Raw genomic sequence first — 242,338 nt, 5'->3', positions numbered from 1 at the left:
TCTCGAGATTGTTGCATGATCTTAGTTAGCTGTTTGTAAATAGCTTATTTCATTTCTACTATTGAGAGGATCTCATCCAGCCCAAGGAACTTGTTTATTTTAAGAGCTCCTAGTCCCTTTAACACTTTAAAAAAAAAAAAGTTATTTTAAACTGGACAGAAACAGGTCAACATGTGGGGCATGTTGTTTGTATACTCCTTTGTAAAAACTTGTGAAAAGTAATCATTTAATATATTTGCTATTTTTTCTCTACATCGATGATTTTGCCATTTGTATCTCTTAGACATTTTACTTCCTCCTCGAATATTCTTTTGCTGTTGTAATATTGGAAAAACTTGGAATTGGTTTTAGCCCCCTTGGCAATGTTCATTTCTATCTCTATCATTTTTAGTCTGCTTTTGGGATGTAATTGTTTTGCGCCTCTAGTACTACATTTTTGAAAAATAGCTGTCCTTTTTCTGTGGATGTCTTTCTCTATCTTACTCCAATCTACTTCTGTTAGTCTCTGTTTCATTCCTTGGTAGTTTTCCTTTTTAAAATTCTAAATGTTAGCTTTAGTCGTTACTTTTGGGGTTTTAAAAACCACTTCAAATGAGACCATGTTGTGGTCTGAGTTTGCTAGTGGTTCTCTGACCTCTGTTTTAGTTATTTTGGTTTTTGGTTATTTGAAAAGACTAAATCAAGGCTGGCTTCTCCTCTAGTCGGTGCCTTGACAAATTGTGTTAGGAAGCAGTCATTTGTCATTTCTACCATTTCAATTTCATCTGTCATGCTCTGTGCCGGGTTTTCCCATTTTATATGGGGGAAGATGAAAATCCACTATTAGTATGGCTTCTTCTTTGCTACACACATTTCTAATGTCAATACATTGTTGTTTTCTTCCAGATTTAACACCTGGGCTTCAAGACTATTTTTGATGTATAGCGCTACCCCTCTACCTCTTCTGTCCTGCCTGTCTTTCCTATACAGTGTATACCCACTAATATTATATTCGTCTGCATCACTCTCGGATAACCAAGTTTCTGTAACACTTATTACATCGTAGTTACTTGTTAGTCTTGTTAGATTTAGTCTCCCTTCTGTTTTTTTGTTGATTCCTCACCCATGCCTTTTCTAGTTTAAATCCTTTCTCCGAGAAGATTGGTTCCCTTTTTATTTAAGTGCAGTCTGTCCCACCTATACAGATAGTCCTTGTTGTAGAATGTGGTCCAGTGTTCAAGGAAGATGAAGTCTTCCTGTGTGCACCACAATTTTATTATTTCCAGCTGTCCGCATAGTCCTTTGAAAGGTGCCGGCAGTATTCCAGAAAATACCACAGTTTTGGCCTTGTCTTTTAATTTCCTTCCTAGCTCTCTGAATTTGTTTTGCAGGGGTTTTGGTCTGCCATGACACAATAGCAAAACATACTAACAGAATGCAGTATACCTTTCGACTCAATAAAGGGAGCATTGAGCTACGCCACATTGAAATAATAATACCACCTCTTCTATTTCATTTTGATGTTTCACTATTTTCAGTCTTTGTGTAATGTTGATGCACCATTACATTCTTCCTTGTAAAATAAAGTATCTGTGAGGTCTTTCTACATGTATGTTATGTGTATTTTAATAAACATATGTATGTCTTTTTGTTGTGATAGGAGAGGATTGTGTTATAAAAAAGGTGCAAACTGCTTAAAATAAGGGTATTAGGATTTTCAAGTTCACTGTTAAAATAACAAAAGTAGATTTTTCTCAGTAACATATTTTGTTCTGATAAGAAATTTAATCAACACAGAATTTTTGTTTAACGATAATATCAAAAAGGCGTAACTTGTATTTTTGAGGTATAATTATAAGAGCTACCTACTGTTCTGTAATGAACTAAGAAATGTATGTTTGTTAACCAAGAGCTCAAAATAGACTTACTTTTTTTTCTGTCAGACAAACTAGAAAAAAGGATGGGTCCTTTTAAATATAACCTTCTAAATGTAAATGTTTGACAGAATCAAGTTGAGGCAGAGCACAGCTCTGCTCTTTAGAAATTGGCAGGGATGGGGTTAAATTCCCCTACCTGCCTTGGTTCATTGTGTTCAGGTGGCTGGGGTTGATTAGGTGATTAGTTTAATTAATGATCAATCAGCACCCTGCAACCTGACATAAAAGGAGGCCTCTGCTTTTCATTGAGGAGGAGAGAGCTGAGGAAGCAGGTTGGTGTTTGTGATTTTTTGAATGTTCTGAATCCAGTGAAGGCATTGCCCAGCCTGGAAACCTTTATTTTTGTGAGTGTATTTTTGCTTTATTTTGTTTATTTTGTGTTTAAATTGCTTTGTTTTGGCCCTTGTGCCCTTTCATTTTTGTGTTTATAATAAGTTATTTTTTTGACCTCCAGACTGTCTCTGGGCCTCTATCCACTCACCAGCCTGCCACCCAAGTATTGAAATTACATTAATTTAAATGTTTTTGTAACTTAATTTTATGTAGAACTTATACACCAAAAAATAACAGATGTGTCTCTTAGCAAACCCTGTGTATCATTGGAATATAAGTTTGGGCTTTTTATTTTTCTTAAATGATTACAGTAAGAATAATTAAGCTATATCTATCTAGCCATATATATGGAGGTACAGAATAAGCTACAGCTGATTGTTTTTTAAACTTGTGAAACAAAAGGATTACTTTTATGTCCAATATTTTGCTTACAAAAGCAAGTGCTGGTCATGCTAATTAAAAACATGTGCCATTACTTTGTTGAAAATGTTAACAATATCGTATTGCACAATATCACATGTGTATAATGTGTTGTGTTATGCAAGTCGTCCATTTATGTCCTAATTGATTTCCTATAATCTTATATTGTATTCACTGAAGATTGTATTACAATAAATGTCTATGCTTTAAAAATAATTTGTATGCAGTTTTCATAGTTCAAATGTATTCACATTTCAGGTAATTTTGTGATGTGCAATGCTAGCTTTGTCATTATGGGGTACCTGTTGTTATGCAGGGGTGGAATTGACTTCCCCACTTCTACAGGGATTCCAAGTCAGTATATTCTATGATATGTCATAAACGTCATAAAGCCAACTTAGATTTTTTTTATATCTCCGCACAACTGAGCCTCCAGCCTTCAGCCTCCACTTAATGAAACCAACAACTTTTCACCGCTAGCAATTTGTTCACAACTAATTCAGTTCTGTTTTGTAACCTGATAACTTATCATGAAATTTAAATGGTTTAATTAATCAATGTTTTCAAATGTGACTTGTCATCACGAGGGTGTCTTGAGGCACACTGACTGGTTTATTCAATCTTTCCAGAGCCACCGTCATATCATTGCCTCGTTTTCTATTCTGATTTCCATGAGTGCACCTCATCGCTACAAAATGGCATGTGAACAAACGGCAAAATGCGCCACTGTTTTTCTTGCTACATAAAGTTGGAAATTTGAAAAAATCTGAATCAGACACAAGTCACCGAGCAATTTGATGCTTCCTGTTCTGGTGAGTTACTTCACCATTCTGTTAAATAATTTTGTGCATCTTGAATGTTGCTCCTGTACAGGTATTTATAATTAATCTAGAGCTGTTGCTGCATTTAACGTGTGTAGGGGTGCTGTGTTAATTTACTTTGACAGTTTATTAACATTAGTTTGTCTGTTACTTTATTATTATAGCTTATTAACATACACTTGCCTATTGCTTTTCTGTTATTCTATTCATTTCATATGTTGACACACATGCGTCATGACAATTAATACAGATTTATTTATTTATTCATTCATATTGTTTCTGGTGGTCAACTCTGTCTTAAAGAACACATCTGCTAAGAGAAAACTTTGCTTGCTTCCTGAGGGGTGTTCTCTTAGCCGGAGACTGTTGTACAGTTAAATGAGACTAACTGTAGTGTAAGATAAGTGAGCTGTATTTAACAACTGTGCATTTTATAATTTTGGTCTTCATCAGTGTTTTCCTGCCATTTAGTCTTGGTAAAAAACAGAACCATGCCACTACTTGCCATATGTTAAAATATGGAGGTGTACTGATAATTAATGTTCAGAAAATCAAGGTTATCTGAAATTAATTCACTGAGATCTTATATTTGCAGCTGGACAATATTTACTCTGGGTAGTTCAAGTTACACCAGTAGTCTGTAATGTGAACAGTTGTACAACTTTAAGTTTCTCATCAAGGTCAATCAAAAATCCATGTTTTATGCCAAGATCATGATAGCATTGACTAAACTCAGGACACGCACATGAAAGATGTAATGTACAATACGGTAGGTCAATTTCACTAGTCAATCTTTTTATGTGGTTTAATGTCCTGAGGTATGGCAGATGTTAAGACTGGTCTGATTGAGTTGCTCTTTTCACAGAAAAGATCATTTCTCAGGAGCATCCAAACAGTCACTATACATCAAATAAGTGAGTAACATTAGTGTAGAGGTTGTTACAATCTAAGATCTCTTATAGTGGCTTGATTACATTGTTCCAAGGTAAACAGTCAACTGAAATGAATTCTTGTGACTTTCTGAACTATCTAGGGCAGTACAAGACTTAACCTCTCTTCTGGCATTTTTCACCAGAGTGCACTGTGAAAAGATTGGTAGTTGCCTGAAGTCTCCTAAATCAGGGGTCATCCTCCAAGTCTTGCTGCCCATGTTTTCTGTACTTTTAGTTATTTCAGTTGTATTCTTAATCTGCCAATGGAGAAACTATCCATCCATCCATCTATTATCAATTACTGCTTAATCCTTTTCAGGGTTGCGGTGAGGCAGAGCCCAACCCGGCATACACAGGGCGCAGGGCAGGACTACAACCTAGATGGGATGACAGTCAATTGCAGGGCACCACACACACTCACATTTAGGGCAATTTAGAGTGACCAATCAATCTAACCAATGTCTTTGGACTGTGGGGAGAACACAGGGAGAACATGCAAACTCCACACAGACAGACCACCTAGGCAGGATTTGAACCTAGGACCTTGGTGCTGCGAGGCAGCAGTGCTAACCAGTACACCACCTGCTTTGTACAAATGTGACAATTTGCAAACAGTGGAATTAGCTACAGTCATGTCAAGCACATGGACACTATGAAATGCCATCAGGAAGCATGTCCGGTATGTAAACAATGTTTCATTTGACCACTCTTGTGAACATTGAGAGCATGGATGTTTTGACTTCAACTCTGGATGCTATGATAACATAAGAATGTGTTTCTCTTATTCTATCTCCAGTTCCCACATACACTAGCATATCCTTTAACAGCTTGCAGTTCACGAGAGAACCAGATTTGTGGTTCTTTTGTTACCAGTCTTGCAAGAATGCCATACTCCATATTCCACCTTAAAATGTCCTTCAGTACTGAGATGTATGAGAGCTTGTGTATTATAGATTATATTTTTAATATTTTAAAAGATTGAGTGTGAGGAAAATAATAAAATATGTAATAGCAAACATAAGTAATGTGTTTTACAGGTACACAAGAATTAATGCTAAAATGTTTTAATCGTAATATTTTTGCTTAGTGTTTTTAAGATGTGTGAAGAATATTTGAAAATAAAGTCCAAGGCCTGTTAAAGTTCAAGGCCTCTTAAAGTGCATACAGATAACCCCAAGGCCATCTACAGAAGATTAACATGCTGTGCACTATTGGGCAATTGAATCAGAGATGTGGTACAAATGTGAAAAACAATAGATTGTGAAATATGTAAATATGGGCAGTAACAACAGTGCTGCTTTAATAATTGAAACATTTATTGAACATGGTATTCACTGGAAAAGCCATATGAGCGAAAAGCAAGAAGGCAGCAGGAGCAAGTTACAGTTACATACAAGCAAGCATACAGTAAGCACACAGTTTTACAATCCATGTATTATTGTATTCTCTTCACATCACGTGCAATCACAAGGCTGGTTCAAGTGATCCAACAACAGTCTCTTACAATGACAAAGTGACTCTGTGGATCTGAGTTTTGTGGGGAGTTTATTCCAGTCCGAGGGGGCAGCAAAAGCAAACGCTTTCCTTCCAATAGTACTTCCCACTGATGGTGTTTTGAAATATTTTGTGTCACCAACATTTCTTAAGGAATAAACACAATTAAACTTCTGGAACAAACTATTCAAATGAAATAGTTTATTGTTTCCTCTTTAAAAAGGCTCTGGTTCCAGTGGAAACTCCTACACTCTGAAGACAACCAGTTTAACCCAGTGTACAGAGTGTAATGGACCACACTGAAGAATAAACCTACAAATCCTATTAAACATTGTAGCTATTTTCTTTAACATTACTTGGGGTCATGTGTATCACGTCACTTCAATCGAGATTTGTTTAGATAGTCTGAGTCTTGTATTAAAACTTATATAGTGATATTGACAATAGAATACCGGTAATTCAAGTTTGCTTTTGTTCACATTCATGTGTCATGAATTGATGCATCAATATGAACACATTATTTGAAGGGCATTTTATTACAAATAATGTGAACTGATATTTTGCACCATTTTCTCTGAACCAAACAATATGGTATCTTTTTTCACACAAAATCAAACCATTTTTGTCAAACCAGTCTTGAAGTTCAATAAAAGTTCTAAACTAAATCATTAATGTTATCAGAGCTCTAGTTACATATTTACAGAGCTTTTTTTGCAAACACTTGGCATGTCATTAATACAAACAGAAAATAAACGAGGTTTAAGAATGGATCCTTGTGGAACACCTACAGATATTGGCAAAAAACCTGATGATATTCTTTGAAAGACAACGGCTTGTGAATTCTCTGATAAATGTGATTTAAACCACAACGATGCAGTACGATTAATTCCAAGCTTTGACAACTTAAGAAAAAGCACACTGTTAACTATTAAATCAAAAGCTTTAGAGAAATCAATAAAAAGTTGCACCTGTCATTTTCTTTGCGTTTGTTGTCAATGATATATCATTTGTTAATTTCAGTAGAGCAGTTGTTGTCGAGGCTAATTAGTTAATAAGTCATTTGTAATCAAATAATTTGATCAAATTACAATTAAAAAAATAGGTTTTACATCTCTATGTACCTTGTCATACTCCCTTATTATAAAATACAGCTATTTGTCAGTGTTCTACTGTAAACACTACAATTTAGGTAGTGTTCGTTAGCATTTACAGTGGTGACTATATATAACGTAGTATATTACAGTACTAAAAATTACAGTAGTTGTTTGCTGTAAGTGTATTTTTTAAATACTACCGTTCATTAAACTATAGTAATCTTCTTAACTTCCTTGAAAGTAAATACTTTGAAGAATGTGTTAGTCAATTCTGAGGAATAATCCAACCACTGCCTTATATACTGTAGTGATAGTGAAGACAGCAGGATACCATTACCACAGTAAAATATACAAGTTATACAAGTTGTGGGTGTTTTTTTTTTTTTTTTTGAGGGCATTTTATAGTGCATCTATAAACTGATAAGGATCAACGCTTTCATTGTATTATGTTAGACTACTGAAAACGGTTAAAACGGGATTACTATACTGACACACACAAAACAAATCATAAACAAAATGGCATTCTGAACACACACACACACACACACACACACACACACACACACACACACACACACACACACACACACAATTACATAGTATGTACAGTACAGTATTTGAATGCAGTCCTTTAGCACCCTCTGTGGGGGAAATGACCCACAGCAGTTAAGTCCATACAATAATCAAACAAAGTTTTTCCAAATGTTTGAACTCTTGGAATTTATAACATCCTTCCCTTAACTGCAGTGTGTCAGAGATGAGACTGGCTGCTGCAGTGGAAAGAAGGCTGTTCACAAGCCAAACTCTTTAAATCTGCTTAGCTTCTGAAAAGCAGAGCCTGTTTGCCTGCCAAACTTGCAGTTGTATGTTATTTTAGATTTCATAAGTCATATTTGTAGCTTTTTAGGTATATAGTTATACCCGTAAACACATTTTGCTTTGTATTTAATACACAAAGGATCAGATTCTTAAAGATATTTACTCCAAATCATCATAAGCACAAAAATCAACCTGATACTGGTTACAAACACATCATTTAAATGTTTAGGTTGTTTAGTTGTGGTTGCGTAACTTTATTCGGTGCTTTTTTCTTTCTGAAAATCTTGTGACAAATTTGAGTAGAGAGCAGACAACATGGTTTTGGAAATATTCTCAAAATATCATTTTTAGTGGCCGTCTTGAAATCCGTATTATAAGGTCAAAGCCCCATTTGCCAAGAACAGATGTGGATAAATGTAATTCCATGGAATATAACCTGTATTCTTCATTCTTTATATGTCATTTACCACATACAAATGTAGATTGTGAAAAAAACAAAGCTCTTAAAATGCTTAGTTCAGGGATCTGGCTCTTGTACTATGGAAGTGTGTTTATTTTTCCTCCTAAACCAACTTTTTTTCACAGCACAAACCTCACAAAATGGTATTAAAAATGCAAATATATTATTTTTCACAAAACATTTTTCACAAAACAATGATTTCCACAGGGGGAAAAAATAAAAATGTATCAGTGTGATTATCTTAAAGAAGTGGCCATCTAATTAAAAAAAAAATACCAATATCCATAAAATATTTAATGCACCCCATTTCATCAAGCCACACTCTAAAACACACATAAAATAAAGATCATTCAGAAATGATCCACTACTTGACCACTAGGGTGTGCTCTTGTACTGTACAGATGTTTAGACTGACACCCACAGAGGTACAGACCCGAGTTGGAGGAGGAATCAGAAATCAAGGTTTTATGTTCCAAAGCTGTTTTGTTTTGTTTTGTTTTTGTTTTTGTTTTTTAAATATATTTTGTTCAATTTAATAGTTGGAAGCTTATTTTTGTATTTAATATTTATTATACAGTATTTATTTGTAACTATTATTCCAAGGGCAATTCATCTTTATCTGCTGAAATAATCATTCAGAAACAAAGGTGACAAAAATGAACTTTTATTTCAGAACCAAATGTAAAAAAAAACATACATGTTTATCTTTTGATTTATTTATTAACAAACACACTATGGCATTTAGACATGTATACATATCAACACAAAGTTTAATAAAACCAGGTATTGTGTTCAGACCGAATTGAAACCCTTGATTCTAAATCAGTACAGGTACCATCTTGTGAGGGCAGTATGTGTTCTGACTGACAACATTATTTTGTGTTTTCATAAAGAACAAAAAGAAAATGCTTTTACCAGGTACATACAGTAGTTTACCAATTAAACACTTTCAGCATTATATTGCATCAAGTGGTCCTTGAAGAAAGCATTGGAGTAGACATGTAGACATGACTAGATAGCATCTGCAATATATAAAACAGATGTTTCAGATTCCCTTTATCTTTCCCCTGAAATTCAGTGAAACAGCAAAACAGGAAGTAACAGGAAGCAATTGAGAACCCTGTCTTTGTATTTACTGATAATGTTATACAGGAAATGTCAGTTGTAACTAGAAGACTGTGTCTATTTGGGAACTGTCTGTAACATTTAAACTGTTTATTAATATATCAAAATCCAAAAGAAAACAGATTATTGTCTTAATTGTCAGAAAGTGTGATAAATGTTTTTTTTTTCCAATTGTCATTTTCTGTCTTTTGGTATTGATGATATAATATGCTACTGGGGTGTTGAATAACTACAGGGAGAATGCTACCATGTTATGTGCCAGGAAGCTAAGGGGGCCACCAATCTGGGTTTGCAGTGGCTGAAATTTGGTCAGGATTTATACATTTAAATTAAATAGATTTAGTCCAGACAACTCACCAGTTTTGTTTTAAGGTTAAGTGGTATATACATGTAAATGACATTAATGATATATAGATTTCCCCCCCATAAGAAACATTTAACAAATATAGACTTTTTATATGACAAACTTTAAAGTTAGATCTTAAATGGGATGTCAATCGATGTTAAGCTAATGTGTGGTTCGTGGGACGGAAGCTAAGCTCCTCCCTATCCTTTGACCCCTATCATCAATCAAATCTACTTCCTATAACACTGTATACTTCTGTCTTGTGTTTTTCTTTTTGGTTGTGAACCTAAGCGGACTGCAAGACCCCCAGCAATTTATTTCTGTGTAAAGAATGAAAAAGATCAAATTAAGTATGGAGTACTTACCGCACAACTGTTCCTCGGATTCGGACGTCTCTGAAGATCACCTCTTGTCTGTATCGGAACATTCTCTGACAGCTTCAACCCCAGGATCTGGTCAGCCCACCGCTCTTTTCTCTATCACATTTCTCAGTAACATCTGAGCAGGTGCCTCCCGAGCAGGACATCATACCACTACCCACTGTCCAAGGAGTCAAGCCCTGTCGATTGAAACGGCTACTGGCCAAAGATACACCTCCAGAGCGACTATACTTTAAGGACTGGACTCTTAACAAACTCATAAAGACCCTCCTCAAAAACATCAGTGAGATTACAGCAAGGAACAATCGGGAATCCCTTTTTATATTCTATTGTAATTCCATCTCGGCAGAACCAATTTTTCCACCTAAAAAACACTCCAGTTGCGCTCGGCTGTTCAGCGGCCCAGGTCAAACAGCAGACAGCCACCACTTCAACAGGCCAGCAGGCAACCACTCCAGATACCTTATTCTCAGTCAGTAGCAAAATCAGCAGTTTGGATAAATGGGTGTCCAATATCGAGCAAGAGAAGCAAGGTTCTGCAGTTGCAGTGTTTTCCTACATTCCTGCAGTAAACTCACCCGCTTCTACTGTAGTTACAGTCACTTCCAGTTTGATACCAACCCCGGTCCCTACAGTCGAGCCTCTGATCTACAATCTTGCAACTGCCACAGCATATGGTTCCGCCTCCACAACTACTGCCCATCATCACTCAATATCCCCACAGATTCGGTGAGGCATAATTGAAGGTAAAGACGTTACTCTGTTTCTCTATTGATGGCTACATCTGAATTTCTGGACCAGACAGCATTGTAACATTCTGTTGACATTCTGCGCTGAGGTCAAACATATTGACCATTCAACCTCCAAATCTATGTTACTGTCACAGAGATGGCCGAAGTGGGCGGCGTCAGAACCAGGAAAAGGAATGAATGACAGAGAGGTGTGGTTTGGTGGAGCTGAGCGAATGTTTTCGCTCAGCATTTAATAAACAGAACAGAAAATAAACGGCTGTAACAATACAAAAACAGGACATGGCACATTCGCCAAAATAAATAGACAAACAAAACAAACAATGGACTAACAAACAAAACACGGTGAGTAGATATTTTAAATATTATTCGCACAATTATTCACTATTACCTCCGTCTCCTATCCCATTCTCCACTCACTGAACACCCAACCCTGAGTGGGTGAAAACATGCTGCTTTTATGCAGCTGTACCAAGACTCGACTGCTAATCAATCATTCAGTTGGAGTCTCGGTACAACTGCATGTGAAATAATAAAGCGCAATTCCCCGTGCTCACATATTACTACTTTTTACTTGCACATGAAGTGCTGTGCAATCCTCATGCCTAAATACACATATACATTTTAAACACTCGTGTTACACAGACCCGTTCATATCCTGTGTACCAGTGTCTATAGACCAACATTTAAACACACCACACGCAACAAATAACAGATAATATACACAGGGACGGGCACTTTGTCACAATTACACATCAAATAAACAGAGAAAATGAACTTTACCAGAATTTTTTACACGAGTATCATCATTGGTGATGCAAAAAAAAAAAAAAAAAAACGACCTTCGTGTCCTCATAGCTAGTTACAGCCATGACTGCAGAAATGTATCAGTCACGCTGAAATCCAGAGACCCCAGATTACTGAAAAACCTGACCCTGGCTGAATTTGCTTGCCTTCGCTATTTGATTATTAAAAATCATTTTCAGCAAAAGCAACAGCTGTTTTGGCAACAGATAATCACATTATCGTTTGGGCACATCCTGATCTAGACCTATTCAACAGGATTTTCAGAGGCCTCAGAGCCAATGTATGAAGAGTCTACAGTTTCACCGGCCACTCAACCTCTCTCTGCCCAAATGCTATGTAGCATCAACTTCCAGATCAGCAGTCTGCATCACTCCTCCCCGCTTTTCAAACAGAATCTCCCTAACTGCATCCATTCTTCAGCCCCACCCTAGCAATCCACAAGGGTAGATAAATTTGGACAAAAAATCAGACATCCAGGAGGAAGGCAAATCTATAATAATTTTAACACCAGTATATGCTCATTCAGGCAGTGCAAAAATATCCACATGTGCAGTTTCTGCAGGGATGCACATTCCAAAGCCATCTGCCCAGTAGCTCCAAAGTGACTTACTTCAACACAGCTTCCACTTCCATAAATATACCCAATTTAAAACATAAACTTCTGACTCAAACAGACAAGATCTTTGTCAACTATTTAATTGACGGACTAGAGAATCCATTCTGCTATTGAAGAACCCAAGACAGTACAGTCTCTTATCCAAAAAGAGGTTAAAAAAGGTTTTATGGCCGGCCCGTTTCCAGCTCCTTTGTTTCCAATCTACAGGATTAATACTATCAGCATCGCAAGCGTCTCATCATTGACTTGTCAGTACCACAGGGATCAACAGGATCAATGTTCTCTACAGTACACTACCATCTCAGATGCAATTCGTTCAATTAAATTAGCAGGCCGTGGTTCCTGGTTAGCAAAAGCAGATATATCAGCTGCATTTAAAGTAATGCCAGACCATTCTTCTCTTCATCACCTGTTCGGCATATGCTGGGCAGAAAAATTTTATTTTTCTACATAGTTAACTTTTGGCTGCCGCAGCAGCCCCAAAGTATTTGATACTCTCTCAGAGGCTTTATACTGGATACTTCTCAATTAATATCAAGTTCCATTTCTGTTCCACCTACACGATGATTTTTTCTTGATCTCTCCTTCCTCAGATCCACCAGCAGAAACGATCACCAATCTTAAAAGTTTATTTTCAGAGGTTGATGTCCCGTTTTCAGAAGAAAAAACAATCACCCCATTCATTCACTGGAATTTCTAGGAATCACACTGGACACAGAAAAGTTCAAAGTCAGCCTTCCCTTATCCAGAAATTTCAGATCAATGAAACAATCAGCACTGCTCTTATTGCTGGGACATTTTAATTCTGCAATTCGCATTATCCCTCAAGGTCAGATATTTATACCTTCATTACTTACTCTTTCATCAACAGCAAAACACTTTAACTCCTACATCAATATTTCATCAGAAGCTAGAAAAGACATTAAAGTGTGGTCAGCTCTCATACAGCACTGGAACGGCCTCTATATTCTATGAAGATTTCATTTCAGCACTGCACGATCTGGCTTTATTTACGGACGCTTCATTTAAGGGATTCAAAGGTTTTTTAAATAATCAATGGTTTTCTAGTGCATGGCCACTAGAAATCGAAAAGCCATTACCACGTTTAAAATCCACAGCTTTTCTCGAAATTTACCCAGTAATCGGAGCAGCACATTTATGGGATCATCTTTGACCAAAGAAATCAATACTTTTCTTTTGTGATAACAAATTTACAGTTCATATTATCAATAAAGGCTGTTCCAGTTCCCCTCTTATTATGCAATTGCTGCGGCGGTTAATATGGATTTCAGTATCAAATAATTTTCTAAATCAAGCGTTGCATTTACCGGGCATTTATAATAATGCAGCTGATGCTCGTTCTTATTTCCAGATTTCCAGATTTCACAGGCTGGTACCTATAGCTCTGCCAACTCCAGCAGTGACACCCCTGTTCAACCAACTAATTTTTGACTGCTTCTAGAAGACTGTGTCTATTTGGAAACTGTCTGTAACATTTAAACTGTTTATTAATATATCAAAATCCAAAAGAAAACAGATTATTGTCTTAATTGTCAGAAAGTGTGATAAATGTTTTTTTTTTCCAATTGTCATTTTCTGTCTTTTGGTATTGATGATATAATATGCTACTGGGGTGTTGAATAACTACAGGGAGAATGCTACCATGTTATGTGCCAGGAAGCTAAGGGGGCCACCAATCTGGGTTTGCAGTGGCTGAAATTTGGTCAGGATTTATACATTTAAATTAAATAGATTTAGTCCAGACAACTCACCAGTTTTGTTTTAAGGTTAAGTGGTATATACATGTAAATGACATTAATGATATATAGATTTCCCCCCCATAAGAAACATTTAACAAATATAGACTTTTTATATGACAAACTTTAAAGTTAGATCTTAAATGGGATGTCAATCGATGTTAAGCTAATGTGTGGTTCGTGGGACGGAAGCTAAGCTCCTCCCTATCCTTTGACCCCTATCATCAATCAAATCTACTTCCTATAACACTGTATACTTCTGTCTTGTGTTTTTCTTTTTGGTTGTGAACCTAAGCGGACTGCAAGACCCCCAGCAATTTATTTCTGTGTAAAGAATGAAAAAGATCAAATTAAGTATGGAGTACTTACCGCACAACTGTTCCTCGGATTCGGACGTCTCTGAAGATCACCTCTTGTCTGTATCGAAACATTCTCTGACAGCTTCAACCCCAGGATCTGGTCAGCCCTGGTTTGTCTAAACTCACGCTCATCTTAGATTTCCACTTTATCTTCTTCCTGCGCATTTCTAATCAGCTCCGGCAAGATCAATTCTTTCAGCTATCAAAAATGGACTCTCCTCTATGACCATATGCTTCCATGCAGAAATATATCACAGAACTCAAACCTATTTCAAATTCTGACCCCCTGTTCATAGATTCAAGCCAGACTGTTATATCCAGACACTGGTTCACATCCCATCTGCCCACGTTGGTTTCCAGAGCAGGACTTCCCCTGCAATTCTATACTCCTCAGAAGAGCAAAGATTAACCAGCATCTAATTAAAAATATGTTCTTCCACATCTATATCTTCTGCACAACAGTCTATTGCTAGTATGTCTGGAGTGAGGACGACCTTACTGCTGGGACCACCAAAGTTTTTCCCCCTAAAAAGAATGTTTGTTTTTTTTCCTTTCCACTCAGCGGAGCGTCTTCACGTAGTTAGTAACCTTCTTTGTTGTGTTAAATGATTTATTTCTTTTTTTGTTTTTATATGCATTGGTGGTTCTTTTGTTTGTCTGCACTTATGGGAATCTTTAGCAGGGAGCCGGAGGTCCATCCTCTGGGGGGTTAGTGAGTCACACTTCCAAGACCTTTGTGCAAGCTACACTTCCTTTATGTACTGAGGGAGATTCTCTCAGTGAGTCAGAGGGGACCCCTGGCCAAACCCAACCTTTAGCATCTAATGCGCTTTCACTCCCCTCACAAGCCAAAGTTCTAAACTTATTCTAGCTAACATCGCAGAAGAAGCTCTCCCTTCGTAACTCGAAGCAATCTCGTTTCAGGCTCTCTGGCGATACATCTCCGCCCCAGCTTTGGAAGTCTATAATTCACCTCATCGAGCACAGCTCTCAACACGCCAGAGTCCACTTTCTTTCTTCCTTTCAGGTTCTCAAGCCTCTAATTATGTGCAGGGGATCTCCCCTGTGTGTCTGGTCCCCTAAACGGCGGGGACCCCCTTCTATATGTTTTCAATCGTTACTAACTATATGTCCTTGAGGGTGCTGAGCACCCAGCCCTTGGAATTAGCAGCATCATAATGCAGCCCTCTCATAATCTGCAGCGGTGACCTCACCACGACTCGGAGCATGTCATGCTGAGGGTTTGGTCCCAATGGTGGGCAGCTCTCCGAGAAGTCAGGCGACATCTCTACAGGTAGCCTGACTCCTGCCCCATGGAGTGATTATGGCACAAAAGGCTTCATTGGAAGCATGGTTGAATAAAGTAATAGGAGTTCTCATTTTTGGCTTGGTGACATTAAAAGAAAACTCACCTCTGGGTCACAAGGTGTTGCAGGGTCAGACCATGCAAGGGACATGCAATAAGACATTTAAGAAACCAAGACATGCAATAAGAATTTAAGAGTATGGTACAGTTTCACAACAGGAAAACACTATTAGGACTAAGAAGACAGCACATAAATCTTCATAAATTAGAGAACAAAATACATTGTGATAGCTAAACAGCGAAAGTTGACCATAAATGAACGATTCAACTATTACAAAGTTTTGATTTAGGCTGAGAAGTGGATATGACCATCTTCAAACTGATATCAGGGTAGAGAGTTTAAAATGTTTAACTGGAAGTCTAATTTGGGTGAATTAACTTTGGCCTTTAGGGTTTGTTCCAGTTGGAATGTTATCTAACATTTAGTAGTCTGTCAGCCTCAGGTCTTGTAAAAATATTGCTATTGGGAACAAACTCAAAAGCAGGGTATGCTGTTGTATATGTTTGAACAGGATTGTTAGGTATTGAGTAAGGACTCAAAAATGAAATGGTTCATCTGGGTGAAAAACTGATTAATAAGATACTTGCATTGTCTATTTTACTAAGAGTTCATATTGCTGCTTTATTTACAGAACCTCATAATGTAGTTTCCTTGGCACAAAAACCATAACCATTGTGGTACAATATTCAGCCATCTTTAATAACCTGACAGAATTAACAACATGATTTTTGGACAAAGTATTAAATTAAATAAACAAAGACATGTAATAATTGAAAACTAAACGCAGATATTAAACCAAAACACAGATCACTTTTAAATCATGGTCTAACATCTGTTAAGAAACATCTCTGTTATTTGTTCAGGAAGCCGACTATTCAAGGAATGGGCTGACACTTTATTTAAGGCAGGCCAGGGCAAGCACACCTTTAAAACCCTGTTATGGGCACATTCTAACAAATGCTACCAGCAAGCGATTTCTATTTCCATTTGTGTTAAGTAGATAATAGTTTTATTGCTTAGTAAATCTTAACAAGATTTTAGAAGATGTTGTATTAGACAAGTGGACATTTGTTAATTCAATTAATTTAATTACCATTCATAGACATACTGTAACTTGTGCCGTAAATAATTAAAGAAATAATTTATTTTGTAGATTATTATTTTATATAAACCCTGACATTTCTTTGAGGTTCCCTGGGGTTGGCACTAAAGACATCCAGATTTTCACATTTCCTGTCCAGGCTAGCCAGTTGTTGAGCTCAATTATTTGAATGTCTGGTTGTTTTTTAAGATTTTAAGATTTTGTAATCTGAGTGATTGGAGAAAATAGGTATGGTATATGGTTGCTAGCTAGGATTTATCATTTTCTGTAGGCAACCCACCAGAATGAATTTACAATGGCAGCATCAAGATACGCGGTATCATAAGGTACAGTAATGCTAGAAAAAAAAAAAAAAACTTTTGACGATGAATGAAGTATCACAAGATGATGTAGGCGGAGGTTGTCTATTACTTTTAAAAGGCTGCATTTTAATAAAAATATCTGCTGACTATAAAATGAGTTACATGCTTGGTTTAGTGTGCTTTTTGTTTATTTAGTTTTATTACTTTTATTTAATTTGATGACCGAGCAACGTCCAGTTAGACTTCTGTGCTGGAGGAAACAGCTAACACAGACAGTTGTACAAAATACTGTCCAATAAGGTGGATGGACAGCCATGGCAGCAAGAACAGCACCTTATTGACCTGTCAGGTCTACAAAGGGTGGAATGTGTTCTGGAAGGATATGTTATCATTCCTCAATGATTGCTGCCTCTGATTCTTTCTGGGAAGTTAGGTGTGGAAATCTTCAGCAAAGCCTGTTCTCCCAAATTGTCCACATTGTCCACAGTCATCACTTTTGAGACTGCTCCAGGTGAAACACCAGTACATTGTGGAGCCTTGGATACAAAAGCAAAAAACAAGATATAATCAGCTGTCTCGCTCATTGTGAGTGAAACTGGGCAATGCAGTTTTACATATGTTTAAACCCTCCTGCATGTTCTAAATAACCACACAAGTTTTACAGATAAACAAATTAAAAACAGAGTGAATATCGTTGTGAGAAAGAGGCATCAAGCACATTTTTGTATTTGAAAAGGATTTTGGTCAAATTGTGGTGTGACTGCTTGTGACTGGAGAGAAGGACAAAGGTAACAAGTAAAAAAAACCTATAACTCTAAACACTTAACCACTGAGGCAAAACTATAATTATAGCCAACACACTGTTCAGGTAATATGTTCCATCAGTGTTATGACTGATTAAGGCATTAGTCAAAACATTTGTCTACTTGAATTACAGTTTTACAAAAGATAAAATGCAAAAAAAAGGTATTTGAGATACAAGAATGCACCCAACAGAGTCATTTTGATTGAGACTTGGTGGTAAATTATTGTTGCCAAGCACAAAATATAGAAATCACTCATCATACGCATGATATTTGGTTATTAAGGACATTCGGAGCAATTAAGTTACTAGTTCCAAAAGTACAATTTTTCATATAACAAGTCAATTTTGATCAGAGTTATTTAGTTCCAACACTGTAAAACCAAAACAACACCATGGCAAAACCCATTCATTTTACCTGTAGGCACTAATGTGGCAAACATTCCTTTTTAAAATATTCTCATCGAACCTTGCACACCTTCCAATAAGAATTGTATATATTCTGGTGGACTTTAGAATGTCATGCCTGTACATAAGTAACTAAAATGCAAACAGAAACACAAGTTTCAATATGACTTGTATTGACCTCTCTCTGGTAACTGACTGGATTGAAAAGGAACCTAAATTTCATGTCAGCACTCTCTGCTGACTTTTTAACATAAAATATGATGTCTTGGTTTATGAATCAGGACAACTGAGTTTGATCCTTAATCATTACAATCTATATTATTAACAGAGGATTTGAAACAATTTACTAAAACCATTAATACTGCCTGCAGATGAGAATGTTGCCAGTAATTAATTGTTATATTAAGCAGGTATAGGACGAATGGGAGAGCTTAGGGTAACCGTATGGTGTTAAAACAGTATAGTTCTTAAAACATACACCTCTCACAGGCAGGTGCCTTTTGCTTGTATCTTTTCAAGTTATGAAGGTTATACCAATATATAGCCACCCAGAAAATGGGACAGGATATCTCTGAGATCAATTTAATAAACAGCAATATGTTTTTTACTTATCAGTGGTCCAAACAAACAGCTTATTTGTTTTTAAATAGACACTATGTCATTTAATAATCTGTATGTTTACAAGTCACAAAAGCGTCATGGAGCTTCAGTCTCCCTCCTGTGGTCACATTTAGTGCTTTTTAAAAACGTTTTCAGAACAGATGTCTTGAGGTTCATTATATCCTTTGGAAAAAAACACAAGATGAAAGCATGTAACAGAAAATTAGATTACTGGCATGATTGTATCCACTAAACATAACTAATATCCAGTATATTACAATTGAATTATCATTTTTGCCTGTATATTATTTTAGTTTGTACTCCACAATGCATGGGTTCTGTGAATTCATTGTTGGATATAAATTATAATCTTATTTTAATTATGGCTCTGTTTATTTACTTTAACATCAGGCTTTCATATTTGATCCAATATGTCTGCAAAATAATAATGGGCTATACAGAAACAAAATTGTTAATAAATCTACTGCCTGGAGCATCGATTTTTTTGTATCTTTATTGTGGTAAAATAAGTTATTTTTGTTTTTAAAGAGGGCATCGACTTCTTAGTATTCATGTTTGTCATTCAAATATGCAGGTACGGTAACCTTTTTATAATAATCTGTATGTAGTGCTTTTCATAATGGACCACCATCACCGAGCTTTACAAGATATGAGACTAGGGTGTGTAAACTATACATCAGCTGCAGGGTCACTTACAAGAACGTCTCACCCGAAAAATGAAACACAAGGGATTGGGGGCCACACAGTGACTCGGTGGCTGAGCGGGGATTTGAACCAGGGACCACCTGGTTCCAAGGTCGGCTTCTTTAAGCGCTGGACCATACAGCCTGCTTTTGTTTGCCCATTTACATTATTTGTTCTGTTTAAACATTTACTGGAAAAAAACGACACGGCTGTACTGTTACATTTTGTTTAACGGTTTTAATTAGGAATGAAACACAACTGTACAGCACAAATAATTCTATATATAAGATAGGAAGTTATCTTGAAGAGAAAAAATGAAAAAAATGTTCATGACCCTGCTCAAGGTGTCCATAAAGAACTCAGTTTGTATAATAGTTGTGGAAAGTGTAACCTCTGCCTCCAGGGCATTCTGTGTTAAAATCTTGATCAGTTATTGGCTGCCTGGTTACTTTTTTTTCTTCTCTCTTTGCTCATCAAATTAAACGAGGTGAGGGAATGAGTAGCCGGAGGGAAGGGTTGAAAAAGATTCGAGAAACACCCACATTCAGCATTCAGCTGAAGTAGGGATTGAGCGAGAGGGAGACAAGGGAGAGTGTGAGAAAGACCAGAAAGGCACTGGCAGTCAGTCGCTTCCGGGATTCTCTGGAGAAAATAGAAAACAATACACATGATACGAAAGGTATGATTCTTTATGGTATTTGTGTTTATTAGTTAGCTAGCACAATTGTTTGGATCAGTTTTCTTACATTTGGCCAAAGTGTGCAACTTCACAGAGTAAGATTCTGAGACATTCTAAAAATGATTCCTGCCATTATATTTTTGTGCATGCGTTTTAATACACACACACACACACACACACACACACACACACACACACACACACACACACACATATATATATATATATATATATATATATTATATATATATATATATATATATATATATCAGGGGAAATATATAATACATAGACAAAATGTGTACAATGGTATTCCTACTGGCACCAGTCTCCCGCCTCATGAAGACCAATTGTATCAATAACTTTTAAATGATGTTAAGTAGTGCAGAATAATGTTTTTGGCTGAGCAAAAAACCCCTCTGTGACAGTAGCTCAAACAAATTATTTCAAAACGCTTTAGGTTTCAGGCTAGTAATTGCGGAGATTTACTTTTAAATTACAAGCATTGTTTCTTGGCCAAAGTCAAGTCTGTACATGACCGCAATAATAAGAATGCAAAACAGTATGTGTATAAATGTTTATAAAACAAAAACTTTTACTGGAAACTGAACTGTTAATAAACAGCGTATCTAAATTATAAATATGCTAAATTTAATATGTTAATTAACCTAGTGCGGAGTTTAAAAAGAAAAGAAAAAAGTTACTATAAAGACAAATAGCGTACTTCAAATTATTGTTTTGCCTGTGCTATGTAAATATAAATGAATGCTTTATTTGATCTGTTGATTAAAATCACCGTCTGAAAATAATTGTTCCTATAAGTTTTACACGTACCATGGTCAACTATTAAGACTACCTTTATCCAAATTTGGTATGCAGCTAGATGTTTCAGGAATTTACACGTGAACTGCTCTTTCAAGAAGGCATTTTACTGTATAAGTATACCTCCCTGGACTGCGCTGCAGACATATTTAAAAATAAACATTAAGCGACAAACAGGTGAGGAAAATGCTTTGTAACATGTAAACTTTTTTTTTTTTTTTTTAATCGTCAAACTAAAGCCCGACAGTCAATTGTTATTCTCTTCTACTGATTAGTTAACTTTCTTTACCATCACCGAAATTTACATTTAAATAAATTAAAATGATTTTGTTCAAGTTTAAAGAAACCAAATGTTTAAAAAACAGAAATAACACAATTATAAAAGTTAATTTATGTTCTGTAACTTGGATACAACCACCCATATATTATTATTATTATTATTATTATTATTATTATTATTATTATTATTATTATTATTATTATTATTATTATTTAAAAGGTAAAAAAAAAGAAAAGAAATGTACTGCTACTTTCACAATTAAAAGGCCAAGAGCATGTTGATATCAATTAAAAGTGTTTAAAATGTCACCCCAGCGGTTCAGTGGTCTGAGGAAAGTGTTCCATCCAGTTTACAGTTATAGGCAGGTTTATCACAGTGCAAGTTGCAAAGAGTTTTTGTGATAGAAAAAAACCCCAAAACCTAATATTTCAAATTATGGCATATCATTGAACCTTTCAAACAGTCTCTGGGTTACTAGATTCATCTGTCCCAGAGTGTTCCAAAACGGGGTCTTCAATCAATTTCCTCCACTAGTTATCAAGACCAGCTAACCATTAAGACATATTTTTCTTTGTCCCTTTCCATTTAGAGACAATGTGAAGCTGTTCCAATATTAGACCATTTCACTGTCTAATCACCACTTTACTGAATGCCAGACACCTTGCAAAATGGATTGAAATAGCTGTTTAAACAGTACATGCTGTATCTTTTCAGGTCTGCTGAGCACCGCACCCACACACAGTGATAAGGATGCAGGCCTTTGGGTTCAGGATAAGGACCTGGTTTCCTTTGGCTTTTTTAGCAGTGACTGCCCACTTTGCCAGCCAGACTCAGGGTCAAGGTAATTAATAGGAATAAAAATGACAAATTAATGGTCAGTAATCCCTCTGATGTGCAGATATGACCACACCCTTTTACATGCTGCTCTGCAGTCAACTGAACATTTTCAATTTTTTTAGTTCACTGATAAAATGAGGAATGGGAATCCATTGGAATTTTATATTATTATTATTATTATTATTATTATTATTATTATTATTATTATTATATTATTAATAATAATAATAATAATAATAATAATAATAATAATAATAATAATAAACACACCCATTAAAAAGTATTTACATATTTACTCTATGCATACCTTTTGTTTAAACAATGCTCTATGAAATATGCTTTTTAAATATATGTTTCAGGACTAAGCTTTGTATTCTGTACATTTTTTTTAAGGTCTCTGTGTGCATTTCATATTTTAAAACCTACAAACAACCTCCATTACACTAGCATGAGTAAAGTTGTTAAAAGAGCTCAACTCAAACCATTGACAAAGTGACAAACAAGTAATGATGAAAAAAAGCTTTCATAAACAGTAGTAATTATATAGCGACGTATCGAAGGTGCCGTGAAGTGATCAAATATAATCACATAAAAGACTGGTTGAGTTATTAAGATCCAGACTATGTGTTTTCATAATAATCATTAGTATTACATTGTATCATTTAAGAAAGGTTAATACACTATAGTGTATCTCTAACACCTGCAGAAAGAGCTATTAAAATGTAACTTTACAAAATTCTGGGAAAGAGAAGAGCTGTTTGAACTTCCAAGACTCATCCCTTCCTAGGGAATTTTACAGTAGCTGCTATAGTGTTACTGTTACCTTTAATATATCCAATATAATATAATATAATATAACATACTTTGCAAATGAGTATTACACACTTTTAGGTATTCATAAATAAAAAGAAACTCACATATTCAAGTAGTTAAAAGGGTTAAGAATGCTCATTCTGTGAACTTGAAACAAAAAAAAGCAGCATTGCTTTGCCTCAGGGCTGCATAGCTCAGTAAAGTCAAAGTAATATGCCTGACAAGCCATCTCTTTTTTTCCTGGGATGTTATATTGAGTAGCTGCTTTAGCACTGATTTAGCTGCTGTTGCTGCTGCTGCAGGTCATTCAGCTGTACTGGTATGTGAAACTGTGCAACTGATGAGCAGATTGCACAACACAAATTTATGGGTTACCTGGCTGAATTTGGACTCATATTTTATGCAAGAAGTGAGATTTTGTACTCCACAGAGAATAAAATGATGCAGAATAAAGATCCCTTATCTCAGGTTGGTGAGCTTGGAATCATACGCTTGTTATTACAATATACTCTTGTATGTGTCCCACTGTTAACTTGTATATGTGTGCCACACTGTAGATATTTACATTACTAGACTGTCAGTTTTATCTATAGTTTTTTATACACACACATATATATATATATATATATATACACACACACACACACACACACACATATATATATATATATATATATATATATATATATATATATATATATATATATATATATATATATATATATATATATATATCAGACTTGTAGGACTCAGACTCGAATCATGGCACAAAAGACTCGGACTTGGTCTCGGACATTCGAGCTCCATGACTCGGAGATATTAACGACAAGTGCTTTTTAATTTCTATTATACAAGTTATATTACAGTTACTAGGAAACTGTGCACAATGAAAACCCACCCAACAAAACATTAATAGTAAGCATAAGAAATTGAAAGCGAGTTAGCTTGTAGTGTAAACACACCGTCACATCGCAGAGGTTTTTGTCCTCTTTTGCGTTAAGTTTTAAAAGGAATAAATATCGTCAGCATGGTAAACAAAGTATGTAAATATTTGGCTTTTAACAAGCCTTTCTCTTTACTACTTTAAATAGTGTTCTATGTTTTTAAAGGAATGTAAAAAATAAATTTCTAACTCTGCATTCTTGAAAAATATGTAATCTGATTTTGCTGAGCTCCTGAATCTCTGAAATATAATTTATTTGTTTGCACTGAAAACAATAGAACATTGGTCACCTTAAGAATGAATGAAAAAAGAATAATCATGTACTGTAAGTTATTATTGTACTTTTAGAGCTTCTTAATTCGTATCAAAAAGTCACTGAGTGTCATTAAATATTCTGTGATTTGCGGCTAATCTCCACTCGTTCCCAGCACACGCCATCACTGTTTGCAAGCAGTGTCAATAAATTCACCTGGCAAATTCAGTGTAAAATTAGGCACTAAAGTCTCAAATAGAAAATTGCCTACCATCAAACAGGCATATCAGACTGATGTGACAAAAGGACTGATTGATAGCAGAAAAAGAATGACAGAATAACTTAATGCCACTTCATTTATCAAAATGAAAATAATTTATTATGAATGTGGAAATGAACAATACGCTGTGCAGTGTCAACCTAGAAATCTAGCTGTGTGTTCTTATTCCATTATGAACCTACACAAAGGGGAATACATAAATATAATAGGTTTTGTGTAAAAGAGAAAGGATAAAAAATCGATTATCTGAAATGAAATGAACTGAAGCACAATCTTGTAAATGCATCATTGTATTACAGACTTAATAAAAATGCATATACAATGAAAGTGAAACATAATGTTCTGTTTTGCATAACAAATAATACAAATAATTCAAAATGTACTATTTAAGAACACAGTATATATACAGTTCCGGCAATGTCTAAATCAGATTGTCAGATTTTACCCGAACCGAAGTCAAAGTAGATGCTGTAGTCAGAGGTGAAAGTAACTTTAACTTCTTACCTGTGTATTGTTATTTTCAGGTACACGTTTAAAAGTGGTACTCAGTGCACTGCGCTTGCTGGTGCAGGCCTAAACAACTTCTGCTAAGAAAGCAGGGAAGCGCTCTCTCATATCTGGTACATTATGCTGTTTTAGGTTTTCTGCATCTTTTTACATTTAATTTATGTTTTTTTTTCCAATCTTTATGTTGTTTTTAATGTAATTTATCGCATTTTTCCATCATTAATTAAATAGTATGCAAATATTTATCATATTCAATACATTGGGTCTTGTACATTTTTTTTACCCGTGCAACTTTGCAATGGACTTCTCGTGAATTGATTGTCTGTTGTTTGCAAAAAAATTATGTATATTAGCAAAACACCCATCAGATCACAATTGATTGCACATGTACCAAAATCTGACAGCACACAACTTGATATTTGACAGCTTACCACTTTCTGACACTACACCGGTCCGGTTTTGGTCTGCATACCACATTGTGACAACATACAGTATTCAAATTCCAAAAGAAAAGAAGATAGTGACAGACAAGTTGAAAAAGACATGCAAATAGAATAATCTAGCTAGAAAAATATATATATATATTTGTATTTTTATGTTTATTATTTGTGCATTTTTCCTGAGGGATATCAGACAACGTCCATTAGATAAATTGTTCACCCACTACTACCACTATTTTAATAAGAAAATGGATTTGAGTTTGTTTCAAGGACTCGGACTCAGAACTCGAATGACAGTAACTCGGACTCGAATGAGAGTGACTCGGGCTCGGACTGGAATGATAGTGACTCGGACTCGGACTCGAATGATAGAGACTCGGACTCGAGGTTTGAAGACTCGACTATAAGCCTGATATACATCCTATATAGCCTGATAAATTTTCTCCTTTTGTTGCCTTATAGCCTATTTTTAAAATGCATTAAAATAGTTCACTTATCTGCACATCCTACCCCACAACTTCCAAGTAAAAAAATATTCTAGAAATCTGTAGAAAATTAATTTAAAATAAAAACTGAAATAGCTTGGTTGGATAAGTGTCTACCCCCCTTGTAATACCAATCCTAAATCCCAATCCGGTGTAACCAGTCACCTTCAAAATCACACACCAAGTTAAGTGGCCTCCACCTGTGTTAAATTGTAGTGATTCACATGATTTCAGGATAAATTCAGCAATTTTTAGGTTCCCTCTGCTGGGTAGTGCATTTCAAAGTAAAGACTCAACCATGAGCATCAAGGCGCTTTTAAAAGAACTCCGGGACAAAGTTGTTGAAAGGCACAGAACAGGGGATAGGTATAAAAAAATATCAATGGCCTTGAATATCCCTTTGAGCACGGTCAAGACGATTATTAAGAAGTGGAAGGTGTATGACACCAACAAGACCCTGCCTAGATCAGACTGTCTCTCCAAACTGGATGACCGAGCAAGAAGGAAACTGATCAGAGAGGCTACCAAGAGGCCAATGGCAACTTTGCAAGAGCTATAGGCTTTTATGGCCAAGACTGGTCAAAGTGTACATGTGATAACAATATCCCAAGCACTCCACAAATCTGGCCTGTATGGTAGAGTGGCAAGAAGGAAGCCATTACTCAAGAAAGCCCACCTTGAATCCCATTTGAAGTCTGCAATTAAAAACACCCAGGAGATTCTGTAGCCATGTGGCAAAAAGTTTTGTGGTCTGACGAAACAAAAATTGAACTTTTTTTTATACTCATTCCCTGATCCCCCACCTTTCAACAAATTTGTCCCAGAGTTCTTTTGAAAGCACCTTGGCGCTCATGGTTGAGTCCTTGCTTTGAAATGCACTACCCAGCAGAGGGAACCTACAGGAACTGCTGAATTTATCCTGAAATCATGTGAATCACTACAATTTAACATCGGTGGAGGCCACTTAACTTGGTGTGTGATTTTGAAGGTGATTGGTTACACCAGAGCTAATTTAGGATTGGTATTACAAGGGGGGTGGACACTTATCCAACCAAGCTATTTCAGTTTTTATGTTGAATTAATTTTCTACACATTTCTAGAATATTTTTTTCACTTGGAAGTTGTGGGATAGGATGTGTAGATAAATGAAAAAAAAAAAGCATTTTAATACTAGGCTATAAAGTGGTGAACATTTTGAAAGGGGATGTAGACTTTCTATCGGCACTATATATATACTATATATATATATATATATATATATATATATATATATATATATATATATATTATATATATATATATATATATATATATCGATATATACACATCTATTATGATACACATATCATGATGATGAAGATAACTATGTGTAGTTATGTAAAGACTACTTTGGCACACATTTTCCTGTCTGCCATATTACAAACAGGTGTAGCTTGTAGGATTGTTGATATGTTTGTGATAGGTAAGGGGTTTGCTCGATGTTACATGGGAATACAGGTGATGGTTGAAAAGGAGAGGAATGGTGAAAGTGGAATGCAAGTTGTAGTTTTCATTGGAATAGCATCTTGTAGTCTTCCATAAAAGTCATATTCTCTTTTTTCTCATAATCCTTATTCATAATACATGCTTTATTAGTACCCAGAGCAGATGTATATATGTTTTATGCTTACAGTGATGGGATGTAATAAAAATTTTCAAACATGGTTGTGCTAGTCGGAAACATATATATCTGGGCTTTAGTTTCAGTAAATGACTGAAGACAGTTTTATGACTATGTACTTTTGACAGCCATTTTTAATAATGTAACAGGTGACATGAGTGCTGTCAAGTGGACTATAAGGAGATTAAATAAAATCTTGAATCCTTAATAATGAACAAATAATCACCAAAGAAAGAGAACATGTCTTTGCATGTCATGTAACATTCTTGACTGTCTTTATCCTATATAATGTAGTTGGTATATTTTCTTTTAAAAAAATCTATAAATTTCAGTGGTGTCTGATGGTTTGTCTAACATTTTATATGTCGTATAATTGTTTCAGTTTATTATCTTTTTTTATGTGACTGATTCACTTATTAATGACTCACCTCTTTTTTTCACAGTTGCTTCTCCAACAAGACTACAGTTTAATGTGCTGTCTGAAGACAGTGTACAGATTAGATGGAAAGCCCCAAGAGGGAGAGTTCAAGGATATAAATTAAGTGTAACCCCAGTTAGAGGTAAGGGTATTTTCAGTACTTTCACAGTGAACTTTCTTTGGCATTCATTTATCAATAGGTTTTCTTTGCATTCATAGGCATGAATCCCAGCTGCTAGGCCATTCTATATTATCTCAGTATTGAAGCACTACAACTCAGAACCATTTTTTTTTTTTTTTATTGCTGGACATTCTAGAATGCTGTGTGGTGGTGCCTGCAGGTGAAACTTACTGATTGGTGGATGAAAGTCTGTAGTTTCAAAAGAATATTACAATTATTCTGGTTTGTATGGATGTTGTATTGGCAGCACTAAAAACAGATACAAATATACTGCAGACATGAGTTTACCCACATTTGCCAAAAAAAAAAAAAAAAAAAAAAAAAAAAAAAAGTAAAAAAAAATAATAAATAATAACATAATAAAAAAATATAAAAAAAATAATACTAAAAAATAAATCATAAAAATCAATAAAAAATCAAAAAAAAAAATAATAAACTACAAAAAATATCAACATAATATCAAATAAAATACGAAAAAAAAAAATAAAAATAAAATAATAAAAAAAAAAAAAAAAAAAAAAAAAAAAAAAACATTAAATCAAACAACATAATAAATAAAAACAAAAAGAAAAAATCAAATAAAATATACAAATAAAAAAAAAAATAAAAATAATTAAAAAAAAGAATTTTTGTCTATGTTTATATCGTCTGTCTCATATAAACTAAACTTGGTGAAATAAACAAAAATAAAAAAAAAAAAAAAAAAACAAACTATATAAAAAACCAAATCATATTAATAAGAACCATAAAAAACACTAAAAGAAATAAATAAAAATAATCGAATAAAAATAAAAACTGAAATAGAAATAAAACATAAAAAAAATAATAAAAAATACTAGAACCACACACCCTACCAAAAAAAATAAAAAGAAAAATAAAAAAAAAAAAAAAAAAAAAAAAAAAAAAATAAAAAAAAGGAAAACTACAAAAAAAAATAACAGATACAAATATACTGCAGACATGAGTTTACCCACATTTGCCTGCCAGAAGGTGTTGGGTCAAGGGTCAGTGTGTGGGGTGACTTAATCTAAGTGCTCACCCAGCCCTTGCTGTCCATCAAGGTGCCAGTTAGTTTCAATTCTGATAGTGTTTCTAGATGTGAATCCTACTAATACTACAAGAAGCAATTTTACTTAAATAGCTATTATTTTATTGCGCTGAACCAGAGACACAGTGGTAAGTTACAATTTTACAATATCTCATTGTCAGCCCATCTGACTAACCCTAGGTAGTTTTTCTCTCTCTTTTGCCTCAGTTGCTTTAACCATGTACACAAACATTTTCTATTTACGTGATTCAGGCTGTCACTTAAGTTATTTACAAGGGAGACATTCTTTTGTCCCCCTGTCTTATTGTCAGAGTGGTTTAAGCATTCCTGTAACTTGGCTGACACTAAATAATAGTTCTTGCACAGTGTGTGTTGTTTGTTTGCAGTAACTGACCTCTGAAAAAAAAACTCTTTCTTTGAAAAGGGACCTTCGTTCCTTTGTTAGAAACCTCAACAGTTACTAAATACAGATATATGCAGTTTGTATTTAAAAGACAATGTACTATATTAATATACATTTAAAATGTAGTCTTCATGAAGCAGTTACCTCATTAAGCACCACGTCCCACATCCCTATGCATACGTCACGATGCACATTGTAATATAACATTAACCTTAATGGAATAATGTATCATGTTGATCAACATCCCTTATGTACTTTATTACACTTTGCTGTTTATTTCATGGGCAATGTATTAATTAATATTAACCTATGCTCCATATCATCTTTATAGCTCTGTACCAGTTCAATACAGTATTATGTCAGTGTGATACTTATTGCTACCCTTACACTAACATCATGTTTTATATAATGCTCCCTTTGTTATAGCCAATTGTTGGTTTTGTGTTTATTTAACTTGAACATAATGCTCATCTTTTCTGTTTGCTGTCCAAAAAAAGGTGTCTAGGTGTCAGATTTATAGCAAGCAGGCAGACAACGGGCCATCAAGAGTGCTATCTCTACTGTTCCAAAAACCCCAACTAAACCATTTAGCAAAGTGTGTCATGACAGGAAGCCTGGTTTCAATCTGCTTTACTGGCTGCCAGCAAAACAATGGCTGATAAGAGGGGAAGAGCAAATCTACATTTAAAGTTCTTAATTGGATTACAGGCTGTTCATGCCCATATGTTTTCACTTTGGAAACTGTATCCAGTGGTTTGACTACTGTGTGCATCAGCAAAGTGGTGACTGTGCAGGAGAAAAGAATAATACATTTTCACCCAAGAATAAAAAAAAAAAAGAATAATAGATTGTCACCCAAAAATAGTAAGGGCATTGCTTTACTCATTGTGTTTTGCTTTAAAGCAGTAATAAAACACCACCATGTCTTTTTTTGTTTTGTTTTGTTTTTGTATATCAGACTGACATTGACATTTTGTGTGTGTATAACATGAAAACCAGAAAAGAAAAGTCAATGTAAAATATTATATGTAATTTACCTGAAGATGGTGTATTCAGGAAGTAGATCTATTCTATTTTGACTTTGTAAAAATATAGCTGTTGTTTTTTTAAGGGATATGCCAATGGAAATGTGTGATTAATTCCCTATTTCAATAGACCTATATGGCTCTGGAATTCAGGCCTTTATAGTACAGTAAATAAAGTTGGCTTCACATTTTTCTCCCTGGGTTTTTGAGAATAAAATCCTCAAAACACAGCCTCCCAGAAAAGCTTTAATGCCATAGATAGTCTAGCCTAGTTGTCAGGGTTTAAAGACTGGAAGAGTCTTGGTTCATACCATTGTTTATACAGTACAGAATCTTCACAATCATTTTGTTCCTTCTGATATTCCTGCAATCTAATCACATGTATAAAACTGAGTCAGGATCTATATGTAAAGTTTTACTTTTGGCACTTTCAAATTCTTTATTCTGAGTATGATGAGCCATGATGATGAGCCACTCATGGAAAGGATTATGCCCTATTGTCATTAGAGGTACCCAGAAGCACGGGTAGAATTTTATATTTAAAAGAGAAACCATACTATTACAAATCATGTGTTTACCATATATTACCCACATGGTACCACAATTACATTTCAAATAATGGTTGATATTCATTGTTCCTTTTGTTTTTTAAATATTTCAACAACAGTCTAAAACAATTAAAGTTTTATGAATCTGGCACAGTATGATATAAGACATCTTATGGGTTTTGAGATTTACAAAGATTTAGATGTGGTCTGGATGTGAAGAGACAAACAGATTTATTTATTTTTTACGACTATAAAATGGCAATACAGCTTTTAGCTTGCTGTTAATGTAATATGAAGAAAATATACCTTATGGTAACACTTTGAAAGAAACTACTTATGTGTATAAATGGTTGCTAGTTTAATTTATCATAAAATATGTGATGAGGCATCAGCATTATTGATTAGCTACAGTAGAATGAATACATACCAATATGAACCTTCTTTTTTGCATGCTTAAAGAAAAGTTGGGCTTTTTCCCAGAACTAGGAAATCGCCCCTTTAAGAATTGAAGCTATACAGGTAGATTTGTTCTCATAATTGGTTTCAGTGATTATGTTTTTCATATCTTTAAATAATTTTCTTATTTGCATATCAAGTCTTTTTTTTTAGTTGCCATTAGGCTTTCCAGTAACTTTTGGAAGATGATGCGTGTCTTTGTTCCTGAACATGAACATTGTACAGCATTTATAGCATTTATCGCATTTTTGTCTCCAAAGTAACATTCCAGTACAAACGTTCTAAGCAGTTATATTACTACGATTAGCCTGAAACTGACTATAATCCTTTACAGTCCAAGCTCATCCAGAAATAAATGTCTCTCCTTTAATTAAAAACAACAGGATTATTTTTTTTATGATACTTGTAATGTGATATTTTTCCTTTATAATATTAAAAAACTCCTTTTATTACAAAAAATATTCCTGATATTCTGTGTAATGCATACATTTAGTATTGTTCCTGGCACTTCAAGCAATAGCAGTCATCCCTGGAAATCCTATGTTTAACCTGTAGGAATCATGTGTGTTGGCAATGCAATTTTGGGCTGACTGTAATTGGCAGTTTATCTATGTGTTTTAAGTGCATCACTCTCAATGCAGGAATGTCAGACATAAGTATTCAACATTATTTATGCAGCGTGATCCTGCAAATTATTCTAGTATGGCAAACATGAATGTAAGTAAAACAGTCACCTTCAGTCTGTTTATACCACTGTAGTATAGTCCAATTCTACAATTATGTACAGTGCCATATGCGACCAGATATTTGTGTAACTTGTCCTTTTAACTTGTAGGGCTTTGAAAATTGTTTGGCATTAGATGTGGGGGTTAAACTTATTTAGATCCAGTATAAAATAAGGTCCCAGTTATTAAAGACAAAAATGCAGAATTCTTTGTTAAGTTTTGTCTGTTACTTTAATTACAGGTGGAAAAACACAGGAATTAAGTCTCCAGAAAGGTGATAACACTGCAATTATTCAGGGTCTCATTCCAAACCTGGAATACTCAGTAAATGTTATTGCCATAAGCCGAAACCAAGAAAGCGAACCTGCGCAAGGGAAATTCACAAGTAAGTATCTTTAGTTTCTTGGAGAGGAGTTTAAAATCTGTGAACAGTAAAAATGTCAAAGCATTTTCCAGTGGAAAATAAGACTATTTTTCATGTGTCCTAGATTCACTTCCCCAATTCCCTAACATTGTCTCTTTTAAACTCAGAGGCCATGTTAATGCAGCTGCTCTGCAAAACTGTGTTCACATAAAGGGAATTCATTTTTTTCTATATAATTTTAATGAAATAAATTATTTTTGGAGCTATTTACTGCTATGTGTTAAAGGTAGGTGTGGGCTAGGCATGAACCTCAGATCTATCAGGAAGTGTATTAACGATAAAAAATACAAAGGCTAAAAGTTTACATTTCCCCCTAATTTATACAACTAAAGGCAAAAGCCATAAGTGACTGGCTGATTTTTTTTTTCTATTATGAACAAAGACCCACTGCCAACCTGAAAGAAAATGTAATTTCTGTAGGAACTAAAAAGAACAACACATTGTTTGTCTTAGAAAGTAATTTGAAATGCACAAAAGCTATGTGTGTGGTCTTCTTGATTAGCACAAAATTAGGCTCTAAAGGAATTTGGCTCTTTCTTTAGTATTCAGTTGACCATGTTTGTGAAACAAATTATTTCAACCAGTGTAATGGAAATGCCTAACGTCTAATAAGTGTTAAAGTGTGGTAAAATCATTGGTTTAATAGATGTAGGAATGATAATTTTTGTATAGTACCTGCAAAACTGAACATTATCTTAGTAATTTAAAAGGGCACATTGCTACCACTGTTTGTACTATATGTACTATACTTTTCTAATAATATTAATATTGTTTTTTTTTTAATTTATTTATTCAGTTAAAGTCTCAGAAGAAACCAGTGAAGAGGTGTCTTCAGATACACAGAACTTAAGGGAAGATACTGCCTCTGCCGAAACTGACAATGAAATATTAGGAGGTAAGATTTATTTCTGCTGCTGCTGACTCAAAAGTTAAGTAAAATGAATTGTGGGGGGGGGGGGGGGGGGGGGGGGGGGGGGGGGGGTTAAATTAATCTGTAGCCTGCTATATATTTCTTGTATCAGTGTATCAACAACTCCCACCTTCCTGGTTATTATAGGGGATCATTTTGTTATTGCAATAGGGATCCTATGGGAAAATGTTTCTATAACCACTTGGTAATCGCCTATTCAATTGGGAAGCCAGCTCTCCAGTCATAATTTGTTATTACAATTACTTTCGTGATTTTTACCATCTATTATATGGATACTAACGGAAGCTAGTCCAATTCTTTGACAAACAGTTTGACAGGAAGTCTTTATTATTGGGAATGAAGCAATAATTCTGGTACCCGTAAGGAATCTTCAAGTATAATAATATTTAGAATAAACATTCATTTTTGACTTCCAGTTGAATTTATATCTATATATTTAAATAAAAGTGAATTCCCAATGCATTCCAGATTTATTTATGTTAAGCTCTAATCCTTCATTTGTGTTTTATTATGTCACAGAATCACTTTGAGAAAAAAAAAAAGTGATATTCAACTTACCTTGTGATGCCAATATATTTCTTTAAAATTAGAATCTCTTTCTTTTACTGTTGAATCTGTGTCAGATGTTGCAGTAAACATTGTGTTTGTGGAGAGTTTGGAGCATCTCCAAAGTTCACAAACTTTCTTTTAGAGGTATTTAAATACTGAGATAACAGGCATTCCTCCAAGCTAATCATTCATCCTAAGTAGAAGGCAGAGTAATTGTGACTGCTATTTCACTTTCTGGTAACTGTTTCCTTCCATGCAAGGAAAAGGTGAACTTACCTACTGTACATAATCTGTACAAAATAAAGATAAGCTAGCACGATATGTTGAAGAATGTGTATTTACTGTTTCAAATACAGAGTTTGGGGATTTTCACATACTTTAAAAACACTTCTCAGATGGTTACCTTATGATAGTTTTGTACTTACCAAACCTCTATTATATTATATTGTCAGTTGTATAGAACTTAATATCACACATAAAACAATAAACTTAGTATTTTTCTTATCATATATTATAATTATCTTGCTCTTGATTTTTTTTTTTTTTTTTTTTTATTTATTCTGCTTGTGAATGAAAACCTTATTATAAAGAAAAAATGCAAGAGTATTCCAAAGCCATTCAAAGGGCACTTTTCATTGATTATTCACAATTGAGAGAAAATAGGTCCCATTGTGACTATATAATCTGCAGCAGGGTGTCTTGCCCCTTTGAAGAATGATCTGCTCTCTTGTAGAGGTTGGGAATAAAACCTCTTCTTGCCTAAGGATGAAGACAACATTCTTCATATACCTTCCACAAGCATTTTGTAACTCTCATCTAATACCACCTAATGCAGGAGCCCAAACTCCCATCTGGTGCCAGAATAAAACCAAGGTAGGATTAAGCAATATCCATTAGAGATGTGACAGATGATTTTTATTTATTTATTTATTTATTTGTCTGGCTGTTGGAGAGGGCTAGGTAGGAAATTTGACAAAATAATGCAATTCTCTTTAACAAGAACATCTGAAATTAAATTGTATATGTGTACATGAGATATAAAGGTCAATAAAAAAATATTTAAATGGAAAATGATTATTGGTCATAATGTGCATATATAGTTTGTAACAAGTTTTAATATTTTACATACAATATTTGACTTTAGCTAATCTTTAACTTGGCAATCTAAGTTCAGTAGATTTAATTGACAGATACTTAATTACTCACTTCTGTTTGGTATGGTATTCAACTATTTGAAGCTTTAGAGTGAACTGAATTCTTCTCAATGAATAAGAAGTCATGCACAGTGATAGAAGCTAATATGCTAAAAAAAACATTGCAGTTTTAGCTATTTATCTGTGTTAATATGTCAGAGAGGGTGAAAGGTAGCCTCTGTCGCAGAGAAACCTTATCTAAAGAATTGGTTGAAAACCGATGGCAGTTAATACTTGCTTTGTATGAACTGCTGTCTTGTAGAGGTTGGGAATAATGTGTTAAAAGGCCAGAAACAGTCAGGGGAAATTGCTGTCAATTGTTGTGTACCCGTTACAATAGCATGAACTGAAAGAGATAATAAGCTTGGCTGACATCTGTTGTTAATGCATGAAGGGTCGTGTTAAGATAACTTGAGGAGAATGACATTACCTAAATCCATAGATCACAAATGAGAGACAGAAGCACAGAATCACAGAGATCACATTTAATTGAAGAGGTTTAGTACAAAGGACAGGAAGTGTTACAAATATGTGGTATATTATTATTGCTATAACAACGTGTAAGAATATACACAAGATAGTAAATAAGGTTGAGGTATGTGTGTGAATTTTCTTTGTCTTCTTTGTCTTTATAATTATCATCCGGGTCAGTTAAAGGTTTAGAAGCAAAATCTAAATATGGAACTCAAATAATATATGTAGTAAATAGAGCATCATTTAAAGCTTTGGATATTCAACAGTCATATTATTATGAATATAATGATTATATTGTATATAGTTCAGGATTTGCAAATTTAGGTTTTTGCTCGGGAGTAAATTAATTAGTAGAATTAAACCTTTGCTGGGCTACAGTAATGACTGTTTATAGAGTAAAGATGACTTAATTTAATACCAGACTTGTTCTGATGAAATGTTTTGTCAAGTTAAAACACATATCTTATCATGTTCAATTTTTATGAAGCATTCTCTTCGAGAGGGTCAAAATGTCTGTACAGACAACATATATATATATATATATATATATATATATATATATATATATATATATATATATATATATATATATATATTATATAATATACTGTAAGACTGACTACAAAGACAATACATTCCATACAGAAACTGATCTTCTCTGAGTCAAGGGTGAATAGTTGTAAACTGGGCTTATCAGGTTTGATTTACCATACCCCCATATTGTTTCTAGTTAAAGTGCTCCCTAATAATAACTTTTCTATTTACTATCTATTCTATCTATTCTATTTACTTTATGTGCAGTTTAAATTCACATGACATACAGCAGAAATGTTTTTTTTTTTTAATATATATTTCATTTTCAATGTTTAATTTTTAAATGTTGGATTTTTGTTAGTGGCCAAACGTCTGTGTAAGTGCAGAACTCATTGTTGTTAACAGAAGAACAGAATGAACGCCCAGTCCAGAAATTATGTTCTGATATTTTGGTGGCATATGGAATCTGGAATCACGAAACAGGTACCGATTCGGTTGTGGCAGGCAGGAATTACTATATAAAGAAAATTCCTTTTGCAGTTAGGTGAAGAATAGATGGCTGAGTTAGTTTTAAGAAAGTTGTTCACACTTGTAAAATACCTTTGAATTGCCGTCATTACACCCTGACACTGCAGGGCTTTTTGACCATAAATCCTTGTCTGCCTTGATACCTCAAGGGCATGCAGGTGGCCTAAGAGCCTGGCTGATGTGTCTGATGTGTGTAAAATGCACGAACAAAAATAATGTTAAAAGTGGGTTATCCAAGGGTTAAAAGTTCATATTATATATTGGCACTTAAATATAAACAGAATAAAACGGTATACACGTTTTTCTTTTGCTTTACATGGCTAGATCTAGGTCTTGTTCATGCAGTATTGTCTGTAGAATTGACCAGTCAAGCTTGGTAACCTACTCTGTCCCATGCATAGTAACAAAGATCTCTGTAAAATACCTTAGACAAAATACTAACCAGTTTAAAGTCATACCAAACACTTGGAGATTCCCTGAAGGCAAAGTGTCAGAGCAGGGTTTCAAGCCCCTACTCCCCAGTGGTTGTGTATGATTGAATAGTCTGGGGCTCAACCCACTGTAAATAGCTTGATGCTCTTCCTTGGGTGAACCAAACAACATATTGTGCAGGCTAAAGCAATCTCTTTAATCATACTCAAAAGTTAGGATTAAAGTCCCTTTTACACCAGATACGTGGAAACTGACACAGCTCGCTCGTTCGCCTCGCCAAGAAGTGTGTGTCTTTCGTGTAGTAACAATGAAGGCTGTTTGCACAGTTTGCTTGTTATGTGCCCAGTGTGATGACGGCTTAAGCCCTAAGTTAATTACTGTACTTTATGATTGTAAACTCTATATATCTTTTTTTTTTTTATTTGCATTCTCTCAATTAAATTGCACATGGTAGAACAACACTTAAACTGTACCGGGATAATACCAATAAAACATTTTTAAAAATCTAAAATCTCTTAAAACACCTTTAACAAAGCGATTTTACCATTCTACAAAAAGTCTACAAAATGTACCAGTTTAAAAAAAAAAAAAAAAAAAAAAAAAAAAAAAACAGGGCGCAAACATTTCTCACATTTAAGTTGTTTGGAAGTGAGACAGCAGCCTTGCAAAGTATGAACGTAGTAGGTCTATAAAATGTATGAACTGTGAACTGTTATTTTATTTGTACAGCTGCAGTGGTTAATGTCCTTGTAACAAATTTGTTCTTAATCAGGTCACTTAAGACCTAATAATTGAGTCAACGGCTATTAGTTCCGTAACACAGAACATTAAAACCGTCTCTGGAGGCTGGCAACTGGTTGAGATAGAGGGCAGCAATGTTTTCTTTGTGTCTGCCAATGCCAAGGGGAAACCTAAAGAGGCAATTATATTTAGGACAACATTATGTTTCCATTTGACCTTCCTGGCATTCTTTTTAACATTCTTTCATACGGGCTAAAAGTGCTGACATAAGGGCCAGCTAGGACCCCAGTGAACTGGTGACTGTAGAACAGTAAAATGTGCAGCAACAGCAACAATCAGCACTGAATAATATACAGTGTTATCAATTACCAGTAAACAACCGCAAATTCAGGAAACACCTGACCTAAGAGAAGTTTTAACGTGAGACTAATGGAAAGGGGTTCCTTGGACAATACCTGTTCACAGCTGCAGGCAGGTCATTAACTTTGGGCTGAATTGTTGGAGTTGTAGAGTGGTTGCAAATGTGATGTTATGTCAGTAAGGGAAAATGGTTCTAAAAGAGTAACACAAAACATTTGATAATGGCATGTTATACTTGTACCATTTTCTACACAAATTGGATTTTGTGTAATCTGATATTGCCCTCTTATTGGGTTCTTACACACATAAAGCCTCTAGGACCGCAGGGTCTTCTGGTTTTCATTCCAACTTAAGCTCTCAATGAACGTAATTGTTCTAATTATTTGTTCAATTGGACATATGTAATATTTTTTTAAGGGCATTTACAGTTGATGATTTATAAAAATGCACTTGATTCAAGGCACACTACCTATGAAACATTTTGAGGCCTGAAGAGAAGAGTTAAATGTGTCCAATTAATCAAATAGTTAGACAAATGAAGTAATTGAGAGCTCGGGTGGAACAAAAAGCAGCAAAAATTAAGTCTGACACCCCATTTTATGCATTTTGCTTTGATGGAAAACTGTGACATTGGCTCTTCAATAAACTTCAGTATGTGACAAACTGGCAATATGATCCAGGCAACCCAAAATCATTTTTCTTTTGACAAATTGAATTGTGTAATTATATACAGTACAAGACCCTGTATAATCGTTCTGAGTAAAGGTTAGCACAAAAGGGTGCCACTTAGGTTAGACAGAACTAAAGTGGTGTTGTTGAGCATTATCACTGCAGACAGCTAAAACCACAGGTTGGCAGGAAGGAAATTGTGATTGAAGACATGGCAAAGGAAAAAAAAGTTAGGGTCAGCATATACTGTTGTTGGCATTCAGTGGAGATATTTAATTAGAGAGGCCAGCTGTTTGTGTTCTTTGAGAAATCAGTTCTACCCGCTGAGATTAATAGATATGTATAAAAAGAGTCTTGAGAACAGTTCAGCACCAAACCTCCTGAACTTTAAAAGCCATTCCTCCAGCAGGAAAGAAAGGTTGTCCTGTGCTTTGAGTTCTGTATAGATGTATTCATGGTTAATTAAATAGGAAATGAGGAGCTGTCCAATTAGAGGCCCCAAGTTTAACAGGAGATTTACGATTCTGGCCTTTTCATGAACAACACATTATTCATTTATAACAGGTTTTTTTTTTTTTTTGCATCCATAAATTTTTATTTCAGTCACAACTGGGTCCAATAATTATTTATTATTTAGTCATTTAGCAGACGCTTTTATCCCAAGCGACTTAAAGAGACTTGGAGGTGAACAATGCTTCACAACTGCTACCATAGAGTCACTTACAATAGGACCTTGGTTTTATGTTTCATTTAACCAATGCTCTTTGAAAAGAATAGTATATAAAATACTATATAAAATACAGTATGTAATATTTGTCTGGAATTCTTACTACTAAATGGATCTGCTTAAAACTGGTTTATACAGGAGGGTCAGGACTTGGATGGGACTACCCTAAAGTTGAGTGTCACACACGGAGTAGCACCAAATTAGGAACATGCATTACTTCAGCATTAAGAGACTTGAAAGACACCATTGTGGCCAGATAATTGACCATGGTGGCAAATTAAGTATGTCGACGTAGAGCTGAACGGGGTTAACGAACCAGAAAGCTAATTTCCATGCTCATATGCCAGCTTCAGTTAGTCTTACTGTTGCTATTGAGAATGGGTTATAATGTTTTGATTGTTATTTTGCGTAGGATTTTAAGTGTAGCAGACAGCTACCACAGGAATGAAGTTATTTGGATAGAATGTTCGCACAATATATGTTTTCTTTAAACAGTCAATGAAAAAACTGTCGCATTAAAGTATACAAAGTCAGAAGACCTAGCTTGTCTTTTTAACTATGCAAAGATTGGTCAGTTTGATAACACAAAAGAGTTATCCATTAATTCAAAATGTGTCTTTGTGTAGTAATACTGTGACCAAGAAAACCCTAACAACTATAACCATATCTGTTCCGTGAAGTCACAAACAACCCCCACAACACAACCACTTCCTTTATAAAATGTGTGCTTATAAATACAAGTAACTAAAATGTAAATTTTACTGTGGAGTCCAATATTGTACTACTTTATAAATGTCCCTTAGTGTATTATGCACTATACTGAATTAAAAACATGTTTTCAGCAATAATACACATAAGCTTAATATTTGTTTTGCTTGTTCTTCGTCCTTATAGTTTTTAAGAAGACAAGGGCTAGACCATTAAATACACTAATTAAAAAGTTCAGAGTTTTCCACAAGGGAAGAGTTTATCCTCACTTTTTTTTAAAGAATTCATGCCCAGATGCATTTTTGTGGATTAGTGAGTAATTGAAGAAGGCCTTACAATAGATTTATTTCCCAAATCAGCATGGGTGCTGGCTGGTATTTCACTACACTTCGATATCCCAGTGTGTCAGAAACAAAGCCCTCTCCAAATTCACTAAATTAGTATTCCACAAAAAACACTCTGAGAAAATAGGTACACAATATTTTTGCTAAATGATACAATTTCATTTTTCTTTAATTTAATAATGCAGGTAGAAAAAGAATGATATGATATTTTGTGTTATCTATATAGTCATGAGATATCTAAGGAGGTCAACTCTTGACTTTACTTGAAAAGGAGTGTAAGCTTGTGCTTAAAAAACAGGCCTGACACTAAATATTGTATGAAAAACTGGTCCTGTCAAAAATGGTGTATATTAAAAAAAAAAAAAAGACCCGTGGATTCTATCCAGCAATACTAATTTTGTAGTGTTTGTTGTTTTTGTTGTTTTGTGTCACATTGTACTAAAAGTTTGTACTACATAAACTTCATGAATTATAAATGCGATCTGTGGTGATTTAAATTAAAGACACAATCGTCTGTATTCTAGTGTATGTACTCTATTATATGACGAGCAGTAGGTAACTTAGAACTAAAGCTGATAATAGCCATTTTTTAAACAGATACATAAACAAGTCAATGCTGGCTTGTATCTGAAAAAAACCTTCAGATTATTTAGTTATTTTATTGTATTTATTTTGATAGTTGGGTAAACAAACACCATGCATGGATGTTTATACTTCTAGTAGACACTTGAATAGCATGCATACAGGTATGATAATGACATCATATAATGGTGTATACTGAATATTGTTTCAGGCTGGCTCATTGCCTATATATTATATTGAAGTGCTGTACGCTATCAATTGCTATGGATCTCACTTAACTAGATTTAACATTTAGCTAAATATTTAACTAAATCTTAAATCTCATAATGTACACATTTAAAAATAGATTTATGTATTTTCACAACATTTATAAATCTGGGGAAAAATACAAGATCTAAGTTAAATCTGGGCATAAATACAAGATTTACGTTAAATCTGGAAAAAAGACATTAAAATATGTTAAAATATTAACACTTTTTTTTTTTTTTTTTTTTTTACACATGGCACCCCATAGAGATCACAGCATAGTAAAAAAAAAAGCCTGTAATTCTCAGAAATTGCATGGGGTTTTATCAGAGTACTGTATTACGTTTCAATATGACAGGTGAAGCATTCTAGTGCAACTCCATGGAGTATGTAAGGCTAAGAGCTTTACCATATGTCCTTGTCATTTTTGTATTCTCGCTGTGGCAAACTGTGAAATGTAAAAGTGCTTTATAGCTACAAGTTTTTCAATATGATCTTTTAAAATGGGCATTATTCAAAGGGCAAAGAAACACATGTAAGTATCATGGACAATGTTGTAGGAATGTTTGTAGGGATGTTTCAGACAGTTTTGGCCCAGGATCTTGTCTTCTGGGCCTCTGGGAGCCAACCTCAATTGAGGTGTGATCTCTAAAACCATCAGGGGTCAACCAAGGCTGGGTGATGAAGCATCAAGAAAGGGAGATGCAGAGGGTAGAAAGGACTTCAGAAGTGTTTTGAAATGTACTGAAGCAGTAGTTTAACCAACAGTGATAGTGAAGCGAAGGTCTTCAGTTGTTTTTACTGCCATAGTGGTACCTGACCAGTAAAAATGCCTTTTTATTCAAAGACATAACACCAAAAATGGGTGTACCCAAACTACACCCACAACTAAATAATTATACAGAAGTTTGTAATGCAATATCAAGTACACTGCTGAAAATGCATTTTCTCATGGAGCTTAAAATTATTTGTAGTACTGGTAAGTGTTTTGTATGTTTTATATCTTAACAAAAGATTGAATATATTAGCACTCCAAAGCAGAAACACTGTAGACGTAATATCAAGTGCAAGTTAACCACAGATGGTCTGTGGTATCAGGTTGTGGGTGTGAGTATGTGGATAGACAATTTCGATTCAACAGATTTGTTGTTGTAAAAGTTGAATCCTTTAATTTAACAGTTATACTGGAATCTTTTGTCTATGGACCGATTGTATATGATTCGTTCACCAGCCTTATTAGTAGCCCTGTAGCTTTAACCTCTCCTTTCATTTGGAACTCAGATGTTGTGGAGGATTTTGATTGAGTGTAGACCAAAAAGCCAAGGGATGAAGAAACACCATTAACTTGGCTTTAATCTTGTACTATTGAACAATAGATCCTGGGAGATTGTTGGCTTCAAAAGCATTCATGTGAACTACTTTCTTTGAAGGTGTTTCTTTGATATGCAAATGTTCTTTCTTAAGTGGCTTCCGTTTAATTCTAGCATGAACACACACATACCGTGTCTTGACTGGCTAAAAGAAAATAATAAAGTGCAGGTTCTACTTTTATAATGATTCACAAAGAACTTGAATAAGTTTACTAACTGTTGACAATAACAAAAATTAAAAACTGGTTGTCTGTGGGGTTTCCTTGAGTTAATGGTGAGTTCTTGGAGAAGTATATTCTGTCTGCTGGCTCTGCATTTTCATACCAGACATTAATAAAAAAAATAAAAAAAAATAGGCAGATTTTTAATAATAACATTCAACAAGTGTATGTTTATGAAATGGTTTAGTCTTAAAGTTATGGAAAATAAATTATTAGTTATTGCCTAAAATTTAGAATAATGTGCCATGTCTCACAGTTTGGAATAATGTTAAATAGATCAAGTACATCGCTTTCAATTTCCAAAGATATAAACTAATGTAGTAGCCTTATACAACAAAACGGTATGGGTTTAGCAATGGACTGCAGTACATACAGTGAAGCACGTTTAATGTCACTCCTGTTAATGTCACATGACCACATTGAAATGTCCTGGACCACAATATATCAGCTCCTGATATAGTCACTTCAGTTATTATCACACTCCGCTTAACACTAATCATTTTTCAGCCATGTGACTGATTTGCATGCCATTTAACCCTGTAATATGTTTGCAAATTGCCTTTATGTATATTGACTCTTTTTGTCTTCATGATCGTCTTTCTTTGACAAGCAGAAACTGCTGGATGTTGTAACTTTGGTGTTTAGTTTTGTAAACATTCAAATAAAAATTCAATACAACAAAACTCTTACTGACAAATTTCAGTAATAACTTTGGGAAATGTGAGTATAGGGCCCACACATGAAGAAGTTGCTGTTAAGGATTTCTTAACATTAATTTTTCATAACATTAATGAAATAAAAAAATGCAAATAAAGCAGCCATGTAAGACAGTTATATATGTACAGTAAAGTAGAGGGTACTAAATTAAATTAACTACTGTATGTTAACAGCATGGTATACAGTATGGAAGTAGATGGTAATACATTACAACAAATGCATTTAATTGTAACTTTATGTTAATGAAAACATAGCACATAGTTTGTTCTTATTATTCATGGTCACCAGACAGAAAAGCTTTTTTTTTTTTTTGCCAGCTTATTGGTGAACTCTTAATGTAAACCATTTCTTCACAAGCCCTTCACAGTGATATTAATTGTATAATTCCCTTTCATATTGCATATAGGTTTAAAAGAAAAACAAAAACAAAACATTCTACATTCTCAATCACATTGCTTTTTTTATAGCAACTTTATACTACTCTTTTAATCACAAGTAAATCACATAGCATTTTGTCGTCGTAAACGACTCAGACATGCTGAGCTTTATAAAAGTATATATTATATATATAAAATATATAATATATATATATATAATATATAATATAATATATAAATATAAACTTTTACACATTATGCATCTACTGTTATTTATTTCTTACATTTTGGCAGGAAGGTGTTTTGATAGAGATTACTGGCATGTCAACATATCTGTCATCATCTTAAACTCATCTGCTTCTTATATCTTCTTTTGAGTGAGACAGTGCAAGCAAGCTTCAGGACGATTTATGGTTGACAACCCATACTGTAAGCTGAGAGGAACCAAGTTTATGCACCGTGACCATGAAAACTCCTAACCCTTTTTACAATTCACTTCACCTGTGGTGAGACGCATAATGAATGAATGGCAGGAGAAAGACAGCGATGTCTTCACACAGTTGGCAGCACTGCATGTGGAAACTTACAGAAGAACCCAAATAATATGAGGTTAAAAAGTAAAGAAGAGCTGAATCATGGTTACAAACTATGTGGATTTGTGTATACGAGTCAGGCTGAAAGTCAGATAGACAGCTGCTCTGTTCTAGTGTTTATTCTTATTAGAAACAGTTCATTGCAATAATCAAGAGTTAAATATGTATTTGGTTGTATGATACCCACACCAGAATTGTACAATAAACATTTTATAAGTCAGCCTGAAAAGGCAGTTGTATTGTCGTTATTTATATGAGCACATGATTCCTGTGATTAGGTTTTTTTAAAAAATTTTTTAATATAAATCTTTATTGCCATGTGTTCAAGTCCAATCTGCACATCAGAGGTTTAAAATATATGCAATTCCACTGAAATGTATAGGTTCATTCCATTCGACACCTTATTTATGGCTAATTTATAGCTTGACACTAGCCAATCCATAATCTCAAATATTGAACATATAACCACTAAGGTGAAACAATAGACGCTGCATTATTTATTAATTTTGATGAAAATGTAAACACAAATCCCTGACATTCAGTATTAAAGCTGTGTTATTGTTTCTGATGATTTTCAGGGGAGCAGTTTATATGCAAAACACCAGCAATTGCAGATATTGTTCTGCTTGTTGATGGCTCCTGGAGTATAGGCAGGATTAACTTCAGGCTGGTTCGGTCCTTCTTGGAAAACCTGGTCAGTGCCTTCAGTGTGGGCTCTGATAAAACCAGAATAGGTATGTATCCCTCTGCTTTCTTTTGTTCAAATAGAATACGGATGTACTGACTGATACTCTATAATGCTATGTTGTTAACAGTTCAAGAGGAAATCCCTTTATTATATGTATTCTTTTACAGTGTTACAACCAATATTGTACAGGGAATGACCATGAAACTATATTATAATACCTTTAAAAACAAAGGCGTCCAGTTGTTTTCCACTGGAAATGAACTAGTGTTTCATGGAATGCTTTCTCACATTTAGAAAAAAAAAAAAAACAATGTTAACTCTTAACTTGAAATCTGTTTGCTCAGGTCTTGCTCAGTACAGTGGTGATCCCAGAATCGAATGGCACTTGAATGCTTTCAGTTCAAAGGAATCTGTGATAGATGCTGTCAAGAATCTGCCCTACAAAGGAGGGAACACACTAACAGGTGAAAAACTGTTCTGTGGAGTTTGTTACTTATGATTTTATTATTGAACCTAAATAACTCCTATTGGCTAGTGCAGTGCAAACATTGTTAATTTAAATTGGAGAACATGAATTTAGATTTTCCCACCTTGTCTAAGTTATTGCTATTATCTAAGTTATTGGGAGGTCTGATTTAAGAACTGGGGTCTGGTGAAGGAGCAATATTGGATGATGCTCTTTTCTTATAATTTATTACAAGAGCAAAACTCACATGGTTGGTTTCATAGACCGTAATTATCACTAATCTTGACTAACTAATGTTATTTTAGGTAAAGTAGTCCAAGACAAGGACTTACCGAGCTCTGTGAAACTATCCGCATATCTCTAGACCTTTTACAGGGTCGTTGTGTAATCGATTTTCATTCATCATCTATGACTGTGTTGAAAAGAACTTCCTAGAACTCAACGAACAGAGCTTTCTTTTAATTAAGGTCTTGCATTGACGTACATTTTGGAGAACAGTTACAAGCCTGAATCTGGTGCCAGGCCTGGTGTGCCCAAGATTGGTATCCTGATCACAGATGGCAAGTCCCAAGATGATGTTATTCCACCAGCAAAGAGTCTGCGAGATGCAGGCATTGAGTTGTTTGCTATTGGTATGTAAACAAACATTGATTTGACTTGGCAAGTCTGAGTGTGTATTGTCATATGACGGTTATGGAAGATGTTTTATCTGGGTAATTCTTCCTCCATTTTAAGGTGTGAAGAATGCTGATGAGAATGAACTGAGGGCCATTGCTTCTGATCCTGATGAGTCCCATGTCTACAATGTAGCTGATTTCAGTATTATGAGCTCTATTGTAGAAAGCCTGACCAAGACTGTGTGTGACAGAGTTGAAGAACAAGACAAAGAAATCAAAGGTATCAAAAAGAACCATGTAATCCCACCTTGGGAAGTGTTTTCTTAATTTATTCTCTTTGATGTTCTTTCTTTTCTACTGTTGGAATGTGTATTTCAGTATCTGTTCTTGAGGAAACACTGTTCTAAGTGTTTGATGAAAATGGGTTTATAGTGGTTTATGGTACCATAGATCTTGTGTCTTCAAGCCAAATTAATGAAACATCTGCAAGTTAAGACTTTCTTTAGAACAGTTCATGTTCCTTGTCAATTAAAGGTATTACTTTTTCTATATACAACAGTAAAGGACGTGTGGTAAACGGTAGGTAGTCCTTAAAATACTCCATACTTAGTGCTAATACATGTAGTTAATCTATGAGTGCTTTAAACCTCTTGAAACAGGGACGTTTGAGGAAAGTAAATAATAGACCTTAAAAGCACACCGTTTAACAATCATTTGACAAGGTTTTTCTGGTACCGCCAGTAGAGCACAAATGACTTTCAACAGTTCCATAGTTTCTTTAACTTTCTGTGTTAAAGCATTCTTTGTAATTGCAGGAATATCTGGCATCACTACATCTTTGGGGGCCCCTCGAGATCTTGTTACATCTGAAGTGACAGCCAGAAGTTTCCGAGTCAGCTGGATCCATGCTCCTGGAAATGTGGAGAAATATCGAGCGGTTTTTTACCCTTCCAGGGGAGGACAGCCGGAGGAGGTACAATCAATAACTTTGTGCAGGACACAGGGTTATCTTTCTATGGGAGTTTTAATGCAGGTCTTAATACTGAAAGGTCTTCATACAGAGTAGCCCTCTGTCCATTTGGGATGAGGAAGAAACTGATAAACTTAATTTGTACCTTGTGCCTTTGTATAGTACCTTAAGGCACTGAACAGACCCTCATGAGAAGGCCAGTATGTTTTCGTTAATTAAACTGAAGATATATTCCTGCAGAAAGAGTAGGATAAATGTAACTTATATTATGTTTACAGCGTTAGCATGCAATCAGCCAGACTGTTACGAATTACTAAGACGCTATGTGAACAGGGTAAGGTGGGGGCAAACGATCATCAAAATGTTGGAAAATACATGCTTGTCCGCCACTGTCAATGAATCCTCCACTTTTCTGATGAATCAATGGACAGACAAAGTTGACCTATTTATCTTTCTCTTGATTAATATTAATTTTGTATTCCTATGTCATGGGTGAGCTGTTTGGGGTGTTCATGTTGACAAATATTGAAGACAGAACAGGGATGGCCATGGATACTTATAGAAAGATGTGTTTAACTCAAGACCTCAAGTCATAAACATGTTCTCTCCTCGATTTACAGGTGGTTATAGATGGAACGGAAAACACTGTAGTGTTAAAAAACTTGATGTCCTTGACCGAATATCAGATTGCTGTGTTTGCAGTGTACACCAACGCTGCCAGTGAGGGCCTTAGGGGCAGTGAAACAACATGTGAGTGACACAGGATTAGTAGTATTCTTAAGCCACTAGCATCTTTTGGGGATTTGGCTGGCATGACGATTCAACTTTTTTTGAATTTTGTTTGGCTCCTGTCTACACATTTTTGGACAGTACACTTACTTACTGAATGTGTCATAATACTTGGAGTGTGAAAAAAAACTGACTTCAGCACTAATGAGACAGCAAAATTTTTTATAGACTAAAATATTTAAACTCCATTTTTGGAAAACTAAAAAATTGAAAAGGTAAAGATAAACATGATAATGACTGATTAAACACAGGTCACATGGGATTCTGCAGTAAATTCTATCTTAGCCTGTAAATCTTTTCTTTTTTCCAGTGGCTCTGCCTATGGTCAATGACCTCAAGCTATACGATGTCACCCACAGCAGCATGAGAGCCAGGTGGAAAGGGGTGCCAGGAGCTTCTGGTTACATGATCTTGTACGCCCCGTTAACAGAAGGAGATGTAGCTGACGAAAAGGAGGTAAGGACTGGGACACTGATGAACATTAATATCAATGGACAAGCCTGTTTGACGATGGGAACAAGGTTAATAGTTCATCAGGGATGTATACAAACTGCATGCAGGGCAGTAATGAGTAGAGAACAATGCTTATGTTTCAGACCGAAGAGCTGTTTTCACATATGTTATTGATACTATAATAATATAAGTTTGTTTTTCCTCCTTGTTTTATGATATTGGTATATATTTCTTTCTCTATTCAGGTTAAAGTCTCCGATTCTGTGACAGATATTGAACTGGATGGACTGACTCCCAATACTGAGTACACTGTAACAGTGTATGCTATGTATGGGGAGGAAGCCAGTGACCCTATGACAGGACAAGAAACTACATGTATGCATTTATTTTGTCATCTGTTTACTTTTGGATACAGAGTAAAATGCACATTTAGCTGGCTTCTGGTTTGATAAGCTTGTGTTAACTGAACTGCCTTTTTTGCAGTGCCACTAAGCCCACCGAGAAACCTGAGGTTTTCAGAGATCGGACACAGCATTGCCAGGGTTACATGGGATGCTGCTTCAAAGAACGCAAGAGGGTATCGCATCATGTACGTGAAGACTGACGGATCAGTAACTAATGAGGTACGTTCCTGTCATTCATCAACATAATGTAAAACAAAATGAGGTGATACGCGACTTAAAAGAGTTCTAAGCACGGTTTTAAATAGTTGTATGTTATTGTCATTCAATGCATTATCACTTCTCCTTTTTCTTTGCCTACCTTTTTAATATATTTAATATTACCTCATTTTAGTATATATTTATGTATGAATTTTTAATAAAACTAAACATAATATATGAACTTGTAGTATGCTTATGCTGTATCATGTTAATTTTCTTCTTTTGCAAGTGGCTTTACAGTGCAATAATAGATTCTGCTCTTTTACCATTTAGGTGGAAGTTGATCAAATCACAACCAACTTGCTGAGAGAACTAGCATCCCAGACAGAGTACACAGTCGCCATCTTCTCAATCTATGATGAAGGGCAGTCCGAGCCTCTGACAGGAAGTTTCAGTACTAGTAAGTTGGGTTTCCGATACCAAATAAAAAACATGGAGTTAAATAAAGAAAACATATGTTTGATGTGTTTCATTAGCTCGTGTTCTTTCTCAAGTACTTCTAAACATTTTCTTTTATTTTTAAATTTAGAACCAGTACCATCCCCACTCAACCTGAAGCTCAGCGATGTGTCCAGAAACAGTTTAAGAGTAAGATGGCAACACGCTGCCCCAGATATTGTCAGGTACAGGCTGTCTTGGGTTCCCACTGCTGGTGGAGAATCAAGAGAGGTGGGTAACAGTGAACTGTTAATAACAACAAAAACAGAACTCAGATTCTATTGCTTTTATTATTAACCCATTAAGTGCCATTCTCCTCATTTGAGGACAAAAAATAACAGATTTACTTTGAACTAATTTTGACATTTTCAAAACCACTTATTGCTCTTAACGGAAATAAAATAGCTTGTTTATCTTTGTTGTTACAGCTTGTTTTTGGTGGAGATGTGGATACCCAGGTCCTCAGTGGTTTGCAACAAAAAACTGAATATGAGGTGTCACTCTCTGCTATTTTTAAAGATGAAACAGAAAGTGATGCTGTTGCTGTTCTGGGAACAACACGTAAGGCATTGTTAGGATTTCATTCTGTGAAATATAATATGGAAATAACATAGTTATGTCTCAGAATATCACAAAAACTATCTAAAACAGAAGAAAAGATAACCTAGGGTTGTAGAAATTATGACTATGCAATAGTCTCACTATTTGCTTTAATATTGTCCTGTATCTTTTTTCTGTTTTAGTTTCTGTAACAACTACAACTGTTGCCACAACAACCACAACCACGACAACAGGTAAGGGGGAACAGATCATTTATAACATTAAACATTCAATCATATGATTATCAATAATATTAAAATAAAGTTTGTAAAAGTAAACACTTATGTTGAGTCTTTGGCATTATCATTTGTGTTTTAGTAATACCTAAACATTAACTTTTTGAACAGTTCTTTCTGATGCAAAATGCTATTGACGAAGATACAGAAATATTAAACTAAAACTTTTTTTTATGTTCTATTTTACAATCATGGTAATTACTAAGGAGATGTTTTATTCTAAGATTTGCATTATTAAGCTATGGTTAATATTGCTCCTTCCCTTTTTAACACATTCTTCATTGAGAACTGAGTTTTATCATTGGTTAGAAACCTTACAACCCTCTTTTCTAAGTTTGTAATTTGTAGACACGTCCTAGCCGTGCTTCAAATTCCCAGGAGTAAGGACACCTTTCTAGCATCCTTCTGACCAAACCTCACAGCAGAGCTATTGCTGTTAGGCTGTTTACCACAGGGGTTTTGTGTTACCTTTGCCTTACCCTTTTTTCTTGTCCAGTTGTCCGCAGTGCAGTGAGAAATCTTGTCGTGGATGACGAAACCACATTCAGTCTGCAGGTGACCTGGGATCTTCCAGACCAAAACATCCGTCAGTACAGAGTGACCTATGTGTCTTTGAGAGGAGATCGAGATGAAGAAGCGGTAAGCATGGTCTGTATGGTTCTAGAATACTTTGCTCCGAGTCTTGGTAGCGGGCTGCTGTACTAATTTTGCACTGACAGATACAGGAAAGCAGCATGAGATAACTGGTGACGTATCTCATGTTATCTGCTGTTTCTCTGCATTGCATGCCAGCATGGTGTGCTCAATAAAAGTGCATGCTGCAAAGAAAGGTAAGAGGAACAAGCCTATTACATACGGTGTCCTAAAGCATATCACAATCACTTTGTGCAGTTCACAGCCTACCTCTGTAAAGCGCTTTGTGATGGTGGTCCACTATGAAAGGAGCTAAATAAAAATAAAGATAGTATATTATAGTAGTAGTAATGAATGAGGTGTAGATTTATAGAATTAAAGCAAGATTTTTTCAAAATATGTCATCCTGTTTATCTTCTATTTTGTCTATCATTCTCAATTTTTGTACTAAGGCGGTTTTCATTTACAGCATAAATTACTGTGGTCTTTTCTAAAACCACTTGACAAAATGATATTTGTGCTGAAATAGTTAGTAATCATGAGACAATATGATGAGAGTAGAAACAATAGAGAATATGTCATGTATATTTAATGACAATGCCTGCACAGCAGTCATTTTTATATATTGTTTTTTTTTTTGTTTGTTTTAACCAAAAAACTGGTCAACGTTCATAGTCTCCCACAGTACAGTAGACTCATTTTTAATACAGTAGTGTGTAATAGTAACCCTTAGTTTGCCGCCAGACTTGTTGGTGTGCTCTTAAATATTGAAATAAGAAACAGTAAAATTGAGTCATTTGTATAAATATAAGTTCAAATATGTTTTTTTTTTTTTTTCCCCGCTGTTTACCCCAATCTATATTACATGCATTCCATTTAAATAAACACACTGCAACATACTAAGGGTTATAGTTCTATTATTTTCTAAATTCTGCTGAAGAAACTAATATTTTGCGTTGTTATTGCTTTATTGATTTAAAACGCAACCATAACGAACTAAAGAAATGAGGTAATGTGAGATACAGACACACGACATGAATGGACACATAATTATTCATCCCATATCACGAAAGGTCTTTACGATTTTTTCTGTTTATAACCTAAACCAATTCAACCACAAATGTGTACATGCTGTTTAACATTTACGATTGAGAAAATGTACTATCACTTTTTTAGATTGAGCCTATATATATATATATATATATTATATATATATATATATATATATATATATATATATATATATATATATATATATATATATATATATAAACTATTTTATCTCCTTTCCTGTTTTTATGGAAAAGTATAGTAGATGGATGAGAAGAAACACGGGAACTGTATTTTGTCTAGACATTTAGGTCAGAAACGGCCCTACAGTACTTGATTTGACTTTTTTGATTAGTTGCATGTATATTTGACAGAATAAGATAACTCTTTTACCTAATAAAGGTTGCTCTTGATTCCAGCAGTAGCAGCCATTTTAAGTAAAACCAAACAGATTATTACAGAAAATATATCAGTTTCCTTATAAAAAGACTGAAAAGTACAGTAGGAGACGGCAGTGATGGAGTGGTGGAAATAGTTTGATCAGAAACCATGTGAGAAAATCGGACCATAAAATAAAATAACTCTAGTAAATCTTATCTAATATGTATTGCCATCACTTCAAATATCTCACATTTTCCTTTTTTTTTAGAAGTTCGTTTTTGGAGCTTTAAAGGAACTCCCAGTTAGACTCACATATTTAACGTCTCTGCTTTCCTGGATTTCAGCTATTAACTATTGTAGCTAAAAAAACAATTTCATAACAGTTCTCTGCCAGGCACATGCATTTATTATATAGGTGTCAAATGTGCAGTTTTGAAGGAAACACATGTTATAGGAAACATCTATCTTCATTTTAAAACATGGGAGCCCATATTCATAGAACATACCGTCTCCTTTATCATGCCAGTAATGGTGTTTAATATGACAGTACTTCATCAGGTGATGCATAAATACCATTTACCGTAAGAAAACGTGGTGTGTTTGTGTGGACTGTACATCAAAAGAAGTAAGAAGACCCTGCAGATCTGAGCAGATATCAATTTAACAGGAGCACAATTATTCACCTTTTTGGAGAACTAACATGTTCTGAAGAGTGGAACTGCTGGAAACAAGGCAGTCCTCGTATTAATGCATATTAATTAACTGTGCATGATTAGGATTTTGATGTTGGTGAGTTTTATTTTGCGTTCCTACAGTATATTCATCACTGCCGTGGGCAGAAGGATAGTAGGCTACTTAGCTTTACATATTTTTCTTAGCATTCCACCTATCGATAGAGGCAGCTCAAGTCATTTTAAAGTAAACTATATTTTATAATGATTCCAAACATGTATGTGTGTTTACTATTTACCCAAATGTATTCTCAAATGTATCACCCTATAGAAGGAACTAATTTTGCTTCATAAAGTAGAATGAACCATTCTGAATAATTCATTCAACATTGAATTACATATCACTTTGTAGTTTTCCATATACAGTACTTAATGAAATACTAACAAATTGACCAATGTGACATTTTGAAATCAACATAAAATACTGTACTGCTATTATGGATTCTGGTAGACTTTTGCAATATAATTTTGTAGTTTCTTTGATTACATGATGTTAAATAAATGTAAATTATGTTTATATAGATTTTTTTAAATTGACACAATGCTAAAATTCTAGATGATGCAAAACTTTTGGCCATAGCTGTTTATAGCAAAAAAAACATATTCATGTCAAACAGGATTGTTAGTTAGTTCAAGAAGTTGTAACTACAAATAAATTTCATGAAATATGTAACGTTTTCTAATCCAATTTCTCTATGAAACCGAGTAGTATTGTGTGACGGGCAGGATTTTTCAATCTAGCTGTATTTATTTATTTTAGTTTAAAAGAAGCTTGTTGTATGGCAAGGTGTACTGTATGAGAAACAGATTTGAGATGTTATTATATGTATTGTATTTAAATTAATTGTGCAGGTATTTTCAAACTGAGGGAATACAGTAACAAATAAAAGCATAGACGATTTCTCAGCCATTTAACAATTAATTGTATTTTAATGTAACTGTGTGGTGCTGTCTTTCTGTGCCATTTGTCATTCAAACAAGTTTTAAACATACTATTATAATGATAAAAATAACCAGAGCTTGCTGACTCTGTAGTGCCATCTATACTTTCTTGTGCACTGCAAAGGAAACATGTGTTAACATTAGAGGATCCTTTTTTTGTCAACCAAAATTAAAATATCTTGAACTGTGACAACACATTACATTTCTGGTGGTCACAGTTCTTTTTCAGGAAGGCATGTGCATATAAGCTATACAAAAATGTTTTTTTTTTTAAATCAAAAAGCATATACTGCACATACCCTAACCTGTCACTCGCATCCAGCACCTGGGTGTGCAATTATTATTATTTTTAAAACTGACATCTCAATATTTCAGACAACCTGCCTATCTTCAGACATGCTCCGTAACAATTGACATCTTAAGTAGGGGATACAGCTCATTTGTATACCTCTGAACTTTGCTTTTGTGACCAGGACAGTGATATTTTACCTATTTCCAATGAGAAAACGGTATTTTCGTTCACATAAAGTCAGAAAAAAACAACATATGAATCCAAATTAACATGTATTTATACTAAAGTAATACAAAAATGACTACAAAAGATTTAGAAGTGAGTAGTTTTTCGGGATTTACGATTATACTGTAAATCACTTTCACGAATCAGCCCCCAAATGTAGTCTCCCATCATGTTCTCGTTATACTGTCCTTGGTAGCGGCGTTCAAAGTCCAGTATATCCTGGTGGAAGCGCTCGCCTTGCTCCTCCGAGTATGCTCCCATGTTCTCCTTGAATTTATCAAGATGAGCATCAAGGATATAGACTTTGAGGGACATCCTACAGCCCATTATGCCGTAGTTCTTCACCAGAGTCTCAACCAGCTCCACATAGTTTTCGGCCTTGTGATTGCCCAGGAAGCCCCGAACCACTGCGACAAAGCTGTTCCAAGCCACTTTCTCCTTACTAGTGAGCTTCTTGGGGAATTCATTGCACTCCAGGATCTTCTTTATCTGTGGTCCGACGAAGACACCGGCTTTGACTTTTGCCTCAGACAGCTTAGGGAAGAAGTCTTGAAGGTACTTGAAGGCTGCCGACTCCTTATCTAGAGCTCTGACAAATTGTTTCATAAGCCCCATTTGATGTGCAGTGGTGGCATCAGCACCTTCCGGGGGTCCACCAGTGGCTCTCACTTGACGTTGTTCCTCCCCACAGAGAACTCGGTCCGCTGTGGCCAGTCCCGCCTGTGGTAGTGCGCCTTGGTGTCCCTGCTGTCCCAAAGGCAAAGATAGCAGGGAAACTTGGTAAAACCGCCTTGGAGACCCATCAGTAATGCTACCATTGCAGCCTCTTGATGCCATCTCAGAAAAATGCAGATATGTATCCACTTAGGCAGCTGGAACTAAACTGAACTGGTGGGCTTAAGGCCCCTGTATTTATACTACTATTTATATTACTGGAAAGGTCTAGAAAGTTCTAGAAGTTACTCCAAGTTTACTCAGCACTGAATCTATCTGGAATGTTCTGGAAAATAGGTAAATTTCAAAATATCACTGTTCTGGTCACAAAAGCAAAGTCTGTGGGGAATAATAGCCATTTTCTATACTTTTGAGGCATAAGCAATTAGGAAATAACACTTACTACCCAGGAACCAAAAAAAAAAAAAAATTGTTACACGGTGAATTGGTTACATAAAATATCTCTGTAACTATTTGTGACAGAAAATCACATCTCAAGCCATTACTGGACGGTAAAATAACTAGCCTGTAGTTTTATAAATTACATTTGAAATACTGCCCAATCATTATTTTTTTACTGGCCGGAAATTACCACCATCTTTTATGAATATAGGCCAGTATCTGTTAGTATACTAGGTTAAAGCTACTTCCCCTATTGACTGGCATACCTTCAGCCAGTCAAAATGCTATAAAATGTGTTTCTATCAAAACTGAAGTGCAGCATGGCTAGGATTTATGGAATTATTTTGTCAGCTGCACTTATTTTAAAGTAGATTGTGGGCATGCCCCAGAAGTACAGCATTAAATACCAGTAACCAGCATTAAATACCAGTAACAATGTTATGTTTGTGTCTTTAAAAATAGAGACCTATGAAGTGATAACAGTAAAGATTAGGTGACATTTAGTGGGATTATTTTGAGGGTATAGTGAGGTGTAAGAACTGAATGGAAGGGTTGGAAGCTAAATGCTTACCAACTGCATTGTCTATTCTTTTTACTCCACAAGGCCCCCCAAACAATACCATAACCAGTTGACCAAACCGCTCCCACTGGATTGTTATTGCAAACTCTGAGCCACATTGTTATCAGTGAAGGCTTGGCCCATTTGGTGATTGAAACCTTTTCAATCCACCAGGGTTTCATCTTCTAGAGGAGTTAATGAACCTGGTTTCCTATTTTAGGTGATGGTGCCTGGAAGAGCGAACACTCTCCTCCTCCAGCCCCTGCTGTCTGACACAGAGTACAGGGTCACTGTTACTCCTGTCTATGCGGATGGAGACGGAGTCAGTTCCTCTTCTGAAGGACGGACCTGTAAGTACTGCATCAAAACTGAGGACCTTCCTAAACTAATGCAAACTCAGATCTCAAATCTGGCTCAAATCTCTTGTGTGACTCAAATTGCTGAGGGGATCTCTTCTATGTGGATCCTGAATATAAAAAAATAAATAAATAAATATTGTAACTGTTATTTATATCTGTTACACGTAAGGTATAATCTGTAGGATCACTCTCCAAAAATGTCTGCGCTGTTAATACATTTCCATCATACATTCGTGTAAAATTTGTCATGGTGCTTTCAACTTTAGCTACAGAATAGGTTTATAATTTGCCAGTAATGTTTATCTTTGCTACCCTAATTTGTTAAGGGACAGATTGTTATTTTAAAGATGTCCAGTGCATTAAAGGATTTTTCAATGTAAATAATCCCTTTCCTTTTCCTGGCAGTGCCACTTTCTGCACCCAGTAACTTGCGTGTCTCTGATGAGTGGTACAATCGCTTCCGCATCACATGGGATACTCCTCCTTCACCCACCATGGGCTACAGGATTGTCTACCAGCCTCTGACTGGTAGGTACACTTGCCAGACTTTCCACACTAAAGTTACACAACTGATAAACAACAAGCAAATGGGTATTTGTATTTTTCTAAATAGGAGTTAATTAAAAAGAGTACAAACTTGTATGCCTTGTAAGACTGGAGTAAAAGCTTTAAAATAATGCCTCAAAATGAAGTAGACAAATGTTACGGAATTAACAGGAAAGTTTGTCTACAGTACACGACTTTTATTTTCTTTTAACTTTAATACATGTAAACTGGGTCGTATATTTCAACCCTGTCAAATTCAAGTGAGGCTTCCTGTTTAATTACAGATGAAAGACTACCAGTTGTTGGGATTTTGTTTATATTTACTTCATAGGAGCCCATTGGAGTGCAATGTCCTTAAAACAGGGTCAAGTTGATTCAGATGAGGTTAAGTTGTTCACTCAAAGGGGAGGAGGCCAATTGCCTCTTCAGTGGTATTATCAACACATTGAATTTACTGTGTAAAGAAAGATAAAAAGATCAAAACCAAATTGACATTCTGTCAATTTCTTTTTTCAGCTCCAGGTCCAGCTCTGGAGACGTTTGTAGGTGATGATGTTAACACCATGCTGATCCTTAATCTTCTCAGTGGAACAGAATACAGTGTCAAGTTGATAGCTTCCTACACAACAGGCTCCAGTGATGCTCTCACAGGAAAAGCAAAAACACGTAAGAATGGATCGATTGATACTTCATTTGCAGTGCCTCTATTCTATAGTGTCTCATTAGCACTGCACACCCAGCATATTGTAGTAAACCTGCAGCAACACACACTCCCAAGGATTCTCCTGTTTTTATGGAAAGTGTTTAGCAAGGAAAGCACTGAAATACTTTTCATACACTTACTGGCGATTTATAAAGGTTATGCCAAATATTCAATGCCCTCCCCCATCCCACCATTACTAGAAAACAGCATTTGCCCCCAAAATATCAAATTACTTCAAGTTGTGATTGCAAGGCTGTAAAATGAATTTTAATTATTCTGATACTGTTAGATCTCATATCATGTTGATCATGCTGTTTCCTCAAGGGTAGGTATCGCCAGTAGAAAGGTCTCTTGGAAGAAGTTGTGCCAGCAGCATCATATGTTACTAATACAAACTTGAAATCTTTCAACATTTTTTTAGTCATCCTTTGGCTTTCTTGCTCCAGAATAAAGAAGCAGCCTGTTGTTTAACAGCAGAGCCCTCCAGCCCTAATCATATTAAGTAATGTTTTTGTGAATTTTAATGATGGACTATACACTGTAGTAAATGAGAGTCTTATAGATTTAGGGACCCTTATTTTGGTTTCAATTATGTGTTATTTTTCATTCATTGTTCTCTTATAAGGGTAATATAAATCTATTTTTTTTGGAAAGTATATTTTCACGTTTCACACTGTAAACCAAAACAGTAAGCCTTGTTCAGTGCATTTTTGTTGCTGGGTCATACTGTTTACCTACATATTTACTTATATGTTCATTTCTGTCCTTTAGTTCCAATTTGCATTTTATATACAGTATATTATTCACTAAACGTCCCTATTAAACATGTTTAAGAAAGCTTTTCACTGCTTTTAACAAATGATTATGATTGTGTTGTATACTGCTCTAGCCAATGTACCTGTAAGTCAATATTAAAACAGTCGTGTCACTTTGCAGTGTACCTGGGTGTGACAAACCTAAACACTTACCAAGTTCGTATGACCAGCATGTGTGGACAATGGCAGCCTCATAGACAGGCTACACTGTACAGAGTGATGATTGAGTCCCTGGTTGGTAAGTACCCATATAAAGAATGTTACTACGACATGTATATATTTCTTTATCACTGTGTTTGAGGTATGGTAATTTATATGTGAAAGATAAATCAGTGTTATCTGAAATCAAATACTGTTTTTGTTTTAGTTATTTCTTTTCATAAAATCATCTTTAAAATTGTATTGTACTTCAGTTTATACATTGTGATTTGCATTGCTGTACACATCTTCTTGTTTTTTCTTTTATCTTAATCAGTGTATCTTCCATAATTTGGCACTCCCTTCAAAGGCGACGGAACTATTACAGAATGATACAATGTCAAAGTCACTATAGTGTCTTTACCTTGACAAGTTGTGTTATTAAAAGTGGTCTAAAGAAAATGAAGCCTATAGCATTCAAAAATAACAATCACAGTTTTATTTAAATACATTTATATGAATGTATGCACCTAAGTGTAACCTAAGTTTTTGTTTTTTTCATTTTGGACTGACAATGCTTTACAAATCAGACTCAGGCAGACCAAGTAGTCTAATTGACCCCCTAATGCCTCCGTAATCATAATTCTTTGGACTATATCTGTAACTTGTTTTGCATACATGGCATTATATAATGGACAGTGATACTATTGTTTCTAACGTTATTAGCCACTGCACTACCGACCAGAGCAACCAACAGTCAGAATTTGCCAAATATTTGACCAGACTGTAGTGTATACACTAGTACAGAAACACAGAGTCCTTTTTTGTATTTACTGTGGGGTTTGGTTTCATCCTGCTGACCACAAAGACCACAATCCTTGCTAAAAGACTGAATATTATTATTGATAGTTATGCCCCTTTACAATTGTAGTCTTATTTACTATCACCTTGATATCATTGCATCACCAGCACATAGTATCACCAGGTGGAAAATAACATTCAAGAGAAAGGTATCCTACATTAGTGTAAGTGACTTCAGACATTTTAAACTTACAGCTTGTAATTAATATTTGCTGTATAATACCCAGTATAAACAGTCAGAAAGTATCTGAATGGGGGGCTTCAGAGTGACGCATCCGGTAAAGGCACTCTGCATGGAGCACAGGATGCGGCCTGTAGCCTGTCTGCCGACCATGGACAAGAGCTCCCAAGAGGCGGCTCATAATTGGACGAGAATCGCCGGGGGGGGGGCGGGCTTAGGTCAGCCAAGATGACTTCAGCTCACTGTGCACCTGCAACCCCAGTAGACTGGCCGGGCGCCTGAGGGCTTGCCTGTAAGAAGCCCAGAGCTGCATTGTCCTCTGACGCTGTAGCTCTGCTCTGAGGTGGCTGCATGGTGGGCCTGCAGAGTGAAAAAAAGCGGTCGGCTGACGGTACACGTTTCGGAGGACAGCATGTGTTCGACTTCACTGCTCCTAAGTCAGCTCAGGGGTGGTAGCGGTGAGCTGAGCCTAAAAATAATTGGCTATTTCGAATTGGGAGAAAAACGGGGTAATCAATTGGTGACTACTAAATTAAAAAAAAAAAAAAAAAAAAAAAAAAGTGTCGAAATGATCGAAACAGCAACTATACCAGAACACACTTATTAAAATGTTGTAGAATAAGAAAATATCAATAAAAAATGAAAAATGTAATAAGTGCATATGTATCTGACTTTTGTTGAGAGAACTAGAACAGCTATTAAGGGACCAATGACACTAGATGAAATAGTATTATGGAAATCAATCCGCTAATAAGCCTGAACAAAGGATTGTTTACAAATACTCAACTCAGTCTTCATCCATGTAAAATGATTTCTTCAAACTGAAAATGTGCAATAAACACTGTTTTTGTGCTATTTTTGATTAAAAAAAAAAAGGTGGCAGTCTATTTATCTGTGGTTGGCCCAAACCTCGAGCTAGCAGACAATAAAGAATTGTAACTTCACAGCCAGCAGTGTCAGTGGTGCATGAAGCAGTCTGTCAGAGTGTTAGTTTTGGCTATGTTTTAAAAACTAAAAGTAGATCTAAATATTTTTATTTCTTTTTTAAAAAATGTCTGAAACGTGTTTTTTTTTTACTTTAGTGTTCACATTTTTCTTTTATTTCCATTGCAAGATAAATGTTACACACCATTTCACTATTGTATAAGTAAAGCTCAAATAACAACCACCACCATGGATAAGTGAATGTGAACTTAAAAAGCATAAAGTCTGCACAATGTTACGCTTTTGAAGTGCAAAGCACAGATGGTGAGACACAGTGTTTAACTCAATTCACAGTGCAGAAATTCACAGAAAAGTTTTTTTTTTTAATTATAACAGACTATGGAGGCCCTATAATTTACCTTAAGTAGAAGCAAGAAAGTTTTTTCTCAGGTTTCAGAATTGTTATCCAGTGCACATTTTCCATGAGTGTAGGATTCAGAATCTTCTTTTAAATCATGCTTTTAGGATCAATTGTAAATTTACATGCAGTCTTGGGACTGATAGATATGGCTTTCCCTGGCTCTGTGCTGTTGTGAAACTTCAGATGTAAGGATTTCTCTGAGTTTTTGCAGCTGTTTTCAAACTAGTATGCAGATTTATATAGTATTATATTTATTAGCTAATTTATGTGCATTGTAAATGTTTATACTCCATCATGTGCTTTTACAGATCTGTGGGCTGCAGCTGCTGTACTAAGAGCAGGCTAACAAGAAGGTTTCATTTGGCTAAACCTCCTTTATTAAACAAGGAAAGATCCATTCTAATGTTTTTGCTATCTGGAGTCTCCCACACTCCTAATTCATCAGTTCCTTGTTCAGTATCATCTAGACCTGCCTAAGAGCATTAATCAACAAAACAAAAAAATGCTGTTTATATTGTACAGCACTGTACCCTGCTTTGGTCTTAGCCCAGAAGCAGCCTTGGGATTTCTTTGCTAATTGTGAATTGTGATATATTTCATTTGTATTTATTTTACGAATAACACACTCATTTTCTAGGTATTAGGACCCAAAACTAACAAGTATAGCTTAATTTCAGATGGAAAGAAAGAGGAAGTGACCCTTGGAGGTGGAGCGTCCAGACACTGTTTCTATGACCTCATGCCCAACACCCAGTATAAAATAACTGTCTATGCCCAGCTTCAAGAAATGGAGGGACCTGCTGTCACTGTAATGGACAAAACATGTATGTACATGCCAAAGTGTTCACAGCCCCATACATTTCAATTACAAAGCATAGGGTGCATATGGTACACAATTTAAATGCAGGCCTTGCAAAATGCTATGGGGAAGTATAGGAATAACACAGTTTAACCTTTAATAAAAGTGCTGACCAGGCAATAATTACCAGTTTTTAACCCTAACTTCAACTCTAAGCTCTAAACATCAAATCACTGGAACAATTACAGATAAACACCTTATTAATGACTGTACATGTTAAGCTCATGGTGGTGCCATAGCTCTGATTAAGCACATCTATACCATTTGTGGCTTTTAATTCATACCTGTTAATATAAAGGTACCAAGCTGAGTGTAGAACATCTGAACAAAATGAAAATACCCAGATGGAAATATCATTTTCTGTAATGAGTAGATCAGGTTCACACAGGTTTCAGTGTAATTTCTTGAATAACATTAGATTTTATATGGAGTATGCATGCAACCCTTGTGGTCTGTCAAAAGGAGACAACTTATGCTGCATACCATAGGCATGAGTAAAAGAAAAAACTGTTTTGAATCATTGGCTTCTTTCTCTGGGAAAGAAAATCGAAACATCTGAATGACATGCTTTAGGGTTTTATCATTCTTTTATCTGGATGTAATTTTTAAGCAATTTTAATTATCCAAGAATTATCATTTTTGGCCACTGTAGGAAAACCAAACTGAATTAATTTCTTTCCAATATTCTACAGGAGTTTAAATGTATGTTTTTATATTTCAATGTCTAGTTCCTGTCCCAACCGAGCCACCCTTACCCCCAACCACCACCCCTATTCCCACAATTCCTGTTGCCAGAGAAGGTAAAAAGTTTCACATTTACTAAAGTGTATAACAGTCTTAAGTGCTACTTCTTCTAACTCCTTTCACTACAATGCAGGCACGTCATTGAAGGGGACGCCTGGTTAAATACAACGTATTGAAAAGAACTAAACTCAAGTTAATTCTCTATTTTTTATCATAAAAATGAACTTCAGTATTCACACTTTAGACAGTTTTTAGATTTATTATAGCATACTCTAAGTGCCAGTGAAAAAGTAATGCTAGCTTTACTTTTAAGTTTAAGGGATCATCAATCTACCTTGAGTTCTGAAATATTTCAGCACAAGGAGGAATGATCACTGGACAAACTTTAGTTTGTATTCTGGTGAACACAACTAGCCTTTTCATGGTCTATAAAATGCTGGCTCTTCTGTGATAACAAAAGTGAAATTTCAAAGATTACAAAGCTAATGAAGATGATCTTTCTTTTCCTCTCACAGTATGTAGTGTATCTCTGTACAGTACAGTAGGTAGCAGAACAAGTATTCAATATTTGCTCCAGTGTCTGTGAGACTGAGTAATCCTTCCTCCTTCTTCTTCAGTATGCAAAGCTGCCAAAGCTGATCTGGTCTTCTTAGTGGATGGGTCTTGGAGTATTGGAGATGACAACTTCCTCAAAATCCTCCGTTTCCTCTACAGCACGTCTGGAGCTCTTGACAAGATCGGTCCTGATGGCACTCAAGTAAGAACAACATGATGCTTTCTGGCAATTCTGGATACTTTCCTTTACCTCAAAAAATGTTCCACTTCAAATGCGAGCTGAGGCCTATAATAAATAAACATGTGGTTGCCTAAGCTGCATTATTAAATAACATATTTAGACCAGAAGTATGGCTACAGTGATGCTAAACATTTTTATTTAATCCAGATGGCAGTGTGGTAGGACAGTCAAATAACCCTATGCTCAGAATCATGTATTCAAATGTATTTGTAATATTTTTTCCGACCCCTCTCACGCCGACACAATGAAATACCTGTTTAAACTTTTATCAAATTTAATAACTATTTAGCTTTTTCGTACTGGAGATAAGGTTCACAGGGACATGTGTTTCTCATGAATGGATTCTCTTCCTTTAGGAAAGCATTACATTGCATTTCAAGATTTGCTAAAGTTTGCACTGTAATTATAATTTAGCTTTACAACCAATACTCTTGGATTGTGATACAAATTACTTTTTCAGTGACAAAGTTTTGTTTTGCAACGTTCCTGGTTATTAATTAAAGCTCTTTATCTTAAAATAGGTCGCCATTGCTCAGTATAGTGATGATCCCAGAACAGAATTCAAACTCAACTCTTACAGCAACAAGGAAACACTCCTGGATGCCATTCAGCGCATTTCATACAAAGGAGGAAATACCAAGACAGGCACGTATTAAATTATTTTCATTAGGTAGCAAGGAGGGAATCAATATTGTCTCTTGACACTTGTCTTTGTAATGAAATCTGGGTACTGCAGTTTGTGATATACTAGGTTGAAACCCTGGGACTTAACCAATGCATAATTTCTGAAAGCGAAAAAGGCAGGAACAATAAACAAAGACACACACTAAAGAATATAATGCTCGAATATCTCTCCAGGGATGCCAACCAAATTTTGTTTTTACTGACATACAGACTTACAGTGGTCTTTGTTTACTGAAACTGTATTTTTTTCACTGACATCATTTAAAAAAAAAAAAAAAAAACTGAAATAATTAAATACATTATAAAATTGGCTATTTTTATGTACTTATATATGGACACATTTGCAGACTTGATCATTTGCTTCGTTGGTCTGAAGCTGGTGCTGTTTTTAACAGCATCCTTCATAGTCAGAATCCGATTCAGAATGTCTGTAGACAGTTGATTTCTCACATCTGTTTTACAAGATTCACCTGAGAAAAAAAAACTTGTTCTAATTTTTGCAGTGCTGTGTGGCAAATCCAACATATTAATGGCAAACCTGGCAAGTGTACGAAAACGTGGCTCTCTGGTAGGTGCAGACAAGAGCGCAATTTTGTACCAGCGTTCATGAGCCGCCAGATCCCGTTTAAGATCAGTCAAGTCAGCCACTTGATACTTCATATATTCCATTTCTAGGCTATTCAGCATATTTCCAGAACAATCTGTGGCAAAAGCATTGCAAGGTGAATGATGTCTCCTGAGCTGGCTGTGCTTTGGCTACATACGACATGGCTACATAAGAACGATTACTAATTTCAGCATAGTAATTGTTAATTGAATTGGCATTATTTTTTTGGTACTTTTCACTGTCGTCACATAAGGTGTAGGTGTATGTAATTCGAGCAGTTTGGTAAAGCTGCAAAGGAATACAAATATATCATTCTTTAGTTAGTTCCAAAATCACAGACATTCTTTTGTTATTTACGAGTTTATGGACATTGTTAAAATGTGATTTTGTTTCACTGTCTGTCTATGAGGAACCTACTATATTTTAAAATCACTAGAGCAAGCTGAAGTGAGCTATGAATATGTTATAATAGTTTATACTGGCATTAATTTTAGGAATACAATTGTCTGGGGCCTTTATATGAATTTGTTCAATACAGGATAGTATGTCGCCCCTTTTAAAATAAAATAAAAACAAGAAAATAATTGTATTTATTAAACATACATGCGTTGAATAAAAATGATTAAGAACCCAAAAGGTATCACTTAAAAAACCATGCAGTTGTTGATGAACTGGTAAATACACTTACAGTGAGGAAGTAACAATCATCATACTTTGGCTAAGATTCAGTTTTCTGGCAGTTTTCCAGTACCAACATTTTCAGAGGCCTGCTTCTACATGCTTGCAAGCAGCAAAAAAGCAACCCCTGCAGCATGTAAAAAAGAAGCCACAAATAATTAAGAATGGTTCTCGATTTTTTGTTTAAACCACAGAGGTTATTCAGTGCCCCAAACTAAACTTTAGTGGAATTGTAGATTCAGCTCATGGTTTTAAAACAAATATTAAATTATGATCAGCCAATTGAATGGGACAATATAAGGATGTCTTTGTCTAGATGCACATCTGAAATATGTTATCTTAGGCAGAGCCTTGCCGTTCACAATTTTTACAGGCAAAAACTAGATTTTAAAATGTCAAGAACATATGGCTTAAGATTTCCTTCTACTGAGTTTATGTTGGCTAATAAAGAGGTAAAACATTTACCTTTGGGCTACAAATTATCTTGCTGAAGTTCTGTCTGGGCATAACCTTGAAATAGCTCCAAATCTTTCAGCATCCTGTGTGGGGGGCCTGTCCGGTCCATCAGATGACATACAGAAACAAAACCTGTCTGTTAAGAAGAGATGAAAATAATCCACTGCACTATTTTAGTTTGTCACCATTTTAAGAAGCTGATTAACGACATACTTAAATACAGATACATTAAATGTATAAATGATTTTTGGAATTTTAGAAATTGTAACAACACAACATTGTTAAGTATGGAAATTAACATTCTTGTTAATTTTCCATACTTTTTTCTTCTTGTTTTATAAGTACATTATTGTTAAGAAATTCTGAAAGTAGCTAATAGTGATTGTCTTCCAAGTTTCTATCTCCCGATCGTAGAATTACAAAAGAGCTATCGAACATAAGAGATAGACCACTATCTATCTTTTCACATAACACAATGAAATGCAAAAATAATGTGTCGTTTATTTTTGGAGTGTGTAATTCTAGTACACTAATGAAGGCCCTAGATTAAACATGTGTCTTCTTGACATTGATGTGTCTTACAAATAGGGTTTAAATGTTTTATTAAACACATACAAACAGATGATATTTGAGATTAAGTTAATCCTTAAATTCCAATGGGCTTTTCTTAATGAAGTAAGCAGTGTTCTAGTATACTTTTCATCTTATTCAATAAATAGATAGTTCCCTACTACAGATGTTCTGTTCTGTTTTTGAACACAGGCAAAGCCATTAAGCATGTCAAAGAGCAGATCTTCACTGTGGAAGGTGGTCTAAGGAGAGGTGTCCCCAACGTCCTGGTAGTTCTTACTGACGGACGATCCCAAGATGATGTTAACAAAGTTACAAAGAATATGCAGATGGAGGGTATGTAATATATAGTTAGTGACAAACAATAGGTTGTATTTTCTGTTGTTGACAGTCTGCCCGGTAGTGATTTTCACCAGTGTAATAATAATATGTATTAGAGATGATAAAATGTCAGTGAAGTACATTAATGCATTTCATAACAATATGAGTTCCTGTTCCATAGGTTTCATTATCTTTGCTATTGGTTTTGCTGATGCTGACTATGGAGAGTTGGTGAACATCGCAAGCAAGCCCAGTGAAAGACATGTCTTCTTCGTTGATGACTTAGATGCATTTCAGAAAATTGAAGAACAGCTGATTACTTTTGTCTGTGAGGCTGCTTCTGCAAGTAAGTCCAATTAATTGAGAGGCACTCACAAAATCTGTCAGTACTGTAGCAGTGTACATGTGTGAGGAAAGGCAGCTCTTTTCAAAATCTTCTCCTTTTCTTGTTTGCAATAGTATTGCAGTGCACCAGCATGATTGTGGATCTTTATGTCATTTTAAACCTATGCATTATAGCTGCTGTTCAATAGTGCAACCATTTTAAAAGTAATCTAATTAATATGATACATTCATTATTGATTACTAAGACAAACAAAAAAGAACAATTCTGGTTATAAAAACACAATACAGATTTTATTTGAAAGATTAGTAGAACGATCTTTCTGCTCTCTTTTTCAGCCTGTCCCTCTGTTATAATGAATGGCAACACCTTAGCAGGTAAGTAACATTCCGATGCGTCATTAATCCACGATTTTTTGTCTATGAAGGCATGTTTTTAACGAATTGAGAGAAAGTTTAATGATTACCTCATTAGCATAAAGTTTGACATACCTGTGATTAACACGGCCTAGTTTGAAAAAAAAAAAAACACCAACAATCTGTAGCTTTATATGAAGGAACAAGTTGAATATAAATATATACACACACAAGAACATATTCTATAGCATAATCATTTTGAAACAGTGCTGTGAAGCAGAAAGCAAGTGAAAGACTGAGAATAGATAGTTATTTTATTGTTATTATTTCTTTGCCGTGATCCGCGGCTGACAGCGGTCCTTTTCTTTTTATTTCTTTTACTTGTGTTCGCAATAAACAGTTTGGACGACTACTGCCAGCATGAACCTGATTGTTTTCACTGAGCGTTACAATATACAGTATGCCAGTGCTGCTGATGCAGTCGATGGGAAATTTGGGCTTGCTTGGCATTGCAAAAAACACTGATTGAGCTTCAGTGCTCGAAAGGGAGTCTTTTCTATGGTCCTGCAGTTAAGAAATCTTATGTGTGCATATGCAAGTGTGTTTACCAGTGTTGCCAAACAAAACGAAAATACAAAGTATTTATTTAAAAAAGACTTTTTCTAAATCATGACATCTCCTGAATTTTTGGCAGAGGTGATAGGGGCATCGGAATCAGGTTTTGCAAACTGCCTGTGACTAGTAGTTTCGACAGTAGGCTACTGTCGGTGGATTCAGTTTTTCTTTTTGCAAAAGCTACCGACGCAACCAGGGAACTTTAATAATGCTGATGATGTCATCAAAAAGAGGTAGATTTTTGTTCTTGAACGACTGTATACCCATTCATAAAGTGCTTTGCAACAATCACTCGTATTCTCAGATCATTTTATGAATAGCATTCATAAAGTTTTAAATTAAATTTGTTTTATTGCGGCAGACAGCAAGTACTTTTATGAATAGGGACCAAGAGCTGTACGTGCTGAATAATCTGGCAAATCAGACGTCGTTAATACCGAAGAAATTTGTAACGCTCTTTCCTACTTTAAACTGCCTGTCATCCATAACCATTGCACACTCAGTGGTAGAATACACAGTGCTACTCAAAGAAACATTGTCTTCAATGTCTTCAGTAATAGTTTATGTTAGCATTACTATATTTAACTGCCTAGTAATAGATACTAATACTAGGCAGCTAATACTAACAGTACAGTATCTACAGTCTGAATGACTGCATCTGGTAGGGTTAAAGTTTATGCTGTCTGTTTGTGTTCGGCAGGTTTCAGGATGATGGAAATGTTTGGACTTGTTGAAAAGCAGTATGCATCTGTTCAAGGTGTCTCTATGGAACCTGGAACGTTCAACAGTTTCCCGTGTTACAGACTGCACAAGGATTCCCTCATCTCACAGCCCACTAAGTATGCATGAAGGCATGTTTTCTAGAACTTTCAGTCTTTATAATTAGATGTTAATAGCTCTCAATTTACTACTACTTGATGGAATAGGAGATAGAGACAAGCACGGTAAGTCTTTTCCAGAATGTGTTGGACTCCTGTCCATTAAGTGTCACTAAAATGCGATGATATGATATTTTTAGTATTATAGTTACAGTCCATGGTGAAATTATCATATATGAAGGTATTTCATGTAAACCTTTATGAGTATTTTAATTCAACAGGCATGTCATGCACAATCACAAAGCTACCTTCAGGAGTCTAATGTGCAATGCAATGTTAAATAATGAATTCTATTGGTTCTTGTTCAAGCAAGTTTTGTTTCTCAACAGGTATCTGCACCCTGAAGGGCTGCCCTCTGATTACACTATTACTGTCCTTTTCCGTATTGTGCCTGAGACACCCGAGGAGCCCTTTGCCCTCTGGGAGGTCCTCAACAAAGACAATGAGCCCTTGGTTGGAGTAATCCTTGACAGTGAGTACTCTGCAATTATTGCAATCAATGAGGCATGTGATTATGGAGACTGAAAAAAAACACCTGGCTGACGGACAGCCTAATAGCCGCGGTGTTATTAATGATTATTAAATGGGTAGAAACAATTGAGAAAAATACTAGATTCTGACTGGCTGAGACCGTCTCCCTAGCTATTAGACATATCTAGTGATAACACACCAGTGCAGAACTTATTTCTCCGAAGCGGCCTCATCACAGGAAACAAAATCAATACGCCAACTGTAGCTGTACGCCTGGTTAAACAAAACCATTCAAGTCAGTCAGCATGACAGCAATCCCTGAGATTAATTACAAAAGTTCAGCAGCTGAAAACATTAAAAAAGAAAAGATTTAATTTACTGAGGTAAATTAAGCTGATTTAGACAACTTAGAAATAAATACTACAGAGGAAAACACCAAGCGCCAGACAACATGGGCTATGGGAGTTTTCAATGTCTGGCAAACTGAAAAGAACACTGACATTGATTTAAAAACAAAGCATCACAACGGCAGCAGCAGCAGCAGCAGATCCATCTACTGGATAAAACCCATATTATTATTTGTTTACAAAGCCTAAACAAGAAACTGTTATTGAATCCCCATAAAAGAACATATTATACAAAACGGTTTAAAATCAAATGTTTTATTGTTAAGCTAACAGTTTTAGTTACTGAGGAACTACTTTTTCTCTCAGTAGAAGGTTACACATGCACCCAAGGCATGGTGATACCTCATGATAATACACACCCACGTGTGTATTATTAATTAAATAACTAATAGGCTGTTTAGAGGGTATATGATGCCAATGTCTGCTTGAGGATATTCAAATCCTATGGAATTAGAAGAAAGAAAACAGAAACTAGAATATGAATGCATGCTCTAGCATGACCCATACTAATTGACAATGTGGTGGTCAGCGAGATCACATTTGTATTCACTTTCAGGGATTGTTGTGCTATTTCATATTGTAGAGTTTCTATTTAGTACACACATTTGTTATGAAATATTTAAAAATATCTTTCCTCCTCAAATACAGATGGAGGAAAAACGCTTACTTTTTTCAACTATGACTACAAGGAGGAATTCCAGACTGTGACATTTGATAATCCTGAAATCAAGAAAATATTCTATGGAAGTTTTCACAAGGTCAGTCCTGGTCTATTGAACATGGAACGAGGTTCCAAGTGTGGATTTGAAAACAATAGGAATACACTTTACGAAGTACTGTTGAAAAACTTTTTTTTTTTTTTTTTTAATGAGGAACACACTAGTTTAGCTTACAGAATTAGGCAATTTCAAGCTAACTGCTTTGGAGAGGGAGGTTATGTCCCCGCAGCTGAAAAAAAAAACAAAAAAAAAAACTAAACAGCTGTTACAAAATTACAAATGAAAAAGAGAGTATATAAAAAGTTACAATATAAACAAATGTGCTAATGTACTTTATACAATTCCACATGATTGTGACAGTTTTTAAACAAATCTAATTGTCAATTAATCAAAATGTGTGTATTTTAGGAAAAGCAATGCTAAGGAGCGCTTTCCTGTCATAATAAAAGTCAAAAGTTTATAAAATACAAATTGTTTTATACAGTGGGATTTCTGCAGGTAAAACTCACCCCACCCGTCCTAGCAACTGATACAGATGCTAATGTTAATAAGTGCTTCCAGTTTCGCTAATTCAATTGGGTTAAAAGGTAGTTATGTGATAGTCAGTCATCTTTAACCCCCAAAGACTGAAACTAAAAGTTAACCGTTCATGCCGGATGTAGTGGTTGTTGTAGGATAAGGACCCCTAAGCTGCTGTCACTGGAGTTCCTTTCAGCCAATATAGAGAACAATATGTAACCCATCCAGGGTTTGAATTGAATTGGGGTACACATACAGTTTAAAACAATTCTTGATATGATATGTACTTTAGGATTACATGAGTATAGTGACATTACAAGATACAGTATGAAGATATTTCCTGTAATCAGTATAACATTCAACACCTGAAATCTTAATAACCACGTTAGCATTCCGGTGAACTGAAATGAAACAAAGTTTTTCTCAAGTCTCTACCCGTTTTTGAAAATGGTGTAATGCAGTACGCTGATGCAGGAGAGGATTCTTTTTTTTGTTCGTTAAAAAAAATATATTAATTTTAAATTAGATGTCGCCAACGGAGCCATAACTATAGATGATAATCATAATCTTCTACTGCTCTGGGTTTTAGAGTGACTAAAAGTAGTTTCAAATAGATAAAGCTCAATGAAAGCCATGTGCAGTATGTAAGGGCTCCATTCTGAACAGTGGACACTACTTTATTATTATTATTATTATTATTATTATTATTATTAGTAGTAGTAGTCGTAGTAGTAGTAGTTGTATTTATTTATACAAGGCGACTTACAAGTGTTACAGTAAGTCGCCTTGGATAAATAAATACAACTACTACAGCAGTGTAGGGTAGCAATGCAAGGTCAGTATTTAAATACAGTATAGTTTACAGTAAGTGAGAGTTATACTTCTAAAGTACAATATGAAATAAGATGCAGCAATTTATATCAACAATGACATAGTAATAGTGAAATAGTGCAAGGATAGTGCTTCAGCTGAGGATCCTGTTACGCAGTGCTTAGGTGAGGTGAGTACAGTACATAGTAGGAGGGGTAGATCAAGAGATCTGCAAGTGCAGTCTAAACAGGAGAGTCTATGATGAAGAGCACAAAGGTCAGAGGAAAGTATGCAGGAAACGTCAATGAATCACATTTTGTTATAAACAAATGTAGAGAAAGATTCTACATCCATATGTCTAAAATGTAAGAGCGCTGTTGACCCCCTGGCTGTTGTTTTCTTTTGTTCTTCATTCTTATGATAATGCATTTCAAAAAGCATTTAAAAGACAGACTCAGTGGCTGCCAGGATGGTTCCTGATTTGATTAAAAGTCAAGAAATGAAAAGACACAAAAAAATAGTTTTCCATATGTGACAGGACAGTATTGCTGGCAAGCTTTCTCAGTCAGGAAGGGATACTCAGAGACAAGGAAGCTGCAGGTTTAAACACGCTAATGTTCGCATTTAATATTAAATGCAAATATCCCTAAACAAACACTGGAACAAAACAAAAGGCACGGTGGCCAAAATAAACAGGTTTAACAAAACAGACGAACGTAAATAAACACAGACGTAAATACAACACAACACAGAACACACACCTTCGCCTTCACCAACATTTCTTTAACCATTACTAACTAACACCTGTGATCACTTTATTTATACACCTGTGGCTGGAGCCTTCATTAATCACTGCCAGACCATAGTATTGCCCAAAATACTGCAGGGAAGTATTTCTATCTATGCAGTCGAGAAAGATAGCATCTTGAGTGGACTAACTCGAAATATCCTACCAATTACCATGATGGTTACAATATAAACTTAGATATTGTACTACAAATGTGAAGATGTATGTACATAGTACAGAGTTGGTTGCTTTTTGGCAATACAGAGTCATGGCATGTGTTTCATTAAAAGGACAATAACACTTGACTGAAATGTTGTAAACATAAAAGCTCAAAGGGCTGAAATAAAAATAAATAGCTATTATACTCTGGATAACTTTATAAAAACAAATGCAGTGTTTTTTATCTTTAAAAAAACACAACTGTAGTTGCCATAGTTTACAGTAACTCTGAATATTTATTTCACTTTGACGTAAAAAGATTCATCGTGCTTTGATGATTCTTTATTAGGGTCTGTATGTGTCATTAACCAAGATATTATACGTATTAGTACTACTACGTTTCTTTGCATACAAATTCTAAATCAGATTTGTTTAGATGCTAGTTTCACCAAATGACTTTTACCAGCACAGATGAGCTTTCACCTAACCCTAGTCTCTTTTGTCTTATATAGATGCATGTTGCTATCAGCAAGACCACTGCCAAGGTCATTATTGACTGCAAACAGGTTGGAGAGAAGGCGATCAATGCTGCAGGTAACATCACCACTGATGGCGTGGAAGTTCTGGGCAGAATGGTGAGGTCCAGAGGGAAAAGAGAAAACTCTGCTCCGGTAAGACCAAGAATACCTACAAAAAGTTTATGGTACTGCATGTCTTGTATCCTGTGCAAGCAGAGACATTATACTTTGAAGAAAAATCAAAGAAACAAATATCCCCTAGCTACTGTAGTAAACATCCAGACACTCACTTTCATGTTGATAATAACAACACCCTCCCCCTTTATTTTATCTCTTTCTTTATCCAAGTAGGCATCTGTATTAAGATCAGTCACGCTATGATCTAAAAAAAAACCTAGGCCGGAAGAGTACTACAATAGGATATGTTATGAAATATGACAGTTTAAAATTAAACATCAAAAATAAGTAACTCATCTCCAATTACAAGTTTGAACAATGATTTGTGCTAACTTGACATACTTTCAAGCCACCAACATGTCTATAACTCTTGAATTAATTGAAGTGTTGAGGGTGTGTTTGCTACCCCTTTAAAATTTCTGAAGTGCCCTTTTGTGTGTTTGTGCTGTTTTCAATGTATCCATCATCTTCACACAAGACCCTTCAAACAAAACAGCCTTTTGTGGCGGGGGGCTACTTCTTGTAACTGGCAACCACAACAGGATACATTTTTGTAGGAACTTTCTGGTAAAGACTCCTATGCAGATTGAATAAAAAAGACCTTTGTTGGGAGGTTTTGAATGAACAAATGATCAAACAGAAGCTCAGCAGTTTGACATGTTGATACCTGACTTGAAAACATATGTCTTTCATTTCAGGTTTTTCTAATTGTTTTTTTTTTATTTTTTATTATTGTACTGAGTGCTAGTTATATATTTCAATTACGGTCCACAGATCACATATTACTAAGTATTCATTGTGTAACTACCTTGTAATTAATGCAACTATTACCATTAGAAACATTGTGTTATTGTGTAAGTAAGCAGTAACGAACTAACTTTAAAGTAAAAAAAAGCTAACAGAGCAGAGTACTGAATCGCTGTTTTGATTCTGTTTTTTTTAAGGGCATTTAAATGAGGGATAGGGACATATGAAAATGTGTAGTGGAAGTGTAGTAGAATTTATTGTCTTCTGTCATGAAGAGAAGAAAAGAGCAATCGCTGCCAGATATCGATGGGTGGTGTCACTGTCCTACTGTGCAAAGCTAGTCAAGACTTATCCAAAAAGACTCCTAGCAGTAATTGCTGCAAAAGGTGCTTCTACCAAGTACTAACTTAAGGGGCTGAATACTTATGCAACCAGTACATTTCATTTTGCACATTTTCTTTGCAGATTTTGCTGACATTTAACTTCCTCCTCAATAACAGTGTTCAGTTTAACCACTACAGCGTTGAATAAAAAAAGTTCATTTGAAAAACTGTGCATACAATATTTGTAATTCAACAAAATCTGACATTATTGGTAGAGGGTGAATACTTCTGCAAACCACTGTGTGTGTATAGTAAACAAGTTTACTATACTGTTTACTTTTCTTTCTACATAGCTGAAGAAGGGCTTTTTTCCGAAATGTGCTGAAATAAATTTAATTTTAATCATTTAAACCTTTGTGTACATCCAAGAAAAAAAAGTGCTTCAATTAAGAAAAAAAAGGATTGTTAGGTTCATATATATATATATATATATATATATATATAAATTTAGAGTGACCATTTATTTTATTTATTTTTCCACCTAATTTGGAATGCCCAATTATGTTTTTTCTCCTCATCGCAGCGAGTCCCCACACAGCACAGACGTTCTCAGAACATGTGAGCATCCTCCGATCTCACAAGCCTAAAGCCAGAATCAATTTTATGCCAAGCAATCCAGAGCAGAGGTGGGCGGGTTATCGATCCCGGAGAATAGAGATCAGCCCTGCTTTTTACCCACTTTGAGTGTGCTCGGTGTCTCGCCAGTAGGGTTCGCTATTGCGCGATGAGGAGGAGGAGTCCCTGCCGGGTTCCCATCCCCCACCCCGGGAGCGTCAGAGTCAATGGGACAGCCCCCTTCGGAATCCCCAGCAAAGTTCTGCCTCTTTGCACAGCCCAGACACAAACTGGCGCCGTCCAAGCCATATGCCATCCTACACTCCCAGCAGCAGCGCTTTAACTAGATGAGCCAACCGTGGACCACTCCAGCCTAATAATCTTAATAATAATGAGTACTAATACTAGTTTGCAAAATAGGTACATACGTGTTGGTGGTAGTGCAATGTTAAGATAATGAGCGAAATTATCTGATATAACTAGTGTGTAATTTCACAAAAATAATCAGCGTGCTTTACAGTGTGCTTCTATAATGAACAGTCGTCTGCAGATATTTGAAGGATTTGGAGAACATAATTACAAAAAAGAGCCAACTGTGAATAGGGTTTACAGCAGTGGAATCTGTGTGGTGTTTTAAGGTTGATGAGGTGAACAAGAATATAAGCAACTCTAGATATTTCTACTGTGTTAACCTCCACCCCATCTCCGGAGGTGTACATCATGAGGTTTTATTGAACTGTACAGTTTTGTCTGATTTATTTCTTTCATTTTGTATTTTCTGCTGCATCTTAAAGACTTTGTTGTGGATGGAATAAGATTGCTGGTATGAGTTTCTGCCTGATGTTATGCTACTGATGCTATTCTGTATGACTGCAACTGCTATAGATACTTCAAACAACAATAAAAAAAATATTGAGCAATTGAAATATGTGATTCTTTTTTTGTGTCTAACAGTTACAGCTGCAGATGTTCGACATAGTTTGTTCAACATCTTGGGCCAGCAGAGACAAGTGTTGTGAGATTCCAGGACTGGTAAGTATGCAATTTCCAGAAAAGGCATGCAGTTATACATCTCTCCCTTTTAGTTGGAGCTAACAATTAAAGCTAACAATTCTCTACGTTGATATCAGCTATGTTTCCATCAACAAGACGAACACATTTCAAGCAGACTTGCAAAATTTTGCAGAAAATATGTGCAAATCTTATTGTAGAAAAACAGGTTTCCGTCAAACTGGATTCTACCGAACAAACAGCTGTACTTAATGAAGTTTAAAAAAAATGGTTATAAACAAATTATCTCTATCTTGCCTACACTAGTTTGGCAAAAGCTGTTGCAGATTACAGCAGGTAGCGTCTCACCACAAACATTGACCCCAAGTCCTCGTCGTCCAAAGACAGCACTGTTGTGCATAAACTATAGCAAGAAACGATGAGAAATTTGGTGACTACTTTACGAAAAACCCAGAAATCAGCTCAGAATGTGTAATGAAAGCACTGACAAAAGTGACATTATTATTTACCATCGTTTTGTAAATGTTGAAGCAGGTTCGTTTTGAGTTTTTAATCTGAGTTTTTGAACACAACAGAAATATCTCAATGCTGTAATGCAGATAATCTAAGTGTAGCCATATTAAATTGTTTGGAAAATTAACAAAATAATTATACAGTAAAGGAAATTGTGGGGTAATGCTAGCACAGCACTATGAAGAATGTTTATTTTATATTATAATTAAATCTACATAATACTAACGGACATTATATATGATCGTGTCCATTATAGAGGTCAGTATTTTGTAAGGTGTCTGTAATGTAACATGACTGTGCTCCCCAAGAAAGTTTTTTTTTTTTCATATTTCAAAAAAGCATAAGTGATTCAATAATCATTTTTTTTATAAATACGTGCGGCAAAAAGTCGAATGAAACCTGCTGAATAACGTTACTTTAACATATTGAATTACATATCTCTTTGTAGTTTTCCATATACTTATACGAACGCATGAGATACTGTACTACTATTATGGCTTACAGTAGACTTTTGTGATATAATATTGTACTTTGATTAAATTATGTTCAATAAAAGATCTAAATTATGTTCATGTAGTTTCTTTCTTTTTTTTTTTTTTTTTTAATTATGTCTCAATCCTAAAATTGTATGCAAGTCTTTTGGCCGTAGCTGTAGATTTGATTGACTTATGCTGTGTGTCATTATGTTTTAATTAAGTGCCCCGTCTGGTTAGAGATGCGCTTCGCTGACTGTGTAAATAGCACCATGTGACTGAAAAGTACACGCTAGCTCATAACATTAGTTAGGAATATATTTCCATTACATTTGTACGTGTAATTTCTCCTACATGATACATTTTTATCCTCCATTATTGTGGAGTTTCAAAACTGTTTCAAATTTGATTACACTTTGCATAAGCATTAGCTTTAGTGGTTACGCACATTGTGAATATTAGATTTTCCTTATAACCACTGTTTGGCTAAGGTATAGGAAACCACTTGTTCATTTTTGATGAGACTATAGATTATTATTACAATATTCAAGTATGTGCAAAGTGTGATTTCTATTCTTGACTGGGGTAATGTATGCTACTAATGCTCATACCTTGTTTAAATAGATCATTTTTTATGTTTCAGAGAGTTGAAGCCGACTGTCCAGCCATGCCACATGCCTGCACCTGTTTTCAGGACAGCAAGGGACCTGAAGGGCCCGCTGGACCACCGGTAAGGAGCTGCATATCCCAATTCTGGGGGCTGAGTGGGAACAAAAGGGTGGATAAATGGGAGACATGCTAAAATATTATAATGCTGTTAAAATGTAGATAGCATTCCAGTGCATTATCATAAGAATAGCAGTTATTCCTTTGTCATAAAAACATTCTCAGTACCATAAATAAAGGGTACCTTATGACATGAGATTATAGCTAATAAAATAAATCAAATAAAGGATCTACAGTAGTTGCTGATATATATTCAGTTGTCACAGTACTCTTACACTATTACAAAATTGTAAATTGCAGAAAAGGAAAATGTGCATGGTGTCATCTGACAAGCTTAATATTTTAGATAAATGATTACATTTATTTAAAAATTGCCCTCATCTTCAATCCTTGCCAGTGTATGGTGGCAGTCATTTAAGTTTCTAGTAATAAATAGCATAATTAGTAGCACATAGGCCATTGAGGGAATCTTTAAAGACATTATGTGTGCCCAAAACAGTGGAAATCAGCGATACTGCTTGCGCTACTCATCACTTGGCAAATCAGGTGACTGTTGTCCTCAAGGCCCTTGTTTATTTATTCCTTACAGTCCCCACCTGTAATGCTATGTTTTTTTGGAAACCCACTACTTACTCTTTAAAGCCTGTGTTAATTAAAAACATAATGCTCTATTGCTAATGTATGCTTTAAAAAAAAAAAAAAAAAAAAACATTGTAGGGTGGACCAGGTATCAGAGGCCAAAGAGGAGAGCGTGGAGAACTCGGCCCAGTGGTAAGTAATCTTCATTTTGCTTGTATAATCTAGGCAGTTTTTAGGATCCTGGAAGAAAGGAGTTTCAGTAAAATGTTGCAGTTGTTATTTTATTAATACATCAAATGCCCTTGCTGCAATTAACCTGGATTGGTGTTTAATTCTTAGGACTTTACTTTAACATGAATGAAGACAATTTTCTACAGACGCATTAGGAAAAAGCGGGGGCAGCATATACACATTTGAGGTTTATATACAGATTTGTACAGATTATTTATTTAAATGAACCCTGTGACAGGGTGCACGTTGCCAAGGAGACTCAGAGACCATAAACCGTAGTGGTTAAGAACTTGTGTGCTCATTTATTTACAGTTTACAAATACAAAACAACAAACAGAGAACATCATCCACCGCATCAATCCTTCACCACACAACTAACACCCGTCATCACACCTGAGCCTTAATTAATCATTTAAACATTTATTCAGTTGACGGCTCCAGCCACATTCCCACGTGTGTCTGCAGGGAAAAGTTTAACTCCCTCCCTGCCATCCAATATGCCCCACATATACACACCTGTGCACCCCTGCCATGCTGCCACAAACTACCTGTGGGTAGTGTGAGTGCTTTTTTCCTTTAAAGTAATATCTGACAATGGGTTGAGCATACTCAGGTGTCAAGTGAAGTGTTTTCTCTTAGGGACCAGAAGGGCCACGTGGTGATGTTGGCTCCACTGGACCCCAGGGACCTCCCGGCCCTCAGGGACCCAGCGGGCATTCCATTCAGGGACCTCCGGTAAGATCCACCAAGCGCTTGTTAAAGTTATCATGCTAAAGCTTGACAGCTCTGTAATATACTCCTGAGCTTGTAGAAAGGGGAGACCTAAAGGAAAACCTCAGGGTTAAAGATGGTAATAAAATTGTAGTTTAGGGAACAGCATTTTTTCCTTAGGGAAATTTAGTTTTTAAGTAAATCCAAAAATACATCAAACTACATCATCTTGGGAAGGAATGAGTTATTGGTTGAGGTTGAACCAAATGCATTTGAGACCGTATTTTGCATAGCAAACAAGTACAAATTGCTATTAAATTACACAAATGATGACCCTCATTGACTGGTAGCAGTAGCTGTAATTGTCCTTATATGAGCACTTCATGAACAACAAGATTAATGATCTAATGTCCATTGGGAATGTCCATTACAAAGGGAATGGATGCTGTTCTGACATTATAGCAATTTGTTTGGACCAAAATAAACGTGGTTGCCATGGCAATTTTGATATCCCACGTACTACGAACATACTGGAAAATTGTTTGGACCAAGCGACTGTAATGTGTTATTTGTACGGTATTGTTACATTGATTAAGTTGACCTTAAATTGAGTATTGACCTTGAGTTTAAGACTTTTAAAATGTATTCCTGTTCTTTATTGTAGGGTTCCCCTGGAGAGAAGGGGGAAAAGGGTGGACTTGGTGCTCAAGGCCCACCGGTAATGCAATTTTCACTTTTCCAATATTTGTTTTCTTTTGTAATATAACAATATAAAGCCTTATGTATAATTGTAAACACCTACAGTATGTCTGGTTTCACATAACTCGATTGCCCTGATGTTAGGCTGTCTTACCTAAAGTAACATTAGATAGTCTAATCAAGGTCTGAAAAAACAGCCACTAAATCATAAGATATAGATAAGAAATAAAAGATAAATATTTATAAAATAAAACAAATGTTTGGACAGGAGGTCTTTTTGCATTAACTAAAAACTTGGAGTCGTAACGTTTGTTAAATTGTTATGTTTATAATGAGATGATGAAAATCCAGAGTTAAAAAAGGGGGCAGAAATAACATTTGCACACCCCTATTTCTAAAACCAACTAAGTTCACCTTTTATTAATCTTGTCTGGATAGCCTACATTATTTGATTTATATATTTAATTGGGAAGAAATAATAATCTAATGAGAAATAGCACTAGAGAATTATACAAACATGCAACATGGTTTATCAACATTTGCAGAGCTTGTTCCTTAAGCAAAAGAAGTGACAATAATTTGCCTAATGAGGGCCAACAATGTAAACACATAAAAAAAACCTCAACCATCAATTTTTCATGGTTTGTCTTTCTCTTCATGCCAGTTTGGCATAGTAATATAAACTAGGGTAGTAAATAATAAAAGTTATACTAAACCTTAAGCAGATGTTACTGAGAAATAAAGTAATGTAAGGGTTGTACTCTTTTGCTAGCTTTATACTTTTATACAATAATAAATAAATACACTTTTGTATACCTGACTATGGTTCAGATTGTATGAAATTAAAACCATTTTAACTGTTGACTTACATATCTTAATTACTTTGTCTCCATGTAATTCACTTTTACATGTTTTATTTCTATTTTACTCAAAGCAAAACATACAAACTGAAATATTTCCTGGTGGTAGGCCATGGTATCAATTGTATGACTGCAAAAGTGCGATAATAAATGTTTATTTTCTAGACTCCTCCTTTGAGTCATATTTTCACAACCCAGAGCTGTTGTTAGATCTGGCAGCATGTATTTTAGCCATCAGTAAGGAGAAAACTTGCTACAGTTTGTGTTCTTGACATCAAGCTGTTTCTCTAAGGCTAACTGAACGAAGGCAGGGTAAGACTTTTGAACTGTTCGTAGCTAACACATGTTTGGTGTAAACACTTAAAAGCTGTGGCTAGACTAAATGTGTTTCCTTTATATTTACTTCTTTACTTTTATCTTTCAGGGTGTTCCTGGTTCAGGCGGAGCCCCAGGACGGGATGGTACGCAAGGCCAGAGGGTAAGTTCTATGACTGGTACCAAGAAACATAATGGGTGGTGGCTTTCTGAGAAATAGTGGATTAGTGTATGTGGATAAATGTGGATACATGAAACTGGAACTAAACGACAACCACTAGCTGTTCCTAATATTTAATGTCTTACTTGTTTACTATTCTTTTCTGTGTGAACTGTGTGAATCTCGTTTCGTTGTTTACTATTATTTGCCAGGCTTACAACTAAAAATGTTTCTGAAAAGAATCTGATTTTTCTGAATTGAGGTGAACAAACAGGTTAACTTTGTGCTGTGCACTAATGTCTATGCAACACTGATATGCTTCCCTGCCTCACTTCAGGAAATCAGCCTTTTCAGATGCACTTAATTGTTATTAATAATGGCAAAAAATGATCCAGGGAGAAACACATTAGAGAATCATGCAGAACGCCTTTAGCTTTTAACAATAACTGTCTACATAAGTTGCATATGGACTGCTGTGTGTGTTTTGAACATTATCACAGTGCATTTGGTCTAAATTGGGCAGAAATATGGATTTTCAAACCTTGAAGTGGAAAACAGTTTCCATTTTACCCATTATCCAGACAATATCCTTAAATAATTACCATCAATAATGATTTAGTTGAAGGAAAATATTATATGCCTTGATTACTCATTGAAGGCACAGGTCCAAAACACAATACAGTTTATATAATTTGCTTGGGACTTTTACAGTATTTTAAGATGATGAATGTGTAAAACATGTCTGGTTTAGTCAGAAAAGATGTTTAAACACCATGTTTTTTTCTGTCTGCATTTTGTATGGGTATGTTATCAGGATAGACTACAATTCATAATACAAATGTATTATCTGCAGTTAGCAATGATGACTCATTTTTGTTTTAAAACTACTTTGGGAGATATCCATCAGAGCTAGCCTGGGCAAGCTTAAGTCATGTCCCTTCTGCACACTGTGTTTAAATAGGTTCTGTCCTTGTCCAACTCTTTTATCCCACTGGACTACTTAAGGGCAAATGTGTCATTCAGTGCATGGGCAAGGGTACATTTCTGTTAAAAGTTGAAGTCTGACTAATGAAGTTTAGCTGACATGACAGAAATCCACACATTTGACCAGTTGTCTAATATGGTTGTTCTGCAGTATTCTTGGATGCTTTCCCATATGTAAATGTTGATTAAATGTATTCTGTCCCAGGTCCCCTACATGAAATGGAAATTGTTGGTAGTAGTAGGGTCTTGCATGTAAAAAAAAGTAGTTGGTAGCAATTAAGACAGAGGCAAAAGTGGGTCAAATGTGCTAAAGTTTGGATTGGGTGGATGGTAACATTTTATAATAAATGTCTAATTTGCCTCTCTAAAATGTCTCCACATAATCAGCAGTTTGGTCTGGAGATAGTTCTGAACGGATGGTATTCTCGTCAGTAATGATTTTGAGCTGCCAGCACTCTTGTCCCTTTGCCTGTTTGCAGGACGTTATCGGTTTTCCTATTTTGCTTATTCATAAATAAGCAGCCTGCCAAATTATTCAAGCAAAATTCATGGTATATGGATGATTCACTTTCAAGAAAGTTTTTTTTTTTCATGTTTAGAAATTATCTAACGGAAAAAGACAGAAACCGTAACTGGTGACCTCAGCGTATAGCCAAACGAACTCCCTTGAGCCAGGCTTATAAACTGCTAGAATGCAACAATTTCAAATAAGTACTCTGTTAAAATCTGTTTTTAATTTGTTTCCATATTCTAGGGACTGCCTGGCAAAGATGGACCTCAAGGACAAATTGGTCCACCAGGACCAATTGTAAGTACTATACAAAAACATTCATGAGAGGGGTATTGAAAGTAATGCGTCTTCGTACGGGTGTTAACTATTACAGCTGTCTTAACTAAAGTACTGTTCTTCTTGTTTAGAATAACTGTGTTCTGTCCCCAGTGAATGTAAGAAATAAAACATGTGTTCACAGGAGGTACTGATGTTTTTCTTACAGTTGCAGAGGGACAGGTAATGGTTACACGCAGGTGTACCAGCTGTACTTAGAGAGAGGGCATATTTGGGAGCTTTTTCATTTCTGAGATCAGGCCTTGAATTTCATTTTTGTGTGCTGGGGTGGATTTCCCCTCTATGCTGCAGTCAATGGGAGGGATTCCAAAATTTCAGAGGGGAATGGCAAAAAAGGCACTTTTGCATATACAAAACTATATATATTTTACTGCATCATCATTCACACTGGTGTTGCTTTAAAATAAGCTGCTTTCAGGAGACCTAACACTGTTCATCACTGTGAGACAGAGCACTCTCCATTGCTTTTGCCATTGACTGACGTGAAGTTTTGCATGCAGCAGAAAAAAGGTGCTTTTCTTTTTAACAAGCGCTACATTTCTTTTTTTTTTTAACTCTTTACACTCAGCCCTATTTCCACCTGTTTTTCACTGTTTTCATTTACGTGTGTTTAACTACTGGATAGTTTGTTCTGCATGCATGTAACATATCAAATGAAAGGTCACAAAATTAATTTTCATATTATGTAAGTTGCATCAGGCATACTATGTGGTAGAGATGAGAATATATAGGAAAAAAAATGCTTTTCCAAAAAAATCATGTTTGATCACTGCTATATATATATATATATATATATATATATATATATATATATATATATATATATATATATATATATAGTAATCATAGATGACTAAAAAACAAAACAAAACAGTGTACCTTTGAACCTCAATATGATATGAACATCGATATTGCCCCTTTCAGTTTAGCTGCTAATGACAGCAATAGACTCAAAATGAAACCTAAGTAGTGAACCGCAATTCTGCGCTGAAATTCAAGCCCTGGAGATTTAAAAAGTCACCAGGATGTGTTGACTGGATCAGAAAATAATATTGTAACACTGAAAAAAGATACAATAAACATGACAAAGTCAATAAAACCAAAAGGAGACATCCACATCGAAAATTTAGCCCGTGGGGAGTGATGTATCAGCCTAATGGTTTCATGTGGTTAGAATGTTTGTTCCATTGCCAGTGTGTTGTTCATAATCCACTCCCTCCAATGTTCAAAGGGTAACTGTTTTCTTTGTTTGGTTTGTGGTTGGCACAGTTGTTTATATGATATTAAAGTGTGTGTGTGTGTGGGGGGGGGTTTCTTTACTTCTAATTTCTAGGGAAGCCCAGGAGTGCCCGGAGCCCTAGGTCAGAGTGGACCCACGGGACACCTGGGTGAACAGGGACCTCCTGTAAGTGCAACAGAAATGTTTTAAATTGCCGGAACAGACAGAACAGATATGAGCAATCTGATTTGAAAATCGTTCCACCTTCTATTTCTGTCTGTGTGTCTCACAAAATTACACATTTGAACTTCAGGGTTGGAGAAAATTGTTAATAGGCAAACGTGGTTCACATCACATGTGTAAACATAGTGGTTACAATCCAGAATTTTTGGTTTTAATTGGTTTTAATTTTGACAAGAGACAAGAGTTTAAGGTTAAAATATGAATTAAATGTTCTCCCCTGTTTACCAAGGTAGCTTTAAAACACACACAAACAATTGAATGGCACTACAGCAGGGTGTGTGGGTGGATCACTGAGGACACGGGAGTCAGCGAGTATATTTGAGATGCCCCACAGGTGCACTGTTTTATTTTTCCTACCAATGATGGTATTTTTCTTCGTAATTGTAATTTCTTTTTACAGTTCTTTAGGCTCAAGCAAGGTTGAACACAATTTAATAAACAAAATGATGAAAGAAAAAAATAAAATAAAATACTGGAAACAAACTACAAAAAAAAAAAAAAAGGTGCGTCTCGCTACCTCCACTAGCCTGCGAGGTACGAGTTTGAATGATGCTCCCCAGTTCCTCACTACTCAGTGCTGGCGTTGCCCAGATTCCTTCTGAGTTAAACTACTGCACGCCCCGAGGACATTTCTTGCCCGTATGGGAACGTAAACACAATTTCTTTTGTTTGTCCGGCGGCTTTCTTTCTCAGTCTCGTCCGCTGCTGTCTTCCCCCTGGTACCTGTTCCTTCTCTTTTGTTATTCCTCCTCTCCGGCCAGAGACTGCCAAATTGTGTCCTGTGAAGGCTAAATGAGGAATAGGATAACATCACTCTTATGGGTTGGACCGCCCCCAACCAATTACAGAGAGGAATGAACAGAAAGACAGATTATGTGAAATAATGGGGATGCTTGCTTGCGCCGGTTTATTGTAAATAAAAGGTTTAACAAACACGAAAACACAGGACACGGCACTTCACGCCAAAATAAAGAGACAAACAAAAACGGACTAACACTTAACAAAACGGTGAGCAGATCGACAGACTAACAAAACACGGTGAGTTTAAACAAACAAGTATCGTGCTGGTCCCACCAGCACATAATAGCAATTGATTCTAAACTCTATTTGGGTTCTCCTCCTCTCTCTCCCATTCTCCACTCACCGAACACCCAACCCAAGTGGGTGAAAACATGCTGCTTTTTTGCAGCTGTACCAAGACTCGATTGCTAATCAATCATTCAGTTGGAGTCTCGGTACAACTGCACGTGAATTAACAAAGTGCAATTCCCCGTGCTCACATATTACTTTTTACTTGCACGTGAAGTGCTGTGCAATCCTCGTGCCTACATAAAAATATACATTTTAAACACTTGTGTAACACAGACCCGTTTATATCCCGTGTACCAATGACTATACACCAACATATAACAGAAAATACACACAGGGCCGGGCACTTCGTCACAACATGGTATAAACAATCCATGTTACAGAGACATCAAAGCAGACCTAAAAAGACTGGTGCTTGTGCTGTTCTTGTTTTCTGATTCATAAATGTACTATTTTGGCCCCTCATCCTGTCTGCCTGGCCTCTTTCCAGGACTCAGAATCCAATCAACAGTTAAAGAAACTTAAAAGCCATTAAATGAAATACAATACAAAAGCAAAACTATTCAGTCTGTAAAAATATGCACCTGGTATTTCACCTTTCTTGTTGGCAAACACACCAAAGTATCTTTTGCTGCATTATCTTTTTAAGCATACTGCTTTGGTATGGCAGTAAAAATGTCAGCACCCCAATGAGAAGAAATAATCTTCCAATCTGCTTTTAAAACATTCATTACAGAACTTAATTGCCTTTGATTGGTACGCAGTTGTAAATGTGAGGGAGGACAGGTTTTCTTGTTTTGAAATCAACATGTTAATAAATGATTTATTGAATAACTACCAATAAATACTTCTAAAGACAATTCCGAGCACAAGTAATGAGATTTTGCACACTGTGTAAGGGCTTATGTCGTGGCCCTGATTCCTAGCTGATTTTAGAGAGCCTTGGGTTGAAAATTGTAGGGAAATGAAAGCAAAGGGATACACAAATTAAAAAGTATTTCATATCCTGCATTTAAAATGTATGGATCTCAATACACATGCATCTTTTTACAGAAATGCTTCTTTATAACATCAATTCTACCATTGACAGACAGAACAACCTAGGTTCCCAAACTGTTTCTATTTTATTTCTTAGTAAAATGTAAATATATTTACTGTCTCTTCCCATTATCTATGACAGAAATAAAAGATGTGTACCAGGGTCTAAGCTTTTTTAAACCCTGGATGTCATTTAGTGTCTATTGTGCTGGAAATTTTGTGGTGTGGACAACTGCCAATTTGGGCTGAAACCAGCATAATGTATTTTACATGCCCCCCCCCCCCCCCCCCCCCCCCCCCAGCCAAAAGATCAATTTAAAAAAAATCTATTAACAGCGCATACTGAAAACTAGGAAATAACCTACTAAAAAAAAAATATGACTAACAAATTTGTACAAAGATAGCAATAACAAGAGCTGTATTTCAATAGGAACCATCTGTGTTAATGTGCTGCTGTAAATTCAGTATTGAATATGTGACCCCAGGAATTAATCTAAGAAGTGTCTTAAAGAAACAGAGCAACATTTCTTTGTGCTTGGCAGTGTATAATACACATATTTGTAAACACTACAGACAGAGGAGAGAGATGTTCAACAATATAAACTGTCAGCATATTATTTAAAAAAATAGAATTTGCAGACCCCCCAGGTATTCTAACTTCCAGGCAAACTTTACTTTCTATGTGGTTACAGACAAAAATGTCTTCAATATTTTACCAGCTCCACTATTGATCTTAAAAGACTTCTTGGACTGGAAAGTGTTGAAGTAGTAACGCCCATTGTGTTTTAAATGATCACGTATGTGACAGCTTATTGAAAGGTGCATTGTCTGAGTTAAGATTATTAGGTTCAGTACAAGTAATACAGGTTGATTATCATAATGATGGGTGAGTTCAGTTGGCAGTATTTCACAATTGGCAAATATATAGACATATATAGACAATTGTACGTAAGACGGTATCACATCTATGTACACAATGCCATTTCTTTGAAGTGATCAAATCAGTTAAGTTGTACATACATTGACTTTCATTCCATCTACAGTAACTGGCTACACAAACTGTTATTTTTCTCAAGGAATAATTTACTGTTTAAAATAATATTTTTAGGAACATTTGGTCTGTTGAGAAAGTTCAGAGGATGTGAAAAGGATTTTATGGAAACCTTTTTTTCTCTACATCCAAATAACATTTTGTTATGTTGTTATGTCTGTGATGACTACATACATCTGTGATGACTTTTAATAACGTAATTAAGTGATTTAGTACAGGGTGCATTGAGTGTACAAGAAGATAACTGTCTTCTGATTTATGTAAGATGTGTTTATCTGCATTAACTTGTCGGTAGTACTGTGGTCTGCCTGTCAACATTCTGCCAAGTCAGGATCATACCATATCTGTAACAGGCTGTGATCTTAATGCATCTGTAGCTGAGTCTGCAGTACCTTCACTCAGCACATAGTGGTGACTGGCCTCAAACTACATTTTGTGTGGCTGAAGTACAGTGTGTCTAGAAAAACACAAGTAGATATGTGTTGTGGCACTCTCCAGCTTCAGGGAAACACTTTAGGGTGTTTCAAAAGGAAATGAAGGTGTTAACAGTTTAGCATCTCAGGAGTCTGTTACAGAAAACAATTGAACCTGTGTACAAAAATATGCCTAGCTGGTAGTCAGATCTGTGGCATTAATAAGGAATGCAAAATTGGCCAGACAGAATTGATCTATAAATAACCTGTGTTCTAGTTTAAGGTCTTTTCAAGCACTATACCTAATGTAATTATATATATTTTTTTGTAGGGTCCCACTGGTACGAAGGGAGATAAGGGTGAAAGAGTAAGTGTTCCATTTGCTTGCTTTCCAAAATATTTTAATTTATTCTTAGATACAAGGGAGCTGTTCCTACCATTACTTTATTAGCATTGTTTTTCAAACCTCATTGCACACAGTAATTGATCTACAACAGCACAATCAGTTGAAGTTTATGCTTTTAGGTGGGCTAACATAGATAAAAGATTTAATGAGTCACTAGTCTACAGTGTGTAGTGTAGCGAACTTTAAATAAAGAAGAATTTGAACAAGTTCTAGTCTATTGAAAATTACTAGTATTGTCATTATGTCAATAATAAACCCTTTAAAAAAGTTTGCTGCAGTATACCATGATAACATCACAGGAAAATGTATAGTAACATGACCCTGTACATATCATATAAGGAACAATGTATCTACATTGTGAACAAACTTGCTGTTTTAATGAAAACAGTCCCTAACTTTTGTTTAATTGTTTTGTATAGGGTGATATGCAAGCCCAGGCTGTGGTCCGTTCCATCGCTAGACAAGTCTGTGAACAGCTAATTCAAAGTGAATACAATTTATCCTTTAACACAAAGTTGTTATACAGAAGTAGTTCACAGTAAAAGGATTTATACATTCATTTACCATAAAAAACATTGACCTGATTTCTTTAACCAGCAAATAAATAACCACGGTAATACAATTTATGATTTATCAAACAAATTAAATATACGTTTGTACTTATGTTATTCTACAGCACAGGACGTTGACAAACCAGTACACCAGTAACACTCAAATATGTGACAAATTATTTTAAAAAATGTATATGTAATATTATCAAAAGTGTTATTGTGACTCAAGTTTTTACTGTGTACATTTATTTAAAATATTTAACTTTAGTTTCTGCCTTCATTTGGATGTGAAACAGCACCATGATATACACACATGTCTCCTCAGGTCACATGGCCAGGTATGACTCAATCCTGAACCAGATCCCCAGCCAGTCGGTGTCGGTGCGTGCGGTGCCCGGACCCCCTGGAGAGCCAGGTCGCCTGGGACCTCAGGGCCCTGCAGGAGAGCAAGGACTGCCGGGCAGACCAGGATTCCCAGGAAACAACGGCGAGCCAGGCAGACCTGGGGAGAGAGGTACGGAAATTTATCATGCAGGAAACATTAGCATTTTCCTTATGGGAGGGAGGCTTTTTTTAGTGGTACTAAAAATAAATTTGATAGTAATGCAGCAGTAGTAACATGCTTTGACTAAAAGTCCTTATCAATTTCTTTAGTGGTAAACTAAGTGTTGTACCACAGGGGTTTGTCGAATTGCTATGTTTCTTTAGTTTCTTTTTTTCTTTGATAGTGTTTTACAGTTATTGATGCCCTGGACTGGCTGTATGTGATTAAATAGGAAGTCACTGGCAATGTAGCGGGGAAAGTAATTCACTTAACACTTAACACTTAGATGTTTTAATCTAGGTCATGCCAAAAAATATTTGGCCTTGTATTTGACTGCCTTATATCGGTCATTTCAGAATTAATTTTCATGTAATTTGTGAAAATCTGCCTGTGTAGTGGGAGTAGAAGATCCTGTAATCCCTAGCACAACTCAACCCAGTACTTGTGCAGTGTTTGGAAGGGAGCATGACCCTTTGAACAATGGACTTTCTCTAGCTGAGAATAATCAAGACAGCTGGATTTTGCAATATCTGACTCTTAGAACCTCTGCGGTTATCTTACTGACTTAATTCAGAAACACTGCTGCAAATTAAAAATCACTGCATCAGGTATGTTAAACTACCTCCACCATTCCTGCTTCAGAAGTTGGATCTAATCATTTACACTGCTTTCCCTAGTGATTAGGACAAGTCTTGGACACACTTATTGTAAGTTTCCAAGTCTCCAGATCTATGGTAAAAGTGTGCCACGGTTTCACACTATGCACTGTAATTTTTGACTGTGTACTTAAATGCTTATCTCTTAGGCTTTCCTGTGAAAATAAAAACAGCCTTCAAATTAGCTTTTAGTTAAACAGCAGTAAGATTTGTTTGCATTCCTGTCAAAAAGGTTTACATGGAGAACGTGACATTTTCGATTCCTGGAATACTCTTTATCTTCATAGCCAAATTCAAGTTACTGTACTTGGTTTGCATAAAGCACTCAATTGCTTTAGCATATAGAAAGGTTTAGGATGTTTTTTTTTTTTTTTTTTTTTTTTATAAAAACAACTACTACTGCCAATTGTTTAATATGCAGAATTGCAAGCAGCCACCAGATACTGTTATCGTGGACTGTAAGGTTAATAACAATCAATAAACATCTCAGTACTAAAAAATGCTGACACCTGGAAATTAGTATGGAGATGTTCCTCTGCTCTAACTGCTGTGTCTTGCAACAGGTTTATCAGGAGACAAGGGGGAGAGAGGAAGCCCAGGCATTGGCACTGTAGGACCCAGAGGGCCACAGGGACCACCAGGTAATGGACAGCCTCATTTAAATAAAATGTTACACATGCTATGTTGATATATCATCTTGATTCACCCACATAGCACAGTCGTCCTGGAACATTACAAAATAAGTACTCATTAGTACATGAAGGGTGGTCCTAAAACGTTGATACATTGCAGTACTCTTCATTTTCAAGCATGCTAATAATAGAATAACTACTGTGCACAGAATCTCAAGTTCTCCCCACCCTCAAAGGGTTCTCGGTCCTAAATCTCACAGATTTAGCTTTGATACACAGTAGGTTTGAGATACCAGCCATCTTAGGTTTCCACAATTTAATGCAATGTAATCATTTACAGCTTGCTTGAATTTTGGACAGTGGTCATTAAATTCCAGTTGAGCAGCTACAATTGTGATATTTCAGGCAGTCTCCTACTGATCTTTATGTATTCTTGATTATGTTTATTAATTTATTGTCAAACACAGTCAGAAAAGGTATATAGGTCAAATATGGACAATAAATTGGACTTTAAAAAAAAAGTTTTGGAACACATTTTCTGGGGTAACAGAGTGAATTAAACAAGAATACACCCCAAACCCTTTTTAGAATGAGAGGTAAAAGGATCAAATGTGAGTTTTCTTTTTCTTTCTATTAGGACCTCCAGGTGAAGGCCGACCAGGCAGCCAAGGACAGCCAGGAAGACCAGGCAACCAAGGAACACCTGGACGCCCAGGCAATCCCGGCCCAACAGGCCAGGCTGGCCCCCAGGGATACTGTGATGCCTCATCCTGTATGGGTTACAATGTCGGAGGTGAGTACCAATCTTCCCCTTGACCTGTTGTAATCAGTTAATCATGCATCTTTGAACAGAACATTATGGGTAAGTTTCTTACAACTCTGTGCTGGCTTGATATACACAATTTCGTTTTTTAGGGGTCTGTGTTTGTTTATGTACAAAACTATTTTGTCTAGTCAAATGTATATGTCTAACACCAGTTACTGTATTTTAAGGTGCATTGCTACATTATAACTAGGTTTTCTAGTTTTCGGGTTTTATTTTTGATCATGTGATGCCTTTAAACTTATTTGAGCCAATTCACTTCTTAATCAAACACAAATTACCAAAGGAAGTTGTTTTTTTTTACCCTCATATCTTGATTGAGTTAACAAATGACATGCATTGATCTCACCTGATTCTATTTGAACCTGCATTTCATTCTGGCTTTAATGGCTGAATTCAGTTTATTAATTTGCACCTCGTTAGTTTCTAGTAGTGCGTCGCTAATTTAAACAATCCGGTATTCAGTGAAGGCTTAAGAACTATTAATTAAAGTTTAAAGGGAGGGAGAGAGGTGGAAAATAAAAACTGAAAACTAGAAGCCCAAATTATAACCATATATGGGTGCCATGTATTATAATCACCTTTTTTTATAGAGTTAACACTCCATGAAGATGAAAACAATTTAACAGTCTGGCTCAGTTAGTGCCTTGTGCTTGTAAAGCAGTTAATTCCCAGGCACAGTACAGCTGTAAAATATAAGTGTAATTAAACTCATAGGAGAATTCATTTTATAGCTATTCTTTTTTTATATAGAGAAATGTATGTACTCTGAAGCTGAAAGTCTCTATTCATCTGGTTTTTGTAATACAGAAATTAATGCTTATTTTGGTTAAAGAGGATTGGAGCAAATAAACTAAATGATTAACCAATCAACACTGAATAAAAAACAAAACATATTTTACATATCAAATGTTTACCTGTTCAGTTCCATAACTAAAGCAGCAGCACCTTAAAATACAATAGTTAAATAGCTACAGAATCTTGTGGTGTTTTTTTTTTTTTGTTTTTTTTCCCCCAAGCTACTTGTTACTTGTCATTGCCTTCTGTAGTGTGCTGCATTTTCCATTTTAAATACACCTGTGATTGTTTTTACTGAAACAATGTTCTGTGGCACAACTGAGGTATTCCACTGGTAGCAAACTGATTTGATCAAGTCATACCATACAGCCTTTACACTGTATATCCTTACCTGGAGGTCACCAAGTCCTCAGGGCAGTACTGAACTGCAAAAAACATTTACATTAATTTGAGACCAGTGATAAAGCTGCATAATGTTACAGAACATTGTAATATCTTAAAATGTAAAACAACTACATGTCAGTGTATTCCCAAGCAAAACTACAGCTTAATGACAACTGCTGGAAGCAAACAAAACAAAAAAAAACAAAAAACAACATTCTGTAACACTTCAATCAAATGGCTGTTTTTACTTTGCTGGGTCGATGTGTAGAGATCTACCTTTAAAACTGTCTGTGCATGTAAAAGTGGTACAACTGAATGCATGTGAGATGACTAGCAGTGCTGCCCTAACATTTAATTAATGTATAGCACAGAGCCAAGTCTTTATTGTCCATTTACAGTTGTGAAAAGGCAATAAACCTCAACACAGAATGGCGGGAATGTTTGTCTAACTGTGAATGACTATGATTAGCTGTAGAAGGTTTTGCATTCAAGTGGAGTAGACATAGTAATTTAGCAATGAGCTTGTTTGTGTTTTTGTGTATGCCTACTGACCTGTGGTATGTGTTTCTCTTTGTTTTCCTGCCTTGCTGTTGTACCTCTGCCCCTCCCCTATGGGTTATAGCTGAAGGTCGAGAACAGTATGACAATGACTACTGAACAGCATAATCTGTGCCTGCTAAACACAAAAAAAGACACCTAAAGCTAAATGAAGGGCCGAGCAGCCACGTTGATGTCTCTTCATCCCATCCTAGGAAAAGTCTCCAGTAACCACCACTATTGAACGTTTTCTTTTTCACCATCAAGTCTGTCATATGTTTGTACACAACTCAAGCACCTAAGACTGCACCTTTTAATGAAGCCCCCCATTTTTGTGATTATCGCTTTTTTTGCTACCACAAAGTAAATTAACTTGCAGATTCCTCTTGCTTACTAGCCTTAAGTAAAATTTACATTAAAAGCAGTCCCGTTATTTCAAGAATCCCTTCTTTAATTCCAGTGATGGGCTTGTCTAGTCTTGGCTTTCTATGGTGTTTCCCTGTATTTTGTACTTCGTCCCTTTAGATCATTTGAATCTGATTAATATTTGAAAAAAAATTGAATCAGCAGATATACATTAAATTACCTAACTTATAAAAATTAATTCTTGAAGCTAATATCCTTAATAATGGTTTGCTTGTATTTTTTCTGCTTCTCCCCACCCTTTGCTAACCATTTGCAAACTCTTGGTGGTGGTGGGTTAAGGTGGATATGGTAACCCAAGCGATCGAGTTGTACAGTTACCTCCCAGCTACCCCCAAACACATGACTCTTACGATGAGGAGGAGGAGGAGGAGGACCCATATGCAGGGTATACTTCCTACTCTCAGCAACCCCAAAACCCCTACCCAGCACCCCACCCAGTTCAGCCGGAGACAGATTCCATTGAGGTGAGGTCACCAGGAAGCTACCGTGTCTCCAGAAGCATCTCAAAAAGGAAGGCCAAGTCAACCGACAAAAAGACCGACATAACACTCTAAAAACTAAAGCACACGTACTAACTGCACAATGGATATTTCGATTTGTGTTTCATGCTGTAGTGGAATTATGAAATGTTTACAAATTATTTACAGTGACATTTTGGATCATGTTGTAAAAGGAGAAGTCAGAAGGGCCTGATATCTTTTGAAAATATTATTTTTTATTTTTTAACAAACCTGCATGTGGCTTAATGACTGGATGCAACAAGATGATTGTGTGGACAATTTTAGATTGTTGCAGTGCTATTATATTTTCTGTGTAGGAAAACAGTTTTGTATTATAATCTTACGATGATGTACAGTTTAGTAGTATTTGGTTTTACATGTTTGCATTTCGCAGTACAATAAATTGGAATGTAGTGTCTAAAGATATTTTATAATAGCCAAAGGTGTTCTTAAGATTTTTTGGAAAACGTAAAACAGATAGATGAAATAATAATAATGCCAAAAATCTGCAGAAATAATCAAAGTTTCTCTGCTGTTTGTAACCATTTCAAAGGAACATTTACATGCATTTTGTTCAGTTCTGGTGAGCTTTTCTTACATGGTGGCATCAGATGCTGACTTTGATGCTGTGAATCTTTTAACTTTTAACAGGAATACTCCAAGATTACTAATAATTAAGTGTCGACCAGTTGAATTTCTAGATTTTTGGTCAGTGGGTGCCATGCTTGCAATCAACAGGGTATCTTCAAATGTAGAGATTATCCAGAAACGACCAAAAACAGGAAGTTCATGAACATGTATAAATATTGTAAGTTATTTACAATATTTTACAGTGTGATTTTCTGTGCAAAATACATTCAGTCATTGTTTGCTTGTCCCTCACATGCTGGAATAACAGGAACAACATTTTAGCTAAATTTAAAGAATCCATCAGGATTGGTTTTTTTTGGCCCCTGGTACCCAATACAGAAAACATTACATGTCGACACCTGTGTCGCCACCATGTCTCTTGGGTACATTTTAAGATAATGCAGAGCAGATCTTGAGGATATGCATGTATGTGTTTTAAATCTGTTTGATGTGTTGTCAAAGCTATTGGCAATGCTTGTGAAACTTCCAATAATAATAAAAAATGCAATTAAAAAAACAACAATAAAACTTAAACCTCAAAAGAATCCAATAATTTCTTGTTTATTTTTTATGCAAATGTACTTTTTGGTTGGGAGCTTCCAATACACCAAATACTTTAAAATACCACTGTCTTTGCACCGTTTAGATGTATACAATAATTATTCTGTAGGTACAGTGGCCATAAAACAAATGGTAAGAGTGTACAGAAAAAAATATATAAAGGTATTCATAATAAGTTTCCAAGCTAACCTAGGAGGTAATTTATTTTTCTCGTTTGTATAACCAATAAAACAGATGTACAACCATACATATTTGTACTGTATTTTTTAAAAATGTTATTGCATTGTACTTCACTTGTGTGGGTGATGGTAATTGGGTTTGGAATAATAACACTAATATCTGTAGTTCACTAAAATGTAAAAACATATATCAATTAAATATTGTACAGGCTATGTTTTGGGGGGGGGAGTTCTTAAACATAACAGTGAAATGTATCTACAACCTAGTGATTCAGATAATGATTCTTAATGCTGCTCTACAGAATATACATTTTAAAAATTCTTCTGGCCACCATTTCAATGATTTGCTGGTCCAAGATTATTTGCTGTTAAATTAACTTTCAGGTTTGAAAGAAGCGAATTGCAAAAAGGAAGAGAAAAGCGATTTTCTTTAGTAGTCTAAGAGCAACTTGGGGAATTAATTTCCTGTTTAATTTCCACAGATACAGCAGCTGTGCTACAGTACTGCTAACTTTTCTGAATATAGATACATTTGTGTTGCATCGGTCTTTTAAAAAAAAAAAAAAAAAGATTATACAGTTCTTGTTAGAAACTAGAATTTCTTTCCTAAATCCTCCTATACCTAGATGTCTGAAAGGAAATGTGATTTTTCTGACCAGATTTAGAAGCCCTACATTCTAAATTAAAAAAAGAAAGTAAAAGCAAGATATGGAGAAGTAACATGGTTTATTTCATGGTCATAAAAGTCAATGTCATTAAATGTAATTAAATCACCTTTTCTATGACAGATTTACAATTCTTTGCTAAATACAGTAGTCATCCTCAATTTCTGGGAGTAGAGTTGTGGCTTGTGCATTATTTCATTTTGAAGTCTTCAGGCCTGTAAAAAAAAAAAAAAAAAAAAAAGTAAATAAATAAACTGCTGTGCAGATAACATTTCCAAAACAATTCTATAGAACAAATTAAACCGCGAGTAGCTGAAAGAAACATTTTAACATCCTGATTGAGATGCTTATAATAACACTGTGTAGGCTGAACAGATCTGAGCTGTCGATTTCCAAAAAGTATTTTACAGTCTCCCCCCTCCAATGTGTAGACTTGGATCCAAAGAAACCATAGTAAACATACACAGCAGTCATCACAAATAGCAAGTTGTTTAAAGTCCATTACAAAGGTACCTTTTTTTGCTTTTCAAAGAACTACTGTTTTTCATACTGTAGTTAATGTGTTTTATTGCAAATGCTTTCCATTTTAATGTCAATTTGAACTGTAAGTATTTTTAAGTCCTTACATATTGCAATCATGGTATTGAAATAACATTCATAAGACTAATTCAAGTTGTACTAGTTTCAGCAGTTTCAAGATCTGATCTCCCAAGTATTTACACACCAGTTCCACACAGTTCACCTTCATGGCAATTTACAGCAGGTATTTGCTTTGTTTTCAGTCTCAGTGCAGTTCAAGTAGATATCGAACTGTAAAGAACACCAAATGATCCAGCACATTTGTTCAAGGAGGTATCCATATTTAGGGACTGACAGAAAGATTGACGATGCTATCATTCCATAGTAATGGGGCAGGAAACTACCTTGCATCATGTTACATAACAATCCCCTCTCTGCAATACAAAGGGCTGGAATTTGCGATTGAGATAATAACTCTAAAGGTATCAAGAAAATAAACGGCCACAAGGCAGAATATAACTCTAAAAGGCATACAAAAATTATAATCATTAGAAATTCAATGACAGAGCTCAATGGTTCAAGCTACTAATTTAGTTCAAATTTCAGCTACAAAACGGACGCAATAAAAGGGGTTCCACTCTATTTCCTTCAGGCCATAGGATGGTCTTAAAAGCCGGATGGGACAGTATGGGAACAGGTGGTAAACCTAGACATGAGGGCCCCACAGCACAGACTGCTGAAAGATCAGAAGTTTTAATATGTATATTACCCCCACCCCACCCAACAGCAACAAATACTCTCCAGTGAAAAAATAGATAAACCATGCCCTTTTGACACCACAAGGTCAAATCATAATGAGGACTTTGACAGACCCTTTGTCAACTAACAATTTCAACACCTGGAAACTCAGCAAAGCTCCCCTAAACATGGCTTCCCACAGCTATAATACACTATTAAATGTCTTACAACTTTAAAGTATAAAGTAAAAAAAAAAGGCAGTTTTGTTTGTACAAAAAAAAAATAACCCAAATTATTTGTACTTCACATTTAAATGTGGTTTGGCAAGCACTTTCGCTCTCTGTTGTCTTGCATTACAGGAGCTGAATGTAAATCAATTTAAGTTTTAATAAGCCATATGTGCTTCTAGTCTGGCGGCGTGAGACGAGAAAACAAAAACTCTGATTTTAAGTTCCTGGCATTTAAGCCTAGAAATTATTATTCTAGCCTCCAACTTTTTGGGTAGGTTCAACACCAGCTGACACAACTTGTCCAATTTCTTGAAATATGACTTGCGTTTGCGTCTAACCCCACAGAGCGGAAAAAAGTGCCAAAAAAACCCTAAACAGATTTACGTGTAACCACTTATTCACGCCATTCTGGACAACAAAACTCTTCTCACATTCTGCGGAAATATTTTAGGACAACATCGGCATCTCTGTTTTGTCTGACTCCATAGTAAAGGATATACACTGGCAAGAATCTCTAATGTAGATTAATGAGACCCAATTTAAATTAACAGCTTTACGTAAGACTATTCTTCACTGCCTGCAGTGGTTTGTACTGGTCACAAACATAAGCTTCCATGTCTGATGCCCTTACTATTATAAAAGTCCTTACAAGCTCCTGCCTTATGATTTATGAATTTATCATCATTTATATGACATCATCCTTTAAGATATATCTGTTGAAGATTTCTCTCAACTAATGGAATTGTTCTGTTGTTTTAATTTAGAAAAAAAAAAAACTCAAGAAATGTAAGCATCTCTGTAGTCTCACTAGAATCATGCCTAATTATAAGTACATCATGTACACCCAAATTAACACATCGAAATAATACGAATAATGGTAACAATAATAATAAAAAAAATCTGTTTAAATACTGTTAAATGTTAAATGCGCATCACGCTGCGGGATTCTATGTGACATCTATTGGCTATATTTTGCTGCTGTTGTTGTTAACATGGCTGTTATGTTCAGTCAACAATCGTATGTATATATTTCGTTGAGTTTTAAAACTAAAGTAGTTCATAAAATTCACATTAACACTTGTGTCATTTTTTATATTAGTACTATAATTATTGTATTATTAGAACACTCCCCACCCCACCACCCCCCCGCGGTTGAGAACCGGCGAGTTAGGATTATTATTTTGCAAATGCATTCCATTTTAATGTCAGTTTGGACTGTAGGCATTTTTAAGTCCTTCATATACATATTCCATTCATGGCAATGAGATAATGTCAGCCCATTCATAATAAAGATCCTTTTTTATACAATTATGTGGGCAGAGCATTTTTCGCTGTCTGAATGTCTAAGATATGAATAATAACTTTCGTATGCTTTCATAATGCATAAACCTTAAAAAATAAAAATAAAATAAATCTTGTTCACATACTGCAATGTCTGGCCATAGAATTCTTGGAAGTTTTTACAGAATACAAGCCCTGCAGGTGTCTGCCTTTGAGCTTACTGGGCTTCTGGCCAGCAGGGTTTGATGTAGTGCGATGAGGAGAAACAGTCCTTGACAGTTTTCCTTCCCTAACCCACGGGAGTGCCAGAGCCAATGTGACCCTCCTTTTGGGGGACCAAGCAAAGACCGGCCTGCTTCGCACAGCCAGGACTTATCAGTAAATATTTTTAATTGAAGTAATAATATATATTTTAAAGTAGGGTGCTTGAATGAAGACACGTAGATCCTTAGAATCACCAGAAGAGGTTATACAATCTTGTAACTGTTACTATAGAACTGTTTATATTTTGGCACAGAAAGTCTTGCAGCTTTCAGTGTGAAGAATGACCCTATCGAAAGGTAAATAATACATTGCTCAAACAAAAGTTAAGGTTAGGACTTAAAACGGTGAAGTGGTCTCACACTCACCATCAGAGATGGTGTGGTAAATCAACAAAATCGTATTTACTTATGTACATAAAATAATTTAGATTCTCAGTTCTAGTATCTGAAGAAACTCCCTATAGGGAAGGTATACAGTAGACAGAAAATACAAGCTGGCGATGAGGTACAGAGCACCTCCTACCGGACATTCAGCAGAGTACAAGTCATTAAAAAAATATCAATATGTAGCATAAATGTAAAAAGATAACTTTATGTTTCATAAATCCACATTTGTTTCTGTTAGTGGCAAATGCAATAATTGTGTGGATTAGCAAACTGTTTGGCATTAGATTGTTCAGCGACAATGTGTGTACTATACCAGCTGCTGCAGGGCTGCACTTTGTTCAATCAAGTCTCAACAGACTGTCCACACGTCCCAACCTTCACTAAATTCCTTTCGGTGCATTCCAGCCAAGGCAGACTCCCCCTGCTTAGCAATGCATTGTGGCATACAAGCACAAAGACTGCACTGGGTGACTGGGTGTTTTTGTAGACAGTATCACAAAGAGGCAGGAATGTTGAGAGAGCATACAAAAGCATTTTGTTTTTCTTACTGGGCTTATTTTTTGACATTGTTAAGGGAATAATCCGAAAGAAATCTGTTTCAAAACCGGGATTGTCTATGTTTCCAATGATAATGTAAATATTGGGCCCATAGTTAAAATGTGTGCCAATTTCAAGACAGGATGCTGGATGTCCAGTAACTGTGTGCAATTGTATTCTTTCCAATTAACACGTATTATTATAATGGTTATATTAAGGTGCTAATGATTTTTACTGCTGCACACAATTTAATATTGTTATGAAATCATAATATTTTAGATCATCAAATTGTTGGAAATTGCAGATAAGCAGAGTGGCTCCTAAATAATAATACAGCACTGTGGCTGGTTGGTTTCGTGGTGTGACTTCACAGACCCGGAAGTAGACAGACACAGACAGCACTAGGTTAAGAAAGCGCTATGGCGCGTTTTAATTATAAATAGCCAAAACAATTAAATAGAGTTAAATAGCCAAAACATTTTCCAAAAGAAAATGGCATGTTCGCCAAAATAGACAGAAAAAACTAAACACTAACTAAAACAAGTATCATGCTGGTATTGAACTCTCGCCCGTACTTTCTTCCTGAACACACTCCACCTCGCTCAGTCAAAGCTGCAGGTTTTTATATTGATGTGGCTGTCCTCAAACTGACAATCAATTAACCAATGTGAAGACAGCCACATTCTACACAGGTGCTTTCCTGCCAAACAAAACATCAATAAATAATAACTAAACAATACGTTTTAAACATAAAATAAATACACACACACACGGACAGGGTGTACGTCCAAGTGGGGGAAGCCCGAGCGTCCAGCACCCAGGGGAAGCCCAAGTCTCCATTGACCGAGGGACAGCCACACCAGTCTCCAGAGGGAGACTACCTGCTTCTCCTGCCTCCACCGCTAGAGAAAGATCACCCGCTGCTCCTACCTCCACCACCAGAGGAAGATTACCCGCTGCTCCCGCCTCCACCACCAGAGGAAGATTACCCGCTGCTCCCGCCTCCACCACCAGAGGAAGATTACCCGCTGCTCCACCCGCCTCCACCACCAGAGGAAGATTACCCGCTGCTCCCGCCTCCACCACCAGAGGAAGATTACCCGCTGCTCCCGCCTCCACCACCAGAGGAAGATTACCCGCTGCTCCCGCCTCCACCACCAGAGGAAGATTACCCATTGCTTCTGCCTCCACCACCAGAGGTCCGCTGCTGCTGCCTCCTGAGGGGCTGCTCCTGCCCTGTCTTGCAGTGCCTAGGGCTGCCAAGCTTGTACCGTCTAGGGCTGGCGAGCCTGCACCACCTAGGGCTGCCATGTCTGTAACGCCGGGGGAGGCCAGTTCGCCATCGCCTGGGGATGCCAGCTCGTCACCACCTGGGGATGCCTGCACATCCCTTCCATGGATGTCTGCATGTCACCACCCGGAGATGCCTGCATGTCATTGCAGAGGGATTTGTGGTATCAACCAGCAGCAGTTTTGCTGCTGGAAATTCTGTGGCCGGAGCCCAAAAAGATGGAGCCTCCAGTTAAAGAAGGGGGGGGGGGGGGGAGACCACCTCCACTTGTAGACGTGCCACTGCCGCTTCCAGACCACCCCAATAAGCACATTATACAATATTAATCCTTGTCTTGAATACTTTTTCTTCCCTGCAAGGATAAACACCATGCCGTGTTATTGATCTTCATCCAGTCCTATGGTTATTGGTAAGCAGTTTTACAATCATTCCTCATCTCTTTAACCCCCTTCACCACCTTGCTCAGGAAATTAACTCTCCTGTTGTACACACTACATATACCAGCATAACAGATCTGTACTCCCAAACATCAAACATGATGCATACTTTAGTCCAAAATATATATCAACAGCACATAACCCATGTATCCTAGAAAGGATGTGATACTAATGTTATGTTCAAAATACAGAGTACACCCCCAAGATATATTGTAGATCTACAATAGAAGGATGAATGCACATTAAAACAGGTTAGTTTTTTATGTTAAATTTAGAAAAATTTAAAGTGAAACAAATAATTTTCCTCAAACAAGTCAAAACTGTTCTGTAGACTCAGCACTTTGATGAATTTTGGACACCTGGTTAATTATCTTCATATGGAGATTAGATGTGCTGAAGCAGGCAAATATTGCTACCAAGACCATTATTAGTAGCATACGGAATTCGGGTACAGATTACATCTCCAAATATGAATACAACTTGATGTTATCGGTATACTGTTTGCAATGCAACGGGCCTACTTAAAGAAAAGACAATGCTTGAAACACGTCAGACATTCAACCACAAAGGTCATGGGTCTAAACCCCAGGAGGAATAAACTAATTTAGCCTGCTAATCTGTAGTTTGATCATGTTTGGTAGACCTATTTTTGTGTCTGGGAAACTTGCCTCACCACAATATGAAAGAGCAAGATCTCCTATCTACACAACGTATTAAGAAGCTGGAAACTGTAGTCACTCTGATACAGCACAATTGTATACTGTATATTAAAACCCAAATATCAAGCCCAAGAATCTTTTTGATTTGAAAAGACATTTGGAATTTAACTATTTATACACAAATGCATGTCAGTTAGATACGATTTACTGAATAGCTTGTAAAATGGATATGTCAAAAAGATTCCAGGTCTACAGGTTAAAACAATGAAATGGTTAATTTGTAATGGACACCATCTGCAATGGAACTTTGAGAGAATCATAGAATACAGCTGTCTACCAACAATAAAATATACTATATAAAAGCATGTGGTCTTTATCATTGATATAGCCAGATATATTAGGTCAGAAGTCAATGTAATGGTCACAGACACATTTGCCAAGTAGGGTTTTTATAATCTTGCAAATATGAAATCACTACCTCAAATGGGTTTTTTGATATGTGGTTGCAGCAGCTTTACAAAATGATTACTTTTCTCATACAATGGCAACGATCAAACTTGACTTAGAGAATAACAGAACACAGATGTGTAGCAGCAAGGAACCAACATCTCAAAGTATTACTGTTGGTCTTTTTCATCTGGAATTGGCATCTCAAATGGTTTATGTTATACAGTGACCACCTTTACAGTCCTATCGTTGAGAGCCATAGGTCAAAGATTATGCTATTCGTGTTCTGCATTATAATGAGTATAAAAGAGCTGCTATCATGGCATTATGCTGCATTATAACCGACGGTGCAGTATAAAGGGACACTTATAAAGGGGGAACATTGTATTAGTTGTAGTACAGGTGGTGGCAGTAGGTTTGTAAATCCCCTCACTGGGGTGCTTACAGTAATTACATGGGTAAGAATAAGGGGGGTAAAGGGCCCTGTCTTTACGTCTCCACTGATGGATCTGAATACTAAATGGTTGTCTCAGGTGTTGCAGTAAAAAACTTGGAGCAACTTATACCAAACTGACTTAGAAAGAACTGAGAAAAGCTTAACTGTAGTTTAACAGTACACAAACATTTTAATAACAAATGTATTTGTACTCCTTTAATATAGTGTTATTTTCCTTCATGCCCTGTGGCCACAAATGTCACTCATGAGTTTTATCATCATACAGAAAAGAAAACTCATGACTGAAGGGGACATGTGACAAAATATGCACCACAATTTTTAAAATCTTTTTCTATTCTATTCTATTATATTCTATTCCCTGGCTGCCCTACTTTAGTTTACAACAAAATGTATCTGGTCATGTTACTTAAAACTTGGGTTTATAATATCGATTTTTTTGATAAATGACATTGATAATAATTTCCACATTGTGGAATTAAAATAATAATAACAGTTTAATAACAGCAACCTTGAAGGAGTTGTGGACAATACCAGACAATAGTGAGCTGTCAATGATACTTAGAGCTGCAGTGTTAATCTTAGCAAATACTTCCTTGAACAGTGTAGTCGGAAGAGGGTTTAAAATACAGGTAATGGATTTCATGTTCATTATTAGATTTGTAAGATCCTGCAGGCTTATCAGAGAAAAAGTTTCAAAGACACTTACAGCAGCAAATAAGTGTAGTTCGTCAAAGACCTGTTCTGATCTTGATGCATCAAATAAGTGTGGTTCGTCAATACTATTTCATGACGTGGCCTGTTTAATGGTGGTATTGAGTACTAGATTGCGAATGTCAGCAATTTATTTATTTATTTTTTAAGTCCTTCGTGAAATCATCAGTCAAAAGTAGTCAATGGAGGGGACTGTGGATTCGTTTTTTTATTCAAATTGTTATCTATAAGATTCGAGTAGTAGGCTGATCTGGCAGAAGACACAGTGGCCCTATATTTCCAAACATTATCCTGCAAGGTGTAGGACTTGTAATTTGGTGTACCTCTATCTAAATGCACAAGTTGTCTCATTAAACCAGGGCAAAATTCAGCATGACACCACACTTTATACTTTTGGAGGTGCCGTGAGTCAGCATTTATACACAGAGAAGATGAAATTACTTCAGAATTGGCTAGAAAATGAATAACCCCGAAGTCTGTGCAGTGACGTATAGAAATATTTCGATTTTTAAGGTGGCTGATGATGGAACAGTAAAACAATACAACAGACCTTGTTTTTCTCCATGGATATTCTGAAGCAAAGCATCACTAAGTTAAAGTTAGTTATTGCTTTTGTTATGTAAATATCTGTTAACATCTATACCCTGTATCATAGCCTCTCCTTACTCAGCTCGTTTGCACCCTGAAGCAGTTAACCCAAACACAGAACTTGCAATTAAGCACATTCGTGCACTTTTATTTCCAAACACAAAATAAACAAACAAAACCCTAACTCTGTTTTTGGAGCGCTACCTAAACTTTTACAAACCCTAACTATACCACTGGATGGCTACGCCGTTTACCAGACACAAACATTTGAACTTCACAGGTCTCCACAGTATCTTTTCTCCTGAACCACACAGCTTCACATAGCCTGGCAAACAACTACCCTCACTGCAGGGTTTCCCCTGCCTCTATGCAGGGCCCCATCAAAACAGATGCTTCGCTTGACTCCTCTCCCTATCATGCCACACAATTAATATATATATATATATATATATATATATATATATATATATATATATATATATATATATATATATATATATATATATATATGTGTTATGTGTGTGTGTGTCAATGCAATTGTGTTATTATATTTTTCTGTGTTATGGGAGTGCAACGATATGATAATTTTATATCGATATCGTACACGTATTTCGATATCGATAATATCGAAGTCTTCCATAACACAGAAAAACACTTAAAACGTTATTTAATGCTCATGGAATATACTGGTATATCCTGAGCTTAATGGTTGTGGGCATGTACAGTACATGGACTTCTTCCCCCAACTTCTAGAAATTCTGTAATTAATTAGTATTTAGTATGTCTTCTTTTTGCTTTTATTATGATAATTTTTAACCTGCAAGTTACAACTTGTGGTGAAATCTGGGCCCACTGAGCTCAGACAGATTGGATACACAATGCTTGGTTACAGCTTTTTTCAGATCAGACCAAAACATTTCTTTTGAATTTAAATCTGGTGATTACAAAAGCCATTCCAGAACTTTGATCTCGTTGACTTTGCCATATGGTTTGAGTCATTGTCATGTTGGAAGATACAACTGTCTGCCTGCAAGCAGATGGTATCATTATACTGTAGAATGTTTTGATGCATGGCTGCATTCATTCAATCTTTCATAGAATTACACTAAAGCCTCTCCCACTAAGAATGTAACAATTTTCAAAACATCAACTATTAATATTAGGGATCAAATTCCTTAGGATTGTGCTTATTTGAATGTGACCTGTAGATGGATAGCCTGTTATGGAATCATTTTCTTTAATTTCACTAAAGGATTTTAACATGTTAATGATGCAGATGAAAATCTGCCACCTGTTCCTTTGATCCAATTCCAACTAGATTCCTCAAATATGTATTTAGTTATCTGTGTAATGATGTTCTTTCTATAATAAATAGATATATCAACTGGAATTGTTCCAGCTGCCTTCAAAACTGCTTTGGTTAAGCCTCTACTCAAAAAATCCAACTTAGATTGTATTGTTTTGAGACATTTTAGCCTCAGTTCTAACTTGCCATTCTTAGCCAAGGCTCTTGCAAAGGTAGTAGTCTAACAACGCAACAGATTTCTGGATAGGAGCAGTGTCCTTGAAAAATGTCAGTCTTCTCATAGTACAGAAACTTACTGATGCATGCAGACTCACTGTATATGCATTTTGGTTCTTTTAGACCTCAGTGCTACCTTTGATACTGTGGATCCTGCTTTTTAATTGATCATCTTAAAAGCTGGGCTGGCCTGAATGAACTGTTCTAAATTGGTTCATATCTAACGGACAGAAAGTACTTTGTTTCTTTAGGGGTGTTTGTATCAGGATTATCTACTATTACCTGTGGAGCCCCCAGGGTTCTATTCTTTGTCCCATATTATTTTCTTTCTGTATTCAACTACTGGGTGAGGTCATTCGTAAACACAGTGTACATTTCCACTGTTATGCTGACGACACACAACTTTATATTTCTGTAAAACCTGGTGACACCACTGCTATTTCAGCCCTACTAGAGTGTCTTACTAATATCAAAAGTTGGATGTCTCATTTCTTGCAAATGAACTCAGTTAAGACAGAAATTGTGCTTTGCGGTTGAGCTTGCAAATTTCTTAAATAGATTTGGGCAACCTGAAATCTGATGTGAGAAATTTGGGGGTTATACTTGTTTTTTATTTGAGTTTTGAGGCTCATATTTGAAAAAAATATGAAATTATCTTTTTATCATCTACAAAGCATTGCTAACATTAGGTTTCTTTTATTCATGCTTTTGTTTTGCCTTGACTATTACAATGTTTTATTTGCTGTGTTTCCGCATTATGCCTTATCACGGTTGCAGCTTGTTTAGAATGCAGCTGCTTGGGTTCTCACTAGAACAAAGAAACTGGCTCACATAACTCCTGTGTTGACCTCACTACACTGGCTTCCAGTGCGTTTTAGAATTGATTTAAAAAATATTACTATTGACATATAAAGCACTAAAAGGCTTGGTACTGATTTACTTGAAAGATTTTGTCCCCATATAAACCTCTGTGCATGCTACAGGCAAATAAATTCCAAACATATAAACCTCTGTGCATGTTAATGGCAAATAAATTCCAAACATATAAACCTCTGTGCATGTTAATGGCAAATAAATTCCAAACAGAATGAACTGCAGCATTCAGTATTTTGCATTCATGGAAGAAGTGTGATTATACTGCTGTATAAAATGAAAATGTGATCGTTTTCTGCTGATGTCATCATGGACAAGCTAAAGCTTTGCTTTTTACATTTATTTTATTGGTCTTTGTGTGTTTAAATGTACATATAAACTTGAAAGATGGAGAGCAATCATGCAGGTTACAAAAACCGTGGGTTTAAACCAGCAAACATTTTTAATCTACGGGATAACTTAATGTTTTTTATATTAACTTGCTGACAAAAATAATAAAAGCGCATATATGCTTATCCAGATCTGATCTAACTTTTAACAGAACACCTCGTGGAAGACAATAATTACAAAATATTGGTGTTCATTTAAAGGTTAAAAGGTTTATCTGATATTAAGGTATGCTGCTGTGCCGGGGGGTTCAAGTTCCCATCAGTCATGACTGGGGTAACAAAATAACAGTAACACAATACTGTTTAACTTTAAACCCTCAAATAATAAAATGTCAAATGTATACAGTGTCTATAGAAAGTCTACACCCCCTTTAACTTTTTTCACACTTTGTTGTGTCAGTGCCTCAGTTCCAATGAGGATTTTTTCCACTTATCTACACACCATACTCCACACTGTTAAGGGGAAAAAAGTTTTTATTGAGAAAAAAAATTATATATTAAAAATAAAAAACTGAAAGATCATAATTTGATAAGTCTCCACCCCCCTGAGTTAATACTTGGTGGAAGCACCTTTGGCAGCAATTACAGCTGTGAGTCTGTTGGAATAGGTCTCTACCAACTTTGACACCTAGATTTGGCAATATCTCTTCTTTAAAAAACTGTTCAAGCTTTGTCTAATTCCTTGGGGAGTGTTGATGGACAGCAATCTTCAAGTCATGCCACAAATTTTCAATTCGATTTAGGTTGGGACTCTGACTGGGCGACTCAAGGACATTTACTCAAGTGCAGCTTTGGCTGTGTGCTTTGGGTCGTTGTCAGGTTGAAAGGTGAATTTCCATCCCAGTTTCAGCTTTCTTGCAGAGGGCATCAGGTTTTCCTCAATGACTTCTCTGTACTTTGCTCCATTCTTTTTCCCTTCTATCCTGACAAGTGCCCCAGTCCCTGCCGATGAAAAACATCCCCACAACATGATGCTGCCACCAACATGCTTCACAGTAGGGATGGTGTTCTTTGGGTTTGCGCCAAACATAACGCTTTGCATTTAGGCCAAAAAGTTCAATTTTAGTTTCGTCAGACCACAAAACTTTTTGCGACATGGCTACCGAATCTCCCAAGTGTTTTTCTGTATACTTCAAACGAGATTCAAGGTGGGCTTTTTTGAGTAATTGCTTCCTTCTTCCCATTCTACCATACTGGCCAGGTTTGTGGAGTGCTTGGGATATCATTGTCACATGCACACTTTGACTAGTCTTGGCCGTAAAAGCCTGTAGCTCTTGTAAAGTTGACATTGGCCTATTGGTAGCCTCTCTGATCAGTCTCATTCTTGCTCAGTCATCCAGTTTGGAAGGACAGCCTGATCTATGGCAGGGTCTTAGTGGTGCCATACACCTTCCACTTTTTAATAATTATCTTGACTGTGCTCAAAGGGATATTCAATGCCTTTGATATTTTTTTTTATACCCATCCCCTGATCTGTGCCTTTCAACAACTTTGTCAACCGGCGTTCTTTTGAAAGCACCTTGGTGCTCATGGTTGAGTCTTTGCTTTGAAATGCACTACCCAGCAAAGGGAACCTACAGGAACTGCTGAATATATCCTGAAATCATGTGAATCACTACAATTTAACACAGGTGGAGGCCACTAAACACTTAATTCACAAGGGCTTTCTACTCTTGACATTAAAGTAAAGTAGAATATGACATGCAACACATCCTTATAGGAAATTGCTTTATAACAAATAGAAGAAAAAAAACTGCTGCTTCCCATTTCTTTGGATGTAAAAAAAAAAAAAAAAAAAAAAACAAACCCTACCATTTACTCAAGCACTGGAATACCTATTTGTACATACAGCATGCTAAACCAGGTCATTTAAAAATCCAACATGTTATATATCATCTGGCTTTTATTTGAACTTGCGGAGGACACACTTAAAGTGGTGCTTTTATAAAAACTTTTTATTTGTCTTACCACTGACCTTTTATGAGATTTTGGCTTGACAATCAGTTAGAAATCATATTTGGAATCAGTATTTGGAACTGCCAATCACCCACAAGAACCAAACCCCCATCCATTTTCATGTCATCACTTGCCAACTCTATTCTAATTATCTGTACTGCATACGCACACATCTGAAAGCACATGTTGTAAAAAAAAAAAAAAAAAAAAAGGAAAAATTTGTAGTGCAATTTTCTACAAGAATGTCTTTGCAGAAAAAACTGTTCACGGTCACTGCCAAAAACAGAAAATGAAAACCGTGCTAACTGTTGAGCCTCGTCTTCCAGCAAAGATTTCATGTTAAACCACAGAGAAAGCCACATTTAAAAAAATAAAAAAGATTCCATATGTACATCCTAAAAGTGCAATGCCAAATATAGTTTTCAAAAGTGTCAGAAGGTTGCCACGTTACAGGCTACGTATCAGACAAGACCCTTAACTATACACAAAGTATTTAATAAGCAAATGATGTGGAGAAAAAAAGGCAATCCTTTATTTTCTTTTGTATTATCTGGTTGGGGGAAGACATGCAAACATCTTGTTCATACAGGTAGTAACACATGAAGAAGATGCCCTCACCTTTATATAAAGTTAATAAATCTTCCAGGTGACTGTTTTGGGATGTACTACTCAAGAAAGCATTAAACTTACCCAAATGAATCACATTTAGTGCAGCTACACAGGAAACATTCTTTTTAAGCCCTTCTCATTAGAAGTGACATTTGACCTGGCCGTGTTCAACAAACAGTAACCTGTTCTTAAAAGCCACATGGCCAACAAACCACACACAATTAATATCCCGTCAATTCTACAAAGACAACGAAATAACAAACTTTCAAAAGCTGTTATTACAGTGGGCTCCATGGAAAACGTTCCTGACACCGCAGTAAACTCGCATATACCGCTGTTATGGTGCAGTGCAGCTTGAAGTGCATACTTTAATTTACCAGCGGAGTTTGCCAGAGAGCTTTTAGGACTGTAACGGGCTGTATACTGTTAATCAACAAGATGATTTCTGCTTAGGATTTGTTTAATCCTCCCCTCTGTAGCGTCAGAGTGGGTCATAATATCATTCTGTGTATGAAATTAATATAATTGAAATATACAAAAGTGGGGGTCATAAGCCATTCTCTGTGTCTACTTGGTTTCTGGTCAAAAAGTCCCCCATTGACAAAAAATGCTTTTAAAAAGAGATATAAACTAAATACTGAACAAATGGCTTATCTGCACCATCACTGAATGAATCCTTTGGCGCCACAAGCTAGACAGTTTTGGGTGCTTAGACACCTCGGACAGAGAACAGTACCCCTCATAAATACAGCGGACAGGGGAGAAACAGTGGACCAATAGAGAACAAGGGGCCATCTAGGAACGAGAACAACCAATGGGAAACACTCCACGTGGATATATGCAGAGATAACGTTTTTGGAAACTGTGATATAAGATAACTACTCTAGTGTGTGCCTTGGTGTGGGAGTCTGCTGCGCAAGACGTCTACGTACTTGTTATCAAATGTCTAACTTAGCCCCGATTGATCACCGGAGAAAGAGTTAGATGACCACTCGAAGTCGGCATAAATTGAAATATATTCAGTTTATTGAGCTAGCAGTACTGGAGTTTTGCGGTGGAATATCCCAGACATAACCAGACGAAGAGTGCACATATTGGTGGAGGAATTGCTGTTTCAGTGGAATAGCTAAATAGTTAATGACTCTTGTTTTTGCAAAGACATTTCTTTCGTACTCTGAAGTGGAAGTGAAACGCAAAGAAGCCAGGAGAGCCTTCGAGCGCCTGTATTGTGGAAGACACGGAACAGTTGGGAGGCAGCGAACGTCTGCTAAGTATTCAATAATTAGTGTTTTAACTCTTATGAACTTTGATTATCAAATATTAATGAAAGTGAATATTTGTGTTAATAACGATACCCCTATTAAGAGTAACATTTGTCTTAAATAGCTGTCAGGAATGCAGTTGTAACCTTTAAAGGAATCTCCCATAGATTGAGTTGGATTGCTAATCAACTAGCGGGAGTGGGGTGTCGTTATATTTTCTTTTTTGTAGTGTTTAGTTTAGTTCATTCTTCCTTTCTGTATTATTTTAGGCTTAGTTGTTGCACCTTTAATTTTCCTTTATTTCGCTTTAATTCTAATAACTGTTCCTTTGTATTCACTAGAGAGGTTGTCTAGTCTGATTATTCCAATAGAGCTGGGTTCTACATGACTTGAATTCAAATAAGGTATTTTATTATTACAACTTAAACTAGTCCAAAGAGAAATATACCTTGCATGCTACACCTCCCTCTTTTGGGTACTGTTTAAACAAATTATTTTCTTTTTTTTTAAAATTTGGAATCGACAATTATTTTTCTGATTTTCTCCCCAATTTGAAATGCCCAATTATTTTTTATTTATTTCAACCCGGCTCACCACTGCCACCCCGTGCTGACTCAGGAGAGATGAAGACGGACACACCAGTCCTCCGAAAAGTGCACCGTCAGTCGTCCTCCTCTTTTCACTCTGCACGCCTGCCATGCAGCCACTTCAAAGCTACCATGTGTACTGTAATTTTTTCCTTTACACAACTAAAATATATATAGACTCAAACAAAAGTTTTCTGCGATATTCATAAATTAACATGCTTGTGCGATATTAATTTGTTAAGAGTGTCATCGAATTATGTTTTCGCTTGAGTTGTAATGAATGCATTTGACTGCAGGCTAGGCTTTTTTTTTTTTTTTTTTTATATAAACATTTTTATACTAACTTTTGTACCTGATAACATTCATTTAAAAATCCCGTGGATGCCTTTCATTAATAAGTTCTGTGACCAATTTGAAGATATTAATATGTTTCAATATTAACTAAATTGAGTTATTAATCACACTGATTAATCATACAACATACTTGATTTAATAAAATGTCTGGATATACTGTTTCTTGATTGATTACTGTCTTGTGAGAATATGTTTTGTTGAAGAAACCACAGGGGTTTACTTCACAGTAAATCCTAGCTCAGGCACTGAATTTATTTTGTTACTTATATCTTTTGGAGTCTACAGAAGCCATAGCACAATCCGATTATATTTGCCTACTACCTCTTCCTGTTCACTAGACCACTCATTTATCTTTGCTAGAAGGAAGTTCTAAATCTTGACTTTAGCTGTTGCAAATCTATTTATAATGAGATGCAAATTCCGATCTCTCCTCTATAATAAGCATTAATATATGCTGTTCGTAAACTTGCAGTGATATTACGGTAGTTCATGAAAAAGAACTGTTTAATACATTGCATGCAAATATTCTACGAAGGAAGGAGGCTATGAATTTGCAGTATTTACAAACACGCAAGTAATATTAGTGCATAGAGCCCTAAGTGAGTAAAATTTATTTTGGCCATTATTATAAAATGCAGCATTACCTTGAAGTCATGAGTACTTTCAATAAATACTATTCATACTTTAGTAGGCTCGTTGTCAATCAACAAATTCATTTTTAAAACACAGTAATAAATTCTGTAGATGTACATGTTTCTACATTTCTTATATATCCCATGATTGCAGCAGCTTTTTAAAAGTAAAAATAAAATAATCAATATTTAATTATTTAATGTCAATGCTGCATAAAACATGTCCTTTGTATCAATTGCTTTTCAATTGGTGTTTGTTGTACTGTATATGTTATCTATCTGAAAACCAAAATTTTCATTGGGTCAACAATGGAAGTCTGCATCACCCCTAACAGACTGAAAGCCACCAGGGAGATAGAAGGTCAGAACAGCTGGGTTCAGGTAGGCAGAAGCAGGGAAAAAAAGAAACTTCGTCAAACACAACCACCAGAAATCAAAACAACCAACAGATTTGAGTCACTTCAGAATTTTGATGAGCAGAACCAACAAGAGAATGAAAGGAACAACATCCAGGACCCTATTGACAGTGGTGACCAGACAGCAAAAAGAAGGGAGGTCATGATTGTTGGGGACTCCATATTGAGAAACACAGCAAGTTCAATTCGCAGTTTGGACCCCCTTACTACAACAGTGTGCTGCCTTCCGGGAGCCTCGGTCAAGCACATCACTGAGAACGTGGACAGGCTCCTGGAACGAACAGGAGACGACCCGGTAGTAGTCGTCCACATTGGTACAAACAACATTGGAAGAGACAGACCAAAATCCCTGCAAAACAAATTCAGAGAGCTAGGAAGGAAATTAAAAGAGAAAACCAAAACTGTGGTATTTTCTGGTATACTACCCGCACCTTGCAAAGGACCATATGGACAGCTGGAAATAATTAATCAAAACACATGGCTGAAGACGTGGTGCACACGGGAAGGCTTCACCTATCTTGATCATTGGACCACATTCTACAACGAGGACTATCTGTATAGACGGGATGGACTGCATTTAAATAACAAGGGAACTAGTCTACTCGGAGAAAAGATCCTCGAGCAGGTTCGGAAGCATTTAAACTAGAAAGGAAGGGGGGAGAAATCAACAAAAAAACAGAAGGGAGACCGCATCAAAACAAGAACAACAACTCAGGTAAGACAACCATTAAATGTATTTATCTAAATGCTAGAAGTATCAGAAACAAAATTCTAGAACTTGAAGCTACTGCACTAACAGGTAACTATGATGTGATAGGTGTTACAGAAACTTGGTTGTCTGAGAGTGATGGGGACGAATATAATATTTGTGGGTATACACTGTATAGGAAAGACAGGCAGGACAGAAGAGGAGGAGGGGTAGCGCTATACATAAGAAACAGTCTTGAAGCCCAGGTGTTAAACCTGGACAAAGAAAATAAAACCGAATCAATATGGGTCAGAATAACGGACAAAAATTCAAAAGGCATAATAATAGGAGCATGCTATAGACCGCCAGATTCAGACGGTGAGCAAAATAATCTGTTATACAATGACATTAGAAATGTGTGTAGCAAAGGAGAAGCCATACTAATGGGGGATTTCAACTTCCCCCAAATAAAATGGGAAAACCCGGTGGGTAGCGCGAAGGATGAAATAGAAATGGTGGAAATGACAAATGACTGCTTCCTAACACAATTTGTGAAGGCACCCACTAGAGGGGAGGCATGCCTTGATTTAGTCTTTTCAAATAACGAAGATAGAATAACTAAAACAGAGGTCAGAGAACCACTGGCAAACTCAGACCACAACATGGTCTCATTTGAAGTGTTTTTTAAATCCCCAAAAGAAATGACTAAAGCTAAGGTTTACAATTTTAGAAAAGCAAACTATGAAGGTATGAAACAGAGACTAACAGAAGTAGATTGGAGTAAAATAGAGAAAACACCCACAGAAGAAGGATGGTTGTTCTTCAAAAATGTAGTACTAGAGGCACAAAACAATTATATCCCTAAAGTAGACAAATCTAAATGTAAAACTAAATTGCCAAAATGGTTTAATAGATCAATTAAAAAAAAATATTCAGCGAAAAAAGGCACTTTACAGAGCATTAAAAAAGGACCAAAAAGAAAGTACGCAGAAAGAGTACACAGAACTGCAAACGCAAGTCAAAAAGGAAGTTAGAAAGGCCAAGAGAGAAATAGAAATAAACATTGCTAAGGGAGCTAAAACCAATTCCAAAATGTTTTTTCCAATATTACAACAGCAAGAGAACATTCAAAGAGGAGATTAAATGTTTAAGAGATACAAATGGCAAAATCGTAGATGAAGAAAAAAAAATAGCAAATATGTTAAATGATTACTTTTCACAAGTTTTTACAAAGGAAGATACTGACAACATGCCCCACATGTCATCCAGTTCCTATCCAGTTTTAAATAACTTTAGCATAACTGAGGCAGAAGTGTTAAAGGGACTAGGAGCTCTTAAAATAAACAAATCCCCTGGGCTGGATGAGATCCTCCCAGTAGTACTCAAAGAAATGAAAGAAGTAATTTACAAACCGCTAACCAAGATCATGCAGCAGTCTCTTGACACAGGGGTGGTACCGACAGACTGGAAAATTGCAAACGTAATACCGATCCACAAAAAGGGAAACAAAACTGAACCAGGTAACTACAGACCAGTAAGCCTGACTTCTATTATATGCAAACTTATGGAAACTATAATAAGATCCAAAATGGAAAATTACCTATATGGTAACAGGGTCCTGGGAGACAGTCAACATGGTTTTAGGAAAGGGAGATCGTGTCTAACTAACCTGCTTGATTTTTTTGAGGATGCAACATCGATAATGGATAATTGCAAAGCATATGACATGGTTTATTTAGATTTCCAGAAAGCTTTTGACAAAGTCCCGCACAAAAGATTAATTCTCAAACTGAACGCAGTTGGGATTCAAGGAAACACATGTACATGGATTAGGGAGTGGTTAACATGTAGAAAACAGAAAGTACTGATTAGAGGAAAAACCTCAGAATGGAGTGTGGTAACCAGCGGTGTACCACAGGGATCAGTATTAGGTCCTCTGCTATTCCTAATCTACATTAATGATTTAGATTTTGGTATAGTAAGCAAACTTGTTAAATTTGCAGATGACACAAAAGTAGGAGGAGTGGCAAACACTGTTGCAGCAGCAAAGGTCATTCAAAATGATCTAGACAAGATTCAGAACTGGGCAGACACATGGCAAATGACATTTAATAGAGAAAAGTGTAAGGTACTGCACGCAGGAAATAAAAATGTGCATTATAAATATCATATGGGAGATACTGAAATTGGAGAAGGAATCTATGAAAAAGACCTAGGAGTTTTTGTTGACTCAGAAATGTCTTCATCTAGGCAATGTGGGGAAGCTATAAAAAAGGCTAACAAGATGCTTGGATACATTGTGAAAAGTGTTGAATTTAAATCAAGGGAAGTAATGTTAAAACTGTACAATGCACTAGTAAGACCTCATCTTGAATATTGTGTTCAGTTCTGGTCACCTCGCTATAAAAAAGATATTGCTGCTCTAGAAAGAGTGCAAAGAAGAGCGACCAGAATTATTCCGGGCTTAAAAGGCATGTCATATGCAGACAGGCTAAAAGAATTGAATCTGTTCAGTCTTGAACAAAGAAGACTACGTGGCGACCTAATTCAAGCATTCAAAATTCTAAAAGGTATTGACAGTGTCGACCCAAGGGACTTTTTCAGCCTGAAAAAAGAAACAAGGACCAGGGGTCACAAATGGAGTTTAGAAAAAGGGGCATTCAGAACAGAAAATAGGAGACACTTTTTTACACAGAGAATTGTGAGGGTCTGGAATCAACTCCCCAGTAATGTTGTTGAAGCTGACACCCTGGGATCCTTCAAGAAGCTGCTTGATGAGATTTTGGGATCAATAAGCTACTAACAACCAAACGAGCAAGATGGGCCGAATGGCCTCCTCTCGTTTGTAAACTTTCTTATGTTCTTATGTTCTTAACAATTGGTATAACAACAACATTAGACATTAATCTACATCATTTTTGCATGTAATAAAATCAACAGATGCTATTGTTTTGGCCAAGTTTAATACTGCTCATTAGTTTAAAAAAAAAAAAGATTTCTATCAAGTTGGATGGTTCAGTGGGTTAAACTGTTGTCTATTCATGCCAGTAATCCATGCATAATCAAATATATTTAATCTCCAGTTAATTTCTACAGCCCCATATTGTTTATAAAAACAGTTTTAACATATTTAAACATGTGTTACTTAAAACTTCCATTTCTGGTATACTGATTCCTGTAAAATATATGCCGTTGTTATCAATCATAGGCTATTTACACTTGAACTGACCTGTACACATTATTCCCTGTGGTTTTCTGAAACCAAAATGTAAGGATGTAAAGTGAGATCGTAAGTTCAAATATGATAGATCTTTCGAGCAGTTATCACCTGCTATCTCAATCAGTTTTCACCTGTTTGTATATTAACCGACAAGTACTTCTGAAGGTTATACATGTTTGTTATATCACAATTCATACATGATTCATATAATTAATCAGAATTACACTGAAGCCTTTGATAAAACTCTTGTAATGGTTAGAATCCACTCAATTAAATGCACTTATTCAAAGCAGTGAATGTTTGTATGCTACGCTAGTGTTCCCTTTAAAATCAGAATACAAACTGTATAACTGAAACAGGATGTAAATGGTAACAGCAGTAGTGATGATAGCTTCCAGTGCTAACACATTGAAAAACAAGAGAAAGGTTATGATTTTGCTGATACATTATTTATGGTCAACAGCCTGATTTAATTCAATTTAAAAGGACAAAAATAGATCCTGGCAATCAAATCACTGTGCTGTGACAAGAATTGTAAATGTAATTGGCAGTCATCTCTGAAAGCCCTTGTGTCTCATACCGTCTCAGCACATTATTTTGGAAGAGTTGGAAACTAGCCAGTTTAACCTTCTTGCTTCATTATAACAAATGTAGCTAAGTTTCATACAACGCAGAATAAGCAATACATTTTTTTCCAAATCAACCCCTGCTCCAACTGCACAAGGCATACCATCCCAAACTGTATACATTTTAAAACTGTAAATCACTGCAACTTACTGAAGTAAACAGAGAACCAAACTACAGAGTACTGAACTTGAATAGTTTCACTGCAGTGAACCAAAACTAGTATCTTCAAAGTTAAAATAACTCCATCACAGTGATTTAAACAGTAATAAATCCTGTTGTAAATTGGAAAGTCACCTAACACTTACGGAGTCCATAGACTGGGGAAGGCTTCAATCTCCTCTTGTGTGTATTCATTCAGTCTTCTGGGTACGTTTCTGGGCTGAGGAAGTTCTTCTGTTAAGTTGTTAAGAATTTCTTCAGGTATGACCTAAAAATAAAAAAAATAAATACAACATTCCTATAAATCTATTGCTTGCATCATAGAAAGGTAGGACAATATTCAAGCTTCTAACCTTTCTTAATATCACTCACCTGATGAAGGACTACATAAACTTTCATACATCACATCAGTTATTACATATATATTTAAAATAGAATGCTTGGAGTCCATAATGACCATGAATGAAAACAGTAAAATAAATCATACACAAATAAATAAAACAACTACTCTCACAGCAGTTACAACTTTTCAAATGGGAAGGTGAAGGAGACATGCCTGTCTTCTAGAATACTACATTAAGGATAGTTGCACCACTAACATTATTAGCAAATAATAAGATGCCATGGGCATTCTGGTCTCAGTATTATTATATAATCTTCTGTTAGAAATTCTAAAAAAGAATGAAATAATTACCGTTGAACCCAGTGTTACCCCATAACACTTTTGTAAGCCTTTGTGTCCTATAGCTTTACTTCAGAATTTATGGTTTGCAGTTATTCAGTGTAAAAAAATTAAGATTCTATTTTTAAATAGATTATATACTTTAATATTCACAACAAACAGAAAGTAATGCAAAAATAAAACTGCAATAAGAGAAAAAAAAAAAAAAACAATATGAGAAATGTGATGAGCAGACTTACATCATCTGGGAAGAGTTGTAACCTTTGCATCATGGTTCTTCTGCTTAGATTGCGAGGGAGCATGCCATAGACTGCAAGCTTGATTATCTAACAAAAAAAAAAAAAATGCACAGGACGGCTTAATCTTCAAATCTGAAAAACATTTTCATTCCATGTGACATTTCAATCAATGTTTAAAAGAAACTTATCTGTATATGATGGAAATAAATCCTAATCTTATCCTGCTTTCACCCTATATAAGCCTCGACACAGATCTGGCTGACCTAGCCATACAATATTACTAATATGTGCTAATTAGATTAATATTGTTTTGATAGTTCTGAAGCTATAATTCATAATTTCAGGGCAAATAGTGATATACTAAGTATCAAGGGAAATACTGTTATGCGTATTTGTTTTCAAGAGATTACTGCTCTGCATAATATTAATACAAGTATAGTATAGCTCTGCCAAAAAAAAAAAAACAAAAAACATGTTAGAACATGTTTTGCTGTTTGGAGGATATATATTTTTAAAGGATAAAAGTATATGTATATTGCCCCCCACCCCTCCATCACTCTAAGACAGCCTTCAACACTGAATTTTCTCCCTTTTACCACTCTGTACTTCTGGCAATTTCACTTTCTTTAAATCAAAAACTGAAGTCAATCATTACTCCCCTGTTGTTATCTAAATTCTGAAGGTTGTTAATAAAAGATAGTGAAATCTATATACTTAGCGGTTCTTATTACAATTACTCAAATATTGTGTTAAGTCTGTGTTAAGGTCCATTGTGTATGATTTCAGTGGCTGCTATTCAATTCTAATTGCCAGCTACAGACATATGCAATAAGCACCAGCACCCTCTACTGCATAGTGATTCTTCTATTAAGACATAAGTGGCACACAACTAAAACTAAACAGCAGCTCTTAAACTGTGAAAGCATTTAATATAGACTTTAAAAAAAATAAAAAAAATAAATAAAAACACAATGTGAGAGCAATTGCTATCACCATTGAGAATAGTAATAGGTTCTTATGCAAAGTGCCATTCCTTACGTGAAAAACACAACTAAAGTTGAAAGTATTAAAGTTGATCGTAACACTGATTTAAGAGTGGTAAAAACTATCAAGTTCTTTGAATGGAGATTTGCATTTTACAAATCAAAATGGAGTTTTGGGTTTTTTTTTTTTACATAACTCTTTACATAAAATAGCTGAAATTCCAAGCAGCAAATTATTTATGAATGGTGTACAACTGAACACTCCTTTTTGCTTTGGGCGCTGATGGTAAACTGATATTTAGAATATCTGTTCAAAAAAGGCAGTTAGCACTGTGCTTAAAAAAATCAACCCGTTTGATTTGATGACAGTCTTCACTGTGAGCTGTTGAGACAGGACAACCCTGTGTTCTCCTAAATCACCAGTCCAAGTGGAGCTTAAAGTTTACATTACATTGAGAGGAACGGTAGTTTTTTTTGCCAAGTTATCAGCGAGAACTGCCAGAGACTCTATACAGCAAGGATAGTTTACGTGTTTTCAGGATATTGGCTCAGCAAAAGTAAATCAGCCAAAAGCACCATTTCACACTTCATTCACACTGGATGCGGCGTGGTAGTGCTGTGCAGCAAAAGCAATTGTCACGTGCTGTGGCACTCAAGTGACACCGTGGAGCATCACGCAGGAGATAAAATATTTTCACCTTTTGCCATGCCATGATGCAAATTACAAGCAGCCAATCCGGGGAAAGTAGGAGGCTCCTTTGCGAGGAAAAAATACAATAAATAAATAAAACGGAGGAAAAGCTTGTGGTTCTTATTTCAGATTTTCCAGAGTTGTATAATACAATTACTCCTGTATCAGCCGATGATATTCGTCGTATGTTTATCTTTCCTGAGGATGTCCTAGACCCACAGCGATCTTACATTTTGTTCTTTCTCTGGTAGAGCAGGGTGATCGCAATTATCTTTTTTGTTTGCTGTTCATTGTTCCAGGTATTGTGGTATTGCACCCATGACAAATTAACAGACCGTTCACTGACCTTCCCCTGCCACGTTCGGTGTGAACACTGGTCTATGCCAACTGCAGAGTGACGCACAAGAGAATCAGAGATCTGTATAGTACAGTAATTGTGAAGGCATACACACAAGAGATGGCATCATATTCGTGCAAATAATCAGAAAACACAGTGCTACCAAGCAGTCTTTAAACAAAGAAGCTTACATTTTGTTTATAATATCCTGTGTATGTTTTGTTTGTATACTTTCATTGTAAATGTGTACCAAAACTACCTTTTCTGGTATATTTGTTTTTCAGGGATGGAAAACCGTTTCTAATTTTTTTAAATTGTTTTTCACTATAGAGATTTTTTTGTTAACACGACTGCCAAACATAAAGTGCATTCTTGCAAATTCCTACAGTAGATAGGCGGGATGATTTCCCACCCTCACAATGAGACAAAAGGCTTTAACCACAATTAAGAGAAATTTCTGATTTAATTACTTCATGAAACATGCTTGAAAAAGAACAAAAATACTGTAGTTTGGCAGGAAGAGACACATCGGTGCCTTGGAGGAAGAAATAAACCTTATATTGTATTATGATTAGATACCATGTTTTCTCTAAATGTATTTGAAGAGACACCAATGAATATAAAATCAGAGATAATCTTGAACTGGATGCGAGCGGTGATCGGGAGTCAGTGGAGTGAGCGGAGCAGTGGAGTAGCGTGGGAGAAGCGAGGCAGAGAGAACACCAGGCGAGCAGATGGGTGGCGGACGTAGGGAGGCCGGTCAGGAGGGAGTTGCAATAGTCTAGGCGGGAGAGTACCTGAGCCTGGATGAGGAGTTGTGTGGAGTAGTTGGTGAGGAAGGGTCGGATTCTTTGTATGTTTGTACCAGGAAGAAACGGCAGGTGTATACTAGAGTGGAGATGTGCTGGGAGTAGGAGAGGCAAGGGTCCAGGGTTACTCCGAGGTTCTTGGCTGAGGAGGGAGACAGCGTGGTAGATTCCAGAGGAATGGAGATAGAGATCAGAGAAGGGGGAAGTGAGGAGGGGAAGAAAAGGAGGTCAGATTTAGAGAGGTTGAGTTTGAGGTGAGTGCATCCAGGAGGATGTAGCAGACAGACAGGTAGAGAGACGAGAGGGGATGGTGGGGTCAGAAGGGGGGGGCATTTATTCAACAGTGTGACAGTACACAGGGAACATCTGAAATAATGCCAGACAGTATTAACATCAGAAACTGAATAGGAGATGGAATTTGTGGTCGAATTCGACTTTCCCACTCAAACGGTGGCCAGATAGGAAATGACAGAACACATGTAAATGCACATGAAAACCAAATATGAAGGATGAAAAAATGCAGTATTTATTTTTTTAGGTCAGATCATCCTCCAAGACCTCATTCCAAAAGGAAATACATCGTTTCCGAATCTCATTTGCTAGTTTATTTGATACGTGTCCATTCTGCAAACAATCCGAATCACCTAGAGCTATATTTCATACTTTGGGTACATATACTGAAATAACACAGTGCTGGTATAATTGTGGGTAGGTCCTTTCATTAGTTGGAAATGAGAACAACTCCATCTTGGGTTTTCTCTTCTCCGCAACCACTTACACAGCACAGAGGGTTTTTAAAATTAAAAAAAAAAAAAAAAAAAATTTATTGAATGCAACAATCATAACAATACAACAAAATTCAACACGCGTATGAAACATACAGTGTGAAAGGTGTCTACTACCCAAAACAAAAGCGGGTACAATTTTCCTTATGGAAAATTAGACAGGCCATGTGTGTCACACAGTCTAGTGTGTTTTCATGCAGAGATAATATAGCTTATACAACGCTTCATTGGGCATGCGCTGGTACGTTTTAGAGTACATGTTAGGGTACAGGCGGAAGTCATGGCTCAGAAAAGATGCTGGACAACAGTGATTTTGGACATAGCATTGTGGCATTATGCAGAGGTTTGGGTAGATACAGATTATTACACAATGACCAAATAAATTTGCAACAGCAAGGTGGGATAGTTTATGTTTTATCTTTCATGTAGTGCTGATGTACCCTTTAATAAAACTACACAATACTTACTGCTGTGGGGTCCTTCTGGTGAAGCTGTGCTGCTGTCATTTGTTTAAATCCACCTGGATAACTACAAATAACACACACACAACAGTCAACTTTCGAACATTTGAAATGATAATCCTACAAGACTGTTAACATTTTTCCTGGCACTCAAACTCTTGGTGGACATGTCCATCCTTGTCAGAAGGATTAGACACCTACTGTACTGGATGAATCTTTAAGGCACTAGGGAATCACCCTTTATTGCACACACAATCTGTGGTTATACTGGGAGCACCCCAAAACAGCTGCTTGTTGAAGTCCAGGGAGATTCGCAGGTACTGTAAAATGCTGAAATATTCCTTCTGTGGCTGATCCAGGCAGCGTATATGATCAAACCAACACTAAAGTTTTACTAAATAATAATAATATAAATTTGAACATGGAAAAAACGTTGTAATTTGTGGATTTTATAGTGTAAATAATAGTAATTAAGCTTAGCTTCTTATTTCTGTCCCCACAGTTTTGCAATATAATGTCTCAGCTGTGTCTTGGGGAAAAAAAAAAAAAAAAAAAAAAAGTTAGTTTTAAGCAAAAATATAATTTTGGAAGAAAGCAGATGCCTTGTTCCCATTTATATATTTTTGCTTTTTTGTCTTGTTCACAGGGTGAGAATAACAAGAATAATTATACAAAAAACATTCCTCGTCAATTATCTAGCAAGTACTGGGTAATAACAGGTCAATAAAATTAACGGTTCAAATAAGGCTGACATTAAAACCCTTTTACCAAAAAATACAGACAACTGAGCAGGGACATTAAGATTTGATCAACAGCTAAAATAATAAAATGAGGAGGCTCTCTTATTGTACTGCTCTCAAGCGGTGGCTGGCACATGCACTCACAATTATGTCGTCGAAAGGCAGGAAAGAAGTGAAGCAAGATGCTCAAGGTCAGTGCCTGAATAAGAAAAATGCAATGCCTACCCAGTGTGGGAGGAGTATACTTTCTGTTCCCATTTATTCCCTGAGAATGCAATGTGTCGTGTGTTCATCACCACCACATGGTCTCCACAGTCACCTACAGAGGAAAAAAACAGATTTTTATTTTTTATATTATATTATATATATATATATATATATATATATATATATATATATATATATATATATATATATTATATAGCGCACTTAGTCAGCTTAAATCAGTAGAATGCACAAAGTGTCTTTCCAAATTTATTGGGTGCTACTGAATGCTGGATAGAGAACATAGCATTCGTAATAGGATGCATTACCACTCCATTAGTGTACAAATGGTGTGCGATGAGAAACTGAGGACTCGATGTGGACATCAGCTACCCTGGCATAGCACACAACTCGTACATCCTCAGACAATCCAGGATATATGAAGATTACGAGGCAGGTGTATATGAAGCTGGTTGGCTTCTAAGTAATGCATATGTGTTTCATAGGGCACTGATGGTAACATTGTTTGCTAACATTGTTAATGCTTGTCATAGGTAATGCAGGCTACGGGATCAGACGTTGGCTGCAACACACCATTGTTGGAGCCCAGAATGCAGATTATATTCAACACAGCATACATGGTTACATGCTCAATTTTATTAATCATATTTCAAGTTTTAAAAAGTCGCTTCAGATGTTTAGATATATCTGGTGGTGTGCTACAGTACAGCCCTGGGAAAGTATGTACACTCATTGTTGCATGCTGCATTCTGCATAACATCTGTCAACAATGCACTATACCAGGGGCACTTACCCCCACCCCCAAAACTACAAGTCGGTGCCTGTTATGTCATATGCAACAATTTCGGCTATGTTAATATATTTATACAGTCACCATGTACGTTTGATATTTAAGTAGGCCAGCTTTAAAATATACAAAAGAATTATGGAAACTATAAAGGTCCAATAAACAAATGTACAGAGTGCGAGTTGAGGTGCAGTCATAAATACAAGCAATCAAACGGCATCTAATGTTAAAAAAAGTGACTTGGGTCAAGACCCCCGTCTGCCTATGGAGAGCATTTATTTTGTCCTTAATGTTTCATTTAAGTTAATGTTCTCACTGACTCAGCAACAAAAGTTTTCATAATTCCCCACCACACTTAGGTCCTGGTCTGTAAACTTTAGATTCCTCACTCTGTCCTCCTTGATCGCTGTCATTGTAACCAACTCAGAACAGTACATACCTTTCTTTCGAGCGCCCTTATATACAGGGTGAATAATAAGTTTACCACATCAGCGCATCATAGTCGATGTGGTAAACTTACTTTCTAATCACCCTGTATATGCTATAATAAAGTGTGTGTGTATTTGTGCATATAATTAGCTTAGTGAATACAGCTACCTCTAATTCATTTTCTTCTCCCTGCCACGTGTTAATTGTGGTAACCACTGTTTAGTGAATGAGGCCCTATGACAGACATGCAGTATTTCACTCATAAATCTTTTAATAGGCCTACTTTCCATAAACTACCATAAAGTGCACCTGGGTTTAGCGATTGTAACTGCAATACATATAAAAAAGTTAAAAAAGAAATAAATAAATAGAGAGAAATTTACTTCTTGAATTTATAGTATTTGCAGAAAACTGTACATTTAAATAATGTAATCATTTAGATGTGATTCTTCTATTTTATAACAAAGCTGCAACATATTTTACTGAAGTATTTGTTCTTTACAAAAAAAAATATTTATATACATTTTTAAATTGAATCTACACCATTCCTTTCACAACTCTTTCACTCATACTGTCTCTAAAGTTCCTATCCAAAACACCAAAGCGTGTTTCCAACTAAATACACATTTTGATGTGAAAACCATCATAGTTTGAGTACACTGACACAGAGAAATAGTGACCCAGGACATAGGAATAAAAACAAACCATTAATACAATTGAAACAGTGTTTAAAAACGCATTTGCTGCAGATTCCGTGCTCTCGCAGGGACTGTTTCTCCACACCGCTCTACAGCACATCTACTGACCAGGCGCCTAGTGAGCTCAGGCACACGCCTGCAAGAGGTACGATAATTGCGCACTCTGAATTAACAAAAAAAAAAAAAAATGCAACAGTGCATTGTATACTAGAGGTAGCAACAGCAATTACACTAGAGGTAGCAACAGCAATTACAGTAGTAAGAAGGATGGCAAATTGCCATTAATCAACAATGAACCTGAAATGCACAGGCTTTTTGATCAATGTAGTACTAGATCTGAGGTACTGTATGGATCTTATTAATCTGTTCACAAAATGCAGGATCATGGTTGTGGTTTTATAAAAACAAAAAATTCATAAATCACCCTATGATCTGTATGTTTAACTTGAACTGGATTTCAATTGACAACAATCAATTTCTCAGAAAAGATGAAAAACCACATTGCAGAGATACTGTAAATTATACAAACTGTCATACAGCTATTTGCATTGGTAATCTAAGCCTATATTTTTGCTATAATTCATAGATTATAAATGACAAGATACTCCTTAGCTGTGTTCAGTTTCAATCCCCCCATTTGTCATGTATGTAGCCATCCATGCTTGACCTGTAACATGGTATTCTAACCAACCTGACATTTACTGTTGACTCAAAACAGAACTACTGTACTTTAACAACAACTTTCAACACTGTCTGCTATTAGCATAGCAAATAAAACACTGGCACCTCTCGTTAGTTATCATTCACTCTTCTTTATAAAACGTGTCAGGAAAGTAAATCTGTGTACTTAAGTTTTATTCTTTGGAATGCAATATAAATCACTGTCATTGTGAAAATGAGTAATTTCAAAAACTCTAAACTCTATTTTGAAGCAAGTTCACAGACAAAGGCAATGTTTCTGAAAGGATTAAAACAATTACGGTACAAATCTAGACAGAAAAACACAACAACTTTAGCACACAAAGTACGTATGATCATTTTTACAAATCCAGTACGTATTGTAGTAGTGTGTAAACCTTCCCATTAACGACCTAACAGGAAAATGAAATCTAAATGTTAACCATGTACAGAACTGCGTAAAATGTAAATGGCAATGAAATTTAGCAAAACCAAAAGATTTAAAAATAAATAAATAAAAACAACAGGTTTCCAGAATTAAAATAGTATCCAAAGTCAGTACTCAAAATTGCAGAATATAGTGTTCGATAAGGCCCTAGTGTCACAGTTCACTTGCAGATGAAGGGACACAAAAACAACTAAAGATCAGATTTAAAAAAAACAAATAAAACAAACAAAAAACATCACAGTATCTACAACTGTTTAATGATTAACTGTTACATTACCCCAGCTTGTCTCGTTCGCTTTGTTTTGGCTGAATTTTCGTTAGGTGAAACTGTAGGAAGCGTTGTTTAACTTCACAATATAAGATACGCATTTGGATTTTGATTATTATTTTATTTTATTTTTTTAACGCAGGCTGTGATGGATATTCATATAAATTGAACATTGAAGAGATAAGCTTTATCACCAGAAATATGGTGACTGAGTTGGAAATCGCATGTAACAGTAAAATGCGACTGGCGTGTATCTGGGTAACGGATAACCGAGTCCTGACTGTAGTAGGCTGAATTGCACAGCTGCTTTTATTTACTCCCAGATTCAGCTACTCTCAATAGCTGGTGATAAAGTATGTACAGATCACATTTCATCATACTGTAATTGAATAAGCGATTCTCTAGATAAGTAAAAATGTAACAAAATTTAAACTTCTGCCAGATGTGCTAATAGAACTATGCCCTTTTTACAGGGTTTAATTCTTAATGGCCCACTGTAATATTTTATATAAAAAGTCAAGATCATTAAGGAATTCATGATTTCAAGCTTTCTGCTTTTTTTTAATTCTTAAATACCAGTTATGATTTGAGTAGCAATATTTATTAGTACACTACTGTGGTTTAAAATGAAGTAGTTAAAAATAAACAACCTTTTTTTTTTAAACAAGAACTAACAAGAACACTTCTGAATATTTTAGATCTGAGTGGCCATTTGACTTAAATTACAAAAAATACTGCAAGTTCTACTGTATGTTTAAAGTATGCAGAATGTCTTGTGGGTAACACTATAAACTATGTCACTTTTGCCTTTAGATTCTGTCAGAGCATGTACGGTCGAAAGTACAGTACACAGTAAAATAAGGTATAACGTACAATGAGGATAATCACAGAAATTACATGGAAACAATCGCAACTACCACCCAAAAGTCATTCAGGAGCTGCCAAGATCTGCATGCACCAAGTTTTCTAAATAATGGTTGGTTAAATAATGTTCCTGTTCTGTCTTGGATAGCTTTAAAACTCTTGTAATTTGTATTGTGTTTTCCATAAGTTTCTTCATCCTGTTTTGCATACTTAGTGCCCCCATCTTTCCTATAAAGTGCTGTGCTCTGCAAATCAAATATGGTACATCAATACAAAAAACAAACATTACTCAATAATATGATATCTCCAGCCAAAGGCTCTGTATGATTTTTATTATTTATTATTATTATTATTATTATTATTATTAGAAATGTTCCTGTTAACTTAATATAAGGTAGCTTGTATTTTACAAAACTAAAATTCTCTATAGACTTGCTGTTAGTTTGCCAAACAGGAGTGACAACAGTTTAATTGTGTACAAATCACACACAATGTTTGTTAGAAACACTTCTGGCTCTTGTACTTTTCAGTGCTGCTCACAGACAGCTTCCCATGAATAAGTTGCCGTATTTTGGAACACGGATTTTTATTATCTCTTGGCTAACAGAAGAACCCTATAAAAACCTCTATACATTGGAGACAATTAAGTTATAGCCTTCATTAATGATGTCAATGTGATGAGGGTGCTCAAGTAAAGAAAATGTGTCCAGAGTAAGCAACATTTTTTTTTTTTTTTTTTTGTTAATAGCATAAGAATAATGTATGGAATAATGGAAGTGAAATTGTACAATTACAAAAATTATTTCTGGAGTAATTTCAGAAAAGAAGCATTGATTTAATGATTTACTATTGTATATTACAGTTTCATTAACACATACTTTTGTTGTAAAGGCAATTTGTAAAGAGATGTTCCAGTCTGTTTTAGAAATCAATCTGAATTTCTGGGACAATAATCTATAAATGGGACCACTTTATTTCTGTAAAAGAATGTTTTTGTGTATTTTGTTTCTAATGTAATTGTCTGTTTTCATTATAAGGTAACGGGACTTTAAATTGTTGTAAATGGTGGCAAATACAATATAAACAAATTGAGATATTAACACACATTCAGTCTTCAAGAAAAATCCAATTACTGTCATCAAATGTTGAACTAGCCCCTTTTGTTAGAAAAGCACTCTTGACCACACCCCTTCATTTCCCAAGTATAGTTTCTGTAAATCTTTCTATTCTTTAGTTTAATTGGGAATACTCCATTTAATTCGAAGAGCTGATGTAGTAGTAGGGCAAGAGCGTGCACAGTTGATCAGGCTTATTCCATGAGAAGAACCCCCTTTGCTTTTCCTACAGAACTATCCTTTCCCAGTCAGACAGCAGTCTATTATTTAATTCTTCTTAATTATTTTTGTTTCTTCAGTGGCAATCCAGTTAATGGAGCTCCTTTTAAGTTCTTTAATCAAAATCTGAGTTTTCTTCTAAGGTAATTGAATCATCCAAGGTGCTTTCTCAATCTTATTTGCAGCTGGCTTTCTCAATCTTATTTGTGGTTGTCATACACTACTGTTCATTTCTCCGACTGACTAAAACAAACTCTGAACAAAAGAAAAAACCCTTTCCTGACCTCGAAGTTACTTACAGCAGTTCGATTGAATTCAGACACCAGCACTTGGGAATCTTAAGGAGTAATTCTTGGTTGTACAGTGGGCCTCACTTTATTATTTGTTGCTATAGTTACCGAGCTAGCCCTACTACTTTTCTCATCTTCTTATTACACTTTTGAGGGTGTAATTATAAACAAGTTTAACTCAAAAGAAGAGGGGCCTCACTTTATCTATCTGGTTGTCATTGAGATGAGGCCAGATAGTCTCCAACTCCTTCCTTAACTGGAATTTCCAGGTCCTGGACTCTTTACCTGTGTTATAGTCCTCCACATCAATACAAATGTAGGGTTACTCAGTTTCAATTCTAGGGAATACCAAATGCAGTTTCCCCCACTTTTTATCAATTTATTGATAACTAAATGTGGCATTTGAACATAAATACAATGTTGACAGTTAAACTAAGTAAATCAATAAATATTTGCACAATTAATAAATATTGCCAAGATTTTCAATCATACTCTTGTTGCTGTAATAGCAAGTAAAGCACCTGAAGACACTTAAATGTCAATGTTTATAAACATCATTAGGCTTTATAAATATGAGCCCTGTGATATTTTATTCACATGACCTTGTCCTAAATCAGTTTTAAACACTTATTTGCATTTTAATACCAGCTTCTTGGGAAAATATCCTGTGGTCAATGCAATATTCAGACTTATCACAGATTCTGCCCAGTACTGATTGCTACATTGTGAATATTCTGTGTCTGTTTAAACACTATCACAAATTTGTTTAAACAGTAATGCTCAAAAGGCACTAAGAGGCTCTGCATAAGCAATGTTTTTAAACCTAAGCAGCAGAACTATCACAAAACACTTTAAGGAAACAGTCTGCATTTAATTAAATCATCTTTGTTCACACTGATACATATGGAACACAGTATTGTGGTATAAAACTTAAAGACTTGAAATGTAACACTGCCATCCTGTGGTTATTCTGTATACTGTATGATTGGGAGCATAACTTATCCAATAGTGATGACATTTTTTTAGGATCTTCTTCGGCTCAAGTTATTGAGTGTATCACAATCTGGGGATACAAGTATATGTAGACTGTATGTCTGTATATCCAATTGTCTGTCTGTCTATGTGAGACTTACATTTTTACAATTACAGGGAAAACCATGTAACCAATTGTGATTTAACTTTCTAAGGGACTTATTTAGAATGAGTAATTTATGTCTCTTAAATGTGGTGGTATTTAGAGGCTATTTGGCCATCGGTTTGTCTTTCTGTCACCACACATTATTTATCTAGGGAATGTCCAATTCTGATGAAACTTGCAACAGACATTCTCTTGTTATTGACTGATTCAGCTTGTGGTATATGGAGGCTGTCTGCCTGTATTGCAAGTTCCTTAGAATTTCAGGTCTACATTTTATTGGTGTATGAGTAGGTTCTATATTGAAAATGAATGCACCATAAAGCTTCTGGCTAAGAGAAAAGGGAAAGCCAAAATTGCTTTACCAATGATTAAGGTACCGTAGTATGTTTCTGAGATTAGTTTGCATACATGCTTTTAAAATACAGCCATTGTTACAGAGCGCACTTTATGATTGTGAAACCCATTGGAAAAGTGAATGTTACAAATTGTAAATATAGTTGTAGAGTTCTCAGGTTACCTGCAAAATTAAAAATAAGGCAGTGTGACCTTAATAGGCATAAAGCAAATACACAACATTAAACACTAAGCTTTTCATTAGTGCAAAAAAAAAAATGCTTAAAAGATTAATTAGAAAACTGGTTACTACTTACTCAGTGCATGGTATATTGGTTTATGCTTTCCTTGTAGTCTTATTGCACACATGGTGGCAATTTTTCCTGGTGGCTGCATCTTGGCATCAATTAAGTACCATGATCTGGCAAATGTGGCCCATTGCTATAAAACAAAGATGCCAAGGATATAGAGCCACTTTTCAGATTTCACGAGTAGAGTTCTAGGGCTGCCGATGTCTTTCACACATTACTAAATTCTAGCTTGTCAAATTTTTACTTTAACATTTATCCAAAAATTACATTTTGGTCTACTTATGCAAGAATAAATTAAATATACTGTAATTAAATGCTGTAAAGTGTAAACCCATACTTCATTGATTAAACATTTACACCTCTATGTAAACAATCGCTACCGTAAAGTAGCAGACACTTTTTTTTTTTTTTTTTTTTTTTTTTTTTTTAAAGGCATGTATGATTTTACTCTTAATTATTTAAAGTATTACATGAATTTTGCAGTGGTTAATAAAACATTAGGATGATATAACTGATTAAATATATGATAAATCAATCAAGATTATTATTAAACTATTTCGTTTTTTTAAAAATATTATGCCATTTAAGATTTTGTTTACTGTTTAAACATTCAAACATTTACAGCCGTACACATCATTTTCCATACATACAGAAGTCCAGAATGCTCTATTAAATTATGAAGTAGCCAATTTTATGGCACATATTTCAACCCTATGTACAATTTTGTTCACTGCTTGTTATTTTTTTTTTAAAGAAATTGCAAACTTGTGTTTTTATAGAATATAGTTTTGAATAACAATGTTCTTATTTTTGTTGTGGTGATGGGTCTAGTATCACATAGAAACTTCAAAATGCACTGCTCGTGCCAGCAGTATGTGTTTGGTACTAATTGAATTCCAGATAGGAATACAGTACATTATTATATTGTATCATTTAAATAACTATTACCGCCTACTAATTTCTGTGTGTATAACTTTATTTTATTTATTTATGTATTTACGTATTTATTAGTAAAAGTTAACCATTTACAATGTGAATGGTGCTGTATTGTAAAGGAAAACATTTGTTCTAGTACAACTACAGCCTTACCGATTTTGGAATGACATATGATATTGCCTATTTGGGAACAACTTAGTACTATTTAAAATGTAGAATATACTGTGATCGTAAGCACTCTCTCCTTGAATTTAAACATTAAGAATGGTCTATATTCTTTGCAACACAACTTCACAAATCCAGTAGGGAAGGCATTGATAAAAATGCCGGTAGCATATCAAAGAAATATCACATATCGTTTATTTTGGTCTTACCTGTGCCGCTTTCGTAAAACTGGACATAACCGACAATACAATGATATCTAAATCCGAAAGAACCTTTCTGTTCAACTTACAAGCATCACGCTGACCCCCCCAATGTGACACCCTGTGCAGCACTGCAAACCAACCGACAAGAATCACACAGGGCAAGCGTACCATTTACAAGAACAGAACATGTTTTTGTAAAGTGGTAAATATAAAACTGAAGTCAGCAATATAAATGAGTACATAAGTTTTAAACCATTTAAATCGTTTGCAGTAAAACTTAGCTCAAACAATACTGCGAGAAAGAAAAAAAAAAAAGTCAACATCTTTGTCTCGCTCTGTTTACTTGTTTCCAGTCGGATGTGTTTTCATATTATTGTTCTTGTGGAAACGGAAGTTTCATTGCTGTTGGCGCGGGCAATAAAGTTTTTTACGAAATGAATGTAAAGCGTTTTGTAAGTAAACTGATCGGAATAAGAAAATAATGGATAGGTACGTGTTGTGTGTCATTTGCAACACTTTAGGAAAAAACGGCGAAGGTGTGCCTGGTAAGTATTTATATATATATATATATATATATATATATATATATATATATATATATATATATATATATATATATACACACACACCACATTCTTTTGTTTTTATTTTTTAATAATAAAAGCTGTTTGTTCTTTATATTATATATATATATATATATATATATATATATATATATATATATATATATATATATATGCAACGTCGGTGTAGGGTGACTTTGACAGTACATATTTGATTGGGATACAGTATAAATTGATACATTTTAGGAACATTTAAAAACTCAGAAACATTATAATTGTTTTGTCAAACAAATAAGGGCGAATAAGCACATGGCATTGTATTTTTTCATTATGACATTAGTCGTAGATGACAAATGTTTGTCTTGTTAAATTTCGATACATTAACTATACTTAATTATAACGTAATCAAGTATAACGTGTGGGATAGGGTTTACGGAGTGTTATGGTGTCTGTCTTCAAAATATACAATTACTAGCTGAACTAGTAATTCAATATTTCATGCATGACAAACTGGGGAACGGTAGCCTTAGCCTAGGTTTCATATAAGTTACCGATCTTGGGTGTCGGGCAATGCACTCGGACCGATTTCCCTTTTATTATTATTATTATTATTATTATTATTATTATTTATTTTCCAAAATTAAAATTTGTTTATTTTTATAAAAAATTTAACATTTTTTTAATTTTTTTATTTATTTTTTACAAATTTTTTTTTTTATATATTTATTTATTTATTTATTTTTTTTTTTTTTGTTTGTTTTTTTTTTTTGTTTTTTTTTTTAAATGTGATACATGGCTACTGTAGTGATCAGCAATGGGGTTACTAATTAAAGTACACTGGGGGGGGGTCAAACAAAATTTTGAAACCAAACATAGCTCTCGACCTTCCCCTGGATGAAAGAGGAGGTCATGCAAAGTTTGGTTGCACTGGCTCCTTCGGGGTCCGAAAGGAACGGACAGTCAAACAGGTGATTCTGGTTGCATTCCATTACAGAATACAAAGCAACATTATGAGATTATACTGAGATTATTATTACTGAGGATGGTTTAAATATTTTGGATTTCCAACAAGGAGAGATTTCCAAGCCAAAATAAGGCTTTATTTGTAGTATTAATTTACTTATTTTATCTGCTATTCAAAAGCGAGATATACTGTGCATAACACTGATGCCCAGGTGGTGTGGTCACTTAGGCCAGCCCAGAAGGTCAACAAGAAGGAGATATTTGGGGAAATAAGTCAGGCATTGTTTACAGTCTTAAGTGTTATTTCAATCAAAAATTCTCCCAGGCAAAAAAAAAAAAAAAAAAAAAAAGGATTAGAACAGGTCTGAGTTAAACAAATAATGAAGGCTCAGAATTAAACATACATTCATTTGAGCCCTATAAAATTAAAAAGCCAATAGTTGTATATCGATACTTTAACAAAATGTAATTGTATTTCTTTTATTTCTTTCTTTCTTTTAAACAGGACTGACAGCAGTTAGTAATATTTATGATTTGTTGAAAGCAAACTCCAGTATTTCTACCAAATCAAAGAGGTCATCATTTCCAGGTATTGTAGACTTTGCAGTTATTGAAGATTATTATTTATTTGGTAGTAACCAGGAACTAGAGAAATTTAAAACCAGTGAGTGTATTCTTTTTATTTTTTCTTTCAGCCTGCTCTCTCAGTGGTGTTCCTGCTGCACAAAGGTGTTATTTTGCAATTCAGGCATTACATGGAAATTCTCAGGTAAAAAAAGACAAAAAACACCACAGCACTTTAAACCAATTAATAATGACATATTGTCTTCAAGTCTGAGGCCTCCTGTTAGAGACGTGGAGGCGGGGCCCCCTCGCAGTGTTGGGTCTGCGGGCTTACGTTACGCCACTTTTGTTAAGGGTGTTTTTGTCAAGCCAGTCGGCAGCTGAGCGGAGGGGGGGTTGATAATTTCATCGTGGCGGTGGTGAAGTTAGTGGTGGATTTTTTGTGAACCAGAATATGTAGATCATTTTATATTCCTTAAGAAAAAAAATAAAAATATATATAAAATACTGGTATTTGTTTTAAAAATAATCTGTACTGTTTTTTTTTTTTTTGTCAGATTAATTACTTTTGAAAACCTTTTGCAAATATGGCCAAAGAAATGGTAAATATAGTGTTTTGGGGGTTAAGCACATTGGGGCCTGTAACTCTGCCTGCGCTCTCCCTTTAAAAGCATGTGTCAGTGTTGTAACAATCTCGGTTAACGTTAGCCGGCTCTTTTGTACAGCAGTATAGGTGCTATGCTTTAGTGCGAGGTCCTTGTTTATCTGCAAGGGGAAAAAACACAAGAAGGATAGTAATAACTAAACTAATAATAAAAATTTAATCAAATACAAATGCTTGTAAGCGCAGGTAGGAGCTGTTTTAACACCAGCAGAATACGGCAGGGGTGGAAATAACTTTGTTTGTATAGCAATTCAGCGACTCAGAATATAATTTGAGTAGCAAAACTTGGAATTTGTGTAGCAATTATTTATTTATTTTTTGATTATGTTGTATATTCATTGCAGGGCTTGAAATAAGACTCTGAATGCATAGCAATTTGGTCCATTTCAGGTTTTACTAACTGGAGTCCCAACTGAAGCTGAAAAAAGAACAAACAAAAGCCTGCAGGCCAGAAAACCCAAAATAGGTCCAACTGCTGTGCAACGGGAGTCTTATTTCCATCCCTGCTGATTGTAATGGCAACAGACTCAATAATGACACTTTAAAATTTGTTTAAAATTGTCATTTATTTGAATTGTTTTATTTATTGTTCTTTTTTTAAACAACTCAACCCTTTTTTACTAAGCTGAACTTAATTTTAAGTTGAAACAAAGTTTTTGTACATCACTGCTTGTGGGCAAACTTTTTCCAGGTAAATTTCTATTTAGACTAGTAGCTTCTCACTCATCTGAACTATCAAAGTGTAAAACCTCTGTTGATGGTCTCTTTTGAGGGTTTTTGAGACACAGAAGGCTTTGCAGAAGGTCACCTAACTGAGAGTGCAAAAAATCTCTCGGTGACTGAGTGGGATCAAACTCTTTAGGGTCTGGACCTTCCAATTTGAGTCTGAGCAGATGTTCCAGTATCTTTTCCCCTAGCCTGTTTCTCCATTCAGTTTTAACACACTGTATGACTGAAAATGATTGCTCTAATGGGGCATTGGGATCACTAGAAGCACCTGCAGAACAAATTTTAAAATTGGAAAATGTGTTTTATACATGCCAATCACCCTCCTCCAGAATTCACCTTTGTCTAAAAGTCCTAGACCCCTAAGCCTGAATTGTTTAAGTTCGTACCATTCACAAATTACTTCTTTAGCATTTACACGCACACGTAAAAGTTCTGTACACTGATCAAGAGTGTGCTCAGCTACTCATTACCAAGCACTTGCAATTGCTTTGCATTACTAGGCCATGCTGACAGGTCCAACAGCTTCAAGCAGCTTCAGAATTGGATGTCTAGTTTTCAGTAATTCGTCAAATCTGTCTGTGATACATTTTTTTTATTTTGTCTACATCCACGTCCTTGTGCGATTTAAAGAATTCAATACCCCTTCTGACATCTCTAAGAGTAACTGCTTTGAATTCCAACTCTTGAACTCTTGAATTCCAACTCTCTCTCACATTTTCCAACAGCAAATGTAGTTCTTTGCATGCAGGTTTATCACCACGACTACGATTGAGTTGTGCAAGCATTGCTTCAACTCAGGACAGAACGTATATAAAATCAGCATTGTCACTTTCTAAATTTAGATAGAGATAACCTGGCTAGTGGAGAGAGAATTTCATCAAAGAACATGAAATGGAAAATAAACTTTGCAGATGTTAATGTTTTCAAAAGCCCTTTGGATTTTGAACTTTCCTCACTGCTTCCAGTTTCAGCTGTGTTTTCTAAGTGCTGCACTATGACACTAAGACTGCAACAGAATTTCAGTTGCTCTGCGTTTGTTCCAGCCATCGTGTACCATGAACACGGCTGGGTTTTTCAACATCTGTTTCTAAAATGTCAGCTAATTCTTTCAGCTCTCAGTTTTTTTGGGTCTGCTCTGGTACAGATAGAAGAGGTCTGTCAAAATATTGATCACTTCATCTAAGTACGTTCCCTTCAGTGCATCTTTAACAGCAAGCTCTAGTCTGTAAAATACAAATTAAAACGGCTGTGAAGAGTTTCCGAATACCAACATTTGTACTATCTGATCTGTGTTGTCTGAAAAACACGTATCAATGATAAAGACAATGAATTGCTACAAGCCACGGATTCTCCTCTCAGACGAGCAGCGAGACCTTTCTTCACACCAAGATTCACAGCCGCACCGTCAGCGCACAAGCCAAATAACTTGCTCTCCAACTGCCCTTGTAATCCTAATTCTCTAAATGTTTCGTGAACTGCCGTGTATAACCCTTCCGCAGTTGCAGATTGTATATCCTTAAGTCTGTAAAACGGTATAGGAAATCTGATCAGTCACATCATACAGTACTTAATTATTAAACTTAAATATTACACAATCCCTCTTATAATAGACTACATTGCAATACATAATTCGATATTGTAAGTTTTTTAAATTAAAGTAAACATATCCCAATAACCTAGTTTCCACACACCCGTCCGATACTATATACTTCACAAAAAACAACAACTCCTCTGTGTTTCCAGCGTGTGTTGCTCCATCAAGCAGCAGACAGAAAAAGTCTGTTTCTTTTAGTTCGTCTACAAGATTTTGCTCCAGAACTTCACCGATTGTCTGGGTAAATGTTTTGCACCCTTGTCTGTTGCTGTAGGCTGTACCCATATCCACTCCATGTTTCTTTTCTAAATCCACAATTTTTTGGAATTTTTCAAAGGGAAGTTCTTCTTTTGCAAGCGCGTAAACTAAGTCAATCAAACGAGAAACTCGCTGCCTGTCCTGCCCGGTACGCCATGTGCGGCCTAATGGTGTGGTCTTAGATATCTCTTTGGCAGACTGTGGCTTATTCTCTAACTTCCCTGCCCGAATATGGCAGTCTGATTTAGCATGTTTTTAGATGTTGTCCTTTTTCAGAGCACTGCCTTGGATTCCTCTAATAAAAGATTTGTTAAAGTTCCGCAAGCCCCTTAATTTGCCTTCATATTTTGCGCAAAGTTGACAGTATATAGAGTCAACATGCTTCCCATCAACGCTTTTGTACTTTAGCCATAAATTTCCTGCATTGAGTTCTGAAATCCAGTTTTTAATAGTACAAACCCGAGGACAATCGCTACCGCTTGCCATTTTCAACTTCAATTGGTATTTAAAAAAAAAAAAAAAAACAATTCTGTTTTTACCGTTGACTCGCGTCTTTCATCACGTCTTTTAAACTGACACCGAAGCTCGTTGGCAGCGTGGTAAGCGGGATTGGTTGCAGCGCATATCAATAAAAAATGTATTCTCCAATCACGAACAAGTATTATTGAATTGAATTAAATCATTTCAAATATTTAGTGTCGTAAATAGCAGAACCAACTCGCAGAAACTGAAGAGAAACGGTAACGTGTAATCACAAGAGCTGCCTGTGTTACATGCTATCAGATCTAGACTTCACTAACGCTGAGCATGTGAGCTGCAGCATGCTGTTTCACATGTTACAACAGTACACAATCGGAGGTGCAGTCACCAATTCCAGACACAACACTTGCAAAATATAAAAAAATAGAAACATGCTGATTTCATTGCAGCTATCAGCTGCATAGATTAACCGTTCAGCAGAATATGGCAACAAACGAGTAAGTACATTAAGTTACTGTTTTAGAATCACTTTACTGTCTTAAGTTGTTTTATTTTAAGCAGTTGAATATGATCACAACCAACTTGCTCCTGAAGTGTCACCCACCCAGCAATTGGATTTGGTGACCATTTATTTATTTACTTACTTACTTTTTGGCCTATGAGCCATTGACTCCTGAGGCAAAAAAATTTGCTGGAGCCCTGACTTGTGATTTTTGTTTTAAATACATTTATTTAAAAGAATAAACAGGAAACAAAAGTAAAACAGGCTGTGAAGCTTATTTGACCAAAAGTGATTTACCAGTGTTCTTGCAAACACTTGCACAAGCAAATGAGGCAGTTGTCATTTTTATGTTTCATGCTTCATTTGTTGTATAGTGATACGTATTGTAAAGACAGTGCCGATACCCAGCCCTACTGAACTGCATCTGTTTTTAGTGGTAATGTAAGGCTAACCACAAACAAGACTGCATGTAATTCTTGCTACACTTTTGACCTAATATGGTTTAATGGTTACATTGTGGGTCTGTTGTACTGACTAGCAAATATCTACACAAAATGCACCCTTATTTCATTAATGTGGACTTGTTATTCATCTTTTTGTATGTGTGTTTAGTTCTGCAGCTCAGAATGGGAAGAAATCATCTCCACATCTCCTCCCAAAAATGATAGGGAAGAGTTGACTCAAACAGCAGTCGAGTCCTGTCAAAATGCTATTCAGAGCTATGAGGAAGAGGACCCCACAGAAACCCAATCGAAGACAATGTACTGTGACATCATCTATTATGTGTTGATGCTTTGGAGATTCATATCTATAATGTCTCATGCTTACCTTAAAAGTTATTCATGCATTTGATAGTTACATTTCTGGTAGACCAACTGTTAACCTTTCCTGCTTAAAAAAATGGCTTTTTACACTGGTACAGTTATTATTGTTGTTATATTTGCTTAACTACTGTGTCCATAACTTTATTTAATAGTGCTGAATTTAGAAATACAGAAAGAATCTGACAAACGTTTCAAATTTGAAGACATTGGAAATTACTTCTATTGAAATTTATTTTAGTACTGTACTAACTACTGTACAGTATGCCTGTTCCTGGGACTTTATTTGATGGATATTTCAAATAATAATGAATAGTAATGAAAATAAGGAAATTAACACGTGACTGAGAGAGGCCCAGGAACGAATGAAATGGAGTGTTTAGATTAGTGAGGTTGAAAGGAAGTTTGGCTCCTGTCAGAACTGTGCCTGAATATAGTTCCATTGTCTCCTGCCTTTCATGAATACTACTGATTTATGAAAAAACAGAAACATATGGGAATTTTAAAACATTTGAGAATCTTTTTTGTTATTGTGTATCTGGAACTATGAAACAGTGTCCTGAACCATGTAAACGCAGTTAAGTAACAGCAGAGGGAGCCCTCAGCCCAGTGATACTGTACTGTGTTCATATTTGCTCTCCAAAAGTTTATATTGCATGCATGTATATGTTAGTGGTGTATATTTCACATGGAAATGGTGCACTGTTTAGGACATTATGTATTATCTGTCTGAAACATCCCAAAAAAGATGTACCAGCTATGTAATAGTCAGTGAGGTAGCCTGGTACAGAGGTTGTTGTGACTCGAATTTGTAATCTGCCTAAATTAAAGTTATATGGGGACATCACTATAAAACAGATGTGTCTATCTAGATCAGTGGTCTCCAACTATGGTCCTGGATAGCCCCTATCGAGCAGGTTTTATAGGTGTGTTTGTCCATCAGTGGCTAAATATCTGGAAAACCTATTAATCTTGACTAATTAAACCAATAATCGGTTCAATTAAGTAACTGAGATTGGTTGAAACAAAAACCAGCAGCCACAGTAGCTCTCGGGACCAGGGTTGGAGACCCCGATCTAGATCACCTTGTGTGCCGTTTTAAAATCTAAATGTTACACATGTAATACAGTACTACACAGAGTGGTATACACAAGAGAACATAGAAGAAAATTTTGGCATGGTTATTTATTTAAATGTTGATCAAAGTTTTCTCTCTTCACAGACTGTTCGAAGAGGCTGCTGAGAGTTTGCACCAGCTATCGGACAAGCTTCCCCCTCCAGGTATTCTTTATTTATATTTTGTAAATGTGCTGTAATTGTTTTTTGATTTTTTTTTTTGTATTCTCATAACCTGGTTTGTAAACACTGAAGGCAGCATCAGTGGGATACTGCCACTCCCATCTGAGTGGGTAAGACAATCCTTGAGGTTTATCATATTTAAATGTATGAAAAATCACTCCATCTCACATTGCAGAACCTCCATTTCCACACAGCTTGTTATATTGATAGTTTATTTCCTTTTTTGTTAAGGGAAAGCTCTTCTGGATATTATTTTATTGGCCACTGATGATGAGGCTCCCAGACTGAAAGAATTCCTCCTAGTGCTCGGGTCATTGAAGCATATGAAAGAGTGGCATTCTGCAAAGATAACCATTGCAGCAAAGGAAGCAATAGGGTATGGATTGTATATGTGTGATTTTAATTGACCGTAATGTAATTTAGTAAATTTCAATGACAATGCAACTTATGTTACAATAAGTATGAGCCTACTATCCATGTAAAGCAAAGGAAAAAATACTTCATGGTCACTCATTTTTAGTTAGATGATGGTTTGACTGAAAATGTACATACTCTTACCCATCAGTAACTTATGTTGTTTTTTAAGACAACAGTAATTACAATTTTTAAGCAATCTAGATTTTAATCGTGATTTTGTAATAATTTTTTTATTTTATTTTCTACAGGTGGCAGAGAACTGCAGCTTACTTGTCAGCATGTTTTTCTGATCCTGAACAACCTGAAAGTTGCATCGAGACGAACGAAGTGTGGAGGGGAAATGTCTTAATTCGAGAGAAAAAGGTCTGTTTTACATACAGTTCCCTCAGATGTGTTTAAATGTGTTTCCTTTTCCTATCTTGTCCATCAGGGACATTGTGATTGATTGTATGAGCTAAAATGCCTTGCATAAACTTACTGTTGAAGTACATTCTGTATGTTTTTAATGTAATTTTCTGAACTGACAAGTAAGCCTTAATGCCAACCTGCTAATTTAGATGTAGTTTAGGGCTTTGCTTTGTTAACTCAACACAAAACTGCATACAGTCAATGTTGGGAAGTCTATAAGATAACAGAATTTAACAACCTTGTTTAACAACATCTGTCCTATTTTTTCATGTTGTTTTTTGTCAAATTTTTATCTCTTTAGTTTGCATCAGAGGTAAAGTTTTCCGGATTCAGCTTAAAAGGTACCTGTAGAAACTCATGGAGTAGTTTACTATATCCAGACGCTTCAGAGACTGACAGTCAGACTTCGAGAACCAGTAAACTGTATTCAGAGGTAGGGCTGTCTGATTTCTTCCTGTGTACATTATAATAGTGTTTACAAAATAATGTATGAATGACCGAAGAGTTTTGTGAAAAACTGCCATAAGGCAATACTGTATTTTGCAAACAGACTGTGACTGTACATTTAATTCACTGTACTCTGCTGCTTTATAGTAATCCAGTACAATGCAAAAATAAAAGCATGTCACAAATGATTGTGGAATATTAGTGATTTGACACCATGCAGAAAAAAGTGCTTTTACAATGTTCAAGAACAACAATAATAATAATAAAAAAACACCTAGCATTCAACACAACTGCATAGCATATAAAAAAGGAAGTGGTTGCAGAGTTTTGCCTACATTTAACAGTCTGAATGATCGTCTCTGTTGTGCTATCTTTAAAGGGGGAAACTAGAAGACTGTTGGGTGTTTTGTGTTAAAAAACACAGTATTGCATTAATTTCTTCTGAAGTGGACCAAATTCTTGGGAGGTGTTTCATCCATTTGTGTTCATGAGATACATAAAATCCACATTATATGGAGAAAGGGGTTTCAGAGTAGTTGTTCTATGCATACAAAAGAAGAGCTGATAAGATTGGTGGAAGCTTGCAAAATGCCCATTTTGTTGACTTTAGACTTCATTTTTCTCCATGTGTAGTGGGTGGCACTTAACCCCCTGCAGTGTTTTCAGGAAGTACATTACTTTACCAGTGCTGAATGTCCACGTATCACAGCAATTTTTTCCTTCAGTATACTCCCAATAGTTTTGATATTTTTTATATAAACACATCATACGTAAGTTAACCTTTGGGATTACTTCTCGAACATTCGGTGGGAGCAAGAGATTTTTTTTTCTTTTAAACATTGCAGTGTATCCAGTTCACACTCCCTCCAGCAGCAGTGTTGATTCTCTGGTTGAATTGAGTGATATATTGCAGAAACAGGAAACCAGCATTGTTGCAGGAAGCATTGTGATCTGTATGCACTGCAATCCTTAGATATTTTCTTTCTCATGGTGAACGCTCCCGAGTAAATGTTGAGAAATGTATTGCTCAGTGGATTTATGACCAATGATGTGTGATTACAAATGTAGAAAGAGTCTGATGTGTTATTTTTAAAAATGTAAAATGAATCTGCAATGTGATTAAATGCAATGGTAGACTTCAAACTGGCCTCCAATTTAATGCAGCGATTCATCAAGATGCAACTGAAGCTCAGGAAATTTAAGGACGGAGGATCAATAATCGATGCATCAATCAATTAATTGTTGCATCTAATGAACTGAAAGCTTTGTAGCATTTGAATAGGTATGATGCAATGCATTAAATGTTTGTTGGCCGTTTTCACCTGATATTGCTTATCTCTTCAAAATGTTTTAAAATTGTCCACGGCTTTTGCAGCAGCTAACAAAGATTAATCTGTTTTTGGTGCCCTCATTTCTTGGCTTGAAATACTGTTAAACATTTAAATCTCCTACAAAGTTTTCTGTTTCCCTTGTTTTAAAGTGCTAACCAAGGTCGCAAATGAGCTGATATTGCAGAACTCATGCCAGATACATAAATCAGTACTTGCATGACAATACATCCTCTTAACAGTTGGCATAAACAATGAGTGTTAAATCTATTAACAAAGCTGGCATTATGTGGAAAAGTTGACAGCACTGTTAATGTCAACAAGGAAACGATTGTGTGAAAAAAACCAAAATAGCATGTGTTTCATATGGCTTTATGGCTATCACATCAGTTACGTGTACAGATACACAATAAAGCCTGAACTATAACAAATGTGCAACTTGTATGCTCTAGTTTACTGTTTTAGTTTCTAAGTTTGCTTTTTTAAAACTAAATCAAATGTGAAAATTAGTTACTACAGATCATGTTGCATCTGAGTTTTCAGGTGGTTTGGGCGTTTACAACATTAAATTATTATAGAGGTAATAAACAGCAGCAAGGTTTTACTGTACACTGGATGTCCAAAACATTAGAGAGGTCATAATGGCCCACTATTGTTTGAGTTGAAACAGGTGCAATATTTATTTATTTTATTTATTGCATTTATGTAGCTCGTTTTATATACAAGAGTATCACATATTACTGTACAACACATAGCAGGGAGAAAAAAAAAACATTTGTATAGCATGTCACACATACGACTGCCACAATCAGTCCATTTAAGTAAGATTTAAGACATAATACAAAAGAAGCAATTTTAAAGTTACATTAACTCTTTGCAGTCTATTTATTCTGCGCTTGTCAGGCACATCTGGTCCAATTTATTTTCACACGCTCTGTTTATTTTACACACGCTGTTTAAAATATATATTTTTTTCAGAGTAAAACAGGTTTAAAAGACATTGAATCACAAAAAGACACTCAGTATTGTATCTGCAGCTAAGCCCCTCCCCTTGTTTGCTGTATTTTTCACAAACCTCTTTATAGAGGTGCATACTAATAAATCCTCCCCTAATCACTCGTTTTATCACCAAACTCCTCAGTAATGCGATCCAAGTCATTATTTTATTACTATAACGTCTCAAAAGCTCTGCAAATGTCTGAGATTCTTTGAGCACTGGATGCGGTAGCAGCTACCTCTTTTGTTATGTCTGTCTTATCTCTGTAGCGCATTGGGCTATGAAAGGTTTTCTCAGAATTTTCCTGAGAAAAAACGACTAGAGACCTGTGCTTTACGTCTTTTTGATGATGTCGGACTGGAAAGGGAAAATTGTAGTGTTGGACCTGGTCCAACATAGGACCTCAAAGGGTTAAAACCCACTAAGATAAGAAAGACATTTTGTAAAAGTGCATTTTTAGTCTTGACTTGAAAACTAACAGTCCCAGCTTCCCTGACAAACAAAGGCAGAGCATTCCATCATTTCGGAGCTCTACAAGAAAAAGCCCCATCTCTCAGAGTGCGGTTTGGAAGATGCAAGGTCAGTAACTCCTCCAAATAAGTAGGTGCTAATCCATTCAGGGCCTTGTAAATTAACAGGAAAATCAATGCTATACTGCACAGGGAACCAGTGTAAAGAGGCCAAAACAGGGGTAATATGTTCACTTTTCCTGGTTTTAGTCAGAATTCTAGCAGCAGTATTCTGAACAACCTGCAAGTTTTGGTACACCAGAAAAAAGTGCATTACAATAATCAATTCTAGATGAAACAAAGACATGCATTAGTCTCTCAGCATCAGATACAGAAGTAAATGGTGTATTTCTCAACTGTAAAAAGATATTTTAGTAACTTCCCTAATGTGAGTTTCAAATAAGAGATCAGGATCAAGATGACACCCAAACTCTTAATTTCTAGTTTACATTTTGATGAGAGACTGTAAGGGTCAAGCTGTTTTATCTGAATTCAGTGTTAGAAAATTCTGTGACGTCCAATGCTTGATGTCTAAGGCAAGTAGCTAATAGCACCCAGGCAGAAGAAATTCCTGGCTTTAGGGACAAGTATAGTTGGGTATCATCAGCATAGCAATGGAAGTTCACTCTGTCTGCTAACAATGTCACGTAATGGTAGTATATATAATGAAAACAACAAGGGACCTAGAATGGAGCCCTTTGAAACACCACAGACAACTTCCGATAATGCTGATTTTACCTCCCCCCAATAGAGATGAACTGAAACCTATCAGAAATATAAGATTTGAACCAGGACAGGACAAGACAAGGCCAGACAGTCCCACTGTGCTTTATAGTTCAAAATGAAGACTGGAAGTTGGTTGAATTGCTGAATGACCACTGATTTTATATGCTTTCCTATGTAAAACCCAGTGCTTGAAATGGAAAAATAAAAGTGCCGGTGTCACTGGAAATAAGTTAGCGTTTGCCTTTTTGAGCCTTTCTACTCATGTGCGAATCTTGGCGCTTAAAGGCAAGGTTAAGCCATCGCCTTTCTCTCTGTATACTTTTACTCTTAAAATGTTGTCAGGATCTTTATTAAAAGCTACATTATATGTGGTAAAAATCTAAAACACGTCGCTGTAATATTAATAACGTGTTTTTCATATTCTTATTTCATAATATGTTAACTTTTGGCTACGTAATTTACAAAGATTACATTAATCACTGGCTACTTTATATTATAGGTTTTCTTCTGAGACGTACTTGCAATATATTTGCAAGTATTAGCGAAAGAGAAATAAATACAATACCTGCATTATTTTGTATATGGGTTATGACATAAACTGAAATAATTTATCATTTGTCGTGCGATTTATTTTTATGTGCAATTATATTGGTGTGTAATAACAGTTTCTAATACAATATTATCTATTATTTAACAATAGGTTTTGTTTAATTCCCAGGTTACAAAGACGTGGCAAACTCTTACCAGAGTTGTCATTTCAAATTTATAATCGCCACAGATGTTTATATTAGGTTTTCTTCATACAAATAATACAGCGAAAGAGAAATACGTGTATAATTTGTATGTGTTGACATAGTGTATCAGAAACCGTTATGCATTTGTCTTGCGATTTATTTTGATGTGCAATTAGCCTATATACTGCGGTCCTAAGACAGTATTGAAAGCTATTAGACAGTTATGAAATGCCGGTCAAGTATCAGACACTTATCTTGCAATCAGAAGCTTAATATTTGGTTAATGATATATTCCTAAAAAAACCTCCAGCATGGAATTAAACCACAGCTTATGTAATCCTTCCCTTCCCATACCCACCCTTACACCTTTGTTTTTATTCTATACATTGTTTTGTATATTTTGAATTGTGTACATGTGATATGTATTGGTGGTTTTAAGAAAAGTACATTTTTTAAATACCGGTGTCTTTGTTATGAGAAATGTATATGAACATAAGTATTGCTGTATGGTATGCAATGACTGCTATATGATATCTACATTATATTCATGATATCTTTATATGTGATAAATGAGATCTGGTGTAAACCATAATCGTTAGAAAATAACGTTAAGAGCATGTTCTCACACAGAGTTTCACATAATAATCTACAAGTAAAAAATATAACCTGTGATATGATGTTTTATCTTTCCTGAAATACAACTACAGATGAGTGGGTACTTTTATTGTAGAAGTGAGGATCAGGGATTTGCACAGGGTACTAGATTAAATTGGAGAGCTATCTGAATTATTAGTACAGTATTTGGTGCTGTGCGAGTACATCCACCATGTCAACTAGGAATTTACAGATGTTCATTTAATAATATAACTGCACTTTTGGACGGTATGTATTAAGCCAGTCGTTTTTTGTACGTTTCCCAAATTATATATACACCTTAAAACACCATCTTCCACTAAAAATGTGTATGTTTTCTATATTGACAGGTTTTTAGATATCCCGTAGACTTCATTACAACGTCAAAAACATTATTCTCTACATGAAGAAAAGTGTTTGTACCCACTTTCCCACTCAATTTATTGAAAAGGTTCAAAGTCACCAAGCAGTTTACCATGAAAATAATATAATTGCTATTGAGCTTACATAAACACTTATAAAACACATTTATTTGCTTACCCCACAGTATATGACTTGTCCACGAACGACATTTTCTAGAGGAAATACTCATTTGGCAAGTAGTGATTTTAACTATGCATAGACATAAATTACACAGAGAAATAAATGTTTTTAAAATATTTATTCATGTTAAAAATATAAAATACAGCGAGCAATTTCCTGAAGATAAAATGTATTTCTAATACAAATGAAACGTAAATATACATTCCGATAAATGTCACCTTTTTAAAAAAAAAAAAAAAAAAAAAAAAAAAAATGTCCACAATACACTTCGATAAATAAGATTACAACATATTTAAATAAAAATTACTGTCTGCAATGCAAAACTTGTTTTCGTTTCTCAAAAAGAAATACAAATGGCGTCCTGTAATTTTCGATGAATCTTCAGAGAACCTTGCCTTTAAGTTCTAAAATTCGCACATGCGTAGAAAGGCTCAAAAAGGCAATCGCTGATTTATTTCACAGCTAACTTATTTCCCGTGACACCGGTACTGAAGCCCTTTGATGGGATTTAGTAGTTTGTAGGGGGTGGATTATGAGGTGTTACGGATATTCCTTTATCCATATTGTGGATATCTTAATTGTTTGCAGCAAATACAGTGAAAACATACTCGAAAACGTACCCTGTTTCCATAGGGACTGGCACGCACTTTAAAAATACAAGGCTTGATAGACGGCTGACAGCTGGAGCATTTCTTTTTTTAAGTCGAAATATAATTCAAGCAGCTGAAAGCGCTTCACATTTACTTGTTGACATAGCAATGGTTCTGATCGCTTTAGTAGTGGTTTTAAGGCTAGGGATAAGGGCAGCTTTGCATTCCTTGTATTCACAAAATCCTTTTATATTCACGGTGAGAATCGGCTCTTCTGAGTCCTCTTCCGGAATCTTTCTTTCGGTTTAACTGAAACAAGTCTACAAGCTGTACTATTGAGAAAGTTCCCTGCGCTATTTGCAATACACTCTGGGAGCTGTAGTCTACTCTGTCTGAAGTCAACCGCTCTCTAGTTCGGATTGAAAAGAGGGCGGTACTCAAGCCTTTGCTTGTGGAGATTTTCAGTGATGATAGCCAAAACTGGCTCGCATAATATAGCACTACATTTTGAATTAAAAAAAAAAAAAAGTAATGGTAGATAAGTCTTGAGAAGTGCCGGTACTCTGTACCGCTGAGTACCGCCCCATTTCAAGCACTGGTAAACCTTTTGAAGCTGTGAACTGGTATGTGCAGGATTGTTAAATAGATGGTGACTGGTAGGGCTACTGTACCTGGGGGGTTTGCTGGTAATCAAAAACAAAATGGTAATCAAGATGTTTCATATTTAACAATAGTGTTGATAGTATTATGATTCCATATTCTGTGGTCTCTCTCTTTCTCAGGTATTCCATTATTACAAGCCGGTGTTAGGTCTGATACAGCTGGTGTCTGTCTCCGACCTCCCAATCTACTTCTGCTCCAGCACAGAGTTTGAACTGTATCCTTTTCAATCCATCTTGCACAACTGTTTCATGTAGGTCAGTGCAAGATAAAACCAAACAATCATTAAGTTTGCAACTGGGGTTTTTAAAATCCATTTCCTGGCCTTAATTAGCTTCAGTTCCTGTGCACACTCTGTTTAGTCTAACTTTTCATTTTTAGTACACTGCAGATTAAACATTGACCATTCTTGAGACGTTATTAACACACAATTAGAAAAAGGACTGCATTCCTTAACAGAAGTTATTTTCTAGATCAGGTCCTAAGTAATACAAATACGACAGAGACAACTTTTTAACATAGTTTGCAATGATGGATTCAAAATACTTTCCAAAATAGTCAAGCTAAGTTGCAAAAATTGTAAATAAGTTATAATAAAATATAATAATAATAAAAAAACAAACTTTCAAACCCATTGTTATAAATAAATAGAATGATTTACGGCTTTCATTTTACATTCAACATTGTTGCATAAGGCTACTGTACTCTGGAAGGTAATTATTGCCATGCAGCAACATTCTTTTTATGCTTCCATACTTTTTGTCAACGTTGTGTTAACATTTAAGACTTTATCTTGCAGCAAAAGCTTTGAGTATAAATCAGCTTGGAACACTGTATTCAGCCATTTTGATTCTGCACTGCTTTTGACCTAAACCATGCTAAGTAACTGTTTAGAAAACTAATTCATAAACTTTTTTTTTTTTTTTCCTGAATTAAATTTATTTATATTGTGTGTGGTTGGTTTTTTGGTGTTTACTTTTTGTAAAACCACAGTACTGTACTAACTGAGGAACCATGTGAACAGAATTAAGCTTTGTCATAGATTACCTGCTGCTGTTTATTTAGAGGAGTTGTACCAGTGTTATTATTAATTTAGTTGGGAGGGTGCCTTAACTTCTCACCAGTTGTGTATCAACAGCAGCTGAGAGAGGCAAATCGAAGCTTCTTTTGGACCACCTTGCTGCTCTGCAGGGGAAGGTTTGGATTTTGATTCCATTATGTATCTGTTTAGTTTGTTTTACGGTAATTACTTCACTAGAAGTTACCTTTATGTCACGCACAGTGTATTGAGTTATCATTTCAAATACAACTTGTACTTGTAAAGACCCAAGAAGATGTTTAATCCTACAAAAGTACACTTGCTTTATTATGAGTTGAGGAAACATCATTATAACCAGGACTTGTTCTACATCACTTTTGAGCTGGGGTGTTGTGTGATGCCCTAACATCGGAGCTGTAACAATACACAGATTACATCTTATATATTAGTGTAGGGGTGGTTAACATGAATCTAGGGTACTGTAGTAAAATTGTTTGAACAAGATGTAGTGAACTGACCCACACACAACTGGATTGTCCTCGCATGATGTGCAATGTAGAATATATAACACTCCCCCACCAATTTATTAGATGTTATTAGATAATTTATTAGGCCCTCTAATAACACAATGTTGTGCATCAACTCAATCATTAGTGTTGGACTTTCCTATTGGTCATTTACTGGCATATTTTCCAGTAGCTTAGTTTATGGCTGACCACAGAGCATTATGCTTGTATCCCCCTACAGGTAGGAGCTTTGTTCACTTTGTCCTGCACTGTAAGCAGCGTGGCAATCCCTCCAACAAGTCAGTTAAGCACAAGGAAATGGAAAGAATACATAGCTAAGAAGCCAAAATTAATTTCCGGTAGGTGGGCAATGGGCTTTTTTTTTTTTTTTTAATTTGTATTGTGAAAGAGGAGTAACCTTTTCTACCTTGAGTGGTATTTTAATAGTTACAAACAGTCAAGTAAAACATTACTATTTAATCTGTTATAAGAAAATATATAAAGCTCAATAACAATTTGTTATATACTACATTAGATAAGTAGCTTGTGATATGTTGGATAGTGGAAGGCAGGAACAGAACCTACATTAGCTGTGTGAAATGGATCAGATGGACAGGTCAGTGTATTATCGATTAATTTAGGTAACTTGTGTGGTGTCTAATCTGTGTTTTAAGAAAAAAATGGGCAAGATTAGATATACACATGATAGTCTAATTTGATTTCTTAAGCTCATGGCCCTTTCTGTTTTTCTGTTATTTAATTGTTGTAATACTAGCATGCCTTAGTATTTTTTTTGTAAGTAGGGAGCAAAATCTATATATTTTTATTGTGAATTATCAGTAACTATTAAATACTCACTAGTGCTGAGTTTAGAAATACTAAAATAAACTTAAATTCAGTGACAGGAATTTACTTCATTATATTCAGATCAGTTATCCTTTAATATTTGTCCCGCTGAGTTTCAAGTACACTGTACTTCAGGTAAAGACAATTTTAAACAGTAAGTTTGGTTCATTGGCTTTTATAGTCCCTTAAATTCTCAAACAGAAACTCTTGGAGCTGTTAATGGAGGCTAAATTCCATTTCAAATATTGAAGATGTTAGTTGTGTGTTCAGCCCAAGGGTATAGGACTATAAATAAAATTGTTTTTCGCAATTTCAAGGTGTCTGTTAGCGATGCAATCTTTATTAAGTGTAGATGCCTTGATAAACTGTCTTGTCATGTAATTTGAGAGATATTCATCCTTTTTTTTTCAAGTTTTATAGCCTGTTGACTTTAATTGAGGTCTACAAGCTACCCTTTTAATAATGTATTTGACATACAAAGCTTTTTTACTATTATACCCTTTTTCTTATGTGTGAGCTTTAGAGGTATTATCAGCAAGATGTACTAAAAAGAAATGTTCTGCCCAGACATATTTTAATTTTTGAGCTTGTGTACATGATTTGAGTTAACTGTGGGGTTAGTTTTTCTTTAAAACACCTTAAAACAATAATTTTAAAAAATCAATGACTAAAGATATATATATATATATATATATATATATATATATATATATATATATATATATATATTTATATATATATATTTTTTTTTTTTTTTTTTTTAAGTTGGTGTCGTGTTTCAAAGTAGAACGCTTGGTCACGTGGAATTGCACAAGTGTGTGTTTTATTTGCTTTGTTTGTTTTTTATATTTAGTTTTTTTATTTACAATATACTGTATATCTTACAAAAGCTAATTCTATGTCATTTTTACAGTACGCTATATAATAAGTTCAAATTTGTCCAAACAGTTATTATGGACCTGTGTTGACCATATGATATTTCTTTAACTCTTCCTGTCTGTACAACTGCCTCTGTTCAGAAAAAAAAGCAATCTCCATTTTAGCATAGCCAACAGATTTGGAAACTTGAAGCTAAATCCCCTCTCAAGACAGGAGCACATGCAGTGGGACTGAGAGTTGTAAGATAACCTTGTCCCTAAACTTTATACTTAATAAAAGAAACCATAAGTGGCAAAGAAATTACTCCATTCTGAAGAAATTACTTTTCACTTTCCATTCTGGTAATTGGAGTGAAATGATTGTCATGAGCTATGTTAAAACAGCAGATACACAACTTTTTTAGTTTTTTATGATTATGTACAGTCTTTGGTTTTATGTTCTATAGTTCGTGTGTGTGTCATATATATATATATATATATATATATATATATATATATATATATATATATATATCATATATATATATAATATATAAGGCATTGGAATAAAGCATTTCTTTGAATTTCTTTCTCCAGCTCCAGATATTGAAATGAAAGGAGAGAACTGTAATTATTTACTTCTGGTCCAGGGCAAAGAAAATGGTGGTTGCAAGGCAAGACTGATTCACTCAGCTACTCAGATTAATGGAGCCGCTGCTCTGGTCACAATAAATGGATTGCTCAATAGGAAGCCGCTACCAGAGGGAGGTGAGGAGGAATGATAGTTTGTTTACCCATACCCATAAGGATCCTGTAGGTACTGTATACACTCCATTGTAACTATTTCCCAATAGAACCCCAAACCTTCCTCTCAGGAAAGTATTAGTACTAGTAAATACACATAATATAGTGCCAACTTGTCGTTTAAGACCTTGTAAGTTTAAGATGAATCCACAAGTAATTAGAAAAATCTTAAAAATCATCTTGTAGTTTACAAAATAAGTAAATGTGTCTTTGTATTTAATGTATACAACTGTGACATTACAAGTTAGGCTCGGCTCAATACAGTATATCAGTTCGAAGATTTGAGGGCTAATTAATTGTAATTGTAAGGGTTATAGGTGGTACGCAGGATGACTCCGAAATGCAAAAATAAAAATGAAAGTAAAAGAAAACAATGATCTTGAATTTTTTTTTTGTTTTAATGGTATTATATATTATCATTAAACCACTATGCATGCATATTTCATTTTTGTTTAGCAGCTGAAAGTTTACAGTCTGACTGACTAGTTTTTAAAATTATCGTCCACCAGTAAGCATGTTTGATTTAGGTTTGAGCGTGTTTCCATTCTGATATAGGGAGGTCAAGCAGATGTCTGTCAATTCTGCCTATGGATAGCTCTGCTTAGGGTGCTCTGTGCTGCAAATTAACTTTGCAGTTTTTAACTCTTCGTGTAATTTAATACTAATCAGTGAAGCACAATCTTATTGCCTTTTTAAGAAATATAAATACTCTGGTAATAATCACAATATTCATAGTTTGACTGTTTTTTGTTTTATTTATTGGTCACGACAGAATTTTAGTAATAACAATAGAGGGGTGGGATAAATTTGTTTTCAGTGTTTGATAAAGTACTGTACAGCCAGATTGTCCTTTGTGTTGTTTGTCTAGTCAAAAATGTATAGAAGAAATGGAATAAAACACAAAAGTTATACAAATACCTTTTGAATAATGTTTTATGTTGGCTTTAATAAAAGTTTATCATTGTTAGTTATTATAGTTTTCATACATTACGGAGGGGGGGGGGTGGTGGTTGCCTTCGAATTCATATGCAGCTATGTTCGATTCTAATTCAGATAGTATCTCCACACTAAAACAATATTACTCCATATCACTGTTTTCACATCGCACTACTAAAGTCTTATCTCGTGAAATGGCAACAGATTTGAGACGCATGCAAAAATGAAATCTGACAAGAATGAAAGCTCAACCAATCCGCATGCAGTGATTATTCTGACGTTAATGCTGGCCAATAGCAGCTTACAGAAACAAAAGTAGTATGAGGAATTAGAATGCAAGCAGCATTAACTGCACTGAATGAAAGCTGATAGCTGTACCCATGTATGTTAAAGGTTGATTAAGAGAAGAGTTGCTGGGGGGATTCTGGTGGCCGCATTTGAGAAATGTTGCCTTAGAGAGGCGTGAAACTGGATTTTTAAGAAAATCTTAAAATATTTTTTTTTAAGATAAGCTTTGTAAAGCATTATTTCAGTCAGCTAAACTGTTAACTTTTCTAATCTAATTACATGCTGTAATTATGTAATCATGGCAATGTCATAGTTTACTGCCCTATGGCAAAAAAACTTAGCACAACTTTCAGATTTTCTTTTATCTGCAGTGTATTCCACACATTTTTTATGATGAGATTTAAAAGTAAATGGTTTTTTGTTTAAAAAAGGGAGTTTTTTGGTAGTGTGGAATCAGCATGCACCTTGCAGTTGGCATGTCTTATACAAAATGGGTCACGCCAATATCAAATAAGCAAGAGAGCATTAGAGTTGATGAAACAACTGAAATTGCTGAAATTAAAACAATAGGATTTGGTTTGCGAATAAATTATCCAAATTAGCTTCTTACTAGGCACATTGATCAGGCAGACTTTTCATTTCCTATAGGTCTGGATGTGACTGTACTGCTGGGGTCTCTGCCTCGTCTCCGTGGTGAACAGCTGATACAGAGAGAAAAGAAGCTGGCTCAGATTCAGTTGCTGGTCTTGAAGGAATACATGCGTGAGTTTTATAACAGGTGTTGCCTTGCTAGGATTTATAAGAAACAAGTATAAATTAACTTAAAAACCCAGAAATATCACATTGCTTGCTTCAAATGTATTACATGTTTTATTACTTTACATATATCTATTTGTTTAGCTTTTGTTTGTTTTGTTTTTTAGTCTAGAGATTGAGATTACTACTCTACTTACTACTCTATGTGACTTCAAGGGTAACCGGTTGATGATTTCAATCTATACCCTGCCAGGATAAGCCACAACTTTTTTTTTTTTTTATAGCACTGGGAAATCACCTTAGATTGCATCGAAAAATCAATTTAAAACACCCAACTATGGCTTAACATGGAGCATAATCAACCTCTAAGTGAAGCAGACAAATTAAGAACAAGAACATGGTTGTTTTCTGGTACATTCTGACTTCCTTTGCTATAGAATGTTTGATCTGACTGTAGACAGACCACAGGATGTGAATGGGAGCCAGCAATCCGCAGCAGCACCTTTTTTTAAATTGCATTATTATGTCTGATACATCCACATTAAGTATAAAAACAAGCAAAGTAGTAAAAGATCTTCAGCATAAAAACAAAAAAACCTGAACTAATTGCAGATCAAAACACAAAGATGGAAATAGATTTAGAATAGGTTTATTTGGAATCTCTGTGTTAAATCATTTTATATGATTTTTCTAGGAACAGGTTAGTTATGTGATGCATTTCCAAAAGTGTTGAATCTATTTCAAAGTCCAAATAGTCTGCAGTAAATTGTACACGTCTGTGTATTATGTTGCGTGTTCTACAGCATTAACAACATGGATCTGACCTGTAGCAGAAGAAAAGTTGCAATAGCAGCCTTTACTCTACTTAAAATCTACTTAAAATAAAGAAATAAATAAAAACACACAAAGGGGGGAATAGTGATAACATTGTTAGGGCTATTAAAATAAAGGGTAAGACATGCACACAGAGGAGTATCGAGAGGTCCAGTATACAGTGTATTAATATATTCGTTCACAGGCTAAACTGCAGTACACATGATTTTTGCTTAATATGTGCTCACATTTAGTGTATACCTTGTGATTTTCACAATAAAAATTTAAAGCTATTTCTTTACCACTTCCTTGCTGTTCAGGCAGTTGTGTCTGGCTTTATTGAAATTAATATATTTGATGATTTCCTTTACATACCATATTGTTTACTTGATGTCTCTACTATGTGTATGCCCAAATTTAACTAGCGTTTCTGAATCGCCTCAAATAATAATAATTTTTTTTTTTTTTCAAATAGCTTAGATATTTTCAAGACCTCCGAATAGTATCCATTTTGAGCTTCCTGTCTTGCTTGTGATTGCTAGTATTACTCATAAGGGTTTTTAAGCAACCTTACCTCCACATTTCCTTGGCAGTGCGTTTTTGTCTAGCAAATTGCTTGAGTTGCTATGAGCATCATTACGTAGGTTGCTACTTTAGTACAGTTAAATGCAGTACTAAAACTCATACTATTTAAACAGTAGTGCTTAAAATGGTATTCTATAACTAAGGAAACAACAACTGTATAGCCAAAATAGATAAAGTAGTTACCATTATAAAGTCCCCATCCTGTGGTACAGGTCAGAATATTGACTTGAAGATTTATTAACAGGTGTAACTAAACATAACGCTTTATATTGGACATTTACCAGTAAATCTCAAGAATAAACAAGTGCCTAACCAATAAGTAGAGCCCTGTGAAATTATTTTAATTTGTTTTATTTTTCACGTTTCATGTTTTATTACAGATACACATTAATAAAACAACTGAAATATAGTATAGTATGCATCATGTTTTAACTACATACCTTTATAACTGTAGCTCTAATATGGAACCATAGTAGGGGCCCATAGTTAAGAGACCATGCTATTTGTGCTCCGCCTTATAACGAGACTACTAGTGTTAGTGTAATGGCACTATGGGGCACATGGGAGCCATGACCGTACCGCCTTATAACCTTTTCGTATATAAACGGCCGCCATATAAATGGGGAGCATTGTACGTATTTTTTAAACATTTTGACATAAACCAGACCTCGCACAGAAAAATAATTTAGTTACCGTAATTTCTCATTAGCGGCAGTAGCGGTAACGTACATTCTCTTTAATTTACTGCCTATTTACAGTAAATACTGCCTATGCCCTCTATAAAAATACAATAAGATAAAATATATATTTACACTGCCCAACTATTGTGGGGCTGATATAATAATTGCACATAGAGCAATCTACCCATTTTTAAAAAATAAATAAATAAATAAATAAATAAAAAAACCACGACAGGATTTATATTACAATCCCATTGCACTGAAGCAGTATATAACAAGCTTGGGGTTTCTCAGTATTTAAACACTAAGCAAAACAGATTCATTCATTCGAATTCAATCTATACCAAAACAGCATTTGCAGTTTGCACCACTTGAAATATAACAAAGAATTAGCATACTAATACAAAACACAGGTGAACCCATTTTATATCACCTTGCTTCTTAATTCCGGACATTTACTACTTGGTAAATGTTGACAGTTACTGGTAAAACTCAAGATTTACCAGATTCTAGGGCAGCAACGAAGGGTAGATTTCGACCTTTGAAGGTTTGGAACACATTCCCGAAGGAAGGTTCGAACCTTTGAGTGTACTCATTTGCATAATTTACTGGTGACTTCACCATAGCTACTTGTTTATATTTGATTGAAAATCCTGTTTTACAAATAATCCATGTAAATGGAATAAAACATTCACATGTAGTTTAAAAATACATTATATAGAACAGTAATCATGTTTTTTATAATTAAATGTTTATTTTCACTTAATTGGTATCTGCTTGCGATCTATACAGTAAGCTTGCATTGCAGCAGCACCAACTGCAGCAGACTTAAGCAAAGCAAAGCTTTATTTAATAGTCACCGTTCTAAGCAGGTTATCAGTTACGTTTTACTACTACTAAAAATATGAATAATAATAATAATATGAACTTATGCATGTCAAGTGACCCCAGAGATAGATTATGCCTCCATGATACAAGTTTCTTACACAGTTTGCTTTTAAGTTTTTGGCCATGTAGGCATTTAACAAAAAGGGATTTTGAGACATTTCTTTCAATACAGCTTACGCTATACAATGCTTTGCTGTCGAGGAAGAAATTAAAGGTTTGCCTCTGGATAACACGAGCTGGAGGGGGAGAGGCGAACGGTGCTCGGTTTTTGAAATTGAAATGATTAGTGTTAGCGTGCATTTTGTATGTTTCAAACATATTCTACCATAGCACTTCTCTTACACTGTCTTGTAAACTAGGTATTCAGTATGTATTTTACTGAAGCACTACAACCACTATAGGTACCCCACAATGCTTTGGATCTACACACAGCAGTGACACCATATAGAGTTGCTACGTATATTGACTTGGTAGTGGATTTTAATACAACAACTTTTGTTTACTTAATATGCATTATACAAATCAAAAGATTGAATGTTGCATGTGTGTGACATTTAATGTGTGCTTTATAGCATTCACACATTATCAAACAGGGAACTACCTTCAGTAAATTCTACCTTCATTCTAAACTACCTTCAAATTCCTGGCTAGCAAACAAACCTGTGTATATATACTGTTTTAGATCATTTCAAAACTGTTGTCTGTTCTCTACAATTACACAGTCATGAATAATTACGATACAAGTTTTTAAAAAATGTGCTTGTTTTAACAATTTGTTAATCCAATAATTAGCTGTGAGGTTCACGTTTCCAAGAATTCAGCAAAATGGCATTGTGCCTTACGTCAATACGCTTTTTTTTTTTTTTTTTTTTTTAATTAAAATTATGGTCTTCTGGGGTCTGTTCCAAATGTGTTTTCTGTTTAAGAGAATGAGAACACTGAATCTTTGTATTTTTGCGACGAGGGTGCTCTAATGACCATAGGAACATAACATGTATCCTATTTATTTTACTAAAGAATACACACTAGATTATTTTTCTCGGAATAGTCTGGGGATTTATATATCTATATAACATCTGAATACTAGCTGAAGTAAAATGCCAGTGCTTTTACATCAGTGTTTGATGTAAAAGCACTAAAATGTTTGAGAATGGCCATCATCATTTTTAACTTTTAGTTAAACACTAATATTTTGTGCACTTTCACTGTTCACCTACTATGTATGCATAGTTTTTTTTATTTTTTATTTTTTTTTACACATTAAGATGGACTTATAGGGTACAGTACTTAAGTAAAGCTGTGTTTTGAACTCCATGTTTTTGACACTATATTGTTCTGTTAATAGGAATAAGAGAGAAGAACAAGAAGCCTGCGTCCATTCCAGTCAATGACCTGAAGGTTCTGTTGGCACTTGCTAAGGAGCAATACCTAAAAGTACACAATACAAACCTTACCAAAACTGTTCTTCATGAGGAGGACCTCCTGAAGGAGAATTGTGAGAAAAAGTATCCTGGTAGGAACCCTTTTAATAACATATTGTTGATCTATTCTGTTTTTCACAAAGAGCAAAATAGTGTTATATGAATTGATGTTTTAATAATCTCTTTTTTCGTCTCATTGCTTGGTGTGTTGGCCCAGATCTCAAGAACAGTATCCAACACATGCACTGCACTCAAGTCTTACATTCAATTTAACATTAAGAAGTTATTTTTGTCCATGAACATATCGCAAGAAGTGAGTTCAAGGTTTTTTTTTAGATCTCATATTTTGTTCTACGGTAGAGGAAATATACTTCAGTTGTCTGTGTCCAGGAATTTGGTTAAAAATAAATAAATAATTTTTTCTTAGCTTGTTTTTGTTTTTTTCTGTCTCCTTACCTTTGTGTGATGTTTGCAGCCTTCTTGCAATTACACAAATATTGTCTTTGTTTTAGATTTTTGATATGTCTGTGTTGGTGCTTTGACCATGAGTTCAGGAAGTGCTCTTCAGTTCTAGTTGCCTGACATAGAGAAAAGTAATATAGGCTCGAACAACCACAGTTCCTTTAGTAAATGCCAGCGCCATCTAATGCACAACAGTGTTTTGCCAGAAAACCATAAAGAAACTTGTTCCAAAGTGGCAGATCACTTTGTGGCACTGACTCTTATTCTTTAATGACACTGATCTCGCCTATGATAAGTATATCTATAGCAGACATCTAGAAAATAAATATAGGAACTCTTGGCATTTGGCCCTTATACCTGCAGTTCTCACGTGCAGTTCATTTTAAATTGCATTCCAAAAATACTGTACAGTCAGCACTCACATATCCGACCCTTTAAAATTTTGACTTCAGTGACGATTGTGACGCATATCTGATTATTTCATTTCAGCCCATTCCAACTCGTGTCCGTTTTTTCAGGGAACAGAAAAAAGATACAATGTAAAAAATACATAAATGAAAGGACGGTGTTTTAAAATAAGTATGCTTCCGTTTAGATGTACTGTAGTTGGTTTTGTTGGTACAGTACTATATTTTCAACAGAAGTAGTATTTTAATTCAGAACAATATGATTCTGAAAATATCACTTGCAAAAAGAGATGACACGTGGACTGTAATACAGTACATACATTTTAAATCTGGTAAGTATTGTAGCAGTATGTAAAAGTCTCCATTAACGACCCAACAGCAGAACTAAATCAAAATGTTACCCAAGCAAAGAACTGTGTAAAACGTAAAAGGCAATGCAATGTAGCAAAAGGTTAAAAAAACACCAGTTTCCAGAATTAAAACAGTATCCAAAATAGGTATTCAAAATTGCAGAATATGGTGCTTGATAAGGCCCTAATGTCACAGTTCACTTGCAAATGATAATGCACAAAAGTAACTAAAGATCACAGATTAAAAAAAAAAAAAAAAAGCATCACAATTTATAAAAACTGTTTATTGATTAACTTTTACATTACCGTAGCTTGGTCTTGTTCGCTTTGTTTTGGCTGTATTTTCGTCATTTAAAATTGGAGGAAGCGCTGTGTAACTCCATAATAGACAAAAAAAAAACACAGGTTGACGGATAAACAAGTACATTGTAACATTGAAAAGATGGGTTTGGTATCAGAATACTGGTGATGGAGTCAGAAATCACGTGACACAGGTAAGTGCATTAATTTGTTATATATATATAAATATATATAATGGGCATTGATTTTATTCTTTCATTTGTTTGCAGGATATGATGTAACTTGTGTGAGTTCCTCAGAGTGTTTTGAGAGAAGCGTCCTTCAGAACTTTGAAAACTTGGAAAGAATCAGGCAGAGGATGAGGTAAGATAGGAAGTTATCTCTAGTGGGATTCAAGAATAGGTCATAGCAGAGCTAATTTTTTTTATTTTGGGGAAATGGGTGAACATAGTCACAGACAAATGTAGCACACCCTATACTTAATAGAAAATAATTCAAGAAAACATGTTAAATGCAAGCATTTGTGGAACATTATCCATTAATTAGTATTACAAACAACAAAATGTGCAATTTCTGTTCTTTTAACAAACATAAATGTATTGGCACGTTTAAATTTAAAGTAAAAACATAACGGAACTAAAAAGAAATCTGTTCATTGATTTGAAAACCATTGCACAGTAATTAAGCTGGATAACAATAGCCAGAAAAGGGCACGGTGCTACCCTGTTATAATGCAGTTGTTGGGGTCCATAATTAGGAGACCGTGTTATTTGTGTTTCGCCTTATAACGAATATTGGCATTTTTGTTCCCGAATTGATTTACAGTGCCCACAAGCCAAATTAGTATTGTAGCGTACAATGGAAAATGAAGGAAGGAGACGCACACAATTTGCAGCTACTGTAATCCCTGATTTATTGGGACGATTATTCCTGGCCAAAACCTAAAAACGCTTAAAACCTGACCATCTCCCTGGAGGTCACCTACCTATCCCGGCTGCGGCAAGCTTACTGCTTCCCTGCTAACAAACACACACACACAACAGGGTCCATAGACCAAACCTGCATCAATATAAATCCCAGGTCATTACTATATATACAGTATAATAGAAACTGCTATTCCATCAGTTCAAAGTATACATCACTCTTGTTTAAAACAATAAGAAAACAAAATCAGTGTTGTAGTTTTTTTTTTTTTTTTGAGTTTCTATTACAATTGATCCGAGCATAATTCATGATAACATCACCAAGATCACTTAAAGTATCTGGAATGTTCACCCAGCGTTTGCGAGTCATATTTCATTATGGGGGGAAAGGTGAGCCACGACATTACCCTGTAATGTCCTATTACGCGCTATAATTCATTGTGTTATAACAGGGTAGCACTGTAATTAGTTCTAACATCTGTTGAAGAATAACATTTTGGCAACACAGCAGATGATGGTCAAGACAAACAGTTGCATTCACGTTTTGATAAGTACTCGTAGCAATAATCAAGAAGTACTGATATACTTGAAAAGAAGTGGATGTCCAAAGATAATTATGGGTACAAGTGGTAAGAGAATCTAAGAGTACGAGCCAAGGACTTAAAGAAAGATTTAGAATCATCAGGCATAACAGTACACAAAAGAACTGTACAAAGGCACCTGAACACAGAACAGTTGTATTCAGAAAGACCTTGCTGCAAACCACTTTTAAAGAAAATATATAAAACAGTTTACATTTTCCATTACATTTGAACATGAATCTGAAGCCTCCTTCAACAAAATGATTTGGTCCAATAATGGACCACAGTATGTTTAGAGAAAAAAAAGAAAAGCCTTCAATGAAGAAAGCCTTATACCTACAGTTAAACCTGAAGGAGGTTCGATCATGATGTGGGGGTGTTTTAGCAGTTCAAGGACTGGAAACATTCATTTGATTGAAGATCAAGTGAATGCAGCCATGTATTCAAAACGTTCTACAAAGTTCAATGATACTATCTTCTCATAGGCTGACTGGCAGTGCTTTGGACTCATCTGAAACAAGCTCTAACCAAGCATGGTGTATCCAATCTGTCTGAGCTGTAAGAAATAGGCAAAACAGAATGGGCCCAGGTTTCACAAACAAGATGTAACATACTGTTGTTCTGTGTACTTTTGTCTGTGATTATGTATGTGAAATCCAAGAATGCCGTCCGCTTTTACAATCCAGTATTGTGTTTAAGAAAATAAAATCAGTAAGTTAGGTTTGTTAAAAAATTATGTTCATGATTGGTATCTGCTCTTTTGTCTTTAGCAATAGGGCTCTGAACCTATTACTGATGACTGAAGTCGTGGATAACAGATAAACAAAGATCACTGCAATTTATCCTGTAGTTGATAGATGCTTCTTGAAAGGTTAAATTCAATGTGTAAATAGGCTACATTGGTTTAAGATGTAAAGGTGAAAAACATCATCCACCATAATGACATGTCTGAGCAATTAAACTGATTTTGACCAGCAGAAACACAGGGATTTGTGGTAGCTTTACTGATTTATGTATTTATTTCTAATGAAAGAGAAGTAGGTGGATTTGATTTCACAGCACAATCACAGGGTCAGTGTCTAAGAATCAGTCAATCACAGAGCATGCTTAAAATAGGCAAGGTTGGGACCCTAGATATCTCAACACTTGGTATAAATTAACAGTTTATTTCTAGGATGAAACTTAGCTTTTCGAGATATAACAAACATTCCGTACTGCTTGGAATTTAAATTAATCTGATTAGAAGATATATTATCAATAAATCAATCAGTCTTTATTTTATATAGTGCCTTTCATAGTGGACCACCATTACAAAGTGCTTTACAAGATGCAGTGACAAGAAAATCCATAATACTTTTAAATACAGAGAAATGCATAATACATTAAATACAGTGGAAAGTGCATAATACATGATAATGACATAATATGTGAAATAGTAGCAGCAACACAGCAGGTAATAGTAGATATCAGGCTTAAAGAGCATGAAAAGCAGGTGAGAACAAGTGGGTTTTGAGAGTTCATTTAAAGTGAGAGACGGTGGGAGCATCACGCAGCAAAGCTGGGAGAGAGTTCCAAAGAGTCGGAGCCATGAAGTTAAACAAGCGTGTGGTGCACTTTTGCTTGGGGATAACGAGCAGGCCAGAGTCGGAGGACCTCATCTTGCGGGTAGGGACATAGCGGGTCAGCAGGTTGAGGAGGTACCCGGGACCTGTGTGATGAAGGGCATTGTAGGTGAGCAGGAGAGTTTTGAAAATAATCCTGAACTTTACAGTTAGCCAGTGCAGCCAGTGGTGAGGTGGTGGTAAGGATCCTGGCAGCGGCATTCTGGACTAGCTGCAGTCGGTTTATGGTGCGTGTAGGGAGTCCACCATATAGAGAGTTTCAGTATTCAGGTCGAGAGGAGACAAATGCATGACAAGGTATCTCCGCATCTGGGAGGGAAAGGTAGGGACGGACTTCGAAGATGGTACAAGGAACATTTGTCCACGGAGATGTGGGCATCAAAGGAGAGGTTGCTGTCAAGAAGACACCAAGTCTTCGTACTGTGGGGGAAGGCAGCAGCAGACCGTTTCTGAGGTTCAGGGCAGCTATGTTTAGATTCTTAAGTTGAGTTTTGGATCTTACTAGAAAGAATTCAGATTTTTTTTTTAGTGTTCAGTTGAAGAAAATTGGCATACATCCAGGCCTCGATGTCTTGAATGCAAGCCGAGAGCTGGACCGTGCCAGAGGGGCTACCAGGGTCAAGTTTGAAGTAGAGCTGGGTGTCATCAGCATAGGAGTGAAACATGAGGCTGTGTTGGCGGATGAGGTGACCCAAGGGGAGCATGTAGATATTGAAGAGAAGGGGCCCAAGAACAGATTATTGGGTGACACCACAAGTGACTGGGTTTGCAACACCACTGCGTCCAGCAAAGAAAATGGACTGCATGCATCATGATAGGTAAGAGGACATCCAGGAGAGACAGGTTCCAGAGATTCCAGCATACTTCTGAAGGAGGTCAAGAAGAATGCCATGAGCTATGGTGTCAAAAGCAGCTGTTAGGTCAAGGAGGAAAAGCACAGAGGGAGCACCAGCATCAGCATTATTGAGCAGATCGTTCACAATCCGGAGCAGAGCAGTTTCAGTACTGTGATGTGGCCGGAAACCAGACTGTAGAGATTCAAGCAGATTGCTGTCCGTGAGATGTTGTCCGTGAGAGTTTTTGAGAAAAAAGGGAGATTGGGGATGGGACAGAAATTAGATAAGTCAGCCGAGTCAAGGGAGGGTTTTTTGAATACCGATGTAACTTGGGCAAGCTTAACTCTTTGCAGTCCATTTATTCAGTGCTTGTTCAGGTCCAATTTATTTTCACATGCACTATTTATTTTACACATGCTATTTTAAAATATATTTTTTTCAGAGTAAAACATGTTTAAAAGGTATTGAATTGCAAATGGACACTCAGTACTGTATCTACAGCCAAGCCCCATTTTTCACATAGCTCTTTATAGATGTGCATACTGATGAATCCTCTCCTGATCACTCGTTTTATCACCAAACTCCTCAATAATGCCGAATGAAACCGGAAAAAAGGGTGTATCTCATAGCCCAATGCATTACAGAAATAACACGGACATAACAAGGAGGTAGCTGCTTCTGCATCCAGCGCTCAAAGAACTGACTGGAAAGGGAAAATTGTATTGTTGGACCTGGTCCGACATAGGACCGCAAAGAGTTAAGGGCAGCAGGAACCGAGCCAGAGTCCAGGGACAGGTTGAGGGTGTGGATAATGGAGGGAGCAAGATCAGAAGCACAGAGGCGGACAGGGTTAGTCAGCAAGGGGTCCAGGGGGCACGTGGCAGTAGTTGATTTCAACAGTAAGCTGGAAACATCAGTAATGAAGAGAGATGAGAGCAGGAGGGGCAGCCAGAGTAGCGTCAGGGTGATCAAGTAATGGACTGGGTTTGTGGTGAGTGAGCGTAGAATAGATGATGTCAATTTTGTTCTGAAAGAAAGAGGAGAAATCATAACAGGTAAGAGAGAAGGGTGGACTGGAGTTGGATCTGTCGGTAGATGGATGTAGAATTTGGTCAATGGTCTGAAAGAGAACACTGGGTTTGCCATGTCCCATAGTTATGATTTCAGAGAAGTATTTCACCCTGGCCGCAGCAAGCGGATGTCTGTAGCTCTAGGTCCGACCAGATCTTGCTGTGAACCGTTAGTCCAGATCACCTCCACTTACGCTCGAGCTTGCAGCAGGCAGATTTAAGCAGTCGAAGTTCAAGGGTATACCATGTGCAGTTTTGATCTTTCTTGACGGTTCTGGTTGTAAGCAGGGCGACAGTGTCAATGATATGAGTAAGGGTGGTATTGTAGAGGGTAACCGCATCATCAATTGAGGACAAGAGAGTACCAGTTAGAGGGGATGCAAAGACACATTCTGAGAGTTTCAGGGGATTCGGCAGATTCTTGGGACAGAAGGAGACAACAGTATCATTAGCGGAGGAAGGAGCAGGGAGATTAATATTAGCAGTGATTAAGAAATGATCAGAGAGAGAGACATCTGAGACGGAGAGATTGGCGACATCAAGGCCCCTGGTAATGAGCAGAACCAGCGTGTGTCCTCGGGTGTGAGTGGGGACATTGACAGATTGAGAAAGGCCAAGACAGTCCAGAAGTGTGTTGAAGTCAGTCATTAGTGGGGAGGAAGGCAAGTCAACATGAATGTTGAAGTAACGTAGGAGTAGGATTTTGTCAGTTGAAGTCCAGACGAGGGAGAGGAATTCTGAAAACTTGGCAATAAAAGCAGAGTTGTTCTTAGGTGGACGGTAGATAACAGCAAGGGTGAGGGACATCGGAGAGGGGAGCTTGATGACGAGATGCTGAAATGAAGAAAAGGCAGACAAAAGAAGAACTGAGGAAGCAAGCACAGAATTTGCAATAACAGCAGTGTCCTTGCTTCGGCCAGTGAGGCGAGGTTTGTCAAAGAGGGAATAGCCCTCCGACTCTGGGTGGCTAGATGCAGTGAGTGCATGTCATTTACTGTGTTCCAGGTTTCAGCTAGACTGAGAAGATCAAGATTGGTATTGGTTGTAAGTTCGCTGAGAAGCAGAGATTTGTTAGTCAGAGAGCGACAATTGAAAAAGGAGATTTTCAAGTTTGTAGCAGGCAGCGTAGGGGGAGAAGCAGTTAATACGGGTAGGTGCAGCAGGTACTTATCAGTGTTCGTTCTGAGAGTGGAGAATGAGTGAGCCCGCTTTGTCCAGTGGATGCAGACATGTCAGGGTAGGAATGAGGCCTCTAGTAGCCATTGGGAGGGATTAGAAAAAGGTCCTCCCTCCACCTGTTCTCGGTCGGACTGCCACAGCTCGGACTACGTGTTGCGCTTAGAATGGCTAGCATTCTAAGACACTGATTGCCAATTTGTACTAACCTGTCGGCGTGGAGCCATATACTTAACACTAAATTTGCATCAACCTCACAACTCAACACGCCCCAAACGGTTTGGATAACTTAATACCTTTTTTTTTTTTTTTTAAATATGTAATTTAAGTGCAGGCTGCTTACCTAAGCAAGCAACGATTCTAACAAATAAACTACAATCAACTACCTATTTCAACGCCGATTCAAACAACAACGTGAATTCAAGCCAGGGAAAGAGCAGATACCACACCTGTTTGCAGATTAGGCTCACCAATCTACAGTACAAGTGTAATCTTATTGTTTCCTGTAAAGACAGAGACCTGTATATTTGTAAATTTCATAGATGTCATCAGGTTGACTGACCAGCAGTAGCAGAGGTGGATATGTGATACATTCAAACAAGTAATAAGGGTTGGTTAATTTAATGTTAATTCATGATAACACACGTATGTATTATTTAGAAATTGCCCCCCCCCCCCCCCCCCCCCCCCCCCTTACCATGTTACTCATCTGGTAAGTTGTTTGGCAGAGTGTCTCAGTAATAGCATTGCACTTCATGTGTGAAGATGTTGAATAGCTTTAAAACTGCATAAAATATGTTTATTTTTGTTTTAAAACTTGCTTTACCAGGACAGGCATAATGATGGCAGGATCAGACTCTTTGCTGGGGCCCAAGGATGGACAGAGGTTACCTTCAGCTCAGCTGGATGCTAAAGAACTGCTGAAATACTTCACACCTGAAGGCCAACCGAGTGGTGAACTCCAGCCATTGCAGATCCAGAGAGGGTATGCTTTAAAGATAATAAGGCGATGAAATCACCTACATTTTATCAGTCGTTTTTTATTTAAAAATTATTTGTAGTCCTAACATTTGTCATTCATATGCATAAGGTTGAATCTAGAAAATAGTTAGGGAAAGTATTGGCTAAAGAGTTGTTCCCCCTTTCTTACACATGCTGTATTTTCTTGCACGAGAACTTGATTCCTTTGGGATCAATGCTTTTCAATGCGAACCTCATTCAATACACTCACTGTAATCTATTCCACAAATCAAATCAAGTCCAATTGCTGGCTATTTTCAACATGCAATTGAAAAAAAAATCTTTTAATATCTTGAATTGAATCAAATTTAAAATCATACTCCAGCTTGATTGAGGTTGTATGCAGTTATGGCATTAACTCCCCCGCAAACTTTATACGGAAATGAATTGCACCTTGTTTTTCTTTCTCTTTTGAATTGAAGTTTTTTTTTTTGTGTGTTAAATTTAGCAGGCACAGTGGTGATATAAATTACGCATTCCCTCATGCATTAGCAAATGTGCTGTAATCTCAATAAATGTCTTTAAGAATGTATTTAAGTTGCTTTAGAAAGAATGTCCCATAATTATTCCAGCTCATAGCACCTCTTCTGTTATGTTTTGCAGCTCTTTTATTTTTGTTACTATCATGCAAGGTTAGGTAGGCCTTAGCCATCAGAAATCTTAACTACATGTTGAAGTCTAAGTTTTCAAAGTCATATATAGTTCAGCATCGCATGAAATGTGCTACAGTAGTATTCAACAGATCAGATTCCAAATTCTACATCAATTCTACAACAGTTCCTCACTGGTTTGCAATTGTACATCTCAAGCTTAAGGGACAAAGGCTCCCTTCTTCTGCTCCTGCATATAAAATATTACTTTCAAGAAAACTGCATTGTTCTGGGACCTGATTGATCTACATCGTTCACAGAAAGTATACGCACATAATAACTTGAACGGGAAATATCATAAGCTGCCCAGCTTTCCTCTAGTGCAAACTTATCTCACTACTCATCTAAATAAAAAATTAAATTTTCATCTGTGATCCAGCTACTTGTGATTTGGGCATCTAAAGAGTGCTTGGACCTGTAGTCCAGAACTTAATCTGTGGAAAAATGTAAGCTTTAAAAATGTGGGTATAGCCCTTTGCATCTCTCACATGTGGGGAACAAAGATAGCTGCTTGGATGTCTTTTCGTTACCAAATGCTTAAGGCTGGGAAACAGTCTAGCTGTTTTCTAACAAATGTTTTGCTAGTGGAATTCAATTACTGACATTTAGTTGTCAGCTTTTGGAGTTGCCGGTTCACTTATTACAAGCTCTGTCGCCAATTAGTCGGTGTGACAGGGTCTTCCTCGAGTCACGCGTGTGGGTCGCCGCTGTTCAAGCATACAGAGAGACTGAGGTTGGTGTTGAAACGCCGGCACAGGCGCGCAGGATTTATTAACAACAAAAAGAAAGTGAAAGTAAAATAAAGGCGGTCATGTGACGTTACCAGCGATGGTAACTCACAGAGGACAAATACAGAAAACCGTACAAAAAGTGCAAAATAAAACACAATACCCCAAACTACAACTCAAAAGGTGCCGTGAAAACGGCAGGCCTTGCAGCAGCCCCGATCACAGCGATCGCCATGCTTTTATCTTGACGCTCTGTTGAGACACGCCCACCTGCCTGCTGGAACAGCTGATTGCTTTCAGCTGCTGCTCCACGCAGACCGGTAATCGTCCCCAGCGGAGCGCCACAGCAGCTAAACAATTAAATCAATTGTAACAATTAACACAAAAACATACAATAAACTAATTAAGTACCAAAACGTCACAAAATAAACCCATTCCCACATATAAACCACACCAACACTAATTTACCACTGTGCAGGGCAATCGCACTGCCACAGTCGGTAACAAAAAAATAAGGCTTTTTTGTGCAACTGCTGTATTCTGTTCCAATGAGAACGGCGGATGACTTGTGGATCCTGGTGGTGAAATTCAGTAATTTTCGCAGTTGCTTACAAACCTATAAAACACTGAGCTAGAATTGTAATTTTCTACGGATGCACTGAATCCAGGTTTTTGGGATTCGGCCAAATACCAAATCCATCTCAAAAGATTTGACCGAATACCGAATCTACAAAATCTGTCAAGAAAACTGATGGAAACTGTTGAATGAAAAACAAACTGGCAGCTACTAACAAGGGATGCGCACAATCTATAGTTTTGAGCCTTTTAGTTAACAGTATTTTTATTACCGAATGCAACCGCTGGGTGTGCAGTCATATTTATGGTACCTTGTGTTAAAAATCTCATAAAATGTTTTCTTTTTAAATTCTCAACACAGTTGTATCAAGTCTGCAAGTTCTTGGTTGTGCGCTAAAGAGAGACAGTCCGCTGTCACTTTTGTAAACCTCTTTTAAATTACTTTACGATTTCAGCTTGAGTGCCATTAAGTAAGATGACACAGGCTGCAACTCCATTGTCGTTTTTTATACACAAATAAGCTTACTTGATTTGAAAAAGTCATGAACGATACAAGCAACTTCTTACATTACTTCGTTTAATTAAATGAGTAGTACACAACAAAATATGAAAACTGATTAATTTCAACAAATAACGACAACTTCTTTATGAAAAAAATATTATAGCCTACTTTAATCGTTTTATTAGCCTGCTATATTATATTAAACCAAAACAAAACTAACTTTATAATATACATTTACTGGTTGGATAAGTGTTTAGCCCCTTAAGTCAGTACTTGGTAGAAGCACCTTTTGCAGTAATTACTGCTAGGAGTCTTTTTGGACAGGTCTCTACTAGCTTTGCACAGTAGGATGGTGAAATTTCTGCCCATTCTTACAGGAATATTGCCCCAGTTCTGATAAGTTTGTTGTTGACTGTCGATGGACTGCAATCTTCGTCTCGCCATACATTTTTCTATTTGACTTTGACTGGGCCACTCAAGAACATTAATTCTCTTATTGTTCAACCACTCCAGTGTGGCTTTGGCTTTGTGCTTCAGGTCATTGTCCTGCATTTAGACCGAAAAGTTCAATTTTTGTCTCGTCTGACCACAAAACCTTTTTCCACATGTCCTGCAGTATAATCTACATGCTTTTTCATGAATTCCATACGTGCTTTAAGATTAGGCTTTTTGAGTAATTGCTTCTTTCTTGCCACCCGTCGATACAGGCCAGCTTTGTGTAGGAACCGGCTTATTGTTGATATGTGAACACTGACTCCCATCACAGACGCAGAACTTTGCAGATCTCTCAAGGTCATTGTTGGCTTCAGAGTGACATTCCGAACCAGTTTCCTGTTTGCCCAGCTGCTCAGTTTAGGAGGGGGACCTGATAATGGTAGTGTCTGGGTGTTATGATGCATCTTCCACTTCTTAATGATGGACTTCACTGTGCTGAGGGGGATAATCAGCGCCTTTGAAATTTTCTTATACCATTCTCCTGTTCTGTGCCTCTCTACCACTTTATCCCTAACTTGCTTCGAAAGCTCCTTGGTCTTCATGGTTACTTTGTTGGATCACTATGCAAGTTGCAGTTTGAAAGTCTTTATATACCTGAGGGAATTATGTACAAGTTAAACCACTTTGAGTACGCACAGGCTGAAACCATTTCACTAATTTTGTGACCTTTCAAACAAATCATTTGCACCTGAGCTAATTTAGGGATGGAGTAGCAAAGGGGATGGATACTTATGCAACTGAGATTAACCTGTTTTTTCTCTGTAAATCTTACTTATATTCTATATGCATCAATGTGGAGTAGTTTGTGTAGGTTCTACTTTTAAAGTCTAATTTGAAAGTGCTAATTCGGGTTATGAGAGATATATCCCATTAGGTAATATTTACATTTCTATTTCAGGGAACCAGGATTATGATACTAACGTTTTAGTTTTGTTGACATTTTTTTTTTTTTTTTTTTTCTCCATATTTAGCTTAAAGTATACATATCTGACCTATAATAATCATACAATATAAATTTCTTAGGATGTTGGCATGTAGAACCTTTAGAATATTCTTGTTCGACCAATTTGATGAAAAGATATCAGGCTAAATCTTTAGACGCTGATCAACACTATTAAACCCCTTTCCATTGCTAACACATGCATGTTTTATTGATCCAAATTTAAAATGTGTATATTCTGTTTGTAGTGTTTATATATATATATACATATATATATATATATATATATATATATATATATATATATATATATATATATATATACACATACATACATACATAATACATACATACATACATACATACATACACACTTTTTTTTTTTCCAGATATATACTGTTTCTATTTTTACAGGGAGAATGCTTTCCATATGTCTCCTGATTTGACACCTCGTAAAGTGCAAAAGCTGCTGTTTGACAAGGCTGCCAACTCCCATTATCACGGGATTGAGTAAGTTAATTTTTATTAAGAAATTATTACAAAATAATGTCTATTTTTTAAACCTGCCTCCATGCTGTACGTTATATAACCCATCTCTGAAACAAATAGTGCCATATTAAGCAAAACAATGTGTAGCTGTCTGCAGCTTTTATATTTCTAATTTTATGACCACCCTGTACTTCCTTAAACTGGATCTAACGCTTGGTCTTTTTGTAACTGTCAGGTTCTGCTTGGATGACAGAAAAGCTTTGGAGAAAGATAAGGGGTTTGTAAAACTTCAGTCCCGACTTATCCGATACGAGACCCTCACAACATGCACAAAAGAGTCTTGTCCGATCCCATTCGTGCTAAGTCCTGCGCCATCCCCCACAGTCCTGTCTGAGCCTGGAAGCGTTCCTGACGGGGAGGCATTCCAGTTCGAGCAGAAGGGAGAGCTGTCTAGACAGAAGCGCAGGTCCAGGGAAGTGGACAGTGGGCCTCTAAATAAAAGGTAAAACCTAGATGGGGGGGGGTAAAGTTGTTTTTTTTTCATTATCCTTGCAGCTGCTTTACATTTTTACACCATATTAGAAAATGAATCAGAGATTTTCATTTAACCTGATTGGTCAATATGAGTCTCTGGAAAAAGACCTTCAATGTTGTCTTTCAAACTATGTTTAATCTGTGTTCTAAATCAGTCCACCAGAAAATATGTAAATACAAAAAAATATGTAAATACAATATTCGATTTAATTTAGCTTTTTTCTGCTTCTGCACGCCCTCTGAATGTTGGCTTTCATTGTAGACGAAAGTGTGCTTCATCATTGTCCTACATACGTTGAGTCTATCTACTTAAATTTAGTATAGCAAATAAAAAATGTGAATAGTGTTTGCGATTAGAGGCACTACAGTAACCACAACAGCAAAAGCAACGTGTCTCTGTTTTGAATGAAAAGTTGTAGAAATCAAACTACTAGATGCGCTTACATTACTTTCAGCCACTTCATTTCAGCATATCTTCTCTAACAAAGCCAGGAGGCTTTAAATAAACTTTATGAGCACAATGAGAACAAGTGAACAAACAGCATGTATCAGCATTAACACATGGCTACTAGATATTTATAATTACTGAAATGTTATATATTGTGTGTGTGTACCATATATTTCATAACGCCCAGCCTCGATTGTCTGCCCTTATTCATATTATCATGTTTTACTGGCCATAGGTTAATAATATAGTACTGGTAAGAAATTAAAGTTACTTTAACCTCTGTGTGTGCTTGTGTGTGTGTGTGTCTGTATACATAGGTTCAACTAATTTGTACCAGAAATGTACAGTACCTGGCTAATACCTTGAACATGTGTCAGTGACTTGCTTTTTCCAAGTGCTTGTTATATGTCTTGAACAGTTCCAGCAATTTTTTGAAGGAATAACTCCAGAAAATCAAGAGTAGTTAAAATAGTATTTTTCATGGTGGTAGGCTACACAGCAGTTTGCTTTTGGATTGATTGAATGTGGCAGGTAACATGAATGTTCAGGTTTGAACGTTTTCATTTACATATGACAGGATCTTGTGTAAGTAGCGGGGTTCAGAAAAATATAGTGTTACACGTCCCCACGTGTTGCTTCAACTGTTTAAATAACATACCTGTATTTTTTTAATTTTTATGGTTAACATCCTGACAACTTTTTACACTTATAACTTTAAAGTCTGCTTCAAAGCTCTTTTCAGAATGTCCGCTCTCGTGCACTGGTAGTGTAAAGGTTATTGCCCACATTGTCAAACAGGTACGTTATTTAAACAGTTGCAGCAACACATGGGGACATGTATTTTTAAGGAGCCCCGCTACTTACTATTTAACAAAGAATTCCAGGTCATTATCTTATTAGCAGAACTCCAGCTCTACTGCCAGGAAAGACATTTCAAATTCAATGAGAAGCCTTTCTCAACTAGAAGCCTTCTGTTACACTCTGCTGTTTTGTCTTGGTTTGATTGAAATTTCCTGCCCTTGATAATGAGCAGATCTGTGAGTTGAGTGGACCGCTGCATGTAATTCGCATCGGCTTGTGTTTGCTGATGATTTGTTAGTGATGAAAGAGAAAATGTAATGGGACAATTTTGGAATTCCGTTAAATGAGCTGTTGATTGTGTCAAACGAGACAGGAAAGGAAACCAATTACATTAATGATTCTGTCAAAACTAAGAACTTACGTTTTGATTCGTCTTTTGACGAATGATAGCATATGGGTTTGGTTGTAATTCAGGAAGGGAGATATTGCTTTGTTGTTTTCAATTTGACCATACCTCATTATTTGTGCCAGAAATGATTCTGTAATTTAAAAAAAAAAAAAGCATTTTGTAAAGTTTCACCCAGTGTTTGGTTTTGTTCAGAAAGTGCATTCAGATGATAAACGGCTCTGCATCTCTGATGTATTCCCCACCCCTGCTTTTACCAAAGACTTCTCAGACCAAAGTTTGCTAAACCAATCAAAAACAATCCTGATAGATCTTTCAGAAAGAAGTGTGGACTGCAGTTGATGCATGTTAATAATGTCCTTGTTCTATAATTACTTTTTGAGGTGAAGGACAGATCAAGTTTTTTTTTTTTCTCTCTTCCTTAAAATTCCACACTTAGCACTTCACAGTGTCATGAATGCTTAACAAGTGTAACCCCTTGATTGTGTTTTATGCACAGAAACCATCTTTATTTATGTATTTATTTTATTTTATTATTATTATTTTTTAAATAGGGTTAGGATGTTACTAGTTTTACATGATACAGGAGTTTGACAAGCTTGCCGCAGCATCTCTAATTTTGAGACCTACAGTAGTAGGGGATCAAACAGAGGACTTATATATCCAAAGGCAAAACAAGTATATTTCTTAATTCAACTGCAATGTTCTAATTAGATTTTAAAAAAACTCACACAGAGATCTGTTATTGCTCAACAAGATCAATTATGACCAATGATCATGCCGAAATTAAGGGGTTACAGTACACACTTCAATGTTTATTAGAAATACATTATCTTTGCTGTATTCTGTGTTGGCTATATCCTGGCATATCCTCAACATAATTTCAATTGTTTTGATATTTTTATGCACACAGAAGATACACATGCACAGTGAGAGTAGGCATACTTTTCAGAACTAGAATCTAAAACTGTTTGGATAACTTTAGAGGCTGTTGCTCTGAGATTTATTGCACTAAATGGAGCAAAAATCATAGCATTTACAAATTTGGAAATCAATAAGTAATATGTGCGATCAAGGAGAGACTGCAATGATATTGATTTTCATTAGGCTAAATACGTAGCCTGACGTACACAGCTAAATGTTTTAATATAAAAAGTTCATATAAGTTTACTTGGAGGCAAGTTGGAGTAGTGTTTATAAATAACGGATATGTAATTGTTTTTCTAAGTTAATCAAGTATAAAGTATCACTGTAAAATACGATTTGCATATTAAAAATTGAACTTTTTTTTTTTCCTTTGCTGATCACATGCTTTTCACCTCAAAAGAGTAACTGCGTGAGAGAGGACAATTAAAAGTTGGTTCTGATTGTAAGAGGTAAAAATGCCTGTTATTTTTTATAAAACTAGAACCAAATAACTAAGTTACATTTCAAGTTATTTTTCACACTCTCAAGGTGTGCTGTTTTTCATTTTGTATTTTTTTTGTTCCCCTTTCCAAAAAATAGTTAATGGAGGAAAATATTTGAAAATATGGCCCATGGTGTTCTACAATGATTTCAGGCACTGTTAATCATGATATTTTACTGTTCCAGACTTGCTAAATCTGAGAGCATGGATTCCCTTCTGTCGCAGTATAGTGGCAGCAGTGGACCCCACCATTCTGTTTGTACCCTGAGAGATCGGCCCCAGAGGCCTGTGCCTGTGTCCTCTGCTTCTAGGAGGCAGCATGGCGCTTCTGCTCAGAATTCCTTAGCAAAAGCAGCGAACCCAAGTCAAGGAAGAACCCAGGAATATGAAAATGAAGAACAGATCAAAGAATCTCGGTCTCAAAAGCATGCTCGGGTAAGTGTTTGTCCTCTAAACTGTGGATACTGGAATGCTTTTTCTACTGAAAAACAAGGTTCTTGGGGGTCTCGGTATTGATTAGACCTTTTATGTTTTGTGAAAACTTGTCTATGATTACCATAGATAGAAAGAAAGGATGGAAATGACATGAGAATTTCACTTCAGGCATGGAGGTATACATCAAGTACAGTTGGCGCCACCTAATCGGGACTCTGGTAATCATGATTGCTGCTTAAATGGTATACAACTCTGGGAGACGGTTCTTCCCAATGCTATTTATGTCATTTAATTGGGATGTCACTTTGTTTAACTGGGATACAGTATTTTGAAGTGATGAACAAAGATCGCTTTTCAGAGCAAGACAGGTCGCGTAGCCCAGTGCAGTGATTATGCTGTGACTTGCGTAAACCATGTTGAACTCTTGAAGAAGCTGGAGTCTCCTGTGAATTCTCAGGCTGAATTCTGTTGCAAAGAAAGTTGGCGTGTCAGCATGGTAGGTGCAATTTTAATTTTGCTTAGGAATAAAAAAAAAAAATGGACTCATTTTAAATTATGTATTTAACGTCATTTCATTCTTTTTTCATTAAGAATCAAAAAAGCGTGACAAAGGTCGTCTCAATTGCCTCTAGTTTAATTGGGACAGCCGCTTATTCTGTTTTTTTCATTCTCCCGAGGCATCCCGATAAAGTGGCGCCGACTGTATAATATACCACATTGGATAGTGACGTTCTGATTTGCTTGGAAACTAATAGTTGAAGGTATACAGTATATAGTAAAGTAAATACATTCCATTGCACACATTTTTACTTGGGACATTTGTACTTGAAACCGTGAGATTGTGTTTGCTAAAAAATATTTTTCATATTATTGTCATGTTTCTTTGCCAGATGCTGACAGAAGTTGTTGCAAAAACACTAACACTTCATGGAATTGCTGCCAATCACAAATGCTTTGCAGCTTGCAGCCAACGCCTGTTTGAAATATCTAAGTTTTACCTAAAGGTTTGTGCCTGATTTAATTATTATTTCATAGACTAATAGTCTAACCCAGTGTAGAATACATTTCTGTGAGATTAGATGGTTGGAGCCCGCAGCAAACAGAACTAAGAAAATGAATGTGGTATTCTGTGGTATTTCTGTGGTTCCATTTTCATTCCATTGTTTTGTTTTTCCTTTTTACATGTGATTTATCTCTGCCAAATAAGAAATTCCATAAACCAACATAAATGGGATCTTCTTGTGAAAGTGCTGTAGTCATTGATGGTTAGCAGAGAGGTGGAAGGATTGTGTTTTTTACCTGCAGCTTGCTCTTATTATTTAGATATTTTATTCCCTGGTGTGTTCCTGGAAGCATCCTGAAAGTGTGTGTTTGTTTTGAAAGTGTGTGACTTTTTTCTCCTATATCTCAATGTTTGTTCTGTAAACTCCCACTGCTGGTACTTAACTGTTTAATTCCCAGCTTGGCTCAGTAAAGAGTGCACTAGAGCATAAGCAGCAATGAAGCTATTAAGCCCATTGCACTCATTTTCTTAGTTCTGGTTTTAATATAGAAAGTGATCAAACAAAAATGAATTGTAACAAACATGGAGCAAACGCTTTCCTATTGTGCACTTCTTGTTGTTCCATAGATTAAGAATGATGGGCTGATTTTTAAATCAAAATCATTTTGATTCACTCAGATTTGACATGCCTTAATTGTTGGTGACCAGCCTATTTTCTTCATCACTGCTACGCAAAGGCACAAATTCTGTCATCTGTATTGTAAATATTCGAGTACCTTAACGTATCTCGTATTCAATGAACTTGTACGATTTTATAGATAACTGATGAAAAATGGATGGATTCATGACCGAGAGTATAAAGGAGAGAAATTATGTGCAAGTCAGGGAACTACTGTACTTTGGAACGATATTGTAGATTTTAAACATTACGTTATAAAAAGGATATAATAAGTCAACATTTTAGTCTTCATTTTTAAGTGATTCAGTTCTGTACAGCAGTGTATTGAAGCAAAAATGTAGTATGAGCATGCGTAGCAAACAGAAAGATTATAACATATCCATATTCTGAGACCTTTTGATGGAAACAATATGAAAAGCAAACTAATTTTCATTTTAAAGCTATTTGACTTTTCTAATTGATTTGGCCCAGTGTAAATTTGTATGTATTAAAGGATTACATTACTTTCCTGTATACTGTGAAATACAAACTATTGGTCAGTCAATTTTGACGGTCAGAATTGATTTCTGGTAAAAACCAAAAAATCTTATTGTTTACCATGAATATATCCTTTAATAGTAATATTGCACTTTTATATTTGAACATACTTACTGTATATGAATACCAGCAATATAAGGGTTTCAAAAACAGAAGAACAAGTTTGTAACTGTAAGGTCTTATAAGAGGTTAGCCTTTAAAAATATTTAGACTTCTTCTGGTAAAGTCAATCAAAAAGAGTATCCAGGAATTAAAAATACAAAAGGGAACAACGCAAACCAAATGTGATACATCAGTGATCTGACACACAGGCCTCAGTTGACGGTGTTCTGAGCTGGCACCAATGTTGATGTTGTTTACTTCTGAGCCAAACTGAGCTTTTACTGAGCCGGCATGGCACAGAGATGTTAGTTTCTGAGCTGGCATCAGTGTTGATGTTATTGAGCTGAGTAAAGAAATGACTTCGTACTTCACAGTTACATAGATAGCTTACGTAATTTCCTTGATCAAAATTGGTCTTATTTCCCTAGCGTGATGCATGGTGTGAGACAAAGCACGTTGAAAGTTAACATTTGCGTTTCTTCTTCACTTTACCAGTGTCAGCAGAAACCCAAAGTTAACAAAAAGTTACGTTTCAAAACAATAATGAGTTTTGCTCAATTCTCACAGGCACCAAAGCGCTATACCCATGCATCACAAAGTCAAACGACAAGGTTTGTGATTGCAAACTGGTGATGTGCACCAGCTATGTACTGCTTGATTTTAAGAGTTAATTAACCCTGCGTTGATTCAGAGCTTACATTAAACACAGGAAAATCACACCATGTTTACAGACAGTTTCAGTGATTTCTCACCTCATTCACCATTTAAATGGGAAGCACACAGTAACAGGTTTTATAATGAAAAGGAACACTGTCTGATGAAACAATAAGAGCTTGTTCTATTTTAACTGGAACAGTGTGTACACTGCCCTACACAAGGTGCGTGGTTCAGAAAAAGCCTCTGTGTTCCAATTGTATAGTGTGTTGTTATGCGTTCCGTGACACTTAACTAAAGTTATAGCTTGTCACTTTTAACAAAAGTAAATTAGAACCAGTTTTAATTGGTTTGATTATCATTTGTACATAGGCTCAAAATAGATTAAGCAGAAACAAAGGTTTTATCATCTCTCCGAGGTTACAGCTGTACTCTGTTATGAAAAGCTAGCGCCTCTCCCACAAGGCCAAGGCAATACAAAGGCAAGAGTTTCAAAATCCTTACAATATATTGGTCCCAAAAATCGGCATTTTGTAACTAGGCTTCAAATATGTTGGTATTGCTTCTGTAAGTCTTAAACAGTTGATAAAGATGATGGAACATTGTATCACAAGTGTTTCGTAAATAAATCCAAATTTAAGGAGAAATTACTACTTTGTGATTGGTTTGTCTTAAGATTGTTGAAAACTGGAGCCGCTATGTCTAAAACATGGGACCATGTTTTTACAAACAATTGATTTGCACAAAATTTGAACATTATTTTCAACTATGAAGTTCAGTATCAAGAATATTAATAGTTGCAGTAACTGTAAATTGGACAATAAAATTACCTTTGACCCCACCCCTGGGGTATAAAAGTAAGGACCCTCGATTTAAAAGAAGTGGACAGTGCTGATGTCAACGTTTAGTTAAAGGATTTGGAATAATTAACCCTGGAGAGAAATAGTTAAGGACTCTGTTACTCTTGCTCTACAAAGATAAGCGGGCCAGTGAAACTGGACTGGAACCAACAAAACTTTCACTGCTTTTTTGTTTTTAGCTAGCCTGAGACCTTGGATACAATAACAATCTCACAGCTTCCTACGGGTGACTGCAGTTGGAAAAAGCAAAGAAAAAGGCATGAACAGACTGCCTCAACACTGTTCCTTGCTCCACTGTTAAAGGACCCAATCGTCAACTAACTTCTAAGGAACTGGTTTGACAAGTATAAACTGGTTCACGTAACTTTACCATAGACTGGGGGAATTGGTGTTTTTAAATACCCAGATAAAGATAATTAATTAATACCTGTAGGGTTTTACTTTAATTATCACTCTTAGTTCTCCCAGACGAGTTCAAGACCGCAGAGACAAAACAACTGAACAATAAAAAAAACACAACACTGTTATATCTTTTATGAATTTTATCAAAAAGTTAAGTAATAAATAGAAAAGAAGATTAGGATCACAACAGTCAGTACATTTATCTCAGCAAGCAAATATTATTCAAATAATATCTCAGCTTCAGTGTAAATGTCAATTACATGTAAAAGCAAGCATTTATTAGTTGTCTATAATTTGTCTTTTCTATAAGAATTAGTACCACTCTTTGATCAGCAAATATAATAATATAAATATGCAAGCAGGATAACTGTTTGAGAAAATGTTGGTAAATAACAAAATAAAAACTCAGTGAATTCCAATTAATAAGGCTATATCATTCTCATTGTGTTTAGTTGTTTATTTACTTTCATGAAATATTAAACTGGCCCCTTTTTGTTATGAAGCAACTTATGAGCACACCCTTTGCATTTCATAAACATCAACATTTCTGCAAATATACATGTATTACATTCCCCAACTTTCTGAAAATCTTTTCTTGAATTATATTGGAGAATACTCTATTTGTTTAGCAGAATTGGTTCAGTAGCAAGGTGAGGGAGCGGTCTGTCGTTCAGGCTTTATTCAATAAGAAAAATCTTCATGTAGAGCTGTCCTTTCCCATTCAGACAACCCTATTCATTAATTTATTCATTCATTCATTATTTGCTTTCCTTTCTTCAAAGACAGTCCATGCTAATATATTTTAAAGTCTGTTAAACAATATTTGAGTTTTCCTCCAAGTTAATTGAATTATTTATGGTGTTTGCTGGATGTTGCTTGCAGCTGGTATTTTCAGTTGTCATTCACTGCTCTTTTTTTCTCTTTGTCTGACTCTGGAATCAAGTCAGTTTCACTAAAACAAATGACTGTGCTTTTTGTGACCTTGACGGTGTTTACACACGTTGGTGTCTAGTTGCTTTAGAAACAAGAATAATTGGGGAACAACACCGGGAAATTCTAGGGAGTCAACTTAGCCTTATCATTATCACTCATCTCCATAGTTACGAGGCTAGCGCTGTTCTGTTGAGGTGCTGTGGAATTATGAATATGTTTAACCCGCTAATCACTCTTATGGTCATACAGGGGCACTCTGCGATGTTAAATTATTTGTTTGATTCAGCCCTTTATTTTCTCTTACTGATGCCATTCTGTAACTTTGTAAACTGCATAAGTGAATCATTGTTTATTCATCTAGCTATTAATATTGAGTAAAATTCTTTATTTTACCCATGTTATTATTATAGATACACATTCATCATATATTTGAACTTTTGAAGTATTGAGGCTGGCTTTCCCAGGTAATCTGAGACTACCATACTCCTCTGGTGAAGCCTAGGGGATGATGGTCTTAAACAATTTAACGCCCTGAATCTTCATGACACATGACAGTACTTTTTTTTTTTTTTTTTTTTTTTATTCTTAACAGGATCTGCAAACCTCCAGAGGTCTACACGAGGAAATGAAGAAAGCTGCCAAAAGTAATGCAAAACAGGTAATGTCAGCTGTAAGATATCCTTCTGTTTCCTGTGTTTAATTGTGGCAATACTAAAACGGATCAGAATGGAGCATCCATGTACAGTACAGTATATATCTACAGTATTTGGTGTTTCCAGGCAACATTTTTTTTTTTTTTTTTTTTAAATGGTGGTTTCCTATCAACGATGCCAGTATATTCAGACTTCCTTTGTGGTTTCAAATGTATTCCAAAGCCATTTTAATAAACAGTTTCTACAAACAATAACTATGCAGTCAAAACTGCTTATCATACCTGCTCAGGAAGCCACATACAAGTGACCAGTATTGACAGGTGCTCTTTTACAGGTAATTCATTTTTGATGTCTTGTAACATGAACAGTGTGAAGCTGAGATCTGATACCTGGTTGTTTTTGATATTTTGCAGGTAATTGACTGGGTGTTGGAAAAGACTTCTAAAAAATGATTCTACTGATGGGACTTTTGTGAGTGTGTCGCAATCAGTTAGCTGTTTGTACTCGTTGTGTTAATGAAAGGCTGCTTGTCTTCCAATTTCATTAATACCATTAAGAGGGATTAGCAAAAGCTTAGTGGAGAGAATGTTGATTCTAGGATCTCAACACAAAGTTGTTGGTTAAACTGTGCACATTTGGTCATTTTAAAGGGGTCTGAAGGAGTTGAATTTGAGTGTTGACTATTAAGTAGTACAACATATTGCATTTTGTATGTATTACCACATATTCTCTGAAGAATCAAATGTGATTTGTTGAATTTTGGTATTCAAAATAGCTACTGCATTTTTGTACTGCCCCTTTCTGTCATTATGCTTTGTGCATATTTTTGTACTGTCTGTAATAAAAGTATTTCATGCAATGGGTGTGTTTGTTAATAAAGCATTTTATCATAAAATGAGAATGAAACCAAACAACTTAAAATAAAACTGGCATTTTATTTTTATTTTAGCACTTGACTTTAGATGCAATCAATGAGATCAAGCAGTATTTGCACATTTAAAGAAAATATGATAGCATTTGTTTCTTTTTAGAGCAAATCAAAGACAGAAAGATTAAACGTTGCAAACAAATTGGCCAGTGTAAAGTTCACATGATTTATACTATTTAGTCTGATTAAAAAAAAAAAAAAAAAAAAAAAAAAACAAACAAACAAAGAAAAAACACAGCAGGCTATAATTACCTAACATTGTTCTTTTTTGCAGATGGTTGTAATTACAGTATGTAGATTGCAAACTAAAGTTAAAGGCACATCCTTTTTTAAAAAAAAAAAAAAAAAAAAAAAAAAACAATTAAGCAGAGAACAGTAGGCATGCAAAATTTGTTAACTTAAGGTATTTTGAAATTCTGTGATAGAAGTCACTGCTGCCAGGAAAGACCAAGTCAAAATGCACCCACTCCAAGGAGAATTATGAAGAAAAATATGTCCCTATGGACATTTTTTCATTGGTTTTTGATCCTGTCAAAAGTAATTTGTAAATTTACAAAGCCATCTTTGCATGGAGGAGATACGTTAAAGTCAAAATATTCTAGTAATATTTGTGTTGAGACTTAACAGGGATATTTTTAGTGTTTTTTTAGGTGTATTATAAGTAGGTGTCTACCTAAATCGCGATTTCGCAGATTACGCAGAAATCGTGAAATTGAGGGGTAACCGCGAAATTCACCTCTTTTAGGAGCCATTGCATACCGAACAAGTACGGAGAGGGAAAAAAAATAACCTTGTTTAGATGAACTACTGCACAACGCATGCACAAATACGATCGATCGCTATTTAGCTTCAGAATCACACATTAAACAAAAGGCTACTACAGATGCTGCTGAACAGAATGTAAAATAAACAGCTTTCAGAAACCAAACTGGAAAGTCAGCAAGTTAAATCAGTACTAAAACGATCTAGTACAGCCACCTCACTTCAGCCTGCTGCTCATTTTTTCGCAGTTGGAATTTTAGACCCAAATAGCCATGTTTTCTTTGTTTTGACTGTACTAATAAAATAAATTATTGGATGGGACAAATAACATGACAACAAACGTGCTGCATATATTGCCTTTATATATATGCCAGATGCCTTTGGGTAAATTAGTTTTTTGGGTTGTTTCTGATCGATTTCCACATCTGTATAACAGATCTGTATTGCCTCACACTTCCAACCAATTCAGTGGATGCAGACGTGCAGTCTCAATCTATGGGCAAGTCAAGTGCAGGGGGATGTTTTATGCTTGCCTTTAACAAATGACAGCACTCTGTTTTAGTAAGGAAGCAACTACCACTATTTTTTTAGGCTTTATAGTGTTCCGAAATACTGTCTATTTAGGTTTATTTAATGTTTAAACAGGTCCACGAAATCCTAATTTTATTCCGCAACCTACCCATGAAAAATACGTAAATTTACCGTGATTTAAGTAGACCCCTAATTATAAGAGAAAGCCGAGAACGAAAATATTTCTGGCTGCTCAACCCAAAGTAATTCTTTTTTTGCCACCTAGTACGACAATAAGATATGTCTGGTATGGAACTGTACTGTTTAAATTGGCCAATGAGTTTATTTGGAAACTGAGCTTTGAGAAGATGAGTAATTTCTGCTTTCCTAACTTAAGTGGGGTTTTGGAGTTCTAAAGATCATATGCAACTGCTGGTGATACATTTCTCTTGTTAATGTAAAATGTTTGGTCTTGAAGGAATTTTTATTAAATGTTTTTAACCTTTTTTTTTTTTTTAATGAAATGCTTACAACAGGTATGCATAATTAAATAATTAACTGGCACATCTATACTATAAATCTATGCAATTATTTACATAAAAAAAAAAAAAAAAAACATTAACATTGTAGTTGATAGTTAAATGTTTTGCCATTTATACAATATTTATTTGTAAAAAAGAGTATGTATATATATTTTTAAAAACTATGTCTACCTTATATGTAGTGTTGTTCCAGTAGATAAATACTAAACTGTAAATAAATAATTATATATCACTACAATCAGGTTCTTTTAGAATTAATAATTACAGCCAAAAGGTTTGTTCAGCTAGAAATACTAAATAATTGCTCAAGCCTATGAAGAACCCTTAATACATTTTGCTTTAAAATGATCAAAAGTATTGAATTAAACTGGGAACAGTATACAAAAAAAACTCTAAAAGGGTTACCAACTGTAACAAAACACCTCCTATTATTTTTTCACCTCCAAATTAAATTATCCTGACTGTCCACCATGCTGGCAAAGCAAAGGCACAGGTTACAGGTAGTTCAAAATAATACACGTTGTACATTGAATATTATTATAAATCTACTTAAAACACACGTTACTTATTTAACTTCAGCTTCCAGTATACCTCCTACATTGCTCTCAAATGTTCTTTACATTGTGATTCCCACCTTGTGACCTCATTCCCCGAAATGCAACTTGCTGAAAGTTAGAATTGCTTTTAACAAAAGGGAGGGCATGAGAAAGGTCAGATATGTCATTTTATACACCAGTTTAGTGTTCTTATAATAGTTGGCACAAAAAACTTGCCCTTTCTGCAATAGAAGCCCTTCTATGACAGTATCAATTGGCGTTTATTCATTTTTTTGCAATTTGAAATAAAGGCAATTGTTTGTATTTTTGGCATATCCGATTTCATACATTATGCTATGCAAAATGTATATAGACAGTTTTGTTGCCCACATAATCGAAGTTAGTTGCTGTAAATAAATTATCAAGTCATTGTTAAAGAAATCCTGTGATCCCATGGCATAGCATTTCTTTGAATGAATCTTTTGAAATATGAAGATTCAGGTACATGGAGATCTTTCTAGCTTGCGATAAGCAACATAAAAGCTTGTTGAGGAATGCAGAATCCTGATTTTTACACCATTCATGGCACCGTTAAATAGCTTAAGATTTAACACTCGCGAAACAGGAGAATGGCATATATCAGTATTTCATGTCAATGGTATCAATGAAGCCCAGTACTAGACAAGAGTAACATTTATTATGATATAATATTTACATTTAATTTTTCTAATTTTAAAATAGCAGCAAATACATAATTATCTATTTTTCCCCCCATGTTTATCAGTGAAACAGTGAACAAAGGCGACATCAGGAAAGAAAATGGTACATGTTTCAAAGATGACATCGATGTACTCTGTGCCTTTTATAATTAACATCACATCCTAGCAAAGCTCTGGGAATGTATGTGTCAGTGAATGCCAGCAACCCCCCCACCACCACAGTTAAACACAAGAGCTTTGTTCTTTTACTAGTCAACGTGGGTATGATGGGAAATTAATATTGGGCAATGTGTTGGCAACAACCTGTAGTATTTCCATTGGTTCTATAAATAAGCCAAATAATCCATTATTTCTGCAGTTTCAAAAACAAGTCAAAATATAAAAAGACACCTTCACATTATATCGGCATTGTTCTTCCCGAAGATTTGTTTTGGCACGTAAAAATTATTATTGTTTTTTAATAATAATAATCAGCTTGCCCCTCCATTGCAATTTACATGGTTGGAAAGGAACATCCCTAATATTGTAAATAACAAGACAGATCAACATCAGACTGAATGTTAGTGAAGCATGGTAAAGTTGACAGGCATGCTTTTGTATCACTTTCTCTATTAGTTGTTCTTATTGAAGGTGAATATCTGGTGGCAGTCCGGTTCAGATAAAGTTTTCAGATTTTAAGATGATTTCTGACTTCCTTGTCTCTGAAATTTGTATGAAATATTTATTTTTCCATTAAACCCGATCAAGTTTCCCCTGCCAAACAATTCAGCTGCAACACAAGAAGTACACATTGTGATGCATCCACTGAGAAGTTGGAAAGCTGTGTACCCTTCACTTTCAGCTTTACGTGTACATTATTATTTCCAACGCTGTGTACACCATTATATAATTCCATGTTTAATAAAGACAACTTTTTACAACATGGGCATAAGTGCTTGATAACAACTTATGTTTTTTCCAACCAGTTCACGTTACTGGCAACGGAAGGCTATTGCTGTAGTTTTTTTGGGAAATGTTTACTGTGTCATGCTGAAAACAATGGACCAAACAGTAAGAACCACTGGTTAACATAAGGTCAAAAGTAAGACTTTGTTATGTTTGTATCACTTTTTATTATATATATATATATATATATATATATATATATATATATATATAGAGAGAGAGAGAGAGAGAGAGAGAGAGAGAGAGAGAGAGAGAGAGAGAGAGAGAATGAGCGAGCTTTTTGCACATAGGAGCAAAAGAAGCCTATTCTGATTTTAGTGAAAGTCAATATATGGTTTGATCACAGGAAGTGCCTTTGACATCAGCTGTTAATGGATGGGTCTTGTGAATGCAACATTATGCCCCTGGCAACCATTAGTTATTCAGTAATATAATACAGATCAAAAAATTAAATATATGTTACTGTGTGTTAAAAAAATAAATAAATCGGAAACCCGCAGGATTACTGTGCTGTGGGTATTGTCCATTACCTATATGGAGAAATTAGTGTGCATTACATATAAATTTGTAGTCGCCTTTTGTTTTTAAGAAAATGAGTGATATCAGCTGGCAATATGCACTTTATAGTAAGTGGCCTCACTGCTGAAAACCTTTAAGTGCTGTACTGTAAAATGAAAATATCAATACTGCTTGTTGTCCTGAAAAAAATAAAGTGCAGTAACTCATACCACTTGCTTTTGCCGAATTGCATTCTTTATTCAGTTTTCTTACTTTTCTGCTTGGCTAGGTCATATGCTACATATTTGAGTCACCCCTGTCATTTTAAGAAGACTGTATATTGTATTCTGCTTGAGATTCACTTCAAGTTGATCAATGTGAGGTTTATTTTAATGTCTTTCTCCCATCTCTTCAAAATAAAAATGGCTGCAAGCATCACAACAAAGATATCCAACTATCTTCAACAGTAAAACATCATAACATTAAAGTGGATTTGACTTCCCTTAGATTCAGTGTCGGTGGTGTGATTGTTGTGGTGATCTGTGACTCCTTCTGCTACAGTAATCTGAATAAGGCAGTTAAACACATGCAAGAAAAACAAAATTATATTCATATGTGTTGTGGGAATTAGGGGTGGTTGCACCAAAGCTGAGAAATTGTAGAGTAAGAAAATAATGTCTTGGAAAACGTCGGCAAGCACACCTTTAGGTTGAAAAGAACACTTTTAAAATGAGTTGTGTGTTATCATGAAATAGTGCGTAATAGGAAGCAATACCTTGTTCAAAATGCAGACATAGTATAGAAAAAATTCTAACTTAAATAATGTTTTTTTCATAGTCGGATTGTGTAATGACTGGTATAAGAAGCTAACAACACGATTGTTGAACTAAAATCGAGGAGGCAAGAGCTACCAGTTTCATGATCTGTAAAAGCACAGTGGTGGTGAATCAAAAGGAAAACAATCTGTTTCTTCCTTCAGATGTAAAATACAAGAAGCATTATTATTTGCACTAATGAAGGCAAGAATGGCTAATCAAAAATTAGAACAACTTAAACTTCAGTTCACCATTTACAATAGCTGCCAGATATGTAACATGTTCATGCATAAGCTGTAGACACCTACTATATTAAAGAAAAAGCAGATGTTGTTTGTCCTACATGTAGCACAGAGAAGATACTACAAATGCATTAAAGAGGGACTCTGAGTTTACAGACAAAATAAACATTAATCAACACCCGCCCCCCTCCCCAAATTCATCCAGTATTCTATTTTAGAATTGCTTAGTGTTATTTATCCCTACTTCAATTATGACTACATATGCATTTACTAAAAAAGATATGTTATAATTTTAAATTAAACTGTATTTCAATGTGAACTTACGGACAAATGTTCTTTGTCCCAAAGCACTCTTGGGTCTAACTTGGCCCCATTTTACATCTTTTTTTGTATCACATTAAAAAGGTGTCTTGCTCCCCAATGTACTGTACATGGCTACCAGCTACTAGATTCCGTTCTGGGACGTTCATTCAGTCACTCAGCAGCCAATCTGTCTCATGCCACCAAACCGAGTCGTGCAATCTTTGCAGAGAGAAATGAATGAAGAATAAAAACGATGGGCTTCGGACAACTGTGAAGATCGAGTTGCTAGAAGAACATGAAAAGAAAAGGTTAGTCTACAAAGTATCTTTCTGCACAGCCCATCAGTTCAATAATGTTTTTGCTTGGAAAGCCACCCACCAATTACTGAATACAATCCCATTCAGGTCTTCAGTTTTGAATACTTTAGTATTTTACACCAGTATATACAGTACCTTAAGGGTAAGTAGCTTCAAATTACTTTTTTTTTTTTTTTTAAGGTGCTTATGAGTTCAGGAGTTGCTGCTCAGTTATAGTTGCCTGCCATAGTATGTTTCTGTGGCTAGATCAGCCAGTGTCTTTATAGAAGTGCTAGCCCAATTTAGTAGTGTACTGCCAGCAAAACAAAAGAAAACTACATTAGCCTACATTACACATTCCTAACAACATATTCTAATAAGAGTACACACACACACTTTAATAACTGTTTGCTGGTAAAGACCCCTCCATTTCATTGGTTTCACAAATCCCAGTAAAGCTCTGCTACTTCTAGTCATGTCGTGATGTCTTGATTTCTTTTTATTAAATTCAGGTTTTAGCCCCTGATGCCTGATAGTCTCCTCCCTTAGAAAAGTCTCACAAGATGTAGTACCTGTCCACTGAAATGTGTATTTTGTATATATTTCAGGCAATTAAATGTTAGTTAAAACACTAGGAGGGAGATTAAATACAAAGAAATACACCTTTGTTATTTCCCGTTCTGTGGTGACATTCAATCAAACTTTTTAGAGGTGCAGTATATATACACAAGTTTCAAGAGCTTTGTTTTTGACAATTGTGTAATTGAACAGCAAAATAATGCAAGCCATAAGACCGGTTCTGTAATTTGATTGAACCAGTCCCAGGCAATGCAAACTTTGAATTTCAGTTTTGCCCCTTGAGCTTGTAATGATCTCTGGTTGTTGAGGAATACAGAGGCGTGTCTTTCTGCTGAGACAGACACAATGGGAAAAAATGGTTTATGATAGCAACCTGTTTCTTTCAGTATTTAAATTGAGAACAGAATACTTACAATTTCACCCTCCTTTCCTCCAAAGTCTAAGAAAAGCATCCTCACGCCATCATCTGAGGACATTTTCAGTTTCTCAAAAGGATAATTAAAAAGGGGTTTTAGCAAAGCCCCTTCCTGCAGTTCATCTGACACGTTGAACCCTTGCTCGTAGTGAATAGTCAGACGGCATTCTTGGTTCTTGTATGTACAACCTAAAATCACAAAACAAGGAATGCAGTAACATGCCTAACCCTTGGCCTTTACACATATCATGTAGTATCTCATAACAAATTCCCCATTCACAGTTTGAAGAAAATAACACAAGAGCCTTGAATATTCACTTAGTTGAGCCAAACTTGTCATAGTACAGGGTCTAAATAAATATGGATAATGTACTTTCTAACCCAAAATAAAACAGATTACTGTGAGATAGACTCTACTGTAAATGTGATGTACATACAGACAGGTAATGCCTTATATGCCCAGGTTCTGATACTCTCAGTAATTTGTGCTAAAGAGTGAATTGTGATGTCCATCTTACATCTGAAATCACATTTACTTAAATTAGATTTGACAAGGATACCACTCTGTCATTAACAAGGATACCACTCTGTTAGATTTTCATGACTTTGTCCTATAATTATTTAGACCAATTTGTAGCAAAATTCAAAATACCATATATGCTTTTTTATGTAACAGGCAAAACACAGCGACAGACCCACAAAGGGGTTCTCTGGATTTATATAAAACCCTAAAGTGTGACACACATACATTTATGTTTTAACACACTGCACAGGCACCATCACTAAACCTCTGTCGCCTGGGGTAATAAACCTGACCCAGAGAGGATATTAATTACAATTATTAACTTTGAGATAATCTGTAGTTTGTGAAATGAATGACATTTAATTACAATACTTTATTTTAAAAAATGGGAGTAAGAGCATTGCATGACTCTTTGAACAATCCAATGAGAGAAAGGATTTCTTAAAGCTATACACACCCTCTAGCATATGCAGAGAACAGACTAACCATTTTACCCAGTAGAGTTTACTTTATGAGCCAACAACCCACTCCACAATCAAGCAGAATGGGTCTATGCATGAGTTGGCAGATTTTGCTTGAACGGTCTGTCCTACCTGTGGTTTGTGTTCACAATGCTTATGTCAATGACCTGCCAATACGGAGAACTCAAACACACAAACTCATTGAGTAAGTCACAGAGACGTTCCTTTACATGGCTGTAAATAGTGGGCGACCTTTGAGTTCCAATTAGCAAGTATCAAGTTCTGTTTCTCTAACAACCACTAGTTCTCTCTCTCTACTGTGTTTTTTCTGCAATAAACAAAACATGCTTGCAGCTAACAAGCTTACTATCTGCCCTTTGTAAAGTCATTTGAGCCAGCATACTCCATACGGCACATGCTCTTGTGGTCCAAACCATCTCCTTCATCCTACAACATCTTCTTGTAGATTTGAATGTAAATGGCATTAAAGCTTCAAAGGCAGCTTAATGTTATTGCGAGTAACTGGATTTGATGGAGCTGCATTTCCCTCCTGAACAATACAATTTTGAAAAGAAATCACTGCAACAACTACAATTCAGGTGCTCTTAACCTGACCCCTACCTTTTTAATGCTAAAATATGGCAGAAGTGCTATCAGTTGGCCCCCGTTCAAGCCTCAGTATTGAAAACAAAGTTAATGGGAAAAAAAAAAAAAACTTGCTTCTGCTTGCTTTCCCACCAATTTGTGTATTTTTTAAAATTATTTTTAGTAGTTGCTAATTGTTTTAGCTTTTTTTTTTTTTTTTTTTTTTTTTACCATTTTCACCATTTTCACCATTTTCTTCTACTTTAGAGTAGCCAATTATTTTGAGGCTCAGCTCAAATTAAACAATTTAGAAGAAAGACCTGGACTGGAACTTTGCCCTGCTCTGACCTCTGCATAACCCCTGGTTTTTGCATAATGTTTACCTAGAGTGAATAAGATACAAAAGAAGAAAAGAGTCTCTTATTTTCACACCAACGTTCCTCAGCCTACTGACTTCCTGCAAGACAAGTACAAAATGTTTGAACTCAAACACAGTCTGTTAATCTTTCTGTTATTTGGCAAATTTAAGTCAACCACACACTTTATACTTCATCACATTTAATTAGTAAAAAACTATGTAACTGTTTAGTGTGAATTGAAATGTCCAAATAAAGCCTGAAATTTAATTAGCTGTCAGCGTCAATCATTCTCCACTTTTCAACAGTAACATTTAACTGGTTTGCTAATTGTTCATCCTAAACCAATTCAAACACATTTCAAAGTAATGCTGTGTAACTTTAATTTACCAACAGTTTTTTAAGTCTTTCTTTTTAATGTTTGGGACCCTTCCTTGTATTAGAGCTGCTGTATAGTATTGCACATTCTGAGTTTGTTACAAAACTTTGTTACAAACAACCTGAAAAAAAAAAATATTGCTTGGTTGTTTGGTTCTAACATAGGTTGTATCCGTCCTAACACTGGTTTGTGACCCAAATGTTGGGGGGGGGGGGGGGGGGGGGGGGGGGTAAACAAATTCACAGCTACTGAAACAAGTGAACTGCATTTTTTGGTAATTGCTACATTTTTCAGTTGTCTTTTTCCAATATGAAAAGCTTTTCGAACTAAATATTTCCTCTGCACCCACTGCAACAAAATATTGTATTGATTGGTCAACAGTGATCGGCGTACTGGCATTAATTCCAACAAAAGTATCACTACTTAGTTAGGTAGCTGCATATCAACTGTTGAATTTTGAAACAATCGCTATGCCACTTTGAGAGTGAAACTGATGAATTAAAATTGACAGTTACAACACCCATTCATTTGTTCTTTAAAACAACTGTAGCACATCTAATTGTTCTAGCTGTTTAGCTGGTCATTTACTTTCATGAAATATTACATTTTGCCCTTTTGTTGTAAAGCAAAGTAAGATATCTCTTACATTTCACATCATCAACTTTTCAGCAAATTTACATTTATTACATTCATCAAGTATAGATTCTGAAATTCTCTATGTTTTAGTTTAATTGTAGAAAATAATTAATTCAGGTTGCAGCACTGTATGACGGCTTTGTTTAATAAGAACAGATATTCTTCCAGTAAAATTTACCGATTCCAGGTAGGCCAATTCTGTCAATTCACTCATTATTTAATTATTCACTTTCCTTTTCTTCAATAATGATCCAAGTTTATGGAGCTCTTTTAAGTCCTTTAATGGTTTTTGAGTTTTCTTAAAAATTTATTGACTCATTCAGGGTGTTTTCTAGCTGGTTTTGCAGCTGGCAGTTCAAGTTGTTAAAAGCTTCTCTCAATTTTTCTGACTGACTCGAAAAAATCAGAACAAAGAAAGGTCCTTTCCTTGTAGTCTTGACTTTTCTTTCAGTCTTCTGAACATATTTCATTACTTACAATAATTGAACTAAAAGTTTTGGAATTCTAACAAGTCCATCTTGGTTGAGCATGGGCATGATTGTAACTAGCTATGAGGCCACCAAGGTCATGTCCTCGGTTGTTTTTTTGCATCATCAATGTTGGTGCTCATGTGAAAATTCTGCTGTGTAAAAGTACTGTCCACACAGAGAATACAAATATTTATAAATACTGTTTTACTGAAAATAATAAATCCAAGGGTGCAAGACCCGTAGAAGAAAATGGGAAATAAAATGATAAAACAAGGTAAATCGCACACTCACTTGTGGTGATTTCCTTGATGAGCTCGGCTGAGTTGTGGCAGCCCTGTACAATGTGCCTGGTCCACTCAGACAGCTCCTTGCTGGTCTCTGCTCTGAAGAGATGGGACTCAATGCCCTGTTTGGTGCCTGTCCGAGTTGCAAAGGACAGCTCCACTCCTGGCTGCGGTGACCCTTTTCCAGGACCTGAATGGACAAGCCTGAAATGATAAGCACACCATCCTTGATAAAATACTTTGGCTTCTGGATAGAGAAGTAGACAGAGACACAAGTTTACTGAGCAGCAAAACTACTTAAAACAGCCAATGATCATACACATTTTTTTATTTTGTTTTTGTTTATAAATTTAGTTGTTTCCAATTTTTTACCCTGGTTTTCTCCCCAATTTAGTGTGCCCAATTATTATCTGTATCCTTGACTCACAGCTTGCAACCCCCCCACCAACTTGGGGAGGAGACTGGAGCACGTGTCCTCTGAAACATGCTCCTGCCAATCTGTCATTTTTTGCACTGTGGATCCACAGTGAGGCCACCAGACACATAGTGCTGGAGGACCACACAGTTCTTGTGGCTCCACTGCACAATCACAGGTGCCCTATTGGCCACAGGGGTTGTTGATGCACGGTGAGCCATGGATTCCCCTGTCGACCTAAGCCCTCCCTACCTGGGCAGGGCTTGGCCAATTGTGTGCCACCCCCTAGGAACTCCTGGTCATGATTGGCAGTGACGTAGCCTGGACTTGAACCTGTGATCCCCAGACTTCAGGGCACATCCTACACTCCAACGTGGAGCACTTTTACTGGATGTGCCACTCAGGAGCCCCTACTCATACACTATTTTAAAGTAAATAATCTGTACAGTACTGTATGTGTCTTCCCTGGTTTATCAGTTTTTACTTTGGTTACTGGGCGGACAGTTTTTAAGGTTTTTGTTTTTTTATTATTATTTTTTTTTTTATTTAAGTTAATTTGACACCTGGCACTAGACTAAGTTCAATTAATATCTGTTTGCAAGCATTGGTTTCAGGTGGTCTTGAACATCCTTGGTCATCTCACCTAGAGAGTAAAAGTCCCAATCCCACAATATTTCCCATTAGTAACCAACCAGCAGCCTCCTCAACAGATTGACAAGATTTCCAGCCAGTAACATGTAGTAGAAGTCCTAAAAATAACTGCTATTCAGGTGGTTTGTTTCTCATTTTGTAACATTAAGAATGTTCTCCTTTTTAAAAAACTGTTAATTATATTGACTGGACTGGACCTTGTCTGTCTTGCAGAATCCGAAAGAGACAGTAAGTTAAACTAGTGAACTGAATAAATGTAATGGCATCCTGGCTCATTTGACAGACATTTTGTAAAATCGCTATAGATATCACTGTAGCAAAAACCCTTCAAATGCTGCAGGAAAGTCTACAGAACTTATACCTCAGGAGTCTGTTGCAGGAAACTGAACTGCATATCTGTGATTATTACATTTAAAACATACATTGTGAGTTACATTTTTTACTTGCAGGCTCCTTTTTGAGTAAGAAATGTTGCGTTAAATACCTGTGTATGCATGTCGCAGTCACACTGGCAGCCTCTTTTTACCTACATGTACGATTGGATTTATTATATTATCAACAGTTCACAGGCTAATTTTGTCGCTTAATTTAGTTTCAGCTTTCTCTACTGCTTGACTATCACTATCCATGGGTGCTGCCAGGTGTATATTTTTGACATAACATGTAATAAGAAACTAAAGATATGAAAACTTCTGACAAGGCGTTTTTAACGTTTCCGGTAAAATCAATATTTGGGTGATTCCAGCTAAACTGGACCAAGGGCGGTTGCTTAATCCTTTACATAAATGTATTATTTTTTTTTTTTGGGGGGGGGGGGGTCCCTTGAAACAACCTTTAGTAATACTAAGCATTAACATACCACTAAATGCATTAATAGTCCTCTGCATCTACCAGCACATCCATCTTAAAATATCAAATAAAAAATAAAATTAAAAAACTATACAACAATGAAACAGTTTGAACTTCTACATTTGTATCCGAGTTTAATTTGGCACACTCCAGTCTGAATTACACATCAGATTCACTTTTAATCCTCCCTGGGCTCAGGATTTCTGTCCTGTGGGCTGTGCTTACCTGGTAGCCAGCAGAGGGTAGGTGTGAGCAGGGCTGTACCAGGCCTCCTTCATTCTTGGCATCCCATCATACAGAAGCAGATCCTTCTCAGTTACAACCACCAAAACCGGCTTCCATCGCTGCTTGTCATGCTCCACCTAGAATACAAAAATATATTTAGAAATAGTTACATGCACACAGGTTACTTGTTTTAGTTTTACTTTTCTACAAGTTTTTTTCAACATGAAAAACCTTAGTGTTAATTCAATGCACTCATACATTAATTATCACCCAGTTATTGCATACCATGTTTGTTTTTCCATGGAACTTGGGTAATAAATATAACTGAAGTCTGCATAGAGGTTAGGATGCAATATTATTATTAAAAAAAAACAAAAGTCTCTAACATATAGGTTAAACAAGCTAAAACATCTTTTACTTGTTTTAAAAATAAAAATACATAATATAAAATGTATCTGATTGTATGTACCACCACAGCAAAATCTGTTCACAAGAATGGCCCAAATTAAACTTATCTGTAATGTCTGCAGTATGAATGCAGAATTATCCAGACCCCATATTGAGCATCTGAGCAGTATGTCAAAATGTTGATGACAATGGTTTGTGGTCATCATGTTCATCTATACGGTTGCTGACTGCACTCCTTGCTAATCACACCCTGGAGAAGTTATTAATAGGCGAGAGAAGCTGGGTGACAATGCAGCTGCAGTATTTCCAAGTCTCCCTGCAGAGGACAGTGTGGCTAAGCACCAAGAAGAATGGTTTGCAGTGATGATCTTTTCATATCTGTGATCTATTGGCCCCATGTTGAAGCTAGTCAGGCAAAGGCAAATTTTCCGAGAGGAATAAAAAGATTCCAACCACAGAAAACCAGGAAGAAAACAATTCTGAACTCTGAACTATTATTTACCTGATCCTTCCTGCAACATAGTTGTATCTTGCTAGTTTTATAGTCTTACATCTCTTACAGTAGATTGCAAAAACTATTATAAAACTGATAAGAAACCTGATTTATTAACCCACCAGAATAATCTGGATTTTATAACAGAATTATCCAGGGTGATTGGTCTAACAAGCTGATCATATCCACGGGTGGCTTATCCCAGCTGAGTTTACATTTATATAACTAATTCTGTCATGTAGACAAATCATTTGGCATTTCTCTTTTTAATATTGTTAAAACTTACCAATCGCTAACTTGCTTTTTTTCAAAATGTGAGAATTAAAACTACTAACTGTTGTTCTAAAATCAACTGTACTTTCATACCCACAATGATAAACCTCACGGTTTGCATCAGCCAATCAGGTAGCAATTAGAGTGGTGAATCAGCCTCATACCACAGACGACAAACGGTCCTTCGAATTCTGCTTTAGGCATCCGAATGTACATCTGTGTATGTACAAGTTTATCAGGATGGTTTTAAAAGTGAAGTCAACACCTTTATGGACTGCAATCACTGTGAAAATGCATTGAATTGTCATGCTTAGAAAAAATTAAAAAAAACAAATAAAAAAATAAACAGCCCAGCGTCCTTACATGCCTTGCATAAACATTCCTTATTTAAATATTCATTAACATTAATTAAAAAAAAAACTCACAATGATAGAGATCTTAATGATTGTTTTTGACTGATTTGAACTTCAATGGCATTAAGTCTTGTGATGTTTACTGTACTAAACGGATCATCCCTTACATGTTTCAATATTACCAAAATGTGGTTCACTGGTGAGAACAATATAAAAAATTAATTAGACATTTGTGCTGTTCAAATGGAACAGCTCCTTTTTTTTTCCTAGAAGCTTCAAGGCACTGACCATGAAATATTTCAAAGTGAAAACCATACACTGTAGACCTTAGTTATGAACAAGAAAAAGTGTTAAGTGTTACCCGTACTCTTCTGTGACCCACGTTTTCATGATACTGTTAATATTAGACTGTATCTGCAGTTGCAGCGGGAGGCACAGTATGCATGTTACTTAAGAGTTCTGCACAGCTGTCTGTGTGGATACAACTGCAATTGAACTATAACTATTTCTGGTAGTTTTTTTCTTCTTTTTTTTTTTTTACACACTATTTTGAGGTTATACATGACTCCAGCTTTAAGGCCCTGTTAATGTATAATTTAAAAGCGAAACATTTGACCACTACCCTAAAACGACTTAGGGTTAGCAATTTTTCTAATTTAGATAGTATTATATGATATACAATCATAGCCAAATAAGCAGTTCACCATTTTATCAGACCAAGGGTTATTTTTAGATGCTGAAAAGTTATTTGGCTATCATCTCTATGATCTCTCTAACTCTATAATGATACAATTATAAAGGAATGATAGTTCCATTAATATTTTGCCAGGAATAGCAAACCCTTGATAACAGGACCATGCTCTTTTGATGTTTTCCCCAACATTAATTTTCCTTCTATATTTCCCCAGATTACAGGTAGGCATGGATGCCTGAACAATGTCAAATTACCCAAACCCACATGGTTCCCTTTTTTTAGAATTGTAATCTTTTAAATCTATGGTTCAAATTAGTTTGCTCATAGCTTCCAACAGTGAAGAGGCTGCTAAACTAAAGACAATGTAACGGATCTTTTTACATTTTACATTCAAATTGCATTGTCACAGCTACTATAAAATAAGCAAAATCGTGTGCCAAAAAAAATCAACTATAGTATCAGATGGTCCCTTATAATACTCTAGATACAAAAACGTAGGTGTTTTGTTTTTTAAGAGAACATTCATCTCTACATGGTCTATTGCCTGAGCACTAATGGAACCCAAACTACAGAAGAAAAGGAGTTTCTTTCAAATCTGGCATGCTTTTAACATACATATTTATTTTGACTGGGGGAAACTGCAGCCCAAAGCCTGAAGAAAACTCACTATAATTTGTATAGACTTTGAGTAAATGTATTCAATTTGATCCTATTAAAACATTGACGGGGTGATGTAAGGATATGTGCAAAGTGATCTGCAGGTGCAAAACCCCCATAATGCTGCCATAAGTCGTGTGTAGCAGCTGTAAAGTCTGATTTTACTGGTCACAAAAAATGCGCGTATGTAAAGAATGGTGTTTACCTGCCATTCTGCACCCGTTATCTAATTAGAACTTTGCCATCTTTAATCCTTTAAAATTACATTAAAATGCATTCAAATGAAGAAAAGAGAATGAAATTGGGCAGGATCTGGATACTAAGCAGACACAAACATTATAATGTGATGTAAGGATTTTGCCTTGCACTTAGGCAATTGCTGACCCTCCAAAAACTTTACAGCTCTTCTTACAAGGTGCAAACCATTGTAGAAGCGAGTAACTAAGAGCTGTATAAAAGTACACACCTGCAGAGACATATCGTTGGCTTCAGCATGGCTGCTGTGGCACACTTGGCTCTTGTTGAGGAGAGGCAGGAACATGTTTGGAAGAGAAGGGCAAGATAAAGAAGACCCCGCTCATTCAATCCCAGGGTCACTTTGTTTGGGATGCTGGAGGATGCGGTGCTAAAGTGCTTATCGTCTCACTCGGCAGGTCTTCCTAAACCTAATAGCTGAATAGTGGGATAAGCTAGACCCCAGCATCAATCTAGGGACCGCTATCCCTGCACATGTGAAAGGGCTGTGTTCTCTGCACTACTTAGTCTCTGGTTCCTTTCAGACCACAGTTGGAATGCCTAGAGGGATAGCCCAATCCACCTTTTACAGTGCTAGGCAAAAAAGGGCAGGCCAATACATATCACTTAATAAGGATACTCACATAACTGATGTTGGCTGAGGCTTTTCAAAAAAAGGACTCTCAGCTCCTTCTCAGAAAACTTTTATTTTTATTTTCTGTGTGCCAAGGGGACTTTGCTGCCCTTTCTCTGACATATTTTCTTGCTTTTGTATTTTCGTGCTCCACAAATATCATACAGCACCTACTGCTCTCTGTACTCCTCACTGTGCAGCCGCTAAATAGACCGATGCGCTCATTGAGACCCTCATTATCATAATTGTGGATCACTATTTGTGTGTGTGTTGAGTAATTTGCATTGCTCTTAAGCTTACAAAGGGTGCAGTGCAAAACAATTGCCTGGCTGTAATTATTTGCACTACGTCTATACTTACATCACCCCCTTAGTGTTTAAACTTAAATTAAAAATAATGATCATTTTTAATGTCACGCAGAATATGACTACTTAATGCAAAAAACAAGATTTATATGTGGTGTTTATACTGATAATGATCACCTTTTTAGTTCTAGAATATAGCTTTAGATTTCTAAATAACCTGAAAAACAAGTTTGTGGAGTGAGTTTATATAAAAAAAAATAAAATGCAAAAAAAAAAAAAAATAACAGGAGCTTCCTTTGTTTCTGCGTTTGCCCTTGGATAAAAAATGGTAATTGTAAAGAACAAATATGGGATAGACATTCATTACATGCCTGTGAAGTGATCAGTTCACAACTGCAACCCCAGTAGCAAAGATAACATTCAGCAGCACATTCCACTAACACAGTGCTGTACCACAGAGCACTGAACAGACGTTACCACAGTACAGTGGTAAATCTGCAACTTCACCAGCCAAGTAGAAAAAGGAACACAATTCTGCTACTTGCCTGTCTTAGCTCTGTGTGTACTGGGGTTAACAATAAGAACAACCCCAGTTCATTCACTTCTGCTTTCAATCAATGTACCAAATACAAAGTGTTTCCAGTTTGCTCCAGCAGTGCGTCAAAGCTGGAGAGCCCCAGATTCTAAAACCAGCTCTTGACGAAAGTCGCAGTTGTTGCGGAGAGCAACTTGGAAAGTACTACAGAGTATGTACTGAAGGCTTTCCCTTCACAACCATTCATCACAGGATGAGAAAAAAAAACACACAATGTAACAAGAGCCTCTAAGGGCCTCATTAAACCCAGAGAAGAGGATAGCCAAAAAAAGCATAAACTTCACCTCTATTAGTTTTCTCCCCCCCAGATCCGTGCCAAAGTTCACTTAACGAGGCAGTGATGAAAAGAAAGCATCAAAGAAACAGACCAATCATACAATAATCCCTTCTCTTTTAGCCATTAAATATCACTGGCTAATGTATCCGATGGAAAGACATAGCTATTGATGCCCATTCCAAGTTACAGGTTTGAAGAGGCTTTCTTGCCTTTTCTTTGGCATTGCTTTATAGAGTGAAATATCTGTGACAGCCTTTGGATACAGTCCACTTCTGTTCTCTATTAGTTAAGCAACCCCTACCCAAGCCTCTTAAATGATCAGATGCACTTTTTAGTTCTAGGAATTTATTGTGCAGATACTGAAGTTCCGCTCACAGCTCAACCCTAACTACCCCCCCTTCATTCAGTACTGATTTAGCCCTCTGCCCAACCCAGTCCTATCTCCAAATGTATGGCCCTCTGATGAGCAATGACAAAAGTGGATCCAGAACATGTACTGTATACAGTGGCTCCTACAACCTGGCACCTTTTAAATAAATGTCTTAGTTATTGAACTTTATTTATGTATGTATTTGTTTGTTAATTTATTTATTTTTATGTATTGATGTATTTATTTATTTAACAAGTCATACAGTGTTTTTTGAAGTTTATGCTAAATGGCAAAACAATATAAATGACCAGCATATTAAGCAGTGTAATTATTAAAAGTTATATTTGATTACCTTTTTTGCAAGCCAGCCTAGATGTCGTATTTCTCGACCCCCAGCGATTCCAGTTCTTCCAATCTGCTCTTTGACTTCTGCTATAACCTTGGCAACTGAGTCAATGGCGCTGGACTGTACAGCGCTAAACCAGCCCTGTGCTGTGGCTGAGTCCTTGCATCTCAGGACTACAGTGTGCCTTGCATCTGGGGAGTGAAGTTCAAACTGGCTGCAAGGAAAATTACGAGGAAGCAGATTAGCAGATTAGCAGATTTGTGTTACCTTAGTTAAAGACACTTTTAAACTTCTAATACAACATTTTAATGGTCATTTTTACAGTTATTTTACATATGCATCGTGTAGTAGACAGGTCCCAAACTTTAAATGACAGATAATATTAGTTGAGGCAATGTTAAAAGGGAATACAATGGACAGTATACATACAGTAGCATACATCTATATACAGTGGAAGATTAATGATTGTTTTTACCAAAACCAACAAAGTTGTTAAAAAGCTAGGTTTCTAAGGTTGCAAAGCTAGTGTGATGGATTGCCAACACAGATTTTTACACACAGTAGTTTTGTACTGTAGAAGTATTGCACATCTAATACTTATGCGAAAGTACAGCTTTGCATTATCGACAAATATTTGTCAATGTTTTGTTTAATATGCTTGGCAAATGGCATCAAAGCCAAACCCTGTTTAACTCATACAGAATTTCCTTGTTAGACCATGGCGGACCTTCTAGGTCATCAATGCTACCATGGCTTACCAATTTTCCATGTACTGCAAAGGCCTGGTATGTTACATCAATCTACTCGCTGTGTGTAACCTAAAAGACCTAAAGGAGAGCTATCACATCAAATTAGGATCAATTACTCTTTCATTTTTGCAGCGTTTCAACTTCATTTTGTCATTTCAATTGATTCCCACTTTTTTCAAGTTAAAAACAAGCGGAGAATGCTGACATTACAAGTTCAGATGAGAGTTTTATTACAGTAAACTCACAAGATTAGTTCACATAATGCCTCTCTGTGAGCTCTCAAGCAATGGATGACATGTTTCTGTTCTACAGCTTTTGACTCAATTAGACCCTGAAAAAAAGCTTCAGTGTTTCTGCAAGGCTACAGAGATAGAGAGAAAACAAGCTTGCCATTGATTTGTCGAAGGAAACGGCTTCCTCAAATGGCAAAAAGGCTGGCCTCATAATGAGAACAGCTGTTCACATGCCCACAATATTTAGAACTCTGGTGTGGAGCACCCGGGCTGGACATGTGAGAGACCAATCAGCTGTTTACCTGCACTTCTGGGGGAGCTGTTCTATTTGTGATAACTGCTTGAAGGTTCTAGAACTTTAAAGGAATTCTCCTTTAACTTTAGAAAGGGGAGGGGGGTGTAGGGCAGGAGTCAGATTTGACATTCCAGGCACATTCACTACATGTCTTAAGTGTCATGAACTGCCTGAAGCATCCTGGGATTCATTGGTTATTTCTGGTGACTTCCTCTGGTCATATCAAGTATCAAGTAATTTTCATCCCCAAGATTAGTGTTCATATACAGTATGGTATACTGTATTGTGTTTTTTTTTTTTATTATTATTATTATTATTATTATTATTATTTTGTATTATTTATTTATTTTTATTATTACTTGGTGCTGTCGGTAGCCTGCAGCAATACTGCAGACCAGTGGTATGCTACATTAATACATTTTGGGATACAAACGTGACTTTTTTTTTTTGTCCTTGGTATGTACCCATGATAGATGCTACTTAAGGCTAGTGTACAATTAACTGCATCTTATAAGCTATGGAACAGAATAGTCTAGGCTTAAAGCAATCCGCTATCCGATTACAAAGAGCTTTGTTATTGTTTTTATGTATCATTTTTATTTATTTAATACAAAGGGCTGCATTTTTAAACATGTAGTAGCTTCAGTATTATTGCATAACCTTACTTCTAAAACAACCAAACTATAAAAGCACTGCCATCAGTGAAATTGCAATAATTTGAAACGCTGAATAAATGGTGTCACAAAAAATACTGAACGAAGAGCTCTCTAAACCCCTCAATACGCTATGCTTATATGTTCCTATTTGGTCAAAGAAGCTTCTGTAGATCTCAGTTGTTAATAAAGAATTGCTTGTTATGGCCGTTAGTTCTAGTTGAAAGTTGCATGAGGTTACATCACAAATGGGATCTTCACTGCTGAAGTCTTGTGAACACAAGGTACCTCTTTCGGACATTGTTTCTATGCGAAAAAAAAAACCAAAACACCAATGAAACGTGTTCTAAAATGTTGTTGGATGCTTTAAGTTAAATTAAAAAAAAAAAAAAAAAAAAAAAAGATTTATACCCCAGCACACTTTTCTCAGTAATGTCACCGAAAGAAATTCCCAAGATTTTAAAGATTTAAAGATTGAAAAAAAACCTTTCATTCACAAGGCAAAGCCAGCAACGAACGATAAAGAAAACTGGCAGAAGGAACCCGAAAATCTGGTATGATATGACAAACAGGATCTCTTTGTCATTCACTTGTAGTAGAATTCAAAATCCTGCCATAAAACAAACATATGGTACAGACTAGGTTGCACAAATAAACAAAACAAAGAGTCAATTGACAACATAGAAACTAGAGGTTGTCCCCATGCAAATGACTGATTCAAAGTCATCTCAGAGCAGAAGGGGCAATTACTTGACAGGAATATAACAGCTATAGCAAGTTTACTTGGAGACAACAGTCTCCCTTGCTAGGATGACATCCTTGACTCGCGTCTATAGTTATTGCATAGGTATAGACATTTCCTAGACCAGATTAGACCCATCAAAGTTGGCATAATATTAGGAAACACAGCACATTTTAAATATACAGTGCTCCCCCTTTATAAGGCGGTCCTTTATACTGTGAAACAGATGGTCATAGCTCCCATTTGCCTCTTAATTACACTAACACTAGTATTTTCATTATAAGGTGAAATACAAACAGCATGGCCTCTTAACTATGGCTCCCGACTATATAATTTTAATTGAACACTTAAAGATGATGGCTAAAGATGTTGGTTACAATTCAAATCAAATGGAATGAAATAAGTTTATTGTTTTTAATTTTAATTTTAATTTTTTTTTTAAATCACCCAACCTCCCATATCAATGGTTTTGTACTGGGGGGGGGGGTTGAGAATTTGTGTTCGTTCGCAATACCACAAACACCTGAGGAGCCGCCATCGACTGTAGTGAGGCAATTCTACCTGTGGAATCCCAGTGAAGGGCAGGAACTTTGCACATGCAGGACCTGAACCTGCGCTCGCCTTACAATAAAACTCACCCTACACACCACACGGCTATGCTCTCAAACCTTTGTTGCCAAAATGTTTATAAAACAGTCTTCAGTAACTTCTCCCAGGGTTTTATTTTAGATTGTGTGTTTGTATGATATAGGGAGTTGCCTCCCGCATGCACTTTAGTGGTAAGGAATTTTAGAAGATGATTACCAAAGTGTGCTCTCCCCCACCCCCATCAATCTCTTGTATTCTGAGTGCATGCATTAACACACTGGACAAAGCATGCTATAATGGGGATAGGAAAAGAGAAGCAGAAAAGTCTTGTATTAAGACTTTTGTATGACTTGTAACACAGTACCTTGCTGGATGTTGCTAGCCTGATTTACTCTGTAAATAAATAAAGTAATACTGCCTTTGAAAAGCTAAATTCCAGGTTACAATCAGTAACTCTTAATAATGAAGCATCACCAGAGGACCTGCACATTGGGTGCTAGTATGTTTTTCTTTCCCACTTTTTAGCAGAGTCCAAACAAATGAAAACTTTGAAGATTATTACACAAGCTTTCATGTTGTCCTTATCAGCTTGATGTTAAAAAGGCTGACCTAATGAAAAACTGAAAGCAAAATGCGGTGCTTTTTAAAACTGCACCTTAAAACAGAATTAAATAATAAAATTAATTAACTTTGATTCACCCCTAATTATAATATAAGGATTACTAATTAAAATAAATAACATGTATTCAAGTGATCTCTCTCATAAATTAGGCATCCATAAAATTAACTCTTTATATGTTAATTTTCATGCAAATTATGGAAAACATAAATAAAGTAAAACATTTTCTCTTAAAAATCACATAAAAATATCCACACAAAGCTAAATATTTTTCAGAACAACATCACGTGTCATCAGCTTTTATTTCTCGGGTCACTCACCTCCCTAGATTACATACTGTATATTATATAGATAATATAAGAACTTACTTAGTCTTAGTTCAGTCGTAAGTTCAGTTAATTTTCAACTTAAAAGGCCACACACAGTAATCACTTAAAAACATTAAATCATATCTAAACACTGCAGGCAATCTTTATTTTAATGATTTTCAACTTGCTTAACCTACAACCCCCAGAACGTGATTTTAATGTATTTGTTATATTTCCTTTCTATTTTATGGTGTTTGTAATCATTCTGAGTGGTTATGAGATCTCCAGCTCCAACACACAGTTATTATCAAGCTGCTTCAAGCTTTCCGTTCAATCACAGCACAGGATTCTACAGACAAGTTCAAAACCAGTTAAATACAGATTTATTATTGTAATAACACAATATTGGAGCAACAGAAGCACTCATAATGATAGCAAATAGCATAAAGTAGTAAAAAAGAAAATGTAAAATAACATTTGAAGCAACATACCGTTAAGTTTAACCTATATTATTTTTGTGTTGTGTGGAAGAATTTCTGCTCAGTTGGCAGAACTTTGAGCAGCTGCCACATATTTCCTTGCTTCTTCTGCCCAATGTAGAGGCCAGCTTACCATCCCACTGACCAGCTATTTAAAGTTTAGTAACTGTAGGTCAGAAGGAACTTAAAAATATTTTACCTGTTCTCTGGGTCCAATTTGGTCATACTCCGTGTGACATAGCACATTTTCAGTGGTATGTATTTCCTGTCTCCATGGAGAGAGAAGGCTGGAGGAGAAGGAGGCTCGGAGGAGACACTGCCCAGACGAGGGGACTCCGGAGGGGGTGTCTCCCATCCAATTTCAGAGACTGGAGATCCTTTCTTCACATACGGGGTTGCCTCCCGCATGTACTTCACTGCAATGGTAAAGGATTGTAGAAGATGATTAGCCAAAATCTTTGTCTCCCAAGATCAATTAATCTCTTGTTTTCTAACAGTATACACTAATGCTTTTGACAAATCTTACTGTAATGAGGACTTGTTTTTTTACATTAGTGTAGCCTGGGGGAAGCAGAGAGGTGTAAAGACAGGAAACTGCAGAGCCTAGTGACATCACAGCCTATGGGAAACAGTCCCAGAGAGCATCACCACAGAAAGAACAGGGAGAAAATAAGAAGATAAAGGGGGAGTGGAACTACTAAAGATTTACTGTATGCATTCCATTTTAGTTTAGCTAAAACTAAAATATACTACCGTTAGCCATTTGATTTCATGTATATCTTGAAGTGCATGTATGATAGCAGACATAGAAATCTCTGCTACCAGACAGGAAAGCCACCTGGGTTACCAGGAAAAATCCAGTCAGTGTGTCTTGAGGCTACGAGGGATCAAGGACACTGCGAGTACTGTGTGTACACCTCACCTAACTTAGTTAGCTAGGAGTCACATTTTTGGAAATTGTACAATTTGGGCTCCAGAGAGAGAGCTGAAGTGCCTGTTTCCAGCCTCAACAACCTCTAGCATTGAACAGGCCTGTAACAGTGACACATACTGGGTTTTGTTTGTTTGTTTGTTTGTTCGATTGTTTTGGTGTTACTCTCTGTTTGTTGGGCCTGTAAGCCTCCGCTCATGTTTGCGTAGCGGCCTATGCGGTAGAAGGTTGATAGTTTAATCTTTATACCAGTATATGTAATCTGTTATTTAGCATAAGAGTATACATGTATAAAGGACTCTTATATTAAGTTGTTTTTTTTCCACTGTGTTTACCCCCCCCCCCCCTCTTTTTTTGGTTTTATTTTATCCTGTGCACACACACATTGCTTTTCCTTTACTGTCGGCACTACTACCCACCTCCGTTTGTTTTTGATTATTAATGTAATTAATGTAATTGTAAATTGCTTATCTACTCAGTCTGCTACTGGCAGCAAACTTTTGATAGGGAGTTCTCCTATTTAATGAGATAAGTGTAGTCGAGGTAGGCTTTACCCAGTGACAAGGGGGATACATTAGCTTTTAACGCGGATACAACAGTGGAAATCATTGTTATCTATTGTTATTGTTAGCTGCGTATATGAGTTTCAATGCAGTTTCCTGCTGTGATCATTCATTTCTGTACAAACTCGAGAAATATTTTCAAAATGTAACTTATTGTGTTTTGATGAGTATGTGCTTGGATTTATAAAAAAATATTTTGAACACACATCTGCTTATAAAAGCTATCTGTAATGAAAGACACCGGTGTGATGTTTAATCTTTGTACAAACAAACAGTTTTTATAGCAGTAAGAAAAGTCCCCCGGAAAACAGCTGTATGTAACTTTTTTTTAATTACAAGAACAGAGGTCTATTCCATTTCTAAAATTGTTTTCATTTCACAAAATACCTACAACAATACCAGTCTTTTGTTTTTATTGTATTTCATTTTTGGGATCATGGAAAGTACTGGATAAAGAGTGCTGGAAATGCCCTCTATCCACAAATCAGAGTAGCAATGCAAGTTATCCCTTTTTCACTCTGAGGATTTCATGGCTGCCCTGAAGGGACCATTCTCTGGGGGACTGAGGGAGCAGCCAAGCCTATTCAATCTGCTTGCAAAGGTGGCCCGTGTCAATGGTTCTGAATTGTATGGTGGTTTTTAACAAGTTTTAGCTGAGGAGTAAGCTGTGAATATTGGCCTTATTTCTCTTAAGTCGGATTCAAACCCTGGGCCCGAGGTGAACGGCTAATGCATTACACCACCTAAACCCTGTGTGAAGTATTTAAAATTGTTTATTTGGCAGCTCTTATGCTGCCAAGGGCATCACACTCTCAGACTTCAACCCAAATTACTCTGTTTCAGCACAGCAGTGGCATTTAGGCTGCTACCTAACAGTTTCAATTTAAAGTTACTTACATGGAAAATATAATTGTTTTATTTTAAAGTTTGATCAGTGTTGGGGCCAAGCTTCGAAATTCAAATATTCTTAGAGCAATTGTGTGTGACATTTATACTGCACAATATTGTTTCTAAGAGTGTCCTTTACAGTGAAACTGTGTTTGTTTTGGCAGAAAGGCCACATATCTAGCTAACTCCATATGACTTTTTGCTGGCAAGCAATTTCCGTATTATTTCGAATTTAAGACGCACTTTTGAACCATTGTTTTGCTTCTGAAAAATAGCCTGTGTAGTGATGTGTGTATCAAAATCACCAACAAAAGATGTGACTATATGAGTACACAAACAGCAACGCGACTACCGAGAAAATACAAAGATGTCACTGCCCGAATACACAAGCAGCAACGTGACTTACTGCTGAGAAAAAACGAACCAAAATGTTACTGCCTGATCTCGAATTATCCATCACATACAGGAAGCCCTTTTCAAAGAAGCGTCATTAGCTTCCTGAGGAACTGAAAGAGAAGCTTTTACAGTTTCAGCATTTCCAACAAACAGTGCCAGCTTGGACAGATTGGAAATGACTGATCATACCCCTGGATTTTTCGACATGCCAAGCAATACCACAGTTCACAAATTGGGAGAAAAACTGAGTTATAATGACTGGAAATGAGAAGCAGCACATAACTGAAATGCTACGTGATAGCAGACGGCCACAAACTGCCTCCTTATTCGTAATTGAGGTTACGTCTTAGTAAATGCATATTTATTTGATGTTCTATTTTTTCCTCAAATATAGGGTGGGAAATTTGGTCTACGTCGTAAATTTGAGGTTATCTTAAATTCAAAGGAATACAATATAGGCACAGTGCCGGATTTATTCATTTTGTTGTGTTACAACCTGAAATCTTGATGCACTTAAATGAGATTTGGTCTTTTCCTTTGATTTACATAACCCACTCAACACTTTGCGGAGACAAGAGAACTTTTATTGTGAAACAACAGTTAATGAAAAATAAAATAAAAAACTGAAATGTCTTGGTTAGATAAGTATTCACCCACCTGAGTCAATACTTGGTATTAAAGGCCCACATTAAAGCCTAGAAATTGTATTTATATTAGATGTTTGCCTTCTCCACAACTCTTTTCTAAAATAGTCATACAAGCCCAATAAGCTTATCTCACGTAAAAGCTCACTCCTATTACATAAGCACACACTCCTATGTGCGTGATTAGGCTATACAGTAACTTGTGGGTATATTATGATGAGCATGATGGATTCCTTTTTAATTACAATGTAAGACAGCATATACTGTTCCCCTCCCCAAGCAAGGAATAGTTTCACTTTACTGCACCATGCCCCTGTGCTTTCAATGGAAGCCTGGTAAAGCAAGGTACTTGAGTCCATTTATTTCAGTTCAGCTTTTTGCCAGACATGAGGGGATTCATGTGAATGTTGAAATCCCAAACGGACGTCCTTGTAAACAATGAAAAGGAAAATGTCAGTCTCCAAGGGAGGGGGATTCATGGCCTTTCCAGGGATCAAAAGTTAAAACTTTTTCTAACAATGGAGTTAATCCCCCTGTCTGACAGCAAAGGCTCTCTAATGAGACTGTCTAGTTAATTTCAATAAAAACAAGATCAGAATTAATCTTTGGTAGACAGATTTATAGACCATGGCCCTAAAGTTCACCACATCACATTTAATATGTTACATTCGTTTTGAGCCATGCACGGATGTAGTAATTATCTACATCCTGTTGCTCTTATGTACCCCATTATTCCTCTACAGTACTTTCCCCCCCTAACTCTTACAACCCTGGTCACTGGCTTTTTATATTGGCAGAAAGGCTCCTTTGTACTATTGCAGAGACTGTTGCATAAATGTTTAAGGGGCTGAACCATTTGAGTTACATTATAAGTTAATACATGTCTCTTAATCTATAAGAGATGTCATCTCGTGCAGTTTGGGAAAGAGGACCACAAAATGAAGCAGAGCGGTTCTGGCTGATCAATCTGTGATATTATCACAACATATGATATTATTATACATCACACAAATAAAGATTCTACTCAATGGTTCAGTCCAGAAGGAACTGTCATGGTCCCTATATAGAAAGCTAAAACACACATTTCACAGGAGATGTATGCAAAGTAGTCATAATCTATTATAAAAAGAAACAAAAATAGATAAATTAATGCACCTTAAGATTTTATTTTGTCTATTATTCGTACTAATAAAACAAACTGGTCTATAAAATAAACTATTTGAAATTGTATCCACGTTGTGATTTGTGACAGTATTTGTACTCCACTGTCCAATACGATTTGCATTGTGGGCCTCACGTATCTACATGGGGTGGTACAAACCTCAGTCATCTACAATTCATCTCGTCCAAACTGTCTTATACAATAAAAGACCCTCAGACATGACATAATAACTTATACATGGCAGCAGCTGTCAATCCTGGTTTAAGATCAATGTTCAATGGTAGGTTCATGTGAATTGTGGCCAACACTTACCAGTCTGTCCATGTTTGTAACCTTCTGAAGGCAATAAAAAAACATTATCAGTTCCAACCCACAGAGGTGTGTTCTTTTACACACGGTCCAGCAGCTGGTAACGTTATCATGTGAGTCAAGGACGCTAGTGCTTCATCACCTAAGCTCTGCAAGTTAGTTGCTGGAATGGAGAAATGTGCAACAAAGAACTGCATATGTAATATCTGCATTCGTACACAGTAGGCGGGAAAGTCAAAAGAACAGCAATTACCCCAGTGTTCTACCTAAGTAAAAGCTCCCACAACCACATACAGCATGTTTGTAATTGGGAATGTTTATTTGGATGGGGAAATGGCTATCCTGCTGGAGTGGGTACTGGGCATTACTTGGTGTGTCATTTTCTGTGTAAGTCTAATTGGCTCTACTGCCTGTCAGAGTGGTACATTTTTCCAGTGCTGAGCATGAAAACACTGCTGGTTCACGCTCAGACCATCTGTTACAACAGAACCCAGGCTCTCTCAGATAAACACAAGAAAGTTTTGGTAAAATATAACAGAACACATCTCCTTATAGAAAACACTGTTTGCTTGAGTTACGTGTGGTTTTGTGTGACACGAATATATAGTCTGAGGTTACAGTTTTGGCCCCTTTGCCAACTTGCCATTCTACAAATATTTATTTCTGGTTGCTAGTGTTTCAATGCTGATAAATCTTGTTCTTTTTGACAACAACAATTTCCCAGGGGCTAGCAATCAGCTAGCATGGCATGGAATAAAAAAGATGTGCTAATCCCACAGCTTCAATATCAATTTACCTTCCCTCCTCAGACATTTTTCAATCAGCATCACCAAGAAGAGGGAAGGAACATTTGGAACCGAGTTCAGAAAAAATGCATTCACTTTTTGTTTACAGCTCTGTTGAAATGGCAGGCAAGTTGCTGATGTGTTTATACAAAGCTCTATAGCTATACACTGGATACATTTCTATATCAGTTTATCCTCAGAATAATCTCAATAGCTAGTGGTTGTAACCAAGTTTTAGCTCAGTTGGGTAAGTGAGTCTTTAGATTTATCAAAAACATGTACATGGATGTGTGATCTCTACTATACAAGACTGCCAGGCATATGTCTAGAAATGTCAGCTGTTTCTGGGAGGGTAGCATCAACAGCAACACAGTTAATCACTTAACCCCTATAGGGCTTTGAATGTCTTTATGTTATTTTTTGTTTTTTGTTTTTTACTGTTTAATAAAAAAGAAAGAAAAGAAAGAAAGAACCATTGGTGTCTAGGTCTAATGCCCTGGATGTATAGGGATGGGGTTATGAGTGGATTGTGAATGTAACCAAATAAAGGTCAACATTACTTAACCTATCCAGTTAAAACTCCACATTATGCTAATGTTGAGCACTGTTCACACTAGCTCTCCTACCCGGGTCCCGACCCTAGCTCAATACCAGTCGGCAGCATCCACCTCAGGATGTGGGCTGACATGCTGCAACCCGGGTTGAGCAAGACAAAATGCATGACAGGGGTTCGTAAGTGGATGAAGGTTTCATTTTTACAAGGAACCTGTGAGCCATTTCTGTTTTCTGTTTAACCATGTTTCTGTTGAGTGAGACGCACCATGAGCCAGATTACTGCAGGCATGGCGCGGAGCAATGAAGCGTCCGTAACATGTCTGGCATCTTGATAGCCTGAACAGATGAAAGGGTGGTCATGTGAACGTCGATGATTATGCGGCACTGCATATGTGCATTATGTACTTGCTTCTGTCACCCAGGTTGACCTGGCTTCTTCAAAAAGCAGTGTGAAATCGTGTAGATGACCCAGATAGAGTATGCCACTGTGAAAGGGGCTTTGGGCTTTAAGGTTATTTACTCTGTATGTACCTATATGTTTAAATATGTGTGGTCTAACGGTCGGACAAGAGTACAAAGAGCTGGTTATAAATCCCAGCTTGACAGTCGCTGTATGTGTGCAACAACATCAAACAACTTGACCTCCATGCAGAACTGCATTGAAGAACCCCCCCCCAAACACACACACACACACACACACACACACACACACCAGTGTCTGTTGAGTCTCCTTGATGAACAACTTTTAAAAGAAATAACACTTTTCCACATACTAAGCATGTGCCTGTGATACATTAAAAGACATTCAATTGTATTCATTCTGAACCTGTCTCTTCTGGGATGTTTACCAGTTCAAGATGACATTTCAAATTGTCCCTCTGCTAGCCCACATACATCAGAGTAACATTTTGACTAAATGAAAATTAGAAGTTGTTAGGGCTAGAAACCTCTGCCCTTGCTTGCGTGGAAAGCGTGATTTAGTGATATTTATTGCTGAAATGCCAAGGACAACCCTGCTAAGCCACAACTGAACAACCAATTCATATTTCAGCCAATTTTTCTTCTTTCTTTCATTAAAGAAGAGACGCTATAATCTTGAAAGCAATTACATATGGGTCAGGGTGTGTGGGTTGAAATTATAGTAGGAACTATTGCTGCACATTCCTACAAAAAGGGACACCATGGCAGTGAAGGTCTCAATGTCAGTAAATGGAGGCTGCACACATTGAATAAGTCATTTGAATACGTGCAGTTGGTGTGTGAGAAAATGTGTGCTTAGAGGTTGTAATCCGACTTGATGGCACAGGAAATTGTATTTTGTACCATGAGTAATGGTAATGTTTTATTTGATAAGAATAAAACATAAGGTCATAATCTTTAAAAAATAAATACCATCAACTAAATACACATACTGTAGACATTTTCTGTATAATACTGCTTTACTAATACTACCGGTACATTACTTGTATATCTTATTTGTTGGTGTTTACATGGAAAATATAACACAAAATGCATTAGATACAAAAAAAAAAAAAAAAAAAAAAAAAAACTAAAGAATGAAACGTCAACAGGAATAAAAAACATAAGTGTTTTTTATATGAAAGCAAGTGTTTATATAACTTTAAAATAAAACAAAAAAATATTAGAGTTGACAAATCATAGAGGCTTCTCCTGCTTCTCATTATTAAATTAATTCACCATTCACTGTAATTAGGAGCACTACAGTACATGATTTTTGGCAGCTGTTTAGTATAGTAAGAAGAGTTCAACTAGAGTCCAAGCGCAGAGAAATTATCAATTCAGACAGCTACAATTACATTTGGATGTACTCAAATAAACTATCTAATAATGCTTTACAGAGCCAACAGATTTTGGAAGACTGCAAGTAGGCAAACAACAGCACAGCCATTATGTTCCATATACAACTGTGAACAGGTGCACTACCATTTAGTGCCAGTTGAGGGTTGTTTTTTTGAAAGTGAACCAAAGTTAATTCACGGACAGACTGATAATACCAGAACATCAGTGCCCTGTTATATAAAACACCTTTTGTTAAATATCCCCTTAGTTTTCCCCTTAAGTGTTCCTTATGTTTAGAAGTGTTGCGGAAAGCACCTCAACACATTTAAGTCAATACCCTAGTTAAGGGAAAATGTATCCTTCAGTGTTATGCTTAAACCTAATACTTGAGGTGTTTTATGCAACCAGCACTAAGACAGTCTCTACATGTTCAGTCATATAATGGATGACCAGGCAAAATGATGCAAGTAGGGATTCATGGAAATATATGCACATGGATTAGGTAGTGGTTAACATGTAGAAAACAGAAAGTACTGATTAGAGGAGAAATCTCAAAATGGAGCGAGGTAACCAGTGGAGTACCACAAGGATCAGTATTAGGTCCTCTGCTCTTCCTAATCTACAGTAATGACTTAGAGTCTGGTATAGTAAGGAAATTTGTTAAATTTGCATTCAACACAAAAATAGCAAACACCGCTGCAGCAGCAAAGGTCATTCAAAATGATCTAGACAGCATTCAGAACTGGGCAGACACATGGCAAATGACAATTAATAGACAAAAGTGTGAAAAAACTGTGTACTGCACACAGGCAATAAAAAATGTGCATTACAAATATCATGTGGGAGATACTGAAATTGAAGAAGGAATCTATGAAAAAGACCTAGGAGTTTATGTTGACTCAGAAATGCCTTCATCTAGACAATGTGGAGAAGCTATAAAAAAGGCCAGCAAAATGCTCAGATATATAGTGAAAACTGTTCAATTTAAATCAAGGGAAGTAATGTTAAAACTTTACAATGCATTAGTAAGACCTCATCTAGAATATTGTGTTCAGTTCTGGTCACCTCGCTACAAAAAGGATATTGCTGTTCTAGAAAGAGTGTAAAGAGGAGCGAACAGAATTATTCTGGGTTTAAAAGGCATGTCATATGCAGACAGGCTTAAAGAATTGAAAAGTCTTGAACAAAGAAGACTATGCAGCGATGTGATTCAAGCATTCAAAATTCTAAAAGGTATTGATAGTGTCGACCCAAGGGACTTTTTCAACCTGAAAAAAGAAACATGGACCAGGGGTCACAAATGGAGATTAGATAAAGGGGCATTCAGAACAGAAAATAGAAGGCACTTTTTTTTTTTTTTTTTTTACAGAGAATCGTGGGAATCTGGAACCAACTCCCCAGTACTGTTGTTGAAGCTGACACCCTTGGATCCTTGAAGAAGCTGCTTGATGAGATTCTGGGATCAATAAACTACTAACAACCAAACGAGTAAGAGGGGCCAAATGGTGTCCTCTTGTTTGTAAACTTTCTTATGTTCTTATGTTCTTAAGAAGTCTCCATCCAAGCCCCTTTGCAATTTTTAACCTTTCATTATTCGTGTGATTCACCTTTTTAAAAAGTATCTGTCTGGTTTTATATTCTGCTAATAGCCTATAAAGCATTACTAATGCAACTGAGAAACGCCCTGTTAATGTCTTAAATGTCACTTTTTCATTTACATATTTTCACTGACAGTAAATAATACAACACTGAAGAATAACAAAACTGTAATAAAAAAATGAAGTCCTGGGATTCATAATAACTTTAAATAACAAGGATAGCTGTAATAAAAATGCACAGTTCCATGCTCAAAACTGAAAAGTAGACTGCGGCCATGTTTTAGGGTCCAAATGTAACAGTTGCACAGGTTAAACAGAGCACAGATGAGGATGGATGAATAACTGACAAAGTGTACACTTCACTTCATAACATCCACACATGCTTTTCATAAACCCAAACAGATTCAATGTTACATGTTACACTTTTTTCATTTTTTGTTTCTGGAGAGATTCAAGGATTGGGTCAGAGCTGGATAATTGATGCCTCGAATCTGTGAAGATGGTAGACCCATCAACAAGTTTGTCCTGAATTAAGTGCTGAAACGTCTATCCTTCGAGAAAAAAGGGTTTGAGTGAAACCGAACTAACTTGATGTAATGCAATATATATTTCCTGTTTTTACTCGAGAAGCGTATTCTGTATCACTATATGTCTTCAGCTTGTTTTATGTAGATTACCTTTATGCCCTGACACCTTTTGCCAATGGTACTTCAGTTAGTATTTTTGGTGTAGTAAATACATTAAAACCATTCTTTCCCATATGGGTTACAAGACGTTGTTGGTAAAGGAGGCATGCTTTACAAATGAAATGTAAAATGCATCTGGTTAAACTACAGATAACACCTGGTTTATACTCACATTTTCCTTGTCAAAAAGTTTTAGTTTCAATTCCCACACACTTAGTGTTTTGATTTCTGTCACCAAATTTAGCTGAATATGACGCATAATGTGTATACCTTTTTTTCCCCTACACTAATACATTACAGTTAGGCTTGACAGATTTGGTTAGCCTGACTGTTTTTTGACCTTTGCCTTTTCCCCCACTATTAATTGCTTTCTCTGCTTCAGAAGCTAAAAAAGCTTAACAAGTACATACACTGTAGAAAACTCTTATGCTGATATTGTATTTAGTCTCAGTGAACCTGCTGATTAAGTTGAGGACGTTACTTGCAAGGCTCGAAGATAACGTATATTTGGTAACATTTTTTTTGCAATAGTATTTTTCTGATACCTTACACTCCAGTATATCACCGACCCTGAGTGAACACGTACATAATTACTGGTATTAGTTTTTTAAATGCACACATTACTTTTCATAAAATGGGAAACCGTTGCTAACAGAGCTTCCCAGTTTGTAGATATGAGACCCACAATGCAAATCATACAAATACTGTCACAAATCACAACGTGGATACAATTTCAAGCTATGAAGTTTATTACAGAAAAAAAAAAAAAAAAAAAAAAAGATAACAGGCAATGACCTAACAGGATATTAAGTTTTCTCAGTGTCTATAAAATGCTAATTTAATCACCCACACTAAAAGTGAACACATAATAGGTAGATAATTATTACTTCATCAAAATTCTGACTATGAAATAAATAAATAAATAAATAATAGGAGCGAATAGCTATAACGTTACCATGATCCAAGTAATGGCTTCCTTGTTTTAGCAATACCAATAACAGACAATGGTTAGATTTTTCAAATGTAAGCTCTTTATTATTTTTCCTTTGCAGAACTGACCGTTAACTATGGTACAAAAAACAAAACCTTTGCCAAAATACCTAGCAAGAGGGTTTACTGTCCACCGGGACAAGACTGATTTGACATAACTAGTCTGCAAGATGTTTACATTGTCGTCTAAGGTTACATTCTTTAAATCTCAATCAAGGCAGTAGATAGCGAGATGGCTACGGTCACATTAGTCATTTGTGCAGTCTTGTATATAGAGGAAGCACCCGTCTCTTCCATTGCGACATGAATTTATGTAATAAATGAAAGTTATGTGAGGAAAGTCTATTTACATAGAAGTGGGTGCTACATTTTTTTTTTCTTCTCCAGCCTTCTCCAGCCTCTGTATATGAGAGAACTTGAAAAACCACCTGTACCTGAATGAAGCAGGTTTTACCTTTTTAAACCCTCAGGCAGAAAAAAAAAGTTCACTAATGCAATTTCTATTTTTGGTTTTAAATACATTGTAGAATAACTTAATTCCTACATGTCAGTTAAGCGTTACAATAATAACCAATATGTTTCTGAGTGCCTACAAATAAGCACCAATCTTCACTTCCAACTGATCAACTAAATGGCTATTTTCTTTTTTCAACTGTAGAAAGCATCTCTGTCCTTCTGTGGGATCTTTCTTTCCAGCACTTGCCAAATGTGGAACGCTCATTGGACTGCTACTAGAAAAAATGTTGATTGAATTTATGAATTCAAAGCAGTTAAATCAAATAAAGGGTTGTATTTAATGAGCTCTTGATTAACTCTACACAACTTTTTTTTTTTGCTATCATTATTATTTTACAAAACTTGCCAAAAATAACCAAACTCCAAATGACAATACAGGGGTACTACTTACTTGTATAGAAAACTGGTTATGAGCCCAGCTACATTTGCAAGCATCAAGCAATGCCCTTGTCTTCTATAAGTGCTTTGTGAAAGTTATCTAGATGATGTCATAATCAGTGACTTCAAAGACATGTGTGATAGGGAGAGCCCTGTCGCTGGTTCTTGCGCAAATGTGTGCAGTGGGGACACGGAACAGGAGATGCGTTGCTAGGCAACCAATTGAGCAGATAGGCTTGCCCAGCGCGGAGCTTACTGTCAAGTCCGGATTGACTGGGGGCGTGCCCGGGGAGGCTGTACGCAGCTCAGAAAGCATCTGTCCCACTTCTCGAGGCTACACAGAGGGGCACTTTGTTGACACTAAGGAGGAGGAGAGCGTTCACTTCGCAGGATTAACTACTACGGAACCAGGAGGATGCTGGGACTTCACTAGGTCAGTTTAAGGGATTGATCCCAAAAAAGCATATAAAGATTTCATAGTGTAGTAGGTTCCTAGAGTGGGACATCTCTTTTAGTGAGGCTAGCGCTCACCTTCTGTGGCAAAATTTTTGTTTTGTTTTGTTTTCTTATTAAATTTAACACTAAGGCTATCATTGCTGGTACCCTAGTGGCAGCACCTGTGTTAATTAAATCTGCGTGCCTGTGCAGCGTGCCAACATCCACTGCTCTGTGACCGATTCAGCATTAATCAGTGATGACCCACGCACGTAACTAATCCCCATGTTATACATGGTGTATGGAATGGGATGTCACTGGTCTTGCTGAGTCAAGGCAGAATAGGCACAGAACAGTTGGCTACCAGGATGCACAGGCAGAACCAAGTGAAGATCAGCAGCCACCGGAAACAATGCTGAAGGAGCTGCCCTGAAAGCTAGAGGGGCGGGTAGCTAGAGCTACCGTCCTCAAAAGTCAAAGTAAGAAGTTCTACCGTCCTCCCAGAGTGGGATGGTTATTTGCCTGTCAAGAGCAAGAGGAGGAACTATGGTGCTTGGGGGAGTAGCGACTCTCCCGGGGGAGCTGCCGCCTGACAGCCTGAAGTGTGTCAACACCCAGTGCTCTGTGTCTGACTCTTTATTATTCAGTGATGACCCACACACGTAACACTTCCCCCCTGTTACAGCATGCCACAGTAAGTACAATCAGCTTAACATATGCAGGTGAAGGGATGTTGTTGTTCAAGCACACTGTCACCATTGTGTCTTTGAGTGTACAGATAGGGACACAAAGCCAGAAATCATAAACAATTAAAAGGTGATTTATAGATAGACAATCATGTGGATGTAACAGTGATGACTGTCTTACCCACTCTTACATACTTAATGTCAGGGACGGATTAACCTATATGCAAAATTATGTTATAGCGTAGGGACCCCAGCAGAATTGGGGCCCCCTTGAGGTCGCCGTTTGTTTGGGACACTTTACAAAAACTGCATGTGGGCAGATGGGCGCACACACACAGGAAGAGAGGCACACAGAAGCTTGCATTTGGCTAAATTTGTTCTTTTATGACGGCTATGCATTTCTTTTTAGATTATAGCATACCTGTTCTCTGAGTCTCTCACGCAAGTAGCTTCCTGATAATGTACAATATCAAATGCCCCACGCCGTCTACGTTCTGGGTAAGATCTGTCCCTTGTCCTACTAAGTCAGAGGCATCAGTCTGCAGGATAAAATGTGTGAATCCTGTCCTGTTTCAAATGTACACAGCATGCCTCTTTACATGTCAGACATTAACCTCAGTGGATGTTACATTACGCACTTGCTAATGCTTTTGTATTTTATTGTTTGGGACTGAAGCTTTTTTATGTCTACGCTCCATATTGCAGCATTTTGTGTTCTATGTTCCCACGGATGTTTCAATGTAAATTAAAATGATCATTAACAACAGTGAGATTGAATTATTCTCGCTTGCATGTGATTTCTGTTGTATGGTATAAGGCAATAAAGGCATAGACAGTTTAACAAGCCTCATGCCCAGCTATGATCAGCAAAGAAAAAAGAAAAGAGCCTACACCAGTGTTCAGATAAGTTATTTAAATACTGACAGACGCATGACGGTTTTTAGGTTTGGAGTTTTTAAACTGAAACAGTTTTAAATTTAAGAACAAAATGTAGGTCTGAACGCTATTTTGCTTTACAAAAGAACACCAATTTGCCAAATTTGAATCCCATTGTCCCCAGGATGACGCCTACCAAGTTAGGAGTTAGCTGATTAAATGATTTGCAAACGGATGCAGTTTGATGTTTGGGCGCATTTTGGCGAATTTGGTGGCAGCCATTTTGATTATATTTCTATGCACAGTTCAGATCAATCACATCAGTGGTTCCCAACAAGATTTTGAAAGGTTTCTAAAAAAAAATGCATCAGATGACCATTTGGGTTTGTTTCTGCATCTGAACTATAATCCACATGGGATGATACCTACCAAATTTCATGTTAATTGGTTACAACGTATGCGAACAGGAGCAGTTTGAAGTTGATGAAAGAGGAAGAAGAAGAAGAAGAAAAAAATCCTTATATATATATATATATATATATATATATATATATATATATATATATATATATATCTATCCTGTAAATTATGATGTTTATATGCTGCATGGGGTTTGTATTAACTGTCCTATAGCAAACACAAAATACCTGTGCCAGATGAAAACTGTAAAATTCTATTTGAATTTCACAGGATATTTTCTTGACGTGGTGCACAAATATTTGCCAAGACCTTTTTATACCCGAGTACACAAAACAGTATGGTGATTATGACTGAGGTGATGATGTCTTCAAAAAATGTAATTAGATCTTTGAAATGTAACTACCAGTTACTATATTAATCACCTTTCCTCTAGATCTAATAAAATGAACATTACTTTAACCTACAGAGGCTTTCAGTGTGTGTGTTTACTTATTAGAAAAACCTGAATAAATAATTTACAGTAAAAGCAATGTTCCCCGAAATCTGAAAAAGTGGCTTATTAGGTATTCCATCTGTTCTTACATCTGAAAGGGTATTTTTTTACAACACAAGGAAAAATAGCACAGAAAACAAGCTACTATCTTCAAGCCAGTTATGTCAAACTTGTTATGTATTTTTGTCAAATTTGTTATGCAGGGTTGTTTTGTACAGCATAATAATATAAATATAGCATTATTTCTACAGTACACTAAGATTTAGATTAAAAAAAAAGATATGTTTCACTATGAAATAAAGACAAAATAATAATGGATTCTTTACAATCTGTGTTTTATAAATGGTGACTGTGCAGCAGTGTTTGGTCCTCCCTGAGTTACTGTAGTGGTTGACCTCTCACAAACTTGCCCAGGACGTTTACTGTACAAACACAGCTGATAATGTATCCACTACCTGGAAATAGAATGTGACACACCTAACTGACCAGCAAATTGACCAGATTCCAACCTTTGAACAGCTCTGGCAGGTTAGATTCCAGACTAAAATCTTTCATCTATGTATATATATATATATATATATATATATATATATATATATATATATATATATATATATATATATATATACAGACACAGTACTGTGCAAAAGTTTTAGGCAGGTGTGAAAAAATGCTGTAAAGTAAGAATGTTTTCAAAAATTGACATGTTAATAGATTATATTTATCAATTAACTAAATGCAAAGTGAGTGAATTGAAGAAAAATCTACATCAAATCCATATTTGTTGTGACCACCCTTTGCCTTCAAAACAGCATCAATTCTTCTAGGTACACTTGCACAAAGTCAGGGATTTTGTAGGCATATAGTCAGCTGTATGATTAAATAATTATACCAAACAGGAGCTAATAATCATCAATTCAATACGTAGGTTGAAACACAATCATTAACTGAAACAGAAACAGCTGCGTAGGAGGAATAAAACTGGGTGAGGAACAGCCAAACTCAGCTAACAAGGTGAGGTTGCTGAAGACAGTTTACTGTCAAAAGTCATACACCATGGCAAGACCGAGCACAGCAACAAGACACAAGGTAGTTATACTGCATCAGCAAGGTCTCTCCCAGGCAGAAATGTCAAGGCAGACAGGGGTTTCCAGATGTGCTGTCCAAGCTCTTTTGAAGAAGCACAAAGAAACAGGCAATGTTGAGGACCATAGATGCAGTGATCGGCCAAGGAAACTTACTGCAGCAGATGAAAGACACATAATGCTTACTTCCCTTTGCAATTGGAAGATGTCCAACAATGCCATCAGCTCAGAATTGGCAGAAAACAGTGGGACCCTGGTACACCCGTCTACTGTCCGGAGAAGTCTGGTCAAAAGTGGCCTTCATGGAAGACTTGCTGCCAAAAAGCCATACCTCCGATGTGGAAACAAGGCCAAGCGACTCAACTATGCACGAAAACACAGGAACTGGGGTGCAGAAAAATGGCAGCAGGTGCTCTGGACTGATGAGTCAAAATTTGAAATATTTGGCTGTAGCAGAAGGCAGTTTGTTCGCCGAAGGGCTGGAGAGCGGTACACGAATGAGTGTCTGCAGGCAACAGTGAAGCATGGTGGAGGTTCCTTGCAAGTTTGGGGCTGCATTTCTGCAAACTGAGTTGGGGATTTGGTCAGAATTAATGGTCTCCTCAATGCTGAGAAGTACAGGCAGATACTTATCCATCATGCAATACCATCAGTGAGGCATCTGATTGGCCCCAAATTTATTCAGGATGACAACGACCCCAAACATACAGAGAAAGTCATTAAGAACTATCTTCAGTGTAAAGAAGAACAAGGAGTCCTGGAAGTGATGGTATGGCCCCCACAGAGCCCTGATCTCAACATCATCGAGTCTGTCTGGGATTACATGAAGAGAGAGAAGCAACTGAGGCTGTAAATCCACAGAAGAACTGTGGTTAGTTCTCCAAGATGTTTGGGCCAACCTACCTGCCGAGTTCCTTCAAAAACTGTGTGCAAGTGTACCTAGAAGAATTGATGCTGTTTTGAAGGCAAAGGGTGGTCACACCAAATATTGATTTGATGTAGATTTTTCTTCTGTTCACTCACTTTGCATTTTGTTAATTGATAAATATAATCTATTAACATGTCTATTTTTGAAAGCATTCTTACTTTACAGCATTTTTTCACACCTGCCTAAAACTTTTGCACAGTACTATATATATATATATATATATATATATATATATATATATATATATATATATATAGAGATAGAGAGAGAGAGAGAGAGAGAGAGAGAGAGAGAGAGAGAGAGAGAGAGAGAGAGAGGAACTTGAGTTCACTAACTGAATCGCTTTAGTAAAATGATTGATTGATTAATTAACTACCTGACTGCGGTATCAAAAAATGGTGCACGAAAAAGAAATGTTGAAAAATGGCAGAAGGTGCTTTTAATAGTGACTATTGCCAAAGGGGGTCCAAGGAGATTTGGACTCTGGAAGACATTTTTAATAATTGGTGGCATTTTAGAAGCTTTTTCTATGAAACCTTGTCACAGAGACGGCCGAAGGGAACCAGGAAGGGGAATGAAATACACAACAGACAGGATGAAATGAAATGATGAAGACGCCTGCTGGTGCAGGTTTATTACAAAATAAAAAGTTTAAACAAACAGAAAACACAGGACACGGCACTCTACACCAAAATAAATAGACAAACAAAACAGACAGCAGATACTTTACGTTGTTGTTGTTATTATTATTATTTCCTCCGTCTCCAATCCCGTTCTCCACTCACCGAACACCCAACCCCGATTATGTGACAACGTGCATCTATATATACTGTTGTGCTGGGATTCAATTACCAATTAATTATTCACTTGAATCCCAGCACGTGAACTAAAAGTGCAATTCCCCGTGCTCACATATTACTACATTTTACTTGCACGTGAAGTGCTGTGCAATCCTCGTGCCTAAATACACATATACATTTTTAAACACTCGTGTTACACAGACCCGTTTGTATCCCGTGTACCAATGTCTATACACCAACATTTAAACACACCACACGCAACACATAACAGATAATATACACAGGGGTGGGAACTTTGTCACATATACCCCCCTGTGCAAAGCACACATGGCCTCAATGGCCACCTCTCCCTTAAAAGCCCAAAAGTCCTGTCCAAAGTCCTTGGCCAGGACCGGAGGCTTCCAAGGGCCCACAGGTCGTAATGCTGTCAGCAGCAATGCTGACAGCGGGGTGGCATTCTTCTGCCAGGGTAGTCCTGGCAGCGGAAAGGCTGCTTGGGGAGTGGTCTCCTGACCTTCCCCCTTCTTCGGCGCCGGCAGCTCCCCTTGGTGGGGCTTCAACCACAGTTCTTCCTGCAGGGAAGAAACTGCAGAGGGAGCAGGTCTCCGGACCTCCCCCCCACGATCTCCGGCAGCGAAACTGCTGCTGGGGTTGGTGGTCTCCAGACCTCCTCCCCCTTCTCTGGCAGCGATACTGCTGCTGGGGTTGGCGGTCTCCAGACCTCCTCTCCCTTCTCCGGCAGCGAAACTGCTGCTGGTGTTGGTGGTCTCCAGATCTCACCCCCCTTCTCTGGCAGCAAAACTGCTGCTGGGGTTGGTGGTCTCCAGACCTCCTCCCCCTTCTTCGTGGCCAGCAGCTCCCCTTCGTGGGGTTCCGGCCACAGTACTTCCGGCTGTGATGCAGAGCGGCGGGCAACCCCAGGCGATGCTGAGCGGCGGGCAACCCCAGGCAATGCTGAGCGGCGGGCAACCCCAGGCGATGCGGAGGCATCCTTGGGCGAAGCGAGGCTGGCATCCTTGGGTGAAGCGAGGCTGGCATCCTTGGGCGAAGCGAGGCTGGCAGTCAGGACAAGCTGGGGTGCGGGTGTTGGCCCTCTTTTCGGCCACTGCGGTCGGGAGGTTCTTCCCCGTGCTTCCCTCAGCAGCCTATGCAAGGGCTGCTGAGGACCGCCAGCATCTAGTCCTGGTCCTTCTGGTGCAGGGAGAGGCAGCTCCTGCTTCTCTCCCCCTGATGGAGGTGGAGGCAGAGGAAGCTCCAGCTCCTCTCCTCGTGATGGTGGGGGAAGTGATACCAGCAGGTATTCACCCTCTGCTGGTGTGGGAAGTGATACCAGCAGGCATTCACCCTCTGCTGGTGGACGGGGACCCAGCAGGCATTCACCCTCTGCTGGTGAAGGAGGCAGAGGCAGCTCCTGCTGCTCTGCTCCTGCCGATGGAGGTGGCGGAGGCAGAGGCAGCTCCTGCTGCTCTGCTCCTGCCGATGGTGGTGGCGGGGGCAGAGGCAGCTCCTGTTGCTCTGTTCCTGTCGAGGGAGGTGGCGGGGGCGTGAACTTTCCTGGCGATGGAGGTGGGAGCTGCATGTAGTCTCCCCTCGTTACAGGGGACTGTTGCGGCTCTCCCTCCCTTACAGGAGACTGGTGCGGCTCTGGAGACAGCGGTGGAACCTCTGCCTTCCTCTTCCCCTTTCCCCTTCTTTGCCACCTCCTCACCTTCCTCTCCTGTGTCAGTTCCTCCTCTCCTTCCTTGTAGGGGCAGCGCACCACCGGGTGCCCAAACTCCCCACAGGCAAGGCGCCAGCCCTGGTCCTCCAGACCACCGAGGAACAAATCCAGGTCCTGGTAGCCATCTCTCCAGTCCCAGCCTTCCATGTTTTATTTTTTTATTTTTGTTGTTGTTGCTGTGTGTTTTTTTTTTTTTTTTTTTTGACAAAACACCTCTCCTGGTCTGACGCTTTGAGGCGCTGTTAAATCCCACGCAGGACACCACGTGTCACAGAGACGGCCGAAGTGGGCGGCGTCAGAACCAGGAACAGGAATGAAATACACAACAGACAGGATGAAATGAAATGATGAAGACACCTGCTGGTGCCGGTTTATTACAAAATAAAAGGTTTAAAACAAACAGAAAACACAGGACACGGCACACGTCGCCAAAACAAAAAGACAAACAAAACGGACTAGACAGACAAACACGGTGAGCAGATACTTTACGTTGTTGTTGTTGTTGTTGTTGTTGTTGTTGTTGTTGTTGTTGTTGTTATTATTATTATTATTATTATTATTATTATTATTATTATTTCCTCCGTCTCCAATCCCGTTCTCCACTCACCGAACACCCAACCCCGAGTATACGACAACGTGCATCTATATATACTGTTGTGCTGGGATTCAATTACCAATTAATTATTCACTTGAATCCCAGCACGTGAATTAATAAAGTGCATTCCCCGTGCTCACATATTACTACATTTTACTTGCACGTGAAGTGCTGTGCAATCCTCGTGCCTAAATACACATATACATTTTAAACACTTGGGTTACACAGACCCGTTTATATCCCGTGTACCAATGTCTATACACCAACATTTAAACACACCACACGCAACACATAACAGATAATATACACAGGGGCGGGCACTTTGTCACAAACCTGCAGCAAGACAAGTGTCATTGTTGCCTTAGTGTCATAACCAAACTGCACACAAAGTGCCCGTTCTCACTGCTGCTGCTAACCACGCTCTACAGCAAAGGTTCTCAACCTTTTTTGAATCATGTACTTTGTATCGTTTGTAATTATTTTTCAATACAATTTCATATCACTAGCAAACAAGTATGATTTATCGATCATGCGTAGATCGGATGATTAACTGATCAATAGAAAATGTAAAGATTAAAACTCTTACTATGTATATATAGTAAATATGGACTGGAGAGGAGGGCAATATTAGAAAATTACTGAACCGAGGGAAGACTATTGTTACCGACAGGGGGTTATAATGCCCGAAGCCGCAGGCTAACAATAGTCTTCTTGAGAGGCATCTAATTTTCCACTGTGGAAAATTTTTCTCTGTCTCCATCTGGTTGGCCGACTGCGGCATAATCCAGTTTATATCCCGCCCATCATATTTGTTTACATCAACGAGTTCAATTTGTTGGCATTTCAGGAAGTCAGAAAACAGTGGCAGTGACATTTTAATCTTTTAACGTTTTGTAATTCATTTTCTATTAACTCACAGAATGGTGCTCAGCCATTTTCTATCGTGAAGAATGCAGGGGAGAAAGGTGTTCCTTTGAAAAGGGGCGGGACTGACAGCGATGTGAATCAATCATATGACAGACCGAGACTATTGACCAGTGATGTAAGGATGTTAGGGCAATAGTTCAATCTATTTTTCCTATGATGTGGTTTTAACCAATCACAGAGCAGGATTTCCAATCACTGATTTATAAACACACACACACACACACACACACACATATATATATATATATATATATATATATATATATATATATATATATATATATATATATATATATATATATATATACACACATTACAGGCAAACCCCGAAACTGGGCAGATGACCCGCCTACCTGAGTAGCGTCATTCACTCACTCACTCACTCTTTTCGGCAGATGACCCGCCTACCTGAGTAGCGTCATTCACTCACTCACTCACTCTTTTCATTCTCATTAATCTCATTCATAAAAACTACACAGGAAGTCTGGTTTTAGAAAATAGGCATATATTTAAAGACACATTTTAAAATGTATTTTTATTGACAACATGACTATATAAAATATAATGATATATAAGACTACTTTATTATAAACAAATTATTAAAATCTTAATATTTATTACATACTTAACTTACTCTCAGTCACTCCGATGAGTACACTCCACAACTTCTCTTAGATCACTTGTCTTAAACACTGTCAAACGTGAATTAGCTAATCATCCCTCTCTGATTGGACAGTTCAATACAACTCATTATTATTATTATTATTATTATTATTATTATATTATTATTATTATTATTATTATTATTGGCCGTTATTACGTTATTAATAATAATGTCCTTTTTCTACGCATATGTCAATGGGGTTTCTCATGTTAATTTTTGTTCCAATGTGGGTAATATTGTTCCGAAGTGTGATGTTGGTTTTATATATATCTCGATTCCTATCTGGCTGTTGCCGATGGTACTATGCAAGTGTCAATGGGGTTTCTCATGGGGAATCTATTCCCCATACTGCAGGTAGCAATTGCTTTACTGAGTTTTCTGATTATTCTTTTTACTCGTCGATATAGTGGAGAAAGTAAAGGAAAGTAACAAACTGCTCAGCTGAACCTGTTATTTCCTGGTCTTTGTTGTACCTTTACAATACTGTGTTTAGTGTGTGCTCTGTGGAGTTTGCAGACTCACACAAGGCTTTTGTGGCACATTAAGCAGTACTACAAATAAACCAAAAAGCATTATTAAATGAATAAGTGCAGATCAGTTGGCTAATAAACAAAATGAATAGTTTACTCAAGAACTAGTAATCCTTTATTATTCTTTAAATCACACAATAATTGCTGATCGAGGAGTTCAGACTATCACTTAATCATTGGCTTGAATGCTTGACTTTACCTACTCTCATCACCAGGCTTCAATAAACAAACTCTAAGATCAATATTTAATGACAAGTACATTAGTAAATAATAGGACTGTATATGGTTGTGTTTATACTGTAGAAGCAGGCAAATAGAAACTCCAGACAGACTGCTCAGGGTGGTTATGAAGCTAATTATTTTATCTGTGGTGCCGATGTGAAAAAAACAAACAAGCGAAGAAAGCCATTAGTCAGTTAAGCAATAAGGCACGAGAGGGCAGGGTTGTGCTGGATATTGTCACCTGGATAGTCTCACCTGGATATTGTCACCTGGATATTGTCATTGCGTTGTTGGATACGAGGCGCAGCCGAGTGCTGCAACCAACCAAGAAGTGCAATATCCAGCACAACCCATGCATTCAACTGCCTTATTGCTTTTTTAAAACAGATTTAGAAACATTTTTATAAAAAAAGGAGACATCTATATAGTTTCAAAAGACGTATTAACATTTTGAGGTATAACCTTCCACAACAGAAAATAGTCCCAATGAACTAAAAATAATATTCAGATGAAACATTTTTATTTTTTTCTTACATTAAATGCAATTCTTTTTTTTTTTTTTTTTTTAATAAAGCCTATAAAAAATTGCTTAGTTGTGTTTCAGTTCTATTGTATACCAAACAATTTAAGGTGCTTTGTTTTGTTGGGGTGAATATAAAAAGCAGGAGAATTTTCTGGAAGTTTTAATAAGTACTTCTCCAGTGAAGTTACTGGTCACAAGCAGTGTCCAGCCTCTTCAAACATGAAAAATTCTTTGTTCCACTTGTAAGGATTTTTCTGATTTTTTTGTACTTTCATTAAAGGTCATGGTGGCATACTTAGCTCTGTTTTCATAATAAAAGAGTCCGCTTTTAGTTGCCTGCGTCTGAAATGTAACTGGTCGCCAAACCAAACTTTATTAACAAGACCAGTAGCTAATGTTACTAATCCTGAGGAGTTCATATCTAAAGTGTATTGACCTTTCAGGCAAGGTCTCGCTCTTTGCTCTCATTAGTGACTATAGTCTTGCAGCTCAATAGTAGTATTTAGCTGTGAATATGCCACACAGTACTGAGAAATATGTCCGACAGATATGAGAACCAAAACCCTGAGCCACCCTCTTAACAACCATGTGTATGTACGCTACTTTTATCCTGGATTATTATAAGATGACTATGGTCATTGTTTTATATAATGACAAGGCTCAAAATGACTGCACAGCTTCAATGTTTAAATGTTACAAAACATAATTATGCTACAAAATACCCAGTGTGCAGCTCAATGTATACCTGACATGCTGAGTTCAATGGGGGAAGAGGTGTAATGCTCTCCTCAAATATACCCAAAAAGAAAGCAACCCCAAGTGAGCAAATATGGGGCTTTGGCTGGATGGGAAAGCCCAGGCAGGCAGGGAGTGACCATTCCCATGGGAACATCCTTTTCACTGTCTAAACACCCCAGTATCATTTAAATCAATGAAGAGAGCCCCCAGGTGGTTAAATGTAACATTACAGGCAAACAATAAAGACTGGGTTAAAACTCAATATAAGGAATCACAGGACACACTGGTTCCCTGGCAATGGCGATTGTCATTGTTTTAAGCATTCTAATTTGGGATTGAAATCTTACATGGGTAACCCTTTATGGAAGAGGCATGCTTACTTACTTAAAATGACCACAAGTTTAGAGTTACTGTATGTGACTGCATTGCACTAGAATGTGAATATATATATATATATAAGTGCTATATATATATATATATATATATATATATATATATATATATATATATATATATATATATATTTGTTTGTTTTTTACTGAAATGCCTGCTGCATTTTCAAGCACACTTTTTTGTTTGTTTGTTTTAACTGGGCCATGCCTCATGCCTGATGTTTCATTTTTTCATTCCAGCTGAATGTGTGCTAATGTTTCTCTCTTCTCAAGTATTTGAGCTAATAACCAACCAACAAAACGAGAAACAATATATGAGAAGTAGTGTTTTGTGTAATGCAATCACTGTGGTTTGTTGTTTTCTCGCCTGTATACCTGGCTTTATAGATATACTGTCAAATGCTAAATGGCAGGCATGGTTCCTGATTTTATTGCAGAAAGGCATCCAACAAATAATACAGTGACATTTTGTTGGCTTCATCACCTAGCCTGTAGTTTTTTGTTTTTTTTCTGAAAGGAGGAACATATAAACAGCGGAATTTTTTTTCTAATAAAGGGGGGGAAATACAATACAAACCAATAAAACCGCTCAGAACACAAAATCACAGCAAACATCATAAAAAGATTTAAAAACAACAAAAAACAAAAAAAAAACCAAAAAACAAGTCGATAACATCACTTACACCCATGGAACTGCCCGGGCAGTAAAAAGGGACGTAGCTCTTCTTATCTGATTAAGCGGGAAACCCAGAACTAACATGTTTAACCTGATCTTTAGCAACATCTAAAAACGTACCTCCATGAATAGAATGATTAATGACAGTCTCTATCAGACAAACCTGTGTAGCTGACAGGGTTCTTTTCCATAGAGTTTAGAGAACCATGTGTTTGGATTGCTGAATGCTGTTACAATGCAGATATAATAAAGTAACTGGCTTTCTGTACACCCAAGGCTGTTCCATTTGAACATGAACACTGGAATCTGGAAATTGCATTTTACATATCATGTACCTACAAACCACAGTTCATTTGTGTATTGATTTAAAAGAAAAAAAAAAACATTTTACTCTTCTATGTAGGGGTCGGTCCTTATGCCAATTTAAACCCACTATAAGAATATACTTTAACATTGCTACCACCTAATTAAAATATATTGAATACATTTAGTTTAAAATGCATGTACAGCACTGTGTATATAAAATGTAGATTTGAAAGAGGTTTTCATTCACTAGCTGTACCATTGGAGCTCCAAGTTAACAAACACATAGTTTACAAGAAAGTGAGAAGTTTGAAAAACATCCCATACTGAAAGGATTTCAGCAGGCACTTAAGTACACTATTAGCTGGGCATACTGTGCCCACTGATCAATCAAATTGATTCATGCACATTGTCTCGCCTGAAAACCAACATGTTCAGCAGAAGCACACATGTAACATTGCATTTTTCAAATACCTGTGTGCTTTATTACTAACCTTTCTTCTCTGACAGGTTATACTGTTGGAAATACAACTGTCAATTCAAAGTGACATCATCTGTCACATGATGTATTAAAAAACAAATAAAAAACCTAGAAACAGGTAGACAGAATCTATATGGTCTACCAATACCTTAACCTTAAAGATATTAGGTTACAAACGTGTTACAGATATACGTTAATCATGCCTTACAGTAACAACTGTTCTCTGTTCACTTTCCTAAATGATGGCACTGCTGCTAAGGTTTGAATTGCTGCTTTGGTTAGCCTACGTTTATAATGTCGGCACTGTTTTGTTTTATAAACCCAGAAACAGTTTAGCTTATGCATGCCGTAATCAGCCTTTTCTTATCATAATATTGTATTAACTTAAACATTTGCATGGAGTTCACTCGTCCCTTCTATTCGCATTCACACTCAGATCTACCTTGTGCTTTTTATTTATTTATTTATTTTTTTACCATGTTTAAATCTAATGTTAAAAAAAATTAAAGTATATTTCTTAATTTAACTTGCCTTCCAGTGTCACTTCTTTTCCAGCCCTTTTCAGCGCTTGAACTGCTTCATCGTGAGTGGCGTCCCTCAGGTTAACTCCGTTCACAGACAGGATCGCATCCCCAACGTAGAGAGCCTGGGTCTGATCTGCGGCTAGACTTTTGAAAATCTTGCTGATCAGAATCGGCATCTTGTTCTCCTTCCCCCCTTTGATGCTGATCCCCAGCCCTCCGATCTCCTGCTTCACGACCTTCACGCATCTTTTCTTGTTAGCGATCGCTTCTGGCACTTGCTCCGGCAAATCAGTGAAAGCGGTCCGCACTGTACTTTTGGGACTATTTGTAGGATGACCAGAGGACTTGCTCCCATAAGATCCATTGGCGATGCCGTTAAAGTTTACATTCTCCCCAAGATCCTCGCTGCTCAACGTGAGGGTGTCTTCACTTAAGTTTGCCAAAACTTTGTGCCACCTATCGCGGACTAAAACTTCCAGAAACCCACTTTTTTGCACCCTCCTTGTTAATACTGCTTTTGCTACCGCCATCTTTGGAGCATTCTTAAAATACCATGTGATTGAACACACTAGGACTTTACTCGCAGACTTTAGGAGAGCTAGCAAATAGTTTCTCTGTTTTTTGCCCAGTTAATCTCTCTCACTCCCCTTACCGGTGGGTTGGAACCAACTAGGAAATCACACTGAGCTAAGTTCATTCGTCATCAGTTCGTTCGTCACAAATGACGTGTAGTGAAAACATTCACCTGGAACTGTCAGGGTACTGACAAAAAGCTCATCAGCTGTTTTGATGTTTTGCACTGCCTCGCTCACGCTGTATTGTACACCCCCTGAAACACTGACAAACTAGGCTTAAACTTGTTCGTTTTTAAAGTGACAAGAAAAACGCGCTGCTATGAATGAGTGTCTCGACTTGAGTTTCACATTTAGACTGCTGAACTTTATAGTTGCATAAAATCTAGATAACATTATGTGAACCACAAGTCAACACTGCTGTCGTTTATTTTATGTTTATTGAATGAAAGCGTTCCTACTACGAACACCCATCTGAAACAAACAAACAAACAAACAAACAAACAAATAAATAAATAAATAAATAAATGGTTGATTCTTCAACTGCAAGCATTTTGGAGTCCCAAAGGAATATTTGATTAATAATGTTATATATCCTCATCTATGTCAATTCATGTTTTCCAAATTGTTTGTGTTAATATTATTTTTTATACTTTTCTCTGTATATTTCATTGCTTTGAACTTGTCCCTTCTCTGATTTTTCTTTTTTTGTTTGTTTGTTTTTTGTAGAAATATTGCAGTAATATAACATTCCTTCATGTTTGTATGTACAGTTAATAGTACATTAAACCATGTTGTATGAATTGTTTGGACAGTATGTGTTTTTCCTTTATTTTTTCAAAAACATGGTTGTCCACTAGTTTTGCCGTCATTACCATCACGAAGCACTCATTACAGAAAAATAAAGTTTCATAAAAAAGTATCTATTTGGTCACATGCAAATGAGGAAGACACAACAAAGAGCATGGAGCTGATGGAGGGAACTTCTTCATTTTATGTCTTTACTATGAAGAAAAAGTTAGTTAGTTTATTACGTGTTATTACCAATCACGTCGTAACTTCTATAAATTATTTACAATTTTAAATATGTGGTATATTGTGATAAAATTACAGTTTACCAAGTGATACTTGGTATTATGTAGTAGGCCTGAAATCCTAGCCTTTAGGCCTAATAAAGTGTTAAATGTCCTTACTGCAACGTGTCATTACCATCACACATTAGACTGTCATGGTAATGACACCACCATGCTGGTAATGACAATAATACAATTAATCAGTATATTATTGTGAAGTATATTAAGTTTATTGTGGAGAAAGGACATAAACTATAACTTAATGAACTGATCAATGTAATGCATCTTAAAATGCCTCCCTCCACCTACCTTATATGCAAGGTCAGTCTCTCTCTGTCAGTCTATTTTTCCATTCAATTTTATTACTGCAAACCAAATTCCCCTACTGCTTCCAGTTCAGTAACACCTACCATAGAGAATGTGAATATAAATATTTAATTATATACATTTTTTAAATACATTCTTCATCTGTTCACTATATATTTTCATTATTATCTATATATTTTCATTATTTTCACAATATATTTTCATTCTTCTGGAAAAAGAAACCAAAGACATATGCTCAGTGGTCAAGTAAATAGTGGGAACAAATTAAAAGTGAGCCTGTGAAATATGCTCAAAAAGAGAACAAAGATCCAAAAGAGGCAAATGGAAAATAAATCAACAAAACAAGACTCTGACTCCAACAAGATGCAGATGTACATGATTTCATTCTATGAACACACCGCCAGTGTCACCACATGATGACTTGCCTGCCCATCAGCAAGGTTGGGGAAATGCAAATTGCAAAGGATGTGGAAAACCTATACAAAACCAGGAAGCTGCTAACTGATGCATAAAAGGTAGAGAAGTATAAAATAAAATATCAAGGAATTGCATCAAGGCTTTACAGTAAGACAAAAGCTTCTCCAAAAGCTACCCACAGTTTAGATCTCAGTTTGATAAGGTTCAGAAAATACTTCTTTTCCACAATGTTCTTGTTGCAGAGTTGTGCAAAAAATATTGGCAACTAAAATCAGAAAGGCAAGTTGCTTCAAAGATCATCAGTGGGAAGATTCTGAAGAAATACAAGCTGATGAAAGAGGCAAAAATGGCATCTGGGGAGATAACTTGGAGTATTCTGAGGAGTTGTTTCTGCACGTCCAGATTTCTGCATATGTTCAAATCCATGTACTGTTCTCATGTCAATGTCAGTTCACCACAATCAAGAACAGAAATGCACAACAGAAATTGTATCTATTAGGAATATTAGTGAATTGTAGGAAAGTGGTGTGTTGGTGTCTATGATGGTGATCCTTATCCTGGCATTGTACAGGATGTTGATGCTAGCAATTCTGCTCAGATTAAAACTGCACCTTGTTGGTATCAATTGATTCTTTTGGCCAATGAAAGATGATGTGATATGATACAAACAAGAGAGCATTGTTGGTATAATTCCAGAGCCGAAACCTGTCACAAAACGACATACGCAAATAGAGACCCAGGTCTGGCAGGAAATGTGTGCCCACTTTGGATTCTAATTAGTGTACCTCAAAAAAAAACAACAACAATAACAACAAAAAAAAACCCCTCAAGTTTAAAATGTTGTTCTAAGAATTACAATTTTAGAAACATTTGTAACATAATTTTATGAACTCAATACACTAAAGACAATACAGCTACATTTACCTGTAAGTTTGAGGTGCTGTTTTAAGAATTACAATTTTAACAACATTTGTTATTTTTGTTTAATTTTAAAAAAGCTTGTGTAGATTGATAAAGTTGTGTAGATAAAAAAATAAATAAATACAAGGTACAGTATTTTTTAAGTGATCAGATATTAGGGTAAATAATATTATCCTTAGTTCAGGATCCATGCAAATTGTATGAATGACAAATGCATATGTTGAACAGAATAGTTTTATAAAACTGCCTCAAGCCTGCTGGTTCTACAGGGCATTCCCTGGTCATTGGGTGAGGCATTTGGGACAACCCCTCTCTTTAGACTAAGGGGTAGTCATAAGGCTGGAGATGGTGTTGCAAATGGACATTAATTTAATTTAAAAAAATCCTTATCCTCTTTTCTTTTATCCAGTGTCAGTATCTGCCAGAAGAGGGCACATTGAACTTAGTCTGACATATTTTTGCAGTGAATATTACGAGCCTGGGATGAGATTGAGAATCAAGACACCATTACCATTACTGTTTGGTGCTGTGCTTTAAATGGGCTCACAAGTGACATCTAGCAGTAGAACATTTAAATGGTCTTTCAGTCAGATCACGATAAGGATATTTTATTACTGCCTCTTATTTGACTTTATCTCTAGGGTTTTGTTAAAGTGAAACAAATTCCAAATTGTATAGAATTGCAGAACATAACGTTTTCACATAAACCAAACATTAAGCAACTTATTAGCTGAATATGTTATGATTAGGCATGTCCTTACAAGAAAATAATGAAATGTATTCTATATATGAAAACAAGATACAATTTTCTATCGTTGCCTCATTCATCATCTTAACATTTTGCAACCCTAAACCAAGACAAATGGGTTTCTGCTGGAACTTGTCTCAGGTCTGACTTGTCCTTAAAGTACCTGCTGTGATTCATTACTCATCTTGCTCTTCTCTAAAAATGTTGCTCTTAAGGACATTTCCTCTATTTACATGATCTGTAAAACCAACATCGTTGTCACCCAGTAACATATGGAAAAACATACCTGTAATTTGCTATTTTTTGACTGCAGTTGTTTTACAGGTAATTGACAGTTACTGTACACTGTGCAGATTGCAGGTGATTTTCTGGCCAATTGCACCTTTACCTTCAGTGTAAAACAAAAAGAAAACAAGATAATGTTATCATTTTTTTTTTGTCAGTTTGTTTTTGTCTAGTGCATACATTGTGCATTGGGTAAGTACAGCATATCTAATACCTGTCCCTCTTTTCATTCCTGAAACTGGTATCATCAACATAAGATTGCGCAACCACCTAAAGTATGTTCATTCAGTCTATTGGCATATTATTTTACATTATGCAAGTTCCAGCCTGGAGCAAAAGGCTGATAAATACCACAGTGATGTCACACATCAAAATAGGTACATGCCTGAAAATATGTTTTAAGGTGGTTGTCTAAGTGAGCACCAAATTAAGCTTACTACAGCTTGCTGAAGCCTACAGAACAATCCAATTTCAATAAGTACAAGCTCACAAAGGGTCTATTTACAAAGAAAGTGTTTCAGGTTTTCTTGTGAACAGCTAGAGAAAAGTTTCATTACTTTGATGGTAGTCTACATTTCTATATGTGTATGCACCTGACTGTCATACCTAAACAACTGTACCTGTTAATATTTATTAAGAATTATTTATTTATTTATTTATTTGTTTGTTTGTTTGTTTTAAAAACTGCTGTTATCATTTTTCTGTTCAACATTTGTTAATACTTGAACGTCTTTTATAAGGAATAGTGAATGCATTACATAGCATTCTAAAAAAGCTTTTCTTAATATCGCAGTGGCATACAGTTTTTGGAGAAGGATGAGATGTTGACAACACCTGATAACTCATAGCTATTACAGGAAGCTCTTTCCATTTAACTGCTTGATTGTTATAAAATGGGATTCTGAGCAGAATGTAACTAATGCAATTGCATAATTGTTTTCACCAAATATGTTAATGATGTAGAAATATTGAATGTAGATATAACAAGTATAGTATTTTGTTGAAAATTGCATTTATTTGTTTATCAATGGGCTTCATATTTGTGCTTCTCATACATTATTTGAGTGAGTAATTTTTTTTATATACATGCTGAGCATACTGGTTGTGGGAAGAACATCTCTGTGAAACTGAAAAAATGCTTCCATACCTAATGGCTGCGGGAAATCGCAAATATATCTCCTGTCTCCCACACTATTTTGAAGCTATGAAAAGATTATCAGATGTTGCAGTAGATGTTTACTCCACTCAAAAGGGACACTTCACTGTGCACTGAACACCTGGAAAGTTCAATTGCGTATGAAGCGACATGGCACTTGAACAGACCTACAACTGTGATGCCAAGACCCGGATGTTTAATGGAATTAGTCCAAACCATACTGCTATGGAGAAATACTTAAGAGTTGTTCTAATGATGACTGCCATCACAGGACAAATCAAGAAGATGGCAGACATTGACCAATCTAGCAAAAAACATCATAAGCATTAACTATACCCAGCAGAGAAAGAATGTGATACCATCAAGCAAATAAAGACTGTGATTTGTGAGAAAATGATCAACCCATTCATTTACAGTGGTACAGACTTGCTGAACATCTCTACAGGTCAAATAGCAGACTCTGATGTCCTGGTAAGTGCTGGTGAAAAGGGTCTTGCTACACTGGCTAAAGCACAAGAAAATGGGAGCCAAAAGTTGGAAGCAGCAAAACTCCCAACATTTGCAACAAAAGTAAAAAAAAAAAAAGCAACCATCTGCTGAAAAAGCCACAAAGCAACAAAGCTGATTGGTCTGAGTGGTTGGTCTTAAGATGTACCAAAAGGAATTATGGAAAGATTAGGAATATCCAAATTTACCAATACCCAAATTATCTGAATGGAGTGTTTGTGTTGTTGACGGCATGGCCTTTGTTCAGCACTATTAGCAATGTGGAAGCTGTACATTCTTTGACTTACAAAAGAACTACAGAAACAAATTGATCAGCATAAAGCTTACCATGTGTGATTCCATCCATTTTGTTGGAGATTGTTATGATGTTAATCCAGCTAAATGTCTTAAGAGTGAAGAACGGGAAAGACGTGCAAAGATTGGTGAAGGGCTTAGCAAAGAGTATGAACCAAATGACGCTCTCCTCATTTTTGACTAGAGTTCATTTATTAAAAAGCCAAAGAACAAAGCAATCCTTCTTAACTACATTGGTGTTGCATGGACTAGCCATCATGAAGAGATTCCTCCAGGTCTTCACATTATCATTGGAGGTGTCCTAAATGATCCTGGATGCACAATGATGTTATCTCATAAGGATGTAACATATTTATCAGAACTGTCATGCAACTGTCACGAGGAAGCAGGCACAAGGATGTTTCCACATAATGCATACTGTGTTAGACATCATCATTGTTACAGGGCTGTTCTAGCAACTGACACTGGTGTACTAATGCTGAGTATATATTACTCTGAGCACATCCCAGAACTAAAGGAAATATGGGTCCAGAAGGCAGAAACAACTTTGCCTGCTCACATCATTTCAACAGCTATAGACCAGAATTGTAAAATTAATGCCTTAGAGATCACTGGAGTGCTCCTTAGCACCTACATCCTTAGTCGCTGTGACACAGTTATCTATCTATACAAGAAAGGGAAAAAAGAGCTGTGAAAATAGCCATTGAGAAAGTTGAGAGTTTCAGCTCTTGGCATGTATGGGGAACCTGGTGAATGCCTGGAAGTTACTGAAGAAGTTGTAATGGCTGCCAGAAAATTCTTTGTTGTGCTATATGGCTGAGTAGGCTTTCCTGGTAACCTTGACGATTTACGAGCACATCTTTTTGCCACCACAAAAGATGATCTGAGATGTCTGACCTCTACAGAGGATGCATCTCGCCTATACGTCAATGGAAAACTAACCCCTGTCATGATGCTGAAAGATGCAAAAACAAAAGATGCAAATGAACCAAAAAGCTGTTTATGTCTAGTAAGCAAGTGCCTTACTAGCTGTGTTTGTGCGAAGGCCAGAATGAAATGCACTGCTGCATGTTTATGTGCAGGAAATTCAGTTTCTGTGTGGCTGAATCTCATCTACAGTACAAGAAAGCAATGTTGACTGAATAATCAGATTCCCATAACCTTCTATACATATGTTCCTGTCTACTGAGGCAGGAAAATAGCAAAGTAACAAATAAACCTCTTTTTAAAAAAAATGCATTTACGGGAATTATCTTTAATTTACAATAATTTATAGAAAGAACTACTGCAATGATATGGGATACTGTTATCTGTGATTATATTTAGAAACCAGAACTCAGAATTGCACACACTGTGAGATATACAATAAAAATGTCCATAACTTAAGATATTAAATTACATTACAAAGCTATATAGAGTAGAAGTAAATTAAATTAGGTGC

General features: G+C 36.1%; 4 protein-coding genes across 9 annotated transcripts; 2 read left to right on the top strand and 2 right to left on the bottom strand.

Annotated features, from left to right (window-relative positions):
• The first annotated feature begins 20,249 nt into the window (after positions 1 to 20,249).
• LOC121314884 (collagen alpha-1(XIV) chain-like) lies at positions 20,250 to 97,049 on the top strand. Of its 4 annotated transcripts, none has more exons than XM_041248619.1 (48): positions 20,250 to 20,393; positions 22,210 to 22,336; positions 28,157 to 28,273; positions 32,759 to 32,902; positions 33,738 to 33,836; positions 45,816 to 45,971; positions 46,270 to 46,389; positions 46,859 to 47,023; positions 47,127 to 47,288; positions 47,824 to 47,981; positions 48,599 to 48,728; positions 49,078 to 49,223; positions 49,466 to 49,595; positions 49,704 to 49,843; positions 50,156 to 50,282; positions 50,412 to 50,551; positions 50,749 to 50,881; positions 51,064 to 51,114; positions 51,653 to 51,804; positions 57,306 to 57,435; positions 57,850 to 57,972; positions 58,507 to 58,656; positions 59,630 to 59,746; positions 62,711 to 62,857; positions 63,621 to 63,692; positions 64,254 to 64,393; positions 64,954 to 65,077; positions 67,620 to 67,763; positions 67,930 to 68,094; positions 68,430 to 68,468; positions 69,763 to 69,901; positions 70,270 to 70,412; positions 71,467 to 71,576; positions 74,325 to 74,483; positions 77,147 to 77,224; positions 78,833 to 78,919; positions 79,633 to 79,686; positions 80,365 to 80,460; positions 81,101 to 81,154; positions 82,420 to 82,473; positions 84,209 to 84,262; positions 85,635 to 85,706; positions 89,686 to 89,721; positions 90,180 to 90,246; positions 90,637 to 90,825; positions 92,075 to 92,152; positions 92,781 to 92,936; positions 94,771 to 94,831. In XM_041248619.1, the coding sequence occupies exons 2-48, from the start codon at positions 22,246 to 22,248 to the stop codon at positions 94,803 to 94,805; spliced, it is 5,373 nt and encodes a 1,790-aa protein (XP_041104553.1). In that variant the 5' UTR covers positions 20,250 to 20,393; positions 22,210 to 22,245; the 3' UTR covers positions 94,806 to 94,831. The 4 variants fall into 4 exon arrangements, with proteins under 4 accessions (XP_041104553.1, XP_041104552.1, XP_041104551.1 ...); XM_041248618.1 differs by lacking the exon at positions 94,771 to 94,831 and adding an exon at positions 95,391 to 97,049 and having other exon boundaries at positions 20,252 to 20,393; positions 51,653 to 51,795; XM_041248617.1 differs by lacking the exon at positions 94,771 to 94,831 and adding an exon at positions 95,391 to 97,049 and having other exon boundaries at positions 20,252 to 20,393.
• A 639-nt stretch (positions 97,050 to 97,688) lies between these two features.
• On the bottom strand, positions 97,689 to 134,446 carry LOC121314886 (39S ribosomal protein L13, mitochondrial-like). 2 transcript variants are annotated; one of them, XM_041248622.1, is made up of 7 exons: positions 134,326 to 134,446; positions 133,022 to 133,145; positions 125,438 to 125,531; positions 124,479 to 124,539; positions 120,407 to 120,493; positions 119,621 to 119,753; positions 97,689 to 97,861 (listed from the first exon to the last, which is right to left on the bottom strand). In XM_041248622.1, exons 1-6 carry the CDS (start codon positions 134,350 to 134,352, stop codon positions 119,628 to 119,630), a joined length of 519 nt encoding a protein of 172 aa, XP_041104556.1. In that variant the 5' UTR covers positions 134,353 to 134,446; the 3' UTR covers positions 97,689 to 97,861; positions 119,621 to 119,627. The 2 variants fall into 2 exon arrangements, with proteins under 2 accessions (XP_041104556.1, XP_041104555.1); XM_041248621.1 differs by having other exon boundaries at positions 119,632 to 119,753; positions 134,326 to 134,445.
• A 267-nt stretch (positions 134,447 to 134,713) lies between these two features.
• LOC121314883 (mdm2-binding protein-like) lies at positions 134,714 to 185,233 on the top strand. 2 transcript variants are annotated; one of them, XM_041248615.1, is made up of 22 exons: positions 134,714 to 134,864; positions 136,351 to 136,434; positions 136,541 to 136,614; positions 141,249 to 141,397; positions 142,680 to 142,738; positions 142,988 to 143,132; positions 143,422 to 143,536; positions 143,883 to 144,014; positions 150,871 to 150,965; positions 151,873 to 151,945; positions 152,535 to 152,652; positions 154,594 to 154,764; positions 156,673 to 156,786; positions 161,092 to 161,259; positions 162,956 to 163,049; positions 169,724 to 169,879; positions 174,220 to 174,315; positions 174,530 to 174,796; positions 178,077 to 178,326; positions 179,217 to 179,330; positions 184,089 to 184,154; positions 184,563 to 185,233. In XM_041248615.1, exons 1-22 carry the CDS (start codon positions 134,801 to 134,803, stop codon positions 184,599 to 184,601), a joined length of 2,643 nt encoding a protein of 880 aa, XP_041104549.1. In that variant the 5' UTR covers positions 134,714 to 134,800; the 3' UTR covers positions 184,602 to 185,233. The 2 variants fall into 2 exon arrangements, with proteins under 2 accessions (XP_041104549.1, XP_041104550.1); XM_041248616.1 differs by lacking the exons at positions 134,714 to 134,864; positions 136,351 to 136,434 and adding an exon at positions 136,967 to 137,011 and having other exon boundaries at positions 136,535 to 136,614.
• Positions 185,234 to 189,309: 4,076 nt separating this feature from the next.
• Positions 189,310 to 235,243, bottom strand: LOC121314882 (beta-1-syntrophin-like). Its single transcript, XM_041248614.1, has 7 exons — positions 234,605 to 235,243; positions 208,578 to 208,794; positions 203,719 to 203,926; positions 198,074 to 198,210; positions 195,941 to 196,137; positions 192,238 to 192,428; positions 189,310 to 191,234 (listed from the first exon to the last, which is right to left on the bottom strand). Exons 1-7 carry the CDS (start codon positions 235,125 to 235,127, stop codon positions 191,142 to 191,144), a joined length of 1,566 nt encoding a protein of 521 aa, XP_041104548.1. The 5' UTR covers positions 235,128 to 235,243; the 3' UTR covers positions 189,310 to 191,141.
• Between the last annotated feature and the right edge of the window lie 7,095 nt (positions 235,244 to 242,338).

The sequence above is a fragment of the Polyodon spathula genome, chromosome 4 (assembly GCF_017654505.1).
Source record: "Polyodon spathula isolate WHYD16114869_AA chromosome 4, ASM1765450v1, whole genome shotgun sequence".
Lineage (NCBI taxonomy): Eukaryota > Metazoa > Chordata > Actinopteri > Acipenseriformes > Polyodontidae > Polyodon > Polyodon spathula.
Note: the sequence above shows the minus strand (reverse complement) of the source record. Positions and strands in the feature narration are given on the sequence as shown.

Bases quoted from the DNA above. Each gene is read 5' to 3' on its own strand.
- LOC121314883 (XM_041248615.1), top strand. From the start codon at position 134,801: ATGGATAGGTACGTGTTGTGTGTCATTTGCAACACTTTAGGAAAAAAC. The intron at 142,739-142,987 runs GTATTCTTTATT...TTTTTTGTTAAG, and splicing joins GGACAAGCTTCCCCCTCCAG to GGAAAGCTCTTCTGGATATT. The intron at 169,880-174,219 runs GTATGCTTTAAA...CTATTTTTACAG, and splicing joins CCATTGCAGATCCAGAGAGG to GGAGAATGCTTTCCATATGT.
- LOC121314882 (XM_041248614.1), bottom strand. From the start codon at position 235,127: ATGGCGGTAGCAAAAGCAGTATTAACAAGGAGGGTGCAAAAAAGTGGG. The intron at 208,795-234,604 runs GCAAGTTAAATT...TTACCATTGCAG, and splicing joins AAAAGAAGTGACACTGGAAG to TGAAGTACATGCGGGAGGCA. The intron at 192,429-195,940 runs GTGAGTGTGCGA...TTGTGATTTTAG, and splicing joins CATCAAGGAAATCACCACAA to GTTGTACATACAAGAACCAA.
- LOC121314886 (XM_041248621.1), bottom strand. From the start codon at position 134,352: ATGTCCAGTTTTACGAAAGCGGCACAG. The intron at 125,532-133,021 runs GTAAGTAGTAAC...TTTCCTCTGTAG, and splicing joins ACCAATATACCATGCACTGA to GTGACTGTGGAGACCATGTG. The intron at 124,540-125,437 runs GTAGGCATTGCA...TGTTATTTGTAG, and splicing joins GTATACTCCTCCCACACTGG to TTATCCAGGTGGATTTAAAC.
- LOC121314884 (XM_041248617.1), top strand. From the start codon at position 22,246: ATGCAGGCCTTTGGGTTCAGGATAAGGACCTGGTTTCCTTTGGCTTTT. The intron at 47,024-47,126 runs GTATGTAAACAA...CTCCATTTTAAG, and splicing joins CATTGAGTTGTTTGCTATTG to GTGTGAAGAATGCTGATGAG. The intron at 47,289-47,823 runs GTATCAAAAAGA...TTGTAATTGCAG, and splicing joins ACAAGACAAAGAAATCAAAG to GAATATCTGGCATCACTACA.